Source organism: Gavia stellata, chromosome 3 (assembly GCF_030936135.1).
Source record: "Gavia stellata isolate bGavSte3 chromosome 3, bGavSte3.hap2, whole genome shotgun sequence".
Classification (NCBI taxonomy): Eukaryota; Metazoa; Chordata; class Aves; order Gaviiformes; family Gaviidae; genus Gavia; species Gavia stellata.
In genome coordinates this window covers 91,174,955-91,377,863 of record NC_082596.1, presented here as the reverse complement: position 1 = coordinate 91,377,863, position 202,909 = coordinate 91,174,955, and the positions used below count along the sequence as shown (strand labels likewise).

Sequence of the window (202,909 nt, the reverse complement as noted above, 5' to 3'; positions counted from 1 at the left end):
AACAAAGGAAAATATTTTGCTTCTGAAAAAAAAATCTGTAAGATCACCTAAGACCTGTTATAGATCAATAATTTAAGAACAGATGGAAAAACAAGAAAAAAATTCTGCAAGTTAAGTATTCTGAAATCAGAGCTGACCCAGAGGACATTTCGTAATAGAATGAGCACTGGATCCACCAAAGGAGTAATGGGGCTGTCGAGGTAACAGAGAATATACAGATAAGGAAGGGGGTTGGAAGATACGGAGAATGACATTGATATGTAAGAAAATCTCGGGTTTCATACGATGCAGGAGTTGACCCAAGATGGTCTGAAAATAAGTTTTAACTAAAACCAGCTACAAATGTGTGCATTGCACGACTACAATTACTAAAAATTTTCAATTACAAAATTATTTGTAAATTATTAGTAAATTATCCCATCACTATAAAAGTTCATCGATTTGCTGTTATGATTGGGGATTACACAGCCTGAGTAGGGTTGCACTAATAAGGAACAATTATGAAAAAAAAGTTTCTCTGAAACCAGATGTGCAAAGGAAACACGAAGGTGATGCACTTCAAAGAATACACACCCAGTACCCCGAATCCTTGCATGCACGCAGTCTCCCAGCTGAGGCAGTGGGAGTCAGCTATACGTAAGGACTGCATGCTTTGACCCTGAAGCATGAGACTGTGCTTAGCTGTGCACCTGCAGCCTCACAAACCTGGAAGTCCTATTGATGAAAAGTATAGTGAAGTAGCATGTTTAAAGCCTATCTCTTTTTTCCTCTATCTTTAAACAAGCTAGCAAAATGATTCATTTGTATTATGAGTTTATGGCTCAGTACTATATGAAAAATTAAACATACTTTGGTTTATGAGTATAAAAATTCTGTCTCATTGCAAAAGCCCAGCTTTGTTTTTCATTCCTCTCTCTCTTTCAAACAAGGCTAAATACAAGGAAGACAAAAGAGCTACTTTAATCTGTATTTGGTTTAAATCATACTCCTATACTAAGTTAATGTAGCTTCATCACACAATGAAATCTTTTTCGAAAAGTTACACAGCATTAAGAATTCCACACAAAAACTGTATATTTTTATAATTTAAATAGCGTATTTTTTTCTTTTTCTTCTGAATATTTGAATTTTAATTATCACCAGCATAAATGTACATAAGCAGGTATCGTTTATCCAGTACCTTTGGATGATGTATGTATGGTAATGTAGTTTGTCAGTTTATCATCATTTAATATGATTATGTTGTTCTTTGTCTTTAAAATGTTATAAGAACATGCTGCCATTAAACTTTCCATGTCTGTCTAGTTAATATTGTGAAAAAATAATAAAGCACACTGTGAGTTACTTGTTTTGCATTTGCATTGTTTAGGATTTGTTGATAACACTACTCAAACATTTTGAGTGCAATCCCATAAATGCAACAAGATGTTTCCTTCCTGATAGTTCCGTTGACACGTTCTGCTCAATATTGGCCAGTATTTGCCAGCCTTCCCCAAAGGCCTCTGTGCGTCGAGATGCAACAACCCAGGTTTGATAAGCTGCTGCTGTGCGAAATGCATTCCACAGGTGTACCATACGCTTTGGGATCCAAGGACAGTGTCATCCATTCTGCTGTCCCATACATCTGCTGTCTTGTGGAAAGTGCAGCAAGACTCTTTTATTTATTTGCTAAGACTACTTTTTGTCCCTGTAGAAAGGAGCTGGAAAAGCATATTAGCAAGTTTGAACAGGCGAAAAAGAAGTATTTTTGCTACTGCTGAAGGTTTGTTACAGTTATGATTGGTTTCCAGCAGGTATTTAGGTATTTTGCTTCTTAAAGGCTCGTATTAACTGGCCCTCAAATCGCAGTTGTCGCCACATACCTTCTCTGGCTTTAGTTCATGTAGAACATAGCTAAATGAGCTCAGATAATGAGTATTTAACTGCCCTAAGAATTTACCCAGCTTCTTGAGTGGGTTTTGCAGCCTGGTGTGTGCACTGTGCTGTCATGGATGCACTTGTTGCGAATGCCTGAAGTTAGTAGTTTAATGCCTTTCAAGGACAATTCAGACACATGTACAAAACATCTACCCCTCTGCCTGTGTCCCTGAAGACAGAGAAGGTGGAGGAAGTCAGCCTGAAGCAACAGCAGCAGAACACAACTAATAGACTCTGTCCTCTGGGCTCTGGGATTAAACCGTCCAGCAGAGAGCAAGGTTACTAAATCCTTTGCAAGGCAGGAGGTAAGCAAATTTGCAGTTCTGCAAGTGCTGCCATTCCCTCCCCATTATTCTGCAAAACTGAAACAAGAAGAAAAGGACTTGGAGGAAAGCAGCCTCAGCACTATCTTTTTTCTAGCTAAAACCTATCAAAGGAAGACGGGATTAAGTTTCCCTAGGGCAGCAAACCGAGTTCAGCAAAAACAGGTAGATTAGTTCAGTGATTCTCCTCTTTCTGCCTGGTCAGATGACTCCAGTTTTTCTAAAAAGCTAACATTAGCACCCATGATTAAATGCCTACCTTACCACTGGGGCCAAGCACAGTGAACAGATGAAGAGAACAGGAAATGTCTAGATAAAGACAAAAATGAACACTAGACCTGATAACTAAGGTGCGTGTCAGGTATCTGAAAATTAGGTAGGAGCACCTTTAAAAGAAGTTTTGCTGGGCCAAAACCAGAAAGCTCCCTTCTCAAAATATACTTGAATGGTTTCCAGCACTTTTAAGTCTCCACAGAAGCTGCGCTGCTGGCAGTGTGCTGCAGTCCCTCTGCGGCAGCAGGCTCTCAGTCCCATAGTACCTATAGCTCCTGCTTTTGTCCCCCTAGCTTATTAAATATTTAACGAGAGACTGTAAATGATACAAAGTGAAATTATTCCAGTTATGAATGGCCAGATAACAACTGCATGCCACCTAAGTTTCACATAACACCTGACCCTAAGAGGAGTTAGCCTTCCGCTTGTAAATAACATTTTGGTATCAAGAACTGCCTCTGAGGACATTTTACTCAGAGCAAAACATCAAGAAGTCAAGATTTGTGCAGTACAAGAAACGGTCTTACACAGATGGACAAATAACAAAGCAGCTCTTGAAGCATCGCATCATAGTCTGTAGTTTACTGCACCCCACTACAATTGAGCGTGAGTACTGAAAATGTTCAGAATGGCTCTCTAAAACCTCAAAAGGAAGAATATGCAAGTCAGTAAAAACCATCAGTATCTAATTTTTTCGGGATTTCTCAAGGTGCAGGCATGCTCCTTGCCATCCTGCCGTATACCGCAAAGTGTTTCTGGATTAGTTCAACCAGAAGATGTCTATTCTTCTCCGATGGAGATACCTATTCTGGTACTGACCTGTGCAATTCATTTTAAATGTACTGAGTTGCCTCTTGGATAACCTGGAGAAATGTATTAGTGTGCCCTCTTCTGCATGTGTCCTCCAGAACTCCCATTACAAGCATGACCACAATGGTGGGAATGCAATGCCTTGATTATAGTGAGAAGCTCTGAAATCTGCACTCCAACTCAAACAAGGTCCTGGTCATGCAGATAAATATGTGCATCTGAAGCAGACAGTACTGGTGCAAAGCTTTATAAAGCCATAGGTGACAGAAATAAAAGCCAGCCAATCTATTTCACAGAATCACAGAATCACTAAGGTTGGAAAAGACCTGTAAGATCATCAAGTCCAACCATCAACCCAACACCACCATGCCCACTAAACCACGTCCCACAATGCCTCGCCCACACGTTCCTTGAACACCTCCAGTGATGGTGACTCCACCACTTCCCTGGGCAGCTTATTCCAGTATTTCACCACTCTCTCAGTAAAGAATTTTTTCCTAATACCCAGCCTGAACCTCCTCGTTTTGGAGATGAAACGGAAAAGGAACTTCCTTCCCTTTCTTTGTCCATCTGATAAGCTTACCTGCCTACGTGCTCAGAGGTGCTGTCCAATGTCCTAGTAAATTTCTTGAGGTCACCTGGAGTTTCACGCAGGTTTAATTCTCTCCCCACCTGTATATTCCCACTCTGAAAAGATTACTAATGCTCAATATATCCAGTAAGTAAACTTTTCCCTTTCCCACCTGTGCCTTCCAGAATATTACTGTTCTCACCTCTCTGGGAACACTAAAGACCCTTTGGCAGATAAGGTATAATATTTTTTTTTTCAGGTTGGACTCGATGATCTTACAGGTCTTTTCCAACCGTACTGATTCTGTGATTCTGTGATATGTGGATGATACTATGGGTGGATTATTAACAATAATGTCCAATGTGCGCACCTCGGGCTATGCTGCTGTGATCATAAGCACCGTGGTGGTCTCTGCATTGCTAGACCACCAAGCTGAGATAGTCTCATCCAGATTATGAAGAGACATCTGATGCCATTTCTGTCAAAGCAGCCACAGCCCCTGCTAAGGTGTTTACTCAGGCTGTAGGGGGATGAATGACACCTGATCCAGCATTATCTAGTTATAATGGCACAAACAGGCTTTACCTCATTCACCATAAAGCCCTGTGGCAGAAAGTTAACTTACAGTGGGGGGAAAAAAATTTGGTCAACTTGATCTAGCAGGTGTTACACTGGAGCAGCACTTCGTGTAATGCATTTATGTAAATGCATGCCATGCAACTACTTCATAGTTCTTGAAAAACTGCTCTTTCAGCCATGTATCATGAATCCCAAAATTGGATTTATTGTATCACTGAAACACATGAACTGACAAGCACATCTGATGCAAACACATAAAAGGTCAATGCATGCAGTCTATTACTGACCACTGACTGAGGCCATGAAGTTACTCATTCACAGTGGGGTGGCAACTGCTTTGATAGACTCTTAATCTTTGTCTTTGTTGGGGCAACTACATCAGACATTGTGAAAGGAGAAAATGCTGTGTTCGGCACTAAAATGGACAGAAAACTAGACTGTACATTATTGCTGCAGTGGAAATAATCATCCCTGATTTACTAAAAGCTTACTCAAAAAACCTGAAAACTACTCACTTGTCAAAAAGCCTCTTGCTCTCTTTAGGGTTCAACCCTCCAAGACACTTGTGTGACAGCACATACCTCTAGTTGACTGAGCGTGCTTAGCAACATTCAAACTGTGCAGCATTTCATAGAATCAGAGAATGGTTTGGGTTGGGAGGCACCTTCAAAGATCATCTAGTCCAACCCCCCTGCCATGGGCAGGGACATCTTCCACTAGGTCAGGTTGCTCAAAGCCCCATCCAACCTGGCCTTGAACACTTCCAGTGACGGGGCATCCACAACTTCTTTGGGCAACCTGTTTCACTGTCTCACCACCCTGATCGTAAAATATTTCTTCCTTATGTTCAATCTAAACCTACCCTCTTTCAGTTTGAACCATTGCCCCTTGTGCTGTCACAAGTTACACATTTCAAATCTTAACAGAACCTCAGAATGATTAAAAAGAAATAAATTGACAGTGTGACACCTGGATAGTTTGGAAAGAAAACAATGAGAGATTGGAAAGTGAACCCAAGTGCCACGTGAGGCACCATAACGGGCAACAAGGCAGTTTGGAAATGTGCTTGCTTCAAGACAGCATCAGTGCAAAATGCTGAGAGGCATCACACCTCCGTACCTGTCACTACATGATCCCGCAGCACTGCAAACAGCAAATTGAAGTGACTTTGTCTAAACAGCCCCTCTTCCTGACCTGCACCATATCCACTGCCCCCTCCTTCCAAACAGCAGATAAACCCACCGGTGGGACCCAGCAATGCCAAACACGTCAACCAACCTCAAACACAAGTTTTGGCCAGCCCACTTTCGTAGCGTAAAGATGCCAGCACACTGTAATACGCCTGGCAGGCTGAGGAGAAGCCACAGTGCTGCAGTATAATTAATGTTGCTTTTCAGCGGGGAGCCGGGACGCAGATGTACTCTGTAATGCTTTGGGCAGAGCCCAGCCAGCAGCCTGTGCCGTCTGCTCCACTGCCCAGACGGCGTGGCCTGAGAGGGACCGCTGCCTGCACTGCTCTGTCCTCCGATAATTTCGCTTGAAGCCAAAACTGGCAGCAAACCAAGGTGTTCTCTCATAAGACTGTAAATTAATGTTGCTGAAGGAAACTGGCTAGTGGTTCATGTGGCTCTGGGTTTGCTTTCCATCTGGTGTCAAACTTTTAATTCCCTCTACAGCTAGGAATAGAACAGGTGAGGTGCCTGGGCCACTCAGCACCCCCTACACATTACTAATTTCCTTTCATCCAGGCCTTTAAAAAAAAATCCCTGATCTTGCTACACTTTTGAAATGTTATAGCGGTTTTTTTGCACTTAAAAAAGCAGCTGTTACTTCTCTCCAGGCTTTGCAAACATTCTTCCCATTAAGTAACTCATTTACTGCTAGCAGCAGGCACAGCTTCCTCCAACACACAGCTCTAAAAGAAGCTGATACATTTTACACTTAAAAACCGTGGCCGTGGAAAAGGAACAGATGTATTTTAAACAAAGGTGCTCATTTTCAGCTCTTCTTCACTCCTCCACCTCACAGACAAGGTATCTAATAAGCCCTTCACTCTAGCCACTGACCACCTAAATCAGCACGATGAATTGTCCCAGTGTTTTCATTACGGACATAAAATCAATCTTTAACCAAGGACAAATAGCACTGCTTCCAGTTACATCCAAGTCACAGCTTCCAGTTCTGGAATTAGACTTCAATCCTGTTACTTTGCGGCTGCTTCCTTGTTTTCTGCCAAAATGGAGGGGGAAAGGAAGGCCAGTCCAGAGGTCATAAAAGATACTTAAGAAGTATAAAAGGAAAAAAACTACACAGCTACCTCCAGCAAAAGATGAGACAGCATCCAAGGTTCCGATAGGTCTAGGGTCCTCTTCACATCACACGCTTTTCAAAGCATGTTACCAGCTTGAGAACTACTCCCATCACCATCTACTGGGAAACTCCCATTAATATCAACTGGAGCTATGAAGAGATATTTTAGTACTTGCACTGGAAGTGGAGCTGTTGATAGCTGCAGAACAGTTTTAACTGCTACACAAGGATATTCAACTACCTGAGAAAAGCATGGATCTTTCTTCAATTATCTTTACTTTTCTTAAGCTCAAGTTGATTGTGGTGGGAAGCTCTGTGACTGGAAAAAATCTGAGAGCCGTCCCAAGTACTACTCATTGCTTACGAAGACAAAACCTCAGCTGTCCCTTTACAATACTTGCAAGCCCCTTTCAAAGCAACAGCAAAACCCGTGATACAGTCAGAAAGGTATTAGGAAAATGGAACATGACACACAGCTGTGACATGTATCACAAGTGAGCACAACACGTGCAAACACAGATGTACCCTGGTCTAAGCGGTATTAGTTTCTTTGCTTATTTTGCATGCTTGACAAGTGACATTTTACCTCATGCTTTCCCAAGCCTTTCTGGAAGTAATTTCTCTATGCATCTCCAGAACGCCACCAACAAGGACATGATCAAAAAGCCTCCATTCACATGCCCTAAAATGTTCAAATTCTCTCCTACAGGAGAATATTCATTAAAAAAAAACGTGAAGTCCCTGGTTCAATTCATTTTTTCGATTTAGTAGTTACTTGGAAAGAATTAGCTAGTCAAAAAATATATGTCACTTTTAGCAAACGGAAGTATACACACCCACGTAAAAAAAAAACCCTGTCCTTCATTTTCAACTGTATGTCCACTGCCGAATCATCCTTTTCTTTAATTACAGCTGACAATTGCACAGATGTCTCCAACGCAGTTTGCTCATAAAGACACATTCATTGCAATGAGATACATGACAGACTTCACACTTAACAGTTGTCAACATAACTTCATTAATGTGTCTTGAGTATCCATTTGCCCACCCCCACCCACTTCAAAACCAAAATTAAAACCTGCTTTTCTTCTGTCATCACATCCTCCAACAACTATCACCACTCACTCAGGTGTTAGGAAAATAAGTCACCGCTTTTTCCATGATCTCCATCAACTAATGCTACTTCCAACAAAAGCAGTGTACAAACAAACTCAAAGTCACAAATGAAAAAAGCCATTTTCATTTCCCAAAGACCACATCTATTTATCTTGTTGACCCATCCAATTAAGTGGTATGATTCACCAATGACTAGTAGCACAAACATACATTCATGTCTTAAATTCTGTCAAAACATTACAAAATTAGACAGCACAGAGTAACTACCGTTGTCATTTTAATGATGTGCCTATGACGACTGTAGCTGGCAAAACAAATGTTCCAGTGTTATATGATCCCTTTTAATATGTAAAGTATTTCCTACAAAAATAAGCTTGCATACTTAGAAGACAACAGGGTGGTAGAAGTCAATTATAAAAATTATCTTTACTGGGTAGAAGAGACCTAAATGTTCTCCCTTACGAATGTTAGGCAAGCTTATCTTATACACACACGGTGCAGCAGCCCCAAATGGAAACAAGAAAAGCTATGGGACTCTAAACACGAAGAATACCTGTATTTCTTATTTGTCTAAACAGGAGCTGAGCACATGATGGAACATGTCTACAGATGGAGACAACTAGCTGAAAACAATAGATGTCAGCAGATTTCATTTTTCGAGTAAAGACATTTATCAGTCAAAACTACTTGTGACTCATGCTGAGATTAAGTTTTATATTAGAACAATCAATTAAACCACCTGTTTGTGTCATCATTGAGAAGACTGATAATCAACCTGCACACATGAACTTTGCTGTAAAGGTCTATTGACAGTAATAACCAGGGACTTGGTTACAACACTGTTCATTTTTCATACTCTCACAGGAACAGAAACAAAATGTTCAACTCCAGTACCTCTTTATGATTACTTGAACTGAGGAAGGACTATAAGGTAGAGCAAATTCAAGTGGATTCAGTAGGTCCTCCCTACTCATGAGTCCTCCCTACTCACATCGGGCTTTGGATTTTGCAAGACGTTTGCATCTTTAAATCCTAGATGGAGGTAAGGGTGTTGTGAACCTCGTAAGGGTCAAGCCTTTGGTGACCTTCAGAGCCAGGAGAGCACTACAACCTGAAGGGAATATCGATGCTAGGAGGTGGGGTACCAGCAGAAGGAAATTTCCCTCCTTATTGGAATTTGGCTTAGGAGGGAGTCCCTTTGAATCCCTCCACTGGTATCTCACTCTGCTCCTTTGCTGTCTCCCCTCTTTTGCACTGCAGACCTGTGCACATACCTAGCTGCAACTTAAGACCCCAGTACTGATGAATGTCCTCCTTATTGTCAGACAGGTCTCCCCGCTGCTGGGCTATATAGAGAGAATTTACCCTCACAGGTAAGTGCCCTCATGAAACAATCAATGTTGTCTCACAACTTTTTCCCTGAGTTTCCCTCTGTCCTCCAGCCCCCCCAACCTTGTTTGATGGAAAGATGGAACATGGTAAGGGAAGGAAGTTGTACAGCTGCAAGTTGCCCAGGAAACCTTGGAATAGTTCTTCAGCGGAAGAAAAACATCCATGGAAGTTATAAATTCAAAATTACACACAAGAACATGAGAAAAAAGCAGTCATACTGACAAAAGTGGTTTTCTTTAAAATGTATTTATTTTGCCAAAAATTCTATCTAAATGCAAAAGTGTAATATAACGTTAACTATGGTGCTGCTATTCTACCAGTATAATCAGCTTAATGCCTCTGAAGGTTTAAAGAATAGTGGAGCAATTATGTGATTGCACCTTAATGCCAGCTTTGCAATAAAGGGAAAAAAAAATAACTTCTGTATGCCTCACAGAAACAAGTAATTGCTTTAAATCCATCTTCCTTGAAAGCAAGCTGTAAACTCTCCAGTTTCAAAAGAGACAGACGAATCTTATGCAATTTGTCTGGTTTCTAATTATTAAGATAATTCATAATAAAAACCTGGAGGGGGAAGAATTAGGTGCTAGGGAAAGATGTTTGGGCACACAGCAACCACCAAAATGGATTGAGATCAGATGAAAAAGAGAGAACAGAATGGCTATTAAACTTCTGCCTAGTCTTCACTGGGGCTGTTGTTATAAACTTGGAGTACAGCTGCACTTAATGAGTTTGTGTAAAAGCAGACATCATGCAAATGGGAGAAAGTAGGAACTTCATCCAATTAGATAAGAGAATTGGCCAGCAGCCTCCAATGAACTGAAAAGCTCTTCCAACTTTTGGGATGAGAGCTAATTATAACTCTATTTTTGTGTGTGTGTGATGCTACTAAATTATTAAGAAATATTGTCCTGTCAAAAAACTATGTCATACGCGCTGACTTGATTATTACAGAGTATTTGCCAGAGACAGGGGTGGAAAGTGATTAGCCTTGATAACAAGAGAAGTCATTCTGCCATCAAACCAGGATGCAAATGTCTTCCCTTCTTGAGCTTCCCCCAAAACTTGGGCAAGAATGGCAAGATTTTCTATTTCTTGTTCTTGTTAGTGAGGTTGCAGGGAAGACATGTTGACACAGATAGTTGTGTGCCTGTAGCTTAAGAGATGTTCACTGTTGAAACTAACACACAAACTGGGGTATTTTTTTTCCTTTTTTTTTTTTTTTTTAACACACAATAAGACAAAGAATCAGAACTGAGCTAGACATGAATGGGCAGAAAAGTTCTCACTGTTGCTTGATAACAGTAAGTACCTTGTCCAGGGAGTGGACTAAAGCTACAGAGGAAGCAAGGAAACAATGTTCCTTCTCCTCCTCCTCCTTTGTCACCCCCAAGCACGCCTCCTTAACACACTATACTACAATCACTTAGGGTGTGCAACTCCCAGCAGCCATGGCCCAAACAGCCTTCTTGGCTCCGTGGCCAAGTAGGTCCCCCAGACACCTCCAGGCAACACTGTTCATCAAGTCAGGCAATTTTCAAGAAACAAATCACATTTTATGTAAGGAGAAAAAAGTGTGAGAGGGCATGTGCTTACTCTGTGAAATTGCATGCTGAGGGCAGCAGGGAGGGGAAGTGAAATTAGAGAACGTATTAATTGAATATTAGCTAACAGGTTCAAATCCGGACCCTGCTATTTTGCTTCCCTCGTGTCTGCTTTGGAATAGGTGCTTACAACCACTGCCAAAACAATGTCACTCCCGATAGCCTAACTCCCAGGTTCTGTTGTCTCTGACAACCTGTGCAGACCGTCATTATAAGTATGAAGCGTAGCTTGGTTTTCTTTTCAGGACAAGGTAGAGTCACTGGGACTCCCTGAAAGAAGCCAGAAAAACAAGACAAAAAAACCCCGGAGCAGACAGAGCACACCAGAAGGCTGAGACTGCTTATGGGACAGCAGTAAACAAGGATGAAAGACTCAAATAGGGGATTAAAAAGGGCAGTGGGAAGAGTCCAGAAGAGCACCGTGTTTGAATCTATCCAAGCCATACATCCAAACTAATACATTTTAATTCAATTATCCTAGAAGCAAATAGACTAATTAACTTAGATTTATATCATCAGTAAGACAACAGAGCCAGCGACATCTCAAGAGACTTACAGCAATCTTTTGAACTTTGAATGAAGGCTACCAGTGCAGCTCCTAAAACTAACACAGGCAAGAGAGAGGTTTAAGGCTTCTAAACAGAGATTCAGCATGTCAATTTAGAAATGCTAAATAAAAGCAGTGGTGCCTTATTAAACGAAAAGCAAATCACCAAGAAATCAGCTTTCAGGGATCAGCTGAACTGCTGTATTGTACTCGCACGGAAAATTACCCAGCAGCTTTTTCTGAACCAAGTAACACAAATCAGTTTTGCTTGGCGAATGCAGGAGCCAAACTCTTCTATTGTGAGGGTTTCAATAGATGCTCAAATAACTTTGACAGCATGGAGGGGGAAGGGTGTTTCTGACCCAGTTTCTATATTACAGCGTCGCTTGGGTGATGGTGGTACAAGTGTTCACAGCAGAACCTCTTTTCTTTAACTTTCCTCTCCTGCTTGCCCACCATTGCTTTGTTTAAATAATCCACAGATGTTATCATGGACTCAAGAATAAGATTAATTGAGCTTAATGATTGCTGGCGACTTCTTATACGCGTTCAGCTGGTGATGTCTTCAGCATAGAGGCCCTTCACACAGTGCAAGAGGAAAATTTGCTTTTTTCTCTGGTTTTCTCATTTCATAGCCATTTTGCAAGTAGAGTTCTCATTTCTTCCTGATGTATTTGCCCAAAACCTCTTAACATACCGTGAGAAATTTTGAAGGTCAGACCCTCTTCACCCTGTGGAACCTAAATGATTTTTTTCTAGGCTCTCTGCCAAGAAGTTTCTCGCTACTACTCATGCCACTGATCTGGGAGAAGATGCAACTGCTCCTTTTTTTAGGAGAACAAAAGCCTGCAAAGGCAGGGAACTGAACTACTGAGCAAGGGGATAAATGCCTGAAAGAAAGGCTCCACATGCACAGGTGGCAGGGAAGCCAGGAGTCCACATGCACGTAAGGGCAGTGTCCCCGCCAGGCACCCGGGCAAGAGACGTGACAGATGCGCTGGGATGAAAACATTTAAAATCTGAGTAAGAGAGGCAAAATCCAAAGGATGCATGTGAAGCTAAAATGACAGGTTCTTCCCACAGCAAGGGCTGAAATACACTTACGAGTCTGAACATCCACAATAATAATTTTCTCTTTAAAAAGCCCTCACTGCTAGCCATGTTTCAATTTGGTTTTCAACAGATCTTGAATTATTATGAACTCTCACTTGTCTGCTTTGATATGTCACAAGCCATCACTAACCTGACAGCTCTCTGGCAGTGTTTCAGGCATCTTCAAAAATACAAACCCAACCTTGCTTCTAGTGCTTCCCCCACTTCCAGCTCCTAAAAAACCAAATCTAATTCAGGGGCTTGAAAAGAGCAGAATCAGAAATAGAGTTCACCAATATCCTGATAAAGAAAGCTGAAACAAAAAAGTTACACTGTCAAAAGCAAAGGAATAAAGGGGAAAAGAAAAGCAGGAACTGTTTTATGTCAGCCCATAGGCTGCACATGCCTCATCAGGGGTAACCAACCCTTGAGAAGCACAGATATAATTCTGCTGGGATTACACCAGGTGACTCCCAGAACGGGTGCACAAATCTGGGGGCTACTATGCAATCCAAACCCAAGCAGTGGATGGAGGTGAGCCAGCAAAAACTGCTAAGGAGATGCCTGTCCAATCCTACTGGACAGTAAAGCAGCCAAAGACCTAAGGAGCTGCTGCCGTCAGCCACAAGACCTCTTCCCAACTCTCTCTCTCTACTTTCCTTGGCAAAGGAGTGTTGTTCAAAGTGCTGGTGCATTTTTTTAGGGTTAAGGAGACTGGTCACTCTTGCAGTAGTCAGTTATACTCAGAAGACAAAAAGAAAAGACTAAGACTGGAGATGGGAAAGCCTGAAGAAAAGATGCAGTGTAGTTTTTATTTTTCCATCAACAATACATTTGTATTCTCATTCCATTTGAGAAACCAGGTCCCATTTTTGCTTTCCTCGCCAGAAGGTTTTCTTCCTTTTTTTTTCCACTGAGGAAAAAGAGGTCGGTTGGAACATTCACATTATAAAGCTAACTCATTTTGTTTTGAATCCAATAAAATTTACTTCACATTCTCAAAATACATGCATTTTCTGCAAATGTTTTGTATCATTTGAAAACTCATGTTTGTGAAGGAAATAGTGATGGTTAAAACTTTTGACCATTTCTACTGATTCCTTCTTCATGAGAACTGTGGCACTTTCCTGGAAAACGTTAGCTAGTATGCTAACTTCAGGACTGTTACGTTCACTCAGGTGCCAGAGGCATAATTCCCTCTGCTGCCAGAGACTTCCCTCTTGACTTTGGGCTATTCACCCCTCAAATCCAGCTATAAAACTGGTACTACAGCAACTTGTTCCTTACAGAAGCACCGTGAGCACAAAACCACTCATTATTGTGAAGCTCTTGCATACTGTGGAGGAAAGAGGTATAGAATATATAATAACCCACATGAATTAAGCTTTAGAAAGACGCTGCAGAGGATGATGGACTTGACTGAACTACGATGTGCAACTGAGCAGTGTTGTTTCCTGAATGACCAAAGCCTTAAGACACTCTTACTCTTGCAAACAGCACGACAAAATCTCTAATGGATTACAGATAGGCAGGACTTCTGCTTTATATCTTAGCCAGAAGACAAGAATCATTCTGCTGCTCAATGGGCTAAAAACATACAGTGTGTCAAACAGACCAAAAGGGAAGGCAGCCAGTACCATAAAGTCAAGACCTACCAAATAAACACCATCATTCCTAAAGCACTTTAATTTTGTCTCCAGTGGAAAAGCCAGGCTCAGCCCTACTTTCCTAACGGCATATGAAGAGTTCAGCTGCCTGATGCAGTATGCCTGTGACGTTGCTTCAACACTGGACATTTGTCGCTCCCCTCCTTAAAACACGTTTTCTGAATGCAGCCTTAGCAAAAACCCTTTCCTGTCAAGAACTGATCTCATTTACTTGTTGGTCTTTGACATCCCTTGTCTAGATTCAGGGCCGTCTATCTGCCTTTCTCTGAAGGCTTCCTCCCTTCACGCACCAGAGCTGAGCTGGACGTGGTGAGGCCGATGGCATCCCGGTGCAGACACATGCTAACAGGTAACAGCCAAGAGCCCAGTACCCTCCTCCTCCTCCACAGATTATCAGCTGGTATCCGAGCTGGCGGGGAAGGGGGAAAAGACAGAAAAACTGAGAAAAGCAAACCAGATGATTAAGGAGTAAAGAATGGCAGATGAAACTAAAAATAGTCCCCTCGGCAGTTGTAAAGGAAATTCGTTTGACAGGAGGCTGCTTCTTTTGTCGAGAGTGGTTTGTTATGCAAGAGACGATACCAACACCGGCTCTTCTTATCTTGGTTGTCAGTTTAACTGACAAAAAGGAGCAGGGGTTAACATCACTGGAGCCACAGCCAGTCTTAACATTTGTTTGTTTTCATGCATGTGCGTGTTTTAAGAGGCAGCCCAGGGATTAATACTGGCAAGAAACTGTGGGGCAAGCTCAGTTAAGCAATTTCACAAAAATCTTAAGAGCACTCACTCGTTATTAAAGGCAACAATTAAGCCCCTGCCTGCTTCTGGTTTTGTTCCCTTGCCTCCTGCTTCAGCCATTCCAAGAAGGGGATCAAGGTGACTTTCCCGCACAACAGAAAACTTCATGCTCACAAGTTCTTCTGCGCACAGGCAGCAGGGGACAACCTTGCCCTTACTCTGCTTTTCCAATTCTCAAGGTAGACCACCCAAAACATGCAGAGCCTTCTGGATACAAGAAAATGCAAAATTAAGATGAACAAAGTTAATTCATTTTCCCCCCACTCCTTCCTGATGCTGAGCCTTCAATAGCATTTACATCTCTACCTACGAAGGTAAGAAGTAGGAAGGAAGAGGCTTTAAAAGACACCACCTTAACATCTCCTTTCTTACAGAAGAGAAGTCACTGTAAAACCGGGAGGAGAAGAAGGAAAAATGAGGCCACCAGCAGCTTCCCTGACAATTGCCCACAGGAGTGGCGGTGAGCCTGTATGTTCCTCATTAATGTGCTTTCTGGCATGCCTGCAAGCTTTTAGAGAGCCTGGTGGTCATGGCTGCCAGTATCTGCTGGTGAGGAGGCAAGCACATCAGTCTGTCCAAGTTAAACAAGTAAAGGCCAGGACTTCGAAAAACTCAAGAGACACACACATATGCACACACACGGTGTGTGGGAGTGAGCAGTCAAGTATGATGTAGGTGCAAGGGAAAACAACTCTTACTAGTCTTCTCTTCATCGGACTTCCCTGAAACATTCGTTTTCAGACCAAGTATGCTGAACTAAACCATGGGTTAGTTGCAAACAGGACACTCGCAGTCTCTCCTCTGTTCCTCTTTTCTGAGGAAATGTTCAGCAGCACAAAGACAGCAACACAGAAGTCCTGTCTCCTTGGTGGGTAACTGAAGTCATCCTCTCTGTCCCAAACACCAAAGCATTTGGTAGAAAAGTATGCAGCAGAATATAAGATAAGTTGGCGAAAAGCCCCTGCTGAAAAGTAGATAGCAGCTTTGTACTTCAGGTTGAAAACGTGCACCGGGTTGAAATACTTCTTGTGTAAACTAACTTAGAAATAACTTGATCCATTTTCCGCTCAGCGAGGGAAGACCTTGGTGGGGGATTCTGCCCTGCACCAGACCCACCTGCCATGAACTGCTCGGGCCACAGGATGCCACTGTTGCATTTCCTTTTCAGGAGGTCAAAAGAAACTGTGACAAATCATTTGCGTGAACTGGACACCTAAATTTAATGCCTCTTTTCCCTTCTTAATGCACACAATTGCCAAACTTACAGCCCCAGACAGACCGACCAGATGTAAATAGCTCAGAGCTGCACAGGATTATGTGTTTTGATCAGGAACAAAATGTTTGGATACCTTTTAAGGCTAGATTACTGAACCCAGCTTCTCTATGCATTCATAAATTTTCTATGCACAAGAAATCTTTCCAATGACTGCCAGGAGTGTTGACTCCAACCCTGATAGTTTTGACCGCAAAACAAATATCCCGTTATTGGATTTTATCTACGTCCAGACAAGAAAAGAAAAACACTAGATGGGAGAGTAGATTAAATGAGAGAGAAGGCAGACTGCTCGTAATTCCTACCTCTTGTAAAAGAGGCAAGAGCTCCTACCATGTTAATAAAACTTCATAAATATTTTACTAATATGAAATGGAATGTAATGTATTCATGCCAAGAGACAGGGAAGTGGCGTGAGCTCCCAGATAGCTCCTCTTGCTGCAATTTTGTGCAATTTGCAAGCTGGCACCCACAATCATAAGCGCAGGACTACTGAGACCTCCAGGTCAGTCAAGACAAAGGCACCTCAAAAAAGGTCGACCAGTGTGAATTTCAGAGCAGCTAAGACTGCAAAGATCTGCACAGGGACTAAACGTCCTCTGAAAGCAAATTTCAGTCCTGAAATAGTTTTCTACAATTTACCACTTAAATGTAAAAGTAAGTATGGGATTGCAGATAGTCTCCAAGATCTACTCAGACAGTGGTTCCCCCAAGTTCAGCACAACACAGATGGAATTTGTGAGAAAGGACTGTTAAGAAATGAGGGAGAAATTTTAATGCTAACAGTTTCTCAGATTTCAAAAGCAATTTTGGTTTTGCTTATCATTTTAGAAGGGGAAAAATGGCTTCAGCCTACTAGAACTTTGCTTAAGAACAGGGAAAAAGAAAATGAATGATAAGGTTTCAGATACAGCCTGGGTGGCCAGCAACAGCAGAACTTGAGGAAAGTCAGCATGAAAGTGACAGCTGTGGTGATGCAGAGCATTATCGAGGCTGGTGTTACAGCTCTGTACTTCAAGCTCATATAATACGAAGGGGCCCACAGAGAACAGTCTTTCGGGATTCAAGGCTTCAATGGAAATATCCTCACTGCCTTCAGCCTGTTTTGGATGTGTCCCAGAAACCAGCTATTCCCCAGCCAGAGTCTAGATTCAGTGTGACAAAATCCTACTTTTCAGAAAACAGTGTTGTAAGATCTTTAAATCAGAACTAGGCAATTGCTCAGTAGATGCTGGGAAGGACTCAGCCTTGGAAAAGAAACAACTACCAGCCAAACAATTCACACGTTACCAAAGACAACAATAAAAGAAGCCTAAGGACGGTTTCCATTGCTTTTAAAAATAAGTATCTGTAATAGCACGCACCAAGGATACAATATTAATATTATATCAGTTATGATAGTTTACATTTCTTTTGCTGAAGCAGTATTTGGTGTTGTGAGGGGTTTTTTCCACTAGGACAGAAAAAATTGACCAACACATAACCAATTACTTAGTTCCCAAACTCAATTTACCTCCCATTCCAAAGACGAGGGATTTCAAAATCTCTTTAAGAAAAAAAAGAAAAAATAAAAAATAAGAAATAAAAGGAAGCCTTCAACCCAAATTCTTTTCTTGTTGTTTATAACAATAAGCAACAGATTTCATGTAAAAGCAACACCGAGAGGGCAGGAAAAAAAATGTTCCAAAGCTAATTTTGGTCCTGCTGATCTCAGGAGCTTAGTGTTCCCGTCAGATTGAACAGACTCCAGTGGTGCCCTGCCTTCCTGGCTCGCTGGAGAAATCTGTCCCTGGAGGTCTATTTATGGCACCTTGCACCCTATACCTAGACTGGGTTTTAGGGTTGTTTTGTTTCGTTACACTGGAGCAAGTCTCCAGGACTGCATTGATCCAAGCCACAAATGTGACCTACTCAAGTAAATTACCAGGAAAAAAAAGAAATCAAAACAGTTCACACTTCATTTTCTGCAAATCAGTCCCTCTGGACTTCAGCAGCTAGCCAAAATTCAGTCCCAAAAGTTATTTCTATTAATAGGAGAAACTGGCGACAGAATCAGGTGTGTCTGATACAAACCTGTCTGCTTACATACAACACAGCATCCTTTTACCTCCAACAAGGTAAGAACAAATGATGAGATCTTTTTCCTTGATGGTTCTCATCCAAATTCAGCCAGTACCATATCCAGTCCCTTCATGAGCTCCTTCTACTTTTTTCTTCTTAGAGACACATTCCTACTGCTACCTCTGGCTGTTTGTCCCTAATCAGAACCATTTTCTGTGGCTTGTTTCACTAGTTCTTACGTCATATATAGGCAACTCCAGCAATGACTACCTCAATGCCTTGTGTTTGCTTTATGAGTTCCCAGGGAAAATCCCTTTGGTCACATAGTTCAGTTTTTAATGTAGATCTCGCCACGTAATTCTGGGTCAGTTGCGACCCTGTTATTTCAGCTACCTGGTTCCATAATGAATTTAACCAGTTTTTAAACACTTACCTTGCCCGTCAGCTTCACTGAATTTTACCCAGTCCATAATCATATCCCTTCAGTTCCACCCAGTCTTCCATCAAACCAAAATGGCCATACCCTAACTCTTTCAGCCCAGAAAGGTAAATGCTTTAACAAAATTACTAGTTATACTGTGGACAGTGGCTGTCAAGGTACTTTCATATTTCAGGGCCCCCTGCAAAATTCTGTTTCCAGCCATGTCTCCTTGTGATTTTTCTACTGTTTGTATGAAACCTGCCTACCTGAAGGGAGCTATAATTCCTCATGCCCCCCAACAAGAACAGACATCCTCTGCGGGATGCAAGTGAAGAATGTATTTCCCAAATGTTTATCATCTAGACAGGAGAACAGAATTCGTGCAGGCACCCTAATCTTCTTCAGGGTGAAATCTGCCAAACTAGCCTAAACTACCTTTAATTAGAAACAGCAAGAATTAGAAACAAACGGAACTATGAAGCAGTAAAAGACTCCTGCTGTTAGACTGCGTGTGCTAGCAGAATGACAGCCCCAAACTGAGAAGGCGTAGCAACTAACTGATGGGTAGAAGTGTCTCAAACTGCAACTTCACATTAAGGCTTCCGATACATTCATCACTCGCTGCTGCCAAGAGAGGTAGCCCTCTCCCCCCGTCCCTCCTGCAGTTTCTTCCCTGTGGGACACATGCTTCTGCCAAGTTCTTGCTCCAGTGCACATTTGATTGCAGCACAAAGCCAATTCAACTCACTAAAACAGCAGAAAGTAAATTGGTTTTGGCTGGAAAGCAAGCTGAATTGGCTTATTATGTGATCAACCGAGCGCTAGGATTGGTGCAAGACAGAGAGAAGATGAACTGTAGAGCTGAAGGCAGGAATAGCAGAAGAGGTCTAGGTGAGGTGAGAATGGTAAACAGCAAAAGAAGCTGTTAACTCAGCTCAAACAGAGCAGGGAATCACAGTCTTACCATGGTCCAGCAATTTACAAAACACACGTCTGCGAGTATTCAGTTCCTGTATCTCCTCATTTCAGGGACAGCAGTTTCTCTGATACCCGCATGTCACGTAACGGGGATTTTGGATTTAGCCCTGGCACGGGACTGCACTAACGGTTATGTATCTTGGGCCCAAATTCAAGAAGCACCGGTACCCCAAGCACGCTGCTGTGTAAGCCCTGGGAAGGAAACGGATTTTCTGGTCCCAGCTCTTGTGCAGGGTCGTGCCACAGCCTAGGGAAGCCTTCCAAGGCTCAAGATCAACCGGGCGCGGCGCCACGTTAACACTACCATCCTGCTTCTCAGGCACGGATTGCTTTTGTGTATAGAACGGCACAACAAACAAGTAATTTGTTGCAATGCCGGTTCGTGGGTCTGCCCCAGGCTCTCTACAAAAATAGATATATCCCCAGCAGAAAGCATCCTGAGGGGACCAGTGCATCATTCCTCTGTAAGGGAAACATCACAGGCTGGCAGTGAGGAGACAAAGTCCCTGGAGATCCACCATAGGGAGGGCTTTCGGCAGAGCACCAAGAAACAAGACGGCACGCATTCAAATGGTCAATTACCTAAAAGGTGGCTTTACACCAGAGGAGGCTCTAGTTGCTTACCTCCCTTTTCAATGCATCTAGCGTAACACTGCCAGTTCCCACCCACTTGCTCCTTGGGACAAGGTTCCCCCGTTTTCTTCTACGTTCTATCCTCCGTACACCTCAGACTGCAGGGCTTCCCACCCTGAGCACCGCGAGCCCATAAAGTTGGCTTTAAAAAAAAGGCAACCGGCGGGGACCTTGAATTTTAACTTTATTAACCTTCAGGTTAATGAAGGGCCGCAATAGATTCTTCCTCGTGGTGCACGGGGACCTCATTTTATGAAACTCAACAAAAGCCCAGGTCGCCGCACACGCCCAGACAGGACAGGGCGGGCCGGGGGCAGCACCCCTCCTTCCCCCCGCGGCGCCGGTTCCCAGGAAGGAGAGCAGGCCTCGCCGGCCAGGCGATCCGGCGGGCAGGGCAGCACCTGCGCCGGGGGCCGGCCCGCCGCGGGAGGGAGGTGCGGCGGAGGTGGGCGGCCGGGCAGGGCGGACGCGGCTGCTGCCGGGAGCCGCTGCTGGGCGGGCGGGAGCTCGGCGCTCCCCTCAGGTGAGGGGCGGCAGGGGCGGGGGCCGCTGGCCTTCGCCTTCGGGGTGCCGAGGGACGGGGTGCCCTCAGAGGAGCCGGTGGAGGGGAAGCGCGGGGCCGCTGCTGGCCGGCGGGCGGATAGCGAAGGGCGCACCTCCTTCCCCAGCCGGGCGTGGGGTGGTGCCTGGTGTGCGCTGCCCGCGGGCCAGGGCCAGGGGCAGGGCCAGGGGCAGGGGCAGGGCCACGGCCTCCGCTCTGCTCTGCGGGCGGGCGGCTGCTGCAGGCGGGCCTCAGGCCGGGGCCCCGCCAGCGGGGTCACTCCTGGGGGGTTGCTGTTGTGGCGCGGGGGCGCCGGGACCGGCACCAGAAACCGCCCTTGGCGAAAGGTGGGGGGCTGCCTCTCGCTAAATGGCTTCTGCCCGGAGCAGAGGAACTGCCTTCCCCGGGAGGAAGGCGCTGTCTCTTTCTTTGTTAGCCGTAAACAAATAAAAATTAATTTATTTCTTTAGTCACACCCTGCGGAGAGGGAAGGGAAGTCCTTAAGCGAGTCCTCAGCTCGATCAGTCAAAGTTAAATTGATCGCAGGCACTTCTGCAGTGATGCTGAAGGCTGTGATGAAGGCAAATGAGAATAAAGATTGCTTAGATGCTTAAACTCTGCGTTTCCCTATCTTAACAGGTTTAAGCTTAAGTGTACTGTGCTTGAAAGGGTAAAGACGCTTTCAGGAAGTAACTTCTGTAATACTTAATGCCAAATTACCGAGGACGTATCTTCCTGCCAGCGTATTTTCAGCCCAGCGCAGCTTTGCCTGTACCCAACGTTTATCCAAAGCACAGGCGACGTTCTGTACTGCATCTGTTTACACCGACGGGTGCCCTCCTCTTCGAAACTTCCAGGACAAAGGTCACAGCCTGCACTTTCAGGTTTGCCCTGCCGTCGCTGGCAGCTGTACGCACGCTCGTGCAATGCACTGCTGTTTGCTGGGTTTAATACTTTATGTAAGAGACAACATTAGAGAAGCCAAGATTCGTGCTCTTAGTGGACACCATGCCTTGGCCTTGCAGCAAAGGTAGGAGAGTAAGAGCAGACCTAGTAAATAAGCCAAGTGCAATACATGTTGACTATAGAAACATTACAATTACTTGATGAATAGGAAAATGTAAAGAAAAACTTCTCTCTAATGAAGTTATTTTACTTGTAGTTTAAAGGGTTTTACTTCCTTCACTTCTTAAGGAAGTCTGTACTAAGTCTTGAATCAGCATGAAATGGATGTGAGTGCTGGTCAATGAATAACTTTATGTAAAGCTATAAAATGAACCAGTTTTATTTCTCTGGCTCAGGAAGTTATTTTAGAAAGAAAGAATACATGTAAGAAACAAGATGTCTCACGCCGGGAGACGATACCAAGATAAGCAATACAGGCACCATGCAAATCATGGATCTGATACATATGAGGAAGACAGAAGAGTGAGAAAACCATACCCGTACAATGGAAGGTATGTCTTTATCACCTTAAAGAAGCATATCACAGCAGGTCTGTAATGTCTGTCATCTTGTTTGCTTTTAAATACCTTCATATCACAGTAGTAGAGAAAGCATTTTACTCAGCCTTGAAATCATGAAGTCTGAGCATGCCACATCCGGAATCAGGGAGCTTAGAATCATTTAGAAATTTTAAACAATTTTTAACCTCCTTCTTTGTACTGAGCTCAAGAGGGTGAGAATGATAGGCTGTGTGGCACAGTCGGAGATGTGAATTTCATGGGGTTATCTGGATCAGGTTGGGTCACAAGTAGGTGAAGTGTGACCATGTGTGTTACACAGTTCCTGAAGAGACTGGTCGGCTGGTGAGAGCAAGCCAAGGCTTGCCAAATACGCATTGCTTAAATGAGAATATTAGGTGACTGAGACCAGCACAGGGACTTACTGAGCTCTCAGGTTCCTCTAGTTCAGCTGTGAACAAGTTTATATTAATCCAAAACAAAATTAATTTCAGTAGTCGCAGTCAATAAATGAGTAGTTGTTTAAGTGTCTAAGGCAGTTTGCGGCACTTGATAGTTGGTCAGCCCCTATCAGCACAATAAGCAAATCAACTAATAGAAGGTTTGGAGTGGCAAATAAACTTTTAGGATATGACACTTCTCCTTTCAGCCTGGCTAACCTGCAGCATATTAGAAGTGACCTTACACTGTTTTCCTTTGAGTGCATGCCAGTGACTGCATTGTAAGAGAGAGGTCTGTAGCTCTAAACAACACTGGGAAATTGGCCATGGCAGTAAGGTGTTCATCACTCCTGTTTAGTCTCTGGGGGCATGATTGTAGGGCAATTTAAGAATAGAGGCAAAGAGGGAGAGGAAATAAATATAATTAAGACTATTGAAAAGCTGAAGTATTCCATGATAATATGCATTTTAGCAAGAAAACCAGGATGAGAATAAAAGCAGTGGTGAAGAGCGCTGTGTGGACTAGAAGGACTGCTCATGGCTAAGTATAAAACATTTGGATGGTGGTAATGCTATTGTATTATGAAAATAGCTAATGAATTTTTTTTCTGTCTCTCTTAAATCATGAAAAATTGGAGAGAAATGGGAACAAAGGTCAGCCTAAGAATCATCCTCAGAGGCTGAATGGCTGTCCTTAGCAAAAGCGGAGATCAGGAGGGGATATAGTTAAGTTATCTTGAACATATTGGAAGGGAGAGCAGCAAATGCCAGGAATGCATTAATTGCAATGTGGAGAGAAAAATAAAAAATAAAAAGGTTGGGGTTTTGGGGGTTGGGTATTTGTTTTTGTTGTTTTGGTTTTTTTTTTCAATTTATAGCATAATACGAGCAATGTGTGAAAGGATAGCTATAAATTAAACCACCACTTCTTAGTAAAGCACTTCTCTGGACTTCTTGTTTTTGCTGTTAGTTTTAAATGACTGGACACGTAGACAGAAAATTGAAGGACCATAAAGGCCAATGGACCATCCCTGTATCTACCGGGGATTAGAGGAAGGGAAGTGGCAGCTACAGATCTGTAATAGCCATGGAGACAATTCTCCGAGTCAAGCTGAGAACCTGGGGAGCACCAGCCCTCACTACAACTAATCAAAAAACTTTTCCATCAGTTGTTTTGATGGAGTTTGGCTTAACCTAACAGCATTTCCTCTGCTTAGCTCTCATGACAAAACCAGCTGCCTTTGTAAAGAAATTCCAGTATTTTGGTGAAGACTTTGGCTGATGGACCAAAAGACCTCCAGATACTACAATGAAATAGATGTGAAGAGTTTTATGGAAACTGTAATTTGAGTGCCTAATGCTTTCATCCCTTATGAGCAAGACTTTCTAGCTGGAGTATTTCTCTCTTCAAATGCATCTCTGTCTGAAACTCCTATAGCAAGCTTCCTCTCATTGCTGAGGCGAAAGAGTTGCATTATTCTGAACTGGAAAGTCCTGAAGGAAAATGGGACCAAGGTGGCCAGAATAGGCCGTTGTGAGGAAAAAAGCATCTAAAAGAAAGAATATCTTTTTTCATAATTGTACTCTGTTGCTGAACGTTAGGGGGTTTTTGTTTTGGTTTTTTTGTTTTGTTTTGTTTTCTGGCAAGTAGCAGGATACAATAGAGAGAAGCAGCTGCATCAGAAGTACCAAAGGGATTGCTTTCAAGTTAACTGAAGTCTTATAAATCACACAGCTTATTTAATTTATGTGACACAGCTGCGCAGGATGCTTTGGTGGTTGCACAAGACAAAGGACAAAGGTCAGAAAAATCAGAAATGTTTCGGCCAAATAGAGCTGTTGGCAACTACATGCGGAGATGTTAGCATTGGTCTTGTTATTGCATGTCTTAATTAAAATGTAAAAACTACAAAGAACATGATTTAATGTGGATGAATGAGATAATATTTCTAAGTTGAATCTGGAATTGGATGAAGATAAACCTTAGTGAAGTGCAGTGATACTAGGAAACAAAACGGCAGTTGAAACTGCTGATCTGTGGATAAGAAATTCAAGATAAAAACTGAATAGGAAAAAGACTTTTGAAAATAATAATGCTGAATGAGACCTAAAATACCCTTTAATAACAAAATCATCCAGCTGTACGTTGAAAAAGGCAAGCTCCAATTCTCTTTCAGATGAGGGAGAACATTTAGATTAGACCAGACACTTACAAAACAATTTACAGCCCATACTTCTTTTAACCTGAGTGTTAGCTCAGTTAAAAAAAGGGCAAATTGCAATTTTCCCATAGAATAATCTAAATCTCACCAACCTTAAAAATCATCAGGCTTCAGATGTGGAGCTTTATGACATTGCAGCAAAGTGGACAATTCCATTTTGAAGTATACGAATGAAGAGTCTAATCGGAGACATGAGAAATTGATTTTTTGGGTCAGTTTTAGATTCCTCTTCAAATATCATCAAAGACCTAAAAAAAAAAAAAAGAGAAGTATTTAAATAGGCAATTTTCCCTCCCACTTTAAGATACTTACCTGTTTCTTTTAATAGCTTTCATTCTTTTAAAAGTAATCTTTGTGAGACATGGTAATTAGAAGTAAAAGCTTGACAAAATGCTTATCCATTAAATAGTTGTGCTACTTTACACATTTATTATGTGAAAGTATTTCTCATTTTTATTCTCTGGCTTGCTATGGACTAGCTAAAAATGTTTGGTTTTTATGAAAGAGCTGTTACTCGTTTTTACGGGAACAGGAACTCTCCCCCACACCCTCCTCCTTGTTACCTTTTGCAAGAAACCTAAACAATTCAGCCAGCCTACTCAGTGAGTACACAGTTTTCCCAAATAACAATGATCGAGTGCAAATGTCCTTGTGAACATGGATTTATGCAAGTATTTGGGATATTTGCTTTCAAAACATGCAAGCAAGAAAGATCAGATACCTATGAAGCAGGCTAGCTGGTTCCACTAACAGGAGCATCTGCCAGTTTCTCATGTTTTAACGTTCAGGAGAAAGCATGATCTAATTAATATACATTAGTCGTTTACTCCATTGTAGATCAACAGAAGACATCCGAGGTGGCCAGCACTCAAGGACTTCCACTGTTTGCTCAGATTCTTACTCTAAAACTTCAGGAACAGCACGGGAATATTTTGGCCCACCACCAGAATGTTATCCTCCCAAGGAAACCTTCTCAATGAAGTGTTCAAAGGTATGCACAACAAGAGGTATGTGAGATTCTTATTGCCTGCCATCCACTCCTCTCCTTCCAAGGACTTGTCTTGGTTTTGGTTTCGGTTTCTGTGTTTAGAAGCACAGCAAAGTAAAGCTAGAGGAATATTAAAAAAAAACCAAACAAACAAACTGGGAGAATTAATGAATGGCATAACTGCAGGTTACTAGCACATTTTAGGCATCTAAAGGCAAGATCTACAGAGATATTTAAATACGTGAAAATGCATCTGCAGAGTATGCATATAGAGCATGAGAGTGGGTCATGTGTGTAATCACTCAGGTTGTGCAGCAAGAGTTAACCTTTGGGACTGAGGAATGAAACAGGTATTTGCATCTGTAGGCAGTTTAAAGATGGCTGTTGAAGCTTTGATGCTAGTTTATTTCTGACACATTCTTCTCAGACTTTTTATCAACTCTGGATTTAATCCCGTCATCACTGATACATCTTTATAAAGCAACATTGTGGGAGACAAAACTATTTTATGGACATGAATCCAATAAAACAGCTCTTGATAAGTAACTTGTTTTTTTCATAGCTAGAAAGTGACTACAACAAGCAGAGAAATGAGCATTAACGTAGGAGTAAATGAGCCTTAACACTTAGTAAACTCATTCCTGTAAACTGAAAAAAATTAGTGCTAAAATTGCCATTACTCCTTTAAAGTTTTCCCTCTTCCTGAACAATGAGCTTTCTCACCTTGTTTGTAGGAAGGGCCCACAGCAGTCTGAGTGAGAACTTGCAGCTAGGTGCAGAGTCTTTGGCCGGAGTCTATAAACAGCCTTTCAGTGTCCTCCAGTAGAGAGACAAATGAAGAGTTTAGTTGTTGGAAGTAAATTAAAATACATAGTGTTAGATTATTTCTTCACTCCATGAAGGAAAGTTAAACAACACACTCAATTTGCTCTTAATATTTCTCTGTATGTGAATATGTGAACAGTTGTAAGAGTGAGCTGAACTATTTTCTCTTATAAATATGTTCTGTGTACTGCTATGCATTTTGTTTTTCATCTCAAGGAGACTTAACGGTTAGTAGAGCGTATTTAATGATACAGAGCCATACTGATATTTTGTCCCTGATAAAATTATATCAGCAGTTTCTTCTTCAAACAATACTAAATTATTTTAACTTGTCTGAGAAGCTCTAGAAAACTCCATGCCTTATTTTATCACAGCTTTAGAAAAATGAAGTGGCAAGTTATTTTTAGTTTTCAGTTTCACTGGTTGTTTAGACTTGTGGATAGTTTAATGTGACTTGCTGGGTTTTTTTGATCTGCATTTGCTTCTTATTATTTCAGTGCATTAAACATCATTAACATTTTCAAAACATCCTAGTTTTGGATGCATCCATTGACGATGATTTCACTCCCACCCCTCCCCCAGGTATTGCTCAGTATTTTCCAAAAATTTGATGTCTGAGATTGTAGTGGAGGAGGGAAAAGAGATTATGAAGAAAGTAAACCGTTTTATTAGTAGTTTTACTTCAAAAAATAAAAATATATTGGAGGTTGATAAGATTATGAGAATGTTACTCCCCTGTTTAATTTTTAAAAGTACCAAGGTTTAGCAGAATTTCCTAGAATTGTTTTACAGAATTCTGTATTCCTGCAGTCATAGTAAATGTTGTAAATGAAAAGCTACATGAATTGTTTACTAAGAAGTCAGTACATGCGAGCTACAACTTCTTACAGCATGAAAAGTTCCTGTAAATACTTCTTAACCATCTCTTTCTTTTGCCAATGATTTATCAGCACTCTGGTGAAATTCCCTCTTCCCAATCACCATGATTCTAAAATAAACTAGTATCAAACAAAGCCGGGAAATCAAGTGACACACCCCAGTCTTTTCCAAACCAACAACTGAAATATGAACCTTAGTTTCTGACTGTGCATCACTCTACTTTCACTATGGTTTTATTTTTTTGTCTTCTACCCAGCAAATATACTTATGCCCTTTGTGCATGTTGACCAGTTTGGCAAACTAGAGAGGAATTCTAAACAACCAGAGCTCTGAAAAGTATTTCCTTCACCCAGATACTGCCTTCTTCATCCATGCTTTTCACCAGCAACGTCCCAAAAAGCTAAAGCTGAGTTTCAGAAATAGGCAGTTATTTTTGCAGTGATCATTTGAACATCTTAGCCGCTAGCAGCAGCGGAAAAAAGGACATTGTTCTCCTATCTTTGTTATTTCCACCTTCCCCCCCTAATCCCCCTTTTTTTTTCCTACAACCGTATTAAGACAATAAACCCAACCCAAATATAATGGAAGAAACAACTGATACTGACCCCTTTTGGTGGTAGGAACGTTTGATACCATCTAAGAAACTTCAAAACATTCTGCTCCTTTTTATTCCTTTCATCTTGAAAACAGAAGGAAAAAAGTATGTTAAAACGTTGTATGAGCAATACCTATTCAAAGCCATTCAGGTAGGATCACATGGCTAGCAGTACTGAATCATGTGAGGCACCTAATTATGCATCCTCTCAAACAGTGTACTAGAGTGTAAATTTAGGAGGACCATGAGAGTTTGGACCAGTAGACAGTGAGCTGTCCTCTGGACTACTCTCTGAACTTCAGATTGGTGGAATTTTCTGAACTGGAAAACTGTATTCACTTGTGTTATGCAATACCTCTTTACAGACCTATCAAATTTGTTTAATAATTTTCTGAATCCCCTTTTGAATATGTTTGGCCTCCATGTTATCTTACAGCAAAGAGTTCCACAGTTTCTTCGTGCCACTTGAAGAAGTACTGTTTTGTTCTTTAAAACATTTTAAAGAAGGCGTCTCTGATTCTGGTGGTATTCAAAATACCTAATGATAATCTCGTATATTTACCTTCTCCATGATATTTATGATTTTAGAGTGAAGTCTTCCCTTTCTCCCTGTCACTGTGCTCATATCACTTCTTCATGGAGTGAATAGTCAGTTCTATCCTTATCAAGAGTGATTTCTTTCCACTTCTGGTTAGCCTGTCAGCCCTGTACAGGCTGCACCTGTACCTGAAATTATTTGTTCAGAGCCCACCTGTGTGCTCTGCAGATGAGGGGGTGTTTGAGTACATGCATGAAGTGCAAAGTTGCTTAATTAAACACTGATTTCATTAATTTTTCATTCAGGAGCTTGAACTCTCAACAGCCTACCGATTTTACAGATGGCAATCATGGAAGAATTTTGTGTGATTATTATTAAAACATACTTCACAATCTCACTATTCAGGGTTTTTTCAAATCATTGGTCTGTGCATCTACTGTAGTTTTTTGGTGTGAACTTTTCAGCTGAATCTCTCTGGAGCCTCCACTTACAGCTCTTTGGGTCATGTTGCAGAGCAGTCTCAGGATGCACAAACTATATTTCCTGCAGCTAAAACTAAAGGAGAGGGTGAGCTATAACTACTAGCAGTCACTCTGTCCTTTGGACCAAACTAGAGCTAGAATAAAGTACTTCTCTCTCCTCAGAAAATGCCTATTGTGTAGCTCCTAGGACTTCAGCTCCAATTGTTTCACTCTACAGATCCACTCCCATTGCACTGCTAACATGGGCATAACTAGTGACAGGCACCACAAAACAAAGATTTCGCCTTAACTCTAGTTGTTTGAAAACGGGTTGTTTCCTCGTAGTCTTTATTTTCTTTTAACCACTACTAACCTGTGAGAGGATCGCATGGGTTGCCTTTCTTCATATATCTGCTGATTCTTTCAAATGACTTCCCTCTAACAAACTTTTGCCTCTTCCCTGCTATGCTATCTTTAGGTCTAGTTTCTATATGTTTTTTTCATAGGGATGTCACACTTGTGGATCTGCAGATTACAGATTCAAAAGGCAATAGAAACACAGAAGTCTGCCACCTTCTGTTTCTGTAGTAGTGAAGGAGGCTTAAGGAACAGCTTATAGGCTGGTGTCAAGCTGTCTAGATGCTCTATATAATTATATGTGAATTGGAAATAAACTGTTCCTGATAAAGACAAACCTTTCATCAACTAAGGAACTACTGCTTGCAATAACCGTTTCTTAAACTTACACACAACCGTGTCTTCTATTTAAAACAACAAGAGTTTTTGTCCTCAGGATACTTAGAGCTGAAATTCTTTCAGAAGAAAACATTCAACTTGCTTTTCACAGTGCAGGTAAAAATTCTGTAGTTCTCTCTTCTGTGTAGAACAACTAAATTAGTAATCATATTCGCTTTTCAAAGGACCACCTTTCAAAGGACCCCCACTCGGGTCCTTTGTAAATATAACCAGATTCAGTGCTTTTGGTTACCAGAGGGAATAAGAGAAGTGTTGAAGGCTGGCTGCCATGCTGCTTCCTTCACCTTAGAGAGAGCAAAATCTGAGTCAAACCCAAGAGTGAATTGCTGATCTTAAATTGGTCATAGATATTTGGTTACTTGATCTTGAAAACTTCTCATTTTCTTTTTAGTATGTATATTGGTGTGAAAGAGGTGGAGCAATGCAATTGCAGGATAATGATTCCTTTAGTTTTGCTTAAACAGTGAAGATAAAATAAGTTTCTCCCATCTTTGGTCAGTATGTGACTCAGGAAATGCCTGCACTTTTGCCTTGTATAGAATTGTACTGCGCTGGTCATAATTTCTGAGCTGAGTAACTTTTTTAATTCTTCAACCCACTTGGCATTTAAGGGAGACAGCACTAAAAAGGTCAGAAAATGGTTTGTGGGGGAACAGGGAATCCCTGTTCTTTGCTGCCATGAATACAGCTTAAAGAGGCGCCATGAATAGTGTCCGATTTCTTAAGCATATTGTAGGCACTTCCAAACAATCATGCCTTTAGCCTACATTCTAACATCCACAATTGTTAAAACCTTCAGACCAATTTCCTCTCAGAAAAAGACAGCATTATGGTTTGTAACAACAAGAAAAGTTTCCAATTTCAGGCATAGCCAGGAGGATATATCAAATTGAATTTATTTGGAGGAGGAAATAGAATTAGGGAGTAACAATGACTTTCTCCAGGATATATTCATGCATTAACAAGCCAGCATTAATTCAAATGTAAACATCTATAAGCTTTTGTTTTTACAAAACACAGTCCAATTTTTTTCCTGTAGCTATGCGTGCTGGCAAATACTCATAGACTGGAAAAAATACTGAGATGAAAAGTCACCCTAAACACAGGGTTCATACTAGTAGACACGTGCTTTGAGTTATGCCATTGTTCCTAACCATTACACTGCTGCTGTTATGTTGTTCTGTTATGTCCTGGTACCGTTCTTCTTGGAGTCAGGCATGGGAGCAGGAGAGGAACAATATTTTGCGGAGCACTTTTATCCCTTCCAGTGCTGTGGAGATGTTGGGAGAGAACAGGAGCCTGCAAGAGGCGCTGGACTGCGGTAAAAGACTTCCTGTAGCTTCAATTATGTACATTCAAAAACACTGAAGGGTCATTAAATGTGCATAATGCAGGTAACTTTGTGGATAAAACCAAGCATTTGACAAGTATGTTCAGCAGCACATGTTAGATCTGTTCAGCAGTGGTCAGCAGGATACTTACATTTCTGTGGAGGCACCCAACAGGATTGGAAACTGCTGTATTTTGTAGTCACCATCTTCACATTTTTCCCCTACAGTCTGCCATGCTTACCTCCTTTAAATTGTGCTTAAAGCTGTCATAGACTGTTCCTGTGACAGTTAATTTCAACATATTTCTGCTGTAAGAGGGCAGCACTAAGGTGTCCTATAGTCTCATTTGTAATTAGATGGCTTCCCCCTCCTATCTGTTACAAAGTATATTTTAAATACAGTGTGACTAACAGACTGAATTTGCCACCGAGTTTTTTACTCCTGTAATTGTGAAGACAGAGGATATTAGTAGTGGGAATCAGGCAGAGCTGTACAGATTAAAATAATCTCAGTTAGTTATTCAAAATGCTTAATTAAAATTGCACAGTAACAAGCTACAATGGCAGAGCTGCAGGAAACCTTCCTGTTCTGAAGTTAAAGTATTTCACTTCAAGGTAAGTCCTGTTTGCTGTGAAATACAAATAGCCATGAACAGTTACCTCTATAAAAACATGCAGGGGAGCTACACTAGTTGCAGATGCCAGATGTTACCTTTAGCAAACTGGTGCCCTGCCAACATATGGGACTTCACTCTGCCCACATCTTTATATCAAACTTTTTTCATCCACTTTTTGGCATTGCGCTAACATGTACACTATTGTTTTTAGAGAGGGAAGAACTACAACTGAAAAGACTCACTTAAGTTGGCAAGGGAAGACACTGGCAAAGTTGATGTTAGCTGTTAGGTATGTGTTACACTCTAGTCCATGCTTCCCTGCTGGGAAATCTTAGTTAAGTCTGCTCTCTACCAGTATAGAGTGGGAGTTACACCACCTTTCTTGTAAGAGCACTGCATTTATCTTTCCCACATCTGACCCAAATTCTGGGAACCAAGAAAAAAAAAACAACCTCTTCTCTTTAAAAAGTGGCTCTCAAAGCTAATTGATACAGCAGACTGACTATATATTGAACGTACCTGTATTTCTTGAGCAGGTGATCTTAGCTTACTTAAAGGAGAAAAATCCACCCAGTCAGGAATGTTGTTCACCAGGTGTGACAACCCACAATTGGTGAAGTGAATGAGCAGCTCAGGTTCACAGGTGCCTCCAACCTGACCTACCGTAAGCCAGACTGTGATTACTTGAAGAGCAATAACACCCCAATCTTTGTACTTTCTACAGGCAGCTCAGTTTCAGTTCAAATGGAGGGAGTGGCTATGGAAAGTTGGCATAAGGAACAAGAGTATTTCATTGTTTTCTGAACCCTTTTTAAAAAAAACACTCCTGCAAGTTTGTTTCAGTACCAAGATATTTTTTTACTACTTGAAAGAACTACAGGTACATTAGGAAGAAAAAAAGGCTATTTCCTGAAATGCAGAACATGAGGTGACCATGCAGAGACCTACCAGAGCTACAAATACATGTACAGCCTTTTACAGCCATTGTATTTAAATCACTATTGTAAAGTGCTACAGTTTAGTGCAAGACCTTTTGCTTCCCACCCTCTCCAAAATTGTGGAAGATGATGCATGCTTGGTTAACAGGAGAGAAATCAAGAACATGCTAGAAGTGATGCTTAAGGAACTACTGGGTACAAGTAAACCAGCGCTGTTGTTCCCAGGCAGGGGCTGGGTTGTACAACTATGTCTTCACAGCAAGTAAATCTTAGTGTTATACACTGGTGGGAAACTGTATGGGGATAGAGGCTGATGCAGTAGTTCTACAAACTAAGTCCACCCTTTCCTGTGAAAATTGGACAGCACTGTTTAGAGGACAGGAGGGTATTAAGCAGAAGGAGTAGAGCAGGTAGGACAGTAGTTCTTACAGGAAGATGATACACAGAAAAAACAGGACAATACATTTGGATCGGAGCACTCTGAACGTAAGGCTTCTCTGAATCATTAAAAACAAGGCTGGTCATCCTTTGAGATTTCTTAATGGAGTGATTATCTTGACTAAAGAGGGACAACTTATTAAAAGGTAATAATAATGCTTCTTTCTAAAGCACATAAATAATTTTATTTTCCCGGTTTTTAACTATTTTTCCATCGATTTCCAGTAAGATGGATACCTCAAATGAGTATGAATGTGTTGGGCACTTATGTGCCATTTAAACGCAGCTGGCTCTGAGTACGTAGTTCCCTTGGGTCCTTTGAAAAGCCAAGACTCAGTGAATAACTGTTGGTGTAACATTGCCTAACTCTGGTGTTTTAGGGTTGGGTTGTGTTTTTTTCCGCCTTTGAACATTAGTCCATTAGGGAGATTTTAGCATAACTCAGTGAAAGCTAAATCCCACCACTGGCTGAAGAACTGAGAGACCTACAAAAACAATGGTGAGGTGGGGACTTGGGGGGGATTTGTTTGTTTATGACAAAGCTGTGTATTGCCCTGATCCTGCATCAGTGAAGCTGGTTGAATTCCTGTCACTGGTTTCAGTAAGATCTTGCTTTGTACTGGTATACATAAGGGGAATAATACCATTAGCAAGATGTTTTAGTACTTTGCATCCAGATTTAATATTTATAATCTGTTGTGACTGTTGTCTCCATTTCATTTCCCTTGTTCAGTTCTCCTCCACTGTTTTGATTCCTCCCTATTTCTGTCACATTTTTGTTCCCGTCCAAAAGCAGAACAAACCCCCTCTTCCCTTTGGCATTTTCTCTTCCTTCCCCCTTACCTATTTCTCCTGCTGCCAACTCAGTTTAGCAGAGAGGTGACCAAAGCTGCATGTTGACCTGTGCCTTTACTCTCTGGGGAATGCCAAACCTGCCCTGGCAGGAGAAGTTCAGCATTTGAGATCTTTCTCAGGACTGACTGCTGGTTTTGTAAGTCACTATATATGGTCAAAATACTTCTCTGCTCCTTTGGAAAAAAAGAAAAAAAAAAAAAGAAATATTACCTCTGAAAAGCAGAAAGCTACACAAACTGGGAAAAAACCCAAAAGACAACTTTCAGTGAGAAAGGCTGGGAGAATGATTTTTAATGCATGTGTTGTAGCCTCTAACTCCTGTCTTCCCTTCTCCTGGAGTGACACCTAATGGGATGTGACACAGGCACCACTGACCTGTGCAGTTCCTGCTGCTGGGGTCAAGGTGTCTGAGAGGGACAGCCAGGCACCCCCAGGGCTGCCAGCTGGGTACCCCTGGTCCCGGTGGTACATGGCCTGCAGAGGAAGCAGACGGAGAAAGCAAGCCACAACAGAGAATGATAAACATAAAATAACTTAAAAGTACACAAGGATGTTAACTCAAGAGGAGAGAATGTTACCAAAAGAGACAGGAGAAAGAGTCCACGTGCAGTCAGCAGAGGAGAAAAGTGACTACTGTGCCAAGACGCAGTGGAGGGAGACACCTTGAAGGCCTCCTCTGTTAGTCAAGCCGTCATGGGGTCAGGGGAGTTCAACAGAAACAGCCAGAACTGACTGCCCTGCAGATCATTTGTCAGCTGCAGAAACATAGGAACAAACATGAATTGACCATTTTACTTTATGTACACATATACGTACACACACTGTGGTCCCGACATCTGAACGTTGGGGCCGTATTGCCACAGTGCCTGGATGAAAGTGACTCTTTACAACTTCTGATGCATGAGACTTGAGCACACAGTTGAGTTACCGGGTATCACACAGTCAGCTGCAGTGTAGTTTTATGAAGCAGAGCATGCAGATTTAACAGTTCACCTCACCTGAAAAGGAGAGTTTCTGGTCTTTGGTCCTGGCTGTGTTATTTCCCCTGCTAAACTCATGCCAGCACGATTGCTCATCAGATACGCTGTGAGTCACTTCAAGTTGCTAAAGTTGCAGGAAAAAACAGCAGCAGCACACAAGAGAGTTGAATGGTTTCCTGCTCTTTTAATTTATTAAAACAGTTCTTGGAAGGGCCTAATACTAGGCCAGAGTTATTCCTGGGCAGGGGAGAAAAGTGGTGACTGCCCAGCCAAGGAGTCAGGTCAGCTGCCTGTGGATCTATACTCTTAACAGACTGCCTGGCTGCTTTGCTGGACATTTGAGCCCACTATTTGACAGAAGACAAAAGCATTGATGAGTGGGTTAATACCATGGCAATAGGTCAATGTGCACCTGGTATAGAAGGAAAATAAAAAGTGAATAGTAGATTAATAGTATAGATTGGAAGGCTGCTGTTTGTTATAGCAGGAAGCCTACTCGCAGCAAAAAGATGACTGCATTCAAAGTTAACAAGTACGATACATTGAAGTTACTATCCGCTGCAGATTTAGATTTTATGGAATGAATGAAACAACTCTCTGGAAAGCTCCGGCAACACCTGCTGTGTTTTAGATTGCAGCCATTCTCCTCACCTTCAGTGCTGAAAAGCAGTGCAGGAAAGAAGCATGGGAAAGGAAATAGAAATCCAGGAGCCCAGACTTGAGTCTCATTACTTCCTCAGTATGGAGGGGGTTAGTTCCCAAAGCTAACTGTTCACTGTGCTAATTTTAATACGAATCAGTAACATTTTAGATCGATCCCAAGATTTTGAACTTGTGAAAGGAAAAAATAACTAAACTGGTGGAATTCTGAGATTTTCAGTCCTCCTGTCATTTTATACTCAAGTCTTGCAATGCATTCATTGTTGCATGGGATTAGAGAATAGTTGTAGAGATAAGTAACTTCCCCATAGGACCTTTTGGCAGTCTAGTTTCTGCAGCTATAACTGTTAAGATGATGTAGCTAACCAGCCTGTGAAAGCAGGAATGGCAGCACAGACTCAGAAGCGTGGCTTTTAACTCAGCCCTTTCTGCCAGCACTATGCTGCTTGACATAGGTCACTGCTAGTATGCGTGCGTTAGCATACCTTGACAGAGCTAAGACTCAAAACTTAACTGTCCTTTTATTCCTTATTTCTCAAGTCTTCTCTATCCTGTTTATACTAGTATAGTATGATTGGGTATCAGCTTGTAATTCTCACAGATGAAGGTTGCATGATGCTTTTGGGGTACCCAGGTCAAGATCTGAACATACTGTAGGGCTTAGTATTTCCATCAAAGCACTGATGATTGTACAAGGCCTTAGGGATTTCTACTAATTGCCTGCTACTCTCACAAACCCTGCTGGCTCTCATCATAGACCTGTAATTCACAGCTTTGTTCTACATACTGCTTATCATTTTAGGATTTTCTTTATTACAGGAGGCTTTGTTATTGCACTTTTTTTATTAAAAAAAAAGTTAATCCATGTGATGCAAATAACTGGTGGAGTAACTGCTAATGAACCTCTCTCCATTGTTTAGTTATTATAATCAATTCTACAGCAGGCATGCGTGAAAACTGCACAGGTACATACAAAACCTGTCCGACCTGAATGCCCTGTCTAAGGAAATTTTTCAAGCAAGCCATTAAAGCAACTACTGCTGCAGTTAAAAATACAGTAGACCTACATTGATCATATTTGTCATCCCATGAGCAAAGAGACATGTTCTGCCAGCCATACTGTGGTACCAGCAATCAGCTTAGTGAAGTTAAGGGGCTGCATACAGAATTTGTGTGAATACATAGGAAGTTTTGGAGCAGTGTCATTGAGGATTGGGGTCAGTTATAAATGTAGGGAGGTTAGCAGCAGGTGGTGACTACTTTGACAACAGAAAATTGCCTTTTCTAAAGCTCAGCAAGGTGATATACAGGAAAAGTTGGTGCTCACTGGGTCAGAGTGCCTCACCAGTCATAGACGAAAAGGAAAATCTGAAGACAGGCGTAGAAGAAAGCTGACTGGTCACAAAATCCCAACTTCCAAGTTCCCAAACATACTTTAAATTTATGTTTCCTGTAATCAAATGGTCTTTTCTCACTGTAGACTTGTAAGAACTGCTTCCTGATGGAGCATCTATGAAATCAGTAGTCAGCCCTTAAAAAGGGAAGTGGCCTTCTGCGTCCAACACTGTCCAAGGGCCCTGAGGACCTAAGTTGACTCCCTGTATTTGGAAGGCGTATTGTACAGCTCAACTGAGCAGACAAAAAGTATCTGATCCAGTTCCAGTGAATGTCCTGTACAGCTATTACTCTTTAAAAATATTTTGAACAGTCCTGGTAAAGTGATGACTCTCTACCCATTAAAAACATTGAGTCTTTTGGCTGCATTGTTTGAATTTGGTACAAGGAGTTCCAAATCCGGTCTCATGGACCAAGATTTAAATTTCTCTTTACATTTAGCTTCACAAATATTTCCTTTGAAATATTTGAAGCCTCCTGAGCAGATTTGGTAACCAGCATGGTTATTGCTCTGCTTCCCAGAAATGCTTGTGTGGAAGGGTCAAGGAAAAGGAATGTTGTCATGCAGAAATCAGCATCACCTCTGAAGACAGGTACATAGAACTGCACACTTAGTTCCTTCTCAACAAGAGCACTTTGTCCTTTCTGCCTGCTCTACCTAATTCTTTTTAGGATATGAAGTCTGTATAGGTATGCACTCTGAAACATGCTGAGCCTCAGATACTCTATTCCCAGGTATTACCACCATTATCACTGCTTCCCTTTTTGATTCTGGGGTAGTTCGCAAGGCCACGATGTGAATGGGCTCAGTACCTACCCACAGCTGCATTAGCAGAAGCGAGGGGACCAGTCTGAGTATAGGGGGAAGCAGGAACTCCTGAAGTGGCCAAAGGCCCTTGTCAAACCATTGCAAGCACCTTCCCATGAAGAGTGAGCGGCAGCAGGAAGGTGTTCGTTACCTCAGCCCTCTGTGGAGGGAATAAGAAGGGAAAGAACGGGACTATCCGATAATCCTTCATGGTGGCTGTCACTGGCTTTCTTTGGTTAGAAGCATCTGGTAACACAAGAGAGGAATCTGTCTAATGCCCTTGCATGCTGCTTCAGCCCTTTCTTTTCAAGCCCATACAGCCTTGACAGCAACTGAGCCATTGCTCAAGAGGAAAATGCTATGCTGATCAATGTTAGCAGCATAAAATGAAAGTCTGTATGCAAACCGCAGATCCTGCCCCACTTTAAAGACAAATATAGGACCACTGTGTCAAGCATATTACATTCTTGGCTGTCAGACTGCAATGGAATAATAAGATTCACAATTCTGTAATTAACTTCAGAACTTGAGGAGCAACACGCATGATACACTGGGGGTTTTAATTTCCCGAATAGGCAACTCTAGCTATGCTACGCTTCAACATCCGTCATGTTTACTAATCTTAGTCTGACCCCTAGTGAGCTGTCACAGAATAATCAGATTTATCTAACAGATGCTGCGCCTTCCCGACAGGCAGCTACCTCAAAAAGAAGTCATTTATCAACATATTTTTTTTCCTTAAAAAACCTTGGTTACCTTTATCAGTAGCATAATGTAAGAAAAAGAAGAGAAGAGTCAGCTCAGAAGTCATAAGGCTTTTTTCTGAAGGTGGGGTTGTGAAAGACCAGGTATCAAGTTTGCTTAACTTACCTCCACATACAAGGCAGTTTTTGCCTCCTTCCCCTCCTCCTTTTTCTGTGCAATCAGGAACTGCTTCTTCAGATTTATGAAAAGATTTTTATCTCTGAAGGAGATGAAATGGAAGTTGCATCTGGTTAGATAATAAGTTTAAATTAACAAACACTTAGAAAGACAAAAAAAGGGTGCAAGTTAAAGCAGTAAACACGTTTTAAAGGACCTAAATAACTTGCACAATTTTTTAAGCCATTAGAAGCTTCTAGGTTTTTATTAGCTTTAACCTCAGCATCTTGTTCGTACTGGATATTTCTTGCTCAGTGTGTTTATGCCAAGTAGTTACAGGCCAAAATACAATCACTGTGCGCTTGCCTTGGCAATAACACAAGCACAGTAAAATTTTTATGGATTTCTTTCCCCGCATGAAGATCCATTTATCAAGCATGCTGACAAATTAAAAAAAGTAATTTGCCCAACCTCTGAAATGTACCCACGAGAGCTTGTGCTTTTTTTTTTTTTAAAGCAGCACTCTTCCGTAGCTGTAGCCAAGAGGACTATCTCGGTAATAGTGCTCTCTGTCTATGGTTTTGGTGTACTTCTGTCACCCCCAGTTTGCACAAGACATGATGTTGACACCTATTCCCATCTTTCTGCTCTTTACAGGCATTTTGAAGTTTGTGGAAATCACGGTTAACCTCCTGGTGCTGATTTGCGTGGGTGCTGCCCAAGCCTCTGTTGCAGGCTTCACATCCCTTGGTGGCCTCGGCACTGGATCCTTTAGCCTGAATTCGGCCTATAACCCCTTTGAGGGCACAGAGCTCCAGGAGGTGAGGGAGCTAGACATGCAGTTCACCCAGATGAGAGCCCCTTGCGTGTATGGCGGAGTAGCCTTCAGCTTAACAGCAGCAGTACTTACCCTTGTCTTCCTTGTCGTGGGGGCAAAACCCATCCAGCAGCTCAGGATGGGGCTGCTGGCAGGGGAATGTGCCTTCAACCTGCTGGCTGGCGTGGCGTACATCGTGGCGGTTGGCCTCTACCTGCATTTTGTCAGTCGGGTGAACTCCACAGAAGTTTGCAAGAGGCGCGAGAGGCTGTATGCGCGCCGTGGGTATACCTCCATGAACTGTGTGGTCCAGGGCGGTGATGCGGCCGTCGGCCTTTTTGGTGTTGCTGCTGCCTGTTTGTACTTTGCCAGCTTTGTAGTCTGCACCCTTGCTGTCCGAACCGTCCGGGCCTTCCAGAGCCGCGCAGCCAAGGCTCAGCACAGCCCCAAAAGCAACATTGGAGACAGAAGCATCAAAAACCACCATGACATCCACAGGACCTCCAAGAGCTCCCACAATGTCCAGGCTCTTGCCACGTTAGTGTGAAGTCAGCTCTGGGACTGTGCCAGAGAGCTGGAGCTTCAGCAAGGGACAGACACTGGGTGTTGCATGCTAAACAGGTGAACAGTCCACAATGTATTGTTCTACAAGGTGCTGAAGTGTGTGTTGAATCCCCAAATGTAACAATACTGCTATGACATGATGTAATAAAATTGATGTTGAGCGGATGTTTTAACAAGGTTTTTTGCATCAGTCTCTCAAGCTAGACTCCTGCATTTAAAGTGTGTTTGACTGTGATGTTTTCATCCTGCACAGACCAAAGCCAAGTAGCAGTGGGCTGTTAACAGGTTGCAACCGAAGTGCTGCCAAACTTGTGCTAACAGCCACTTCTTTTCCTCTCCCATGACATAAGGAATTGAATACACAGCTAGCATGGGCAGCTTCAACAGATCCTGTGCCTGTCGATGCATCCTGTTGCCTTACGCCACACCGCTCACATAGCAAAGGACACTTGAGTGTTTTTCTGAATCACAGCTGAAGGTACATTTGTGACCTATTTTGCTTGGGCTAGTGAAGCATTTTATCTTTTGAGTCACAGGGGCTGACACATGCCAATCATGTGCTCCCTGAGCAACGCTCCTGGGAGGAACTAGCTGCAATTTCAAAGGCAGCATTTGGGTCCCCCTCCAGTTCCCTACTACATTTTCCCCATCTCACTAAGCGCAGATCGGAGCCTGAGAGGCAGTACATTGGTCAACTGTCAGCTTAGAGATACTGCTTGCTTCTGTAACCACCTAAAGAAGGTTTGGCTTGCTGACTCCACAGCTGGTGGTGGGCAGAGCCCGAGTCGGGAACACGCTGGCTGCCCTGGAGTTTTCCATGGGAATGCTGTAACAATGACAGAAAGTGCATGTGTCCTTCCAGTATCTAAACAGACAAAGCATGAGTGAACAGCAGTAATTGTATGCCCCCAGGGTTGAGAAAATGAATTTAAGAGAACATCTTTCAACAGTCCTTTGTTTGAGGCAGATGAAATAGATCACTGGTCTTCACAGATGAGGGAGTGAGAAAAAAAGGCTGCTCTTGAAGTACATAAGATTCGTCAGCTTGATAGGAGGGTAGAGGCAATTTTGATTCTGGCTGTGCTCACTCATTTCAGTTTTGTCTGGCTTAGAGTCATTGCCCAGATGAGGCTCTTTTGAACCATATTGTATATTTCATATATATACATACACATACACACACACATAGATCTCAAAGGATTATGTTTAAGGTAATATAAGCCAAACAAGAATATGTTATGGTTCTGATTAGAAGTGATTACATGAGCCTTTACAATAAGTATTTATCATTTATATAATACCTTAAACATCTGTTTTAACACTTCGAACATCAACAAGCTTCATATCATTATTATGCTTATGAAAAGACAGGAGTGAAGAGCTTTTCCAAACTTGCCATGATTCACAATAGTGATAAGAGTCATGAAATTAAGACTTCGAATTCTAGCTCTTTGCCCAAACCAGACCTGTATGCTGTAATCGGCTGGAAAGTCTGTAACAGGGATGTCTGGCATGCAGCTAAAGCCACAGCTAACCACTTGTTAGGCATTTCTGCCTGCATACTTGTTCCTTGGCTACCTCTACATCTTGCACGTTTTGAATGCAGGCTTAGTTACATGATGACACACTGTTATTAACTTACACAAACAACAAAAAGCAGCACCTTGAAGTGACACATTCGAAAGATTAGAAAAGGCTGCAGATAAGAATGTGTAAATCTTAACTCAGTCCTTACATACACATGCAAGATGAATTTTAATCTCAGGGCTTCTTACTCTGCCCCATTCATTTCTGAATGCTTGCCTGCCATCACTGTGCAATCACTGATGCTCACAGAGGACTGTGAGCATCGATTCTGTCTCTTTTTTGCTTGTGTGTGTGGTAAAGGCCTCATTTGTTGCAAGGTAATTCAGTCTTTAGAAAAAGGTGTGCAGAGTTTCCCTGTGGAGTATTGTTGTAGTGTTCCTCCCTTGGACACTTGAGTTCCTCACAGTCAATCCATTTTGGGTCCCTTTCCTGTTAACAGGAGCAATTTTATGCATTTTACAGGGAGAGTCAGCAGCTAGTTGCAGGTGCTTGGTTGGAGACTCCTGGGACCCGCTCACCGCCCCGAGCATCCAGTCAGCCCTAGGCACCTTCTGTCAGCTCCTCACCCAGCTGCCTCCCTGCACTCACCATCCCCTTCTGCTTCTAACCTCCGCAGCCTCAAGTTTATTGCTTAGATCTAATCTAATTCTACCCTCTTTTAGTTTAAAACCATTACCCCTTGTCCTATCACTACAGGCTCTGGTAAAAAAGTCTCTCTCCATGTTTCTTACCAGCCCTCTCTATAATATTGAAAGGCCACAATAAGGTCTCCCCAGAGCCTTCTCTTCTCCAGGCTGAACAACCTCAACTCTCTCAGCCTTTCCGCATCGGAGAGGTGTTCCATGCCTCTCATCACTTTTGTGGCTCTCCTTTGGACCCACTCCAACAGGTCCGTCTTTCCTGTGCTGAGGACCCCAGAGCTGGATGCAGTACCCCAGGTGGGGTCTCACAAGAGTGGAGTAAAGGGGGAGAATCACCTCCCTTGACCTGCTGGCCACACTTCTTTTGATGTGAACCAGGGTACGGTTGGCTTTCCAGGCTGCGAGTGCACATTGCCAGCTCACATCCAGTTTTTCATCCTCCAGTATCCCCAAATCCTTCTCCACAGGACTGCTCTCAATCCATTCATCACCCAGCCTGTACTGATACTGGTGATTGCACCAGCCCAGGTGCAGGACCTTGCACTTGGCCTTGTTGGAACTTCGTGAGGTTCCCATTGGCCCACTCCTCAAGCCTTGAGACCCTGACAGGTTCCTCTGGATGGCATCCCTTCCCGCAAGCATACCAACTGCACCGCTCAGCTTGGTGTCATCCACAAACTTGCTGAGGTCCTGAAGCACTGCAAGCAGAGGGACCACAAAGAAAGCCAAAGCCTGGTGATTGCCAGCTTCTTGGAAGATTTATGCCTCAAATTTGTCTCCTTCCCTGCCACCATGAAGGAAGATCACTAGGAAATAATCACAAAGAGGAAATAAACATCAGTGCTATTTCGTCCACTCACCTTCATGGAGGGAAGTATAGGAGGAAGGGAAAATCCCAGAAATACTACTCAGAGGACCAGGGCAGGGAAGAAGCAGTTTTCCTTCCCCTCAGGGTGAGCTGTATGCTATCAGAGCAATCCAAACAACCCTGCTTCCCGACTGTAACAAGACCATGCTTAGTAGCCTGTAGCCGACTTGAAAAGCTTTACCGTGCAAGCTGGGAAGGTGTAATAGAAAAGCAGAGATTTTCTGGCACACACGTATGACTAAGGCTGCAACAGGCTGTTGTCCCCAGCTGCCACTGCAGGTGGTCCTACCCTCCGGGGCAGATTAGCCTTCCCACCTTCTGCTGCAGATGGCTGTGCCCCACTGTTACCTCTGCGCAGTGACTGCCAGCTCGTACAGGACAATAATCTGCGTTTGGACCAGTAAACAAAGGCAGGGCAAATGCCTCCTGTCAGCCCTATAATTTCTTTTCTTTTGCGATAGCAAAGGCCAAATCTGTGCTTCCCTGAGAGGTTGTGTTGTGGGTAGACAGTATGGCTTCTCTCAAACTAAAAGCGTTGGGGCCCCCACCACTGGTGCAGTAGGAAGCCTTCTGGCATGCCAAGCTTATTCCAAACCTTTCAAAAGAGGAATAAAATGGCCACCATCCCGTTCCCTGGAGATGCTAAGGAATGGATGCAGGTTGCTGGGTGAACTCGAGCTGCCTGACAGGAGAAAAGCCCCACCGCAGGTGATGGGTCACTGGTGCAAGGTGCTGGGGTGAGCTGAGTAACTCATTTATCTCAGTTACCTGCGAGACTCTCAGCCAGCCCCTTTGGATTTAAACCATCAATTTGCACCTGTCTCCTTCAACGCAGGAGGAAACAGCTTTAGTCAGAGAGCAAAACCTCCAGCTGAGCTCACCAGCCATTAACTATCCACAAAGAGACACCCTCCCCACAGAAGAGCCTTTCAGAAAAACAATCTCTCTCTGACAAAATGTCTCTCCATGCCCTAATTCTGAGGGGGAAACAAAGGGCAGAAGATATTTAGGATAACTATATTTAAAAAAAGAAAAACCACCACCACCGCTGATTCTGCATCCCACCACTGAGTAAAGTGCCATGAAATTCTCATTGTGGTGGACTGTGTACCTTTGAGAACCCATTTTCCTGAATGTCTCCTTTATTCAAACAATAGTTCATGAAAGTAGTTCAGTCAATGTAAAAAGCAAAATTATGGGGGGTGAGGCTGGAGAGGAGAGAGGATACTTACTCCTCCACATAGGCTTAACATAACTGAATTATTTGGTAAATGTAAAGATTATCTAGAACGGCAAATCCAGCACTGCTGGAAGAGCTGCATGTGTTAGGGCACTGCCCTCCTGCTGCTGACCAGCTGCAAGGAGGAGGGACCTTTGTACAAAAAGGAAATTTTCAAGTAAGCGTAAACAACAAGCTTTCTTATTTTCTTCATCTGTTTAAGACAACATTCCCAGAATATATTAAATTTTATCATGGTTCATGCTTTTTCCATTAGTTCTTCAGAACAGTTTGAGTGTATCCGATGTGGAGAAACAGCTAGGGACACAAACCGGTTGTGCAACAGCAGAAACTGAATTCAAGGCTTAGCGTTAAGAAAACCTGGGATCTCAGTTTACATGAGAAACTGCTTTAAAGTGATGAGAATACATGCAGGGATTAGAGTACCAAAGAACAGTCTGAATGGAAATTGTTCTTTCATAATCCATGTATTTTACTCCCAGTGCAGATTTATCTTCATTAAAGTTACTGTTCTGGTAATTTTCCACCACAACTTAGATTCACTGTAAGGTAAGTGAAGCTATAGATGCACAACAGACCTTCGGTAACTCCAATCTCTCCATTACATTTGCAGAACTTGCATGTCTCCTTTTCTTTTTCAAGACTCAGGTAAGTTATTGAAGGGGACTATGACCGTGTTGTTTATGACAGCTGTGACATTCGTCCTTACTCATATCTTTCACAACATCCATCTCCAAGAAAAGGTGGCGCTCAGTGAATTGCAGCAGCTTAATGCCAGCACAGCATAAACAGTGTCACAGATGCTCACCATCACCTGTCATAAATAAAACATGAGACTCCTTGCAAGGTCCACGGGTTGTCGGAGCATTTGACATGATTGGTTTTGGCATGTGAGAGTGCAAAACGAGCAAGTCACAGGATGCCCTTCATTACTACAAATGGTCTATTGATTTCCAGCGATGCCATTTGCACGCTGACCTGCCCCTGCTACTGGACTTCAGGTGAGGAAAATGCATGCATGTGTTTTACAGGTAATCAGATTTTCAGAAGGATGTAGAAAGGCTCATGACAGAGATGCACACAGGTAAGGACCCTGTTTTAAACGGGCTTTAGGAAACTCAGTTGTAGTTTGGATATATTACTTTCAAAACTACAAGAGAAACTGTATAACGGGGGTGTTTAGGCATTTATAGGTATATGAAAACCTTGAATTTTTGCTATCCCTTACTGACTTCTAAGATAAATACGGATAATGGAAGTGCAGGAGGAAAAAAGGAGGCTTGAATTTGCCCAGCTGTTTAGTAAAGTTGGAATTTCATCAGCTGTGAAGACACTGTGCATTGCATATACATTACTCATAGGCTTCCCACCATACCCAGATTTATAGATTTAAGCATAGCTTTGTACTATCATCTGCACACCCACACCACTTCTCGCCCACACCACAGCAGCCTGTATCTGCGAGCGTGAAAGACCCACCACCGTGACTTCCAAATACTAAGTATTTTAGGGCAGGATTCTCAGCACAGAACGATGGAAGCCACGGGACACTGAAAGAGCTGGTGACAGAAAATTAGTGAGTTTAAGACTTTCTAAGTGGAGGTTATTCAGCATTCCCAGTCACCAGAGGGGCGGCACAAACAGTAAAAAGGATGTTTTCCTTCCTTCAGATTGCAAAAGTAACTCCCCAACAAGCTGGCCCTATGTCCCTGGGCAACTTAAAGGAGATTCAGATTTTTACACTGTTGTGGATCAGCTCTGCTGGTGAAGGTTAGGCAATTTATTGGACCAAATAAATAAGGCGTATTCTGATCAAGATCTCATTGCCCCTTCGCCAGGACTACTCGAGAGCTCGTTAAGACCACCTTCTTCCCTGGCAGCACTGCAGATGCCCTGCTGAGCAGCAGCAGGTCCAGCTTCCCTGCCTCCCTCAGCCCTGGCATCCTTGTTTAGACTTGGCAGCGATCGCTCCCAAGACTCGGGAGGCTTCGGCGCGCACGGGAGTCCTTGGCCTGTCCGAAGCAGCTCCCTGCTAACGTCGGTGTTGCTGCCTCGCTGCCCTTCGTTCGGCTAAAGGAAGGCTTCTCCGGACCAGCGGTGTTCCTGCATGATTTCACACGACGGCCTACAGACGGGTGAGAGAGGCACTGGCACCATCCACGGATGAAGATGCAGCAAAATTCTGGTCCTGTCCTGTGGCGACACGAGAGGGAGCCCTTGCAGTTTTCAATAACAGAGACAGCAGCAATACACCTTTTTCTACCCCAAATACAACGGCGCAGCTCCCAATCAGAAAAAAACAGGAGGCCTGAAAGCCATTCCTTATCTTCTTCCCAAGGAGACCGCTTCTGGTTCAAACAAGTGCAAGCCACAGATCACTAGAAGGGAAGGTCACCCACTACAGACACCCTCCCCACACGTCCCCATTTCTGAAGAGGGGCCAGGACACACCTCAGACTAATTTTTCCATGTTCTCATCCGGTTTGTCATTTCAAGGCACTCCAAGAATGCCAGGGGAAGACTCTGCTGGTACCTGAGTTGACTCTGAATAGCCCTGTGGTCAAATTTTGCCCAACAGAAATGAGAGAATGGGATAATCTCTTTACTCCTCATTAATGACCCTGCCACAGGTGACTTGTCAATAGGGCTCACAAAGTTTGCTTTCGGGGAGCTTTGCTGCTTTCAGGAGGACAGCTTTGGCCACTTCAAAAAGACACAGCAGTTTTTGCTCTCCCTTGCCACCCAATTTTAAAGGCATTTGAGCAGAGTACTTCACTATATAGTCTATGCACTATTCTGTGCACAATATGTCGCTATATATTCTATAATTCTACTTACTATATTCTGCTTTTCAGGACGAAGGTAAGTGCTAACTGCAAGTGCACCTACTGCAAGAGTGTTTGTCTGGGGGTTTTTGTTGGTGCTTGTGTTTTGTTTTTTTTTTTTTTTTAAACAAAATGCTGGCGCCTCTCTCCTTAAGAGGGATTACAATGAAAAAGCATCTTATTCGCAAGTCACTGAGTCGCATACTTCCGCTACACCAGCCTTCCTTCATAGTTCTACGTCCCAATTTTCTTTAAAGCATTCAACAGCATAAATCTAATTAGCAAAACAATTCCATCTGCTCTGTGAGTCAATACTGACAACTTTACTGTTAAAACACATGTATTTCTCTTGGTGCAGCTGTGCTTAATCTGACAGGGGGGAGAAGAGCCTGCTGTGCTCAGCGCATCCTGTCTAGTGCCCAGGCTCCCACTGCAGCCCCCAGCTGAGACTGGGGGCTCCCGAAGGCCTCCACAGCCCCATCCCTGGCCACTGCTGGCCCCTGGGTCCCCTCGGTCTCCTACACACAGGCCTCCAAAGGCACTTCCACAGAACCACTGGTAGAAGATGCCCTTTGTGGTTGTTTGCTTAAGTTTTGACAAGTGACGCAGAAGAACCACCTCGGATGAAAACATGAAACGGGTGCTGGGGCTGTGACAAGCAACAGGACAGTGGAATTGAGACCCCAGTGGGGGACGGGGCAGCAAGAGCCAGCTAAACCTCACCCACCAGCAGGCACTACCTCCCAACCTTGGTACTGCCAACTTCACCCTCTGCCCCCAGCCTGAGGTGCAGGAAACCACGTTCCCTGGTTGGGAACCAGGACCTCTGGTTCTCCTACAGCAGAAAGCCTCAGGGGCTCATCTACTCCTGGGTCTCCCTGCGGGGGAGCAGACCAGCCCCGCCTGTCCCAGGTCTTTCTATCACATTGCAGTTATTATACGACAGCTTCCTCACTGCCGCAGTGCCGTCATGTTCCTGACGAGCTCTTGCAGATTAAGCGTCTCCCTTCAGCTTACAATATTAAGAAAATATGGAAAGAGATGAGATAGCGTCTGCCCTGTTCAGATCCTGCCTCAGTCATAACCTAGAGGGCAAGCTTAGCTCATTGCGGGAGATAAGAGGTAGGACGAGGTATCCAAGTCAACCACAGGTGAATCCCAACTTGCCAGCCTGAGAAAGGATGATCTAAAGGATGAACTGTTGAACTCAACAGGAATGGAAATATAAATAAAAAAATCTGGGGGAAAATAGGGACCAATCTTTAAACCAGGGACTTGAAGCAAACAAGGAACTTCTTCCCCCACTGATGTCCTAGATAAATGCTATACTGATTCTGCCCTGGGGCTGCTGTTAATCTGTGAAATAATTAGGGTTTTTCCACCCCCATCTTTTGATTGAAAGGGCTGCAAAGGGTTTTTTACTTGTTCTCAGGCAGCAGACGAATTTTAGCTTTCATCTTTCCGCAGAAGGAGCAGTCTCCTTACGTGGGGCATTTGAACTTACACCATCTGCGTAGGACACAGCATACCCCTCACCAAAATGCAAGCAACCAAGAGGAACAGATTGGTTCCTGCAGCCCCCCGTGAAATCCTCGCTGCAAGCAGTGCAAGCATGCAGGTAACAACTGAATCAGTAAGAAACAAATCAATTAATCCAACAATAGTGCAATAAGTTAGCCCTGAAGCACGTCAATTGAGTTAACAAAGCATGACAGTAAAGCAGGTTAACAGAAAAAATAAACGCAGAGTCATTGAACAGACACCAAGCCATCCTGGTGCCAGCTGAGCCTGAAAGGTATTTTTTAAACAACTTCTGGCCACGCAGCTCCGCCCTGCAGCCAAAGCTCTGAGGGACCTGACCCTACAGCACTGCTGAGAACGGCTCAGTTCAAGACTTGAGTGCCTTCTCCTCTTAGAAAAAGCTCATCTCTTTATGGATGGCAGGCAGCGTCCAGGGAAATGAGGCTGACCAGGCTGAAGTTACTCTTCTGTTTACCCCTTTGAATCCTACTGCTCTGCTTGAATCATTTCAAGCCCTTCTGCACCCCAGATCGGTAAGCTGTTCCCTAGGTTATCCCAAACAACCAACTCAAGTGAACATTTGCAAGCCCAGACCTGCAAGGTTGAACCCCAAAGATACCATCCATGACTAGGGCAGAGATGCAGAAATTACCTCCAAAGGTGTGACACTTCATTAACACCCACCTCCCTGTGGACATGCTTCCAAAGTAGCAAAGTTATACTTAAAAAAATAAATACATACAATTTGCTAGAAAATTACGTATATGACTTGTAAGCATGATGGGTAGTGATCAAGCTGAGATCGCTACAAAGAGACTACTTAAAGAGTAGCATACGGGATGCTGCAGCAGCACATTCTTTAGTAGTGAGGGAGACAACCTACATGGACATAGTTGGCACACTCCAAGAGCAGTAATCCAGAGGAAGGCAGTGCCACCACAGCACTGGTTACCAACAAGAAGATGGTGGTGTACGCTGAATGCACAAGCAGAATGCCAACAGGTTATTCACGCACAACAAAACGCATTATGTTAGAGCACTACAGCAGAAAGCAAGAAAAAAGCTTTTACGCCACAAAAAAAAAGGCTCACATACACAAGCACATAAGCAACTCGGTTACTTCTCAGTACCATTATAACCTCCTATTTGAAGTTATCTTCCAGGAAATAACGTATATACGTTCATTTTTCTGCCACCAGCCACCTACCTCCTCCTGTTCATGCATTTCTGCTTGTCTCAGATATGGCTATCAGCAAGTTTCAAAGGACACGAAAGGTTTGATTATTAAGGTAATATGGTTCTACATTTTCCTCAGTTGAAAGCCTTCCTTTCTTTTTAGCCCCCAACCTTTGCCCCTGCTACAGCTGTCAAGTTCTGCAAACAAATCCACTTCTCTGTTCGAGTCAGATAGTTCCTGGTAGGTCAAAATTGTGTAAAATATACTGTGCACATAATCGTAAAATCACATATGATAGTAATGCACCTAGATGAAAAAGCAATGACTTCGGCTTCAGTCCTCATGAGGTAAGAACATACTAACCCCTTTTTGTGAAAGAGGACAGTGATGTCCAGAAAAGTCATGAGCTGCAAAAACTGTACCTTGTTTTCCAAGTCCCAGTTTAAAGCCAGAACAAAATACCCTCTGCCCTTGTTTAAAAATAAATACTAAACCTTTTAAAGATGCTCCCAGCCATCCAACCTACTGATGTAGTTGAGCACGTTATGGAAAGTCCCACAGGGGGATGGTCACCCCTACAAATGCATCAATCCTTCACATTATGACTTGTTAAGACAGACTACTACCACAAATGTCTTCTTCAGGCAGACCAGAAATCCAAAGGTACAGCTCCTCAGCCAAAATCTTGTCACTTTGATGCTACAGAAGCCCTGACTCCAGAACGCCGTCATGAACTTTACAGAAGGTACCATATTCTGAAAGCGGCAGGGTTTGGTGGGCTGTCAGTTTTGACCAAGGTAAGGGCATAAGGAGAGAAAACACATTGTTGCCTGTAAGCTGCTAATGCCACAGCGGCTGGCAAGTTCTTGGAGTTTGTCCTTCAAATCACACAGAATCACAGAATCACTATGGTTGCAAAAGACCTGTAAGATCATCAAGTCCAACCATCAACTAACACCACCATGCCCACTAAACCATGTCCCACAATGCCACGTCCACACGTTCCTTGAACACCTCCAATGATGGTGACTCCAACACTCCCCTGGGCAGCTTATTCAATGAAAGTCTTTATGAAGCCTATACTCCTATTCACATGAGTAAAGGGCACAGCAGGGAGTGTTGATTCTCAACGCTGGGCCAAATTTTAGCTCCCGTGAAACGGTTCCCCCTCCACCCCTACTCTGACCTCTGCTCCTCTCTCCGGAGTACCACACGTACAGCATACCAAAGAGAGGCACCTTATCATGAACAGAGACCACAAACAGCGGCAGCATGATTACTCCTCCACTAGCAGTGGGTGCTAATTGGAAGAGAATTGCCTTTTTTTTTTTAAGGTACAGAGAAATTTCCAGCTGGCTCAGGAAAAAAAAAATTAAAAAATTAAAAAATTAAACTTTTAATCACTTGCCTAGGCCATGGTAGTGTCCTTGCTAGTTATCGCCTTCAACCTCAAGCAACATTTGAACAGAAGAAAAAAAAGATAACACTTTCCAGGGACACCAAGGAAAACAAATCCTTCAACAAAATTTGAAATACACAAACTGTTTACCGAAGAACACCTAAGAGTCACTAGCCAATAAACCATAAACTTTTTTTTGTTTCAATACATTATTTAATGAGATTCCTTGAAGAAAGAGATATTTTGAAGCTCTAATTACAATGAAATACAATCTTCTAGATCTACAGTATGCAGTGCTATAAACATTTACCAAACCAGGTATTTTTATGTTTGCTCCTCTACTGTTACTATTTAAAGAGAAGAAACTCAAAATCTCTTGTTAACAGCAATCTTGTCCTAACTTGGCTATTTCACCCTAGAATAGAATAAGGACAACAGCCTGTTAGCAGAGTCCTCTCCCAAAATACAGACCAAATGTCAAGCAGGACGAAGACACTCTTGTGATTACGCACTAATCCAGCTTTTTAAACAGTGACAAGTAAAATGGAGTAGTTGGTTGGAGGCAATATTGAAAAAGGGTGTTGCTCCTTTCCCACAGGAATCACAAAAACCACCCTTTTGCTACTAAAGTCAAACTGCCATTGAACTCATGTTCATTCAACGCATTCGAGCAAATGTGAGTTTACGTAGGCAGCTTTTGAGTTCACTTTTTCACCTTCTCTGTTTTCCCCTCTTCTTTCCATATCCAATGTTTTCTTTCTCCCTTTTCTTAGCCCGCACTATCCCTTCATCATTTCTATCTTCAGTTACGCGGTCCCAGTGGGACAGAGCCAGAGCACCGCTCCTCTTCAGTCTTCTGGCATGTCAATACTGTGGCAAAGGGCAAATCAATAGTGCTAAATTAGTACTGAGAAAGAAAAAAAGAAGCAGGTCAACTCCTCAGAGAGTTGTTTCGAATCTTTTAAAGGCCATTTTGTGTGGCCTTTAAATTCTAAAATACACGTGAGCTTCTGCAGCTAGTGTAAAAATGTGATCGAGCCTAAAAAGTTTCAACGCTTCTTTGTTTAAACTGAGCAGCACGCTGATGAACCACAGCAAGCTACTGTTTGAAAGCTGCTGCTCAGCTATTCAGATATAAAAGCAGACATCAGGTGTAAATTTCATATTTATTATAACAAAAATTATGACATGTTCATTTGTGCATTCGGCTTTAATATAACTCTTGGTATGTAAATGTTCTACAGCAAATGAGCTCTATACAATCATGCTGGTTGTGGCAGCAGTAAGGAACACAAACAAAATGTGTCTGTAAAAGTAAGGAAAGAAAGAAACCAGAGGAAAAAGTGGGTTTCTTTAAATGGTCTACACCATCTCAGCTCTAGCTAACTTGTACACAGCCACTCAGTCTGTTACGCTCAATGACCATGGCCCAAAGAGTCACTTAAGAAAAAAGGTCAGTTTTTCAGGTTGTGTCCTTAATGCCAAGGCTACAAAACATGTAAGCGTCACTATACAACACTGAGCTATTTACAGGAATTCCCCAATCAACTGTTCTCTCAGAGAAAATTAGTGAATCTCAGTGACTTAAGTCACCTGAAAGAGTAAAGCAACTCCTAGGAGTTAGTCTCCATATTCTACAAATGTCTATCATTTTCAAGACCAAAAAAAAGCCTTTTCTCTCAAAGAAATACAGTATTACAATATTACTTAAATCATTTAGCACTGGCTACTGCCCTGCTTTTCAAACAAAACAAACAAGCCATTTTAAAAAATATTACATCATCATCTGTTTCTCAGCAATATATTAAACCTTTTTATTTTTTTTTTATTATTTTTTTATTTTTACACTTGATATGTTACGGGAAGGTTAACTATTTTAAACTTTACCGGTCAAGCGTCTCTAGAAGAAAGTCAATGAATATTAAACCTAACAAACTGAAAAGCTGCAGTTATCTGTAGTGGCAGGATAAGGAAAAGGAAGTATATAAAGGAAAAGGATAAGGAAAACCCCTGCTGTACTGCGAGCCCACTGGGTCCCGCACTCAAGTCTCCTTGTTTGTTAGTTTATTTCTGAGCAGTAAATAGAGTGGGTCATAGTGGTGTATCATAATAGTCTGCCAGGTGGTCCATCGGATACTGCCGCTGCTGCTGCTGCTGTTGTTGCTCCTGGTGCTGCTTCATAATCTCCTTGACTTCTTCTTCAAGCTCCGGTGGGATGATGAACTGGTCGTCAGGATCGGGCTGCGCTGGAGCAGCGAAGTAGCCCCCTGTTTTTCTGAGCGGCGCATCCGTTGCAACTTCAATTAAGTTATGGCTCCTCTCTTGTGGCGCCACAGAACCGTTACCCCGCCGGCGCCCTATTGTGCCTGTGGCAGAATATTCAGCTTTCCTGGGAAGGCCGGGCTCATCTTCATTGGCACTGATGACGATACCTTCGTCGCTGGCTTCCACTGGCACTTGGAGAAACTGCTTCTCCTTTGCTCGGCTGCAGTGGATGTCCACCTCCACTTCCACGCGGCTGCCGTTGGTGAACACCCCCTCAATCGGCTCCTCATCGTCACTGTCAAGGCCATTGTCGGAGAAGGCGCTGGAGAAGGTGGCGCTGGAGAGCTGCCGTTGGAAAGAATTGGACAGGCTGATGGGGTGCAGCATGCAGCGCTGTTCCCCCGGGTAAGCTGGGCTGTTCTCGTTCATGGCTACCTGGGGAGGCTCGTCAGAAGCCGTGGACCCCACCTCACTGCTCATTTCAGAGGTGGAGATCTCGCTGCTGATCTCCGAAGCCATGCCACTGCTCGAAGACGGCATCCCAAGTGCATCTGTTGGCCTGTCCTTGATGACCACGTTGACAGACTGGGGGAAAATGCCTGGGCTGGGGGGTGGGACCCCGTTAAGTTCACAGCAGCAGAAGCTGTCCTCCGTCACGTTGAGCTGAACCACGACAGCGCTGATGCTGTCGTTGCAGCCGTAACTCTGGGCCAAAGTGCAAAGCTTCTTCGCGGCTGCCAGCGCATCAGGCACATTTCTGACTGCCTCCACTGCTTCATCCATTGAGAGGCTGTCCCACAGCCCCTTGCTCCCCAGAATGAAGAACTCATCTTGTGGAGTTAAGGTGATGGACTGGACATGAGGACGCGGCACAACACTTGGGTGAAGGAAGGTGTACCCCAAGATTCTTGTTGAATCCGTCACACCATTCACTTTGCCATCCTGAAATTAGAAAGGACAGGAAATTGGAAACAAAGCAGACAAGGATACACAGCACCTGCATCTCCCTGCATTTTACCAATGGCTGTTTTTGCAGTACCCCAACACTCCCATTTTCAGACGAGAAGAGGGAAAAGCAAAGTGACTTGCAAGGAGGTGATAGAGCTGGGATTAGAGCACAGCAAATGGCTGGTTTCCAATCCTGCTCTACACCTCCTACACCCTACTGATTTGTCATCAGCATCACCTATGCACAGACCAACAAAGCAGAAGTCTGCAACAAAGAGCCATCTATTCTGCTCCTGCAGCTGCAAGAGCCAACTGGACTAATGTTTTACCAGTGAGTCAGACTTATCCCTCCTCCACCCACGACATCTGGCTTTATACAGGGCAAAGCCACACACAGCTCCATTTGATATAGGGGCAGGTCATTCAGTTATGACTCTTCTGTTGCAGCTGTAACAATCGTAGGTTTCATCTTGTCTCATCACTTCAGAAACAAAAGTTCATTTAAAAAAAAAAAAGAGAGAGACTTAAATGAAGCATGCAACTCAAACGCAGCAGAGAGCAAGCCTGCATTTCTCAGGCAGCTGAGCTGTAGTGAAATGTTTTACATGCCCCAATTAGTTACTACATTTCCACTTAGATACGACATTTCCAAGGGCAGGAGGAGTAATATCTGAAGGGAAAACATCAGTAAAAATGGACGTATTTGAGAAGTAAATCCCATGTACATCCAAATCCCAGGATCCTGTCCTGGTTAGAATCCAACCTGCCAGAATAAGCAGAGCAAGTGTCTGAAATAGCAAGCCTGGCTATCTGTCAGCCTGCTGGGGATAGCTGCACCCTGCTAATTGCGTGTTTGAGAAGAACAACAAAGGTGAGGATTTGCGCTCATTTGGTCCAGCTGATGACTGCAGTGTTATTATAAAGCAGATAACCACAGAAAAGTCAACCAAGACTAAAAAAAGCTTCCCCTTTAAAACCACTCAGAAGAAAAAAAAAAAACCTTGTCGGCTTGTTAACTTCCCCATTAGAAGGCTGACAGCAGTGATAAGCCACCAACGTGCATGAAATCAGCGAGTCATCTTAAAATTCAGTGCAGAAATTTCCCTTTTCCTCCCTTTTCAACTCAACACGCGTGCCTCAGTGATGCACACTATGTTGGAGTGACTCCCTTCCAACTTGTCACGCTTGAGATCACAGTCGTCACCTTTCCCCGACAAGATCAATAGGCACATGACTTACTCCACACTCCCCCCCACCCCTGGGCACGCACACCCTGCTCACGGGCATACAGCAGTGAGTTTTCTGCCCTTTCCTCCACCATTAAGAGGATTCAATATTTATCTATTTTTATACATGTGTCACACAAGGCAAAGCAAAACTGACAGTGGTGGCTTCAAGCTTGTAAGAAGGGAACAAATAGTCTTCTCCCCTCTCATGGCTCAGCAGAACACAGGATGGGTTTTCCTTTTGGGCAAGTGCTCTCTTCAAGAGCCACCTGTCAAAGGGCAGCTCTGTGAACACAGGAGCTCGGACAGCAAAGTCAGCCTTCCAGGAGCAAGGAGTCTCCTAAGGGAAGGCCGGCATCGCTCCAAGTGCTCTGCCCTCTCATCCTTTTCGATTGGAGAGGCTCTTCCTGACAGCTCCAACACAGCAATTCCTCTCCCCATTAGGAGGAGGGTGTCTGCTTTCCTATTTCAATGCAACATGCTCACATGGTTGCTCACTCTCCAAAGCTAACTAAAATCCAGCATGGCAATGGGATGGAAAAGAAACTTGATTGCATGATATGAATCATCTTGAAAGGAAAAGTGCAACTCTGGAACCCATACCATTAACACCACCTCTTAGAGGTTACTAATATCAACAGGTAATTTCATACATTGCTGTGCAAATACTCTCCAAGGAAGCTGCAAGTTGCAACAGTCCCTAACTGTTCTCTAACCTCTGTGATAATGGCCTTATGCTGCTTAATCCTCTTCAGCTCTTCTTCACAACTCATCATGTAACACCTGGACAAAGGCAGAGGTTTCCCATTCCGGCAGAGAACGGTTTGGCACTTCCCCACGTTTGCTGAGGTTAGCGTGAAGCATCCACCAGGGTCCATGGGATCATGTTTTATATGGCAAAGGACAGCAGAGCCTCCAAGTTTTTGTCCAGCTGTTCCAAGTTTCCTGGAATTTAAACAAAACAATGATTGTTCTTCAATTGGAAAACAAGTGTTATGGGTACTACGGAGAAACAGCCGCTGTTCTGCAACCACAAGCACTCAGGGCGTTGACTCTACTGGATCACTGGGACAGAAATGAAAGTCTCCACTGAAGACTGTGACACTACGGCAGCACTGCAGAGAAATCACGTCCAACGCTTGGGCAGTGTGTTATTTACACATATGCAGATACTCAAATCTGCTCAATTTTATAACAACAACAACAAAACCTTTGCGCTTTTAAGAGTTGCACAGTTGTCTCTCTTTCTCTACATCTTAGAGACGTTTCTTTTAAAGGTCAGATCGAAAGAAATAGAGAGGGTTAAATGAGTACAAGTAGAGCTTAAAAAGGGGGTTCATACTATCCAGCTGGTTCTTTGGCTTCTGAAGCTACAGATTTTATTATAAAAATAATAATTCTAACTGTAAAAACTATTTTTGAGCAAAAACAGAAGGCAGAGGTTCACTGTTTTGTGATGTCTTCAGAACAATGCTCTTAAAGTATCGAATGATGACCAAAAAAGCACAGCGGCTGTTAACTCCACTGCAAGGTGGCACACTTTTCATTTATTCTGTCAGTTACTAACCTGTTAAACAGATTCTTAGAAATATTTAAGCCTGCTGTTTTTAGCAGGGGTTATAGTGAAAAAAAATAATCTAGGGATAAAATTGAAGTTTTCAGAATCATGTAATTAGAATGTAAATTAATTTCAATATTAGACTGTGAAAAACCATCCATTCTTCGCAGTATCTTGTTTATCAGGGCCTTCTCCTATAGTAATAAGGAATTACAGTAATTAGAAAGCTAATTATAGAGGTTACTAAAATTTATATTAAGGCTAGGTATAGCTGGCAAGAACTTTTGGTTCAAAATCCTGGGGAGAGAATGCACAACTAAATTTGTAACCAAGCTTCAATGTGCTTTTTTATTTTATTTTTTAAAAATACACTTCAGGAGTGTTGCATATAATCTGTAATAATCCTTAATGAATGGTTAAACGCAACTGGAATGAATACTATTTCTGGTTCTCCAAAGAAGAAAAAAACCCAAACCAACCAACAACCCCCCCCCCAGCTTTTTGTACGAATGCCACATTCCTGTGAAATTGCATGAGTAGTAAACAAAACCACTTAATAAGTACTTTCGATACTCAAATTTGTTATTATTTTTAATATTTTAAGTATACGGCAACCACGTTCTCAGCTACCGGTCTGAGGCACTGTTATAAGAAATTATGGGAAGGGAGCATTTTCTCTCTTGTGTTTGTAAGGTTCAATAGCACCCCTACTGCTTCCATAGCCTTCCTGATACCAGAACTTCAGTATTTTTCCTTTCCAAAGGTGCAACAACTGAATGATAAGCAGTGCTACTTTTAACTCGATCCATTTCCTCAGTCTCTAAGCTGCTTATTTGCTTTCTCCTTTGTTTCCCTGACCTCTTCATTCTCCTTTGTTCAATTCCCTTCGTACTCTTCCTTCGCTCCGTGCCTCCCCAGGCACAATTTCTTCTTCTGTCAAGAACAGCACACACGCAGGTTTCTAAACCACTACACAGAGCTACTATTAGACTCACAACTACCATATCACAACCTCTTTGGATGAGTCCTGCTCAAATAATATTCTAAGGCCAAAGGGATGACAGGAGATGGACATTTCTAAGGAGTCAAACGACATGCTTTAAATATTTGTGTAGCCTTAAATAACCTGAATTGGTACAGAGAAACAGAAAGGATCAGCCCAGGCTTTGCAGCCAGTAGTAGTAAGGAAGTTTAAAAGATGATCAAGAGATTCATACCACTGACTAGGTTACAGACTACTGTGAATCGTTAAGACTTAAAGAAGATACCAGAAAAGAGTAAATCTCCACCCACCACTTAGTCATGAGCATTTAGTAACTTTGCAGGTGGTTTGGGGTGGTTTTTTTTTTGGTTTGGGTGGGGAGGTGTTGGCATTTTTCTCCCCACACCTGAAAGGAACAAAGGGCAATATTCACAAAACAAGCAATAAAAGAACACACCATAGCCAGATACCAAGGCTATTTTTCCCCCCTCTCGCATTTTTTTGAAGCAAGAAAAGAGCAGGTGTCTGACCCGAAAGTGAACAAACTGCCCAGTGAGCATACACAAGGTAAAAAAGGCTTCAGATCCAAGACTCACCTCTGCATAACGATGAAAGTGTTGATCATGTATTCCTCCTCATTTTTTGTTTTCTGCAGCTCTTCTGCTAAGATGTCGCTCATTGTGCACTGCAGCAGATACGGCACTTCCACGTTGCGGTCACCATCAAAAACACCATAAAGTGCCTCCCGGTTGTCGCAGAAGTTATTGGCCGACAGCGCTGCCACACACAGCCTAGTGGAGAAACAAAGCAGGAGAACATCAAGGTTGTTACCCACTATTAGTTTCTCATCTTGTCATTCTGACCAGAGAGATGCACTCTGGTCTGAGAGCTAGTTTTAACCACCTCTGTTCACACGCATTTCAGGACTGCTTTCTGAGCCGTGGAGAAGAGTCAGGCCCATCAACAGTGCTAAGATGTGGAGAGAACTATACTGGAAGTTCAAGCCAAGCCCTAAGGATTCTTCCTCCTTTTCAGCATGTGAACAAGTCCCTTCTTTGTAGAAATAGGGGGAAAACTATCTGTGAAGTAACACCAGTTTAAACTGCACTTCCTCCTCCAAAAGCCATCCTTGTGATTTAACATGCTGACGACCAAGTTGTGCCTTAAATCAGTTAACAGTAAGTAAAGGCTTGCTGGCACTTGCTACGGAAACCTAGGTAGCAGAAGATTTCTAAAAAGGTATTTAAGGAACAAAGAAAGATTCATCACATTGCCAGCAACACAGAGACTAGCAGACTCTTGGTACATTATTTGTCAAGTGCTGCCTTAGTCACAGGAGCTCTGCACACTATGAATATTCAGAGTTTTGGCCATTCTGCCTCTTCCTTTAGTATCTCTGATCCACTTGGTAAACATCCTTTGGTTGAAGATAAAGCAGCTTTGCAAAGAGGAAAATGCTTTTAAACACTCAGATCTTTTGCAAGTACCCGGAGTCTTGCAAAGACATAGACAAAATGTGTCGGTTACACTGGTATCTTAGCAACTTCCCAACAAAGACCAAAGTGGAGAGCCAGGCAGGGGCCCGGTGTACAAATAGAGAGTCATGGCACGGCCTCTGCCTTTCTGAGGCCCAAAACTTTCACCGAAAAAAGGATTTCTTTGTGTCAGCATAGAGGTGCTCTGCTGCTAGGATGCTCGGATAATAAAAACCACGCCAGGTCATACTTGTTCTTAACCCCCGACGCTTCTGTGTAACCGTGACTCCACACCGCCGGCGCTCCTGAGGCATCGCCGGCTGAGGGCTGGTCGATCTTGAAGCAACGGATATTGCTGCAAGGAGAAAGGAAAGGGGAAAGATGCAGTGGATTGAAGTGCTGACATGATCCAGCTTAAAATGTGAAGATACCACCTTTTTTTTCCCCCTCCCAGTCCTTAGTAATATACGTAATAGAAGAAAATGAAGCAGGACATCCAAAGTGGTTACTTTCATGTGTCTGTATACAAAGAACAAAAAAGCAGTAAATAACTGAGCCTCTACGAGGGTGTCAGCTGCAGTGTTTTGCTTAGCCAGCTTTCCTTTCCCTGCCCTCACCCCTGAGCTATTTGTTTCACACCTGGCTCAGGCGGAATACAAAGCAAATTTGTCACTCGCTTGATGAAAGCCAGTACAGGGGAGTGATTTTTTAACTTATACATCTCTCCCAGCCATTTTAACAAGTCTCTGGGCTCTTTTCATTGTATTCAAATGAAGCCTCCTGTATGAACCACACTATCCCCTAAAAAAAAAAAAGAAAAGAAAAAAAATTCTTTAGAAACAGCAATGTGTAGTAACAGCCTTCCATTAAAATGCCCACAAACAGAAATCCACTCCATCCTCGTCCTGCACCAACCTGCAAGAGCCAGCCTGCGGTCCCGACAGCAAGCATAGCCCTTCTGCCTTCCCCAACTGTACAATCCAATTTTTACTTAGGCTCTTGATCCTTTACCCTCCAATTTACTACCAACATAGCCTTTAGCCTGAATTTCAAATATCTCACACAGTGTAGTAAAGACTTAAAAAGGGCCCAGCCCTCTCTGTTTATACTCTCCTCTTCACAGCCCTGCTTTGCTGGGGAGAGATGACCTCCTCCCTGCTCCCTACTGCTCTCTTCCAAAGGCAGGGAAAGCGAGCTCCCCACACGCTGCAGACGCTTCAAAGGCACCCGAACCTTTCATGAACCAAATGAATCATAAAAGGACACAAGCAGAAAGGTCTAACTGTTCACTCTGAGCATTCATTTTTCTCTATCCAAACTCCCACCTGACCTGAACACACAGAAAAGTCTTTTCAGCATTGCACAGCCTTCCTCAAATAACCAAAAGTACTGTCACATCCAGTTTGATTTCTTTTTACACTGTTAGTCAGGATGTACACCAGCGAGGGCAGACTAAAAGCAAACAAATTACATAAATAACGTTAGAACCGCTGGTGTTTTAAGCCCTTGGTTTTGCAGCCCTTTGTGTGACAAAGAGGAGGCAAACATCTCGTCACAAACTAGAAAAGATTATCTGACCCCAAATCAAACTGGAAGCCTGGGTCTCTTCTAAAGTAGCAGAGATTTTAATTCTGTCTCCACCTGCAAACCACTACACACACAAACAAACACACTTTCTTCACAGACTTCTCATACAAGGCACTTATCTTCCAGGGCAGAGGAACTTGGATCAAAAGGGTTCTTCTGTTTGTTTCTTTTTTAACCAAGTTGACTGACCCCTGGTTTCTGGGCAGGTCAAGGACCCAGAGTTGTCCCAGGGCTTCCCAGCAGTGGTGAAAAAAGCTACCTCTACGCATTGCTTTCAGCTTCCTCAGTGGCACCACTACAAATAGACCACGTGCCCAGAAAGGAATGATATCCTATCCTGATACCCTGCAGCACATCCTATGCAGGGAAGATGGGCTAAGGCTTCTGGACAGCACAGTTTATTTTCCCCCTAATTTAAAGTGACTGTTACAATTGAACTAAATGCTCTTTCCTAAAAATTAGAGTAGCAGCATCTCTTTTCTTATTATTTTTCATTTTAATTGCTACTGAAAATTCTTACATCCAATAAATCACTTGACAACATCCTCCTGAGCATGCAAGCCTCCTTTAAAATCTCCATACGTATTAAAAAAGCAAGCATGCATGACAGAACTCTTCTCACCAGCACTGAGAATACATATTAACCTACTACCTGCTTGAATCCTGCCAGGGCACAGACGGGGAGCTGCCTTTCGCATGCAGAAGGAAGATATAAAAAGTACCAAGTGCACAAGTATTTTTGTGCCTGCCACAAAAAACAAGTGAAAAGACCACCTCCTCCCTCACAGTCAATTATAGCAGTATACCGTAGAAATCAGTGTAGTATATCAGTACAGACACTAAGAAGCCCCTCAGGAGGCCTGAAACACCTGGCTGTGGCTAATGAATACTAGGGAAGAGAATAGACCTGAGGTCTTAAGAATAATTTATTAAAAAAACCCAAATAAGCAAACAAAACGCACACACAAGAGGAAAAAAGTTTTCTGTGAATTAAAGACAACGCATATGCCAGTGAAAATATGGTTTGTAACTGGGCCACACTACTCTTCTAGTACTTAGGACTTAAATTTATACAATACTGCTATAGGGCATGATGCCTGAATACTAAAATGGCAAGAGATTGGCTTGCCCATCTTGTCTGTTGGGTTACACACAAGAAAAGCTGATTCTTCACTTTAAGTCTCAACACAATTCAATTAGCTTTGTAATACATATATTTTATTTTTTTCCTACAAACCAGAGCAACTTTACACAGTGCTTTTTCAGGAAGGTTTCCTGTATACAATAAAGCAGCTCTTAAAATAGAGACATGCCCCTTTTTTTTGCTGCCTGCTGCAGAACATGTACTCTTGGTTTTATCTGTGAAAACTCATCATTATTCAAATTTCCATTTGAATTTGATAAAATCCGCCGATTCAAGCTAAAAGCAAACTCACACTGTAAGTTTCCCTTGCTTGCACAACAGATGCGGTTTACTACCCCAGTGTCTGATCTTAACCATTTAAAAGCAAACCACACAAAGCAACTGCTCAACCCTTAAAATATAAATCAACCTTTCTTGGAATCATTCAGTATTTAAGGATCAAAGACACTTAGAAGGAACCTCTGAGCTGGTGCAGTTCCCTTCAGGACATAAGAAAAGCTCAAGGCAGTACCACTGTCCACAGCTGATCTGTTTTAGTGCAGCAATTTCCCAACACACAGCAGAAGGAGGCACAAGGCACTTGGCGACTTTCAGTTATGGATGGTAAGTCCCAGGGCAGGAAAAAAACAGGTAGACAGGAAAAAAATAGAGGGTCCCAAAGCAAGGTAACTAGCTTTGCAGCAAACAGTGGGAGATGAGAGTCTTCAGGTGCAGCTTAAATATGGAAAAAGATATAGGACAGAAGCAGAGAGGTATGAAAGGTAACAAGAAATGGTATGTGAAGAAGTAAAAGAGAGCACAATGGCAAAGACAGACCCAAGCAGATGAACGTGAGGAAAAACCCGAACTGTAGTAAGTAGCTACTGGCATCTCAACGGTGGAATAAAACAATTATTTTGGTTGAATCTAGGATCAGAAGTAAAATGGAGATTAAGCTGGCCCAACAGTGGTTATACCACCCCACCAGACCCCTTCAGGAGTTACAGCTGAAAGCAATTGCACTGAAGTGGGTAAAGTAATCCTCTTTAATGAAGTATTAATTTCTGAACTACCCATACAACCTGTTACTTTCTGATCCACTGACAACAGGGAGCCATACTCCTTGAAGAGATTTACACTTCTGCATATTGTGGTTTTGGCACATCCTAGTGACAGGAGTCGCTCTGCCCCCTCCCCACTCTGTAAGGTAACTTACTTCAGCAGCTCGAGACTTTTGTGATCCAAGGCTAATCTGGGATTTCCAGTCAGGTCCAGCTCTTGTAGTTTTGGAGGCAGGTTTTCAGGCAATGTGATTTCACTCAGTTCATTGCAGCTTAGGTCCACGCACTGCAAAAGGAAAGCGGCCAAGTAAGCAAGGGAATACAGCTGTCATCAAGACCATACACATTTCGATTAAATGTAGTTAAGCATGTTTCATGAACAAAGGCTGAACAATAAAAAGACCCAAGACCACTCATTTAGGTAAGTGGTTCTTACAAAATAACTTTCATATGGCATTTAGCCATCTTCCCAGATGCTTGGGACACCTAGAAATATGTTCCCTCCATTTCCATTTCTTGCCAGATGTCATCTTATTACAAAACTAGTAGGGTTTGTCTGCTCTTCACAGAGACAAAGATGGTCAGTGTATTTTCAAGTATTTAAGAAAAAAATGTTACTGATGAAAACAGTTGCCAGTCATTTAATGGATAAAGGAAACGGAGATAAATACAGTTAGGGCTTCTACGCCACTGGCACAGCAGTCCATCCTCCAAAGTCAGTTTAAACCAGCATGACTATGAGCATGCTCTCAGGAATTCAATATTTACTGAGGGATATTAAAATAAGCAGAGTTATGAACGCATGTGGAGGGGAGGCGTAGAAGGGGAAAGGAAAATATATTGGAGCAGTTTTAAACATGTTTTTAATTCATGTCATCTGAGATGGATTCGTATTTAAATATGAAGTCAATAAAATGAGTGAAAAAAATTAAAGCTTAAATAGCTCAGAAAAAGTATGATAACAAACAGCAGAGAAACTTGTTGGCTATCCACCAGCTAAGCACAAATTAGCTAGAACAAGTGCACTAGAATGACAAAATCCCCAAACAAACATTGTTTAAGGCTGCATATGCAGATAAAAGTCGATACACAGGGAAAAACAGGGCATTTTAGAACAAAACCAATTCCCCAAACCCTACTAGCAGGACCACCAGTGTAGCATGCACCAAAAATTGCAAAAAAAATTTTTCAGAAGACAGAGCAGGCTGCTATTTAACAGAGGACAGAAGAACTATCCACATCTTTCAGAAAGGCCATTTTCTACTTTCAACCTGCAAAAAGAGAAAGACTTCAAAAACTTTAATAAAACAGAAAGCTGAAAGGGGCGGGGGAGGCTTTTCCTAGCTGCACATTTTGACCATTACGTAATTTCCATTGATACAAGCAAGACGCTTTCATCTTTGTAGGTATATTCAAAGAAATTGGGTCCTGAGCTAGAAGAAGGCATAAGACAACCTAGTAAAATCCGGAAAAGAAAAATATCCTAACACTTTATTAAATACACGCAATGGAAATAATGAATTTCCGCCCCAAATCTTGAATCCTGAGGTTGTCTAATATGGAGGCCTTATTATCTATGAAGAACAAACTGCTGACTTTATCTAAGCCTGATAAGGAAATCAGAATTTAAATCTGTCATGCAAACAGAACAGTAGGCAGCTTAACAGAACAGTTATTCCAGTGAGCTTTTTTCCTCTGCGCAACTCCTTGCTGCTTCCAGAGAGCCAGTAATTACTTTGCATATTAAAGAGGCTGCCAGCAGGCCTTGCTGTGTTCAACACCTCAATGCCATTACAAATTTGATGGAAGAGCATGCTGGAATAACAAGTACAAAAATCGGTAAAGTAATTTAATTGTTCTCATTAAATGCCCAATACGCCAAAGGTAGCAACACTCCGCAGCAGATCCCTTGGTCCCTAGGCACTGGTGAAGATTGCTTATTTATCGGGTTAGGATTTCTTAGATTTTATTTGTACTATTTGAAGAATGGGCTAAGAGGGACTTTCTGCACATCTATGTTAAATTTAGTCCTTATTCTACTCCCCAGGCAAGCAGGAAAGCGTATTTCCTAACTGATCCCAATTTCCTCATAGCATTATTCTAATGCAAGCTGGTTTAGCCCCACCCATGCAGGACCAGAAGAACAACTCCTGCAACTGCACACAGGATTTTGCACTGGCCGGGCCAGCTGGAAGACAGTGTTTAATATTCAATATTTGCTTACACTGCATTTACAGCTTTGTAACTGTTTTGTCCAAGGTTGGAAGGGACTTGAGTTATCTCCAGTTGTGACTGAAGGTGGCCATATGGATACTAACCTATTTAACTAGGAGGAAAACTACCAAAGATTGAGAGTTTTGTCTTTAAGATGCTACTGCTATGTGATCTTCCCTTACTTCGGATATCAAGGTAATGCTCCTGGGAAAGATAAGCTTGACCAAAAACCGTGACAAGAAACCTCCATATTACCCTCACCGCAGCAGCCCAGCAAGACAACCATGAAAGAGAAGCAATGCATCAGTCAACGAAAACTGGAGGATAAAGTAAAGCCAGGTCCCAGGTGGGAAAAGCAAGCCTGGGTCGCTGAGCTCTGCTCAAGCAGTAAGGAGTACTCAACTGTTTGACTGTGAAAGAACACCGGGATGCTGGGTAACAATTAAAAAAGTGCCCTTTTTTATTTGGTAAGGCAAGGAAACTGAAGTCAAACAACAGCTGTAAGGAAGAGTCTGCTGGGGCATTGACTCAGGTGTGTGTGCTTCCAACTGCTCGGCCGTTCGCAGAAGACGTTTCAGTGTGCACAGATAAACCTAACTCTGACACTATAAATAACTCTCATAAAAACCCTAAAAAATGTATTGTATAAGATATCTCAGAGACATCCACCAGGCTCTTTAACACAGAGGACAACATGCAACTTCTGTAGCCTTGACTGTAGTGTGTAAAAAAGGCTTAGAGACAATTGTATCACTAAAATGACCTTTTGTTTGGAAATCGTGGAGTTACTGCAAGTGTAAAAGCATCATCATTTATACTAGCTTTCCTTCTGAAATTATTTCAGACAGCATAGTAACTGCTGCTACTAACTGTTCCAGCATCATTTACTCCAGAAACATAACATGTCAGGCTCTCAGGCTAATTAAATACAAAGGCAAAACAGCCATTACCTCAGGTAACAGAGTTTCCCAAGTAGTTTAGTGTTTGAATGCCACCTCAGTTAAAACGAACCATTAAATATGATATAATCACAGAGGTGACATGAGACTATACAATTTTGTGCGCTTCTACAAGCAAGCTTATTTCACCAGGCAACCAAATCCATACTCAAACAATAAATTCTGAACTTACTTTGGCACATTTTGAATGCTCTCACATACCTAAGGAGGTGCTCCAGTTAAGCTAAGTAACAGATAGAGCCAGGTAGCACAAGTTTGACCTCCAAACTGACAAACACCAACCCTGACCTACAGAAATCACCAAGAGGCCAGAAGAAACCCTATGCCCAACAAGGTACCTTCGCATCTGGCAACTATATGAACTCATCTCACATAAATCAAAACCAGGCTTGAGTACTGACCAGGCATTTTCCTTCCACAAAGGTGGAGTCCTAGAGCACTGCGTCCTCTTAGATGAAGTCACACACGCTATTCCTGCAGTCCCAAAACAATTAGTGACGTCCATGCCTCTTTCTTCTGCCGAAGAGAACTAAATAACCTTAGGGAACCAGCAGGAAGAAACTGCCAGGTGTTCCAAGAGCGTTTTTCTGCTAAGCATTGTGGCAGAGTACCACTTTAAATACAGATGCTTTTAGAAAACATTCAGCTTTCCCCAAAACTCACGAACAAAAGGAAAAAGTTGATTGTTCCCTATCAGCATGTTTGCATTATCCTCATTTGGTTTTTTTTTGATTGACACCACCCTTATACTTTTAAAGAAATGTTTACTGTGCAGAGCCTCGCTCCCCCACCCCAGTTCTCCCTCTAAGAAAAAAGGCTCTGATTCTGCTTGATTCTAAATGGCCCTCTGCTTCCTCTGGCCATTGTTCCAAAGAGGGAGGAGTATTCAAAAACCCACAAGTTTGTTTGAGATTTCCTGGCTAAAACCACAAAGCTCATCTTTACATGTACTCGCTGTCCAACAGAATTATTGCTCCTGCTGCTTTGCCTGACCCCAGACACTGAGGCACACATGGCAGTCTGGGAACTTAGCCTTTTGACTTTACAGGGCGCCTGAAGGACACTTAAGTTGTTTTGAGCCTGTGAATAGGTAATCAGTTCTCAGCCTCAGAGAATGACAGATTTTCTCCCATATCACAAGATTTGTACGCTGTGAGTTAACCGTCTCCCAGCTCTGGCCAGCGGAAACAGCATGCAGCGCAAAATATTCTGCGCTATAGCCAGGTGAGAAGCAGGAATTTGATTCACAAAAGGTTAGTGGTAGTGCTTTTCAGCGTGGTCAAGCAAACAATGTGTACCACAAAAAGAAGTGTCAGGAAAAGTACAGAATTACTTCTGGAAACACATACAAGAGACGGATTAAGCATTCTCCGGTTGTGCAAAATATGAATGCAATTAGGAAAATTGAAGTACCTTGCCTGAATACTCAAATCCTGCACTCCTGGAATTTATCTTTCTCCCCAAGGCCTATCCCATTTTGCAGCTTCAGCGATTTTTAACACTCTAAACAAAGTCCATTCCTACACAGTCAACCAATTGCCAAGGCAGCAAGAGTTAATTACGCATAGCTCTTGCCAAACGTTTAAGTCGTATCATAACAGACCGTCACAGGAAGACAATTAACACTTATTTGGCAGAGAAGATAGGATCTGGTGAAGGTGAATGTAAAATCAAACTTTGAGGCTGCTCTTCCTTTCCACTCTAAGGCGGCACAGGGGTGAATATTTTGCATATGACCTCAGAGGAGAAAGCAGCTGTCAGATCTCTGTAATTCCCGAGAATATACTATGCTGTAGCAATGAGAAACCTGAGGGGAGAATAGAATTGGTAAAGTTGCATTATACTTGCTTCTTCCAAAGCATATTCATTCCTTACCTTTATTTCAGAAAGCTGCATGACTTCTGGGAAGACTTCGATGCAGTTGGAGTGAGCAATTACAGTATGCATACGTCTGCAGTTCATGATGGTTGTTGGAATGGCTTTCAGTTTGTTCCCACTAATATCAATTTCCTCCAACTCTTCCAGCTTGGCCATTTTGCTACGAAAACAGGAGATTGAGAATTTTTTCTTTTAATAGACATGCGTATTTTATTTTGAAGTGGTGATAAGGGCAGTGGTTTTCATTATTTTAAGAAAATAAAATTGCAGACTTTGGTCCTTCTTCACAGTAGTGCTTGTCGCCTCTCCTCACATCAGACGCTAACACGGTTGTAGAACAAAATGTGTACTTTTTCTGTCAATGTTTTGTTGATGCTACTTTTCAAGTGACTTGTTTCGCTTACATTCCCCCTGCTCACCAGCTCACTTGCAGTCTTCTTCCTCCTTCCTTCCCCTTTCTTTCAACCCTAGTTTCTCACTTCACCCCAAATTTTCCCTTCCATCTTCTGACATCCCACTCAGCCCTTCCCCCTAATTAACGTCCCTCCCTCCCCCTTGCCATTGAAGCCCAGCTGCTCAGAACATCATACAAGGACAGAGATGTCTCTTCCTTTATTTATTGGCATCTCTTTTCCAAGGTTGTACCCCATCAGCTTTACAGCACATCTTACACTTGAAAGATTTTTGATTAAAACAGAGTGAATTGAAAGTACAGTAATTGCTGCCAAGGCAGAATCTTCTTCTGGAGTGAGAGGATTTTTCCCCAGTGGAGTTCAGTCCACTTCCAGAGGACATTTCCAGACTGCTATGCTCACAAATCTCTTGTAAGGAGAAGGCCAACAGGTGTAAGCAATATGACCAAGCCAGGGAAAACAGAAGACCTCCTTGCTTGACTTCAAAAGCATACTGCAGTCATGCTGAATTAGTCCAGTTGAAAAGAATTTCAAGCGCAATCAGAACACACCAAGTAACACACAGCACTCACTTGTCTGTGTAATGCAAGAGAGGGTAGTAACGTGCAAGAGGGCATAGCAGGTGAATCCACCCACTGCAATATCACTGCATTAAAAATACAGCCTGTGCCACCACATTTCTGTGCAATTTAGTTCTCGCTGTGAAAATGTTTCACAATGCCCACTCACCGGTGGGCCAGAGGCAATGAAACCAGTTACTTACCTCGCAGGGAAGCTCTGTAGGCGATTGTAAGCCATGTGCAAGATTTTCAGGTGTGGATGGCCTGTTAACAAGGGTACGCATTTATCTGTGAGGTTGTTGTTGGTCAAATACAACTCCTGTAAGATGCTATGGGTTTCTTCAGAAAGAGTGGCTGGAGGAAGCATTTCCAGTTTGTTGGCAGAGGCATTAAGAAATCTCAGGCTGCAAAGAGAAGTTGCATAAGGGAGTTCAGTGAAACATCCTGCACGTTTTGCCTAGAAGTCTAAATAAAAATCTTTATTTTTAAGAGTTAAGATAGTTGTAAAGCAAAGGTCAAAAGCAACAAGTTCACAACAATGGATAGAAAGACCAAAAGTCTAGCATTATATGAACAAAACTTCTGATCACATTTTTAAATGAACACATTTGAATGAACAAAACACCAGCAAAATGAGTATGTCAAAATGCCTCTATCCCCTTATCAAGACCTCAGTACCTCCAACATTACTACACATGTACCTACAGGTAAGAGCAATAACAAATCACATCATTTCCATATTTGTTCCACATAAAATGAATTCTGAATTAATCATCAATGAACCATGGGAGTATAGCTGCCCTTCAAGTGACTAAAACTTGTCATGGTAAAGAAGCCAGCCAATTTTACAGCATTTTAAATACTGGCTAGGGTGCAGACAGTATTTTGTTTAAACCTGCAGGCCTGAAAGCAACTACAAAAGTACTCTTTGAATATTTGGATAACTAAAGATGCACCAATCACAAAAAACCCCCTGAGACCAATCAGTAATTTGCCTTTTAGATTTTAAAGAGAGACAGTGCTATTAGTAAATTAAATTAAGAAAGTTATATACTTGCTTGCAAGGCAGCAAGGCAGACTCTATGTAGTTCCTGAGTGCCCTTCCCCTACTCCCCAAAGTAGCAGAAGCCCTTGACAGTATTTTCTGCAGTCCCACCACAAGCAGCAAGGACTGAAGCAGCACAGAAATGAAGTTTTTCTTTCTCCATCAAAGGACTTTTTCCAGCATGGGAACAAGAGGTGTTGAGGTATAGGCACTGCCCACTCCTGCCAGTCAAGTTTTGCAGGCAGAGGATTCATGTTTCTTTAGGGGAGTTTGGTGATCACAGCAGCACTGGAGCAATACCCACTGTAGGCATCTTGAGGGCTAGAATTCACACAAGCAATTCCAAAGAAATGGTAAAATAAGACTGTTTATCCTTCAGTAACCAACTCTGGCATGACCATGCCTTTTCAACAGAAGTAAGACCTCTCTCCTCCTTCCTCCCCATTTCAGAAGGGACTGCCTTAGAGAACTTGTAATACAGAAGCTAAGCGTGTGCCTGCCAGTCTGCAGCGACCTCATTCAAACCAGGCTGTATTGCTCCTACCAACTAACGGGAATGGGCAGCTGCAATGGGCAAAGTTGCATTCAAGAAACAAGACTCAGAAATGAGCTGGCTGAAGCCTACAAAGCCACTGATCAGGACACAAAAGGCAGGCACACTCCTGTCACTGATCTTAAGAGAAAGTGATAAAATATTGATAGTTTCTCCCATGCATGCAGGAATCCGCACTGACCTTTGAGGTCTATTACTGAATGAAATGGATTTGCAAGAGTTGCAGCTGGTTGAAACTTGCTCAGCAGCAAATAAGGGTCAGACATGCTACAGAGGAGTCACGTGGAATGCCAAAGGATTAAAAAAACCACTATTTCCATTAGAAGTAAAATCTCTCAGCACTGCACAGAACTGAAACTAGGTTAGCTGTTTTACACAGACAGAGGAGTCCACTTTGGAGAAACACAGTTTAATCCTCAGGCTCATTCATTATTCACAAGGGTGGTAAAAATCCAGAGGAGGAAGGAAGGAGAGGGAGGATTAATACAGAGAAGGCAGTAAGCAGCTGAAAGGGTTTTTAAAATTATTTATTTATTCTAAAAAGATGCTGCTCCATTTCACCCTTTAGCTATGAACTAAAAATATATTAAGCTCATTCAAAGTTAGATTATTAAACTGAAGCATACCACATCAACAGTTCCTGTACTTAATTAAACACCAGCAAGCACGCCTATTGCTAAAGTACAGACAACTATTACTTTGGCAACTTCAATCCAATATGCATGATAGTCTTCTCTCTCCACAAAAAAGGCACTTTGATTAATGTTAAAACCACAGTATCTTTTGTAGCACTCATAGTACAAAATGGTCATCTTCATCTCAGCCTGGAAGGGCTTAAGTAATAAAAAGGTTTAAGTCTGCTGGGAAAAGGGAACTTTCACAGGAATATGGTGGGGATGAGGAGGTGGTGGCAAAACATCCCCCTAGAAAGGGCATGTTCCGCTACCCTGAACAGGAATCTGTATTTTCCTTATGTTCTTGCAAGCTGCAGCAGAATAACCCGGAGTGTTTCACAGGTACCTTCTTTCAGTAACCAAACGGAGCCAAACAGATAACCCAGAGAACATCCTATGGCTATGAAGTTCAGAAGAACATAAGGTTGCTCAAGTACACTTAGCCCAAAACAGAGCTGAAAAGTAAGAAAAGGTACATTGCTCTGATAAAGCTGAAATTAACATAGTCAACTACACTGAAGCCATTTTAAATTCAAAAGAAAAATGAATCAAACAAAAGCTCTTCTGTTTCTAATAAACTTTCAACATTGGTGGAAAACAAGAAATTTCAAGCTGTTCCCTCACCGGTATTAAAAGTGGCCAGAATCTGCGTTATTCCTGCCAAAAGTAAGTTTTGATGCATGTATTTTCTAATGGGGAAAGAAGAGAGGAGAGCTGTTGCTCTGTACCCCCCTGCCCTTTTGCCAAATCTTCCAGAGAGTGATACGAAAACATTGGAAATAAATCCCCATCATCCTGACCTACAGTTTAGTGCCTGGATGTGAACAAGGTTTAGGTGGCTAGCAAAATCTTGCCAACAGTCCAGAATGGGAACCCTGTGGTAGCAGAGTATCTCACCTGCCCCACACCTAACAACTCACGGCTGGGTAGCACTTAACAGTCAGGTTCAGAATAGTCACATACTAATCTCTCTCTGTAGCTGACATCATTAGAATTAAATTAACTTTTTAGAAAAGAATATGCTGCTTATTTAACATGTTCCTTTTGACCAGCTGTTACATTAAAATGGTAAAAACATTCTGAAATTATATTTCTTTCAAGATATTCTCTGGATTTAAAAAAAAAAAGGGACACTATTCTTTGGGCAGAGAACAGAACGAACCAGCAGATTTTGCTACTGCCAAAGCTTTGTCAATTCTGTGCTATAATCTTATGACCCAAAAAAAAAAAAAAAAAAAAAAAAAAAAAATCTACACTTGCCCATCAGGTTTTCCCTCACACTGATTTAATACAGAAGTCCTCCTCCAGGATATTTTCACTCCCCTATTTCGTCATCCTTGTGCAACGTGCCAGCTGCTGCCTTAGAAGGCACATCTTACAAATGCCCTCCAGAGGACTGGAAATTTACTTGGGCACCATTGTTCCCATCTCTCTTGTGCACAGACTTAAACTGATTCATGTTCCTTGAAGATACCCCACTCATATTGCTTATCAGATGGAAGCAGAATGTCAAGTATTAAAGCTCAGTCCAAAATTAATTGTTTCCCTTTCCAATTCCACCCACACACTATACCACAAGCTCACGAAAAAAGTACAGCATCACTACAAAAACCTGAATTCAGCAGCCTGCGCACATCCCAGAGTATAATATAGCGAGGAGAGCATGAATTAACAAGTACTAGAAGAGTGTCGGAGATTAAGAAAGAAAGGAAGGCGCTGGCAGGGAGATGCCAGAATTCTTCAGCTTTGACAAGGTGCAAATTCTCCTCTGGGGTAATAATATAAACATTGATCTCTGGCTGGAATAAGTCACCTTTGGTTTTATGGGGTATTAAAGTACAGTCCCTTGCTGGATTTAACTTCTCCAAGAAACAAAATAGAAAAAAAGACTGTCCCAAAGAATAGACTAGAATCAAGGACATGGATCTAATTCAACAAAACAGACCTAATATGCAGCAGTCACATGCATTCCCTATTTAAACCCAGAGGATTCTGATCTCAATTTGAACTTCCAAAAGCAGAGGAAGAAAATCTTCTACTGAAAGCTACAAAAGGTTTGAAATTTTTTTTAACACCAATGCCTACCAATGCACACACAAAAGCTGAATATAGACAATTGTGAGACCACAGCATCTCCCAATTCCTCACCTTCTTTTGAGGCAGCTTGGCAAACTTGGCTTGCTGGTAAGACACAGCTACCACTGAAAAATTTAAGTCCTCCAAAAAGCTTAGGAATGTTCAACATTACAAGGAACAACACAGACAACTGCATCCAGTGGTGAAGCAGCAGCAAATCAAAACCACTGTGCTTAGCTTGGAAGTACTGACAAGAATTGGAAAGAATACTGCAGCTGCAAAAAGAGAATATGCAGAGAAATCAAGATCTCCAGTTTGGCCCGTGCTCCAAGATCTCCATCAGCACAGAGCAATCAAAATACAAAATTTCTTCTTCAGTCCCTTCTGCAGAGACATGCCCTCAATTTCTGATCGCCTAATCCTAAAGTAATTTATGATTGTGGTAGCAGGCGTATGAGGAAGAATCCTGTAAGCTAAGCATGTCTCGGGGAGGGGGGGGGGGGGGGGGGGAAGGCAGTTTGCCAGCCCATGCAAAAGAGGGTGTTTCTTATCCTTTTTTTTAAAAAAAAAAAAAAAAAAGGACGGAAACATTCAAGTGAATCCCCTTCCTGTTGATGGACTGCCAAAAAACCCACTTAACTGCTGCTGTCTCCTCAGCTCTTACTTTCTAACCTATCTTTAGCTGTTCATTAACTGGGATTTCCCCAGTTTCTAATACATCTGCTTGCAAACCCTAACCTCCCAACAAAGAAACAAATGCAACTAAGCACTTCTGCAACAAAAGTATGTGCATCAAACACTCAAATAGCTCTTTGCATTCATCTGACTTTGTTTCCTCCCTCGCTTCTGCTGCATCCACGATAGGACTGAATACTTGCATCAAAAAGAAGCAGCCACAGTGGGTGGAAATGGCAAATATCAAACAAGAGCAAGTTTAACTGGGTCACCTTCAGAACTCCAAGAAAAGAAACAACCCAAAACAAATTAAATCAAAACAAAACAAACAAACAGAAAATCAAAACAGATAAGAACAGCTGAACAAAGCTGAAAACAATCAGGCAAAGGAGAACCTAGATGGGCTCCGAATAGCTGACACTGGCTTAGCCACCACAGCTGGCCACTACCAGATGCTAGAAAACAAAGCCCAAGGTTTAAGCTGTGCACATCACAGCTACACACCTTCACCACACAACTCCTTTAAGTAGTCTGATGGTTGTTTCAAAGTTGATACCAAAAACATTCATTCTAACTGGAAAGGAAGCCTTGGCAAGAGGCAAAAGCCTCGCCCTTCACCACTGTGTCTCCATTTTTACCCCCCCCGACCACTGCCACTGCTTTTCTACCATGCTCCGCTAAAGCTCTTGGATGCTTGTCCATATTAACCGAAGAACATTTTGTAGAACTGCTTTCATGCCATTAAATGGTAGCTTGCTCCAAGCTGCTCAAGGAAGGCTGTAAAAAGTGTGTACGACAATCAGACAGAGCAGGAAAGGCATCACAGCAGATGAAGCAGTGGACAGAAATGAAAGGCTGCAGGAATGCAGGTGCACAAAAAAAGGTTCAGCACTCTGCTTGGGAGTTTTCCCCATCAGCTGTAGCACTTGCATGAATTCTCTGTTTTTGCAGCATCTGGTAATGAGAAATGAAGAGATTATCTGGCTGCCTCTGTGGCGCTCATCTTGCCAAGAAAATCCCCACCCTACAAGAGAAATCCTTGCTAACATGATCAAGATGTGCATACTTTCAGTACAATAAACAGAACCAAGTTCTGGCTTGGTCAGAGAAATGTTTCATGGGCTAGTCCTCAATTTCTCCTCAAGTAACAGTTTAAAATAGAAAATTAATTTAAAAGCAGACAAACAAAATATCCCTAAGTTACACTCTTCAGCAAAGAATGACACCTTTTCATTGGTTTTTGAAGGATTAAGGCAGAAAAGCGATGTTTGTTGATTCTTCTATTAAGAGAACCGAGGTTTTTCAGTATTTTTTCCCTTTTTTTGGTGAAAGTGATATTCTCTCTTTGTGCACCAATGCACAGATTTCCCTCCCTTCCTTAGATGTTCTAGATGTCAAAGCCCACCAGTGCCCGTGCTGAAGTTCGCCCAAGGCACTTCACACCCATTTCGTCAAATATTCAGGATTGAGAAGGAGAAAGCGTTTATAATTCACAGCATGAGACTTCATATCCAGACAAGATATCATCTGTCTGTTGCACAGACCCGAGTACCTTTCCAAAAAAATAAATAATCTTCTCAAGGCTGCAAAAGGTCAGTCATTTTATGGAGAGATAAAGGTTCTGTAAGGTAAAGTGATTTGTCCAACATTACATGCTGGGTAGAGACCATGGCAGACCACTTGGGAAACTCAGTTCTTTTGGCATGGCTAGCAGCACAGATTGCGCTTCCCAGGGAATCCTTGGAGAAGAGAAGCATTTCACCTTTTTAAAACAAAAAAACCCAAACCCCTGAACACCTTCCCCTGGCCCAGACCCATTTGTGTCGATGCTCAGCTGCTGACAGATGCAAACATTTGAAAACAAAAAGGAAGACGTTTCCTGTAGGAAATTCCCAACTTAGAGCTCGGACATTGTGCAGTAATCTGCACTGCTGTTTTCCTTCACAATTACCACTTCTGCAGCAGTCATAGGAGCACCAGCATGGACAAGCCATTTGCAAGCCAAGTCATCTAAAACCAGTAAAGGGGTAGGGAACAAGGGGGACAACCCCACCCAAGCCAACTGCATCTATTATCATCACAAGGGAGGGAGGTTGCAGTGGGAATGAGATGCCAGACTGGCTAAACTCTGTTCATCTCCTGCAACAGTACATGACTTCGTTAACACCGGTAGAAGACTTTGAAAACATGTACCCTGCACTGCTTGAAAGCTGCAGAGGGGAAAAATCCCCAAGTCTCAATCAGCCATTTAATATTGTTATTCAATATATTTTTCAATTCTACCTCTTTTCAGCACACATTTAGCAACTTCTGGAAATCTACCCCCAATTCTGGTTTTAGCCTGTACTTGTTCATTTTGGCATCACAAAAAAATAATGAAAAGCTGTCTACAGTTTTGTAGCACAGTCTAAAAAGATGAGTTGCAGTACAAAAAATTTTATTCAGCTTCTCTCTCACTGCCAAAATTGCATTAATCTACATCCTAGACCTACAACCTGGTTTTAATACAAATTTTACAAAATTATTTCTCTCTTTGCTTTCAAAGATGCTGAAACTTACTTAAAGGTTTTTCTCCTTTGCAAGCTAACAGATAGGAATTCATCTTGGGACCTGTGAATAGGATTTTTTTATTGACCTAATTTTAAAACTTCCTGTAAAAAAGCTTTTTACAAGGTTTCATTTCTGAAGTTCATAAAGTCTCTAATGTACAACAGTTTGAAAAATCATCCACATGACAATTACAGCTGCTGATGTGAAACATCCTTGCCACATGAACAGGCTATGAATTTCACCACTTTTCAACAGAAAAGTGCCAGATAATCGCAATTATTACAGTAGCAACATTGCTAAGTTTCAATGCTTTAACTGCACTTTTAAGTAAAGCCTCAACTGAAACAGTAAATTAACATCGGAATAACCTTGCTGATCATCAATTTGTTCCCAAGGTGGTACCCTAAACAGGCTTGAATATGGACAGGTATGCAAGAGTGTCATTAAAAAAAAAAAAAACAAACGAAGTACAGAAATTATTTTAAAGGTTCTTAAAAAAAAAAATCAAGGCTGAAATAAACCACGCACTGGTTCCCAGAACCGAACCCCCGTACTAGTAAAGTTCACCTTTTGAAAGATATTTTTTAACCTAAATGATAAATTCCTGAGAACATTACTGTTCAAGAGTAAGTCAAGTTAAGAGTTTATTTAGAAATCATCTTAACTGCAAACCTAATTCTCCAACTCCCAACACTGTGAATCCCAGGAAATTTAACCAGAGGTTCATGACAAAATGAACAGCAGTATACAAGTAGGGGGTTTTGCAATGCTCTTAATTGGGTGAGGAGCTGTGACAGTGAGATCACCACTACCACTCCTCTTGCTTCTGCACCGCTCGAGAAACCCAGGAGCTATGCATTCCTCTTGTCACAGTTAGGATCAGGAATAAAACCCCACAGCACACAATCTCACTGTCTGTTAAACTATGCATGGGTTGAACACTCAGAAATCCCATGACTATCTGTGGAAGTGCAGAGGTGCACCAAACACTGACAGCAAGCGGGGCAAGCCTATCCACCATCCCCAGACTATGCTACCAACCTCTGGTACTTCAATCACAGCCACTGTACAGGGTACGTTCATACCCAGGAAAAAAGATTATGAAGACTCTGAGACTAAAGAAACAGCAGCATAAAAATAAGAATCCAGAAAGCAGATCAAGTGGTGACACCAGCTAAATTAGTGACAAAGATTTGAAAGGCATAAAAAATTCAAAAAGCAAGGACAGGGGAATAACTGAGTTACTCTGACAGCCTTATGCACAGATTTTGTTTTGTTTGACAGGTATAAATAAGTTCTAGCCCCTGACTGAAAGGGAAAAAAAAAGCTTTCACACTCCATCAAACAAGCCTAAGAAATATGTATTTAAAGAAACTGCCACTAACCCATCTCAGTGCACGTAGTAGAAAATAGCATGTGCTTCACTTTACAGCTAGATTTCAAGAAGTAGGTGTTCAGCAGGAGCTTGGTGGGGAAAAAGAAGCAACCATATAAGGCAACAAAACCAGAATAAAAAGAATGTGTTTTGGTGAGTTGGAGAGACATCTGTTCTTACCACACAAGGCTTGGCAACTTTCAAATTAGGGGAACCTCAAATTACCCTTTCAGCTAGGAAGTAACACACAAAGCAAGGTTCCTCACACCCAAGTCAAGATCAAATTTCTTTATATTTACCTGTCTGCTTTCAAAAGCAGGTTAGATGGCAGTTCTAGGAGCTGGTTGTGTTGCACGTCCAGGACCTCCACTTGTGTTCGCTCGAGCCGATCTGGTAGCCTTCCTAACATGTTATGTCCTGCCAGCAGCTTACGCAAGCTACTATTGTAAAACAACCTTAGAGAAATAAAAAACACCAAAAATGAGAAAAATCTAAACCGAGGAGCTGCTTTGAGAATTTAGGTGTGATATCACAGTTCATTACAAGAAAGTGATTCAGCCAACTGATTAGCAGACATGGTATTAATTACGCACAGATCCAAGAATGTCTTCCCACTCTCCACCAACTTCTTAAAAACGTTGTTCAAAGACAGGAAAGGAGGTTTAAGGATGATTCAGGAGTGAAAGTAGTGAGAAAGGGTTATCTTATTGCACTGTATAAAACATGAATATAGAGAGCACGACAGTGAAGGAGGTAATTGCTAACAACGGCTGCAGAAAACTGCACTTGTGGGATCCCCCCAGCTAATGGAAGAACTTCAAAAGTGTGGGTGAAATCACCAGTCACCCCACAAGCTTCATAGTGCTCTATTCATCATGTGCTGACTCATAATCCAATGCAATTCCTCACCCCCCCCCCCATTTTCCTTTTCTGTTAATACCAGACTAACATAAAGCCTCCTTTCCAGTTCTACAGCAAATGAAATTTATCTAATCGGCTTTACTTTCTTGAGCTTTTACAAGCAATAGATGACCTGGAGTCCCATCCCCCTGCTCCATTTTTTGGGGGTCTGGGGGAGAAGGCGAGGGAGAGAAGAGGGTAAAGAGAGGTAAAGAACAAACAGCTGTTTTGATCAAATAGTAAAGCTAACATTTGCAATACAAACAACGTAATAAAGGAGCTTAAAATCTGCACCTAAAGACCTCAAAAATGGAGCAACTCTCGATTTCGAACGGGAACCACTTTCAACAAATGAAGAAAAAAAGATTATTCTTCATCTGCCACCTGTCTTACATTCCCGCTACTGTACTGTTTAATCTGGCGAGTCTGTTCATTATGCTGACCTGCTTCAACCAAAGACTCCCAAATTACTCAGCATTAAAGCAAAAATCTTCTTCCCTCTGTTACAATGACCCAAATACACATAAAGAGCCTCCCCCCGCCCCCCTTCCCTACAATACATCAGGTCATCGGATTATTGTGCCAAAATAACCAATGAAGTATACCGAGTATTTTCCCCCTGACAGATACAGTCATACTCCGTATCTGTGCGCCAGCGTTAACAGTTATCTCAGTTGGCTGGATCATCTGTGTTATGACCATGCATACAAGCCAACAGCCAGCTGTATCATTCCAGAAGGCTCAACACAGGGTGAAAAGACTTATCATACAGTGATAAGTGTATCTATTATGTTTCCATCAGTTAACTATTTTTGTTTCACTGCACTTTTACTTAAAATCTCTCTCAGTTACGGATTTGCCTTTCTATTCTATTTCCTTTCCTAATCAAGACTGGCCAGTAGCATCAACACCAAACATTACAGGAAAAAGCAGAATTGGTTGACACTGTCTCCACAAAAATGTATCGCTTCGGGGGTGTTTTTGGATGGGTGGGGGCAGTGCCATTTTAAAATTAAAAAAGTTCATATCATGGCAAAAACCTTTGCAATTAGCTTTTCCATGGAAATGTATTTTATACATAATTCAGAAGAACTGAGTAAGTCTTTGGGGGTTTGTTTGTTTTCTCTTATTTTTCAAGTTGCACAAGCACCCAAGGAACTGGGCTGCCTGAGGAGAGAGTGAACCACCAGCATTTAACTAAGCAAGCTCCTGATGAGCCTGGGACACCTAGTTCTCAAGCTGGGTGGGGAACCAGGACGCTGGGACTGCTCTTCCCTATGGCAGTGTTCCCACTTGCCCAACTCCCACTGGAAGTTTTGATGGGATCAGAAAGTTCTAAGGACAAGCACGCCGCTCAGTGTTTTCTGAGAAAACATGGTTTGGTGAAATCATTCAACCAATTCCTTTAGTAAGCAGCTGTTGAAGAGAACACAATGTTGAATACAAACAGATCTTTTTAAAAAACAAGACAAAAAGAAACATACAGACATCTTGTTCACTGGTGGCGGCAAGATCGTTTTGGCAACTCTTAATTAAAGCATTTCCTTTCTCTTTGGGGAATCTTTGGCAACGTCAGTTTTACGACAATGAATTTGTCCTGCATAGCTAAGACTAAATACCCTTTTTGTTATTTTTCAGTACTTTGACAGCAGAACTGGCTGAATTATAGCCCAGTGTACATTGTTTCCATTTTCTTGAATTGAGACAAAGATTAGTACACAGTCCTCTACCTCAACTGCTTCAACTCTTCGTCTTCAAGGATCGTTTTTCTGTTTCAAGAGGCAAACGCACATAGCATCCACTATAGTTTGTTTAGATTAGGTGCAACCTTCAGGCTTCCAGGAAACTGCTGGTCAGTCAAGGCTTGAACATGTGTGGTTAGAATTGCAAGCACCCCCCTAGGAGAGTCCTGCTCGCTCACTTCACAGGTTTTCAGAGTGCTGTTCTATGTAGAAGGGAAAGTACACAGCAGTGCACATGAACACACTTACTGAGTGCTAGTATTTACCTGATACTTAACAGTAGGTCTACACGCCTGAGCCATTTGCATTTGAATCCAGACCCAAATTTCCCTAAAGTTTAATAAACATTCAAAGTCTGTGTTTTGAACTGGGCCTTAAAACTGAGCTGACTTATTAGGAGCTAAGCTATCTAGACACATACTACAAAGAAGAGCTTTCAAAGATAAGCTATTTCCTGGGGTTAATGATAAGATGGCAGGAGAGACAAGTGGGATGTTGACTGTACCTAATTTCAGCTAATCATTAATCTCCCAAAGATATCCGGTATGCCTTGATACTCCTTGCTGTTATGAAGTGCAAATGAAAGGCAAATGAACTTTTGCTCCCCTCACCTTCTGAGTAGGCACAGTTTCACTTTGTGTGAAAAAACAGAGGGATTAGTAGTCTGCATGTTAGCCCGTTAGTTTGCTCGGTAGATCTCCTCACATCCTCTTCTGCCTACATTTCTGAAATCTATTCTCTTTCTATTTATGACACTGAAACTGCCATGGCACATTCATCTGACCCAGACAAAACTATCCTTTTTGGTTTCTGATGCTCTTCTGTGCTGTACAGCTCCGTAAGGAAAATATTTAATAGCTCATCATGTACTGGCTCTCTATGATCTTCAGTGGCTCTGCACATCCCCATGAAATTTCACCCTTTGCACCCAGGATGTTCTCCCTTTCACAACATCTCTTTTGAAGCGTAGAGAGCAGCCAAGAATGACAGCTCTCTTCCAGTGAAGTCAGGGATTTAAAAATTCTCAATACCAGCACCTGACCAGTATACTAACTTGGAACAGGTCCGTAGAAAAAACTAGTAAGAGCCATTCATTATTTAAACTCAACTCCTATTTTCCTTCCTGTTCACTTGCTTTCCTATCATTTGTATTTATTGACTTTAAGTTTAGATTCCTGGAAAAGACATCATCTTTGTAGTGAAGGCAACTGCTTTACTTGCTTGATGAGGCTTTACCTTCTCCTCTCAGCCCCTCTTCACTCAAACAGGGCTATGAACTGGAGTCTTTAGGCACCACTGAAATGAAGTTACAAGTTCTGGATCTCTAAACTGTCACACAAAGTTATGGCTGTAAATATTTAATATTCAGTATTAAAAATGAAGGGCTTTCCTGCCTGAACAGCCACAGGAACAGCTTCAAAACTTCCACCTGGAGTTCAAAGGCACTGCTTTCTCTGCACAAAAGTAAAAGAAGAAAGGCTGGGTGGAAGCTTGAGGCATGACGACACCCCACAAGGTAAAAATAAAATCAAACAGAAGATAAAACAGGCCTGACAGTCACTGGAACAAGCTAAACACTAACTCAGCAATTATTTCTGAATTGCTTATCCTGTTCTACATTGCGCAACTGGTCTGCAAGACTCACCGGGCAGGCAGCTCACATATCTGATTGTGGCCAACATCCAACACTTCCAGTTTCCTACTGTCACATACCCACTCAGGCAGGTTTTCCAGGTGATTTCTATGAATAAAGAACATAAAGAGGTATAACTAAACAATAATCAAGATGTAAAGAATACAGCCTCAAGAGAGATACAGATACCTGCAGGAAATATATCTGCTACATAATGTTTCCTATGAGATTGTATCACCCCTCCTTCTCTAAGGGCACTACCAGTGCAGTAAGGTCCTGAATGAAGGGGCAAGAAAGCTTACAGCATCATTATCTCCCTAGATGTGCAGCCACTAAGAAAATGGAAAAAGCTGCTTCCAAATTATGGGGGAAAAAGTATTAAGAGTATCAGAATACTGAGGATGAAGACGTCTCTCCAGGGAGAAGAAAATTTGTGAGATACTCAGAAAATATTCGCACCCTACACAGTTGAAACACACCTCTTCAATCCCCCATAAATTCAATCCTGAAACCCACTCTACCACTCTTCAGCTATCTCACTGAATAGAGCAAAATCTTTTTTTGTCTATCTTTAAAGTCAAGAGTTTTGCTTTTCTTGCATTTCTCTTCACAAGAAACTAACCCTTCTAAAAATTAAGTTCTTAGAGGTAAGTTTTTCCAAATATTGCTCTGAAAACACGCAGTTATGCACAGTGGGGCACCCATGTATACTGCCTTATAGACAAAAATTAACAGCACAAAATACACGGAGGAGACTGTGCATGTGCATTCACATAACCACTACTTCAGTTAGCGTACACAGATGCAAAACTGGGCATCAAATAATATTCAGGCACTCGCAGACCTGAAGTTCAGGAATAGCACCCTTAGTGAGCATGAACATTGATTTATGTTCATGCTCATTCATGTACTTGTATCCTATAGTTTATTCATGCAATAGCCTTTAACCAAAATATGCAATTGCAAACCAACCCCTCTTATCCTCAGGTAGCTTCCTTTTCCATCTCAAACAGATTTCCCAAGCAAGCCAAGAAGCTAAAGACACCCTACCCATTTAGTTACAATGCCATCACTGAACTGAGGCACAAAAAGGGGTTTGTGATCAAAATCATGCATTCTGCACCAATTTCATTTACAACTAAATAGAGAACACAGCTTTACAAAGAATGCTTTTCAATAAATCACACTTATTAAGCCACACCTGCATGTTACATTCAGGTGCACAATAGAAGTAACTCATGGTTGATGAAACTTTGAAGTTGACCACTCGCCCAGGTTAACTCACTGATTGTTACGATCACCCTCAACAGCTTAAGAGTGCTTTAAGCAAGCGTTTTAATGAATGAGATTATCACTTCAACATGCAGATGAGTAATTCCTTAAAGACAGACATTAAGCACATTTATAAAGTGTTTTCCTGATTCGGACCTTAAATTGTAAAACAAACTAAAACACCACCTTTTCCATTTCTTTCCTTATGCCACCTCCCTCGTTAAGGTGAGATTTCCTGATGCATTCAAATGGCAACTGCAGACATCCCTGAAGCAGCCAGGGCTGCAGAGAACAACGGTGAGCTGCAGGAGCTGCCATACTGATGAGTAAACTATCAAACCATCACCTACACTGGGCTTGTGACACAGACATATCCAGAAAGGAACTTCTGTACATGTCTCATATTGGTGCACGTTTGAATCATCCTGTTTTATCTCTATAATATAGGAAATCTTTAAATCAGGGAAACTCTTTCCCTTTAACTATAAAGTCACATTTTGCTTTTATCACTAAAACAAATAAAAAAAAATCTATAAAAAGGAAACAGGGAAGAATTGGTCAGTAGAAAAAAGCCCACCCTCTTACTCTGAAAATCAGTCTTTTCATATCTCAAGGTCCAATTTCTAACCCCACTCCCTCCCAGTAAAATACCAGTGAATGTCATTTTCCCATAAGCCTCATTGATGTATATTTTACAGGCCCAAGAAAAAACATACTTACCTAGAAATATCCATATAAGCCAGGCAATTAGGAACTGGATACACATCAAGGTGAACAAGTTCTGGGGAGAAAAACAAATAAAAACAAAAGCGATGATACAGATTTGCACTGAAATGGCTGTTCCATAAGAATTACTTTAAGCAGCTAACACTCAGAGATTTCAGAACAAGCCAGTAACCTAAAAAACTTCTCAGGGTCTGGACCTCTGTGAACTGAGTTTTGTTTCTTTATTATGTCTGAGTACATTTGCTATATTACGTTGCATTTGCTCTGACAGACACTGCATACTGATCAGAGAGGAGAAACTGGAGGATTTTAGAAGTTTCATGGCAAATTCTCATTTTTCCATTTTTGTCCCAGAGCTGTAAGTTCACCTCCGCCACCCTCTGCCCAGAATAATCAGTTACAAACCTGCTCTACTTTTTTTCACTGGTCACTAGTGGTACAGGCACGGAAGGGAGACTCCCCATTCTGGAACAGCAAGCTACAGAATACCCCAGAGTCCTCCAGGTCACGACAAGATCCAGAGTATTTTTCAACACTTTACATAGCCTTTGCATCGCTGTGGAGTTTCTGGTTCAGGCAGCCTTACAGACCTTTCATAGTATCTCAACTACTGCTAGTAATGTTGTATTTTGATTGCTTCAATAAAATTTCATATTCTAAGGTTTTTAGGTAGCTAATGCTTAGCATTAAGGTTGAAACAAAACCAGCAGACATTTATTTAAGCCTATAGAAAATCCACTAAAGTGAAAACGTAACAAGCATCACAGTTCCTTTGGAAGATGAGACTAAAACAAGGTGGCTGAGGGTGCAAAGAGAGGATAGCCAGGAGGAACAGCAAGACCAAATAGGCAGTTGATTGCAAGATACGGGTTGACTTGGGTTCTCAGCTCACATTGCACAGCACATGCTCAGATTGTTAACTTTTCTCAGCTACAAAGATCCTGACATGAATACTTAATGAAGGCACAGGCTTGGATATCATTAAGATGACAGCCTTTTAAAGGCAGTGCAGACTGTTTAGCAAATTCACAGCTCTTTGACTTTGTATTTTGTTTACTCCATACCAAACTACTCTGAACAACAAAAATGGTGATGAAAATTGAGTATTTTAAGTAATAGCAGCTTCCAGAGACAGATCAAACAAATCCTATTCATGGAACACAGGAGTTATTCAACTGGAAAATGCTGCATTATTTTTGTTATTGAATACAAATGAAGTTACTTATTAAAGATTTTCTAGCTTTCTGGTCAGAGTAAGCATCTAGAGGCAGCAGTAATAACATATATTGTTTTAGTTTGGCTCACAAACACCCACTTGTTCAAACTTCCTCAACTCTGGGGAAAAGCAATAAATTCCCTATTTGCCTGGGTAAAGCAACACATTAATACAACCCAAAGAACTGACAACTTCAAGATCCCTCCCTGCTGACACAGAGAGGAATTTCAGCCCAAATTGTAAGATTTTCACAGTTTTGAAACCTCCAAATCAGCAGCCCAGTGTTTTTTGAAAGTCACTTCTAAACTCAGAGTTGGCAGTAGCATAACACAACACATGTGAAACCCTTTTATCCAAGGGTCATGTCAAGAGCCTCCCGATCATGTGCCCCGCACTCCATAGCATCCCACAGAGAACCAGGTACAAAACCCAGAAATCAGATGACAACACCACAGCTGCCCTGAAAACACACTTACCATTTGAGGAAGCGTACAGCGCTTTGAGAAAATATCCACTGATTTTGAGGGTTACCAGTTGATTCCGTTCACAGTGTAACACTTCGACATTGTTAAAAACTGTTGCATCCAGCTCCCCAAGTTTGTTGTCTCTGAGATCCAGTTGGGTCACATGATGCAGAAAATCTATTTCATCAGCCTCCAATCTCCTAATTGAATTCAATCTTGCAGACAAAAAAGGAGATTAAGTGTAGTTACGTGGAAGGCTCTTGCTGACAAACCAATGATCACTCTACAATCGGTTGTGCTGGATTGAACTAGCATGCCTCCAGGTTCTGATCAAGGTTGATTTTAAATATTTTCCCCTTTGTTACGGTATTTTAAAAGCAGGATGGATCAGCTCTGTTGTTTTATCCATCATGACAAAGGAATGATGACACCAAGTTCCTTTCTGAACGACTTTGAAAACTACTGATAAAAAGCTCTGCAAGAACATAAGCATTACTGTTACTGCGTCTATAAAAATAAAAGATGATCTGGCTGTTATTTGTGCCTGATAGTTTCGAAAAGAACAAAACCTCTACAGTTTCTGCTGGCCTATCATGAGCATCTGATGGAAAAGCCCAGCAGAAACAAGTAACCTGCAGATATTGGAGTTTCTTGCCTTACTGAAAGGCCAAAGTGAGATTTATGAATTCCCGTATTTGTCTCTCGCTTTGCCATGTCCCACAGCAAGCAAATTCAGAGGCCTGAAAATGGGTGTTGAAAGAAAATGGAGCAAAAAACCACGACGAGTGGGTCCGTCAGATAAAGAGAACAGGTTTTATCACATTTTCACTGCAGCACATTGACACTGCCAATACTCAGCAACTTCCCCAGAAGTTACAACTGAAATAAATTTATCTATAACCCAGCAACATTCGAGATCACAGAACACTCCAAAGAGTTCAGTTTCAAATTCTCAGCTCTGACCAGAACACTAAAATTGGTATAGTAACTTCTGTCAGCCCATTGAGCCTCCTTATCGAGGATAAGGGCGTATACCTGCAGTTTTGTTGTTACTCTTGCTTTCAAAGAGTTACCCTCTACCAGTTGTGTTTTCAGAGTAGCTACATTTTCCAATTAAAAGAAAATGGGTAATGTGCCCCTTCCAATACCACAGCCTACTTTTTCTGTTTTCAGTTTACAAGCAGCGCTTCCTTCTGATTTCACCGAAGCAAAGCACTTCACTGTGCAGCAAGTACAGTTCACAAACACGTTCAACGTTTACTATTCCAGGTAGCGTTACAAAGAACCAATGTTCAGGGCTCGGTGCATGCAGAAAGGATGTGGCAGACAATGAGAGGGCTGGAACTGCACCGCTGCAACTCATAGCCAGCTCAGCCACAGCACTGCTACACTAAGGCCAGTTTATTCATCTGCTTTTAACATACATACAAACAGACAGACATATTTTAACCCTACCATATACACTTCAGAATTCATCCATTTTAGCTGTTTTTTTTTAACTTATGCTGGCTCTTCCTTGATTGCAAAGTCTGACAGCTACATGGCAGTATGGTACACTAAGTTTTAGCTTGAAGAGCTTAATTTAACTAAAAGGTTCTAAAATTCATCATCATTTGGACCTCATGGTCCAGGCTCTGAATTGAGCCTTGCCCAGCTGATTGCAGAAGCTGGCTTCCCCAAAGACTGTAAGAATAAAAACCACCTCATACCAGAGCCATTTGTAATAAGAATCTGTTTAGACTCTGCTGAGGGTGTCAATAAAGAAACGGTGGACTAGACTTTTTAACATAGCGAGAAGTATTACAATACCTATTTTTGTCCCCTCACCTTCACTGCCCTTTTCTTCACCTCAAGCATCTGTAACATTTCAGACAGAAGCTTTCTGAGTCAGGGACTACCATTTATATTAACACTGCACCAACTATAACTGCAGGAGTCACCAGTGTCCCAGGCTGTTTTGTTTGGTTTTTTGGTATAAATATTAATTTCCCCCACTCATTTTCCTAACTATCGATCCCCCTAAATGCTACCTTTTCCTCAAAGCGGGGTGCTAAGTCACAGCGAGTGCTGCGAGTTACATAATACTGCCAGAAACATGGTTCAATGGACTAACACAACAGATTCATACCCAGGGGCTATTCTGACAGCCAAAGAGAAACCGCTTCAACACCAATAATTTAGACACACTTGTTTTTCCCCTTTTTCAAATACCTACCTTAGATCCACATGTTTAATGTGAGGCATCCTTTTTAACACCTGAAGGTTGAGGGTATCCATGCAGTTTCCTGACATACAGAGCTTATCCATGGCAGTCAGCTTCTCCAGCACCCCTGGAATGCTGGTGAACTCATTGAAGGACAGGCTCACATAGCTGAGCTGATGCATATGCTCTAATTCATCAGGAAGGGACTGGAGAAAGTTGCCATCCAGCAAAAATGTCTGCAAGCTATTAAAGGCAGGGGAGGGGAAGGGAGAGTGAAGAAAGTGAGTGACCTGTTAAATCACATTTCCTTCCTATAAACACACAAATCTGCTGCAGTTACAGTGAAATAAAATACACAAAAGGACAGGAGAAAGAAAAATGTTAAGGAATAATGCTTTATCATCTGCTACAGAAGATACCAACCAAATAATTAAAAGCCTTGCAACTATGAAATGCAGGCTGTGCTAGACAGTTGTATCATATCCTCAAACATCTCCAGAACTGAGACTTGTGTGATGGCTGAAGCACATAAGCAAGAGGGTTTAAAGATTATCTTCACCATGAAGGTGAACCTTGTGTCAAATACTGAGGACCGGAAGAGCTTCGAGACACAAAGGGTGCTTCCCCTCCACCTGCAGCTCACAACTGCTTCCATACAGATCTACAAGCCATTCTGCTCCGACAAAACCCAGTAGGTTTTAACTGTTTCTCATAGCAAGATTATGTAAAGAGTCATGAAACTGCTTGTTGTCTATATTATCAGTCTGTGTACGTTAAGTTTTAAGAAAGTACTTACTTGTGCATCTCGCCTACAACTGCTGGAACGCTTCTGAGGGCATTGCAGGACACGTTGAGTTCAGTCAGGGTTGGGATACTGCAGACTGCCAGTGGGAAGTCTCCTAAGTTATTATTGGAAAGGTTAAGGCTCTTCAACTTGGTAAATCTACAATGAGATAAGAAAAAATAAAAAAAAATAAATGAGACAAATAAGTGGAGCATAACCACACCAAGTTGCTTTGCAATAATTAATACAAGGTAAGTTTGGTTATGTAAAGGCAAATCACATGCGTTTTTAGTTTATGTACTCAGAACAACCAGGGAAACTACTAGACACTCAAGTTCAACACCACTTGCAAGAGTTCGCTCACATTAAGCTGGCATAGAGAAACAGGCCCTCCTGAACAACATGCTAAATACATTTTTCCTATGAGTGTAACAAAGAACAAAACCCTTGCCATCCTTATGATGTATGTCATTTCTTCTGTGGCATCCCATCCTGTACTAAAGCATTGCTATTTTTCTGAACACATTTCTTGCTAGTAAGACTACCCTAGTGACACTGGTTACAAGGTGCAGGAAATTCTTGGCCTATTTTGAACACTAAATTTTTGTGGTGCAGCTCAGCTCCATTCATGTGAGTAGATAATGCCTTTCAACCAAAAATTCTCATTAGAACAGGCTGGTTTGAATACAACTGGGAAATGTGCTGAATTAAAGCAGAATTTAGTGCTAGACTTCAGTAGTGACAGAGGCAAATTCTTATGCTCTCGATAAAGCATGATGTCAAAGCTCGCATGGATTTCAAAATTCTGTCTTTGATGTGTCACGGAACTCTGAAAAGCCTCTTGGTTTATCACATCAGCCGACGAAGCAACTTGCATGCACTTGCCTTACTAAAGATGACCAAGACTGAACAAAAAACCCAAGAAGGGGACAATCCAATTAGCCAGCCTGCATGTTCAGCAACATTATTATGGTTGCCTAACAACCACTGGGAGGTATGCCTAAAGGCAAGTAAAAGGATGAATGAAAAGATCTGTGTCAGATTCCGATAGATGGGAGGAAGTTTCTTTTCTGGCGTGGTTTACACCAGGACATCTTATTTGGACTTCATTTTCCCTTCGTTAAAGGCTCAGGTCCTTTATTTGTGCGAGCAGGCTTTTATACAACACGGCAATGGAAGCAAAACCGCACCTATGAACGCTGCTATTCCACATGAAAATAATCTCTGAGACCATGTGCCAGTGCATCCGTAGCCTCCACATTGGCCCAGCACGTTCTTACCTCAAAGCACTTTGTCCTCCCCTGACCAGAAAACACAGACAAGAAAATGCATCAAGCATTAAAAGGTTAAAGAGTTTTAACACCAAAAGACTCTTAAAAATTCTTACCAGCTACTGTAATCAACTGGCACACACCTTTAGCATTGCCTCAATCAAACTCACGTCACTGACTAAAACTCAACATGAAAACGTAATAGCGCCTTTGTATCGTATTTCAATGGGGGTCGTAAGTGAAGTGTGGGTTTTACCCCAAAAGACAGGCTGTAAGTACACTTAACATTTACACAGGCTTGCAGCAAGCAAGGGAATGCTGTCCTCTCTATTGGTAGTTTGGTGCAAAGATGACAGAAGAAAAAAAATGGAAAAATCATGGCCAAAGTTATCGCAGATTTTGAACACCCTGTGCCATGCTGGAGGCAGAAGAAGTTTGGAACAGAGTTAGATGGAGACTAAATGAAATCTTGCAATCAAATTACTGCTGCAGGGGAAAAAAATGCTACTGTGCAGGAACAATGACTAATGTATCTCTAGAGGGAGAACTGTAAAATAAAAAGGAGGTTAGGGTAAGCTAGCTGGTATTAATGAGGGCTGCTAGCCAGAAAAAAAGAAAATGCACATTTTAAACACTGTACCTTCCTATTCCTCTATTTTCAGAGAAAGGGCTTAAAAATCTTGAACCTAGAACTGAAACCCACAATCCTGCATTTATCTTGAAGATAACTGCAGATTTAGGCCACAGATATACTGCCTTGAAATTTGGGGTGATTCTGTGGTGGAAGAGCTATCCCACATCTTCCTCAAAGTCAACTGCAAATACTAAAAAGAGTGCTCTAAGTAGCAGACTCCGGTGCTGGCCTTTTGAAATTACATTTGTTTTTCAGTATTTAGGTAAGTACAAAAATAGTAGTGAAGACAGAAAGATTAAGTCAAAATAACTAAGCTGCCGGAGAAACATCAAAATGCAACCATTCTAATTTTCAAGTCAACCATGAAAAAAGAACTAACTCATTTAATAACCAACACCGAGGCTACAGCCTTTACCTGTGCTGCTCTGGAGTCTCAGAAGAACAGTCTCAGGGCTTTTGCCCACTAAACAAGTAAAAACTACATCTCCTAGAAGACCCTAAATACAATCTTAAGATAAAATTACAGAAGATCAAGCTAATACACAGAGGAAGGAGGACAGGGGTGGGGGGCCAGCAGGGGTGGTGGTGAAGGAAGCTAAGAAATACATTAACTAACTCCAATACAGTGTTCAGCTTCAAGGTTTTCTGCACACATTCTTGTGTGTAATTGTCCTGGGTCAAAGAGATAAAAAAAAATTACACACACACACCCCCCCCCCCCCCCCCAAATCTATCTGGATTACATCTCTACTACCCTAATGTATTTTTTAATGTATTTATTAAGGGTCTTCTGTCAGTCATCTAATTACTATGGACATGAACCGAACTAGTTAACAGGTCTATATAATATGTAAGGGAGGATAAGTACTATATCCAGTATTGGATATCCTCATCCAGAAGCTGAAAATGCACATATAAGTATATGTCAAACAATCCACAGTGGAGAGTTCACTGTTAAATCACAAAGAAAAGCTGACAGACACTGTAAGCTTAGTTAAGAGATTAATTTAAGACAACTGCCAGGAAAGAGATATTTTCTTCCTCCTTTGTAAACACATGCATTTGCAAGATGCTAGTTGCATTCCTCCTCATGGAGCAGTGTCAAATACAAAACATTAAGGCAAACTAGCGGGCATTTGCCTAAAGTTAAGATCTAAGCCTGCCTTTCATCTTTGGCCACTCACTTCCCACTATCCACATCGCAAATGGGTTGGTGCACCTCCATTATGGAGCACTGCCATGCTGCACACCTAAAATGCTGAATTGTATATAGTGCTTCTTATATCCAGATAGATTTACAGTCAGTAGCACCAGTAGCACTTGTAGCATCATTACAAATAAGGCAGGAGAGAAGTATTTTACAGACTCAAGTTTTCTGTTGCTGCCGAGTTTGCACAGTGTTGCGCTTTAAATAGATTTTTACAGAGCAACATCTCTGCTGTTTTCTCACACCCAAATCTTAACTCCTACCAGAAGCAGAGACACACATTGATGCTGCTGCCATGGCATTGCTGGAAAGAAGAAAAGGTACAACGTTGCTTGTTTGAGGCATGACAGTGCAACAACCTCATACCAAGTCCATACATATGTTTTCCTTCCTCTTCTCCCTCCTTCCCTGGTTCTAGGCTTTGTTATCTGTTAAAAAAAGTCATCCTGAAGAACAGCGTCTCTCAACAGGCTATATTCAGTTAGTTTACTAACCTTTTATTGTAATGACCAATATATAAACACTCAGTGCTCTGACCAAAAATAGTCCTACTTTAAGCTAGAGCAAAACGTTGACAGGTCAACCCTTGAGTTTAAACATGCAATACGGCTGAACACTAATTGCCATAATTAAGCCCAAAAACGCCCACTTACTTAATCCTGAAGCTGCCACTTCGGGAGCAGTTTTAGTTTGACATACGCAAAATGAGGAGAGGGGCTAACAAGAGAAGTTTGTATCATGACAAAGCAACGAACTGACATGCTAATTTCAAATTCAGATCTACCCGATGTGTGCAGCAGAGGAATTTCCATTACACAGTACAGCATTTGTGCTCCACTATGTTGGGGGGGCGGGGGGAGGGAAAGTATATTCAAGTTGGCCATACACCATCACTGGAATGCAGTCCTAACAGCCTTGCCTGACAAAAACAGTCTTGCCCTACTCTTACCAAAAGCAATTAAAAAGGAGTATTTTACTACACCCAAAACAGAAGACAGGGCTTAACAAGGGACTCAGTTCAAGGAAAACAATCACGTCCCCAGTGCTATCTCCACTACTTGGGCTGTCTCATGACTACGCTGCGGTTGCAGTTGAACATCATTTCAAGCAGCAGCACAACCGTCCCTCAGCTTCAGCACCACTTCTGAGCAGATCGATGGCACTCGCCTAGCAGCGCTCCGGCAAGAGTTGGAACTGAACTACAACTTGCCACCTTCACGAACGCCTGCTACTTTGTCCACTAACGTAATCATGAAGAGAATTTCCGTATAAACCTGATGCACTAGTTTCCTCTTGGAAATAAAAGGTCCAATTTACTGCCTTGTCGCAGCTGCATCAGATTCGCCCATCCATAGCCCTATGGCCTAAGGAAGCCACTAGCCTAGCGCCAGAAATACTGCCATAGCATTTCCCTTCCCAGAAAGGTGTCCTTGTAAAAGCCTTAAATTAGTTAGAGAATTAAAATGAACTATTCCAGCCCTCTTGCCCTGCTAAATTTGTCGAGACAGCTGAATAGAGGTAGACTGTTTCTGCAACAGCTAGGGAGATTCACCTGGATGCTACAGGTGAAGGCTTTGCCTAACTGAGGTTGACAGCAGCACTGCCCAGCTCCGGCACAGAAGAGTTTTCAACAGACAATACAGAGAGGAGGAAGGAGAAGCTCTGCTGGTGTTTTCCACTCTGTTTCTCTGGACAAGACTCCTGTTCATCCAGAAACCAAGTAGCTCATGTCACGCCACACAAAAACAGATGTCATCTAAGGAAAAAGGGTCGCTTAGTTTGAGGGCAAAGAGTGATTCTGGTCAAGTCAGAAGAAACTTGAACAAATTCACCCATTAATTTTGAATTTCTGCATGAGCTGAATGAATAAATAAAAACATAGTTTTATCTGAATTTTTATTTCCTACCTCCTTTCTTAAACCCCATGGGAGGAAAAGAAAAAGAAAGGAAGGAAAAAGCAGACTGATAGCTACAATTTTGGTACCTTCACTACCCTTTATGCCAACACACCAGGGACAGTCATCCTGGTATTTCTTCCCTCTCCTTGCATTTAAAACTATAAAAGGCACAACAATTCTGGCATACAAACTGGAGTCTATATGCCAAAATTGGTAGACTTTATTAAAAAAAAAGGAGGAAACCAGACTGTACCGCACAACAAGGAATAATCTTAGCTATTCTTCAAAATATACAAATAATCACAGCTGTTAAGTCAAATTCAGACTACCTCCAAACTTAAGACAACAATAAAGCTTTTATTCTATTACATAGCTGGTAAGACCACCATAAAGACAACAAAAACAAAATGTATGTTTTGTTAGTAGAAATAATCTGAACCTACATTAGTGTACTTCGCAGTTCTCAATTTCTACACATACCTAGTGCTCACTGCTTCATTAGGGGGGGAAAGACTATCCTTAGAGGAACAACAAAATTCCAAGAAAAAAAATGAAAATATATTCTCCTCTATAGTGAAAATTTGTATTTGAAATACGAAGGCATTAGCTAGGAGTGGGCTTCCACACTGAAAGATGTTTAAATACAAGAAAAGAAAACCCTAACTTTGGAAGCCATATCAGAAAGCAATAGACAAGTAAATCAGCTTAGGCTGATACACAATAACTGGATTCCATAAATATGTTCACTACTTTTTGAAGCATTATTTGCAAGAGTACTTAGCCTTACAGTTCTACTAAACTGATTCCAATTAATAACTGCAATTTCTACTTTTAGACTACGCTATTTTTAAAAATGGTATTTTATAGCATATTTCTTACTGCCATCTATTTTTCTCCTACCACTATTAAGGAGTTCACTGTTCCAATTTAAACAATCAAAAAAATCCAACATGTTTCAGGCATTAAACCAATTTTGCAATCTTCCCCGCTTAGTCATGTGTAGCGACTTGATTTTGCATTTTTTTTTTCTTTAATCAAACATCACTGATTTTTGCTGAGTATTCATGAGGGATACTTTCTTGAGTTTGGAATGGTACACAGGAGCTATGTAGAACACAATCAGTCCAGAACACTTGGAAAGATGCACGAACAAAACCAAACTCTTCCTTCAAAGTCTTTGGCAAGCTGAATAAAACAAAAGCAGTGAAGTTACATAAACAATATATTCCAAGTGTCTTCTTTAGTATTACAAATAGAAAAAAAATATATATTCCAAGGCTAGAGAGCTGAGAAAACAAACATAGCACCAGAATACAACAAACACTGGATGGAGTTTGTTACTAGACCTCTGGTTGTCAATATTATGCCAACTTCTCCTTCTTGCCCTACTGCTTAGCTGGCTACACTTCAGTCTTTGGCTTCAAGTGAAAGGGGAAAAACAAGTATAAAAGCAAGGTTCCCTGGCTCTAAGACCATCAGAGTGTGAGAGAAAGCTCTGAGCATCTTCCCACACCATGGAGCATGCAACGGCACTCAACTCCTTGCAGTAGCACACTCCCTATGTTAGCTGGATTCATTTAACTTCAATAAATATGAGAATTTATAAGCAAATTCCTTTCCAGAAGAGCATCCTAGGAAAAAAAAAAAAGAGAGAAAAAGAAAAAAGTAGTAAAAAAAAGAAGGGGAAAAAAAAGAATATAAAAAAGTAAATCAAAAACCATGGGAATTAGGACAAAAACACTGGTTTTTCTGAAGCATACACCCAGGAATAGCTACTTCAGCTGTCCTTCTCCAGTGCATCTACTGGCAGTGACCTGTGGGGCCTGGCAAGGGGGAAGACGTGTTATTTGCCATGTCATTAATCCATCTTTCTTCAGTAACCTCAGTTTCATACACTAAAAGCAATAATCTCAAGCAGCACTTCACTGCACTTTGAGACCAACCAAGTGGCAAGGCTGGAGACTTTCTTCCCTGCTCCTCAACCTCTAGGGACAAGCTAGGATCAAACTACATCTCACCCCAACGTGCAGCACGCCTGCCTGCTGGGGTCACACCAGTTGGGTCACCAACACTGTTCCCCCCTCACTGTCTGGGAACCTAAGTGTTCTCTGAGCAATGACTGCATTTCGAATTACCTACTAACTGCACGACAGGTTTGTAAGGAGGGTTTAGCTTGAGGAACCCCCAGATTTTGGGTTTTCAGATAAAAACAGCTATCCTACAGTTGGAAGTAGCAAGGGATTTCAGAAACACTTGCATCAATATCTTGGAGTCCTTTAGCCTTCTCATACCCTACAGGGGCAACTTCAAGTTACTGCCACTAGCCCAGAAGACTTTCAGCCGAGATGCCAGAGAAGACAGTTGATTTCTAAAGAGACTCTGGGAGAGAAAAGGTATCAACTGATCTTAAGGTAAAAAGCCATATAATCACTGTTAACAATTAACAACCACAATCAGAACAACAACTTGTTCTTTGGATAAAATTGGCAAGCATCATTTTCTTTATTGTTAAAACAAACTTTGAGGCTTATTACATCCCCCTTTCTTTCTCCCTTTTTTTTGTAATCTGCAACAGACTTATATTAAAAATCCACATACTGACAACTTACTTTTTAATATTAACAAGCAAACAGTATTCTTGATGTCAACAGTTTTTTCCAACAGCACCGAGTGAAACAAATACATATATATATAAAACGTGCTTAGCCCAGCGAAGCAGAGACACAGTACATAAAGACTATGGTTTATTCATTTGCTTCAAACCCAGAGCGATAGTACTCTGCAAAACTAGTAAGCCTGAACTCGTTTGCATTTCAGAACAAGAGCTGTGAGGCTGCATTGTAGATAAGGGGAAAGTGAGATTTGGGAACACAGTGTACATACAAATCTCAGCTTTATGGTTAAAAAAAAAAATCCACCGACCAACATTAAAAGAGCGTAAGCAATAAAATTTGTGACAACTTAAAACAACAGAATGTCTTCAATTGCCCCATTTGCAGTACTCAGGAGCTAAAATACCAAGGGCTTTAAGGCAAATTCTGACTCAATAGGGATATTACCACAAGACATGTCAGTCATTTCTAATAGTGCAACAGCTGAGCAATCTTTCAACTGGGGAATCTCCCCTCTCCTCCAGAAGAAAAAACACCCTTTCCTACCATTTTAAAAAAGCTACTGTGAGGGATGACAAGTACCAGAATTTGCTGTGTCCTTTTTCAACGCAGATGAATTTTCAGACTGCCTACTTTTATACGTAGTATGAAATATGTATTCCCTGGTAAGTACGAAAAAAAATACAAGTAGCTGTATATACCTTTCAACATTCAGACAGTTCACTTACAGAAGTTCACAGCTGCTGAGTATCTACAGCAACAGAACTTAAAGTTTGAGTGGCAGTAAAGCAAGTGAAATTGTAGCTAACTGTGAAAAAAAGTGCATCTACACCTCTGTAAACCTTCACATGCTACCAGCAATTTAGTCCCCGAGACAGATTTTTCACTTATGCCATGTACTGAGCAGGACTAAATATTTTATTCAGAAATGCAATAAATGACATTATTTTAACAACTGAAAGAAGTAACTTCACAAGCAAAAGTAGGAGTTATTGTTTTTTCCCCAATCCATTCCTGACTGTACCTGCCAAGTCAGCGCATATGTCAGCATCTCACTACTATGACCCAGCTGCTTGTAAGTCTATTCAGTGGGTAGCTGAAAAGCTGGTATTTTCTTCTGTCTTTGACATACCTCTTGTTTTGAAATCCAGCATTCATAAGCATTTGTTAAATTACCTCCTAAAGTGATTTAATTAAGAGAAACAGCTAGCACCAAGAGCTGCTTACAGCAAGACAAATTTTCCTAGACTGCCTTGCTAACCAGATTTTAATGAAAAATTGTACCAGAAAGGGTAGGTATACAAATGCCAATGCATTTTGTTAACAACATCCAAGCACATGGTTATTTTGGAGCCTTAAATACTTCTGGCTTGATTCACTGGTGCTGTGCCCTGCGTGTGGCTGCAATTTAGCAACTGAGAATTCGGTATAAAAGCCAACAGTACCAAATCCGAACAGCAGAGATTTTGTACTTGCTTTGCCGTGGTTTGAAAGAACATGGGCGAACAAAAAAAGACTTCTGGTTTATCCAGTCAAGTTTTACCTCGGGTAACCCGCAGAAGATCTGAAAATGGTTTTATGAAATTGGATTAAAAAGGAAAAAAAAAAAAGTCAGACAAATAACACCTTGTGTTCCCAAGAATGACTGAGCTTCCCTTACTTTGCACATGCTTTCATACTGGGATTCACTAATAATTTCAAAAAGATAGTGTTCTCTTCTTGCTAGATATGTGTGTATTTACTCACTACAGAAAAGCAGACTTAACAGTAGCAGTTGAGCTGGCTCTACGTTTTTTGGCTGAAAGGAGCATGGCTTGGTAGAGCACCCCAGGGCCAGGCTCGCGCTTTTGCTGCTGTCAGGAGGCAAAAGATAACCGACGGGGCACTGCTCTTCCTAACCCTCAGCCGTAACTGCCACCTCACACAGCCCTTTTCGCTGGGCACAGCAAGCGGGGCAGCAGCAGCTTCCAGCTGCGCACTGCCTGGGTGATGCCACTGTGCTAGACGAAGACAAGGCTGGAGGACATCAGCAGCGGCAGAGGCAAGGTCAGCACCAAAGGGCAGGAGTTCACGAGGCCCTGGCTCTGATCCACTGAAACAGTGCCGCGTAACCTTCCTAATCATTCATTTTTTTTCCTCCAGCAGCTGACAGACCTTCCCGTGCTGTCTTGGCAAGATGAAAGCAATGAATGCAGAGCAGACTATCATTCACTGCCAGAACAGGACCAGATCTCAGAAGAAGACGACACTTGCTTGGTTTTGCACCACTTCAGGTATATGCCACTTCTCCAGATTTTCTTGATGCAGAATCTCAGAAAACCGGAGAGTTTTATTTGGTCGCCCAAACTCTTTCGCTCTTGCACCTTCAGGCCCACGTTAGTGAGAAAAATTTTATCAGTTTCTTAACTTTCAGCAAGACTCTTCAGCTGTTCCTACCACTGCAGCACCAAAAGAACATTAAACAGACAATGAATATTGCCCATCACATCGTTTATAATGCTTTCTAATCCCTGACAGAATTAGCTGTATGTAGATGAACAAAATATAATCAAGTACCTCCTGTACACTTTCTGATATTTAAAAAGAAAAAATTGTAAAAATTCATTAAAATAAAGACATTCATTACCTGTCCATTCACCACCTAACTTATGCTAAAATTCCACTTGCTATCTGGAGACCTATATGGACATTCACAGAACATTTAATCCAGTATTCCTCTCCAGACTGTGTTCATAGCTCTTGGAACCACTGCCTGTTTTGTTTGTGAAGCAGACCTGCTGGGTTCATTCATCTTCCATTATGCCAAATTTTTTGTTTTTCCAGAACGAAATTGGAATTACATAAAAATACAACAGCCCGCATAATCCATCTTGTATTTTTCAGTTGTTTTGCAAAGAGGAAGGGATTTAGAAATGTGGTTTAAAACATTTCGTTTGAACAGGACCATCCACAAATATAATCCTGAGGTACTCTGCAATTCCGTTACCACTGAAATTAAAATCACAGCTTTATTTTCAGTATGGAAACATTCATCTTTCTGAATACAGAAAGCCTGCTGATCCCACAGTTCTGGGACACATACATTATATCATTCAGATCACCAATCGTGCTGCTGTCTACCCATTTGTTACATTTTCAGATGAGCTGCAGTGGAAAGAACAACTGGAAGGTCACAGTTACTAGGAAAGAAGAATTAAGGTTGAGCAGAGTAGAAAGAGGACAGGAATCAGGCTGAATTTATTAAACCAGGGCTTTCTTTGCTTGAGGGGTAACAACAAACTTCTAAGTCAAGTCACATGCAGTACTGTTCCTACCTACAATGCACCCCTTTGATGGGCAGTTCACCAACTTATATTCACTCATGTGAGTCAAAGATTGAAGAACTACAGTCTGGCCTCAGTAGGCAGATAACAACAATGCATTCTGAAAACTGCATTTTGGACTGAAAATAGCCTTCTATTTACAAGAAAAACATTGAGTTTCTTATGAAAGCTAGTCTGTTTCTAACACAGAGTTAACTAATTTCTGAAGCACTGCAGCCAGGCCAATCCTCCACAAGAGGAGGCAGCAATTTTTTAGGAAAGTTTCTGCAGACCAGTGGTCACTTGGCTCCAAGGGCAGAGGAAGACCAATAGAACCATATCACTTTACCTTTGTAAGTCACTGAGCGCTCTACTTGTGGATGGGCTAGGGTTTAGCCTCAGGAAGTTCTGCTTTAAATTGAGATGAGTGAGGTCTTGGCTATAAAACAAGTTGGCAGGCAGGTGCTCCAGGCTGCAGCATGAAAGATCCACTGAGCTTATGCGTTGTGATGCAACCTGGAAGTCAAGAGGTACACCAATATGTTAATACTGTAATAAACCAAGAACATTTCCTTCACCCCTACTCATGCAAGATAAACTGTTTTTAAGCACAGCAAAAGTCAGCGTCAGCATATATAGCTGATCCAACATGGTTTACATCATTGCTGCAAGTTATGCCATCATCTCTTGCTTTGCCTCAGTGCTAAAACAAGGTCCACAGATGACTAGCAGGGGGAAAAGTGCAAAGGTTTGTCAAACTAGTAAGTGAAATGGGTTCATTTTCATCAATGAAATTATGCAATACTCTACGACCAGAAAAAAAGATAAGAGAATTGGCATAAAATTTAGTTTAGTTCTTTAGTTAGCAAGTAACAGCAGCAAAAGCATAGCGCAGAACTCTTCTATATTGCTGCACGACTGGTCAGTATACCCAAGTGAGTGGAGGCAAGGGGATAACAGTCATCACCCTATCTCAGTTTCAAGGGTCAAAAGCCAGTATTAAATGGCAGAAGAAAGAGTTAACCCATTTATATCTTACTGGAGAAAAAGATACCACAGCAGCAAATCACTGAGCACTCATCTCTTCTCAATGAATTAGAAACCTGTCCAAGAGTGATAAAAATGTGACAAAAACAGAACTGAGATTTGGGGGTTTAACACTCTTTTCTAGAAGGGGGAAGGTAAAACAAACACAGTCTATAGAGGCTAAAGAAATCACACCACCTAGCACCATTCCACAGAGACCTATAAGCAACAAATTGAAGTAACAGCAACTCTGCCCCTTACCAAATATCTAGGATACAGCTGGGTGAACTACATCCTGCTGCTTTACTTATTTACTAGTTTTTAACTTAAAAAACCCCAAACCAACACTACAATGTAGAATTCTTCTATTTTCTGTCCAATACTATTAAAAATATCCTTTCATCAAGCAGTCGTGGAGCTAGCTGCATGACAAAGCACCACCACACAGCAGCACAAGGCAGTGCAGATGGTGGGCAAGGAGGAGGGGTCAAATGCTAGAAGGATAAGAGGTGTTGTTGGAGCAGGCATGGCCTAGATCAAAGGAGGAGAAGCAAACAAGTTCACCACCATTTTAGACTTCTAAGAGTGCACAAACAGTTACACATTCTGTCGGGTGCTCACTGCAAGAGAAGCAATCATTGCATTTTGTCATTGGCACTTTTACTGGCCTCACACGCTAGGATTCTGGAAGTACAAACACCATATCTAAGGGACAAAAAGAGGAAAAAATCCAACAACTCATAGTTAGTGCCCAGTGACAGTCTACAAGAGCTTCTGAACTCTGAGGAAGGAGACACCACCCAACCTTCTGGGCCGAGATACAGCCCTTGCCATAAAGTACCCTGAACCTAGCGACATCAGGTTTTGCTGGCTTAAGTGAAGCAGCTTGCCATGAAAAGGACGGCCAAGGAGTCTTTTCTTCCTTTTTTTCCTCTCCAATGCAAGCTACACAGGCCTCAGGATAAGTGGTCTCTATTATAAACACACAGCCATAAGCTTCGAGAGGAACAGACGGTGCAGTGTTTTTCTCTAATGCAACCGTTAATAATCCAGTCCTCCCACATCCATTAAAACGCTCCAATTTTTGTTACTCAATTAGTTCAGTCCTTTTGTTACTGTAGCTACTATTTTTCTTCCCCCGTAGTATTAGACAAAAATTATTCATAGGCTATTCTGAGCAGTCATTTCTGAAAGATAGGTATTCAGTCTGTTTATGGTGCCAGAACCTGCCCGGTACGTTATACTTCTCATCACCCTGAAAACACAGGAGATGGAGAAATTGCTGACACCCGTTAAATTAAAAAGGAGACTGTGTAATTTCAGATGTAATGCTTACATACACTGTTGCTCCAACTACTTGTTTGGAATGTGATATGAACAGTAATAAGCAACCCAGCAGTGCTTAGCAAGGCATGTTACTCTAAAAATATCTGAAGTACCAGAACTGGTAACTCTGAGTGTGAATGATAATAAAGCAGCCAAACAAATCCCAATTCTACTCTCATCTCAAAAAAGGACACCAATCCTTTCTTAAAATCATCAAGCCCTGTGGGGGAAAAAAAAAAAAATCTAGTTAAAAGTAATTTTGTTTTAACAAGTTGTACATTCTGCTTATTTTTTGTTTGCCTTTTTTTTTTTAATAGGAATCACTTTCTTATACAAAGAATTTAATTAAGATTTCCATACAACTGACATATACCGAGTGATGCATCTACCACAGAGGTAACTGTAAAAATTAAAACCACATTTAAAAAAGTGTTAGTTCTGGAATCAACTGTGATTTTATGGAAGTCTTTTTTGTTAGCAAAACAGTACTCTAAGAATTAACTTCTGAATTGTTACAAGGAATACTCATCTAAACAAACACAGTTATTTTCACAGGCAGGGATAAAGACTTTTCTCTTTTCATTGCTCAATGCTGTTCTGTAACAAATTCCTTGAGAACAGAGGAACAAGATGAAAAACAAAGAGTAACAAGGAGAACATCTTAACACTATCGTCTTTAGTTCACCAGAAACTTTCATCAGTTGTTTTGAAGCTGCGTATTGAAATTCTGAAATCGTATTGTTCCCAAATCGAACAATAAAAGGATATTTCTATCTTGCAATCATCTTCAATTAACTTAAATGCAGTAAGACTATGCGTTTGTGTGTTTGCTATTGTTTATTAAGAGCAAAGCATTTTTCTAAAAGGTGATACAGGTTTTAATAAAGCACTGCGTTTCCTTGACTCACTGTGGGGAATCACTACACTGATAAAGGGTAAGAAAACGCTGACTAGAATACCCCTTATAGTCAAAGAATAAAAAGCATCTGGAGGAAGGGACACTACCTGCAGAAAGTAGGGTTTCCACTAGAATTAAAAAAAACAAACAACCAAAAAAAAACCCCAAAAAACCCAAAACAAACCCAAGACATTCCACTGTAAATAAATACCCCAACAAGCTATCTGGTTCAACAGACCTGTGCTCCAAAAAAACTACAGAAGAGTCAGTGTGGCAGCAATGCTAGGGGGAAAGGCTTTCTAGACATATGTGGAACCCACATCAAGTGCTCATTATGGCTTATTTGGTGTTTTCTTTTGGAAAACTTAAAAGTATAACTGTTTTATATGCTCTGTACATATATAAAAATAAAAATCACAAACAGCACAGTTCATGACTCCCCGGACAGAAGCAGCCATTTCCCAGAGCAACCCCTCTAGAATGTCGTCTCCTCATGCCCTGAACTGCATGCATCCTTAACACTTGTTTTCTCGTGAAACCCCGGTTGCGCTTCCAGTACCAGTAACACAGGGGAAAGGGCTGGGGTAACGACCGTCTGGGAAGATGGTGTGTGACACCCTCTCAGTTACGGCAGCTACAGCATACGCTGTAGAGTCAACGCCCGTCTTTGCCAGAGAAGCAAGACACATAACACTTGGACAGCGGTATAGCTCAAACACTTGACAAGATCTTGTACTTTTTGAAGTACTTTTCAGTGGGGATTTTTCATCATCACAAAGAAACAAGATGAAACACATGCCTTCCTCCATTCCCTGAATATGGTTTTTAATCACTTTACGGCCAATCATCGTATTGCAAAGTCTCCCATCATAATACTAGAGGAGTAGTAAGAGGGTAAGGCCAAACGCAACTTTGCACATCAAACCGCAACATCCAGTGGAAGAGGTTTTTTTCCTCCAGTTCCTGTTGCAACCTCAGTTATGCAGCCCTGGCCTACAGTGTTTTAAGTTGTTCTTTTTTTTTGTCTCCATTTGAGTATGGCATACTGAAGCGCAGTTTTGAAGAAGCGGTATACAACTGTAGCACACGTATTACAAAGATCCCTGGATCTAACCACTGCAAACACCAAAAAGCTGTCATCATCCTTTTAATTTTCCCCTGGCAGCAATAAAATGCAGCTTTATTCTGTGAATACCACACAAATAATGCTGCCGGAGAGCTCTCTCCCTCCCCTGGGCAGTACATCTTCTGCTACTCCTCACCCAAGACCTGCACAAGTGGCAAAGAACTAGGAGTCTCCCACATGTGAAAACTCATTTTTAAACACGTTACTTGCGCCAGAATAGTACTTACAAGTATAAACAACAATTCACAAAAGCCAGCAGTACCTTAAAGAAAAAAGGTTACGTCAAGGTGTTCTGATTTTTTTTTTTAAAAACAGTATTTCAAGACTGGTGAAAGTATGGTATGGGTTCACTGTAAATCCTTAGCAGCTGGCAGTAAAAATACAGAAAAATACTCGTATCAACCAATTTTCTTGCCTCTTGCTACACATGGCTAAAAACCCACTTTGCTTTGTCCATCAGTATAATGCCACCTCTGTCACCGAGCTATGCAACAAGACTGATTACTGTCTTTGTTATAAAGCCTTGGCTATCCTACAAAAATGATTTGTTGCTGACAATGGATGTCAGCAATGGACACAGCTGAACCCAGCTGTATGGACAAACATGAGCCTTGTTTACACAAGGACATCTTTTGGTGTGACCTGTGGTGTGAATTTAAACCAACGTAATTATGCCTTTTCCTGTTTACTCTCATCCTATTCCCTATAGCTCTATTCAGATAAGAAATTACTATTTAGGACTTCAACAGAAGACAATTAAAATAACTAAGCAGCCCACACTGTAAAGGCAGCCAAATTCCCAGTCTGTTTGAACTGAGTTGATGATGTTAAATTACACCTGCTGTAGACATGCTAATGCAAAGGCAGTGTAATTTTTCTCCTTTAGGATTTGTTTTTAAACAGTTTGATAACCATCACATCCCACCAATGCATGCATAAGGCTTAACTAAACAGTGATATGTAGGCTTGAAATATCTAAACTAACTGCTTAGCACAAACAGGTTCTCCTCAAAACTAACCTTGCTTCAAATCCTAATCCTCCTTTCTATTCGAACATCAAAGCCCCACTCGGCAGAGGGGCCTCCCTCCGCTGAGCTGAATTCCACAGCCAGGAAAGACATCGGAGCTCTTGACTGTGTCTGAGAAGTGGAAGAAGGACTGGTAAACAAGCTGATGCCAAAAACCTTAATGAAGGGGGGAATAAGAAAAAAAGGTTTTCTTTTGCTTTAAAGCCATATATTTTCATTTTTAAATGACAGCTTTTAAAATGGGTGCAGTCCAAAGGGTGGAAAGGTAATGGCTCTTCTAGCCTCTCCTTTTTGTTTTCTTTCAAACATTAAATTAGATGCATTCTAACTCAAGCTAAGGGCCTTGCAAAGAAAAGATAAAACTCAGCAGAGGCTCAAACACATGTCAGTCAGATTCACAAACCCAACAGGCAATGCCATAGGTAAGAGCTGTAACTGCCTATGAAGAGGAAGGGCAGGAGCACACGCTGGTGTGGCAGCGTTCACAGGGCACGTGCTTCTCACTCTATCTCTCTTCTGCAGGAGATGCAGCCAAAAGCCTCTGGTACAAACACCTCATGCCAGCAAGACTCAGGGGCACGAAGGCTATTTAACTTGTCCCTGCTCTCCTCTCCTTAGCTCTGAACAAAGATTTACATAGCATGCAGAAATAGCTCACTTCTACTTTCGGCCCTTGTGCAAAGCTGTAACGTCGTAACTGAAAACAGTAGTAGCAAATGTGTGTGTGTAGGGGGAAATGTGGAGGTAATGAAGCAGAATTTGCACTCCTTTATCTTTCATGATAGTAGTCCAGAAGAAATTTCATGATGCGAAAGTCAACGTCCCAGGTTTAGCATCGAGATCTTGAAAGTGAGAATTTGTCAAAAAAGTGACGTTTGTCACCTGCCATTTGGAAATGTTTGGTACTACCTGAAGTCATTACCAGAATATGAGTATTTTTGTTCCTCCAGGAGGAAAAGTGCTCTTCTTTTAGAGATCAGGTACTGATATCAATATTACACAGGGAGCAATATCAACACTGTTACCTTGGTGGTAGTCATGCTGGGATGTTCACACTGATAAGATCCCTGCAAGGACAAGGCTTAAGATGCAACCTGGAGTTAAGGGACAGTAATTAGCTGTAGCATTAAGCTACTTATAATTCAGACATGTGAATCTTCATTTGGTGGAGCAAGGAATATTAACATCCTTAAAACAGCTTGACTGAAAACAATTAGTCGGTAAATATTGCAAAACAGGCGACAGTCTCTCACAAATTGAGAAATACCTCTTTTTCTTCTTACAACTTTTGTTAGACTTAATTTTTTACCAAGACAAGCTGCTGTACTGCCAGCAAGCAGACTTTGCAATGAGCAGCCCTCCAGCAAAGCCTTTCATCATTCACTACAGATTTCAGACCCTTGCCAGTGAGACTTCCATAGCTGTTCACTTGTCTGAGTCTCCCCAGTCCCACATGGAGAGGGTTGTGGGGTTTTGTTTGTTTTAAGAGGTTATGCTAGGTCCTCAGTTTCTGACAAGGTTCTCCTAACACAGCTGCATCATATGGATTAATTCTACAGTGAGGTGAACTCTCTTCATGCCAGTATTTCACAGTAACTCAGAAAGGCTTTCTGGTCCAAGTGTTTTATACTACAAACAATCATGAATATAGCTCTACTGGCCTGGAGCCTAAAACTGGTCTCCAGCACTCATTCCCTCTTCTCCCTGGAGACCTTCCTCCTTCTCCCACTGACTACAGAAGGAGTACCAAACATCCCTAAAATTAGTTTTTGTTAGTAATTCCTCTCCTTTTTTCCTCCCTTCTAGACTTTGCTTGGAAATGCTCTCAGTGTTACAAGCCAATTTCAAGACCCACTCAGTTATCACCTTATACGTACTGAAGTACTGTGCAATATATCAGTCCCTGCAACCCCCTCCAGTCTCATGGGATCTGTTCACCACAGACACTCAGTTCCCCCGAGCTTCATTAAGAGAAAAGTTACATTCCCCCACTCACTCCCACCCTTCTACCCCCAGAGATTACCAAAATCACTTCGGGATCCTCCTGGATTGAACACACCTTAAAAGGCAACATCTGCAACACCTCACTGAGCTTCTATCTGTAAGCCGTGGTGATGCTTTCCCATATTTATGCGAGAGCTGCACAAATTCAGCTTCAATAATATCAGAACCTGATTTAGAGGCTTCAAAAGACGTTACTTGAAAGCTATTCCAGATGTGTGGGCGATACCTAGTTTTCCGTTCTCACTCTTGGCTGCAATACTTCAAGAACTACTCTATTATTAACTGAAGGCAGCAAGGTCAAAACAAGGACCACAGATTCTCTAAATTTCAGCAAGGAAAAATTAAAATAGTGAAGCTATAGTTTGACTATAACAGAAATTAAGAGAAAAGCTTGAAGTCACTAATTACACCCCTTTGGAATCAGCTGAACTTTTTGGACACAGAAAACTAACCAGCTGAGCCAAAACACCAAGCTTCCCTCCCAAAACATTAAGAGAGAAACTGCAATGAAACACACTCAGAAGTTTGTTTCCAAAACATCAACTAACCTCTAACAACAAAAAGCACAAAAGAATAGGTTTTGCAGGGAAAGAAGAGGAGGAACACTTTCAAGTGTTACCATCAAAAGAGAAACAAAACTGGCTTCAAGTTTGCTTTGCCCAGTCTTCTGCTTTCAGACTTGAGATGACAAGAAGCCACCCACAGCAAGAATTACCAGATACAACTGCAGAGCAAAGGTCCCAAATATTGAAGATTTCACACACTCAAAAAAGGAAGTCAAGTTCCACATGGAAACCAGAGGTTTGTTTATGTTCGAATGCTTGTAATCACTGCTAAAAGGAAGCTGTGGGTTTATTTTCAGGGATCTATTTTTAGAGAAAGCATTATCTCAATATTGTCATTTTATGGTATTAGAGGAAAAAATGGTTTCCTTGTACTAAACTTAGAGTCATCACGTTTCCTGTAAGGAAGGATCAGCTCAAAAGAAGCCCCACTGAAAAAATAAGAAAATCTTTCAGGGTTCTTTTTTCTTCACTAGACATTGACTCAACAGTTGCAAACAGGCTAATGGCACTTCTTAGTCTCACTGATGTGAGGAAACCTGGATAGATGTTATCCCCAAAGAAAACAAGCTTTTTGTAGAGCCTTGGATTTGGTTAAAGGCTATTTTCAAAAGATGCCACTGATGTTGGCATTATACTAAACTCATTTTTAGGTCATACTAGTATAGTGTGTTGTTGCACACAACAATTCTCTGTAGAATTACCAATAGCCAAAGGTAAAAGCAAAAACACTCATCTAGAAATTGAGAGCTTGTGGAAACTAAGGTAAGTTCTCTATAGTTTTCCTCCAGAAGAGGGATATCCATTGCTTAGGAGGCTAAACAGACACCTGGAGAGGAGATACTGTGTCCAGTGACTCTAAAGTATAAATTGGCAGCACTACAGAAAGTAACATCCCAAACAAAAGTACTTTATCCTTGCATATGATTTTTCCCTACACTTGCCATTGGCGCTGCTCTGTGGTCAAGGCTTTGAAAAAAGGTATTCCGAGCTGGTTCTGACCAGTAAGTATTAGAAAGGCCTGTCCTTAATGCCTCCAGAGACAACTGAGGCTTGGTAATAGAAGTTCCTGCAATGATGAACTCTGTAAAGATGTTACAGCTCACCACAGTTATCTAGAAACACATATGAAACGGGTCAATTGGCTAGTGGGCAAGCCAAGGCAAATACAATGTAGGGCTAATTTAACCATGAGACTAGTGGCTTCAAGCCTTCTTTACAGACTGAAGGCCGTACTTTGTATTAAAAAGCTCTGCAAAGGCTGTGTTCCACACCGAAGTTGGAATCTGCACTTTAGTCTTTCTCCTGGTTGACCATGCCTGATACAAGATAGTCAGACATTAGCACCTGACAGTATCTGAAATAAGGATGAAGCTATATGCACAAGTGGATATAGCTTATTACCCATTACTTTAATTAATGATCAGAATCTTCTGTGCTGAAGGAAAAGGCAGTCCCGCAGCTGGTTATCTTTCACTAGCTCAAAGGTGGATGAAGCACAGCTGAAAAGTAGGTACATCTTTAGCTGTAATGCTCAATTGTTGCTCACTGCACTTCCTCAGCACTGTTCCTGTAAAACACTTGCACAAGCTGATCATCTTGGCCTCCTATTTTGGAAATATATTTGCAGAATTGCAATAAAGTTCAGGAATTAATTTTTAAATTCTATAGAATTTATTTATATAAATATGGTCTGTAACACCAAGCTTGTGTACAGTCAGAACTCAGACCTTTTTTCCCCAGCAGAAACAAAAATCATATTACTAGAGTCGTAGGTCAGCTTCATCCTCTTCGCACAGTTCAGATCCACACTTCACAACATAGTCTCCGAACACAATCATCAAACTTGTACTGAAAAAATAGCTAGAAGACTGAGGCAGCTGGTCAGAACTAGGTAACTTCAGAGAAAAAAAGCTAGAAAGTTAATTTTGCACTGCTGCTTCAGGTAGGTCTCTACACAAGTTGAGGAAAGATGGAGACTACTGCTGTAGAGGCTCCTACATTACTTACTTGCATAGTATAAACTCAATTCAAATCTGTTGTTGTTTTCTGCTAGTTTCATGGTGCAAATAAACGTATGAAGAGGGTATTCTGCACTGACATGAAAGAAATAAGACCAACATGGCAGCATGCCCTTCTCCCTTTAATTTGCTGTTCTTGCTATTTTTAGCACTTTTTAAACATAATGTACACTGACATTATAATTTAGTCTCTCCTTTTTCACAGCAGGCTAGGGTCATTGGAACAACACATGCATTTCCACTGCAGACTTGAAGACAAAGGTGACTGAAATAGGGAAGGGAAAATACAAAGGCACGCAGGAGAAAACTCTTAAGTTTGATAGTTTTTAAATCAAGGATCTGTTTTTGAATATTCCTCATATTTTCAACAGCAGGGTTCTTTTGTGTATGGGTGCAAATCCACCCTGGCACCTAAGTCCCACACAACAGCTTATTCCCCACCAAACAGGCTGTCATTACAGCCACAGCTGTGCAACTCAGCCCGGGAAGCAGCTGATGGCATGCACACACACACGGCTGTGTGCCTGTACGTCTCTACCTATCTACACGCATAGTGCAGCCAGGCACAGGCAGCTTACATGAGGCAGTCATGCATTATTTATAGCCCTTGTCTCTCATCGCCTCTCTTCCTCTACCTGCCCAGTTCAACCGAGCACTAAAGCAGGAAACAATTGTCGCACGAAGCTGTCGACACACATCCTGCTCTTCTAAAGCCAAGAGGGGAGAAGTTCTGCGGGGTCAGATAACCCGTCTCAGCATGCCCAGTGATGCATGCTATTTCCAAGAAGATAAAATTCTGTAACACACCCCTGCTTAAGCTCTGGAATACTGAATTTCTGAGGCAGATGTTGACATCCCAGTTTAATTGTATGCCTTGGAACATGGAGGACTGATAACCCTTTTTACTCCAGCCAAACCATCCATGTCATGAGTTGTGTAGTAGTCACCACTTACACAGCAACTTCACGTGTTGAAAAACTTTAAACTAAGTTTAGCTGTTAGAAGTGTCAAACAGCAGGAGCTCACCACCACAGCCCAAACAGAAGCCTCACGACAGCAAGTTCCACCACTCAACAACACCTTATACATAAAAGCTCTCCCTCTTCTGCTACATTAAGGGTGTAGGTTTTTAGGTTTTGGAAGTGGCAAATGAGGAAAACCTACATCATGTCCTCTTCACTGTTAACTGCACATTCTTTGCCTGTCCTTCTGCATTTGACATCCAAGTAGTAAACAGTGGCAGAACAGAATCATTCTGCAAGTAACTGTGTGGGTTCCAGAACCATCATGCCAACTGTACGCAGACAAAATTCTTTAAAGCCATGAAGATGTCCCCTTCTTCCCCCTCTGCTCCCCCTCCCAGTTGCCTATTTTTCCAACATTTGGCAACAGAACGAACATACTGGATCACAAAGGACCAATTTTTTGTTGTTTTCCTTTTTGAGCTTCCTTAATTAGGACTCCAGTATTTGGAAAGTAAAAGGAAAGAAATGCACTGTGGTATAGAACTATCAATATTAACGAACAAGCCACATTTCCAGCTTTTAAACATATTCTGTTTGAGGCTAAATCAGCATATCTAAAAGTGACCTATTTGGAGTAAGTATGTCACCAAGTTTGATATTTAGGTCAGTATTTGTAAAATAATTCCAGTCCATCCTGAAAACAGGAGTTCTGTTCACCTCAGGACACACACAGTCAGTAAAACCAATCCTAACACCTATTCACAAACCCCTTCCTAAAATTTACTGGGGCAGAGCACAAGAGCTGTCTTGGCCAAAATAGATTTCACTGTTATAATGAATCAGATTATACAGAAGCGCTGCTCATTTTTAATTAAATTGAGCCCAAGTCTCCACAAACATGAATTCAAATCTTCTCTAGCATACATGTATTTATTGCAGGAGTGATGCGTTAGGATTTGTCTCATTCTGGAACACCACTAAAAAGTCAACATTGCCAATATTCTGTGGGGAGAAAGACTGCAGAGCAAGCATTCTTTGCAAAGTCTCCCTTCAAGATTAAGCTTGTTAAAGTTAAAATAACATCATCTTCTAGCTCTTTTGAAGTATACAGAAGACAGACATGAAAATTTTTTTCATAGTTAAAAACTGAATTGAGCAATTTTAATGAAATATTTTACCAGGGATGATCTTTTACATTAAAATTTGTAATTAAAGCTTTCATTATACTTTTAAGTATCAGAAGCCTCAGTTTTCAGCAGCATGCATCAGGAGCATGAAGGACTGAAGAAAAACTACTACTGAGCCTAAGTTAACACGGGTGTCAGTTTCAAAACAAATGCCATTAAATAACATCTATATTTAAAATACAGTCTTAAATGTTATTCAGAATAATTCACAAAAGTGCAAGTACTATATAAACCACCACGACTAAAGAAGAATTTGCAAGAATCATGTCACCTAGCCCATAAGCTACTAGAAGCTCAAAGGTAGACAGACATAACATCCCCCTTCCTAAATTTGCTTGCCTTTAAGACATACAATGCTTTACATGGTATTTTCTTGGTAAGCAAGAATATTTCAACTTCTTTGAACTAGAGTAGCTTCCAAACACCTGAGGCAAAGTACCTTATATAAATGTTGGGTTTTTTTCCCTGTGTGAGAACACTAGCTTGCCTGAACTACAGAGCTGAAAATTAAACTTTTTCTCATTTATTTGTACATGTAAATCAAGGACGATGCACCTTACAATTAAGCTCTTGGATACGAACAGCATCAGCTAGAGGAAATGCGAGTTACTTTTGCAGCATTCCTAGTTTCTCTGTTTCTGTTCTTCAGAAACAGCGTTACTGCACGGTACTTCCCACACAACTGCCTTGTCTCTGGTTTTTAGTCAAAGGATGAAAACCCAAACATTACAAAAGCACTTGAAGTGGCAAAGTACCATTTCAAAATCCATGAATCCAGAACACCAAAACTCAGTTTTTGGGGCTGGGAGGTGGAGAGGTGGGGAAAACAAAGCATTGTTTTTTCTTCAAAGCATGTTTTACCAACAAAAAGAATAGCATAGTGAGTTTCTTCAGTTCTAACAGTCTGAAAAGACACTTCTAACTATGTGTTTTCTTTCTACTCTTACATAAGAAAAATGGGAGGATAGGATGAGTGCATGGGGATATGTTCTCATGCTGGCTATCGTCCCAATGGTGTTAGTCATTTGGGTGAACCAGAAAGAAAGAGAGAAGCACAGCATGGCACAGAACAAGCTTATGCTGCCAGTAATTCAGAGGGGCTTTCTGGCCATTTATCTCTACTTCTGAAGTTCATTGTTTTCCAGTGTTTTCCTCACTCATTAGATTTGCCTTTCATTTATCTGATGTCAAAGCCTCTGGAGATGAAAGGGCACTACTCTCCCAGAGAGAGCCACAAAGCGGCAAGAACTCAAAAACCTGACAGACCATGCCTCACCGTCTCATAAAACATGCCTTGGGGATTTTTACCTTCAGGCTTAACAGACTTGAGCAGGAGTGCCAGAACAGTCTCTTTAAAGAGAATTTAAAAACTTACTAGGAAAAAACTAAGGGACACTAAGTGGTGCATGCGTTGGGAGGTGCAATGGTTACTGCTCAAAGAAAGTTTGACATAATAATCAAACCTCTTAAAAAAACCCACAACCCAGGCTGTACCACTGGCGATAGGCTGGATAACATATTATTGCAATCTAAAAAGACAGAACAGATTTAGTGTGCCATAAATATCTCTAAGTAGTACTACATAAAACCAAGTTGCTTTAACATAGCAAAGAGCATGAACAGACAGCCCTATGAAGTATAAAACTAATGGACAGTTTAGGCCCAAGTAGAAAACCAAAGAGAGAGTGCTGACAGCACAGCAAAAGAACTTGTGTGTTAAAAATAAAAAATCAGTGGTTCAAGATACATAAATTACTTGAGAGGATTTATCAAAAAAGTGGCAGGGATTAAGAGATAAAACAGGTAATTGCAAAAACAAGCTTTCAACAACCCAAAGTGGAACTGAAGAGTCAAAGGAAATAATGCAGGACCTAAACTCCCATAATAAATTGTGCTCTAAGGACAGTATAAAATTTAGTTTACGAAGGCTTTAGCTAGTATTTTTTTTACTGACATAAAATGATAGCTTATTTAAAAAAAAAAGCAGTTATAAAACTAAAGAGCAATTCGGCAACATTTGCAAGAAAAAAATTCCTTAATTCTAGCAATTTAATCTTCAGGCTCCGTGTAGGCAACGAATTAAAAAAATCCAATACTATTTTAGGTTTTATTAGCACTGAAACAAAGCTTTTTAAACTGAAATTTTGACAGTTACATTTGTCATCCTTTTTGTTCTAATGATCTCACTCCATTCGTCCAGCTGGATCAAGATGCAAAAAAGGGAGAAAGTCCAGCACAGCACTTTGCTTACACAATCATGGTAGAAAGAAGTCTCGCTATGAATGCAGAAAAATTCACCTCCCTATTGCCTGTTATTGAGTGCTCCCAAACTGAGGTTTTTTGTGCACCACTAACAGCAAGAGCAGCTTATGATAATGAACCCAGAAGAGGGACTATATTGCTGCACGGAGAAGACAGAACTGGGGGAAACACTACTAACATCCCATTCAGGCAGGAATTAGCACTCTTCTCACCTTTGATGCTTGTCGAAGCCATCGCAAATATTCAGTGAAGTTATCAAAACAAATGTAGTAGGTCTGGCTTTGAGGTCCAGAGGAGCTAAATGCTAAACAGTGCTGGTGCTTTTTCACTTCTTCCACCTACAGTAGAGACACAAAACTGTTAGCGAACAAGAATCAAAAGCCTCTTTGCAGAACTCCCCAGGGCAAAGTTAAAGTGTGCCCAAGAGGAGCTCAAGTAGAGTTGGACTAACCCTCTCAAGCACTCAAGCTGGATCTTGGCTGTCAAATATTCATGAAATCTACACAAGCAAGGAATGAGAACAGAAGGACGAAGGAACCAAATGAGAAAAACACCAAGAACATCAACATTTTAAGAGAGACTGAGCACCATAAAAGGCTTCCCCAGGAAACACATTTAAGGCTGTCTTTATACAACCTAAAGAAGTACAATTTATACTCCTGGTTATTAAAAACAGGCTTAACAAAATGCTTCTCTACAGCCCAATTAAATTCTTTGGCATTTCTCAACTTGCTAAAAAACACCCAGAATACATCATTCTGCTACCATACACGAGAAGTCCCACACAACTTATGGTCTCAATGTCTCAGCATCGCATTCTGGAAAGCCTTTGCAAACCAGGAAGTGCAGAGTATTTATGGGGTTGAGGAAGAATATTTTTTCAGCGATAATTTAAAAAACACTTAGTTCTGTGCCAAGCATCCTCCTCCCAAGCTTTGTCAGCAGAAGCCCTCAGTACATTTTTTCTCAGCTTAGTTCTCCTTTTCTTTTAAAATTTGTTGTCAACTTTCTGCTTAACACAGTCTGCATGTTTTACATTACACGACGCATTTCTGTGCAAGAACAACTTAGAAATACAATGTTAAGCAATTACAAGGAAAAGCTACACAATCTCTTCTCTTTTTAAATTTAAAAAAAAACAAAAATTTTTTTCATCTCAAAGAGAAGGCCAATGGGGACCTGAATTATGTCCTCTCCGGTGTGCTACAGCCAGGGATACAATTCACTGTCAGAGTTCACCTGATGCTGCTAAGAGGAAAATGTCTCTACTTCAGTACCTCCAGGGAGGAGTTGAAGAATCACGAGAGGAGATAGGAAAAACAGCTCCTAGAAGAAGGGACTGCTTTCCACATTATTAGTACAGAGTATTAATGAATCAACTTTAGTCTGCATATATAACACTGTGAAGCTTGGTTTTTTCCCAATACTCTTCAGTATGCGAGGTAAAAGAGCATTATTTCAGGAGTAAATTCATCCTCAAGCTAATGATTCTCTTCCCATTATCTTGGCTAAGCCAGTAACAGTGTTCTGAAACTTACTGTCTTCACTAAAGTTTCACAGAATCACAGCATGGTTGAGGTGGGAAGGGACCTCTGGAGGTCATCTGGTCCAACCCCTCTGCTCAAGCAGGGTCGCTTACAGCTGTTTGACCAGGACTGTGTCCAAATGGCTTTTGAATATCTCCAAGGAGGGAGACTCCACAACCTCTATGGGCAACCTGTGCCAGTGCTCAGTCACCCTCACAGTGAAAGAAGATTTCCTTGTGTTCAGGCTGGACCTCCTGTGTTTCAGATGTAATCAATCAGAAGAAAGTCCAGTTTCAGCTTTTCACAAGTAAGAATGTTTGTTGCTGATAGCTTACGTTAGAGCACTACTCATACAATGCTGAACACTCAAAAAAACCCCAATGTTGAAAATAGGCCCATGCCCTTATTGGTTAATTTTCAGATCTTAGAGTAACCCAGCATGGATAAAAACTGGGTGAAGAGGCATAGTAAAGATCATACACAATACAGGTGCATGTATCCTTTGGCTGTATACTATTGCACATATAAAACATTTAACACTGCACACATGAAAAGGAAATTGAATGTGTTTCCCTTGCTTTTCTTTAGCATCTTAATGCAAACGTAAATTCTTAAATATGACTCTGACCACAATCAAAAGCCATTTATATACTTTGATAATCCCATTTACAGAAGAAGCTTTTGAGGGGCTAAGAATCATAGTTGAATGCAATCTTCTCTGCATAAAGAGATAGGGGTTAAGCAAGCAAATACGTAAATTAGAATATCTTACTTTTCCACCAATTAAAGGGAGGACATGCATCTTCCCAGTCTGGCTTTCTTTTACTGATGAGACAATTAGGCATGTTCCACAAAGGATAGCTTGGCGTCTTGTCCATCTGTTGACTGGCAAATGTATTTTCCCTTTTCGAACATTGTACATTCCTGAGAGCTGAATCCGTTCGGAGCTGCCAATGCTGTGGGGCTTTCCTGAAATAGAAACAAAAGCATCCACTTAATCACAGAAAATCTTTGCCTCTTTCACTCAAGTCATCCTGAGACCTTATCAGCAAGTTTTCAAGCTACAGACCGTAGCACGACAAATGAAACACAGCTTCAAAACCATGCAAGCAGGTAATTTAGTACCAGCTTCACTACAGGCTTCTTTCATAGGTAGAAGTATATGACAGGTTGGTATCAGGGAGAGCAGACCACGGTCTTGCAGTACATGAAGTAGTCTGCAATAGTCACAGAAGTACCCATTAATGGTACCAGTCTTCTCTATGGGACCTGGAAATTAAATGTTCATCCTCAACAGTAATTAATTAGTTACAGTTGAGTTCACATTGACTGTTTGGTAACTGCAAAAGGAGGTGATGTACTGCATGCTGACCTGCACCTTTGCACTTCCATGTCTCTTTTGGGCATCCTTAAGGTCATGGTTTGAATAGCTTCAATAGCTTCCCAAAGAAGACCCTGCTTCAGCTTGAGTAGAGCTTTGGAAAGAGTGAAGTTCTTTTGTCTGTATTGCAATGAATTCGCTATTTATAATAATTCAGATTATTAGCATGACTACCAGTTAGACCAAATCTGTTAAATGACTTTAAATGGCTCAGATTCTACTAATCTAATCTATTAGTAAGATTCTACTCTATAGAAACCATCATTAACAATGGCAACACAAAGGCAAGCATCTCTCGTCTCTGCTCTTACAGGACGACGTTTTTTAGGAGATAAACAGGAAGAAGCACAATTTGCTCATTCTAATCTGATTTATCCACATCAAGTTACCCTATCAAACCTTAAACATCCCAGCCCAGATGTGAGTCATCCAAATATAGTTAAGTCTTCTGCAAACAGAGACAAGAGGTAATCATGTTCAAGTTAAAACAGTTGAAATTTCTGGAAGAATACCAGCGTTGGTAAAACTTCAGAAGACAAATGAATCAAAGGCTAAGTTAATTCCAAGCAGCTTCCCCTTTATAAAAGATAAATCATTCATTTTCCTACACTAATCTTTACCAAAATTCTTTAAAAAAAAAAAAAAAAAATCAAGGAATTAATAACTAGTTAGGACTCCAGAAGTTGAGCCTGTCTTCTCACCCTGATATTTTAGACCAGTGCCAATTAAAATGCAGCAGTGACAACTGCTGCACGCTATTACTCCAACTTGCTATTACTCCTGCTAGTGTGACAGCTCATTTTTCTCAATGAGTCTGCTCTTCCCTTCAAATTATCTATGGGAAGATAGAAGACACCTACCGCATGGCCTGCTCACTGCCGTTCTCTCACCCCTGCCTACCCTGCGCCAATTCTTGACCGTACCTTTAAAAGCAGCCTTCTTGAATCTTCCTGCTGGTTTAAAGAGCCAAGACTTGGCACAGTTTCCCCTCAAGCCTTGCTCTGCTCTAATAAACACCAGCATTTAGGCTACCGATGTCTGCCAGTTTGGATCTGTACGAACATCACTGTTGCTTGAAGCTAAAAGAGGGAAACTTTAACGCCCATAGGGTATCGGCATCTAATACAGAAACAGGTGCCCCAAGAAAGCAGTAATTTCACTGCCACGCAAATTCAAATCCAACAACAGAAGCTGCGGATAAACACTGCCCAACAGAACAGAGGGGAACAGGGGACATCCATTCTACGCAAAGCTAAAGACTGATAGGGAATACAAATGAGTAAAATAGAGCCGCTCAGCCTTAATTAAACACAAAAGCTGAAACAAACTTCCCAATTGGAATATGAAAAATGTGGTTGCTAATGTAACTGATAATTTACCTAGCTTGTGGATGGACTCCATGCCGCAAAGCATTGATTAAAGAATTAACCACACACAAACAATAAAATCTCTGTAATGGACTAAAAAGTGCCTGGTAAGTATTAATAGTATGGTTGTATAAGGAATAGTTATCAGGGGTGCGGGCAGTTTCAGCTCAAAAATGACGTTTTACAGTCACCTTCCTGGGCCTGTACGCTCTCTAACTTCCCTGGAAAAGCACAACCCACTGCCGATTGAACCCCTTAGGACTGCAAAGCACAACCTCAAACCCTTGGGAAGCCAAGCTCGTTTAGCAACATACATTTTAATACCACCGAAGGCAGCTTTACCCATCCAGGAACAAAGGGCATAATTCACACTTAATATGGGCAGACCTGTGTCCTGGAAAACAACAAACCTCAGAAGTTCTTTGGGATTATGGTCAATAACAAAGAGGACGACCTCCCGCTGCAGTGCTGCAGCCAAGAGGCTTGGCAGAAAACACGGCAGCATTCAGGAGCAATAGAAAAGGAATATTACCCTGCCTAGTCTAGTGGTAAAACAACTACCACACTGGGTGCCCACACTTAAAAGGGTGCTGAAAAATTAGTCTTCTGAAAAGCCACATTAAAAAAAAAAAAGAAATCAGAAGCCTGAGAAACCCACTTCCTAGGACCAGACTCTCTTAGACTAGCTACGTGAAGTTAGGCACAGCTGAACCTGTAAAACTACTCAGAAGTCTCTCAAAGGCAGTTCTTCAAATTTCATACAAATCCAGAGAAGTTGTAAGTTGCAAGTCACTGTAACAATTAGTCTCATCAGTAAATGTTCACTAGAAAAGCCAGAACAGAGCTATGACTAGAAGTATTCATGCTAGGTACGAACTGTACTTTCTCTCAAACTTTGGATTTGATGGGAAAATTACCAGGGTAAGAATCTTCAGTTACTCCTACAGGGAGACATAGATAGATATAGATGTAAATATATATGTATATAAAAACTAAATTTATATATATAAATAAACAACAGCCCCTTCAAACTCCAAAGATTTAAGGCACCTCTTCCCAGTAAGTACTGCCCCAGCTACGTGAAAGCTAGAAGATTCCCCAATGAGAACATACAGAAATAAAATACTCGGCCTATTTCATTAAAGCAAATGGTTTCTCTCTTCCTATTCTTGTCTACTTCACTACATAACCAACCATCTGTTTGGACCAGATGATCTTTCGATGTCCCGTCCAACCTGGGCTCTTCCACAAGTCTATGATTTTGTAATTTGAAAAACCCATGTTTAATATTGGATCACACGTTGTTGCCTGAGACGCAATCTGCTCACATATTGTTCCATTTTCTTCCTGCTAAAGGTTTGTAATCATTGAGATTTGATAGTAACACAGTGTTCTATTATCATGTAAGTGGGGAGAAAAAAAAAGTCAAAAGCCACTGGGCTTATTTTGATTTTAAGTAGAAGTTATTAGAGGACATACCAAGCGGTTGTGGAACCAGATCCCTAAACCCAAGGAAGTTTTGCAGGTAGCTGTGAGCAAAAGCAGTTTGACTAGAAGCAGCCTTGCCTACTGAAAGATAAGCTTGGACAGACTGCAGCTTTGAAGAGCTCAGATATTTGTGGCCAGGGGAGTATAAAAGCAGGAAAAATTTAAATGACAGTGAGCTCTTTCACAACAGAAGCAGGATGGGACTTGGAAACGCTGTGAAGTGATCGCAGCACGGTCTGCTCCTCACTTCAGGGAGGAAAGCAGCAGGTAGCAGTCTCACACTGACCCACAGCACAGCTCCTGCAAGAGGGCTCATCCCTGACACGCTGGGGAACAGGGGACAAGGAAAGGGCTCAGAATTGTACCTGCCTTTTCTATGGCCTGGAAAATAATAAAATGAGAAGGCAAATTACCTTTTCTTCCAAGTTTACAGGAGGGATGTGGCAACTTGGACTTCACCAAAATGCCTTTAGGCTAAAGATCAAAGATCACAAATTATGGCATAACCATAGCATCACCAAAAATCAGCTGGTTTTGAGGTAACCTACCAGTGCCAGTGAAAGCACCATTTTCAGTAAAAGCATCAGCAGTTCTGAAATTACCTTCCTCAATCTGTCTCGCAGACCTCCTGTTCGAGATTCAGAAGACATGGCAAGATTCACATTCAGATTTTTCTTCAGTTCTAAGTACACCCAAAGGGAGCAGATGAGTTTGCACAGGGGCCTGTGATACTCTACTGAAGCTGACAGTTGTGCAGATAAAATGGTAACGATGATCCTTTGTGACTTGAAACACAAATTTGAATCCTGCCAAAAACTTATAAGATAATTATTGTTGCCTCAATCAGAGTGGAAGCAAATATGCCAGAACATCTAGAAGAGTCACATACCAGAAAATGTTTTTCAAATGCTAAGCCCAACCAGAGCAGTTTGAGTATTTTAGCAAGAAACCATAAAAAGATTATTTTTCATTCCTGTCAGGACTCCAAGACTACAGCAACTCCTAAGCACGCCCACAACAGGACTTTTGTTCTGCGCGAGGCATTAGAGGAGATGCCTCAAGGAATTATGAGCAGACCACTCATTTGGCTATCTTGACATTCATGGTTGAATTCCTCTCATTTTTAGCTTGTCCCAAGTCCTGGAGGGAAAGTAGTGGTATTTAGAATAAGGACAGAGAAAAGCAGGAAATTTGATTGAAATGGTGAGGCTGTCGTCGGAACCACGAACCCTACCCTACTTCACTGGAAGCACGGATGGGACACCAGCAATCTTTCCGTGATGTTAAAGAACTAAGACCTCACCACGGGCAGCCCAAGGAATCTCTGGGTACATAACATACTGACATCCTGCCTAGTGCAAAGACTTCAAACCTTACTGAATAAATACCCACAGCCACTTGCTTTGGATTCTGGAGTAAAGCTCTTTATCCCAGCGATGGAAGGCATATGGAATACATTACCATCAGAAGTTATAAAATACCAGCTCATTATGGGACATAAAAGTACTTGGGGAAAAAAACTCTCTGCAGCTATACGGCTGATTAAGTTGCAAGTACTTATTATTCCCCCCCCCTGTTTGAAAAGTACAGCCAGTAAAGTCTGCCTCTAAAGAACGATTTTAAGACATTACCAAAATAAGAGCAGGGAAAAGTGTTGACATAAGAAACGCGTTCACTTCTGTGCAGCGGGTCTTATTTTTATTACTAATATTGGTCTGATGGAATGAAAACTAAAAATTCTCCGAGACCTGCATGGCGCGAGCAGCCCGGCCAGCTGGAGAGACTGCCTGCTCTGAGCCACCTCTGGTATTCACCAGTGGTAAGAGCGGCTTAGTTATTCAGTAAGAATAATGCCCAAGTTTGAGGCTTTTCAGAAGTGACTGAGTAACTCTGAGTACCTCATTTAGGCATGTCCTTTTCCTGCCACAGCTGGGGCAGCTACAGAGGTCGTCATACTCATCTGCACACTGTTGGGCCCCCAGCCCGAGGCCAGCATTGCATCAACCCTACTGCATCAGTTGCTCCTCGTAAGCTGTCCCTAAGCCCTTTCAGACAAAACAGGCTGCTTTAATTTCTTGCGTCTCTTTTTGAGTGAGAAGCCTTAGAGACAGCTCACAGTGACTAGTTCAGAAAGCAGAGTAATGGCACGTCGGGGCCAGAGCTGTAACACGGTGGCTGCTGCTGGAGAGGATATGTAATTAAACCCACCCATGGCTGCTGCTGGAGAGCATATGTAATTAAACCCACCCATGGCTTTCAGCAAGCCATTTCAGAAATAAGATATTTCACACGCTAACACTCTGTGAACGTCAAGTCTTGCATGCATCGGAGAAAAGGAAAACCCAAAAACCACCAGTCAGTTTTGAAGACTTCGCTCTGAACCCACTAAGGAAAGCTGGACCATTTCCTAGTTGACCGAGTGAAATCAGCAGGCTGGGTTGCAGCCTTTTAGCTCACACCTGGAGCACCATCCCCACCATCCCTCTGAACTGAAATCAGGAACACCTCATGCCCGCCTTGCCTGCAAATCCAGCCTCAGCAGCGGTCTGGCCTAAATATAAGTGCAAAGAGGCCTCAATGAGCTCAAAACACTGAAAGCCCTTGAGTGTCTTTGCCCACCCTTCGGGAAACCGTGCCACAATAGCTGGTGCTGAACCCTTACTGCCAGATCATTCTGCAGATTCCTACTCTTGCCCAAACCCTTTCATTAAATACAGATGAGCTACTGCCTGCAAGGTTTTTGAAGCTTCTCAGCCATTTAAGGCTGCTCCCCCTTGTATTCCTGTCAAACAAAGGACAGCGGTGATGACTTCAGGCAAGGCCCAGCGCAATGAGATGTATAAAAATAAAGCAGCAAGTTGGATTTAAAAAAAAAAAAAGGAGGGCTGCGAAGGAAGCAAAAAACCACAAATGAAAATGCTGAAGCTATTGTACTGCTCTCATTTTTATTTTAAACTTCTGAAGAAAGCCTACTTACAGTTACATGCTTATTAGACCCCCCTGTGAAGGTCCACACTGTCATAATTTAAGAACAAAGGCACAGAATTAGCAGGTTTTATATTCAACTAAGACCAAGGATTCACCTTGTAGTCTCTCTCAGCAACCAACCAAGGATGCTTTTACAAAGGTAACAGACCAAGTACATATATAGAAAAATATCACCTGGCAAACCATTCCAAAAAAAGCAGCTGAATTTTTGCACTCAAATCTACTTAGACTCTTAAAAACTCCTGTAAGGTTTAACACAAGGCTGCCGATTGATTCTGTATTGCTCTGTGGAAGAGGGACTCAGTCACCATTATGCTGTTCTTATGGGCATGTAACTGTTAGCATAGATTTTACTCATTATACGCCTCATTTTGCCGCACTCTGTATTAAGATGGGGGCTGGGGGAAGCTCTGAAGTGGTTAAGTTTCTTTTAGTAATTAGCAGTTCAAGCTCTACTACTCGAAGGCTGTTACCTTTTCACCTGAGAAACAAAAGCAGACCACAAATGTTGGATTTTACTGAACTGTGTTAACATCTTTTTCTTTAAAGAAACATTCACTATGAGACAAAGCTGACAGAGTAGAAGACAGACAAGCCTTCAGTCTTTGTGAAACATATTCCTACTTTATGGGAACATCATCCTTAAAGACAAACATTATTGCTATATGATGTGATACAATAAAACATAGTTACTAGTTTTATAGCAGTAATCCTGCCTTCCGCTTATATTAAATCCTCACTGGAGGAAAGGTTTGTATGAATTTCATAATGCAGAAAACATCCCTCTCTTTTTCCCCACTACGACAGAGTTCAATGTTTGTTCACTTGATCATTCCCTGTATCTTGTTCTCACAAGACTCACCACCTCCACACAGGAGTCCTAAAACCATGGTCTCAACACCTAAAAAGATACCATAGGCAGAATTTAACAAAAATTACTTTTTTTGAAAAGGATTTCTATCATGTGTTACATATTTATCAGTGGAAAATGGCTGCAACAGCTTTACTGTCAAAAACTAAATATCAACCTGCATAAGCCAAAAGCTTCTGAAGGAAAACCTAACAGTGACTGAGCAGAATTCATTTAAGAGTCACTGCTAACCAGCACGATTTCTACCCTAGGATGACTTCACGAAGGCAACAGGCTAAAGTAGGATATGTAGTGGTGAACAGGACACTACTTGCAATTAAATGCAAGCAAGCACAGTGGAAGTTCATCTAGATTACTACGTAGAGGCAGCAAACCCAAAGCCTTGGAATCCAATTGTTCTGACTGTAACCAGTGAATTCCAGATCTAGCTGCTCCAATGTATTTTTTTGGATAGGTTTTACAGTTGAGTACAGCATGTATAAGCAAAACCCCAAAAACACAACCTCCCCAAACAAACTGAAAACCCACCTGTTCCTAAACTACCCCTGCAGCTGAAACACAGGTCCTTCACATTCAAACTCTCAGCCCTACGCATTCCTGTCAGCCTCATTTGTCTGCAGGAAATTCAAGCAAGTTACATGCAGGCAGGTTTGTTTATTTCAGCAAAACAATGAGGCTCTCAAGGCGCCCTTGATGTCCGGACTTCTGCTTGCATTACAAATACAATGGGGCGCGGGCTGAATTCTCTTATGGCAAAATAGTTCATTTTGAAGAAAGCTCAAAAAGGGGAGAAAGTAGCCTGCTCTTCAGTAGCAAAACTCGATATCAACTCCTTTGGGAAAGCACCATATGCCACCTCTGCAGGAAAAAAACCTGAAATATCCTGAGAAGGAACCATCAAGAAAAAATGTCATCTCCCTCCTGTGCTTTAACAAAGTTGTAAAAAGCTGCAATATTGGTCCAGAGGCTTCCAGGAAGTACTAAAACAACTTTTTCACCTTGAACTTAGGATTCATTTAAGCAAGCTACTGAAGAAGTTCTTCAGCGAGATCTTCTACTAAGTATTTTTGCTCAAAGTGAACTGAAAACAGTATTAGTCTTATACTGAGAAGATCTGTGCCAGTATCTGATTACATCCCTTACATATATTTCTTAAAAAGAGTACTTTAGCAACACATTTCAAATTATCCCATATTAAGATGGCCTCAGGAAACGCAACTTTCTGAACAGTTTTACAATTGTATGCACTATTATTAAAGAGGTGAAAATGGAACAGATGGGGCCAAAAAGCTAAGCCTTACAAACTTGCCAGCAGTACCATGACTTGCATAAGAGCACGTACAGCTTCTGTAGGATACGACCCAATGACTGCTCAACTCATCTTTCCCCTTCCTCCCCAACTCAGCCCCCATAAACCACAGATGAACAGAATGCTAGAAATGCGTATTTATTTTTGTGAAGTCATGCAAAATTGAATTCTACTTGTTATACTCCCAGTGCACAACAAAGCCACAAGGACAGTAAAATCCCTGGCATCCCAAAGGATACTTACCCTGTCTAAAGCAATTGCTGTATTGGCAAAAGCCCTGAGCTAACCAACTGTTTTAGGCAAATCTGGAGTCTTGATGGAATTCAAGAGCAAAATTGCACTGACGATTCCACTGAAGTTAACAGCGGCTTTCAGGTTTTATCAGTGTTAGATGCTCAACATGAAGTGCAGCAATGTAAGCTCAAAATAACTGCTTGAATGCACACTCCTCTGAGAAGGAACAATGACAGCCCCTGGCAGAAGTTCATCTGCATGTCTTAGTACTATGAGAGAAAGATAGAAACCTGCGCTCCTTACCAGGAAAAGTTGAGCAAAGCCCCCCAAACCCCTGCACCTACCTGCCTTGCCCTGAGGATGGAAGATGTGGCTAGTCAAACATTTAAAAAAGCTGCAGAGGAACAAATATGCACACTAGGTCAAGGATTATTTCATATGAACTTCATGTGTAACACAAATGCCATCTTTCAACGTATTTTAGACTAAAATTCCACCAACCGTGAGATGATTAAACTGTTTTGTGCATTCAATGTATTCAAGTTTCAAGTACAGTGATTTTCGCCTTGCTCTTTTCTCTGAAGAAAGAAGTCAGGTATTCTACAACATATCTAAAAGCATGTGATAATCTAAATCCTTGTAAAGGTAAAGCATTTTAAGTACGACACTTCCTACAATAGACTATTTTACCAGCATTATTGTATAGATCAAAATCTAAACTTAAGGCTTTATCACAGGGCCCAGATGATAAGCAGTCTGTCAAAACAAGTCTGTACAGTATTGCAAGGCTATTACTAGCACATCTCAGTTAGGTGTAGTTTAAAAAAAATCCCAAATAATTGTGATATGGAACAATACTTAAAGATGTATATGCTGTCTAGTCAAGTCCCTCCAAAGTTTAGCATTGTAAAAAGAAGGCCAGAATGCTGGATTTGGAATTGTCAACACCTACAATCAAAAGCCCCATTACCTAATAAATAAATTAAAAAAAGTAACTAGTAGGTAAAAATTGAGTGACTGCTTTAAGTTGCACAAAGACAGAAAAATACAAACCCCAGAAGAAACAGCATGAGCACATTAGTCAGAGAGAATTATCTGTCAGTCTTAAACCCTAAACATTTCAAATTCAGCTTCATTAACATGAGATTTTCATGCTATGACTAGAAGGAATTCTGGCTGGGCAATATCCCTATAAGCCAATCTTACTCCAGTCTGCTCATAACTTGCTAGGTAAGCTTAGTTCATACATTTTCTGTCTATACCTTGGCTGCTTTCCCCACCTAACAGTAGCTAATATCTGTGCGGGCATGTGATTTTATGTAGTATGTTTATACAAACCTTTTTTTCAAATAGCTAGTCAAAGCAAGAGCCTTTTTTGGTTTGCAGCTCTGAGTTCAGTAAGTGGCACAGAATACATCTTCAGCTGAAAGTGAGAACTGCAATAAGCCAGGAGGGCTCTCTTGGTTGCCTCTTTCCCCCTCTCTCCTCAACTCCGTAGCTAGAGACTGTTCCTAACGACACCCCTAACAGCCTTTCTTTTTCACTTCTCTCTTATCAGCAAGAGCAGCTTCAAAGAATCACACAGAAGCCTGGATGATGGAAAAGGAGAGACAGGATCAGCAGCTCCCCTTGGAAAGCTTCACTACCCCAATTTCTGCCTGCTTATAGCCGACAACCTTGTTTTGTTGCTGAGAACATGCACCCTTTGATTTGCTCTAAATCGACTTCTGTCATTCAAGTGTTTGCTTTTTTTAAAATTTACATGACAAGGGTGCATTATGTTGACATACATTAAACTTGTATGTCAACACATGAAAATACACAGCAGTAAAAGGCAACTTGTATCAGAACTCTCTATTTCAGACCACATTCCTGAGAAAAAACAAGAGACAAGGGAAGGAAAGCTGATTTTATAAAGTGAGAAGAAGGAAACAGTGGGGAATGAGAGATATGTATCATGAAGAAACATGAAAGGGAACATTTTCCCAATGCCTCTCTACCCCTGGAAACAGAGACAGAGAAGATTTATCGCATGCCCATAGATATCAGGTTTGACACTGTTTCTTCTCTTTTCTACTGCAGAGACTAGAAGTAACTGGATAGCATATGGGAATCGTCTAGGAGCGCACGTCATACGGTTTTATTACAAAGGAGAGGAAAAAAACAGAAGAGATTGGCTTTTTCCATTCCCTTTTTGAATTAAATCAACTATCACACATCTGAGTCATCCCCAAACCCATCAGTTTTCTGTCCAAAGCACTCCAAGGGTCTGCAAAAGGACAATCACAAGTGCTAGCTCATAAGGCTGACTACACTCTAAGATTTCTTGTTTCATGATAACACATCACTGCAAGAAAAATGTTGAAAATTTCCACACCGTAGCAAGCGGAGAAAATGCCTGTACAAAGGTCCAGTTTTACAAGTACGCAGTCTGATTTAGAGCTCCTGAAGCCTCTTTTAAGTCAGGAAGTTATCTAGCAGAAATCAAAACAAGTTCGTTAATTCAGCATTGACAGGAAAGTGAGTGTGCTAAAAACAACCCCAGGAACTTGAAAATTCGTCAGAGCACCACTTTAACTCTGGTTCCTGATAATTTTAGAAAGGGATCCGTAAATACTCAGCGTAAGTACTTTGTACAACATTGGTAGGATCAACTTGAAGCTGGGGCTACTTGTCAAAGCCTTCTCCTCTCAGTGAAAATACACAGAAGAGTGTAAAGTCTCTACACATATCTGAGGACCCCATCCTGAAAGTCGAGCACCTTCTTTACTAGCATTTGACTCCAGGACCTCTCAATACCAAGAGAGAAGAGCAGTCCAGCTGGACAGTGTTCAGTATAATACACAGCACAAGAAAGTCTGTTTAAATATATTGGTTGTGGTCAGACCATAGTAGTATTTCATTTTCCTGCCATAGAAATGAATGCTTCCTCTGCCATCGGAAAAAATATTGGGGCTATAGAGACATTGTATTTAAACTGTTTACTTCAAAAAAAGCAGAGCAACTCAAACTGTTCCACCCTCCATCCATGTCCAATACTAGCATCTAAAAACAAACAAAAAACCCAACAAAACCAAAACCGCTCCCCTCCAATGCACATCATTTTAAAGTTCAGCACATCTTAATATTATTAAAACGGTATTGAACCCTCCACCCTGTAATCAGAGAAAAACCTAAAATACGCAAGATCCTGTTTAAGCAGGCTCTCTATTTTGATCCACCCACTCTAACCAGCCAATTGCCTTAAGTGCCTGGGTCCTTACAAAGGAACTGATCACATCACATTTGTTTTTCTGAAAGCCATTTCACAAATCACCTCCATGCAGAGGAATGCAAATGGCCCGGACTTGACGACCATGTACCCTAATGGCAGAAATCCTCTCCCGTGCTATCTCACTGATGGCTTTACTAAACGGCAGAGAGAGGAGGAACAAGAGAAGGTGGGTCACAATCCCATCCTTTGCCTCCCCTTTCCAGAGACCTACTGCATGACTGGACACAGCAATATGTCCACAATATAAAGGCATTCTTCAGAGGTCACTGCTAGAGCTGATCTCTCTAAAACATGTATGAAGTTTCATTGTCAAGAAAACCACATGAAAAGTTCGTTATGCTCTCTCATTCACAAACATTCACAGGGTTAAGTTTTAAAAGCATTTGGATAGATTTTTAAAAGAATCTTTCCCAAAATACTATCTTTTTTATTCCTCTGCCCACTCACCCTCCTTTGAGGGAGAACTGAGACTCCTGAAGATTATTTTTTTTTTTTTGACACTATCTATTTATGTTCCAAATATCTTCACCTCCACCCCAGCAAGAAAGGGAAGGAAGAGGTCAAGGATATATTATACTTGCAAGCTGTTTTTTAATCTTCTGTGAACTGTCAGCACTTTAGTTTCATTTATAATATTATAGAAACAAAGATTTGTTCAGTCCTAATTTATTATTAGGAGCAAAACAATCATTAATTTTAATTACAACTGAACTATTTACTTTGCACAAGGGAAGCGTGTTGGGTACAAAATGCCAAACACTGCCAACCTCCAAACTCATATCATTCTATTATACTTTAGAGCAGTAGTATTCATATTGATGATTTTAAATGGAAGATTCATGTACACTATTGCCAAGTTAACTGATCTAATAGATACTCTCATTTCTAGGCATTTTAGGTAGTAGAAGATTTCTTGATAGCTAGACAGATCCTATTCGGCTACGTAAAGGGCAATGAGACTTAAGCTAAAACACCATAAAAGCATTCAATGGAATGCTTTTACCAAAAATAGGAAAATATGAAGAAAGTAATTAGATTTATTTTCTCCTATATTTCATTCATATTCTGCATATGCACAAACCTAAAAATGAACGATACGTACTTGAAAACAGCTTCCCTTAAATCTTAAGCAAAAACAAGCAGGAAGAAAATACTTAAGATCATACATTGGCTAGCACGCTACGTGTGAAGGCATACACGAGGAGATGGCACTCTAAGAAAGGACGCTGCAAGAACAGGAATCGGACATAATTATTTTATCAGCAGCAATTTAAATTAAGCCTGTTGTTCAACAGCTGATGAAACTCATGGCACTCTACAGGATACAGGGGACTCACGTAAGACCCCAGAGCAAGTCCATTACTCTGCCCACACAAGAAACTGAAACCTAAACTAGTGTTAGTAAACACATCTCAGGGCATTAGGCAATGGGCCAAGTTTGCTGAATCCCACCCCCCCAATGGCAGTTCCCCAAAGAAAACGGGGAAGAGCTGCTCAGTCAGCCATCGCTGTCCAAATAACTGAATCTTTGCTGTGTTATAACTGCGCTGGGAACTGCTATTGTCATCATCACACAGGGCGGCGTGCCTGTGCACCCACGTGTGCATGTGCGCTTGCGTGCGGGGAGAAGGGTGAGGCCCTAAAAGCAGATTTTCTCTGGTTCGAGCACTGAGCAGGGAACCCATGCTGATACCGCCAGCTGAAGCACCTCTCTGAGAACTTGGGGAACCCACTGCTCAATGACAGGAAAAAGGCAACCATGGTCATCGACAACTGCTTTCAGCTTCAAGGGACGCTGGCATCAGTATCTCCATTTCGCTATCAAACCCAGATGATCAGAAGAAGGCTTATGAACAGTCATACACCAGGGAAACGTCCACAAAAGTTTAACGGGAAGTAGAGATGAGAGGGAGAACTGCCCCTCCAAGGCAGGAAAGTGAAACGTTTCCCCTGATGGCCCCGGTTTGTCTTGCTCAAAGTCCTACTCATAAATCTGAGTTTTTGTAGTGGCCTCCTCCTGGTTTTTGAGGCAAAGTAAGCCAGTGACCCGGAATGTAATTAAGGGAAAGGAACTGTGTAGTTTGCCTCATCCAATTTGCATACTAACTCATAGTATAAAAAGCTATTTAGACATACTTTCTCTTGCTGCTCCACTTAACTATTTGTCATTAGAATTGTTAATATAACATGAGAACTCACGAGGCAAGTTTAAAAACACTTTGGTTCACATTTACTTTAATTATTTGTCTTTTTCCTACAAAAGCATACAGTTGTCTCAACTGTTCATAAACAGAGAGGCTTTGAGCAAGCATAGTAGCTGCACTCAAACATTTTTCACAACTTAGCATTTCAACAAAAATCATTCCGGCAAGTTTCTTGGCCTTTGTTCCTGGGGGGAATGAAATCTTCTTCCTATAGTCACTGTTAGTTAATCTTTTTTTTCACCCTCCTTGAAATGCTTTCGCTATTCCTTTGCCTCAGGTTTTGTTACTTCCAGGGCAGAACTCACCACTGTCTCCACAAGCTGACTTCAGTAGGGGTTCACCTGTTTCCCAAGGATGAAATGAACAGACCAACATCCTGTTAGGACGGCTTATTGTGTAAACCAAGATCACAGTTACTTAACATGGTAGAGAACATTCTCCTGAAGCTACCTTCAATGTATAGCAAAAATGATACAAAGCACATTATTAGAGCAATGCTCAACCAGGAACCAAGAGTGCCATATCATCAGTCACGGAGGCTTGACAGTTTTCTAAATTTGAAATAATCAGTTGAAGGCTTGTCATCACAAGCTTTGGAAAAAAGGTCTTCAAATTTGTAAGATGCCACTGAGGAAAGCTGGCTAGTATATTCTAATACTCTGAAATCGGCACAGCAAGCCAGCCAGAACTTGCTACGAGTCAAAACCAACCACACTTCTCCAAAGAATGGGCTTTGTCTGAACTTCTGACTTGGAGATTTCAGCTCCAAGGAGGTGAGGAGTTCGCAGCTGTCACTGAGGTTTTGTCGTACTGAATCATGAAGTAGAGTCCAAGGACTTCATGTAGTTTCAAAATCCTTTTACTATCTTTGAAAAATAAACCCATCAGTCCACCAGAACCTGATCATTAGAGGAAACACACAAATTTTTTTTGGATTAACTTCTTTGCTTCTTAATTGAGAAACTTTCTTCTTCAAAGTTTCAGCTGAAAGAGATACTGGTCTCATCAGCTCAATGTGAAACAGCCAAATCTACATAACTTAGTCATTTTAACATAATAATGTAGACCACCTCTGAAAAAATTGTACAGGGATGAATTTTTTTCCCCCAGAAGCAGTCACTTAGTAACAAACATGAAGGTACTCTTTTCCAAGACTTTTTAAGCTAATGCAAAAAGACATTCTGAATCCACACATGGTATTAGATTTTCACCACATAGGATTCAACACATGGAAAGGAAATTCTCATGTTTCCTCAGTAAAGTTTGCTTGTGGAGAACGTGTAAATGATCTGAGGGCACTACACTAGGCCTCAGGATACTGGACTGAAATGCAAACTTCTATCCCCGGCTTTTCTTGCCCTCTAAATGTTATGCTTTTTTTACCATTTCAGGAAAACAAAAGAAAAAAGGAAAGAAAAATGCACACAGACAAAATTACTTTTAAAGCTTTCTATGCAAGCTGCAAGCAGAGCAGCTGTGTTCATTCAGCTCTCATTAGGGGAAAAATCTGTTTGGGAGCAAAGTAAACACAATTCAGTACACCAGGTCAGACTTTCTTCAAAATCTATCTGCAAACTTCATAGTCCTAACTAGGTAGTGTCACAATGATAACCTCAGGACTACTCTTACATTTCTTGGAAATAGCTGCAACAGATAGTTTCCCCGTGACTCAATATAATCTTCCCAGAGATGCATCAGACAGGCTCGTAACTCTTCTGTAAAGGAAGTCTGCTGAAAGGTAAAAATGTGACAGCAGCAGTTTTGGAGAGAGATCAGCCCAAAAGATCACAATGATGAAAAAAGCACATTCAGGAAATCTGTCCTTTCAATGCACAGGAGTCCTTATCAAGTCACCTTCAGCTTTATCTACACAACTCTTAAGCGAATAATAAGATTCCTGTTGAATAAGGCCGTTATTTGGTGTACTCTTCTAACTTCCTCCTTAGGCTAAAGGACAGTAATGCTCTAAGGCATTACTAAACTCATTATTTAATCAAAACAAAAGAGGAACAGAACACATTTAAGACACATTCCTCTGTGGTATATTACTGAAAGAGAAAAGATGCTATCAAGCACAAGACTTAGCCAGCATGGCATAGACAGCTTCTTGCTGCAGATGTACCCCTGACAAAAACAAAGCCATACCAGGCTGGAAAAACAGGGAATGCTGCAGGCGCCGTCGCTGCTGCACGCTTCCCACTTAACCAGGGTGTCTGCCTCCAGTATACTGTCTTGTTACGAGGTTTAAAAAACCTACCCAGCTTCAACAGAAGCAGCGTAAAGCAAGAATACCAGTCTTATTGACAAAAGGCAGCTTCAATTTATTAAAATTATACAGATATGACCAATTCCCGTACTTTGTATAATATATTAAGCTATTTATCGTCTCCTCTCCTTGAGAGTTAGCCAGCACTGCAGGATAGCACATCGGAAGTAACATTTTAAAGCGGATAAGCCAACAGCATTACACCAATCTGTAGGGAAAAAACATGCATTCTGTCTAAGTAAGTATCGGTAGAGATTCAGTCTTCTATGTTATGTGCTGTGATAGAAGAACAGTACCAGAAACACATGCTCAGAAAGGTAAAAGGAGCCTGTGAATCTACCAAATACAAAAATACTCAGCCACCAGACCACCAATTTATCTAGAGTCTGTGAAAACCCAAGTACACTGAAATGTAGGGCTTTTTATCAATTCCTTAGTTTATGGGTAAGTTATGATATGCCTAAACTTTTTTCAAGCGAAAGGTGCAAACTTTCTATAGGCAGCCATTAGCAGTTTTATCTGTCCCCCAACACATGTCCTGCATCAGTATGCATCCCCAGTCCCATTCTCCCCTCTCTTCTGTACCCACAGATGATGATCCAAACATTTTCCAACCTGCAATTATAATGAAGTTTGGTTGATTTTTTTCTCTCCTTTTTTTTTATTAATGCATTGCCTCAAGACTTGTCATCCCATTGCTCTGAAACAAAAATAGTACACTTCTGCAGAGAACCTAGCCACTTGTTCTTTATAAAGATTATAAAAAGATTATCATGCCAGTACAAAGGTGGTTGTTTCTAACAGAGTTACTCAAGCGTCCTGCAATAAGCCATTCAGAAGTTCATCGTTACTTGTCCAAATAGATTAGTCATATTAGTGCTGAAGCAATGGCATTATGTAAAAGGCTGCTTCTCCCTGATCTGCTTCGTTAGTTCCAAATCATATTTACAAAATGCAACACGCTACTTCAGCATGTCTGCAGCAATCAGCAGTTAAAACAATTTCTTTTACCATCGTCTGTGATGTATGAACACATGGGTGGCCAAAGTATAGCCCACGGGTGCTAGGCTCACACAACTGCCTGCTCACTTAGAGCACAAAAGGTAGAACCCATGGAGACCAGGAGCTGTAGTTCTCATCACTTCATCTCAGTTTTAGTGGGTTTGTGCGGAGGGGTAGCCCACAGACAGACAAAGGCAGCAACAGTGCGCTGCTCCATTTTCTAGAAATTGTGGGTCACTTGTATCTGCTGATGAAACCAAGCCATTCTCCAGTGGACAGAACTTAGATATTTATTCAACCTGACAGAATCAAGCTATTTAACAATGGGATGAGAGCAGGGATGAAATAATGGGACTAGGATGTTATGAAGTGGAGAAGAGATAGAATAAATACTGACATATCCCATTGTAAATCCTGAGCTGACATTATTGAGTCGGCCTTTGGAAACTAGGACAAGTGATCTGAATCATGACAAAAAGGCTTTCAAATATACACTGTCTGCTCTTTGTTTGGATTTGAAGAAAGCAAGCAGCTTGCCTGAGCTGGTGAGTACATTCTCAGAGCCCTTCTGTTAAGAATAATTTTCAATTTACTTATTTAAGACGAAAAGTTTTCCACAGAACACAAGCAACAAGTTAGCCTCTGGTCTTGTTTGCTGTGAGAAACCACACAGGTTATGGATGTGCAGTTAGCAAGGTGCATTATGTAGGCCAGACAGAATTTAAAGACTGTTACTGGGGGGGAAAAAAAAAAAGCATTATTGTTTTATAGGGTGATAGGGTGATAGTATCATATCTGGGATCCTAAACCTGGTTCCCATAGCTCACTACATAGAGGGAGAGATATATATAGTGAGATATTTATATATATGTATCTCCCACAATAAGTAAATGGTAAACTGGCTTTTGTGTTTGTTTCACTACCTGATACTGTAAAGAAGAAAATACATTCCTGCAACCAGTTAAGAAAATGCATGGCTCTGCACCAGACTACGCTGACAAATTTAACCAAGTCATTCTCATCCTTGCCCATCTGCGAAGTAAACAGTATTTTCAAAGTGACTAAAATTTCTGATTCCTAATACTGGCACGAGCCGCGCGACAGCGGTGGAGCCCCGGTGCCTGTCCCTGCCGCTCTGCACGCCCCGCGCACCGGCTCACTCATGCTCTTCCACAATGAGACTCTCAAAGACAACTGGGGCCCCAAACATGGCCTAAGCCTACTTACCTGCTTATAGGCCCTCTTAAACAGGATTTATTATTTTAAGAGTTTCTCACATACATATTTGTGCGTATTTAAGTTGACAAAGTATTGAAAGTCCGGAATATTTGTTCTCAAAAATAGAAGTGATGAGCCGGCTCAAAGACCTGCCTGATCGAGGCTCCCTGTTGATGGATCTGCCTGTTTTGTTGCTTTGCTTCCCTTTTAACATTTCTTATCTCTTTAAATATTGGGGGGAAGAGAAATTTTTGGGGTTGGCAGTACCGCGCAGAAGTTACCATGTCAGTTCGTATCTGAGCAGGAACGTGTGCTGCTTATTGGAAAAACTCCCTCAAGTCTACTGCATTAGTTGCACAGGAATTATCCCTACTAAGTCCCTATATCAAGACCACAATGCTTTTTTGGTAGATGCAGAAACAGACAAGAGCCTGCACTGTCAGTAAAGACGTACTTTCCCCGAAGAATCCCTGACAGTGGTGGAGGAATTATTTCCACTCTTGTTCCAGTACTCAAGAAAGTAATTCCTCCCGCTTCAGTTTTTACTGGAGAGAGAAAACGCTGTTCAAGAGACAAGGCTAGTGAGTAATTAACAGTAAATCACATTTTGGAACAAAGCAATGGTCTTCTAGGGGGTGCCCATCCCTTGAAGGACTAAGAGCTGCTCCCACCATCAGCTACGCATACAACAGGGTTAGAGGTGCCTAAATGCGAAAGTCACTGGCCCTCAAAAAACCCTGGAAGTAAGGTTCTACCCCCAATTCTCTGTCTCCATTTAGCATCCCTGGGCTTCTTTTTTAAAAGGACCAAATCCATAAAAGGTAAACCATGCAGTTTCAGAAATTCCCTACCTGTGACATTAAAACCAGAAATGGAACTCCATACTTAGTACTTGTTCTTTTCATTTAGGATTAAGAACTTGGGAAAAGAAGAGGCAGCATCAGATTTTGCTGGACAGTGATTCAGGACTACAGGGGTGAGTACTATTTCATTTCACAACTTGCATAAATTTTCCATCCTTCCTTTAAAGCATAAGATTCCCCAGCTTAAATACACCTATACACAGACCCTATCAATTCAGTAACTTCAGCCAGGTTGCTGTATACAGCAAGAAAAACAAAAACTCCAAAAAACCCACTCCAAACCCCAAAACAAACAAACAAAACCCACCCAAAACACCCCACACTTTTTTTATTAAAAAGGACAGACATACACCAGACAGGCATCTTAAATACCAATTCTCTGACCAGCTTAGCTATTTCTGGATCACTCCTCTTGGTATGTTCTATTCTCACAGCCACAGGAAACTATTTGCTGCATGCCACAGGACAGAGCCTAGCACCTGGAATACAAATGCTATCTGCCAGGTCACACGATAGCAAGACAAAAAAAAAAAGTAATATTACACCAAAACTAATCACAGTGCCATAGACCCTTCCTCACCGTGATCTCTCTCTGTTTCCTTTTTTTCATTTTCCTAGCACTAATGTGAATTTCCAAGGTCAGCCACCTCCAGGTAAAGTACCATACGGCTGTCAGGGCTTTAAGATGCTCAAGGTAGATCTATTCAAAGGGTATTGCTTCATTGCTTTTTTTTTTTTTTTTGCTTCTTACCCCATCTCCTGTACAGCATAAATTTTGCTTCCAAGATTACGCTGCCACTGTCCTGCAGAGATCACCAGGAGGGCAACAAAGCTTCTTCTTAGGAGTGAAGGAGCCAGCACTCCTCCACCATGCACAATGAGACATGCATGCCATGATGAGCAAAGTGGCACTCAGACAACAACTAATGACACCCACATGATTTCAGCTATCAGAAAAGCATACAGATGAAGACCTACTTGCAGACTCTGCTCTTTGTGGCATAACTAACATGTTACTTCATTCTTCAAGCATATGGAAGTAGATATTGAACTCTTACAAGCAGGTGAGAAAATGAGAAGTCACCTGCTTCAAGATAAAGTTCTTCAGACTGACTGCCTAAATATCTCGCAGAGCCTACACAAAAAGACATAATTACGCAAAGCTAGAAAGCTTAAAGTCAGTTTGCCCATCCATGTTTATTTCTCAACCAGGAATTGCAAGGAAAACCACTCCTACATCTTATTTGCACACTTACTTTTCTACTTGCTCTAGAAATGCCAGTGAAAGACAGAAGCATTAAAAAAAAAACCAGCTCCATGCTCAGATGAAAGATGGCTTTACTTCAGACAACCTGGATGAGATTCCACAGCAGATCTTGTGGTTCTGAGGAACAGAAAGCAAATCTGTCACTTGGAGACAAGAAAAGCCCGTCTTCTGAAGGGCCTTAATGCCGACAAACTTCTGCAGCTAAAAAATCCAGCTCAGATAATGTTTCTTTTCCTGAAGTAAGCTACCTCCAAGTTTAGCATGAAGTGTGCTTACAGCAGAACTTCAAAGTAGCTGTATAAAAAATAAAAATAAATCACAGTTAACAAAAAGCAGCCTATGTGTAACGGTCACAGTTTTGATGAAAAGGGGAGATGGCCCAACTCATCCCCAAGTTCAGGGATTATGTAAGAGCACAGTATTTTATTAAGGACTAGATAAATAAAGCTATTTTAGTTCCGACATAAAACAAAACTTATTCAGTAAAGCACAAGAAAAAGGAACCACCTGCAAATGTGAAGCGTTCCAAATAAAAGTCGTTATCTATGGTTTCCTGGAGACAACGTTCTTCTGTAACATTCATAAACCATCATTTTGTCCCCAAATCCCTGTACATTTTTAAGCCAGAAAAAGAGTAATGAGTCACAGCTGTAACTTAAAACGAGGTTCCTAAAACTATGCCGGCAACTTCAAAGTGGTGATCAACTTCACCACCTTAAAAGGGAAAAATAGCCCCAAAGCTGAAGGCTGCTGATGTTCAGTATTTTCAGAGCCACCTTAGAAGTGGCATCAGCAAACACTGCCCACGCAGAAATAGCTGATCCACTCAGCAGCAGAGGAAGCAGAGCTCTCAGCTGAGCAGACATGACAATATTGCTCCTCAAAAATCTCACTTGAATTAACACCTACTGCAGCCAGAGATTACACGAGTTTGAATACATACAATCCTTGTTTATGTCCCAACTGAATGCTACACATTGGGAAACAGGCTACTCTGAAGCAAATACAAGTCAAATTTTGTTGGTTTGAGTCACTGCTGTCCATTTATCTTTTCTTTGGAATCCTTCGTCAACAATTCGGGTGTTTCGCACCAAATTCAGCTTAACTTTAATACTGGGTTTGATGGCAAAGAGAATATAGTTTTCACGGACTGAAGACTTAGCTGCTGTTTTCAAATGACATGAAATCCCACTCAAGTCTTATAGCCTGTTGTTTCCTTTTTACAGCCTAAATCCAACAGTGAAACTCCATGATCAGCAGACAGCTTGAAGATGTTTAATCCCTTCGATTTCTCAGGCTTTTTTATTAAAGCAACAAAAGGACTATCAGATGCAAGGACATTAAGGGTCACATTCACACCACGTAAGGGGTACAGGACAGCAGGACCAACTTGCCAGTGAAGACAAAAGCCCACAACTGCATCTCAGCTGCAATTCACTATTTTGTCTAAAATTCAAGTGGGGTTTAAAACACAATTCTGCTCTCCTCCTCTCTCAACCTTCCTACCAAAGACCTGCCATGTATACATGTCTTTTTTTCCACTCTCCTTCCACAACTCTTAGCGAGGAATGCAGACAGAAGTATCTCTACAGAAGCGACATCAACATAACACCACATCAGTGGCATTACAGGGAGGCAAAGATCAGAAACAACAGTACCAGTGAGACGCTTTCTCACAAAGCGAGAAAGTTAGGTATGCTTTGTGAACAAGTATCAGGGTGTTAGTAGATTTAACAAGGCTTAGCCAAATTAGATGGGAGGAGGCAAAACACCCAACCAACCAAACAAAAAACACAACAAACTTTTTCTGAATCGTATTTCATCAATAGTTTCAGAACAACAGAAAGAGAACTGCAATACTACATTCTTTGTTTAAAGGGAAAAGTTTATTCCTCCTTGTCCTATAAATTGAAAACTTACCAAAAAATATAGTAAAAGTGGGTATAGGATAAAGGAGTAAAGTATAAGGCATAAATTAGACATTTACTATTCCACCAACCAACAAAAAATCTGCTCAACAGCTAGCGTTAAAACAGTTGTCTTCCTTTGATACTTACAACTGCTAAACATTTTCAGTCTCAGAAAATACAAATTTACTGCTTTTTGCACTCTGCAAATTGAGTTTGCCCATTTAATTCCCAAGGTCTGCCAACTTTCCCGAGTCTCATTTTTTCTAATTAAAACTGCAATAGATCACGCATGCTTAGCATTATACCAGCACTTCTCCACATCCATACAACAGCTTGCAGCGTAAACCACAATACCCTCTCCCTTGAACTGAAAGTCACTTTCACTAAGGGGAGAGGGGAGGAAGAATTAAAAACCTGTGTGTCTGATAATGAATTATCAATGTAGCAGCCTAAAAAGTTTTTACAGTACAGTCAACCTAATTCATCTTCCTATGTAAGGGAAGAAGTTACTTTAGAACTGACATGCTCTTAACACTTTTGAAGACAACTTCTGAAGGAGTCAACTAATATTTTGTTTCACATGAATGCAATATACAGGGAAGCCACTCTTAAAACTCGTAGCAGAGATAAGCATTTGATATGTTCAACATCAGCTAGAGCAGACAGAACAGAAAGTATGCTAGTTACTCAGCACAACATACTTTTCATATTCTAGGAAGAAACAGTATGTTCATGCTGTTGCATGCAGTAGGCAGTCTAGGTTGCTGTATCACTGCTATGGGGCTGTTTTGTCAACAACACTGAAGCATTATATTAATCTTTTAATAGTATTTCAACAGTAAAGTACGTGAACTAGGTCCCAGAAGAGCAGCATCAACAATGTTAACATGAGTTTTGGAAATTGCTGCAGCTGCTGGTCTTTACGTCCAGGCAAGCAGTCATATGGGGTCTGCAGAGATGTGACTTACGTTTGGCTCTCTCTCTTCCATACAAGCACTTTAAATTGTTTCACCACAGGGCTGCTATGTCCCAAACGCACCTCTGCAACTTTCCCCCTCCCTCCCTCCTGTCCCAAAGGATTGCTAACTGAGGGGTTCCTCCTCTTTGCATACCTGATCTCTCCATGAAATGCCCAGCCATCAGCTACATGTTGCTGACGAACAATTGAAAATTTATAGGGAATGGTTAACTTTAGCAATACTGAAACAGAACAAGCACAAACACCCACCCCCCCCCCCCAAAAAAAATCTGTTAATTCACTCCCTATACAACCATCTTACACATTGCCTCTGCATTCTGAATACAAAAGAGCAAGCATTCCCCCTTAAGGGTTTCTCCTCAGACCATGGTTTCTTGACACCATGTGTCCAGTTCAACAGCAGGATCATCTGAAGGTATTCTCATACCCTCTACCCCCGCTTCTGCAGTTCATTTCCAGTGTTCCTTTCCCTTACCACCCACAGCCATGACAAGTATGCTTGTTTGTGGGAATACACAGTCGGTCAGACCATGAAATTACCCTGCTACAAAACAGCTTTCTCTGTTTTCTACGCTACACTGTCACTCACTGAATCCTTCTACAATCCACAGCTTGCCAGTCTCCTTCCCACCTTGTAATTTCCAGACCTGCTGTTTGCAGGTGACTTCCCCCACACGTAAAAATTCAGATATGTAACAACAGGTCAGATGGCAATCTCATGAATCAAATACTTTCGATCTAAATCCCCAAACAAACCATAATCACTACACAAGTTTCATTCCATCCCTCCCACCGTACAAAATTATACCGCTGCAATCAGTCTGCAGAAGCGATGGTAATGCGTGGTTTTAAGTGGCAACACTAGGAGAAGACACCAGAGAAGCTTCCGTTAACCGAGCATGTAGCAGGAAACACGGGCAAGAACTTCTGCAGTTACATATAATTAGTCATGCATTCATTTGCATGTCAACATCCAAATCAGTCTTCTACAGTTGAAGTAATATTTAAGATCTGGGAACAAACTCAAAAAAGGTAAAGAGTAACAACCAGTTGCACATAACATACCCAAACCCTGTGGGCTAAATCTGAATCTTTCCCATGCCAAAACACCGCTTAAGGCACATACAAAGCACACATTGGTCTCCAGACTACAGCTAGGGAAACTCCCAAGCACTTCCACAAAAGACATTTTAGATTAAAATGACTTATCTACAAAAGAGGATCACAAAACCTCTATGAGATAGAGTTTCAAAAGGGAAGAAACCAACCACAAGTCTTCATTATATTATAGGCTGTATTTATTTGAGAAAACTTGTTCAACAAGATGTTTGCCTATGAAACAAGGCATCGCTGAATGTAGCACCATTAAAGCTAGCACATTCCAGACCTTGATTCCGACGCAGGTCTCTATTCCTTAGCAACAGAAGTCTCCATATTACTCTTTTCAAACAACCAACCCTCCCAGCTGATACACCGCACCATAGCTTGCCGATTTAAATACGTGTCAAAGCATTCTCTGAAGTAGAAAGGCTGCTGAGCTGAGAGGCCACTCTGATGAATAGCAATGCAGAAAGTTACATTACATGAATGTGCTAAAAGGAGCTCATGCCCTGCTTTTTGTATGCTTCTACGGGCTCCCTGCCCATAGGTTTAGCGCCCTGACAAACGCCATGCCAGAAAAGTGTGCTATTATATTAATTGACTAGGAGGAAAAAAAAAACCAAACCAGCAGCTAGAAAAGTCACTGGAAAGCAAGGTTGTGGAAGCTGAATATAACCTTAGCATCTCTATCAGAGAGCTCACAGCAGTTTGGCACCGTTTGGCTCTTTCGGGTAAGTGTCAGATATTTAAAATTCAGTTTATATTGGATTAATGAACACACAGATTAACAGATAAAGTTGGTATCGTCCACATAAGAATGATATAAAGTAAGAGGAGAGTCTCGCACAGCTATTCCTGCCTTGGCAATGTGTGTCCTGGAGTGGTTATTTTTATGCCACTGTAAACAGACAAATTCCATTCCACCTGCGGGGTCAGCGGCAGCACCTCTGCACTCCCTTGTCCATTTGTTTCTCTTCTAAACTCGCTCCAAGTTGACTTTAATTTTAAATACCTTGTAAAGAGTTCAGAGCTTATTGGTCTCAGCACAGAAACTGATGCGAAGAAAAAAGCAACAGCCTGATTTCATTGTGTAGCAGCCCCCCAAAATGACAGACACCTTGCACTGTAAGTTTGGCATTGGGTTTTTTGTTTGTTTAGTTTTGTTGTGTTTGGTTTTTAAAATGTATTTATTAAAGTCATCTAGGGGAAAACTATACCGTCTGCAATTCTGTTTAGCAAACTAACATTGCTTTTAGCTCCAGGCTCAAGAGAAGGAACAGTGGCAAGTGTGCTACGTGTGTTTGAGTCCAGTTTTCACAATCTGGAGACACATTATGCTAGGTGGTGTGTGCGATACTGTGTGATCCTCTCACAACAGAAAAAGAAAGGCAGAAATATTAAATTCTTGTAACCCCAAAATGGTTTCCTTATTCTCATCTGAGTGGCTAGGTGATAAGTGTTGTCATAGAAATTAAGCACAGATGAAGCCTTGAGGACTTCTTCCATGGGTACACTCACCTTACTTTGTGTTCAGTATTCTGCGTCAATCAGTTTACAGAACCTTTTAAAAGATACAAGTAAGTTTCCAAAGTTCTTGGAGTTCTGAATGTCATATACAAATAAATGAATGCAAGCATTATTCCAATTCATAATGTTCACTGGCTTCCCCCCCCACCCCCCCCATCTTTAAATCTTTTAACATCTGAAACAAGTGCTCCCTCTCTTCCACACAGGCTGCAAAACCATGATACCTGACAAGGTGTCCCTGAAAATCCAAATGAAGGCTTGCTCTTTCACTGAAAGAACTCCTTTGCCAAATTGCTGGGATTACAGGAAAAATGCACTGAATTCAGATAAAATGTTAAAATTGTCCCCCAACCCAGTGACAAGGCGTCATAAATTTTAAATGAAAGAAATTAAGAAACACTAAAAGCACTGACCACAGAAAAGCTAAGTTTTCATCCATACTAGCATGCCTCAAGTGTGTAACTCCCTTACCCCAACACTAACAAAATTCTTAAAATACCACTTCTCAATTCGCAATTTATTGTTTCAGCCCCCAGGCTGCTCAGTCTCAAAGTTCTTTTTTGAGCTCTAGAATTAATTTGAAGAGTCAGATGGAACAGTCACAGCTCCCTAGTGGTATATCCCATTCTTGGTTAAGCTTGCTTTTTAATATTTAGCCTAGTACCAACAGCACAACACACCAGAGACTGCTTTACAGTTGCAGTTAGTCTTGGGCCAATTATAATCCTGTAACCTCTCTTCCAAGGGGCGCAGACTTATCTACAGAAAACAACATCCCTCCAAAAAAACACCTCATGCAAACACGTATTTGTTCACTGTTCATATCCCCTGCCCTCTCATGCTAAGGTACGAGCATGAGAAATAAAAGAAAACCATAAAACTAACAAGGCACTGAGATTCACAGCTTTGCTAAGACCCTTGCTTCTTCTCGGCGCTAAGCTGCTACCTATAGCATTTGTAGCATATTTTGAACAACTACAAACAGAGTGTTTGAAACTGCCTTCTTTCTTCCATCACTGATCAAGGAGAGACAATGCAACCGAAACGCAGAATACAAGATATAGAAATCACAAGACTGTGAGGTTACACGTTGCAGCCTGCTCTATCCACTATGCAGTAGAACAAGAAAAGGTTCTCCCAGAATTAACAGAACATGGACCAGGTAATTCTCAGTCCTCTCAGAGCTGGAAATATTTAATTACCTCACTGTATTTACTCTAAAATCATCCCACCAGCTAGGAAGAAAGTTCCTCTTTAGAGACAAATTTGTCACCTTTGCCCTCCAACACCAGTGAAATCTGTCCTGGAACCTCAGCCATTCCCACTAGTTCTGGAATGAGAGTAAGCCTAGGACACAGAAAGATTACGTCAAACCAAGAGGAGAGGCTGACAGAAATTACAAAAAGCACCCCGTGTATTCTTTGTCTCATTTCTCAAGCATCAAATCCAAACCATGAATGGCAGTCACATTCAAGGTAGCTTGCACAAACCAATTTCAAACACTGCTTTAAATGCAGCCAGTAGCGTAACATCCATAATCTCCCATTTTGGGGGAAAAATAAGGGTCACAAGGGTATGTGGTAAGAAATCTGTTGCCTTTAAGATATTGATACATGCTATTACGGGAGGCAAACCTTGAATTCCTTAGCTTGAGACATCCTCAATTTACAATCACCTTCTTGCTCCTGAGAATTATGAAGGCTCCAACTTCATCTCCCATCAGAAGCGTGTTCATACCCTAGTCACATATAGAGAGAGAAGCATCATGCTTGACCTACAAACCTACAGAAAAGCAAATGACACTTCAATTATTCTGGCTACTCAGAACAGCTACCTTCTTAGTTAAAAGAAAAGAGATTTTGGCTGTTAGAGCAGGCAGGCTTTATTCCTCTGAAGTTCATGGCATCTGCACCTACAGCAAGTGATTCTGTAGAACCAGATAATCGTAAGTTACAGATGACAAATATTAGCATCGCTTTTAGAATAAGTAAGTTAAATAAGAAAATTACCTTTAGACATTGACAGCCATTACACAACATTTCAGTGACTCATCTTATAGTAAACCACAGGAGACGGGTGTTCCATCCTTAGGAAGGCAATAATGATTCACAGCCATCACAAGAGGGACAACTGCGATTCAGAGGTAGGCCCCTTAAAAGAAGGGGGGGCTCCTGGGGAATCTCCAGGTCCTACAGCACACTGTTTCCAGGTTCACTGCTGGTAACGTGGGAGACGGGGGCAAGCCTGGAGGGAGGGAAAACTCCATTCCTCATCCTTCCACACATCATATTGATCAACCTCTCTCAGTTAAAGCAAGTTCTTCAGAAACATCCTTGCCACTAAGCAACCATTTGTAAAATAGGCAGGGGAGAAGGTATTAATTTTTCAAATATCAAAGAACAACAGAATGGAGAAAGGGCTGAGGGAGAACCACACGAATCAACAATAGCTTTTCATCACACCAGGAAGTGCATAAGGACAACTTGTAAGTGGTATAATCACTGCCTCTGCTTCTCATAAAGGATTAGTTTTTCTAATTACTGCAAATATTTTTATTGCCACAGCTCGCACTGAAGAGTAAACAAAGCTGGGGAAACAGCTCTCACGGTCCAAAGGACAGAAGGAGCGTATCTCGTAGCGCAGTCACTTCAGACTCCAAGGAAGTCACCAGCCGCGTGAGTCAGCCTGACCCTCGCTCCCCTTCCCCCTCCAGCCCTCCCCCTAACAGACTAGGAGGCTATGGCTTGGTTCTTCATGCCAGACCTGATTGCTCCCCCACCCTTTCCAAATCAAGCTCCTCCATAACCGACTGCAACAGCACCCCCACCCCTCCCTCCCGCTCCCCTGCAACTTGCCTTCACCTCTTACCATTAAGTTAATCCACGCTTAATCAAGACCAGAAAGCAAAGCAGCTGCCTAACAAACATGCCTGCCCATTTACCACTCCACTTGTTTATGCTCGCTCCAACTGCTTTGGTTTTGTCTTGCCTATAGAGAGATCTCAAGGGCAGGAATTAGTATTTTCTACAATGCCTACCATTGCAGGAACCCAATCCCAATTACTCACAAACACTTCTGTAGCATATGTTGTTAAGTGTCAGCTTGCCTATGTACCAACTTTATTGCTATTAACAGTTCAGCAGAAGCAACATTCTTGACTCCGGTTATTGAAAAAGCCTGCTTACACTGTGAAGCTTAAAAAAAGATCTAACACCCCCACCCCAAAACCACCACCCCCTCAAAAATACCCACCACCATACCAAAAAAACCACACACCTTTTTGCCTCCAAAAAACTAATACCCTTGCTCTGAAGGTGCTTCCACCTCACTCCCATCTTAGAGCTATTGCTTATTTCAATGCTATTGAATTAGAAGAAATGAAAAGAAAAAAAAATGAAAAAGAAAAAATCAGGAAAGCTCTGCAGCACTGGAAGAAAGCCATGTTTTTACCCAAGTGAATCAGGTATTTAAGGCCTTCTAGGCTGAAACAGTCTCCAAACATACTGTTTTGGGAGATGGTAAGATAAGCCCATCCATACCAAATCAACACGTTTTTAACCAAAATAGATGTCAACTCATCCCTCTAGAAACACTGATCTTTTGCAAGTATAGTTGACAAAGGTAATTCTTCTAAAGCAAGACTTCGAGCAGGTTTTTCATAGATCGTTTCTTCATACTGTGCAGTAAGACAGTATCAAATCAACTGGTCAGCAGGCCATAAAAGATGCAGAAAACTCAAGGTGAGCAAGGCTCGTGAGGGCCAGTAGAGATGGTTCCAGTGACTAGAATAAGAGGAGAGAAGTCAGAGGGAGTAGCAAATAACTAAAAGGACTGGTCATCAGTACAGAGTCAACTGGATTAATTGCAGAGGATGAAAGCATATGGCTGTAAATAGGTAAAATGGGAAGCCATAAATGATGATGCAGGTTCAGGTGACAAAGCAGCTGACCCCTTCGACAGGCATCAGAGTCCAGTGGACAAAGGACACCCATGGTACATCTGGTTAACTTGTAGGTGACTACCTTCCCAGCAACTACTACCACTACCTCAGTTGGTGACTATCGGTCTTGTGGGTGGTGTTTCTAGTGGAACGTCACTATAAATCCACAAAGAGGCATAATGAAAGTGATCCTGTAAAGATCTGAAGAGAGTTCAGCCAAAGAGAGATGTGGTGCCAACAGAAGAGCTAATCGGGTGGAGGCTATGAATGGCGGGGGGTGGGGGGGGAATTGTTTCTAGCAAGGTAAGTTTACAAGTAGTTGAAAAAGATAATTCTGCAAAAGTAACAGACCTTGGCTTCCAGAAAACTACTACCAGGCATAGATGAAATTCAGATCTTTTTGGCTAAGGAGGGTTGGCCAGCCATCAGCCAGTACGTGAAATACTTTGAAGCTATTCAATTCAGAAAGACCTCTATTTACTTCCAGACAGCGGGGGGGGGGGGGGGGGGGGGGGGGGGGGGGGGAGAAACACCAACAAAAACCAAAAATCCGAACAAACCAAACATGCAGAATGTACTTGCAGTACATTAGTACATTGAGCTAATCTCAGAGACACATGCTAGTCCCGACAACAGGTCAGACTTGACATCCCTGTGTAACAATTTCATGCACATAAGTCTGGTCTGTTTTCCCACCTGAGTCAGAAAAGCTCCATGCTGAGAGGTCAAAGGGGCTGACTTTAACCTTGAGAATATAAATAGTCAATAGCAAATAGGATTAAAAGTGTTGTATTGCTGGTACAACTGCTAGTGAACTACCATGGCCAGGTCTGAAATCCACTGCTCAAAGACTGAAATGAGATCTGATTCAAGAAAAATAATGCAAAAATAAAAAGATTGAAGATGCACCTTTAACTGAAATTCAGGAACAATTTAATCTATTTAGCCTATTAAAAGGCAAAAGGGGCAACTCTGTCTTCAAGTCTCCTCTATGCTAGATGCAAAATTCAAGAACTATCTTTCAGTCCAGCAAATATGTAACAATATAAAATGATGGAAGTTGAAATTATGCATATTTAGACTACAAGACAAAGCAAAATATGTGCTTTCTTAATGGTGAAATTACTCAAAATCCCCCTAAGAATCATATGGAAGACAGAAGTACATTTTACGCGCGCGTGCTACAATTTTGATCGGGTACTAGGAACTCTTCTAAAAGAAAAAGCCTTTCCAAACAAAACTTCATGTAAAGGAGTAAACAAGTTAAACAGGTAAACAATAACAGTTGGACTTGATGATCTTAAAGGTCTTTTCCAACCTCAACAATTCTATGATTCTATAAGAAGCTGGACTAGCTCATAGTAAGTTCCTTCTACCATGCAGTTGATCATCCGTTCTTGCAGCCTCATTGCAGAGAACCTTGCTTAACAGGAGGGAGCTGAAAAGATGTGAAATCTTGTTAAAGCAAATGTGGCGTTCAAGTCAGGCGCTCTGCAGATCTTCAAAGGCTGGGGTCTCAAAAATACATCTCAACCTAAAAGTCATTATGAACCAATGCAACAAATAAGTTGTTACAATGATTCCCAACACAGATGCTAAAACGATGCACTGTAGAGAGATGTGCATTCTCCCAGGTGTGTAATACCTTAACACCAAAGCATATAGTTGTTCTAACAACTTCAGAAGTACGAGAATCCAGATGTGCTTTGTTAATAAACATTTCCTTTCAGGAATCTACACCATTAGAAACTGTAATGACAACAGTACCCAGATACCACTTAAAGCAACTGAAAGGAACCAATCTAGGAGGTCATTCTGAAATTTGGAAACAGTTTATAGTACCTGTCCTACCTGCATGGCTGATTCAGATTTCGCACTTCGAAATTTTTTTCCCCTACACTCAGATTTGAGCTTAATACTCTGCCTAAATAAAAAGCGGGTAAGAATTTTCAACGTTTCCCCCTTTCATTTTTTCAAAAAATATACAGGCGAAAATCTTTATGGACAAGATAACACACAGAGGTATGTTAGAATTTAAAAGACTTAATCTCCTTATCAACCTTCTTATCTAAGCAGCACATGGTGCCCTTTCTGTTTCTTGCTCCAGCAAGCAAAAGATAGCAGTATCTCCTGTGCTTTCATACCAGACTGGACTGCTGCAGGAACAAACCCAGTTCCTTCCAGGTATCAGCAAAGCAGTGTTTTCCTTTAGTTTTTCAAATGCAGGACATTGTGGGGGAGCAGGGTCTCAACACAGAGTCCCTTTTATTTTTTGAGAGCCCAAATTAGAAAAGGAAAAGCAGCCTTAGCAAGCAGAGAAAAACAGAGCAGAAGAGCCAGGTAATCCAGACATCGTACAGTTAGTGCTGAAGCTGCCATCAGCCATCCCAGAACATTCCAGTAACAATTAATTCAAAATTAGTATATTGTCTTCCCTTACCGCCACGAACTTATGTTCAATCTCCCAACTACATCAAGTATGTTGTAAGTTAAGAGTGTACAAGAATGCCAGGAACCTAAAAGAAACCCAAAGCAACTCAAGGGAAGTCTCACACCTTTCCATCTGGTTTTGTGAAGCTAAGAAACAATACTCTCTGCCACAGGGACTAAATGCCATTAATTTTCTTTACATGGATAGGCCATTCTTGAAAACCGCTGTGATTATGAAAGGAAGGTCAACAGGGTTTAGAAGTACTTTCTACATGCAGAATCCCAGAGAAATAAGTGACTTCGAATGAGTCATTGCAGATCAGCTCAGAACCCTTCTGATCTCCTTAGAGAAGCAAAAAAGGAAAAAGCCACACACTAGCAAGATACGATTAAAGATATTTCACTACTGTTTATCCACCGTGCTTTCACCATGTTGTTGTCTCCTCTGTTCCCAACAGTTCTCAGCTAAGCCATCTGCTTCAACTGTTTCTATGTACTTATTTCGCTTTGTAACACCTAGAAATCCTCGTCATAGCACAGGAACCCACTATGCTAGGTGATATCTAAATACAGGCAGTAAACTTACACCCACAAAAACGAGAAACCCAAGCACACCCAAAACACAAGCCTGTCCCAAACAGCTTACTTCTACCAAGGACAGCTCTTCCCCAAATGCCTCCATGTTCCTGTGAATAACATGACAAACTTGGATCTTTGTGTATAACAACTACCAAATTAATTGCCAGACAAAAATTCATCTAGTTTGTACTTACTGTTTTTATACTCTCTGACCTCAGTCACGCTCCAAATGCACTCTGAGAAATCCAGAGCGGAAGGGAAGCACACATCCCAGTTCACACTTTCCCCCACATTACATACAAGCATTGTTCACTTTTTAACATGTTCTCAGAAAACAGAGACTTTTTGCCCAACAACAACAGCTTTCTGAATTTGCTTGGAACCGCAGTTTTCTTAACATTCTACTTGTCTTGGAACAAGTGAATTGCGTTTTTTAGGATCTGGAAGTTGGATTCATCTTAGGAATATACTATGAAGCTGGCGTGGACTACTGTCTGTCATCAGTTACTTGTTTCCCTGAAAACAGTTTTGAAGACATTCAATTTAATTTCTGGTCAGAGCATTGTAATGAGAATGGCCAAAGCAGCAGCCACTCAAAAGAGGTTCTAGATCAACTCTGTAAATACTAAGAGCAACTGCAAGGAAAAAGTTTCCTACTACCCAGATGTCAAGAGGACTCAATACACGAAGAAATAGTAAAGCTCTTCTCACCACGCCTTGTGTGTGGCATGCGGTTCTTTCCTTTCACAAGCATTATAGCCATCATCTCCTGCTATTCAACCACCTTACACTGTGTCTTGTGCTCAATGAGAGCTCGCAAGCTCAAGCTTGCTCACAAGCTTTGCCAAGTATCAAAAGAAGTCACTGGATTTGCAAATACTGCCATGAACTCCTAAACCAAAAAAGTCACATGCTATATTGAGTAGTAGTTAACGTGTTGAGGCTGCTTTGTCAGGCCTTTAAAGTCCTTAAATTTATCTGCTAAAGCTTAACGCAAGTACACAGGGGACAGATTAGAAAAGAAATGCTGCACTGCAAGAGTCTCACTTTGCAAAAGAGCATTCACACCTCTAAAAGAGGGAGTTTACTTGTGTAAAGCACTAACCTCAGAAAAGGGGGATCTTGCTCTGGAAATCAGACAAAATTATTTTAACTTCTTCCAGTTAGCAGCCTCTGCCTTATTTACTCCTCAGATGCACTGAACACTTCATTTCTCCAATACCACATTAACTGTCTCACATGCTAGCAATTACCACCATGAGACAAGTATCATCTTCATCATTCTGCAGATGGTTAAGATGAGACAGCCTTGCCTCAGGCCACAATGAGTCAGTGGTAGAAGCAGGATCTCATCTCTCATTCCTCAGCTCCTTCCTTCAGACAGCGAAGTTTTACTACTCCCACTGTCTTAAGAATTGATATCTTGACTTGCTAAAGTGCATCTAATTAAGAAGAAAGATCTAGAAAGCAAGAAACAAACAACTGCAAAAAAAAAAATGTGGTTTAAGTAACTCAGTAAGTGCCTTGATAGAAAATAAGATTATAAAAGAAATTTGTTCCTATGAAGCTAACTACAAAGCCATTCTCTTGCCTGCAGACCCAGCTTTAGCTGTCACTGCATCTCTAACTTCTATCAGAAATAAAAGCATCAACTCAACAAACTGTCCCCTTAACATTACAAGCCTGATACGTGCACAGAAAGTCTTCTACGCTGTCTGCAAAAGGTGGACAATCACAATGCACGCACACCCAAAAAAAAAATTAGTATTTGCTTCCCTTTCAGTTTTCCAAGTGCTGACTGCAACAGTATTATTCATAGAATAATTTATGTTAATAATGGAATGAAATTTGCGCATTTCAGGACTCAGTGACAGCAAGTGTTTCTTTCTGGTGACAATTTCCATGCAAGTCTGTTTATACAGTTCTTGCACCTCCATAATTCATTTGCAGTGGAGAAACAGGAAACTGAAAAACAAAGCAGCAAAGCCTAGCTCTAGCCAACATTGCACATTTAAAATGAAGATTTCTTTTTAAAAATGTAAAATATACTGTTATTGAAAAAATGCTTTCAACTCTTCAAAGATGACACTCCGACGCACATTAAGATGGCAATTGCTTTGCATATGACTGGGTTAACAAGGCTTGCAGTATTGATGTAGCACTAGAGCTTTTACCAACTGATTTACAGCTTTGATGTGGTTCATCACACTTTATAAGCTTCCCTGACACAGTACAACAATGATGTCTCCGCTGACAGAAATAGCAAGAGTCCCTTCAGCTGCGGACTTTGGCTGGTCCGTTTTAAACAGCAGGCTCCATGGTAGGATTTCCTCATCAGCATCAGACTGTTCTTCTGGCAGCGACCGAAGAAGTGCTTAAAGGGAATATCATACACAGTATTTAAAGCAGTGCACATTGGACTTCTCTCTTGAAGTGACAGAGTTGAAAATAAGTAACAATTGTTTTCATTGTCTCCAGAATAAGAGGAGAAAGGCTTTATTTATTTTCCTCCTCAAGCAAAATACTGCAACTTAGATGGGACAAATGACAAGCTAAATTAAAACAGTATTAATAAATACTGCCTTGAAATAGTAACACTTGCTTCCATAGTCTGTGTGGCTCCTGTACTATGGGAATCGTGTACATTTAGCATAACTAGAGAAAAAAAAAAAAAACACACCACCAAACCAAAAAAAGGGTGGCAACTCTCAGCAATTTGTATCTTTAGGCATATTTTCCCTTTCATCTTCCCTGTCTGTTCTCTTCAATACCCTTCATTGCAGTTTTCCTGCTTTCTAGAGTCCCAGCTGCTATGAGAGAAACACCAGAACTTACCCTAGTCTTCCAGCTACGACTGTCAACCCTTGTTTTCCCCATCTGCACCCTGTGCACCAAAGAACATTGACTGCCTTAGAGAAGAGTTTGACTTGAGACTCCTGCTACTTCTCTAATGTAGAACTTTGTTATTTGCAACAGATGAAGTCAAACTATACATGTTTATAAGCAAGTAAACTACACAAAAAGTCAGCTGCATTGCTCAAATACTGATTTGCCTTTATATACAGTCTATTAAGATTCTCCTTCATTAAAAGCTGCCCTACAAGACACAGCAGGCATATCAGCCACAATCTCCCAGAGGGCTGATAGCATTATTAAGGAGTTCGTTCCTTCCCCTCAGCTTTGCCCATGATGACACACGTGCTCTCACTCACAACTCAAGAGTGCAAACACACATACAAACATGTCTCCTCCTATTTGCCAAAAAGCCAACCCAGCCCTGCACAGAAAGGCAGTGGGGTAATGCTTATCAGCCTGCTCCTCACTAAGAGGGATTTCTGTAGAAGTAATTGAAGCTTTGCTACTCCAGGATCCCAGACGAAAACTGCTCTAAGAAGGATGTGGGCTGATGAAGAGGAGACTCCCCAGATTAGTAAATACCACCAGTAGTCACTTCATACCATCCCCTTAAAAGACTGGTGACCATTCCAAGCGTGCCTGCCACGTGCTAGTGGCCAGTTTTATAGTTATGAAAATCTATGTGCTATATTACTTGAAGAGCAAGTAGGTGACATTCAGACTGAAGCCTTTTACAGAAGGCTGCAGAAGGTTTCCTACTAACTGATTTCATGACTTACATGAAAAAAAAAAAATCTGTCACCCAATCAAACAATCCAGATGGACTACCAGAGGACAGAAGCCTCTGTTAAAAGTTAATATTAGAAACGTCAACTAGAGACCCACTGTTGAATAATTCAAAGCAAGGAAATGTGTCTCCCACCTCTCGTCACCTGCTTTGAGCAATCCCTTGGCAAGATGTAACAATCAGTTCCAGCAGATGATGACTGGGCTGAATACAAAATGCAGAGGCATAAAGAAAATAAAAAAGTATGAAAAAAATGAAAAAAGGAGGGAGAAGCTTAGTTGCACAAGGCCTGTGAACTCTATGGCTTGAACCAGAGGAAGCTGTCTTTAGCCACTGTGTCTGAAAAACTCCTTGTACAACTGGAAGAGGACTAGCAAACACCACAATCTTCTACCTTCAGAGTGTTCCTCTGCCTTACTACAGTAGTTCAGAGTCTTAGAAAGGAGATTTTTTTTGTTAGACAAAAGCAGAGTTTGGTTAGAACAAGCAAACAAGCACTGACGTATTTCCATCATCCCTCCTGCCTCTAAGTCTTTTAAAAAGAACGGGGTTTTCCTCTTTCACTTTACAATTATAAGCATCTATTTAAGTTCCAACATTTTCAGGCCTGAAAAAAGTTAGTCTTTCAACTTTCCAACCCTGGTCAACTCACTACAGCTTTTTCGTTCTCCGTATCAGCAGTCTCTCCAGTAAGTAACAGAAAACAAACCAAGAAGCAGCTTAAGAATTTGCCCAATATTGGCTTAGTTATGTTGCCAAGTTCAGTAAAATCTGGTCTTCATATTGTGTCATAACAAAAGCTGAAGCAACTATTCGATATGGAATGAAAATTGATCTTAAATCTAACAACAGGGAGCAAATTAGAAGGAGCTCTCACAGATTTTCTCCAGTCCCTGCTAAAGATTTTGCTGAGACCCATCCAAGTTTCTCTCACCCTCCTCATAAAACACAATCTTGAGGACTCTCTGCATAGCAGTCAAGACGTCATTGTTGGCAAAACTTCATCTTGTATGAGAGAAACCTCTATCCCAGCAGCTCGTGGTACTAACGAGTTCTTTAAGAACATTCAGACGTGGGTTTGCAATTAAATTTAAAAACCTGTCATCAGTCTTTGCAAGCCTAAATAGGAAAGGTACCAATTACTAGAATTCCCCATTATTCTGTATAGTGCTAACTTAGCAAGAGCACGCACTAGTAAGAATTCCTGAGGACATCGAATACCATTCTCTTCTCACCGAAGAGCTGCAGAGAAGCTGAAAGGAGTGATTTTTCCCTGCATTCGTTTTCTTTTCCATGATTTCATGACTCAATTTCTCAAAGCAATCCTATTCCATTTTTTAAATTATAGCAGCTACATCTGAAGAGAAACCACACAATTATTTAACAAAAACAGAACCATGTAATCTGTTCATTTTGCATGTCATGGAGAGTGTAGTTACATTCTGAAGTGTAATCCACTTACTCTGTGGTTAAGACACTAGTATTTTTCCAGGTTTGTGTACAAAGAAAATTACTTCTGGAAGTTCTGCTGAGTACTACACTAAACAACACAGAAAACCCACACTGTATGTTCATCAGGCCCACCTGTCTTATAGAGGGCTGGAATTAACTGCTCTGTGCCTGAAATGTTAAATTTGTTTGAAAGATTTGAGACAGCAAGACAATTTTTCCTCTTCCCTCCAAATCTCTACAGGAGATTCTTCAGATATAAATGAAGAGTCTCAATGTGAAACTCCAGCAGCAATAAAAACCCAAGAATAGCCTAACTGAAACAACCTAACTTAGGAAAAATCTTGTTAAAAATTCATTCATCTGAAGCCTGCAACTGACTTTCTTTTTTTGTGGTAAAGAAAACTAGACTTAAATTCCAGTTTTTAATAATAAATACCAGGGTAGCCTCTCCCACAATAAACGCATGTCAAGCTCACTCATTTTGTAAGACTGCATTAAGTAGTTGGCCAGAAATCATGCAAGGACTCCTCTTGTTTTAGGATGAAACATCCATTACTCTACAGAGCCCAACAGCTATAGCATGAGAGAGTTTATCACTGACAGGCTGTTTGAAGCCTGCATGAAGCATAAGTCATTTCCTAAACCTAAAATATACATTAAAGTTAATGAGATTCCAATATGAGCAAAACACAGCAGTGAAGACATTTCATCCAAGGAAATTGGTTACACCTCAAACCCTTTGCTGAACGCTCAAGTAAAGATGGAAGTACAGGGATAGGACATATACATTTGGGAAATGAAGATCTACGACCTGCCAAATAGTCCGGCAGTGGAACACCAGCCACATGAATATAATTTATGTCTAAAAAGCCTCTAGTTTAGAGGCAACACAAAGATGGTCTCTCATTCCCTTTTGCAAGCAAGTCAAACTTGTAACCCCCAATATTGCCTTTGAAGAGTTTATTAAAAAAAAAAAGGGAAGAGGATATCCTTGTTTTCACTTGCATCCTATACAAAAGGAGCACTTTTTGTAGCCTGTATGCAGTTGGAGAAATCCTCTTAGCATCTCAGGGGAGCCAGAAGCTCAATGTTTCACACAGCTGCCATCTTCCAAGAACACGGTTTCCAAACTACATTTCCTCCAAGTATGTGTACAGTAAGATTTTCAGTTGCTTGGAAAGTGATACAGAAGTTTGAAGATTTTCACTGAAAGAGTAAAATACACACCGTATGGCAAATTTTTATTTCCCCAGAATACACAAGTGCTAAAGCTGTTAACACTCCTCCCCTCCCTATACACACATACAGCCCCACCTTTTCCACAAGAACAAAATTTAATTGTCTTAATCTTTCCTGAAAGTAGTTTACATATTTTTCTTGAGGTTTTCTAAAAAAAATTCAGAACAAAGCAGACACTCTGTATGGAAAATATAAGCCCAAACAATTTGGCCATCTTACCAGCAACTGCACCACGCTCTCTTATAGTGGAAAGCTGTCTGACAAACAAATGCAGGATATCACTATTAGTTTTGACTGTATTGTATAAGCCATAAAACGGAAAAGTTTTAGTCCTTTAATTGCTTCAAAGACCCCATTTTTTTCTTTGCCACCTTAGCCGTTTGCTGCAGAGGACGTAAATCCAGACATCATGGTCTGTGCTTTATTAAAAAGCCTTCTCCATTTCTTAACTTACAGGATGAAATCAATCAAACCAGAAAAAAAGTACTTATGAATCATAAGCCCTAAACAGAGGGTCAGCCTTTAACTACCTAAAATAAAAGCAGAAGCATCTTTAGAGACAGCAATTGCAGCTCATACACACCAGCACCACTGTGGACATCTCAGCTGCTTCTAACAGTGATCATGAAAAGCTGAGTAGCACAATCTCTACAGGAGAGATCAGAACAGAACTGCCCTAACGCGACACCCTCGACTCCTCTCAGAAGGGACTTCAAACAGCTTGACAGCGCCAGCCCATGGGAAGGGAGTTGACCTTGTCCAGCAATGTGGCCCCACGCTCTCTGTCACAGCTCTTTCGCAGTGCTCAGTGACAGGGAGAACACTCCACAGTGCCTGTTCCTGTCAGCACCCTCACGTGACGGCAACGATGCTCCCCTGCACTTGGATGTCTGGAGAAAGCAGGGACCCATGTATGAAAAATGAGCCACTGTCCCTGTCAATCCTTGCATTTCCCATTTGAGAAGGAAGGCAGAAGAAAATATTCTGAAGAACCAGAGGACTGGCTTGAGGATCTATGACCACCTACTGAAACAGTCTCGTTTGTAAGCCTTCAAATCCCTTACTAGGGGAGACCAGAAATTCTTTTAACCCTTCTTTGCTAAAACTGCATCTGTTCCTCAAGGAACAGGGCTTCCAACCCTATGGTCAACCCTTCTCAGGACAACTAGTCAGCACTTCAGTGCTGCTGTGATTAGAGACCACAGCCAGGGAGTGCACTTAGTGTTTTCACCCTGTCACAAAGTAGTCTGATGAGGAAGATGTTCTTTATTTCCAGGAACATTTCAGAATGAAAAAGCAAACAAACAAAAGAAGCAAAAAACCCAACCAAGCAAACTAACAAACAAAAAAAAGCAGCCCACTCAACACTCCACCACAACAAACCTCTTTTACCTCTAAGTTAGCTGCTAGGTTGCCAAAGCCTGCAAATAATTAACAACAAAACCCGAAGCAGTAAGGTTAGATATCCCCAGCAATGAAGCATCATTTTAGAATTTGATCCACATCTTATCTTGACCATGCCAGACTGGTGAGCAAGAACCAGATTACTCCAGGTTATCAGCTGCAGTCTGAAGCCCAAACCCTCTCTCCCTCAAAGAGACAAACACTTGACAGCTGTGATACTCTCAGCAAGCTGAGCTACTTGCTGTAAAAAAGCTGCTTAGTAGACTACACACTATCTTTTGGAAGGCGTGATGAAATATTCATTTCTGGTCTGTGTAAGGCATCCGTCATGCCATCTGGACACCCATTAGTTCTCACACAGAGTAACAGCTAAGGAAAAAACATAGCACTGGAATGGAGAAACCCAGATTCCCAGCTATTACATAGCTGTTGTGAATGCTATCAAGAACCATTCCCCTCCTGCTCCCATACCACACTCACTATCTTTCAACTCAAAGTAGTGCAAAAATGAATGCCCAAGATTTAAGGTCACAAGGGAATGTATGTACTGAACACCTTGACTGCTTCTGGGAAGACAGATCCATCACGCTGTTGTACAGAGTTACTGAGGAAATACGGACTAGCAATATCCATTGAAGACGGGGAGCCCAAAGTCTTGATGCTCAGCTGTCCCGATGCAGACCTCTTCCAGATGAAACCACACATCAATAAGGAAGACATAGGGACAGAACCATTCAGACAGGAATATGTACTCAGTCAGTCGCAGGCCACAGTAGGAGTTAAAATATAGCTTTCTTATTGTCGTGTTACATGCCACTTCCCCCCCACACACCCCCCACCTCCCCCAAACCAACAACAAAACACAAACTTGCATGAGGTCCAATTACATGAAGGTCTCTGCTAGACGAATTGAGAAGAGTAGACCGGAATAAACCCGTACCATACTCTTCTGCATGAAGTGGTAACACAAGCTCTCTCTACAGCCTGGATGACTGTTATCCAGGAAAGCAGCAGAAAATGGCTGACTTTAAGAACTCAAGTGTCCTCTTTTACCCCAGTAATTACAGAACACAGTAGACGTTCATTCTGGAGAGCAGAGTACAATAGCTGTTTGTTACCATCGGCGTTACAATCTAGCATTTATTTAAGCCTATCACACGCAGAGCAGACAGCACAAGAATGTTCAAGACAGAACTCAAAGTACCATCCATAAGAAATTACAGGCAAAAGAAGAAGCACCAGGACTGAGGCTCTGCCCACAACTCACAATTTAACCACCCAGGAATCTATTTATTGAGCATCATCCAAGAAGCATTAGGCATAGCTGGTCAAAGAACAAGCAGTAGAAAAATGTTTAAATCATGGTAATCTAATGTTAGTAAGGAAAGTTGCAACTGACAGAAGAGGCACAGGCTTGGTGGAAAGGAAGAGTGCCCATACATGTTTATCTTAAGAAACACCTCATTGTTACGAACTCGGAAGTCCATAACCAACAGAAACGAAGATGTAGAAGTCCGCATTTACACAAGAATATTTTTTTCTGCACAGGTACCTCACAAATTCCTCCACATTGAAGCCTAATCTCAAATTTAAAAAAAGCACAAGGTGTTACCTTCCCACATCCTTCCCCATGCATCCTAAAGCAGTGCCAATTTAGACCTTCCTAAATCACAGGCTTTCACACACTCACACAAATCCTGCTCCAGCGTCCACTTTATTTTAAAAACACCACCAGGTTCACCTACACTAGAGTTCAAATTGAGAAAGCTGTTATCTGACATTGCCAGACAGGATTTTAGAAAGCATTGGACTCAATCTTCTAAAACAGCATGTAGCATTATAAAAGCTACCTTGTTTACAGGAAAAGCAAGATTGAAAAGCACTAGTTAGACTGGTGTGAGCTGCCAGTCCCCTCATTACTTGCATGCCTAAGCTTCTGCAAAGGACAGCAGTCCAACAACACTGAGATACTGCATGGGAAACGTGAAAAACCAGCATCTATCCCAGGCTACAAAGATTCCTGTCCCATCTTCAGAGGACAACAGAAACAATAGGATTTCAGAAATATCTACTCTGTACATCCCTGGGTAACCTCCCACCCAGAGATAGTAAGAAACTCAAGTAACATCAATAAACACTTCACTCTTTCCTGTATTACAGAAACATGCGTAACATTCGTAAGCATTTTTCTAAACGTATTCTGCTCCAAATGAGGAGACTAACTGTTCTACTTAATTTACTGTAGTAAGTATATTTAAGTCTCTAATTTTTATTTTTAAAGATTGCCCATTGGCTGAAGGAATGCAATCAGATGAATACAAATACTTGTTTGGACTCCTGCAGAACAGGAACACATACTTTTCCAGACGGGCATACTGGATTCAACATGCAGTTACAAGCTCAACCATAAGAGCACAAATCGACTAAACAAGCACTGTTCAAGTTACTCATGCTCAACTTTGAAATTCTGACCCCTCAACCCAGAAGTACATTCACAAAGGAGAACCAATTTTTCCAAACAGTTAGAAATAAACACAAGTTTAAGCAAGCTTACAAATCCTGACTAATCAAAAACAGAGTACCTTTAGTCAAGGCTAATTTCTCCATCTCAAAAGTTTTAGCTCAGGCATAAAAAAAAAGAGCTGTATTTCCCTTTCCAGTGCTTACATTTCTCAATGGACTACTATAACAACTGCACCACTGATGGACAATTATTCCATTTTATCTGCATTACTAAAAATATATTTTATTTTTAAGTCGAAGTCAGACTTCCCCAATGAGTTCCCTTCCTGCAAAAATCCCAAGATCTCATAACTCTATTCTCTTACAACTTTCTTCCAGGGAACGCTCATCGCTTCAGGAGACAATTGTCTGTACTTTGGTTCTTCCTATAAAGAAATACACTTAGAGCCAAACCACCTGCAGCTACAGCTCTTACTAAAACTTTCTGCAAAACAGGTACAATTTCCATATTGTACTTGTATCTAGGACAAGCTAGCATTTGCAGCAGTATACAAATACAAAAGAACTTTTATCAACCCCACTCTCTATACATTTTATTGTAGGTTCAAAACAAACTACTTCTGGAGCTGAATTATTGCTAAGTACAGAAGTACTAAATCTGTGCAAGGTTTATCTCCCCAGTGAATGAAAACGCCGTTAAAATTAGACACCCAAGACAAGACTTCTGCTACTCTGGAGTCAGTTCTCAGAGAAAAAACTAAGCCTAAAAAACGTGTCTGAGTAAGGCACCACACACATGCAATAATGCTCAGATCCGGAGGCTAGAAAGGCCAGTTCTTCATAGGTGCCAGTGGCATTAACTGCAACAGGCAATCCCAGGTTCGCTGGCATTCCCACTGGTCTAAGATCACAGACAGGTCGGTTGGGGCAGAGGTCTGGACGTTATTAGCCCCACTGTCCTCTTTGGATAGGAAACATCATGCCCATTTGCAAGAAGCAAGATCTGGGGTCAGCCAGCACAACCCAAGTCACTACAGAGCCAATCCCCCTGGAAGCCACTTCTGAGCACGTGAAGGACAAGGACTGACTGGGAACAGCCAGCATGAGGTTAGACTGCACCCAACCAACCTGATTGCGTTTCTAGGACATGAGGAGGGTCTGTACAGGCAAAGGGAGAGCAGTGGATGTTGTCTACTGCTGTTTTACCAAAGCCTTTCACTTGGTCTCCCAGGGCATCCTCAGTTAGTTTGGTGAGATACGGATTGAGTAAGTGGACAATACTCCAGGCTCAAGGCTTGTGATCAGTGGTACAAAGTTCAACTGCGGGTGGTACCATTTCCATGGAAATAATTCCAAACTTCACCGGGCAAAACCTTGAACAACCTGATCTAACCGGACCCGAGCCGCTCTGAGTGGGAAGTGGGACCAGCTGAGGCCCAGAGGTCCCTCTTCTCATCTAAGTTATTTCATATTTCCATTATATCTTGTTTGGGGGTTTTTTTAATAAATAAAAACAAAAGGTCTGTTGCAGTCTGGGTTTGCTTTAGGTCATGCTTCTGCCACCCTGCTGGTTTCAGCACATAAAATGGACTAAGAGCCACAACAGAAAAATAAGTGCTGTAGAAAAGGACAGTAATTGCTCTGCTTAAAAGACTCACAAGTCATTTGGAAACAAGCCTCAATATTGTATTCTCAAGTCAAGAATGTCACAACTTGGTTCCTAGTAGGGACTAAGAACAAAAAAAAATCCCAAAACCCCCAAACACCTTATCCTTACACACCTGCAGCCAAAGTCTCTGAGACTAAGTTCATTATTGGACTCCTGCAACAAGCCTATTTTGTTAAATATATGTCAAATACTTTCAGACTGTGAAGAATAAAAAAAGAGAGCCTGGTTTGCAGTCAAGACCTAACAGTAGAAAGGTCCCAAAAGAGAGTTCATGCATAAAAACAAAAAAACCCAAAACAAACACAACCCCCACCACCACCCTTGACTGTCTGCATACCCAACAGAGATAAGCAAGCATCCTGAAAGGACACAGATAAAAACAAGTTTCCATGTTACATTTTAAACTGACAGCAATGTCTTATCGAGGCAGCTAAAACTGAACAGATACCACTTCAGTTTCCCCTCCCCTCTGTTTGCATTAATTCCCACAGAAGGACTCTAGTATAAGATTTTAAGCACCAGAATTAAGAGAAGTCATGGCATCATTTGCTGGATGGAGGCCAGGATCTCATATATCCACTCAAGCTTGTATCTCTGGAGACACTGATTGTTTCTACCATAATTGAGTTACGTTCTGCGCAATGAGAAGGTGAATCAATTATGTTCACCACTAAACAGACAAGCTTAAGTATTCTCTCAAGAGCTTAAAATTTGTGCAATGACACCTTCAAAATATTGTTCGTTCTTTTTTAAATAAAAAAGAACACTTTGATTCAATCTCTTCTCTTCCTGGAAACTCCTGAGCTCACAAACCAGCGAAGCACATTCAAGTTTTAAGCCATTAGGGCCAGGCAGCTGGGACTCCCTGTTCTAAGTTTACAGTAAGTTTCTGATGGAGTAATTTAGGTTAAAGGCAGCATCAGATAAAACTGACGACTAAGCCTTTGCTAAGACATTAAGGAAATTGAAGCAGCAAACAATCATCATCTCGAACATTAGAGTCCCATTTAAAAGGAAGATTTTAATCACGTGTATAAAGACATGTATTAATACTGTAAATTCAATGGATTTTTAGTATTTTAGGGGTTAATCCTCCATGTCTGCTGTAATAGTGTCTCATTACTTTGGAATATAGCTACAAATTGAACCAAACCACTGCAGCAGGGCTTTAGGTGGCTTTCATTAGGTCCTTCTCTTCTGTACTTCTTCAAACGGCATACACAGGTTACCCTTACCCAGAAAATAAATTAAAAAGCCAAATTAAAGATAGACTTTGTACTTAGTCATATATTACAATTAAAAGCGATTTTTGTTTAGTCACAGAAGTCAGTGAGCACCAATCTTAGACTGTTTACTAACAGTCCCACAGATGTGAAGTCAGTTATGTGCACTGCAAGACAAGAGATACAGGTACGCATATTTTTCAGCCATCTCTTTAGCCAGAGGAAGCAGGCACACAAGACCTTCAAGCTACGCATTTTCAAGTGTTGGGTTTTAGGGCTTTTTCGTAAACGAAGACTGAATTCCCCTGTATTTAGATTAAACATCACTACTATCAAAACTATCAAAGCAAAGCTAGTATTGTTTCTATTACAGTGAATACCCAATTTTGTAAACTGATGAAAACACAACAGGTTTATCCAAGATGTAATTATCACAGGTCACTGAGGAGAGTGTGCTTACTCATGCTATCCAAGGTAAGACAAATCCTAGACAGATCCTTATAAAGATTAAACAACCCCTTATTAAGAGTTGTGTAAGCTGTTTTAAAGAATATACAGAACCTTTGTAAGTGAAAACAAAGGGTAACTACTTGGAAAGAAATAAATACTATAATCTCAGCCCACACTGATTTAACCTCCATTTCTGACAAGTATACTATTCACAGAATTGAAAGTCAAAATAAATGGCAAGTCCCTACTAATCTTATGTATTAAAAAGTATCTGAACAGGGACATCTAGAGCAGTCATGTCTGATATAGTGCCTTCTGTGAGAACGCAAAGTTACCTGTCTAGATTCTCCAGTTGAAGCCTCTACTATTAAAACCTATCTCCTGTGTATATTTTTAAGTAGTAAAAATGGAGAACAAGAGCTCTACAGGAGATGCTGCTACAGATAGAGCCATGGTGAACTTCAATAGACAAATGACTCGCTGCATACCTCTCAACTCCCTTACTTCAGTAAAACAGCTGCAGAATTAAGAGAGGACCTACAACAGTCGTGTGCTGAAGAATGAGCCCTGCAGTTCAAATTACTGCAGCAAAGGGAGCAGAATGCTTTTGCGAGGTTTGCCAATGTTCCACAAAGTATTTCAAACCTCTTTGGGATATTTGTTCTTCAACTCTGAAATAGTTAATTTCTTTTAAAGGCAGAACACTATTCTAAAAATATCAATAAATGAATACACTAACATAGAAAGTATTGCTTAAAACAGCTTGAAAGAAGTTTTGCACAAACACATACATACTAACTTGGACAAGAAAATGTATTTCCACGCAGAAATGCTAATGAATCTTAACTTTTGATTCACAAGAGGCTTAATTTCCAATTCAGCAATATAAACATTAGTAACCTGGAAAGAGATTTTTCTCTCTAATATGCAGCTTTCACTGTCTAAGTTAAGAGTTTTCTTTTATTATTAGATACCACCTACATGTATAAACCAGGGTAGAAGCCCTACCACCGGCCAGTACTTCTTAGAATTCTAAGGACACCTTGTAGCTAGATCTGTTTAATTCAGCATCCTGTTTTCCCTCAACTCCACAGATACAAATGGTATTCCTCTTACTTTTTGTTCTTGGAAGAGCCTCAAAACAGTCTGTCCAATTCTGTCTCCAATTCTTTCTGCACTATATTCAGTCAACTTCCATATACACACACAGCTCATTTGTGAGGAGTCAGTTGAGAAGTCAGTCTATTTTCAAAAACTGAAGTATCATACCCATTTGCTTTTCCTGTGCAGGACCCCTTCTACATAACCTTTGATTAGAACAATTTACTTCCTTCCAACTCCTGAGCTTTTCATGCAGCCTCAGTTTACATGGTAAACTCAGCTGGCCAAAGTCATGATTCATCCATCAATTAGTTTCCTCCCTCTGAAAATAATCTTTAATGAAAGTAAGAGAAATCAAGAGCAATGGGTTTTAAAAAAAAACCAACCCCCCCCCCCAAAAAAAATACAAAAACCCACCCCAAAAAAAATACTGTTACGCAAGAGGCAAACTACACTGGGGGATAGGGGAGAGAGGAATGAGCAAAACATGAAATTAGTCACCAATTACTTCCTGTAGATACGGCAAAAAGAAACAGAGCAGAATTGAACTACTAAATGCATGTAGTAAATTTATGACAGTAGCTAGCAGTTAAAGGGAGAATATTCTACGAGCAAATATGATATTGAAATGCTTTCAATGCTGTTTCTTCACACAGGGACATCAGAAACACCCCCAAAAGAACTCAGATGTAAAATCTGACTTCCCAGGTCCAGTCACTTCAGGGAAGGTTCAATAAACACATCGCTATCATTTACCCGCTTCATCTGCTGTTCACCAAAGAGGAGCTGACTGGGCTTACAGCAATCAACAGCAACTGTGGTTGTGATGACCATGAAACACCTGAGTTCTAGATCCTGAAGGGAATGAGGAAGAAGAGCAGTAGAATACAGACCCTGGACTTCATGAAAGCAGACTTTGGCTTATTCAAGAAGCTGGCAGGTGGAATCCCCTGGCAGGCAGCTCTGAAGGGCAGAGATGCTCAGGAAAGCTGGCACAGCTTTAACAGCAGCACTCTCCAAGCACAAGTGCAGTCCATCTCCATACTCAGGAAAACAAGTAGATTAAAAAAAAAAAAAGAAAGGTTCAAGCAAGGAAGTCCTGAACAAAGCTCCAAAGGAGGAATTCAGAACACTGCCCAGGCATGTAGGGATGGTCTTAGGAAAGCCAAAGCTCAACTGGAATTGAGGTTGCAAGGGACATCAAGGGCAACAAATACAGTTCTAGTGCTATGTAACTCACAGAAGACCAACCAAGGAAAGCGTGGGCCCAAGGCTGAACAGAGCAGGTGATTCAGTGGGAGCACAAAGATAAGGCTGAAGTAGCCTGTACCCCAATGCCTTTGCTTCAGCCTTCTGTGTGAAGGTATCTGACTCCTGTGCCTGGCAAAGAAAGTATGTCCTCCTCTGAAGAAAGTCTTTTCTTCGCGAAACAGTTTGCTAATCCCTACCTGATAATCAAGCTACATTTAATGGGGTAAAACTCATCCCACTGGCAGCAGAGTAACATCAGATTCATTTCTTCTCTAATAGAAAAAACTTGAAAACCATGTTTTTAAATGGAGACCTTAAATGCTAAGAAGTAGTACAGCACAGAGAGAGGATGTTAGTATCTACTAGAGTGTGTAACATGCTCAAACTAACGTCTACTTTTCTCCTGCACAGCTCATTTGTCTCCAAGGCAAATTCAGAAAATCTCATTACAAGAAGCAGCTGAGAAACTTTGAGACAGACATACTCCTAACAAATGTTCGCTTACATCAGAGACAAATCACATTTATTTTGCTTATATTTCAGTTCAGTTCACAGTTCAGAGATGGCTGAAACAACATTGTGTTAGATGGGATGAAAGCACTAATTTTTGGATTGTATTCAACCCCAAGCATTTAAATCTAGATCAAATCCTCCCCAGCCTCCATTTTGCTAGCATCTAAAGTAACCCCTCACCAACTTTGCAAATTCCTTTCTGAACTACCCGAAGTGACAATAGTCATGGAGGACCCGGAACTAGCACTACATGATCAGGGGATCAGTACAACACATGTTTCTTTTCCCCTATTATACATAAACACCTTAACCAATACTGTCTTAGGAGAGTGTTTCCTTCTAGTCTTTGCAATAGAGCTCATAACGGAGATGAGGGAGGATAAAGGGACAATGTAACCCACATATCTTTTTTTCTTTTTTCCTCCCCCCCCCCCCCCCCAAAGGGTCTTTACACTTAAACATTTTTTCTGCTTAGCATTAGAATCTCAGCAAAAGAACAAACAGATAACAGCTACCAATTCATTTTGGCTACAGTCTGAGGTGAGTTTCAGGGAGGGCAATGAAGTTCTGGAGCAATGGTTTAAACAAACCAACCCAGCTTCTTTCAAAACAGTGTCTGAATACATACAATCCTCCTATTAAAATAGCTGCCCAAGCTACCCTGTTGTCCTGTTCACCAAGCAGGCTGTTCTCTACCTAACCATGCTTCTGGGAGAACACACAGCACAGAATGTATCCAACAGTGCTCGTATAAGTACCGCAACGTATTTCCCACTACAATGCAGACAGAGAAAGAAGAAAAACCTTCTTAAATCTCTCAGGATACATCTGCCTTAAATTTGAGCAAGCGCATCTGATTAGTATAACAACAACCCATTTTTAATTTGTGTTTTAAAATTTGCATTTGACAGCCAACATTTTCTACTCTGGAAGTCAACTCCCTCTGTGAGCATCTCCTCTGCATGTCTACAAAACTGCTGCAAAAGGGGTTACACAACTGTTTCATACAGCAACACCACTTAGTAACCGGTCAACTCACACAAGCTGATGAATTCTGGATAAACCTCAGCAAGGTAATACTGACCAAAAGAAGTGTCTTTTAATCCATCCCAAAAAAATCCCCATGCCACAAATACCACCCAGATAGCTGACTGAAATATGGGACTCCAAAAGATCTAAGAGAGGTGACTTCTCTTCCTGCAGAACAATCTTCTGTCCAGTGGTCTGCTTTCTTTTTCAGTGAGGCAGGCCAGAAGAACCTTCTTCTCAAAGGGTCTCCCAGGAAAAACACACACAACAAAGCAGAAGGACTTTCTCCAAACAGTTCAGCCATCTACGCAGCGGAGAAAACGAGTGAAAAGAACAAGTAGCAGTACAAAATGCTTAGTTTTAATCAACCTCCTAATACCATACCAATTTCTCCACCTTTGAGTCTTTTCTACCGACCTCTGGATCCAGAGGACACCAGTAGGTATGTCAACATGATACTACCACTACTGTGCAAGTTACCCTAAAGCAGTTCTCTAATCTGCACCAAGTGCTGCTGCGGAGAAGAGCAGGATGAATTTGTTTTGTTTATGCCTGGAGCTTAAACCTTTAAAAGTTATGCCTTAACCTTCAACTTTTGTGTTTAGAAGTGAAGTCGTTTTTATTTCAAATTCCTCCACACCACTAGTTCATTTTCAATTGTCTGAAAATGTTTTCTTCAGCTGTAACACATCATGCAATACTCTACAGTAAGAAAGCCTTCTGCAGTGTTAAACACATTTCAAAACAGTAATTACACAACCAGCAAACCTTCTGGTGGAGGGTGACAACCTAGCACCTGGAAGGTGCAGGAAAGAGAAGATCAATTTTCTCCTTGATGAGTTTCTTAAAAATAGGAAGACAAGTTTGTTTTACCCATCATACCGGTGCAATTCCCTTTGCTCTAGAAAGGAGGTTTTATATGTGCAGCCTTTATACACATTTTGTGAGTCCTATACAAAAAAAGCCCAGCTGACAGGAGGGTCTCAAACTTCAAGCAGCAAAGACACTATGAATTTTGTGTTCTAGCTTTGTCCCTTTGTATCCCTACAAGAGCTAGTCACTGAACCGCATAAAACTTGTCTTTTTTCAGCATCCAGACATTAAAATTAAAAAAAAGGTGAAGGAGCCTGGAGTTTAAAGGTTTCGATTTATTAGTGCTAAAATCACATTATCATACTTAATATAGAATAACTGCACAGATTCAATATATTGCTAACTATAGCTTGTAATACATGGATTGGATGGTATGCAGCAGGAGACGTGGGAGGACACTCACTGAAAAAAGGTATCATGTAAATATTTACACATTTATTTTTAAGGCGGCTTAAGTTAGAAGCCTGTAAGAATTCAACAACTGCTAGAGATAGAGGCAAAGTCCTCACTTAAGATACTTAAAACCCAAGATTTTTAAGATATTTAAAAAATGATGTCACATCAGTCCCTTCTGATTTTACAGTCCCCATTATACAGAACCTTTTTAATAACAAAATACACATGCACAAGAGGGCACAGTTAGACACCACTGCTCCTTGTTCAGCTATCAAAAGATGTCCACAGGCACAGGTAATGGTACTGACACTCATTCACCTTATTTTAAGACTTCTCTGTAGCCTCCAAGTACCAATACTGCAAGAAGGAGATGATGAGAAGCACTGCCTGCTGAACACTACACATCTGACCCCCCAAAACATGCTTTTCAGTCTCAGACATTAGGATGTTAAGAACTTGCCTATGAAAGGCAAGCCTATAAGCGGCATGCCCTAGTGAGCAGCATCAGGCTCATGAAAACATGTAAACTCAACTGCACCAAGTTCAACAACAGGCACCGCTTCTAGGCGACTCCAAAGCAAGGTCTTGTTACTGCAACTGAAGATAAGTAACAAAGAAAAGAAAAAAAAAAGATTCCTTAATACAAAAGTCTGGTATCATCCATTATAAAGATTGGCCAATCTTGGAAAAAAATACTGCATATTAGTCCACAGCAGGGAGGGAAAAAAGCCTATGCTAACAGAGCACAGAATTGTTACGTACAGCACCCCAGTGAAAACCAAGCCAGCATCACCATGTACACCCACTCAGACAAAGCAAGATCCCTCTTTCAGAAGGCTTATCCCACTCCTGTGCATTTCTAGGGCTGTAAGAAATAACAAACCATAACAAGATTCTTCAAGTCACAGATCACATACATTTTACTTAACCATGCCCAGCAGTCTAGCAATCACCAGATAGCGTGTTCTCCTTTCAATGGATATCCAGAAGAGTTGAGGAAAAAGCCCCACCTAAACCCAGGTCTTAGGAAAGCGGCTGCTTCCAGAAGTTTTCTAGAAGAAATGTGAGAGAGGGCTGTCTTCAGTACAGAAATCCCTTGAAAGGAAACAGATTTCATCCTCATTCAGCACAGGCCAGCCCTTTGGCACTCCAGGGTCAGATTCCCCTGAAGCTGTGCAAACAGCGACAGACTCCCCAGAGCCTCCAAGAGCAGCGGTTCGGCACAGCACACAAGCTCTCTTCAGAAACAATTAAAAAACACCACAGCCAAGAACCCTTCCCTTGCTGTAAACCAAGCTGCATTATTAAAAAAGGATGACCTATTCTTCTCTTTAGTTAAAAATAAGTCATTTTCAGCAGGCAATAGGGCAATTGAGATGGCAGAGCAGCCTGCACCGCCTCCCCCCAGGAAGTTCTGTATTTGCTCTCTGCACCCCCCTTGTCTGCCCCCAAAACCACTACAACGGCAATGCCCTTGCCTATGACTGCATTTTTTTCCTCTGCAGTAGAAAGCACACACAGCCAAAAAAAGCTGTGGTAAAACTCCAACAATCACAAATATTTAATCTCAGTAATCTAGATAATTGCCTCTGAGCTTGAAAGCAATGCTCTGAAGTCTGATTAAGGTTTAAAGTGTACAAAAATGAAAATAACATACTTGATCAGTAGTGTTTACCTAGCCTGTTATGAAAGCTAGGCAAAAAATAAAGCTTAAAGATGTTTAAAAAAAAAAAAAAAAGACATTTTCTTTTTGGTTTATTAGGGACCTGAAGCAATTTCTGCCTTTCAAACCCTTCTTGCCTCCTCCATTTTTTCTTCTAAATTTCACATTTAGAATCTTTGCGTTCCCAAATCTAAACTTTTTTTTCAGGCAGAAGTGAAGGGAAAGGAAGAGCTGAGTCTTTCAAGCAACAACTTGATTCCTCAGCAAATTCAAAGACTCTGGAGAAGCACTCCAATGATTTCTTGCAACTAAGCTTCTAATCCAGTGTGCAATAACAGGAAGTTTTATTAAAACAAGAGATTTGCAGCCACTGAAGTTTCAGACGATTTAGCTTAGCAACTCGCTAATGCAAACTATTACAATTTCCAACATCAGGGCCACACCAAACATCTGTGTCAATATTCACAACCTGAACACAGCTCTGGACAGAGGGCAGTTAAAATGGAAGAATGCTTGACTGCTTTAGACAACCGTGTGGCAGCATGGCACAGCGCCCAGGCAATTTCTTGGAAGGTTTCCTTGGAAGATAGGTGAATGCTGTCGCTAGCAGCACTGCCCACCTGCCCACCGCAGAGACTGAAAGGCTGCTGCTCTCGTGACTTCCCGTTACGTCAGTGTCACACCACAGTGAGGAGCGGTGGGAAAGAAAAGAATAATCTCCACCTCGCAAGCATTTGCTCCCCCAACTTCCAAGACAGAACTCCCAACAGAAGGGCATGAGCCCAGATGTTTCCCAACGCGGTACAGAGAACCCCAGCCCGGAGAAGCCTGGAGAGAGTTCGGGAGCAGCAGGAGCAGTGATGCCACAGGCAGCTGAAGGATCCCCCATGCAAATACTGCTTGCAAAGGGCAAGTCAGCTGAGGACTAACGTGCTTCTGCTATACATTTTCCTCCTGTTTACGTGCAGCAAGGAAGTTAGCTTTCTGTTAGTATTCCCGTGACTTGCAGGAATCCTTGTACTAGGTGCAGAAAGACACACCATAGATACATTGGGTGAAAAGCTTCAGTACAGAATGAACTTTGCACTCGAGCACTCTCGGGACAAAGGATTTCACTGCTTATATTTGCAGCAATCAAAGTTGAATGGCGTGTATAGCCTAGAGAGACTATTCTCTCATCACGCTCATGCTTTACCAAAGCCATCTGGAACCTACCTCACTTGTGGCTGCCACCACCCTGTCAAACCATCATGTTTCCTCTTTCACAGGCAGCCATCGAAAAACCTCGTCACCTCATTTTTTCTACTATTCAGTTGCCTAAGAAGATAGTATTACCTCTTTTTTATTTTGAGGAATGCTTACTGCTAGAGATTAAATAACAAAATGAGAGGGAAGGAAAAAAAAAAAAGCAATTCACCATTTCCCCCCCATAGTTTTAAGATCAGAATTATGGAAGAAATGTGTGTGCCTAAACAATGTCGCTCACAATTTTCAGCAATATGGAGGGGAAAGAACCAGGCGCCACAAATTTCGCCATCTAGCCCAAAGTTTTCCTAAATACTTAAGCAAAAGTTAAACATAATTTAAAAAAAAGGAAAAAAGAAATAAAAGCAGATGACATGGTGCATCCACTACAGTTGCCTACACGTTTTTTTCCCCCCACAAAAATACGTCGACCAAAAGAATAACACAGCACTGTTGTGTCAGTAAGATTATACAGTTAAGTTTTATCCTGTATGGACACAAGAATCCTAGGAGAAGTTAGAGTCCCAGCTAAATCAGTGTCTTTTATACTCATTATAAAATGCAAACACTGAAGACCAGTGAATGAAGATATGCCAGTAATCCTGTACTTCCCAACTTTCAAGGTTTGAAGTAGAAATATTAAAACACTTTCAAGAAAGGCGCTACACAACAATCACAAAGGTTTTTAAACTCACAAGGGAACTGAAGAAATGAAGGAAACTTGCCAGATGACAGAACATAACAACATAACCTCCATCTAACTGTCCTGATTTGCAGCAACTGCTACTGGTTTGCATGTTACGCCTTTGCAAAGGACAGCGCAACATTGACATTAAAAGTAAAACAATGGCAGATAACCATTAGCACCATAATGAAAGTGTGTCTAAGAGTTGACTAAGTTAAACAGGACCAGAGGGAAATTCCAAAGCCTAATTTTATCCTCTTAAGTATCTAGATATATAGACATGTTTGCAGAAATATTTTCCATTCACATGATGGCTACAGCATTAATTACTATCTTATAACATTCTGCTAAACACATGCACGCTGACAAGTTTAATCTTACAAAGGCATATGTTTCAACAGAGCAAATCCTACACCACCGATGGTGGGGAAAGGACACATGTAAGAAGTGGCTTTCATTAAAAACCAAGGCATTTTCGTGTGTAAAGCTGATCCACGCAGTAAGTCTTTGACTGCTAGTTTACCTGTGTGATGGGCCCCTAATACCAGATTAGAAAGGCAGAGGGAACAAGACAATCCTATGGAGACTGGTACTTACAGGTGGTAGTATCCTGCATGAAGCATCTTGTGGCAAATGCTCAACTTGCTTATGTAAGCTAGAAGCTAAACAAAAAGACTTGGCACTACAGGAGAAAGGGTGACTCTTGAGCATTTATCTACTCACAACTCTTACAGCTAGGAGGAGCAATAGTATAATTACACATGTTCAAACACCCCGTTTTGTAACAGCAGTCATTAACTCACCATAACATGCTATAACAGTAAGAAAGGGAAGGGAATTATGTTTCCAGCGTAGCCCAGCTCTCTTACTCACAATACAGTTAGACTGTCACAGATAGTTACCTTCTCTTTAATATTTCATATTCTGGAAGCAGAAACAAGCTAATTTAAACACAGTCAAGTTTCTCTTCATTTTATCTATTTCTCCATTGTCCAATCTGCTCCAACATCAACCCATAATTTGCTCTCACTTCCGAGTGATGCCAACTCATTTCTTGGGCTGCCTGGCAACAGGAGTTTTAACTTACCAACCTTCCCTCAACTGACATACTCCCCTCCTCCACTACTCAAGAACGTGTGGAACAGCTGATGCTATTTATCTTAGTTTTGCTAAAGACTTTCACAAACTGTTAAAAAAATACCAGAAAACCAACCTTGAAGCAAATGTGTGCTTCCATACACTTTAGTCTGGTTACAAAACTGGATTCACAAAATAAGTTTAAGTAAGGACCTTCTAAACTCTGAAGAGATTAAAAACTTAAATACAATATATAATTTTACACATATAGGCAAGCAGAGGGTTTTTAATATAAATCTGTAAAAAGCAAAGCTGTCACTGTACTTTTATAGCTTAAAATGGTAGGCTGTTTTAAAAGGAAAAAGCTGCCATAGATATTCAGCACCATTACTTGTAATACAAAACAGAAATCAAAACTCATGGTTCTGAAGAAAAAAAATGAGCAATATGAAAAGGCTATCCAATGGCAGTAATTTTACACTCCTTGCTTCCTTGTTTTTGCTAGAACAGTCCAGACATTTGGCATTACTTTCACACAGTTGCACATGTGGTAACATGTGCCATAATCCATACATAAATGTTCTTAACAGACCACGATTCCAGAAACTATGGCACCTTAGGAAAACTACTTCATTCGCAACACTTTTAATCTCATGAAGAGGAATTCAGACTGATCTCTAAAACTTGCAAGCTAGAGGATGGAAAGAGAAAAGGGCAAAAAGAGCCCAAACACTCCCTGTCAGAGTATATGAGCAATGCTTTTCCTCGTAGAAATTACAAAGGAAAGGAATGCAACTCAAAAACCCATTTCAGTTTTCAGAAGAAAAGGAAGTTGTAGGACAACATCACAGTAGCATATTAAGTCTCATAGCAGGGGAATCATTAAGTCCTATGCACTCCAGGATCCCAATAAAGGTGGAATCTTATAATCTAAGTTTAAAACATTATTTGTAAGGGTTCATCGGCTTGCAAGTTTTATACCCCAGCATAAAAATGTGTACTCAGTGCATCTTATGAGCCAGAGACACGAACCTTGGGTTCCCTACCTCCAATTCAGTTTCCAGATGGAACATGTTAGACATAGCTCACCCTGTCTACATAAAAAGGTTTTCAGCTATGGACTTTCCTGCTCATTCACAGTTACCACATGGTGTATACCCACTGTTCTGTCAAGCACTTCTCTTTCCATTTTGCAACAGAGGATCCAGACACAGAAGTTTACAAGTAAGCACCAACTCTGCAGGAGAGTCTGTTCTACCCAATTCTGTTTGTCTTGGTGGAAATACAACTTGTCATACAGCTGCTATACTCACCCTAGCTAGCCGCGTACTTCCCACAACGCGTCAGTTGTACCAGTAGAAAACCCACACTGAGAAGTCACTTTCCTTTCTCCTATGCACTTTACATATATCAATTATGTCTATCACTGTGGTATCTAGTGATAAAGATTAGATACCACAGATTAGAGATGTGGGACAGTTCCTGGGAAGTGAAATGAATGCTTAAGGTTGCAAAGCATTTTGTACTTCCTGTCTGCTCACTTTGATTTAGCCATTGCTTTCTCAGTTTTGTTTCACCTTGTCCTCTCTCTCTCTCCCCTTCCCTTGAACCAAAGGAAAGCCACTGGTACCAGCTTCCCCCGACCAGGCAGCAAATACGATTCCTCATCCCCTCCTCGAGAGAGCATTAGTAACAGTCTGTAAAAGACAACGAAAGTATTGGCTAGAGCATTAAAACTCAAGTAGAGAAAGAATTACTTTTCCTCATCCCCTCCTCGAGAGAGCATTAGTAACAGTCTGTAAAAGACAACCAAAGTATTGGCTAGAGCATTAAAATGAGTAGAGAAAGAATTACTTAACTTCAGCAAGTATAAGCAGCCAGCTACCACATGCCACAGTAAAGTTCTCCTCATCAAACTCACTACTTGAGAATATATAAGATTACATGTGCTAACAAAAAAGTACTGGTCTATCCCTGTTCAGACAAATCCTAACATACCAAAGTATTCAGCTATCTTAGGGCTGAGGACTGTGAACTTCTTACGATTCTTTGCTTTTTCTCAAGAGCTGCCAAGTGTATAAACTGTTCCCATTATTTACTCACAGATTAACAGTTGGTAAATTGGTCCCAGGGAATTGCTGAAGAATTTTCCTTATAACCATTTCCCTTGCTTAAAAAAAAAAAAAAAAGCCAGCCACACAACGCCTCCCACCACCCCCCCAACCCTGAATGAATGTGAGAACTTCCTGCACTCAGAACAGAATGAATAGACCTGGCAAGTAGTCAGGGAGATAGTACAGGTCCATGAATGCTCTGAATTCAGCTTCTGTGCTGCCGCTAAATTAAAGGAATTCAGGAGCCTCACAAAGGCTTGGTTATTTAATTACATTATGAAATAAAAGGCTGAATCTATTAGCCAGCATACGAAAGAAACCCTTTCCCGAGTGCCTGTGCAGAACAAGCGGCCCCAGTGACTCTGGCTAACCTGCCCCCCCCGGGGCGATGTCACCACCGCGCTCCTGCCAGCGGCCGGCAGAGCCGGGGAGGGTGGCAGAGCACCGCCCTGCCTGCGGAAAGGAGTCTTCACCAGCCCGTCTGCAGGCAAACCACGCTCCTTCACCTCCCCAGGTTTCTTTACCTTTGCTCTTCATTCACCGGGGAACTCGTGACGCTTGCAAGCACGCTACAGCTGCATTTACCCCTGCACCTTCAACCCCTGACTAGACGCACTCACGTGTCAGCATTCAAGTCCTCATTTCGCTTCAACTGCTTTCAGTAAAAATTAAAGCACACGCATTAATAAGAGTAACTGCAGCTAGCAAACAGTGAGATGACAAAACCTCTACTTCTTTTCCAATCACGTGCTATCTTCCCTCCCTTTATAACTACTGAGGAATGAATGCACTCAGCAATTTGCCTTACAGGTCATTAGGAAACAAAATCAAACCAGCTTCCTCTTACTGAGAGCTCTGCTGCTCACCAAATCTCTCAACAGCTTCACATACATGCACATACATACAACAGCTTCACATACATGCAAGAAAATGGATAGTGTAAAAATAGCACATAGTGGGAAAGATTCGAGTAACCCACAGCACAGTGTACTCATTTTTACAATGCAGCTAGCCCTGCTCACGATTTGGGAACTTAGCCTGTTACACGTCACACCTCTACTGATACCAGCACCTCATCCTTGTGCCTTGCCAGAAAGGTGACAGCCCGCCATCAATTCAAATCACAGTGAAATGCTCAGATTAGTGGCCACACCGACACGGCTTAATGAGACTTATAACTAGCTACCCCCGTGCTTTTCACTAACAAGAAGGGAAGCAAACAAATATTCACATTCAAAGCAAAGAAGCCAGGCATGCCTGCCTGCAGACAGTCCCACCAGGGTATATTTTCCTAAGCATGAGTTGCCAAAAGGACAACGGTAACTCCAGCGCAGAGAAGCAAATGCTCAAGACAATCCGAAAAGACAAAACGGGATGTTTATGTATAAATGATAAGACAAGGTTTGCCTAATCTGCCATTAGGGAAATAAGGATATTGCGCTATTTCCCTGCTACTGTGGATGAAGACACCGCTATATTCAGACACTTCTGCTATGAAAAGGTTAGTGGGTATTAACTTTATGCCACAGCATTTGTTTTGGTACGGACGGCACCTACATTAGGTATGAAGGTTAGACGTTAGTCTCCAAGCATTTTCGAACAACTACACATTTTGTTGCAAAGCAGTATAGCCATGTCTACGGAGAAAGGCTCAAAGGATTTTCAGCTGAGTATATGCCCTACATGTTGAGAAAAATTAGTGGATATGAGGAATAAAGAGCTGAGCAAAAGTGAAACCTGAATGTGAAAAAAGCCGGTGCCACCAAAAACCCAGAGTGCCAAGGCACAAGGGCCAAAGGACCTACCGGAGAGTGTCAAATAACATCTCTGATTAAGGCTTGCCAATATGCACAGCATCCGAACAAACCTGAAGTAACAGTACCATGTCTGGAAAGGCAATTCACCAATTCGTTAAGTGCAATATGGTTAAGAATCTCACAGAATGAAGACAACATACAGGCAGAAGAAAAGTGTGCCTCTATGAAAATTATAGCTGTTCTTCCATTTACCAGTGATGAGTACACATACACAATCCTCTCCCGGACAGAAGGCTGCACACTGAGTTCCCAGAACCTGCTTACTAGGAATCCATCCTTTTTCAGGGCTACAAGAGGAGGAGACTAGACTTGCCCTGTACCATACTCCTTAGCAGCACCTTCCTTCACAATTCAGAAAGGACAATGATTGCTAACAAATTTTTTTTTTTTTTTTTTTTTTTTAACTTGACCAGTTGATCATGCCTAGCTTAGCTGGTGACAGCAAGCAAAAGAACAGTGCCAAACGCTGAATCTCCTCCACGTTTGCTGTACACATTCCTAAAAAGCATAAGCCTTACGGATGTGCCACATGTAATACCACCATTTACAAGTCAGTCTAATGTTAAAGATTCAGTACATGCAATTTTAGGTTCAAAGGCTATTAAAAGCATGAACTCTTCTACTGTCAGCCATAATTCTTACTATGGAAAGATTAGCCTTTTTTCTTTCTTTTATAACCTGTTTACAAATTCTTCTTATAGACAAGCACTTTGAGAACATTAGGCAGGCCACCACCTTTGACTCTTAAAATCCTGTATTTGCAAGAGATGCACTGCTGGGTGAAGAACATACATGTGACACGGGATTTTTTATTTAAAAAACAAACCGAAAATTTTTTACATGCTTGTTTCTGTAATATAAAGGTACAATACACCTTAAATCCCTTTAAGGCTCTGCTCTTTTTATCTCATTTGTCTATATCGTTGCCTTTTCCTACATTGTTAACATACACAGCAATTTGTTGTAGCTATGCGCTGTGACTTTCTGGAGAGAATTTTGCTTATTTATTTTTGCAGCCCTGTGTTAGCCATGCTAGAATGAATGCCCTTCTCCACAAGTAATGTAGTGGTACTGTTTCATACATAGCCTTATAGATCAGGGGTGGGCAGGAAGGAATACACACAGAGTCATACTGATAAATGGGCATTGCAGAGAAAACCCCTAAAATCTTCAAGGGAAGGACTAAAACTATACAAAATGGGTGAGTGGGAAAATGCAGCCAAGAATGCCCAAAAAATGCCTGTAGAAAAAAGGAGGAGGACCAAAAAACAAAAAAAAAAAGGAGGGGAAAAAAAGAGGAAGAGCAAAAAAAAAGGAGAAAAAAAGGGAAAAAGTTTAGCTGCATATTCTAGGCTAAAAGGATCTACAGCTGATCTATGCTTTGCGATCTGCTAACAGTCTCAAAACAGTGCTGTTCACAACTAAGGCGACAAATCTGCATTCCCTCGTTTCCACAGTGTAAGTAATACCAGTCATTCGCCAGGAACTCAAAATACACCTCCTATTAATGCAAAACTGAAGCAGTAAGAGGTGCTGAAACTGCTCACACTCTAGCAGAGCACTATACGAAGGATCACACCCCACCCAGTGTTGCAAATTAAATATAATATATAACCCAGGCTCTAGTACACCATTTTCTCCAGAGCAACACTTACTCTGACACTGAGAGAAGGCATATGACTTAGTCCACTGCAGGCTACAAAGCCTCTTAATCTTCCTGCTACGATATCTAGTGATGCTGATCAATGCGTTTTCGTTCTAGGTTTCAGTTATGAAGGAGAAAGCTGGAAGTTGCAAAATAAACTAGGATCTTTTATCACATGGATTCAGAAAAGAAACATTCCGAGACATTTTTCTTACAAGAGACACTTCCAAGATGGAATCTGTAAAGCAAAATAATTTAATGTACTCTTCTCATATTAGCAGGAATTAAAGTTGTCATTTTATTAAGAAGATTAAAGAGAGACAAACCAAGCAGTTCTCAGTGCTACCAGTCTAATCTTAAGGGGGATGAATATACTTACATAGATGATACAATTGTTCTGGAAGTTATGAAATGGAAACACTTTCTGTATTTAATAGTCTGAAATGTATCCCATTAATCTTTGGTTTGTTCACAGGGAATATACAGACTACAGATTCTATTTTGGTTGACACAGACAAGGGACATGATTTTCATGCCACCAAAAAAAAAAAGATAAGACACATCCATAGCCACTTCACAACTTCACAGAGCTTGGACACTTCAAAGAGTTCAGATTCCCATTTTCAGCCAGTCCTTTCTTTTATTAGCTAGGACACCCGAGACAAAAAAAAGTCAACTACTTGCTCTGAAAGGATATAAACTCAGCTCTACTTCTAACCATTGAAATTTTAATCCGCACAACCACACTATGAGCTCCACACTTTTATCGAGACAGTAGAGTAAAAATCCTCAACTCTAGGATTGAAATGGGGAAAAAAATCCTTTTGTATCATTACATATTGCACAGCTTTCAACAAGCTCCTGTTGGTCGTTTGGAAATGTTAAATTGCATCTCCCACAGATGTGATTAACTTCACTTTGAGAAACATCCCATTTGCAACCTGCAAACTATCTTGCCTTCATGTTTGTGGCCCCGTAACACTGGTACTAGAGGAAACCAAGAGCTCCTAGCCTGTTAACTTCAGTACGTTACACATGCTAGCCTTCTTCCAGGTGTTCTACCGCTTCATTCGGAACTGGTTTTGTCATTAACTTTTTTCTTCCAATGGGCAAGCTTTATAGCATGAAAGCAAATACATGTAGATGCAGAAAGCCAATAGTGACATACAACATTAGGTCGTCTCAGACGTAGTTAAGTTTCATAAATAAAATGACTGCTAACGGAAACTGTTGTCCCCTAGAGCTCTGTCTGTCCCACTGAGTAACACACAGTAGAAGGAAAAACACATTGCTCCATCACTTACAATTTGAGTCAATAATCATAAAATAACTGGTGATAAGAAGGCACTGGTAGATCTGACCCATCATCTTATGGGTCTCTTATCGCAAACCCAGTGCTGCTGCTACTACTTACAGAGAGGATCAGACAGGAAGAAGCAAATGTTTGATTGAGAACAACAAAATGTCATTGTATGCAATTCGGATCAGAAAACCCACTGTCCACTTAGAAACTTGCTAGTTTCAAGGTAGGTTTAAAACGGGTGAGAGCTGCTTAGATAAAGACCATCTATGGCTTATATAAAAGCAAAATCGTTGTTAGTAAGAACTCTAAGCTTTTCTGTACCATTTATTTTAAAGGAAATAATAGGTTGAACTAGGCATAGTTAAAGAAGCATGCAGCTTTTTCAAAGGAAAGGAGTTAGTATTATTCTCATCAACTGAAGGTGCCTGAATCACAGGTTTTGTTCTACCCTTAATGCTGCATCTAAAATTCTCTCCTCACCAGAGCACGAATTCAGAAAAGGAGCGGCCAGCTACTTATCTTAATTACAGGTCTTACTATCTCTTTCTCTCTGGACACAAAGATTCATAAATCGAACAAACAGGAAGAGAAACTGCATTCAGATTACATAATGAGGTTTATGTAAATCCCACCTACAGCCTAGGGTCCTGAACTTCAAAGGCATTCCAGCTCCTCATTACCCCTTGGACCAAGGCCCATTGTTTTGTCTTTATTTAAATAAGTTGGCACGGCACTTGGAGTGCTTGCAGATGAGAGGAACCAGTTCATGCACCTTTTATGGGGTTTTGAGAATTATGAATACAATTCAGAGCCTAGTGAGGTTGGTTTGAAGATTCCCGTTGCCATTGGACAAGACCGGGAACAATTAACACCCTGCAAAGGGACGAATTTACCTCTGGCCCACAAAAAATGTTGAGTTAAACTTTAAAAATCTTCCCCGCTTACACAACTTCATTTTCCTTCTACAGAGGGAACTAAGCTAGATAAAACTGGAGAGAAAAATCCCCTGAAACTCAGTATTTTACATCAATATGTAAATAGTTATTCTTAGCTGTCAAATCGAGGAACACACAGTTAGTTGGGCAATGAGTATTTTCAGCATCCCTCCAAATAAGTCAAAGCCAGCTGGAAGAAATTTTACTTCCCCATCGACAGAAAAAGCTTCAAAAGAATAGTATGCTATGTTGTGAAATTAAATGACTCTTCACTCCAGGAGGTCTTTCTTCCCGATTTAACAGTTGTCATTTTTAAATGCAATGTTCTTCAAAGAACAATTTTTGCCCCCTAAATAATGGGGGGAGGAGGGGCACAAAACCCCCAAGAGATTCTGCAACATTCCCATTCTTCCACATATTTTAACCACAACCACGGGAGCAGAAAGTCTCAGCCATCAGACCCAAAGGGTCAGGACTAGCTAGTTAGCTAAACAGGGAAGCAAGAGGAATTCCAATTGTGGCAACCGGCATGAAGAATTTGGACTGTCAACTTACGTAACGAAATGATTTTATGTGTCAGTGGCAGAGGGTATGGAGGGGGTGACCACAGCTGTGGTAACTTACAGAACGGACTCCAAACAGTGATGACTGCTAGTGCTTTTTTTCAAAAAAGCAAACACAAAAGCAGGTATGCCAGCACAGACACCACAGAAAACTGGTTTTACCATTAATTTTGCCTACCTGAAATACTGAATAGAATTTCAGCAGGACACAATATTGTTATTCATTCACAACCCACGTAAGTCCCTCCGTGCTCTAAGGACAGCTGCTGCATTCCAATAGGCAAGTGATGTCTAGTCTTTGCATGTAACATTTTATCATATAGCACACATATGACAAAAAGTAAGAGTCAATTAAAATACACCAGAAATAAAAAGCCTTAAATTTAAAATTCTCCAATATCTAATATCGATTCAGTATTTAACAGCAACCAGTGGGAAAATGTTAAATTAGAATTTGCCACTAGTTATTTTTGGAAAATGATATCTATGTTAAGATAGCATACTGGACAAATGCCAGCCTAATGGAAAAAAATATTCTACAGCAAATACAAGTTATTTTATAGTGAAAAATGTAAAAATTAGTCTCTCCAAAAAGGTAATGCTGCAGCTAACTCAACCATCCAAAAAAGCTACTTGAAGGACAGAAGTTACACAAAGAATAAAACAAGGCACTTTTGAGTGAAGCAGGAAGCTGAAAATCTAGAATTTTCACAGAAACTTTCTGACGTAAAATCTGTAGAGCTTAACTACCTCAAATCTATACACAACTCTGTCATTACCATGCAGCTGGAATTTTGACTTAGCTTTCCAATCTTACAGATGATTATCATAAGCAAGAGGTTATTGATTATTTTTAAAATGAGGACATTGTCTTCCCGTGAAGTTTCTTAAATATCTTGTGAAGAGGTTAGTGTTTCAGAACTCCTGTCCTAGAGCCAAATCTAGAAAAAGTTCAGACACATTCACTTTTTCAGTGAGTTTAAAACTTGACAGTTGTTTACATAGGTTGGTTGCATTTCTCTTAAATATCTTCGAGAAGGAAAAAATAAGCAGAGATCACATGGCCAAGATAGTGAAGCTTACAGAAAAAAGAGACTTTAGTACATCCCACCCTGTCCCTTTTACTTGAACTGCTTTCCCTACACAAACTGCAACTGACCCCAAGCATTGAAGTCCATTCCATTTGACTCCACACACCAAAAAAAAAAAAAAAAGAGACCTCACCAAAAAAACCTCAAAGGTAAACGCAACATTCAGTTCTCTGGGTCAAAGAATGAAGTTATTACAGGGCTGTTTCAGACATATGGCTTCACAGAGTGCAAATCCTCATTTGAGCAAAACTTCTAAAATAGAGCAATAAGATTGAGTCAAGGAAAGCTGAAAACGAGTACACTCGCAGATTCATCTGATCTAAAATGCCAGTCTGCCACATTCCACAACCAATGAAATAATGAAACGCTGAAGACTAAGTCAAAGTGTCTTTGCTTCTACTGTCCAACGCAAATAGAAAGTCAGTCTTTGGTTTCTTTTTCCTAAATCAAGATACTAATAGCTTAAACAGTTAATTCAAAATGACCATCCCTTAAACACAGAGGGAAATACAGCTGTAAGCATGTGAGATACCCGTTCCCTCCAAATTAAACAGCTGAGTGTAACAAGTAGCAGTCTTTTGGATTTCTAAGCGTCTATTCCATGGAATTCTGTCTGCATGTACTTTTCAAACTGATCTTTTCAGACATGGCGTTTTATACTTGCTTCTTTTCCAGAAGATCACTTGGATAACAAAGAAATCTCTCTATATATTGTTTTATAAGACCACATAGTAGTTTTTGGTAGTTAAGAAGCACATACCAGTTGCTAACGCTGTTTAGAACGAACGTTTCTTTTTTTGTACTATTAAGTAGTATCTTCCAAAGAACCATGTAGTGCTTCAGATGCATAGCAGTCTGTCAGTGTCCTAACAGAACAGATGGATGTTTTAATTGCACAAGGGCTTTCAGGTATATCGGCAGCTTCATCATAAGAAGGATGTTTATGCACAGTTTCCTAAAAAATTTTTAAGGAAATAGCTGGTGAGATATGGAAAGAGGGATAGTATCAAAAGAGGGGAAAAAAACCAAAGGAGAATGCTGCATTCCGTGCTGCAGCAGTGAGGAAATTCAGCTCCTGGAGGTACCATTTTAGTATATATAGTAACTCTTATGTACATCACACTGAAGTCTCCCGTGTTGGTACTTCACACATACTTAAATTATGGATGCTAGCCAGGAGTACAACAGAATTTAGAAGTTGCAAAAACCATTGTACTCAACAGCTGTCACATAGCAAAGCTCAGCTGCGGTTTCGCCAGCATTCCAGCATTATCTGCAGGGCTCCTCCTGCGCAGGAGGAGAGGCCGCTGTGCCCTCAGAGCCCCCGAGCTCGCAAAGCCGCCTACCTTGGGAAGACCCCGTTCCAACTGCCAGGAGGTAAGCAAGCAGCTACGCACACGGACAGGTGGAGCAAGCCAACTGCACCGCAGCCGTTTTAAACCTTCCTGAAGAACAGGACTAGACATTGCGCTGCTTTGGTCCCGCTAAGGACCTAGCTTGGATTTAAACACACTGTGTAACTGAAATGAGATAGTTTCCTGAAGTGGCAAGCTTTACGTATTACTTCTCTTCGCAGGAGATGCCCTCACGTAAATGATTACAAGGTAAAAGAACGTACAGCCCAGTCACATTAGGAAGAAAAAAAAAAAAAAATCGAGATCATGGCAGCCCTAGGCAGAGGTTGTTTTTCCTTTTGCTCTCAGACAAGTTCACAGAGACCTCTCCTTCCCAATCACATATGTAAAAAAAAAATCCATGCACATTAATGTGAATTAATTTCTTTCACATTAAATAAGATATTGGATTTCAGAACTAAGTCAGTGCTCCAAAGGCAGAAGCTCTTTACGGCACAGCTGTTCTCCTACCCTCAGTTAAGAAACAGGTCTGCCTTTGCACGTTTTCCCCCTTTAAATGGCACTTAGTCATCTTAAATCAAGTTAACCAATGTATTAAATAGCTGAACTGAGTTATTCACCAAGTAGCACAACAAGCAGCTAGTGATTCAATACATGTCCCGTTCCACAAAGCTCAGCATTGCCAGGCCTACAGTGTTTTCATGTAAGAGTAAGTATCTAAAACCATGTTTCCATCTATACAGCTGGAAGTCTTACTGTTACCCCAACTACTAAGTGTACTTTTTAAAAAAACACAACCAAACAATTGCTTAGATCAGTGCAACTGATCCTGACACTAGATCTTCCCACCCTTGTCTTCATACTGGACAGACTAACATTTCTTGTTATGAACTTTAAGACACAGCTGGATTCGTTTCTCCTCATAGCTTTCTAAAAGGTCACATGAGCAAGAAGCATCTCTTCCCAAGTAACACCTAACAGCCAGTTGCAAAATTAACACCCCTAATAACATCTGGCATTTCTTAGTATTCTGCCTATAGGCAATCATCTACTGAAAAGTGATATATTTGATGACACCAGCAGGTGCAGAAGCCTTATGTCACATCAAAAAGCAGAGAATTTAACGGTGGCCAAGTGCCAGAATCACAAATAACATCACCTTTCAGTAGTACAACAAAAACACCTCAAACATCCATTGTACTGAACCGGTCTTCAGGACCAAGATCATGTTACTTATGCTCCTTGCCACGCAGATGCTCCGGAACACAGCACTGAACATGATTCCATGCTTATTTCTGATCTAAAGTCAAAACAAATAAGCAGTTTTGCAGTTTTTAAATGACAAGATTGGTGTATTAGTCTATTTTTCCTTCTACATGCAAATTGTAGAGAAGTCAAGGCCCCTGGGACAACTTATGTTTTACAAAAATTATTTTTACAGAGCAATAAGGAATACTATAACTTGTTTGCGAGAAGCCTTCTGGATCACAGCCACTCTTATGGTTTTAGGAATAGTTTAGTAAGTCTGACCTAATCGGTCTCCCAGCGACAATATCATGACTGTAATTGCACTATGGATTCTTACACAGTTCCATAACTCAGTAACGTGATATCTCAGTGGAAAGCTATTTAACCGTATCCTTTTAAATAGAGATTAAGTATTTCAAACTTTGAGAACAGTATCTTTTGTTGAGATAGATTTCAACAGAGAGAAAAGTTGACATGCATGACCAGTCACTAATGCCCAATTCTGCTCAATTTAATATTAGAGGGAGTAGAATCAGACCCTTAAAGCTGTAAGGGATTTTGTTTTAGCAACGGTGTTATCTGTTTAATGCTCAGAGTCAAAAGATTGAAGAAATCAACCACACTCACACTCTGAGTAAGAAAAGGAGAGGAGATAACAAAATAAAGATGCACTAACCACATTTTGAAACAAACATAGGTAATGTACAGGAAGCTTTTTTACCTTTGTAGTGTCACATGTTGGTTTTGGGGGCTTTTAAATTTGGAATTCTGCATTAAAAGAACAGATATTTCATTTACAGAAAGTTTGTGGACTGCTGCTTATTAAGAAAGCTGTTTTGTCATAGTAAAAAAGCCTGATTCTCTGCAGTTCTCCTAGTAATTTTTTTAAAAATACGTATTTTCCAGATTCCACAACTAGAAAAATTACCAACCTAGAGTAATCCCTAAAATCATTGGCTGTATCATCTTATCTTATTTGGAATTTGTAATGTTGCATTTCAGTAATCTTCCAGTCTTAAAACTGTCTCTCCCCAGAAATAAAAAAGCCTGAAAGTCACCACTGTGCTCCCTTCTTCTCTCCCCACTCCAAGGGGATTAGGTGAAAGAATTCTTTTTAGAAGCGATGCAATAAATCCAGCCTAGGTTTACGCCATTTTACATCAGTACAAGACCAGGATCGCCAAATCCTACTGAGACAGCTTGCAGGAAATTACAGGGATAGAGATGCTAGTGGTTCTCTATCCATTGGGACAAGCCAGGTTGCTTAAACCAATGAAGTCCCAGGCAAACAGGAAATCACTGTTTTAAAGCTTTCCTTAGGGTATGATTGTGGAGGATCATTTATAAAAAAGGTACTTCTCCTAAGCAAAACACCCTAACTTTGGGGCCAAAACCCACCTCCCTTCCAGCTGAATTTGATGTGTACTCTTTTTAAGTGTCTCTCCTTCCCTCTCTTTCATCTGCAGGGGTCGGGGGGGAATATAAAATAAGGAAGCAGAGTTAACTTGCCAGAACAGTTACATAAAATCAGTATGATTACATGTCAGTAATATTTTCTTAGCTGTTTTTGGCTGGTCTGGCACATTAGATGCTGCAACCACTCTGTTACAAGCACCTGATCACAGGTGTGTTAGATGTTGATCACAGATCTCCTCAAAGAGATAAGGATTTCAAAAAACACTGCACTTTTGAAGTACAGAGGCATACTTCTTAGCATACGAACTTGCGTAAGAAATTTGCATTAATTTAATCCTATGTATGCTTATAGAAATAAATTCCTATTTAGTAGTTTTGTACAAGGAAGTCAAGATGTACGAGCTACATTAGCAATCGTGTTGAGACACTAAAAGAAAAGAGAGTTGGAACATCCGCGTTTAACATATAGAATTAATCATTTAATGCATAAAAACTACATGCAAACAGGCTTAACTGTGTGTAAGACTTAGCTACGTTTTCTCACTGTGTTTTCTTTAGAACACATCCTGTTAGGAAAGGAGGCACACGGTTGTCCCATTTTAAAACGTGTCTGCGCACTCCCATTTTACAGTGGGACTGGAAATAAAGGAAGCAACATCCCTTCCAGCATCACCTGCTGACTTTCACCCTCAACAGCGCAGCAGAGAAACCCGCAGGCCACCATCACCTGAAAAAAATATTTTAGCTGCTTTCTAACCCCAATATAGATATCTAACGTATTTCTGTAAATCCCCTGAACAAATACTACTTCTGCAGTCGTTATGCCGGGTCATTATACAACCAACCCACACATCTGAAGAAAAGCTGAACTGACCACTCGCCACCGCTCCCACGTTCTCTTCTGAATAAAGCGGGGCACTTATCTAGCGTACTGCTCTCCTTCCCACCCCGCCATTACCGCCTCTATTTGACATTCAGAGGAATTCACTCGAGAGAAGAATTTCCGTGTTTTTCAGAGTTAAAGCACTGAATTCTCACGGTTCAGTGAAGGACCACTCTGCTCAGCCAACCCTGCAAGGGGATGGATGGCACATGCTACTTTGCTAGCATGACCTTATCCTTGGGTACCACATTTACCTATTTCACAGGAAAACTTGCAGGTATTTGAATGCTTACTTGGACATTAAACAACTTCTCCTCCTTGGAGATTTGGACAGGACAGTTAAAACCCAAGGAGTCCCAAGATTACAGTAAGTATTTTATACAAAGCAATTCAACTGACACACGGGGTATTTTTAAACCTCTCTAAAACTGCAGAAGGTTGTGTAATTACAACATGGGAGCTAACTTTTCCACCCAATACTCCCCAAATTTTGTACTGTAAGTTGTAACAGCAAAGCTGCATTAAAAAGCTTCTGCCTTTTCATTATAAAGGTTTTCACTACTCTGTTTTCAAAGGCTATGTCCTGCACTTGTGTACTTTCCTTGCTTACCGCCTCAGTCTCTCAGTGAAGCCCCGCTACTCTAACGAACGGGAAAATTGATCGCAAGCGCTAACAACGCAGAAAGCTAAGCGCAGGAGTTCGTTTGCAGGAACGCACCGTTCTCGGCTCAGGAATCTGCGCGCCCTGCACTGCTGCAGCCTATTTCGGGAGCAAAACTGCGCGGAGCCTTCCCCTCCTGACCCGGCCCGCCTCGCCCTCGGCTCCGCTACCGGCCGGTCTCGGAGCACGCCGCAGCACACAGCTCACTACGCCGTGAGCGAGCTGCCGGCATCCTGCGAACGCCTGGAACAGCCTTCGACCTTCCATCCCCAGCAGCGGCACCGATGCGTTCCTCGTCACTAGGGAAAGCAGTAGATTAAGGCCGACTTCACCTCGAACGCCCAGTGCCGCTGCTGGAAACGGGGAACAACAGAAGAGCGACCTCCATTACCCAGGCGCTGAAGGGAGGGGAGGCTGCCCTGGCACAGCGTCAGCTTCGGGGCAGCCCGGAGCTTCCAAGCGCCGCCAACACCCCGGCTTCCCCCGGCAGCCGGCTCGGGGCAGCCCTGCCCGCCGCCGCCGCCGCCGCCGGGGACCTCCCCGCACGGCCCCTCCCCGGCGCGGCGGCACCCGCGGGCCACCCTCCCCGTGAGAGGAGACGGCCCGGGGCCGGCCCCGGCGTAGGCGCTGCGCCGAGCCACCCGCCTCCCACCCCGGCGCCCGCCGGACCAACAGCCGGGGCGCGGGGTGGGGGAAAGGGCCGCGCCCGCCGCCCCACCGGTCGCCCCCTCCCCACGGTCGCCCCCGGGCCGCCGCCCCGCCCCGCTCACCGGCGTAGAAGCGTATGAGGCAGCCGGTCTCCGAGTCCATGCCCTCCTCCTGCACCCGCCACAGGTCCCGGAAGCCCAGCTGGGAGAGGTAGTCGTTCTGGATCTGCAGCGGCTTCTCGTGGGCCTCCAGCCGCCGGCTGGTCTCCCCGTGGAGCTGCACGTACAGGGCGGGCGGCCCCGGCGGCGCGGCCCCCGCCGGCAGCTCCCGCCCGCCGGCCGCGCCGGCCGGCGCCCCACCTGCCCGCCCCGGGGGCAGCTCCCCTGGGCAGGGGGGGCCCCGGCCCGGCCCCGCGCCTGCTTCCACCCCGTCGGGGGGCACCACCGGCTCCACCTCCAGCTCCTCCGAGGAGGACGAGCCGCCGCCGCCGCCGCTGCTGTAGGGATCCAGCCGGTCGGAGACGCTCTCGGCGCTGGGGCTGAAGCTCTCGGTGTCGGAGCCGGCCGGCCCCAGCTCTCCCAGGAGGGAGGGGCAGGAGAGCGGCGGCCCCGCCAGGTACAGGTCGGCCGGCGGCGCCCCGGGGCTGAAGTCGGAGGGCGCCGGGCTCGGCCGGCCGCCGGCCAAGTCACTCTCCTCGGCGCTGCCGCCCAGTGGCAAGCGGCCGGGCCGCGCCGCTTCCCCGCAGGCTCCTCCGGCCAGCCCGCTCCGCGTCCCCCGCCGGCTCCTCGGCCTCTCCTCCGGCTGCGGCCGCTGCCCCTCCGCCACCGGCTCGGGCGGCGCCTCGGCGGGAGCCGCCGCCGGCTCGGGCGGGGGCTGCGGCGGCGCGCCCGCCTTGCCCAGCACCCGCACCACGCTGCTGCCGCCCCGGTGGCCGAGCTGCTGCAGCCGGGCGGCCACCTCGGCCGCCGTGGTCTCCAGGGTGCAGAGCACCGGCCGCAGGTAGCAGTTCATGTGGCGCTCGTAGACGTGGACGCAGCCCCGCTGCAGGTCCCGCCGCACCCAGTCCCGCTCCGGGGGCTGCAGGGGCTGCAGCTGCCGGGGCGGCTTCAGCAGCAGCGCTTTCCTGTCCAAGCTGCGGGTGCCCAGCGAGGCGGCGGGGGCAGCGGCGGCGGGCGCGGAGGCGGCGGCAGAGAGGTTCCTCTTCAGCCTCCCCCGCCGCAGGAGCAGGGAGTTGGCGTTGCCGGCCCCGCCGGGGGCCGCCGGCGTCCCGCCGGCCGCCAGCGCCGCGGGGGGAGCGAAGCCGCCGGCTGCCCCTCGCCTCCGCCGCGGGCCGCCGGCTCCTCTGCCGTCCAGCTGCCCGCCGCCGCCCGACGGCTCCACGCCGCTCTCCGCGCCGGGAGCTGCCTGGCTCCTCCTGCCCGGGGAGCTGCTCTCCGGCTCCCCCCGCCCGCTGCCCGCCGATGGGGCTTCTCTCGCTCGCTGTTGCGCGGGCTCCATTGCCCGCGGGGCCGGGGATGCCGCCGCCGCCGCCCTGCTGGGAGCGCCGCTCGGCGGCCCGGCGCGGCGCGGGGGGTGCCGAGCGGAGCGCGGCGCCGCGTCCCGGGGGGGATTACGTAGCAGCGGGGAGCATTCCGCCGGTGCCCTCGCGCCGCGCGCCCGCCTCAGCCCCGCTCCCCCGCTGCCGCGAGCGCCATTAGGCAGCCAGAGAGCGAGTGAGCCAGCCGCCGCTGCCCGCGCGCCCGCCCGCTCCCCGCGCCTCATGAATATTAAGCAGCCCCCGCCTCGTCGCTGACAAGGGCCGCCGAGCGAGGGAGGCTCGCAAGGGTGACGCCACCGCTCGCGCGGCGAGGCGGGGCCTCGCCGATAAACACAGCGTGACCGCGCCTGGGGAGGGTGTGGCGGGGGGGCGCGGGGGCCGCTGGGAAGTGTAGTCCCGACTGGCCGGCGGCCGCCCGCCGACTACAAGTCCCGGCAGCGCCGGCTTCCCGCCGCGCCGGGCTGTTCTGCTGTTGGCCGCGGCTGGGGGCGGCGGGCTCCCTCCCTCCCTCCCTCCGTGCCGACGGGCGCTCCCGGCGGGGCCGTGCCCTGGCCTATTTTCCCGGCAGGCAGGGATGTCCCTGCTTTGCGTGTCGGAGGCCCGCCGCCCCCCCCGCGGTGAGGTCGGCCGGCCGAGCAGGCGGCGCCGCGCCGTCCCGGCGTAACGGCCGCCGCCCGCGCTGGTGAGCAGGCGCTGCCGGCCGCTCGGCGCGGCCTGCGCCCCGTGGTGCCTTACAGCCCGGCCCGCGGGCCGGTTTCCCTTCCCGCCCCCCCGCCGTCTGCAAGGGCCGTGCAGCCTCCGGTGCGAGAGCCCGCTGGCCGGCCCCGCGCGAGGGCGGGAGGCCGGAATGTGCTGGAAGTCACACCGCTTCCCCTCTGAGCGCGGGGAGCCACCGCGTCCCGCCACTCCTTACGGCACCAGTGCTGACTCCGTTTTAAAATCGTTGCGGGACTTTGTCCTATGCTCCATGGTTATATTCCTGAAGCCTTATCAGAAGGTTTTACAGAAACGGCTGATGAAGGGAAACCATACGGCCTGGAGTGCTGACAGTGGGACCTGCCTGCAGTCACCGTTGAGCTGCACCTCACGAGGAACGTCAGTGCTTAGCAGTAATCGCTGGCTAATAGCCACCTGGCAGCATACCTGAAATGATTTTGCAGGTTCAGTGGCCATGCCCGTTCCACTCTTTCCAATCCGATGTATTCTCCCTGTTGGCTGTCTCAGTGCAGAACCCAGGCACTCAGCCCGGGTGAGCTGCTCGTTGGAGACCATCTCTTCAGATCCAAGATGGAGAAAGACAGGGAAATGTAGGGGGAAAATTATATATAGATATATATATACACACACGCATACCAAGAAAGAGCTGCTTTGTGAGTAGACTCAGTTTCAGTGCTATTAGTCTGTCACTGTATTTCAGGGACTAAAATTACTGAAAATACTTCTTCAAAATTGCTTGGAAGCAGCCATTAAATAGCAGCATTCTTCCCCCCAAATGTGATTTTAAATGAATTAGTGAAAAGGAAAATTACAATCCGATAAATTCAATTAGCAGTGTGAAAGCATGAGTTTTCATACTGTAAGGACGCTATACTATGGTATTTATTCAGAGAAATCACTTATACTCTTGGGGATGTTTTAGCTGAGTAATGTCAGTTGGATAGGGCTGTAACTGCCTGAGATCTTTCCTTTTTAATACATTTTGTAAAATCACAGTGAAACATCTTGCCAGATATTCATCAAAAATGCTATAGACTGCAATACAGTGGGAGTTCTGGGCAATTAACCAGTTATGTCAATGTTAGGGGAGATAAATCATCACTGAGAACCCCGAGATAAACTAAGTGAAACAGTATTTTTAGTTGGTGGGGTTTTTTAGTCCATATATATAATATATGAACCATAAATAAACCAGAACCATAATAAGTTTACCTCTCCTAATAAAACACCCCTCCACACTGCCATATTACTGTCTTCATACCCTGTACAAGCAGGTGAAACACACCACAGAAAACAGAGGTATTCCCCAAGGAACTTGCAATGGAAATACGTGACTACCTTTTAAAAGTTTTTCTAACAACAAAGCTGGTGTTTTACCTTTATATGGAAACCACCCACCTTCTGAACAGAACAATCTGTAAACTAATTAATTACAATCTGACTGTGCAGTTCACTGGCCCGTATCTGGAGTTGCAATCACCAGGAAGAGCGTCTTTGGAATTCCTGCAGCGGGAGAGAGCCAGGACCACGTCCAGAGCACAGACTGACAGGTCACAGCAGCGCTTGGCCATTAAAGGCTTAAAACTGGTGCCCAAAACCTCCTTTGACAGTAGCAGCACACACAGCAGAAGTGCAGCACTGAGTATATTGCAGTCTGGTTCTGGCTGCTTTGTACGTTCTGTTTTATTTCTACTGCTTTGCACCACCCTCATGCCACCTACTTCATGAAGGTTACTCTAGGTCTCCTGACTTAAATGCGTGAGAGATATATTCAACGTGCAAACACGCACACACGGAGACACACTTTAGGGACATTATTGTTAACAGTAATACTTGAAATAAATGAGACTTTCTAGAAAATAGTTTGCGGCCCTTGAAGGAGGTCCTTCCTTGGAGGGAGCAGGGAGAGAGATCTGCTTTTCTCAAATTGTTCAAATACGTGAATGTTCATGCACACACAGAAAAAATCCAGAACACAAAGATTCTCCCATGTTACTTAGGAATACGGAACTGAAGAGAGGTCTCATGGGACATCCAGTTTTCTCCCTTGTGACTGGAGATACCGCATCCTACAGTGCTGCATGTTAGTGAGCTCCCCCTAACATGGTAGATAAACAAGTTGAATATAATTTTGAAATGAGCTGAGCTGATTTGTTCTCAGCTCTAACTGGAAGACCGTCCCAGGGCCACCCTGCCCTTGCTGTTGGGAATTTCCAATTTTTGGTCTGAGTTTACACACAGGTAGGCTATACCCATTTGCTCACATGCCAGCATTGCCCTTTGACTCAAATAGCTTTTTTTTTTTTACTCCGGAGTGTTTACCCCCAAAATACTTATAGGCAGCAATAGCATCCCCTGACAGAGGTCATATTCTCTCTTTGATAGACTAAACACGCTCTTTTCGTCTGCCCTAGTGAGATAGTCCGTATAGTGTAGGAACACGGAGTTAAGGTCGTTTAAGTGGCCTTGGGTCAGACCCTCAGTGGGGTGGACTGGTATAGCTCCAGCTCCGGATTTACGCCACAGCTTTCTCAGCCCGCACAGAGCTGCCACCATCTGCAGTACAACTCAGAGAAGTAGCTGGGGACTGAGCTGACCTCACTCTCCCTCTTGCCAGGCTAATTCACCACTGCCAGCGGCCTTACTAATGAAGGCCTTTATGCAATTAAAAAACAAAGTAGCTGCACTGAAGTCCTGAGGGTGGGAAAATCGTTTGATATATCACTGCCCTGTGAAATTTGTTCAGGAGCAGAAGGCTGCAGTGAGGCTCCCAGCATCCTGTCAGCCCTGAGTTGCACCATGAGGAAAAAAGGGACCGCGCTGTTGCTCTTCATGGTTTCCTGAATATGAAAGCGGCAGTTTCTGTAGTGACCCAGCATCTCCAAATGTTAGTGGTACCAAGCCTGGTTATTTCTGCTTTATGCAGGGAAGTGCGCTTGAAATCTGTACGTGTATGCATATTTAAATTGAACTCTCAGGCTTATGAGAAAACTAGGCTATTCTCTTTTTCCCAGTAACTGATAGATATTCTTAAACTCTCCTGGAGCTGTAAATTTTGCTAGGGATTAACTGCTATTGTGAGACATGGGAACAGAGCTCATGAAATTGATGTTTGTCAGGAAGAAGTGGAAGGGTGAAATACACATTTCCCTTTTCTAAAGTTTGATTGATGATGGCTGTTTGGAAGATAGGTAAAATGAAACAGGATGGTTTGCAATCTGCAGTTTTCCAACCAGAATCTGGCAGTCGAAATGAGTTTTCTGATTATAGGAGTTGTTAACAAAAAATAAGGGAATAAAAGTAATTTATGTATGACCATAAATGACTCCATACTGAAACTCTTTATACTGAATGAACAAATTATAAGCTCCTACAGACAGCGGCAGGAAAATGCCAGAAGGTCTTGAAACCACAAGATGACACTTGTGGATGATGTTATATCCACAGTTATCAGAGCCAGAGGGTTCCCTGGCTCTGATAGAGACCAAAGCTTTGCTGAAATCCTTGCAGAGGCTGGAGCTGTTGTAACCTTTACTGCCTACACCTCTGCCGGCAGCTACTACAGCTACGGCAGGAGGCATCAGGCTGCCATACGCAACCGTGGAGCTGACTGAGTAACTGCCGGGGTGCTTGGAGTATGTTAACTCCTGTTCAGCTGCTTCCCCCAATTCTCACAAATTCCTGTAAAGCCCTCGGGGATACACTGTGCTGTTATTAGATGTTTCTACAAGGCAAGGGACAGATGATGGGCATCAGCTGATGTCTGTGGTTTTTCTTACTCTTCCACTGTGAATGTAGGGGAGAGGACCACACCCAACTTCAATTCATATTGCTGCCCGTTCTGTTCTGTTCTTTAACATTATGCCACTTTACTTCATGTAAACCCTTGGTTTAGCTACAGTTAATATTTTGCTGGGCAGTTCAATGATGGCTTATTGGTAGTGTCTAATTTTTCTGAAATTGCTACTGTGGTGTGACAGTACAGACAGCATACAGCCTTTGTAGGCTCAGTTTTGCCATGAACTGTACTCAAAGAGAATTTTTAATTATATCCAATATGCAATGATTACCGAATTTGGCTTTTGTTTTCAGCGATATAATTTCAGAATAGTATGCCCTCATTAAACAGGAATTGCTTAATCCCCAAGCCTTGACTGCAGAAAACTTGACTGACAACTCAGTTCTGGATCAAAAGTTGATGAGTGCTGAGAAATACTAGTGTGGGAAAGATTATATTTATACTTTCTCTGCTATAAGTCATCATCAGTGGTGCTGTTAAATGTTCATCTGTGTTTTAAGAAGGTATGAATCACTCCAGTGATTCCAGTTAACACGTGAAGGTGGGGATTTTAGAAAGAAGAAATTTAATGTCCTTCAACCCTGCGAAATGTTAGGGAGCTTACTCAGCTCTCTTCTTTAGTAGCCTGTTTTTCTAGTAAGGGAGAATTTCCCTACAGAGGAGGAAGCAAGAGACTTATTTCAATGTCAAAATGCTGACTCAAAAGACAAAACATTTGCCACTGTAAAAATAATTCAAAGACCAGGAGATGGATGAGTAAAGGGACCATTTCAAATTAAACAATATAATAATATCCTTCTTTGTAAAGAGAAATTTAATGTCATCATCATAGAATCATAGAATCATAGAATCGTTTGGGTTGGAAAAGACCTTTAAGATCATCAAGTCCAACCGTAAACCTAACCCTGCTAAGTCCACCATCATACGGAAGCTGTTCTCAAAAAAATAATTTTATCAATAGGGATGAATTTCATTTTTTAAAATGCTAGGTATGCACCTGTATCCCTCATCCCTACAGGCAATTGTTACAACTGTAGGAGCAAACCAGACCTGCAGATAACAAGGAACTGAAAATTTATGTCAATTGCTGCTTCAGCTGTGAGCTAAAGCACAGCAGTGTGCATATGTTCTGTGGTAGTTGTGCTCATCTTGGCGTGGAAGACCTTCAGTGTAGTAAAGCATTTAAGATGGTGCTTATTCAAGGAAACTCTTAATTTTAAATGTGTTCTTAGACTGAGCATAGGATTAAGAACCATTCTTGATCTGGGAAGTTTCCATTAATTGATGCCTGAAATAGAATTAGGCTGTAAATTATCTTAGAGGTTACACTTGTGTTTATATATTCAGGAACCCTGGAGTCACATTGCCTGGAAGGTTATTTGTACCTACAGCCCCCTAAATAATTTTCAGCAAGTGTTGATCTGTATTTCTGATTCCAAAACCACTTCCATACAAGTAATATCAACACTACTACATGTTCTTCAGCAATGCCAAGGAGAATCTCCATCCTTTACTGGATGCAGAAGGGAACATTGTCACCAAGGATGAGGAGAAGGCTGAGGTACTTAATGCCTTCTTTGCCTCATTCTTTAATAGCCAGACCAGGTACCCTCAGGGTATTCAGCTCCCTGAGCTGGAAGACAGGGATGGAGAGCAAAATAAACTCCCCATGATCCAGGAGGAAGCAGTTAACAACCTGCTACACCACCTGGACACTCACAAGTCTATGGGGCCTGATGGCATCCACCCAAGGGTGCTGAGGGAGCTGGCGGAGGAGCTTGCCAAGCCGCTCTCCATCATTTATTAACAGTCCTGGTTAACAGGGGAGGTCCTGTATGACTGGAGGCTTGCCAACGTGACGCCCATCTACAAGAAGGGCCGGAAGGAGGATCCGGGGAACTACAGGCCTGTCAGCCTGACCTCGGTGCTGGGAAAGATTATGGAGAGGTTCATCTTGAGGGCGCTCACAGGGCACGTTCAGGACAACCACGGGATCAGGCCCAGCCAGCACGGGTTCATGAAAGGCAGGTCCTGCTTGACCAACCTGATCTCCTTCTATGACCAGGTGACGCGCCTAGGGGATGAGGGAAAGGCTGTGGATGTTGTCTACCTGGACTTCAGTAAAGCCTTTGACACTGTCTCCCACAGTATTCTCCTGGAGAAGCTGGCAGCTCGTGGCTTAGACAGGTGTACTCTTTGCTGGGTAAAAAAACTGGCTGGACGGCCGAGCCCAGAGAGTTGTGGTGAATGGAGTAAAATGCAGTTGGTGGCCGGTCACAAGCGGTGTCCCCCAGGGCTCATTTTTGGGGCTGGTCTTGTTTAATATATTTATCGATGATCTGGATGAGGGGATTGAGTGCTCCCTCAGCAAGTTTGCAGATGACACCAAGTTGGGCGGGAGTGTTGATCTGCTTGAGGGTAGGAAGGCTCTGCAGAGGGATCTGGACAGGCTGGATCCATGGGCCGAGGCCAATTGTATGAGGTTCAACAAGGCCAAGTGCTGGATCCTGCACTTGGGTCACAACAACCCCATGCAACGTTACAGGCTTGGGGAAGAGTAGCTGGAAAGCTGCCCCGCAGAAAAGGACCTGGGGGTGTTGATCGACAGCCGGCTGAATATGAGCCAGCAGTGTGCCCAGGTGGCCAAGAAGGCCAACGGCATCCTGGCCTGTATCAGAAATGGTGTGGCCAGCAGGAGTAGGGAGGTGATCGTGCCCCTGTACTCGGCGCTGGTGAGGCCACACCTCAAATACTGTGTTCAGTTTTGGGCCCCTCACTACAAGAAGGACATTGAGGTGCTGGAGCGTGTCCAGAGAAGGGCGACGAAGCTGGTGAGGGGTCTGGAGCACAAGTCTTATGAGGAGCGGCTGAGGGAACTGGGGCTGTTCAGTCTGGAGAAGAGGCGGCTGAGGGGAGACCTCATCGCTCTCTACAATTACCTGAAAGGGGGTTGCAGAGAGGTGGGTGTTGGTCTCTTCTCCCAAGTGACAAGTGATAGGACAAGAGGAAATGGCCTCAAGTTGCGCCAGGGGAGGTTCAGGCTGGATATTAGGAAAAATTTCTTTACTGAGAGTGGTGAAACACTGGAAAAGGCTGCCCAAGGAAGTGGTGGAGTCACCATCACTGGAGGTGTTCAAGGAATGTGTGGACGAGGCATTGTGGGACATGGTTTAGTGGGCATGGTGGTGTTGGTTGATGGTTGGACTTGATGATCTTACAGGTCTTTTCCAACCTTAGTGATTCTGTGATTCTGTGAATACATCTCAAAGCGCTTAAGTGCATATGTGTAATTATTTCCATATTACAAAGAGAGGAGAAAAGAGGCAAGTACCTTCTTGGTTGTGCATTAAACCCCTCTCAAGGCAATGGGCAGAACTCAGGTCTACGCATCCCTGGAGCACCAGGCTGTGAAGCTCTCTTCTTGCTGAACGAAAGTCCTGTCCCAGCTTTTCTGGGCAGAGGGGCTGGAGCCAGCTGTAGAATCCCATTGTTAGGTTGTTTGACTGACACGCAGCATTTCTCACTAGCAGTACGTGGCCACTTGAATTTCAGTTTCTTATAGAGCTAACCTGTATTGTTTTCAGCAAGGTAAAGTTTTCCTAAGCCATCATCAGTGGCGTGATGTGGAGATTCTTCGATTACACAAATGTTTCCCATTGTGACACACATAGGCTGAGTTGTGTTAGCATTGCAGTTAAACAGCCAGGAGGTGCAGCTTTGTTAGCAAATTTTGGAATTTCTTCTCCAGCGCAAACTTCTTGTTCCCATCAGGTATGAAGAACGTAATTTACAGAAGTAAACAGCAGCTTCTCCATTCTTGTTCAAGGTAATAAGCAGCTGACACGGAGTTAACCATATGGCTGAAAGCCACGCCGAGGGAGACAAATCTGAGAAAAAGTAATGCCAGCTTTGTTACCTGGATTGATTACAGGTCTGTGTTATATATTCTAGTGTCATATTAAATACTGTATTAAAATTAAAGCAGAATTTTACAGATTTTGTTTTTAATTTGTGTTGATGCTAATTGCGAAGCCAGACCTTGTAATTGCCAGTAAACTCAGCAACCCCTATACACTAATCCTCTTACTGTGTCTTCAGTTCTTCCATTTTAAGCTATGTGTTTTGTTTGTTTTTTTGTTTTTTTTAAAGAAAAAGCGTTTCATTGCCTGTTAGATATTAACGCACTAAGAGATTCTCTCCCAGAACTTTATAAATCCTTCCTTGTAATTATTTCTTTTTATCTTTCATGCTCATATGGCGTCTTAAGCCCTTTTTGGTTTAGAGCCCTACAACTCCTCGAGGTACAGTATTCATCACTACTGATAGAAATGGATTAATGTGGATTCATTAAGCTGCAGCCAACACAATGAGTTGAATGCAATGGTTTTACATAATATATAGCCCTAAACAGCATAACTGGCACATTTGAAGTGATTCAAGAGATTCAGACATTTTTGATATCAGCTTTTCATGAGGTTAATCATCTCCCATTAATTCCCTTGTAAATATCTTAGAGGGTACTGTCTGTTGTTAAAAAGCTGTGCATAAAGGTCTTTCATGCAAGACTGAGGATATGTTTCCGCCATACAGTAGGTTTGGCAGCCAAGTTTGTTTAGGAAGTTCATGCCCCTACTCACTTGTATTTGCCACTTCTGCACGGTGTGTTGCCCACTCCAGTGTGTCAGTATGACTGGAGCTGCATTGTCAGCCAGGTAATGGAAATGCTCTGCATTAAAATGAATTACACCTTAAGAATCTCAGGTATTCCTTTAATACAGTAAGAATCTATCACATAAATACCTATTATTTATTTGTGAATGGCATAAGCACTGAAGTGAGAATAGCAAAGTGGAAGCTAAACTTTCAAAATATGTGTTACTGAAAATGTTACTGAAGGTGTTCAAGGAATGTGTGGAAGTGGCATTGTGGGACATGGTTTAGTGGGCATGGTGGTGTTGGGTTGATGGTTGGACTTGATGATCTTACAGGTCTTTTCCAACCTTAGTGATTCTGTGATTCTGTGATTTATACTAGTACAGAGTGCTGTCAACAGCTGCATCTACAGTAATTTACTGGAAGTATAAACAAAGGTGCACATTATGCCCTTTGAAGGAACCTTTCTACCTTTATTTCTTCAACACCAAAGCTGTATCTTGTTAAAAGTAAACATAGAAATCCTCCAAGGAGATTAATAAAATAAAGCCTTATACAATTAAAATATTGGCAGGATTAACCTAGAAGTTAATACTAAAATAACTCGCTGTCACTCACTGCAGCTCCCCAAGCAACCCTCTCAGAAGGGCTTTCAGGGAATCAGTTGGGAACACATCTGAGCTCTGTTTGATGAGTAGGACCAGAAGGAGTTAAATCTAGGAAGCAGCAATTTTTTTCTTTAGTTACTACAGTGACTAAATGTCCATTGACTTCTAGGTGGGCAGCTGCACACCTGTGTACAGAATCGTCCTCCCATGCCATGTTAGCAGCACGTGAGCGTGCCTACCAAAGATGCCTTGGCTTAACATCTCCACCCCTCCCTTGCTTCCTTGCTCAGCCATTTCAGCTATGACTGTGTAGTCATAGGGATTGTGCCGCACTGTTGCACGAGGTTAAGTGCTCTTAGTAATATGCTGGAATGACGGGAATGAGCCCAGTATTCATGGATGAGTCTAAACAAAATTTCCAGGAAAATGAGGCTGACATTTAGCCGATAGATCATATGGGTCCCCACACAGTAACCCAGGTCACTGTACGGCCCTGCTCTGTGCTCTCTGTCAGTCTGTGCAGAAGCTGGCCTGGGACCGGGGGGGACGGAAACCATAGGAAAGTGGGAACAGCTAATATGTTAGCATCCAGATTTTGCTGAGGTGAAAACCTGTATCGTTAGCTTTGCAGATGTTGGCCAGGGCACAGCAAACTACAGTCACATGTATTTATTTGGCATTCAAACTGTTTCAGGGGCAGCATCATCTTGCTTTCGGCTTTCCAAAGGTGTCCTCTGGTGTTCTGTAAATGCCAAGAACAGAGCTGAATGCTCTGTGAGACACCACCTACTCCGGTCAGAGCAAGGATAAACCAGGTTCTCCAAACTGATGTGAATTTTCATTGCTAGAGCGGCATAAGGTCTTAATTTTTCCAAGCACATAAATGCCGAGGCACTATCACTGGTAACAAGCTTTCCAGGATATTCAGTGCCTGTGACCTACCTATTCCACAGATTGAGACATGTTTTGTGGTTGAAATATTCATCGGCCTCGAGAAGACAGGCAATGAACATGTGAAAACTCATCAGTGGCCCCTGTGCAGTTGGGAAATGCCATGCTTTGAAAGTCAGCTGGATTTTTAGGAACATTACTTCTGCCAACAGATACCGATAAGCTGTTTTCATAATAGTATCACAACTTCAGCTTCTACCTACCTGACACATCTCTTTGCCACACCAAACAGATCGGTCCTGCACCAGTAGTGGGTCTGGGATTCAATACTGCTGGGAACTGAAGCTTTCAAGCGTGCATTTTCTGACAAAGGTGTTGCCTGGAGCACACGGTGAAGGTTTTCCTTGCAGAGTTGAAGAGGTGGAGGGGGGGAGCTAGCTTGGTATCTGTGACCGTCAGCAAACAGATTTAAAAAAACCCAACTCAGTAGTGGTGATGTTTTCTCCATGCAGTTGGGTCTATAGTACAGCAAATAAGACCTAGCCCTAGAGCTCTTCTCCACAGCATTTGCAGACGGGCTGCTGGCAGGGCTCACATCCGTCATGACTTAGCACAGCTGGGCTGCGTGCATTTCTGTGTCATAGCCAAATATTTTGTGTCCTACCATTCTTCGCTGCCCTTTTATATTTTCTCCGTATCAGATACCACAGTGTACCAGGAACCTGCAGTGGATTCTTAGGTGAGTGGCAGATAACCATTTACCACATCATTCTCCCACATGGGGACATTGCTTGCAAAAAGTATCATCATTCTCAGTGTGTGAACTCCTTGTTTTCTGGTGCTTTAGCCAGAGCTCTGCTGCCT

General features: G+C 42.0%; 2 protein-coding genes across 2 annotated transcripts; one reads left to right on the top strand and one right to left on the bottom strand.

The window, feature by feature from the left end:
- Positions 1-21,832: 21,832 nt before the first annotated feature.
- LOC104256568 (MARVEL domain-containing protein 3) lies at positions 21,833-40,319 on the top strand. Its single transcript, XM_009811048.2, is given in 4 exon segments — positions 21,833-21,936; positions 22,208-22,363; positions 25,869-26,038; positions 39,613-40,319. Coding segments are annotated over 4 exon segments (1,137 nt in total).
- An 11,586-nt stretch (positions 40,320-51,905) lies between these two features.
- PHLPP1 (PH domain and leucine rich repeat protein phosphatase 1) lies at positions 51,906-192,649 on the bottom strand. The gene is given in 19 exon segments (XM_059815657.1): positions 51,906-54,801; positions 56,750-56,978; positions 59,170-59,364; positions 60,299-60,403; positions 63,975-64,105; positions 68,868-69,030; positions 70,047-70,247; positions 79,091-79,246; positions 83,079-83,174; positions 85,059-85,119; positions 86,757-86,959; positions 88,960-89,190; positions 89,744-89,890; positions 101,005-101,171; positions 115,274-115,399; positions 117,360-117,556; positions 189,963-191,397; positions 191,400-191,500; positions 192,448-192,649. Coding segments are annotated over 19 exon segments (5,262 nt in total). The 3' UTR covers positions 51,906-53,685.
- Between the last annotated feature and the right edge of the window lie 10,260 nt (positions 192,650-202,909).